The 220659-nt window shown below is 40.1% G+C and overlaps 2 protein-coding genes and 1 long non-coding RNA gene across 4 annotated transcripts; 1 reads left to right on the forward strand and 2 right to left on the reverse strand.

Moving 5' to 3' along the window:
• Window positions 1-82886: 82886 nt before the first annotated feature.
• Window positions 82887-151671, reverse strand: LOC132346120 (uncharacterized). The gene is made up of 3 exons (XR_009495837.1): window positions 151562-151671; window positions 150625-150745; window positions 82887-91430 (listed from the first exon to the last, which is right to left on the reverse strand). It is a non-coding gene; the product is annotated as an uncharacterized lncRNA (long non-coding RNA).
• On the forward strand, window positions 150597-167586 carry ARG1 (arginase 1). Its single transcript, NM_001046154.1, is given in 8 exon segments — window positions 150597-150719; window positions 155299-155371; window positions 159150-159324; window positions 161166-161325; window positions 162153-162247; window positions 165185-165289; window positions 165503-165639; window positions 165887-167586. Coding segments are annotated over 8 exon segments (969 nt in total). The 5' UTR covers window positions 150597-150662; the 3' UTR covers window positions 166054-167586.
• Window positions 167587-168760: 1174 nt separating this feature from the next.
• On the reverse strand, window positions 168761-212423 carry MED23 (mediator complex subunit 23). 2 transcript variants are annotated; one of them, XM_024996539.2, is made up of 30 exons: window positions 212190-212423; window positions 211801-211832; window positions 211555-211642; window positions 209142-209266; window positions 207280-207391; window positions 205760-205858; window positions 204882-204983; window positions 204374-204443; window positions 202628-202740; window positions 201177-201272; window positions 200615-200632; window positions 195210-195410; window positions 193360-193503; window positions 192052-192197; window positions 190737-190982; window positions 188464-188606; window positions 186979-187153; window positions 186190-186353; window positions 184003-184127; window positions 182751-182956; window positions 182482-182662; window positions 180758-180928; window positions 180102-180318; window positions 177894-178130; window positions 176773-176938; window positions 176139-176211; window positions 173338-173552; window positions 172287-172407; window positions 171423-171554; window positions 168761-169844 (listed from the first exon to the last, which is right to left on the reverse strand). In XM_024996539.2, the coding sequence occupies exons 1-30, from the start codon at window positions 212235-212237 to the stop codon at window positions 169677-169679; spliced, it is 4134 nt and encodes a 1377-aa protein (XP_024852307.1). In that variant the 5' UTR covers window positions 212238-212423; the 3' UTR covers window positions 168761-169676. The 2 variants fall into 2 exon arrangements, with proteins under 2 accessions (XP_024852307.1, NP_001192691.1); NM_001205762.2 differs by lacking the exon at window positions 200615-200632 and having other exon boundaries at window positions 168780-169844; window positions 212190-212228.
• Between the last annotated feature and the right edge of the window lie 8236 nt (window positions 212424-220659).

Genomic DNA, 220659 nt, shown 5'->3' on the forward strand with positions numbered 1-220659 from the left:
TGAGCATCTGCCCCCTGCCTCCTAAGCACATTGGCTGGTACAGTGGGGCTCACTGAAGATGCTCTGAACTTGGGTGATACTGATTTATAGGTGTAATTGTTTGGTAGGGCTGCCATAGCAAGGACCACAGATGGATGGTTTAAACAACGGAAATTTATTTCCTCACAGTTCTAGAGGCTAGAAGTTCAAGGTCGTGGTGTCTACAGGATTGGTTTCTTCTGAGGATCTTTTTCTTTGGCTTGTAGGTAGATGTCTTCTGATGGCTTCACGTGATTTACCCTTTACCTATGTCTGTCTGTGATATCCTCTCTTCCTTCAAACCTACTGGACTAAGACACACACACACACACCTCCTCATTCTACCTTAATTACTACATTGAAGGTTCTAGCTTTGAATAAGTCACATTCTGAGGTACTGAGGCTTGGGACTTCAATATAGGAATGGGAGAGGGCAGGGGGCACAGTTCAGCTCATAACAAAGAGTTTTGCTTTCTAGGTGGAAGATGGAAGATAATGATGAAGGCACTGCAGTCGGCTGTCAGCAGATTCAGCTCAGTATTGCCTCGAGGTTTGGCATCAATCCTGTTCTCTCTCAGAGGATTTTATGAAGTTCTGGTTCAATAGCTCAAGTGACTGCTTGCATCATATCACTCTTTCTCTGACTTTTTGATACAGTTCTGACAATAACAGCATCTACCTCGTATACAGCAACTTACTACATGCCAAGCACTATGTGAAGTGTTTTATTTGTATTTCAGTTTCCTTCTTGATGACTCTAGGATCCACTTAATTCACTCTTCAGGCAATACCTAAAAGAAACATGGTCAGCCATCACAATATAATTGTAAAATTACCATACTCATGACTAGAATTTCCTCAATACCTTAAGAGATTATATACAATATGTACAATTATGTGTATAAGATCTTCCATCTATTTATGTTTTTATTTTTATTTTTTTGGCCACACGACATGGCATGTGGGATCTTAGTTCTCCACCCAGGAATGAGACTCCGTGCTCCCTGCACTGGAAGCATGGAGTCTTAGCCACTGGACCACCTGGGAAGTCCCCTATCTATCTTTTTAAAGGCAATATTATTAAAAGCCCCTTTCCCTCCTATCCACTTTTCTAGTATCACCATATCTCTAGTCTCTCTCTTCTCCAAAATTCCTGAAAATTTCTTCTCTTACCTTTGTCCTAGCATAGGCACATCTTAGTTATATTCCTCCTGGTCTTCTATCCCAATTCTGTATCACAAAAGCTCTAGGGACAGCTATGACAATAACAGGCATTCCTTGGAAGATATGGGAGCGAAATGAACTAGAGGCCACTGGCAGAATCTCCTTTAGCAGACGAAGAAGGGGACCGGCTGGGCATCCTCAGGATGATGAATTGCTCCTCACGTGAGCGTTGCCTTTCTCAATCCTGACACCAGCTCTGGGCTAGGTTCTATTCTTATCTCCGTTTTCAGATGAGTAAAATGAGGCTTAGAGAAATTAAAGAGCAAGGAAGTATCAGACTCTGAACTTGAATGTAGGCCGTCTTATTCCAAAGCCTACACCCTTCATCACTGCCCACATGGAAATTTAATGTGGCTGGTATGTTTGCCATTATTCTTGGCCACCCATCATTTGAATGTCCTTGCATCCGAGAGTACTCCACATTATTTTCTGAGTTCATGTGCTGTGATAGAAGGTGGCAGTGCCTATATCCACTTTTGCAGCATCCCTTTCAGCTAGGGCATGGCGCATGCACTTGGCTCTGCCAGTCCTGTGCCACTGCCTGCCCTCTACTTCCAACCCCATCAATGCCCCTAAAGTCACACAGATGTTGCTTTAGAAGCTAATGACACAAAGAAGCAGAAGCCATATATAACGCACTCTGGGGACAGCGGCAGCTGCATATTTTATCCGCAGCTGGTAGTGTCTGAGGCACAAGCAGTGCTTGGCATCATCCCTGGATCAGGTTTACCTTGTGATTTGGCAGGTGGCCCTGTCTGAATGCCCCCAGGCCTGCTTCTCTGGCTTACCCAGAGATTCTGTGAGTCATCCAACACCATTGTAATGAATCCTCTTTCTGCCTAATTTAGCTAGATATAGTTTCTATTGCTTGTAAAGATGAACTCAAACTGATTTGAGTGCCAATGGAGCATTTTTGTTTGTTTCCATCAAGCTACATTAGTCTCCAATTTCTTCCAAGAACATTCCTTGCCTTATCTTCCAAAGAACTTCTCTCTCATACTTGTTCCCAGGAACTAAAATTATGTCTATAAGGTTTCAACATGTGACCGAACCTGGCTTGACACTTGCTACTAGACCAACTAACGTCACTGCTTTCCCGACATCGCCTGGTCCTCACTCCCATGCATCAAGTGCCTACTGCAGATACGACTGTAAAGATACAGAATACGAAAGAGTGCAAAACCCAGAGCTCACTGTCAGGAACAGAGAGCTGGGTCCTGTCAATGAGACACATGCACTGACTGAATTCTATAGCATCCCCTTCCTCTGCTGTCTCCTTTCCAATTTTCTTTTCATAGATTTTGAATGTGCCAAACCATAAATCCCACTTGATGTTTTTTATATAACAATCACGGTGAAAATATTTATGAGAGAGTCAAGATACTTTTGGCTGACAGTGACTGAAATCTGGCTCATGCCAACTTAGGAATTCTGTGACTCCTGAGGATGAATATGGCTTCAGGCATGGCTAAATCCAGGTGCTTCAACTGTATAACCAGGGCTTGGGCTTCCCTGGTGGCTCAGACAGTAAAGAGTCCGCCTGCAATGGAAGATACCTGGGTTTGATCCCTGGGTTGGGAAGAGTGCCTGGAGAAGGGAATGGCAACCCATTCCAATATTCTTGATTGGGAGAATTCCATGGACAGAGGAGCCTGGCCAGCTACAGCCCATCAGGTCGCAAAGAGTCGGACACAACGGAGCAATTTTTTTTTCCTTCTTCTTCTTTTCTCTGTCATTTCCTCCCTTAATGGGTCTCTCTACTTGTCAAGCAAGATGGTTATCTGCCTGTGCTTAGATGCTCAGTCATGTCTATAGCCCCAGACAGTTTAATGACAAAACTGTCTATAGCCTGTTAAACTGTAAAACTGTCTATAGACTGTGTAACTGTTTAACTGTCTGTAGCCCCAGACAGTTTAATGACAAAAGTATAAAGAGTATTTTCCCCAAACTCTGAAATACACCTTTCTGGGGAGGATTCTGATGAGCTAGCCCATGTTTGTGGTGGAAGAGGGTGGAGTGCCATAGTGGACAGATTTACTGGGTCAGCATACTGAATTTGGCATGTAAATCTCAGTGCAGCAGTCTTACCCCTGGGAAATGACTGCTGACAAGAGAGCTGTCTAGCTCCTGCTTTGCGTGGTGGCAAGACTGTGGATATGTAAACAAATAGGGAAAATCTTTCGGGGGAGGAGGGGCTGAGTACTATGAAGGGAATAAAGGAGAAGGATGTCTTGGAGCAGGATTGGCTTAATCCATTACTTCAATCATATCACTTAAGCAGAGAAGGCACCAAGCCCAAATCTCATTTTGTTGCTATTTTTCTAAAGATGACTTTGAATGACTGATCTTTTAGAGCACACAGTGGTCTCTTCTAAGATGGAAATATTTTAGAAGATAATATGAAATGAATCTGAAAAGAATCATTATCAGTGACTTAATTAAGGAACTAGTCAGTATCACTTAATAAACAATAAGGTAGAAATGCCTTAGCAGCTTTCCCTCTGCTCAGAGCTGAAGGAAGATTTTAGCCAAGCACATTCTGCATTGCTGGGGACATGGTAGGCTCTCAATGAAAGTGAGTGTTGTTCAGTTGTGTCCGACTCTTTGTGACCCCATCGACTATATAGTCCATGGAATTCTCCAGGCCAGAATACTGGACTGGGTAGCCTTTCCTTTCTCCAGGGGATCTTCCCAACTCAGGGATCAAACTCAGGACTCTCACATTGCAGGCAGATTCTTTACCAGCTGAGCCACAAGGCTCAGTAAATGTCACTAAAATTTTGGGGAAAGGTGGGCAAGATGATTCGCTGGTTTGCTCTAAATGGAAAGGGGGAAGATTAATGAACAGAAAAGGGAAAGAGAAAGAAAGAGAGATCTAGAAAGATCATGGCAATCTGGTTCTAATTAGGTGAAAATGCTTGCTAATGGATAGAGAAATGTGTTTAAGACTGTGGTGACGACTCTACCACACAATTGCACTCATCTCACATGCTAGTAAAGTAATGCTCAAAATTCTCCAAGCCAGGCTTCAACAGTATGTGAACTGTGAAATTCCAGATGTTCAAACTGGTTTTAGAAAAGGCAGAGGAACCAGAGATCAAATTGCCAACATCTGTTGGATTATCAAAAAAGCAAGGAAGTTCCAGAAAAACATCTATTTCTGCTTTATTGACTATGCTAAAGTCTTTGACTGTGTGGATCACCACAAACTGTGGAAAATTCTTCAAGAGATGGGAATACCAGACCACCTGACCTGCCTCTTGAGAAACCTGTATGCAGGTCAGGAAGCAACAGTTAGAACTGGACATGGAACAACAGACTGGTTCCAAATCGGGAAAGGAATACATCAAGGCTGTATATTGTCACCCTGCTTATTTAACTGATATACAGAGTACATCATGAGAAATGCTGGGCTGGATGAAGCACAAGTTGGAATCAAGATTGTTGGGAGAATTATCAATAACCTCAGATATGAAGACGACACCACCCTTATGGCAGAAAATGAAGAAGAACTAAAGAGCCTCTTGATGAAAGTGAAAGAGGAGAGTGAAAAAGTTGGCTTAAAGCTCAACATTCAGAAAACGAAGATCATTAAAAAGCAGAGACATTACTTTGCCAACAAAGATCCGTCTAGTCAAAGCTATGGTTTTTCCAGTAGTCGTGTATGGATGTGAGATTTGGACTATAAAGAAAGCTGAGTGCCGAGGAATTGATGCTTTTGAACTGTGGTGCTGGAGAAGACTCTTGAGAGTCCCTTGGACTGCAAAGAGATCCAACCAGTCCATCCTAAAGGAAATCAGTCCTGAATATCCATTGGAAGTACTCATGTTGAAGCTGAAACTCCAATACTTTAGCCACCTGATGTGAAGAATTGACTCATTTGAAAAGACTCTGATGCTGGGAAAGATTGAAGGCAGGAGGAGAAGGGGATGACAGAGAATGAGATGGTTAGATGGCATCACCGACTCAATGGACATGAACTTGAGTAAACTCCTGGAGTTGGTGATGGACAGGGAGGCCTGGCGTGCTGTAGTCCATGGGGCCACAAAGAGTCAGACATGACTGAGCGACTGAACTGAACTGACAGCTCTTTCACTTAAAGTTATTTGTAAAATGTTTAGACAAATTGGCTTTTCGGATGCTTAAAAATGAGTCAAAATTTTTGCTTTCAGAAAGATGGAATAGGCACATTTCTCCCTATTTCTTTTGAAAGTACAACTAAAAGTCCTGGACATGATATTTATAGGAAACACAAGCAGACTCTGAAATGTGGAAAGAAGAAGGCAAACTGCCTAGGGACCTCGGGACACAGGAAAGAAAGATACATGGTGAGTTCTTTGGATTTTGTTTTAGTTTCATGTATCTCAGACCAGGCGCTGAAAGAACCATCACCCAGAAAAGCCCGTGAGTGTAGATTAATCCACCAAAAAAAAAAAAAAGCCCTGACAAAAGTCTGCTCTTTGTAGCCAAAGAATAAGGAGAGGAGCAGCCTAGCAAAACAAAAACTTTTAGACAATAATTATTCTACTTCAGCCTCACCCCTACCCGTTCATCATCCATCAGGTTAAGTGGGGAGTCTAGACTCTACCTCTGTTAGGCTATAAGGAGTCGATTTTCCTGCTAGGATGGTGTCAGAGAATGCTGATGAAAGAACGAGAGCTTTCACCCCTTCAGTACAAGATCCGTTCTTCATGGTATCAGTAATGGCCAGTGGAGGGCCTGGACTTCTACCCAGCCCCATTGCAAAGAGAATGTTTACTGGAGAGGCAGGCCTTTCATCAGTGCCCGGCAGTAACAAGGTCACTCCCTTCCCTGTGGTGTTAGTGGAAGCCACATGGGGAACAGAATCAAAGCAGTCCAACCCTGACAGCCAGGGAAGTATCCAAGGAGGCTGGGTGGGTACCTGGATCTCCTGGCTGCGGCCAGTAGTGATGAAGAGGCTCCTCACCTTTAATGGAGACCAAGTAGGGAACTTGAACTTCTTCCCCCACCTGGAGGTGGTGCTTCCCCTTCCTATGCTGGAATGGTGTCAGTGAAAGCCAGCTAAAAGAGAAAGCTTAAATAAGGGCTGGAGTCTCATAATGTAATACCCAAAATGAACGGGTTTCAATCCATAATCACTCATTATATCAAGAACTAGGAAGATCTCAAACAGTGAAAAAAAACAATAAATAGATACTGTATTTTGCTAGGGCTGCCATAACAAAATCTCAGAGACTGGGTGGCTTAAACAACAGATATTTATTTCTCAGAATTCTGGAGGCTAGAAGTCGAAGATCAAAGTGTTGGCAGCTTTGGTTTCTCCTGACAGCTCTCTCTTTGGTTTGCACATGGCCATCTTCTTGTTGTATCCTCACTTGGCCTTTACTTTATGCACACACACCCCTCGTGTCTCTTCCTCATCTTGTAAGGATGCCATCATATTAGATTAGGGCTCCACTCTATTAGCCTTTCCCAGGTGGAACAGTGGTAAACATTTGCCTGTCAATGCAGGAGATGCAGGAGACCTGGGTTCCATCCCTGGGTTGAGAAGATCCCCTGGAGTAGGAAATGGCAACCCACTCCAATATTCTTCTTGCTTGGAAAATTCCATGGACAGAGGAGCCCGGTGGGCTACAGTCCATGGAGTTGCGAAGAGCAGGACAATCACCTCTTTGAAGACCCTATTTCTAAATACAGTCACATGGATTAGGGCCACATATAAGACCTCATTTAACATTAACTACTTCCTTAAAGATCCTATTTCCAAATACAGTTACATTCTGAGGTGCTGGAGGTTGAGACTTCAACAAATAAATTTAGGAAGGTGCTATCATCACATAATAGATGCCAACATTAAGATGTCAGAAATTTTAAAATTAATGACTAAAAATGCAGCCATCAACAAATGCTTCAGTAAGCAGTTATGAACACACTTGAAACAAATAAAAAATGAAGCCTCAGCAAAGAAATAAAAGTCTCAACAATGCAAGAGTAGTTGTAAAGAAGAACCAGGTGGAAACTTTGTAAGCAAAAAATATAATAAAAATATAAAATATAACATTTATATAAAATAAATGAAAAACTCAGTGCATAGATTCAGCAGAAAACGGAAGAGTCAGAGAAAAGAATCAATGAACTGGAAGAAAGAACAGTAAAAATCTCCCAGTGTGAGCAATAGAGAGAAAATAGACTGGGAAAAAGCTCTAATTCTCAGGGATCTATGGGGCTACAACAAAAGATTTAACATTTGTTATCTTGGAGGTTTGGGAGAAGAGGAGAGAAAGAATGAGACTGAAGAAGTACTCAAAGAAATAATAGTCAAAAATCCCCCAGATTTGGCAAAAAGCCATAAATCTATAGGTTTCAGAAGCTGAGTAAATTCCAAAAAGGGTAAGCACAAAGACATTTATAGCAAAACACACCACATTTAGACTTCTGACTACTAACTACAACTAGTAAATGGCTAACTGTGCTCTTCTGCACATTTTGTTTGTAGGAGGTTGGCAGAACAGTGATCGAAAAATGGATAAACTAAGATCAGGGGACCTGGTTTTGAACTTCAGATACGCTATACCAACAGGCTCATCCTGGAGAAAACTACTGCATCTCTTTGTGTTTCAGATCTCTCATCTGAAAAATGGGGTAATAATATATCCCCCCCACCCTGCTCCCATAGAAGTGTTGTCAGAATTAAATGAGAAAATTTACATAAAATAATTGTCACATAGCAGGCACTCAATAAGTTCATTTTCTTTCCCCTTCCCTACTCCTGACCTCTCTTAATCAATAAGAAGGCCAAGAGCACTAAAGTTGGAATATCAAAGCCTTCAGACCAAACTAGCTAAGCTCTGATTCCAATTATGAGAAGATTCATTGCACGTCCCAATTTTTTGCTGTTAAAATGGTTATTTTTTTCTTCAGTTGATCCTTCAGCATGCCTTGTTTCTTTTTTGTGGAAACAGTTTTAGCCTCCTGGTCTTAACCAGGAGTCAGACAATCTAGGGCTAGGCTCTGGGTCCACAATTAGGTCAGTAAATTACTCAGGGTCCTTAAGACTCACTTTCCTCAAATGTGTTACAGGATACAAGTATTCCTACTGCCCTAGGGCTGCTGTCCTGATTAATGAGTTAGCATTCGTAAAGAGCTTGGAATTGTGCCTGACCTAGGGAAAGTGCTCATCGGGGACAGTAATTATCTGTTGGACAGATATGCATAGATTATCCTAACACCTGGGGACCGACCATACCTAGGAGCTACTTCTCCACAGAATTAGCCTTAGAGCCTGATCCTCACGCAGAGTTGCTGCCCCTGATCTTGCCTTTCCACCCTTCACCCATACTCCTTCATTGGTGGAGAGTTTAATGTCTCAGCAAGTGGGGCACACTTTGAATATAAGTTCCAACTGAATTTGGTTAGAGGTATAGGTTTTAGCAAAGGTAGAGGAACCAGAGATCAAATTGCCAACATCTGCTGGATCATCGAAAAAGCAAGAGAATTCCAGAAAAACATCTATTTCTGCTTTATTGACTATGCCAAAGCCTTTGACTGTGTGGATCACAATAAACTGTGGAAAATTCTTCAAGAGATGGGAATACCAGACCACCTGACCTGACTCTTGAGAAACCTGTGTGCAGGTCAGGAAGCAACAGTTAGAACTGGACATGGAACAACAGACTGGTTCCAAATAGGAAAAGGAGTATGTCAAGGCTATATATTGTCACCCTGCTTATTTAACTTATATGCAGAGTACATTATGAGAAACCCTGGAAGAAGAACAAGCTGGAATCAAGTTTGCTGGGAGGAATATCAATAACCTCAGAAATGCAGATGACACCACCCTTATGGCAGAAAGTGAAGAGGAACTAAAAAGCCTCTTGATGAAAGTGAAAGTGGAGAGTGAAAAAGTTGGCTTAAAGCTCAACATTCCGAAAACGAAGATCATGGCATCTGGTCCCATCACTTCATGGGAAATAGATGGGGAAACAGTGGAAACAGTGTCGGAGTTTATTTTGGGGGGCTCCAAAATCACTGCCGATGGTGACTGCAGCCATGAAATTAAAAGACGCTTACTCCTTGGAAGGAAAATTATGACCAACCTAGATAGCATATTCAGAAGCAGAGACATTACTTTGCCAAAAAAGGTCCGTCTAGTCAAGGCTATGGTTTTTCCAGTGGTCATGTGTGGATGTGAGAGTTGGACTGTGAAGAAAGCTGGGCGCCAAAGAATTGATGCTTTTGAACTGTGGTGTTGGAGAAGACTCTTGAGAGTCCCTTGGACTGCAAAGAGATCCAACCAGTCCATTCTGAAGGAGATCAGCCCTGGGATTTCTTTGGAAGGAATGATGCTAAAGCTGAAACTCTAGTACTTTGGCCACCTCACGCGAAGAGTTGCCTCATTGGAAAAGACTCTGATGCTGGGAGGGATTGGGGGCAAGAGGAGAAGGGGACGACAGAGGATGAGATGGCTGGATGGCATCACTGACTCGATGGACGTGAGTCTGAGTGAACTCCGGGAGTTGGTGATGGACAGGGAGGCCTGGCGTGCTGCGTTCACGGGGTTGCAGAGAGTCGGACATGACTGAGCGACTGAACTGAACTGATAGTGTACTAGGGTTCTCCAGAGAAATATAATAGGATATATATGTACACACACCCACATATGGAGAAGTAGAGAGAAAGAGAGAGATTTATTCTAAAGAATTGGTTTATCCATCACCAATTCAATGGACATGAGTTTGAGCAAACTCTAGGAGATGGTGAAGGACAGGAAAGCCTGGCATGCTGCAGTCCATGGGGTTGCAAAGAGTTGGAGATGACTGAGTGACTGAACAATGACAACAAATGTGAAGGCTGGCAAGTGTGAAATCTATAGGGCAAGTTGGTAGGTAGGGAATTCAGAGAGTTGACACTGAAGTTTTGAGTCTAAAATCTGCAGTCTGGAAACTCAGTTAGGGTTTCTATGTTGCAGTCTTAAGGATAAATTTCTTCCTTCTTTCTTTGGGAAACCTCAGTCTTTGGTCTTAAGGCCTTTGATTGGATGAGGCCCACCCCTGTCATGGAGAGTAATCTGCTTCACTCAAAGGAAGGAAGTGTTAGTCGCTCAGTCATGTCTGACTCTTTGCGACACCATGGATGGTAGCTCACCAGACCCTTCTGTCTATGGAATCCTGCAGGCAAGAATACTGGAGTGGGTGGCCATTCCCTTCTTCAGGAGATCTTCCCAACCCAGGGATTGAATCTGGGTTTCCTGTATTGCAGGCAGATTCTTTACTGTCTGGGCCACTTTCACTCAAAGTCTACCCTTTAAAATGTTCAGTTCAGTTCAGCCACTCAGTTGTGTATGACTCTTTGCGACCCCATGGACTGCAACACACCAGGCTTCCCTGTCCATCACCAACTCCCAAAGCTTGCTCAAACTCATGTCCATTGAGTCAGTGACGCCATCCAACCATCTCCTCCTCTGTTATTTCCTTCTCCTCCTGCCTTCAATCTTTTCAAATGAGTCAGTTCTTCGCATTAGGTGGCCAAAGTATTGGAGTTTCAGCTCCAACATCATTCCTTCCAATGAATATTCAGGACTGATTTCCTTTAGGATGGACTGGTTGGATCTCCTTGCAGTCCAAGGGACTCTCAAGAGTCTTCTCCAGCACCACAGTTCAAAAGCATAAATTCTTCGGCGCTCAGCTTTCTTGATAGTCCAACTCTCACATCCATACATGACTACAGGAAAAACCATAGCTTTGACTAGACAGACCTTTGTTGGCAAAGTAATGTCTGTTTTTTAATATGCTGTCTAGGTTAGTCATAAATGTTAATCACATCTAAAAGATACCCTCACAGCAACATCTAGACTGGTGCTTGACCAAACAACTGGACACCATAGTGTAATCAACCAACACATAAAAGTAACTGTCACATATGGAGGAACTAATCTGACATTTATGCAAGCTATATGCCTTATTTAATGTTTGTGACAAATTACATGCTATTCTTCCAACTAGGTGACTACTTGAGGGCTTAGTAAATTGTCCAAAAGTGCAATATTAGAATGAACGAGTCATTTCTATAAAGAGTGCAACATCATGTACAGTTACTCCTTGGGATCCACAAGGAATTTGTTCCATGATCTTTGAGGATACCAAAATCTGTGGATTCTCAATTCCCTTTTATAAAATGGCATGGGATTTGGTTAAAATCTATGCAATCCTCCCATATACTTTAAATCACCTCTAGATTATTATGATGCCTAATACATAGTAAATGCTATATCAGTAGTTGCTGCACATAGCAAAATCAAGTTTTGCTTTTTGGAACTTTCTGAAATTTTAGGGGGAATATATTTGATTCACAGTTTGTTGAAGCTGGGATGTGGAACCCAAGGCTCTGGAGGGCTGACAGTACTGTTGTCTTTCAGAATGTCAGTTGTCTGACTCTGTTGACTTCAGGTAACTGTCTGCTGCTGACCTAGTGCAATGATGAGGCCAACAGATGGTGCGCCTCTTGGGTTTGCAGCAAAAATACTTGATGGGTGGTTTTCTTTTTCCTCCCATAAAAGCACTGTCTACTTCAATTCCGCTGGAGACAATTTTCATTTCTTCAGTTATGTTGCATATTTAATTTTATTCTATGATGATTTAATGTTACTAATAGATCAGTATTCTGGGCAGCTCCTAAGCTAACTCAGACTATAATTGGCTCTGTTGTAATAGACTCAGTTGGCAAGTCTGACTAAAACACAAGGATTTTTAGTCCTTTCTGATAGCAGAAGCACCTCTGAATTTGAGCCATTCCTGATCTATTTCACACATATCTAAGCTGAAGGCCTTAGGTTCCTGTCCTGGACAGAGGGAACTACTTTAGAGAATTTAGAAGGAGACCCTGTAAAGTCTTCATTTTTCCCCTCTGATACAGAAAAGCCTTTAACAGACTTGAGTTAGGTAATTTTAGTGAAAATTTAGCGACCAAGAATTATGAGAAAACAAAATTATAAAATAATATACTTATCAATTTTATGTGGACACATCAGAGTGTTTTCATAGTTAATTAAGAGAGGTGAAATAGGGTTAGAGTCACCTAATCCAGATCCTTTCTTCTTAGATGATGAATCAAGCCTAGAAATGTGTTGTGTTTGTCAATTCATTCATTCATTGCTAGACAGTGGCCAAAACAAGACAAAAACCAAGCGTCATGGTTTCCAGACAAGGACTTTTTCTACCATGTGCCATGTGAAATTATTCTTCAGTCTATTTAGCATTTTCTTTCTTAAAATTCCTTTAAGAATTAATTATAAAATTCAGCTTTGCTTCAAATTATAAAACTTTAGATGGAGGGCAAGGACATACAGTCAAAATACTCAAGATGTTTATATTTTTCCATCACTGCTTTTCTCCAAATGTTTTTATTCTCGTGATTCGAGTGATTCCACTGAATACTTAGACTGCATCAATAGACGAGAAGGATCTGAGCTCTTCCACTGAACACACTCATTCAACAAAGCATGAAGCAGTGTCCTAGCTACTGGGATTATAGAGATAAATAAGGAGTGATTTTTGCTGCAAATGGGGCTTTGCTGAGTTGGAGAAAAGCATATAAAATCAAATATACTATACAGATGATGCAATAAGCTTGGTAATAAGGGCCCAATATAGAGAAGGCGATGGCACCCCACTCCAGTACTCTTGCCTGGAAAATCCCATGGACGGAGGAGCCTGGTGGGCTGCAGTCCATGGGGTCACTAAGAGTCGGACACGACTGAGCGACTTCACTTTCACTTTTCACTTTCACGCATTGGAGAAGGAAATGGCAACCCACTCCAGTGTTCTTGCCTGGAGAATCCCAGGGACGGCGGAGCCTGGTGGGCTGCCATCTATGGGGTCGCACAGAGTCAGACACGACTGAAGCGACTTAGCAGCAGCAGCAGCAGCATGAATAGAGGATCTTGACTCTGAATAAAAAATAAATGCCTTCAAGAGTGCCTTCTTGCAAAGTACCATTTGGAACAGTCTAAGAGGATGAATGTGGTTTACCAGGTGAGGGAGGGATAGGCCTTCAGGGTATGAGGAAGGGGCCCACAGGGAGATGCATAGAGCATGGCTGGATTGAGAGACAAGCAGATGATAAGGTGGGAGAAGAGGGTGGAGAGGGAGAGCTTGGAGTCAGTGGGGGAAGGTCTTAGGTTGCATGCAGAAGAGCACTTTTACTATGGAGGGTTTTATTGTGAAGGTAAGAATATATCTAATACAATGTCCCATCTCAGAGACTTTCAAACTGAGGGGACAGGGTTTGACACAGTTAGGTTTACTTTTCTGAAAGATAATGCTGATCCTCAGCTACTTCAGCTAGAAATGAGATAAAATATTCCTGCTATGACAGTTGATGTAGGAATCAAATAGTGTATGTGAAAGTGCCTGATAAGTTGTACCTCAAGATATCACGTGAAATATTTATTCATGTCACATGATAGGAAAATCAAATGGTGAAACTTTCGTGAGGATGAATATTGGACGGACAGCACAATTCTGAACCTCTAAAGCATTTAGTCCTGAGGATATTTCTATCAGATTTTGCAAGACATGACAAAAAATGTAGCACTGATGTCTCTCTCAAAGTCACCTCGACTAAATAGAACCCTAATGTTCTACACTTGGCTTTAAATTAGGGTCTTTACAAGAAACAGCATAGAAACAGTGTCTTCATTGGCTGTGAAACCTGTTTTAAACTTTGGCCATTAACTATCTCAGTTTTTTTTTAATTTAAGTAAGTGCATTTAATTAACTAATCATCATACATCATAATCATAATCATTAGTATAAGTTAATATCAATTAAGGAAATAACAGAAGATACACATAAAGATTTGTATATTAGAATGCTCATTGGAGTGTTATTTATAATAAGGTAAAATTAGAAAAGACTTTAATGCTTCTTTGTAGGAGTTGAAACTCAATTATGGTTTGTTTACATGGTGAAATGTTTTTAATTATTGAAAATCATGACTGCAGAGGCTAATGATATGAAAAATTATTCCTAAATTTAAGTGAAAAAAAAATGGTAGGACATACCATTTGCTCCCTGCTGCTGCTAAGTCACGTCAGTCGTGTCCGACTCTGTGCGACCCCACAGACGGGCAGCCCACCAGGCTCCTCCATCCCTGGGATTCTCCAGGCAGGAACACTGGAGTGGGTTGCCATTTCCTTCTCCAATGGGTGAAAGTGAAAAGTGAAAGTGAAGTCACTCAGTCGTGTCTGACTCTTAGCGACCCCATGGACTGCAGCCTACCAGGCTCCTCCATCCATGGGATTTTCCAGGCAAGAGTACTGGAGTGGGGTGCCATTGCCTTCTCCCACCATTTGCTCCCTAGTTGAGGACTAAAAAAATAGTCAATTTTTACCTAAAGATTGAAAAGAATAGACAAGATTATAATGTTTAATTTTTCCTGCATAAAATTATAAAAGATTTTTCTTAAAAAATTTTATTTCAAACTTAAAAAAAATTGTTCCTAATTCTATAATGAAGAAAAATAAGTACAGTTTAAAAATGTTTAAGTAACTTGTGCTAAAAAATTATTAGCCTTGATTATTCTTCTGTGGTTTACATTTTCCTATTTTTGATGGGGTTTCTGCTTCAACTATTACTTCCAGTCTGGGACATTTTACTCTAGTATTAATAACTAGAAGTTTCTGGGTTCCTCAACTCCATTTTCTCTGAAAGAAATGAAGGATCCCTGTACTTTCTCACCACTTTACTGTCAATTGTTTTATTAATAAAACAGTAATTTTATTTCAAAAAACATTTAATCTGGCCTGCCAAAATATTCTGAGTGATATAAAACCAAAGATGCTGAAGACACAAAAGAAGTTTAATATGTTATTTCTGGATATAAAGAGTTTGTAATTTGTGTGGGAAGATGAAACAAATTCAAGGGACAACTAGGAGGTAAGACTCATAATAATTTCATAAGATTAATAGTGATTTTCTAAGATTAGTCCACCACTCTAATTTGGTAGGTGGTGAAAATGAAGCTGAGAGAATAAGTGATTTTTCCAGTATCACACAAGGATGTAGGAACAAGGACCCAGGTCTCCCAGTTCCACTGAACTGTAAAAATGCCATGTATTACAGAAAATCTAAGAGGAAACCCATGTCAGCCTCTGTGAAAGAGTTAAAGGGAGAAGGGAAGAGGAGGCTCGTTAATAACAATCCCCTGGGCTGTGACCCTTCTTTGGTAGGTGACAAGTCTGTGGAGTCCTTCAACCGTTGAGACCAGTGTCATTGGTTGTGTCCCACTGACTATAGTAGTTAGTCTCCTACAACTCAGGAGATGCAGGAGACACAGTTTCGATCCCTGGGTTGGGAAGATCCCCTGGAGGAGGGCGCTGGCAACCCACTCCAGTGTTCTTGCTTGGAGAATCCCATGGACAGAGGATCCTGGCTGGCTATAGTCCATGGGGTTGCAAAGAGTTGGACATGGCTGAATCAACTTAGTACGCACGTATAGTAGTTATATCTGTGATGTCAGACACTACATGATGTTATCCATGTATATCACTTTTTTAAAAATAAAAATCGAACGTTCAATTGGACTGTGAATTAGGATGCTTTCAGTTGTAAGCAACAGAAACTCAACTCAAATCATAACAAAGCAAAGAGGGAAGGAATTTGTTGACACATAATTGGGAAATCACAGGCTTTAAGACTGGCAGATTCTAGAAACCTAGATGCTGTTGTCAGGGCTCTGGTTACCTCTTTCCGTCTCACCTTGTCTCTGCTTGACTTCATTCCTTGGGCAGGTGTTCCCCAGGTACTTGACAAGATAGCTTCCAGATATCAAGACTCATACCTGACTGTTTAAGAACTCCTTGGAGATGTGTCTTTGGAAAGCTCTAACAGAAAAGTCCCTGGAAATAAAGATGCTTATTCTCCAGGCTCTGCATATGCTTGTCCCCAAGTCAGGCTCTTTTGGAAGAGAATCTGGTTCTTTGAGGATTCCTAACCACCTGAAAAGGATTTCCCTTGGTAAAGAGGTATCCTATTAATAGAATGGCTGGGAAAAGCAGAGAGGGTTCTCGTCAGGTGTGCACTGTGGGATGTAGTGCCGATGACCTAAGTACTGGCCATGTAATATAGATGATAAATACAAAAGGAGACAGAAGTATAATAATAAGGCTGCTAGCTCAGTTTTCCCAGAGAATTTAGGTGATGACACACCCTGAAAGTGTGAGATTTTGTTGCTCAGTCGTGTCAGGCTCTTTGTGACCCCATGGACTGTCGTGGGCTCCTTTGTCCATGGACTTCTCCAGGCAAGAATACTGGAGTGGGTTGCCATTCTCTTCTTCAGGAAATCTTCCCAACCCAAGGGATTGAACCCAGGTCTCTTATATTGCAGGAAGATTCTTTTCTGTCTGAGCCACCAGGGAAGCCCATCCTAGGGTAATACAAAATTCTGTTAATAACAGACTGTGCTGTGCTGTCGCTTCAGTCATGTCTGACTCTTTGAAATGCTATCGACTGTGGCCTTCCAGGCTCCTCTGTCCATGGGGATTCTCCAGGCAAGAATACTGCGGTGGGTTGACATGCCCTCCTCCAGGGGATTTTCCCAACCCAGGGATTGAACCCATATCTCTTGGATCTCCTGCCTTGGCAGGCAGATTCTTTACCACTAGCACCATCTAGGAAGCCCTAATAATAGACTTAATGAAGTCTAATGGAAAAGGAAATCTCCTTTTAAGAAAACTCACACTATATTCACAGAGACAGTATGTTATGACATATGTTTCTAGGGGCAGTTGTAGTGACCAGGGGCTTCCCTTGTGTCTCAGATGGTAAAGAATCTGCCTGCAGTGAAGGGGACCTGGGTTTGATCTCTCAGTTGGGAAGATTCCCTGGAGAAGGGAAAGGCTACCCACTCCAGTATTCTTGCCTGTAAAATTCCGTGGATAGAGGAGACTGGTGACTAAGTGGTAAAGAATATACTGCCAGTTCAGGAGACATGGGTTCAATCCCTGAGTTGAGAAGATCCCCTGGAGTAGGAAATGGCAACCTGCACCAGTTTTCTTGCCTGGATTATCCCATAGACCCAGGAACCTGAAGGGCTACAGTCCCTGGGGTTGAAAAGAGTAGGACATGACTAAGCACGTATGCAGTATGTAGTGACTAACCCAGTGCACCTACAGCTATTAGGAACAAGATACTTTTTTTTGAACAAAGAAATTGGAGTCTACAAGGCAGAGTTTTGATAGCAAATCTCTTTAGATAATGACTCCAAAAACTAATACCATTAATGGAGATTTTAATTAGGCAGCATAATTTCTAAAAGCAGTAGAAAAAAAAGCCCCTGGCATTACCAGTAAGTGAAAGCAAATTCTCTTATCACCAATGGGGTAGTTGCAGAATTTATCACAATAATAATTCCTCCTGACATTTGCATTATGCTTTCCACTTGTCATATATTAACTCGGTTGATCTTTATAACATTCCCAGGAAGCAGGCATTATTATACTTGTTTACACTTTATAGATAAGAAAACTGAGGGATAGAGAGGTCACACAGCTAATGAGAGGTAGACTTGAATCCTCCCATTGGTGCTTTTCCATAGATGTAACAGGAAGAAAACAGGTCTGATGAAAGAGAACTGAGTTTGAATCCTGCCTTCACTACCTACTAACTAGGTAACTATGTCCTTTTGACCCTTCTTTTCTCAGGAGTAAAAAAGTGATAATCATATCTAACATAATGGGTGTGATATTAAAAATCATTTCTCATCTGAGGTACTCTGTGGGTTTTCTTCCCCCAACTCCATGTCCTTAAGTTTAGCCTTGAGATGGAAGTGGGGAAGAAGAAGGAATACAGGCTGTCCTTCTGGTGTGGGTGTAGCAAAGGAAGAATCTCTCATGGGAAAGGGAAGTAAAAATGTACCCTGCATCTTCTGGCTTGAGGGGTTAAAAAGGGAAATGGAAGTGGAGGGAAAGGCCAGAAGCAAAGTTTTCCTTTTCTTCTTCCATTTTCTTAGGGTGGAAGGGATGTGGGTGAACCCAGGGACTGCGGGTCTTCTGTCTGCCTCCATTTACTTTCACACCGGAAGGAAATCCCCCTGAAAGCTGGTCTAGCCCTGTCCTGAGTGGTCCTGTCAAAGAAGCTTGTGCACATGTAGTCAGGCAAAGCCCCTAGGCTGCTCATGGTGGGAAGATGTGTAGCTGGGAATTTTACTAGTTTCCCCAAAACTGCGGACTCCAGGTGGACAGAGGTACCTAAAAGATGCATAGGAGTCAGAGGTGGAGATTTAGATTTGGAAATTCTATATCTGATTGAATATGCTTGCTTTTCCTTGTGAAAATAGATTTGTGTTTTTATTAGTGAATTTTCTCTTTTAGAAAATCTTTTGGGGGCCATTATTTCTTTACTCTGAAAACAAGAAATTCCATAATGTCCTTCAGAAGGATTGACTCAGTTCAGTTCAGTCGCTCAGTGGTGTCCAACTCTTTGTGATCCCATGAACTGCAGCACAATAGGCCTCCCTGTCCATCACCAACTGCCAGAGTCCACCCAAACCCAAGTCTATCGAGTTGGTGATGCCATCCGACCATCTCATCCTCTGTCATCCCCTTCTCCTCCTGCCTTCAATCTTTCCCAGCATCAGGGTCTTCTCAAATGAGTCAGCTCTCCCCATCAGGTAGCCAAAGTATTGGAGTTTCAGCTTCAACATCAATCCTACCAATGAACACCCAGGATTGATCTCCTTTAGGAGGGACTGGTTGGATCTCCTTGCAGTTCAAGGGACTCTCAAGAGTCGTTTCCAACACCACAGTTCAAAAGCATCAATTCTTCGGCATTCAGCTTTCTTTATAGTCCAACTCTCACATCCGTACGTGACCACTGGAAAAACCATAGCTTTGACTAGACGGACCTTTGTTAACAAAGTAATGTCTCTTCTTTTTAATATGCTGTCTAGGTTGGTCATAACTTTCCTTCCAAGGAGTAAGCATCTTTTAATTTCATGGCTGCAATCACCATCTGCAATGATTTTGGAGCCCAGAAAAATAAAGTCAGCCACTGTAGCATGGAATAAATAGTAGGTTATAAGGCAGGACAAAGGATACACACTTTTAAGACTAGCACTGTATGATTTCATTTATATGTGGAATCTAAAAAACACCAAACTCCTAGAAACAGAGGACTGGTGGTTGCCAGAGGGGAAGAGATAGAGGTAGGGGGAAAGGTGAAGGTATCTAAAGGTACAAACTTCCAGTTACAAAGTAAATAAGTTCTGAGAATGTTACATACAATGTGGAGACCATAGTTAATAAAACTGTATGGTATATTTGGGGGCTTCCCTGGTGTCTTACATGGTAAAGAATCTGCCTGCAATGGAGACCTGAGTTCAGTCCCTGGGTCAGGAAGTTCCCCTGGAGAAGGAAATGGCAACTCACTCCAGTGTTATTGCCTGGAGAATCCCATGGGCAGAGGAGCTTGGCCAGCTATAGTCCATGGGTTTGTGAAGAGTAGGATACAACTGAATGACTAAGTACACACACCGTATATTTGAAAACGGCTGAGAGAGTAGACCTTAAAACTTCTAATCACAAGGAAAAACAACATGCTTTTCTGATGTTAACAAAGTGATGATGTTGACTAAGACCTACTGTGGTGATCATTTTGCATATTGCAAAAAAAAAAATATATATATATATATATAATCGTTATGTTCTATTCTGTAAACTAATACAATGTTATGTGTCAATTATATCGCAGGAAAAGGGGGAAAAGAATATATGACGCTTCCCAGGTTGTGCAGTGGAAAAGAATCCACCTGCCAGTGCAGGAGATGCAAAATATGTGGGTTTGATTCCTGGGTCTGGAAGATCCCCTAGAGTAGGAAATGGCAACCCACTCCAGTATTCTTGCCTGGAAAATTCCATGGACAGAGAAGCCTGGCAGAGTGGCAGTGCATGGGATTGCAAAGTTGGAACACAAAAACACAAAAACAACAATGTTCTTTACAATCAGTTATAGTGATTTAATGCCTATGTGTGGAAGGCAGTGATGCTGTTCCAAAAAAAAAAAAAGTTGTTACACTTCTACCTCTGTTCTGATGGCTCTGCATTTTGCTCTAAGGGCTGATGTGCCCAGGTTCTAGTGGGAATGGTTTGTACATAGTTAGATTGTCAGAGTCACCAAGTCAAAAATCCAAACAATTACCAGCAGACAATATTTTAAATATGCGTGTCTTTCCAGACTTCACTTTAACAAAGTACGGTTCCTTTGGCCAGACTGTTATTCACAGACAAAAAATGTTCTTCTTTTGAACATGATCTCTCCTCTCAGTGTATGTTCATGGAGGGCAGAGTTTCTTAACCTCATCAAGGTGGCCGTTTGGGGCTGAATAATTCTTCCTGTGGAGAGCTGGTGTGTACATGGTAGAATGTGTAAATAGCATCTCTGGCCTTCACTCAGGCTTCCCGGGTGGCGCTAGTAAGGAACCCGCTTCCCACTGCAGGAAACATAAGAGATGTGGATTCAGTCCCTGGGTTGGGAAGATCCCCTGGAGGAGGGCATGGCAACCCACTCTAGTATTCTTGCCTGGAGAATCTCAGGGACAGAGGAACTTGGCAGGCTATGGTCCATAGGGTCACACAGAATCAGATGCAACTGAAGTGACTTAGCACACATGCATAGCCTTTACTCATAGATGCCAGTAGCAACGATTGAAATGTCTCCAGACATTGCTAAGGGTCCCATGGCATGGAAGAGAATAGGTGCTTGGAGGAGGGTACAAAGCCATTGGATTGAGAATCATTGAAGCACAGTGACGCCTGCATGTTCTTTGTCACATACAGTTCATTGACCATCATCTTTGCTGGGGGACCCCACCCATCCGTGATCCAGACTCAGCCTTACTGTAGAGCTTCAGCCAGTAATTCAAGAGAGTCTGGCTAGCAGGTGGTTGTGGGTGTACATCGCTGTGATGCGGGTGCAGTGTGGGGAAGAGGGTAGAGTCCCAGCTTCTAGCAAAGTCCATATTTGCTTCTTCTCTGCAGAATTCAGTTAATTATGGTAGAATTACCATGATAATCCAGGAATTTTCCTCCCCTTGTTAACTCGGTTAACCCTTAAAAAAAGTACATTTCTTCATTCCAGTGTGTGGTGCAAAGACTCATTTGTAACATGTGCCACGACATCAACAAGACAGGGAAGTGCTGCGACAGCTGTTTAGAAGGATGTCTTTCACACTCAGAGCTCAATGCCAAGTGTGTTGAAAATGCAGGTTCCTGGCTCTCATCCTAAACCTACTACAGTAAGATCTCCTGTTAGGAGACCTAGGAATCTGCATTTTTTAAAACTTGCTGATCTAGAATTTTCTATAGTATGAAAAAGACATTTCTACTTTCCTTCACAGTCCAGTGACCAAAACCAAAACCACGGGAGAGTAATGAACAAAGAGAGGTCCCCCTAGGGTATTCTTGACCTCTAGTTTCTAAGGGAGCACTTGCTCCAGAGAGGAAGGAAAATCATTTCCTATTCATTCGTCAGTCCACTGGAAGGAGGGCTTTATCACTTTCCAATAAAAATCTGAAGAGATGGGGACTCTCACCCAGAAATGACTTGTTGGTTATTTGATTCAATTTCCCTCCCCAAATCAATACCCTGGGCTGTACACATTTGTAACCTTTATTTCCCCTTGAAAATTAATGTGCTTGACTCAACCAGTTAAAAAATGAGAACTGAAACAAACAGCTGGGTTCATTTAAGACGCTTCCTTTTTATTTTTATTTGAAAGAAACCTTTGGGCAGATCGCCTTTGTGGCAGTTGAAGGCCAACATAAGTTTAAACAGCGGGTTGCTTGCCTTTAAGAAACTAAGACTTCCTGGTGCCCGGGCCAACAAAGCCTGGCTGTGAGTTAGCAGGCAGCTGCAAGTGCAGAATTCCATCAGTTTCCCACACAGAAGGGGGATGCCTGCTGTTGGGGAAGATGTGACCAATTCAAATCCAATCTGGTGGGGGGACTCTGAGGATGGGCTCAGAAGTTGTCAATTGATCCCATACCCTGCTATTCACCATGGCCCCCTGCCCAGTTCCTGGCCATTTCTGTCCATTGCATACCTCCTACTTGGGCAATAGCAGATTGCTAATTTTCCAAAGGGGAAAAAGTAATAGCACACTGTGAAAATCTCTGTTGACTCTTCAAAAGCCATGTTTGATTTCTCAAGCCTCAGCTATTGTTCAGGTTTATTATTTTCTCAGTGGGGACAAGGCTGCTTAGATTACCAAAGGATTTTTGTCCTGAATCCAATGCAGGTATACTTGGGATTGTATCTAGGGACACCAGCCAACAAAGCGAGATGAGAAAGTTTGAATGGGTATAGTGATCTTGTCATTTGTTAATTCATTCAATGAATCCGTAGCTTGAATAGTGATTATGTGACATACTCTGTGCTGAATGCTGGAGACACAACGGAAACCAGACTGGGTTTCTGCCTTCATTGTGCTCATTGATATTATATAATCATCCAAAAAAGTGTATCAGCACAGGTGTGCATGGAAATGTGGGAGACCTCTTCAGGGAATTGGTCAGACCCAGGGGCCAGACCGCACAAGTTCACATTTAGTTTTAGGTCTTTTGCTACAAGCAAAGAGCTTATGGGAATGTGAGACAATCGTATTTGTTTTATGAATGTCTGTGCTCATGAACAGAAACCCAGGTACACTTTAGGACTTGCTGTTTGATTTATGTTTGATGCAGAAGGTATAATTGTTAGTGCTGCAATTATTTACCTGTCTGACTTGGAGAAATTAAGATAGTAATGTCCTTTAAACCATCAAAATTACTGACACTCAACATGTTAAATCATCTTGTCACCTTTAGCAGATGAAATGAACTAAAGATATGAATTCAGATATAGAAATTGCTTTTATTTTGGTTTCTGTAGGCTTCCCTGGTGGCTCAGTTGGTAAGGAATCTGCCTGCAATATGGGAGACCTGTGTTGGGAAGATCCCTTGGAGAAGGGAACAGCTACCCACTCCAGTATTCTGGCCTGGAGAATCCCATAGACTGTAGAGTAGGACACGACCGAGTGACTTTCATTTTCATTTTCATACTCTACATGCAGTACTTATTAAATACAGATGTTGTTGCTGTTCAGTGGCTCAGTCGTACCTGACTCTTTGCCACCCCATGGACTGCAGCACACCAGGTTTCCCTGGGCTTCATTATCTGCTGGAATTTGCTCAAACTCATGTCCATTCAGTCAGTGATGCCATCCAACTATCTCATTCTCTGTTGCTTCCTTCTCTTTCTGCCTTCAGTCTTTCCCAATATCAGGATCTTTTCCAATGAATCAGCTATTCACATCAAGTGTCCAAAGTATTGGAGTTTCAGCTTCAGCATCAGTCCTTCAAATGAATATTCAGGGTTGATTTCCTTTAGGACTGACGGGTGTGATCTCCTTGCTGTCCAAGGGACTCTCCAGAGTCTTCTCCAAGACCACAGTTCAAAAGCATCAATTTTTCAGCACTCTGCCTTCTTTACGGTCCAACTCTCATATCCATACATCAGTTCAATTCAGTTCAGTTCAGTTGCTCAGTCGTGTCTGACTCTTTGCAGCCTCATGGACTGCAGCACACCAGGCCTCCCTGTCCATCACCAGCTCCTGGAGTTTACTCAAACTCATGTCTATTGAGTCGATAATGCCGTCCAACCATCTCATCCTCTGTCATCCCCTTCTCCTCCTGTCTTCAATCTTTCCCAGAATCAGGGTCTTTTCAAATGAGTCAGTGCCATACATGAGTCATAGCCATACATGACTACTGGAAAAACCATAGCTTTGATTAGAGGGACCATCGTTGGCAAAGTGAAGTCTCTGCTATTTAATATGCTGTCTAGGTTCAGCTTAGCTTTTCTTCCAAGGAGCATGCATCTTTTAATTTCATGGATTCAGTCACTGTCCACAGTGATTTTGGAGACCAAGAAAATAAAGTCTGTCACTGTTTTCATTTTTTCTCTCTTTATTTGTCATGAAGTGATGGAATCAGATGCCATGATCTTAGCATTTTTGAACGTTGAGTTTTAAGTCAGTTTTCTCACTCTCCTCTTTCACCATCATTAACAGGCTCTTTAGTTTCTCTTTGCTTTCTGCCATTAGGGTGGTGTCATCTGCATATTTTAGTCACATGGACCACAGCCTTGTCTAACTCACTGAAACTAAGCCATGCCATGTAGGGCCACCCAAGACAGGCGGGTCATGCTGGAGAGTTCTAACAAAATGTGGTCCACTGGAGAAGGGAATGGCAAACCACTTCAATATTCTTGCCTGGAGAACCCCATGAACAGTATGAAAAGGCAAAATGATAGGATACTGAAAGAGGAACTCCCCAGGTCGGTAGGGGCCCAATATGCTACAGGAGATCAGTGGAGAAATAACTCCAGAAAGAATGAAGAGATGGAGCCAAAGCAAAAACAATACCCAGTTGTGGATGTGATTGGTGATAGAAGCAAGGTCCGATGCTGTAAAGAGCAGTATTGCATAGGAACCTGGAATGTTAGGTCCATGATTCAAGGCAAACTGGAAGTGGTCAAACAGGAGATGGCAAGAGTGAACGTCGACATTCTAAGAATCAGCGAACTAAAATGGACTGGAATGGGGGAATTTAACTCAGATGACCATTATATCTACTACTGTGGGCAAGAATCCCTTAGAAAAAGTGAAGTAGCCGTCGTAGTCAACAAAAGGGTCTGAAATGCAGTACTTGGATGCAGTCTCAAAAATGACAGAATGATCTCTGTTCATTTCCAAGGCAAAGCATTCAATATCACAGTAATCCAAGTCTATCCCTGACCAGTAACGCTGAAGAAGCTGAAGTTGAATGGTTCTATGAAGACCTACAGGACCTTTTAGAACTAACATCCCAAAAAGATGTCATTTTCATTATAGGGGACTGGAATGCAAAAGTAGGAAGTCAAGAAACACCTGGAGTAATAGGCAAATCTGGCCTTGGAGTACAGAATGAAGCAGGGCAAAGGCTAATAGAGTTCTGCCAAGAGAATGCACTGGACATAGTAAACACCCTCTTCCAACAATACAAGAGAAGACTCTACACATGGACATCACCAGATGGTCAACACTGAAATCAGATTGATTATATTCTTTGCAGCTAAAAATGGAGAAGCTCTATACAGTCAGCAAAAACAAGACTGGGAGCTGACTGTGGCTCAGATCATGAACTCCTTATGGCCAAATTCAGACTGAATTGAAGAAAGTGGGGAAAACCACTAGACCATTTAGGTATGACCTAAATCAAATCTCTTATGATTATACAGTGGAAGTGAGAAATAGATTAAGGGACTGGATCTGATAGACAGAGTGCCTGAAGAACTATGGATGGAGAGTTGTAACATTGTACAGGAGACAGTGATCAAGATCATCCCCAAGAAAAAGAAATGCAAAAAAGCAAAATGGCTGTCTGAGGAGGGCTTACAAATAACTGTGAAAAGAAGAGAAGAGAAAAGCAAAGGAGAAAAGGAAAGATATACCCATTTGAATGCAAAATTACAAAGAATAGCAAGGAGAGATAAGAAAGCCTTTCTCAATGATCAGTGCCAAGAAATAGAGGAAAACAACAGAATGGGAAAGACTAGAGATCTCTTCAAGAAAATTAGAGATACCAAGGGAACATTTCATGCAAAGATGGGCTCAATAAAGGACAGAAATGGCATGGACCTAACAGAAGCAGAAGATATTAAGAAGAAGTGGCAAGAAAACACAGAAGAACTGTACAAAAAAGATCTTCATGACCCAGATAATCATGATGGCGTGATCACTCACTTAGAGCCAGACATCCTGGGATGCAAAGGCAAGTGGGCCTTAAGAAGCATCACCATGAGCAAAGCTAGTAGAGATGATGGAATTCAGGTTGAGCTATTTCAAATCCTAAAAGACGACTCTGTGAAAGTGCCACATTCAGTATGCCAGCAAATTTGGAAAACTGAACAGTGGAAAAGGTCTGGAAAAGGTCAGTTTTCATTCCAATCCCAAAGAAAGGCAATGCCAAAGAATGCTCAAACTGCCACACAATTGTACTCATCTCACACGCTAGTAAAGGAATGCTCAAAAGCCAGGCTTTAGCAATACGTGAACCGTGAACTTCCAGATGTTCAAGCTGGCTTTAGAAAAGGCAGAGGAACCAGAGATCAAATTGCCAACATCCGCTGGCTCATGGAAAAAGCAAGAGAGTTCCAGAAAAACATCTATTTCTGCTTTATTGACTATGCCAAAGCCTTTGACTGTGTGGATCACAACAAACTGGAAAATTCTTCAAGAGATGGGAACAGCAGACCACCTGACCTGCCTCTTGAGAAACCTGTATGCAGGTCAGGAAGCAACAGTTAGAACTGGACATGGAACAACAGACTGGTTCCAAATAGGAAAAGAAGTACATCAAGGCTGTATATTGTCACCCTGCTTATTTAACTTACATGCAGAATACATCATGAGAAATGCTAGGCTGGATGAAGCACAAGCTGGAATCAAGATTGCTGGGAGAAATAGCAATAACTTCAGATATGCAGATGACACCACCCTTGTGGCAGAAAGTGAAGAACTAAAGAGCCTCTTGATGAAAGTGAAAGAGGAGAGTGAAAAAGTTGGCTTAAAGCTCAACATTCAGAAAACAAAGATCATGGCATCTGGTCCCATCACTTCATGACAAACAGATGGGGAAACAGTAGAAACAGTAGCAGACTTTATTTTGGGGGGCTCCAAAATGACTGCAAATGGTGACTGCAGCCATGAAATTAAAAGACAGTTATTCCTTGGAAGGAAAGTTATGACCAACCTAGACAGCATATTAAAAAGCAGAGACATTACTTTGCCAACAAAGCTCTGTCTAGTCAAGGTTATGGTTTTTCCAGTACACATGTATGGATGTGAGAGTTGGACTATCAAGAAAGCTGAGCACCGAAGAAATAATGCTTTTGAAATGTGATGTTTGAGAAGACTCTTGAGAGTCCCTTGGACTGCAAGGAGATCCAACCAGTCCATTCTAAAGGAAATCATCCCTGAATATTCATTGGAAGGACTGATGTTGAAGCTGAAACTCCAATACTTTGGCCACCTAATGCAAAGAACTGACTCATTGGAAAAGACTCTGATGCTGGGAGGGATTGAAGATGCGAGGAGAAGGGAATGACAGAGGATGAGATGATTGAATGGCGTCACCAACTCAATGGACATGAGATTGAATAAACTCTGGGAGTTGGTGATGGACAGGGAGACCTGGCATACTGCAATCCATGGGGTCACAAAGAGTCAGACATGACTGAGCAACTGAACTGAACTGATCTGCATATCTGAGGTATCAATATTTTTCTCAGCAATCTTGATTCCTGTTTGTGCTTCATCCAGCCCAGCATTTTGGATGATGTACTCTGCATGTAAGTTTAATAAGCAGGGTGACAATATACAGCCTTGATGTACTTCTTTTCCTATTTGGAACCAGTCTGTTGTTCCCTATGTGTCTCTAACTGTTGCTTCTTGACCTGCATATGGGTTTCTCAGGAGGCAGGTAAGGGGGTCTGATATTTTATCTTTTTAAGAATTTCCACAGTTTGGTGTGATTCATACGGTCAAAGGCTGTAACCACAGTCAATTAAATACAGATAGCTAATAATATTATCCCACAAGTTGTCAGGAGTTGACTATTGTTCCCCAAAACCCATGTCCACCCAGAGTCTCAGAATGTGACCTTATTGGAAACGACATCTTTGCAGACAGAATTCTTGAAGGTCTCCAGATGAAATCACACTGGATTTAGAGTGAGCCTAAATCCAAAGACCTGTCTTTTAAGAGAAAGGTGAAACAGATCTGCACACAGAGAGACACAGAAGAATGCCACATGAAGACTAAGGCAGAATTATGCTGCCACAAGCCAAGGAAGGCCAGAAGGTACCAGAAGCTAGAGGAGACAAGGAAAAATTCTCCCCAAGAGTCATTGTAGGGAGTCTTGCCGATGTCTCAATTTTGGACTTCTGGTCTCCAGAACTGTGACAGCATAAATTTCTGTTGCCTTAAGCCACCAAGTTAGTGGTGATTTGTTCTGACAGCCGTATGACACTAATACAAGGGTGCAAACAGGCTTCCATGTCCAAGATTACACTGTAATTATTGAAAGTTTTTAAGCTGCAGCTGAATCATTACGATTCAGCTTTGTTGCACAAATTTTTTGCAACAGTTTTTCTTCACTCATTTTTAGAAAGAAAAACAAAGATAGATGTCTCATGGTTCTTGCTGCCCACTTTAGCAGCATTTGAGGGAAGATTTTTACACATTTGTAATATACTAAAAAAAAAAAAAAAAAGAAAGGAACCAAACCAAACCAAATTCTGTTAATTTATTTTAAACATAACAAGATGTTGTAGAATTAGAAAAATATTCTTTTGTCTCTGACTTTATTCCCAGGCTGGTGTGGCCTGATTTTCACAGGTTCAAGAATGAATTCAGGTTTTAGAATGCCTGCATATTAGGCAGTGGGGAGGTTCTCTTTTAGAATAGGAAAGTACAAATGTGAAATTCAGCACAGGGCCTTGGAGGAGGCTGTGATAAGTGGCTTCACTATTTTTAGTATCTTTGCCTTTGCAGAGATGGGAAAATAATCAATAATACACATTATAGTTTTCTCAACTTGCTTCAAACCCAGCTGTTTTTTTTTTCAAAGGGTCTTGTCCTGAGGAAGAAAACAAAATAAAGCATAATTGAGCTTAAGAGTCAAGTCACAAATGGTGTTCTCTTCCATAAAGCTTTGGTGTGTTGGGTAGTGAGGAAAAGCTTATTAACTTCATGGTCAACTCCAGTAGAACTATGCCCCTAACATCTTCCATTGGAAACTGTAGATACACTCTGCTAAGTTGTAGACTGAAGGTGAGGCCAAGAGAAAACCAATCATAAAGTGTGAGATGCATTACTGCTTAATACCTTTTATAGACATAAGGCAACTGTTCCTGAAAAGATACATTTGCAATGTGAAAAAGCACTTAAAAAGATGACCCTATGGATTATCATATAGTTTAGATTTCCTGTCTTCTTGGAGAATCTTAAATTGAAGAAATTTTCCATTGAGCTTAACCTGAAAGCTAACGGCACAAGAATTCAGATTTGGTAACTGTCAATGACAGTTCATTTTCTTTCTCAGAAGAAACTAATCCTGTGGATACCTTGATCTTGAATTTCTAGCCTCCAGGCTGGGAGAAAATAAATTTCTGTTGTTTAAACCACCCAGTCCAGAGTACTATGTTATGGTAGCCCTGGCAAACTAATATAAGCAAACAATCAGCTCTCGCCAGGAATGAACAGTAATTCCACACTCCAAAGAAAATAAATATTTTCCTGGAGAAGTCAAAAGCAAAATCTGCTCAGAATTAGCTCTGGCCACACACACACGCACACACAAATACACTTTAGCAAAATGAACACTTTCTTTTCAGTTTACAACATCTGTTCTTCCAGCTGTTTAACAATTTTCTCAAAGACCCACGTGTACTACTTTAAATTAAATTTGTAAATAAAAGGAGTGAGGTGTGTGTCGGAGCAGGAAGGGGACTCGAAGCACACTGGGGAGACAGATTGCACCAGCTGAAGCCTGTTGAACCTCAGCCTTAGCCGGTGGCCTATCAAACTTCTAAACATAGTGCTTCTGGAATCTTCCATGGGACCCAAAGAGTTGCTCAGCTGACTCTGAACTCCATTCATTAACATCATTTATTTTCCCTTTTATTTCACACTGCCTTTCATTCCCACTCCCTAGAGAAATGTGTGTGCATGCATGTGTGTAGGCTCAAATCCTTACTGAAGTTTTATGAAGGGAGAGGCTGGCTACATTGCTAATGACTACAAAACACACCTGCTCCAGAAGTGCATGGAGAGAAACAATGATGACGTGCCTTCCTGAAACAGCAGAATTTTCCTGGGTGAAAAGCAAAGTACTTTTCAAGACCATGTTTAAGGTCCCCTTTAACTTTCAAAATTCTCCAAGCCAGGCTACAGCAATACGTGAACCATGAACTTCCTGATGTTCAAGCTGGTTTTAGAAAAGGCAGAGGAACCAAACATCAAATTGCCAACATCTGCTGGATCATCAAAAAAACAAGAGAGTTTCAGAAAAACATCTATTTCTGCTTTATTGACTATGCCAAAGGCTTTGACTGTGTGGATTACAATAAACTGTGGAAAATTCTTCAAGAGATGGGAATCCCAGACCACCTGACCTGCCTCTTGAGAAATCTGTATGCAGGTCAGGAAGCAACACTTAGAACTGGACATGGAACAACAGACTGGTTCCAAATAGGAAAAGGAGTTCATCAAGGCTGTATATTGTCACCCTGTTTATTTAACTTCTATGCAGAGTACATCATGAGAAACGCTGGACTGGAAGAAACACAAGCTGGAATCAAGATTGCCGGGAGAAATATCAATAACCTCAGATATGCAGATAACACCACCCTTACGGCAGAAAGTGAAGAGGAATTAAAAAGCCTCTTGATGAAAGTGAAAGTGGAGAGTTAAAAAGTTGGCTTAAAGCTCAACATTCAGAAAACGAAGATCATGGCATCCGGTCCCATCACTTCATGGGAAATACATGGGGAAACAGTGGAAACAGTGTCAGACTTTAGTTTTTTGGGCTCCAAAATCACTGCAGATGGTGACTGCAGCCATGAAATTAAAAGACGCTTACTCCTTGGAAGGAAAGTTATGACCAACCTGGATAGCATATTCAAAAGCAGAGACATTTCTTTGCCAACAAAGGTCCGTCTAGTCAAGGCGATGGTTTTTCCAGTGGTCATGTGTGGATGTGAGAGTTGGACTGTGAAGAAGGCTGAGCGCCATAGAATTGATGCTTTTGAACTGTGGTGTTGGAGAAGACTCTTGAGAGTCCCTTGGACTGCAAGGAGATCCAACCAGTCCATTCTGAAGGAGATCAGCCCTGGGATTTCTTTGGAAGGAACGATGCTAAAGCTGAAACTCCAGTACTTTGGCCACCTCATGTGAAGAGTTGACTCATTGGAAAAGATTCTGAACCTGGGAGGGATTGGGGGCAAGAGGAGAAGGGGACAACAGAGGATGAGATGGCTGGATGGCATCACTGACTCGATGGACGTGAGTCTGAGTGAACTCCGGGAGTTGGCGATGGACAGGGAGGCCTGGCGTGCTGCGATTCATGGGGTCGCAAAGAGTCGGACACGACTGAGCGACTGAACTAAACTGAACTTTCAAATATTATATCTCTGCATATAATCGTGGGTAAATGCCTTTCACTTTGCTCCTCTCCTCACCCTATTTGCAGAGAGAATGAATTAGGAGCATGGCTGGTTAGGAAACCATTCTTGTTCATGTTGTTGGAAGGGAAAAGGGGTGTGAAGCCCCAAACAAATTAGCAGGCCCTAATAGTGATCAGCATTGAGGCTGCTCTCCGTGAAATTTGGAGGGAGGCTGTGCTTAGTGAAGGTGGCCGTGGGCTGCAACAGACTAGCCTTGGGAGGCCTCACTGCTGTTTGCCCGTGGGACAATTTGAGTGGAGAAAAAGCAAGTTGTCCTAATAGTTTCTTTATAAACATGCAAGTGTGCATGCTAAGTTGCTTCAGTCATTTCTGATTCTGTGCAACAGCATGGACTGTAGCCCACCAGGCTCCTCTGTTCATGGGATTCTCCAGGCAAGAATACTGCTTGCTGCTGCTGCTGCTGCTAAGTCGCTTTAGTTGTGTCCAACTCTGTGCGACCCCACAGACGGCAGCCCACCAGGCTCCTAAGTCCCTGGGATTCTCCAGGCAAGAACACTGGAGTGGGTTGCCATTTCCCTCTCCAATGCACAAGGATGAAAAGTGAAAGTGAAGTCTCTCAGTTGTGCCCGACTCCTAGCGACCCCATGGACTGCAGCCTACCAGGCTCCTCCGTCCATGGGACCCTCCAGGCAAGAGCACTGGAGTGGGTTGCCATTGCTCCAGATAAAAGGCTGAATACTAAACAGGGTATAAAATGACTGATTTTCTTTTCAGCCATAGGCGCATTTTGCTACAGTTTCCCTAGCTGAACTTGAAGTCTGAGAGTTTATTTCTAAAGATGTCCCCCCCACCCCCGTGGCTCTCATGTATTTATAAATATGCAGATAGTATGGCATGTCCCTGAAGAACCCTGTGTCCTTTTCTCATGATTAGAACTGAAAGACAAGCCAAAGGATTTTGAATGTAAATTCTTTGCCTTTTCATAGAATAAGCGCCTTTCAGTTTGACTTCTTTGATCAAAAAGTCAAGCTGTTATTAAACAGTGATTGTTGATAGTCTAAACAAGGAGGGAGAAGTATCTAGAATCACTAAATGTTTAAAAAATATGAATCATTGAAAAAAAATGTTGACGGAAACAGATACCTTGAATCCTCAAAGTCACTGGAACAGAATTGTTGTGAATTCAAACAGGTGTAATTCCACAAAAAAAGGTCTGTGAGGGTGCATTTCAGCTCCACAGCAACACCTCCAATAGAAGCAAACAGGTTACTTGTTTAGCCAACTTGGATATGGGACAATGTTGTCTGTTCATACACATGCAGCAGGAGGCCTGATTCTCACATTGCAAACACCGACTTGGGAACCAGGGAAAGTCATCTTCGAAGGTGGGACATGCAGTCCGAATTGTCTACCAGTGAGAGTGGCGCAGCAACTGGTGAGGGCACGCAGCACGTGGTCAGCAGGGACACAGCTTGGGCTCTAGGATGCAGCACATCCCTGCAGAGTTGGGGCTAGTCCACACCCAGGGAGCTGGCAAAACAGAGAAGGGACATTCAGGGTAGAGGGAGGGAGGAGACTCAAATTCTTATGTGTAAAATGAGGACACTGGATCATATTGGTGTTTCCTAAACTATGAGTCATAAAAATCCGATTCTAGAGGTAAGTTTAAGAATTCGGATTTACCCTATCAAGCTACCAACAGTATTCTTCACAGAGCTAGAACAAATAATTTCACAATTTGTATGGAAATACAAAAAACCTCGAATAGCCAAAGCGATCTTGAGAAAGAAGAATGGAACTGGAGGAATCAACCTACCTGACTTCAGGCTCTACTACAAAGCCACAGTTATCAAGACAGTATGGTACTGGCACAAAGACAGAAATATTGATCAATGGAATAAAATAGAAAGCCCAGAGATAAATCCACGCACATATGGACACCTTATCTTTGACAAAGGAGGCAAGAATATACAATGGATTAAAGACAATCTCTTTAACAAGTGGTGCTGGGAAATCTGGTCAACCACTTGTGAAAGAATGAAACTGGACCACTTTCTAACACCATACACAAAAATAAACTCAAAATGGATGAAAGATCTAAACGTTAAGACCAGAAACTATAAAACTCCTAGAGGAGAACATAGGCAAAACACTCTCCGACATACATCACAGCAGGATCCTCTATGACCCACCTCCCAGAATATTGGAAATAAAAGCAAAAATAAACAAATGGGACCTAATTAACCTTAAAAGCTTCTGCACATCAAAGGAAACTATTAGCAAGGTGAAAAGACAGCCTTCAGAATGGGAGAAAATAATAGCAAATGAAGCAACCGACAAACAACTAATCTCAAAAATATACAAGCAACTCCTACAGCTCAACTCCAGAAAAATAAATGACCCAATCAAAAAATGGGCCAAAGAACTAAATAGACATTTCTCCAAAGAAGACATACAGATGGCTAACAAACACATGAAAAGATGCTCAACATCACTCATTATCAGAGAAATGCAAATCAAAACCACTATGAGGTACCATTTCACACCAGTCAGAATGGCTGCGATCCAAAAGTCTACAAGCAATAAATGCTGGAGAGGGTGTGGAGAAAAGGGAACCCTCTTACACTGTTGGTGGGAATGCAAACTAGTACAGCCACTATGGAGAACAGTGTGGAGATTCCTTAAAAAACTGGAAATAGAACTGCCTTATGATCCAGCAACCCCACTGCTGGGCATACACACTGAGGAAACCAGAAGGGAAAGAGACACGTGTACCCCAATGTTCATCACAGCACTGTTTATAATAACCAAGACATGGAAGCAACCTAGATGTCCATCAGCAGATGAATGGATAAGAAAGCTGTGGTACATATACACAATGGAGTATTACTCAGCCATTAAAAAGAATACATTTGAATCAGTTCTAATGAGGTGGATGAAACTGGAGCCTATTATGCAGAGTGAAGTAAGCCAGAAGGAAAAACATAAATACAGTATACTAACGCATATATATGGAATTTAGAAAGATGGTAACAATAACCCGGTGTACGAGACAGCAAAAGAGACACTGATGTATAGAACAGTCTTATGGACTCTGTGGGAGAGGGAGAGGGTGGGGAGATTTGGGAGAATGGCAATGAAACATGTAAAATATCATGTAGGAAACGAGTTGCCAGTCCAGGTTCGATGCACGATGCTGGATGCTTGGGGCTGGTGCACTGGGACGGCCCAGAGGGATGGTATGGGGAGGGAGGAGGGAGGAGGGTTCGGGATGGGGAACACATGTATACCTGTGGCGGATTCATTTTGATATTTGGCAAAACTAATACAATTATGTAAAGTTTAAAAATAAAATTAAAAAAAAGAATTCAGATTTAGTAAGTTAAATAGGATTTTTTACTTCTGTACTTTTTGGATTTAGTATATTAACGATATTGTGACTTCCTACCCCCCCCTCAGTGCAGATAAGACTCCAAGGGACAGTGCTGAACAGATTAGCTTATTGTCTGTGATTCCTGGGATAGGATGAGTCCAGGAAACACGGGAGTGGGGGAAAGAGAGAGATCCTTGGCTCCTGCCTTCAGAATGCCCTCCATGCCTTCCAAAGAGTAGGGGAAGTGGAAGGGTTCTTCGGTGTATTTGCAGTGATGTCAGGGGTTATCAATTTACAAAAACAAATGACACCAAACTTTTCTAATTAAGGTGAAACTTGTGTTTAGGTAGAGTGTGTACAGACCTGTGATGTATTGCTTTAGGGGCTGAAAAGTTAACTCCACTGCCTCAAAAGTCTTTAGCTACTAACAATGAATCCCTTAATTCCAGTCATGTTCTTTGCATCTTGTTAAAATGCAATATAATGCAATACCTCAGGAGAGACAGAGAAACCCTGAAACCTGCTATCATAAAAGTGTTTGGAGCTGGGACTTCCCTGGTGGTTCAGTGGCTAAGACTCCACACTTCCAGTGCAGCGGACCTGCGTTTGATCCCTAGTCAGGGAACTAGATGCCATATGGTGCAGTCAAATAAATAGATTTTTAAAAAAGTGTAAGAAGCTGACTCGGTCAGATCATTTTCTGAGGGAAGAGCTTGATTAAAAATATAGAAAGAAAGAAAGTATAAAAAACTGGAATATTTGTTAGCATAGAGAAAAGGAAGCAGAAAGGGGATTGTAGAAATGGTGTAAGAGTGTTTCAGATTTTATTTAGTTGCACTGTCTCAGGTTGGCTTCCTCAGAAACAGTGCCTGAAACAAGGATTCTTGTGGAAGAGATTTGTTGAGGGAATACTCTCAGGAGAAAGAAAAATTGGGAAAGCAAGAACTGACAGGAGAGGAAGGCTACTTGAGAAAAGTTCTCCTGCAGACTAGTATCACCCGGGCCCCACAGGATGCTCTGGGCCACAACTGTCCCACAGAGTTTTTCTCACAGGGAGGCAGAGCCCAGCCTTTGTGTCTCCGTGTCAGACAGTCTTTGGTTGCCAGCAGTTGCATCCCTTCCCGGGGTGGGGCACAACCTTCCTGACAGGACACTGTCACTCAGTTGAGACAGCTGTGCTTGGGAAGAGGGCAACCATCACTACCTCCAAGGCCAATGCTTCCAGCAGCTGGGACGTGGGTGCTGCGGTCAGCTGATGGGGATCTGGGCGGGACCCCAGCTGCACCCACAACACGCATGCTCAGAATTGACTAGCTTAAGAAAATTCCACGTAACTGAAATAGCTTGTGAAATTCCTCATATCCCTCCTTCTCTTGGAGTCCTGGATGTTGAGTAAACATCTTCTCTGGTGATGAGAGGTTGACATTTCCTTGAGGGAACTTGAACAGCACTCTAAGCTTTTCTCTCAGTTCCAGTAATTATTAATTAAGGTTAAATGCTTTGTGATTTTTTCCCGTCTGTCTAGGTTATTTTTCTTTCTTTCAATCAAAAGGATTTTTTTAAAAAAGGTCCCTTGGCAGGTCTATATTTCCTTGAGCAATAGTAAAATTTATATTCCCAAAAAGGTGGAGGGGGGGTGGTATTAGTCCTTTCAAAAGAGAAGCTAATTTCATGGCATTCATTTTTTTCTCACTGATCTGCCCACAAAATAAGAAACCAACCAACCAACCAAACCAAAAAACACAAAGAAAAGGAAAACCTCTGTCTTTCAGAATTTCTTTACCAGAAAGCAATTCTAGACCAATTTCAAGGAGATTTCAAGGTAATCCTGTATAATTCTTAGAATAAGCAGAGTAGTGTACTTCTGATTGTAAAGGTAATTTAATTAATTTGCCTAATAATTATTACTTAGCTACAAAGGCTTTCAAGCATATGCCTTGGAGAACTGTTAGGGCTTAGGTTTTCTCTTTTAAAAGCCTCCAGTTTGCTGTTTCTAAGTATTTATCAAAAGACAGGGGATGTTATGCTCAATCCATCCCCCTGTTTCTGCTGGTGTTTGATAGTTTATTTGGATGATCTGTGTATTTTGGTCACACTTTTAGTTCTCCTGAAAATTCATCAGGGGAAAGTCTGTGAACATTTCTGGAAAATTTTATCAAAAACTGTATGCTTTCTGGAAGCACAAGCACAGAGCCAGGAATCACAGCAAAGTCTAGGTCAATATGAAGACAAAAGACACTCCTTACATGTCTCTGTGAAGAGGGTTTGTCCATCACTCTCTTTGGATTATATGATTCTTTTTTTAAAAAGGTATTTTTAATTGGAGCACAGTTACTTTACAATATTGTGTTGGTTTCTGCCATACAACGTGAATCAACCATAAGCATACATATGTCCCCTCCCCCTTGAATCGCCCCTCTCCCTAATTTTCTTTTATCACCCAAGAACCTTGCATACAAGAGGCACTTAAATTATAAAACTCCACTTCTTTCTGCCTGCTGGTCAGATGGTGTGTGTGTATATTGCAGAAATGATGTCATGTGGCAAAAACTGTTATTTTGTGATCTTTCTGTTCTTTGTGACTTATTTATAAAATCTATGCTTTTGATTTTCCAGGCTTTGGCACTATATTCAAAGATCAGCCCTTAGAATTCCAAAAATAATATTCCCCACATACTCCCACCCTGCCAGAAGAAAACTCTCCTATTTTCTCTCTCAAAAAAAGCCTGGCTTATATAAACAAAAACAGTGCTATGGCTTCCAAGCAATTGGGTCTGCTGTGAATTTACGAAACCCATGCAGCAATTTACTTGACTAAAGGCTCCCTCCCCTGGAAAGCAATGTCTATCTAAGCATTCCGGGGAAAGCCAGACTGCAGCCTGAATGGTGGGAATGTGCAAGGAAGAGCAGGGAACGGCAGCTTCCTAATGTGGGTGAATTCAATACTATCAGCAGAAATCGAATGTCGTGGAAATAGCTAGAGAGTTCCAGCAGGTGTGGGGAACTGGAAGTCGTCCTCACCAGCTGGCAGCACATCTCACTGGAAGATGACACAGCCCAGTGACTCGGTCTTCATCCCTCTTATGTGTCAGAGAGAAAACAGAGGTCCACAGATATAATCACTGTCAATTTTCTTCCTTAATCCCCACTTCTAAACGAACCTCGGTTAGCATACATTCTTTCCTTTTTCTCTTCTGACTCAAATGATGAATAGTTCCTATTTCTGTCTAATGGCAAGCTTGAAAATGTCTAGTTGTCTGTTAGGACGTGACGTAAATGTCCTCTCTCCTGTGACTTCTTGACTGGTTCAGCGTCTGTCACATCTGTCGCTTGCTTCTGTGCTCCTCTGTCTTGGCCCTGCTGTCCCTGCTCTGGGTCTCTAGACACATCTCTCCCTCCCTCTGGAACATGAGCTACTCAAGCATGGAGACTGCTTCACTTGTTTTTATCTTCAGATACTTGTATAAGATGCATGCTCCTTATAGGATTATAGAATAAATGATAGATTAGACACATGCTTCAAGGAAATTAATATGAGAAGGCTGCATAAAATGGACAGGAGAATGGAAAAATTGGAGATGATGATAACTATTGTAATAATCTAGTTGATAGGTGATGGGCATTTAAATACACAGAAGTGACAGGTAGTAGGGCCATGCTGCAGACATGTAAGGAGGGGATTGGAGTCAGGGGTGATTGCAGGTTTGGGGGGCCATTGACAGATCATGATAATATACATTTATTCACCAGGTATACAATGCCCCTTTTCAAGCCAGGCACTATTCTAGGGACTGGGGATGCAAAGATAAAAGAAATAAAACTAAAAATAAAAAGACTATAAATGTGGTTAGAAGAATCAAATTTAAGAGGAGAATAAAATTAATATAGTCAATTGGTTTTAGCTTGTCAAATTTGACAGGTAGGAGGCAGTTGGAAACCTAGTCCTGGAGCTTTGGAAAGAGATCAGATACTTAGATAAATATTTGGAAGTATTTACACAAAGGAAATAGTTAATTTAGGATTCCCAAATTAACAAGGGTTAAGATTGTGGGAAGAATTAATGAGATGACATAGTCTTGTGAAATTTTAAAAATATACATTCTGAAACAAAAAATATCCTATAAACATTTGAGCAAGAGAAAGAGAGTTTACCTTTTTGGGGGGAGCGCAAGCTAAGGTATACTAAGCCAGAAGCTAAGATAGTCTTTAGGACTGGTCACAAATATTCTGGGTTTCTCTTCCTTCTGGGAACACACTAGGATTATCCATCCTCAACCCTCTTTGAATGAGGTGAGACTGTGTGACTTGCACTGTTGAGTGGAGTGATGTGGTTGATTCCCAGCTGGAAACTTGAAGCGACAGAGCACGGTTGGCCTCCTGTGTGTTCATTAAAGAGCATGTTTAGATGAAGCCTTCCGTTAGGCTGGGTCCCTGAGCAGAACCACTCTACTGATTTGGGTTGGACATGGAGCATAAGTGAAAAATAAACCTCTGTTACGTTAAGCCACCATGCTTTGAGATTTGTTTGTTACAGCATCACCCAAACGATTCTGAGTAATGCACAGCTTAACCTGTTCAAATATCCGTAGCACCTGAACATTCAGAGTCACAGGTTTCCTTCCATTTTATAGCCTTCCCATATCCTCATCCACATGGTTAAACATTATTTTCTAGCTCCACTTCTGCATTCCAGGCCTAAGGAAGAAACAAAGGGCAATCAGTTTACTTCTAGGGAAGTAAAGTTATAGTTAGTAGCTCTGTTGTGTCCGACTCTTTGTGACTCCACGGACTGTAGCCCACCAGGCTCCTCTGTCCATGGAATTCTGCAGGCAAGAATACTGGAGTGGGTTGCTATCTCCTTTTCCACGGGATCTTCCTGACCCATGGACTAGGTCTCCCACTTTGCAGGCAGATTCTTTACCATCTGAGCCAGTAAGTTAAAGTTGCACATATTGCTCTTTCTCACAATCCAGTCACAAAAATCTGGCCACAGGATCACATCTAATGGCATGGGAGACTGACAGAAGTCATCACTAGCTTGGTGTCCTGTGTCATATTAAATCTAGGGGTGAGTGGGGTTGGTTCTATTACTAAAAAGAGGACAATGGATGCTGGGGACAACTTAGAGTGTCTGCCTAGGTGGAACATGGGTAAAGAATCTGCTTGCCAATGCAGGAGACATGGGTTCAATCTCTGGGTCAGGGTGATCCTCTGGAGAAAGAAATGGCCACCCACTCCAGTATTCCTGCCTGCAGAATTCCAGGGACAAAGGAGACTGGTGGGCTACAGTCCATGGGGTCGCAAAGAGTCACACACAACTGAGTGACTGAGCACAACACACACACCATAGGGTACATGACATGCTGAAAAAACTGAAGTGTTGTGTAGCTATGGCTGGAGAATCTAGTGAGACGTGGATGTGGAGGATGGCTCAAGAAGAGGCACCAGAGGTAAACGGGGTTGAGATCAAGACAGGCCTTCCAAGATTCACTGAAATGTGATGGAAAGAACTAAAGAGTTTTAAGTGGGGAAGTAACACAGTAGCTTTGCATTTAAGAATATTCTTCTGGTTGCAGGAAGGAGAATGCACTGAAGGGCAGTCAGGCAGCTTTCGTAGGATCCAGTGAGAGTTGGTAGTCAGCCTCAGGCAGGGGCTCTGGCAATAGGAAGATGAAGCTGAATTCCACCATGCTGTGGGACACAGTCAAGAATTCTGGAGTTTTGGGTGAGGGACACAGGGGCTGAGGGAAAGGGGAGAGTTAAAGATGTTCCAGAATTTCTGGCTTTAGGATTGAAGTGGATGAAGCTGTCATTACCTGGAGGGAGAATTCTGGCAGAAGATCAGGATAGTGGATTTTCCAGAGGCCTGGGGTAGAAGGTGGGGAGCCTGCAGATGGACTTCATCATAGTGGAGCCATATCCGAGTTCTTAAGTTAGGTAATGGTTTCATTAAAAAATAATAGTTTGCAACTTACTTCATTAGTTAGTTAGTTCAGTCACTCAATCGTGTACGACTCTTTGCAACCCCATGTACTGCAGCACAACAGGCTTCCCTGTCCATCATCAACTCCCAGAGCTTACTCAAAATCATGTCCGGAGAGTCGGTGATGCCGTCCAACCATTTCATCCTCTGTCATCCCCTTCTCCTCCCACCTTCAATCTTTCCCAGCTTCAGGGTCTTTTCCAATGAGTCAGTTCTTTGCATCAGGTGGCCAAGTATTGGAGTTTCAGTTTCAGCATCAGTCCTTCCAATGATTATTCAGGACTGATTTCCTTTAGGATAGACTGGTTGGATCTCCTTGCAGTTCAAGGGACTCTCAAGAGTCTTCTCCAACACCACAGTCCAAAAACATCAATTCTTCAGCGCTCAGCCTTCTTCACAGTCCAACTCTCACATCCATACCTGACTACTGGAAAAACCATAGCTTTGGCTAGACAGACCTTTGTTGGCAAAGTAATGTCTCTGCTTTTTTAATATGCTGTCTAGGTTGGTCATAGCTTTTCTTCCAAGGAGCAAGCATCTTTTAATTTCAGGGCTGCAATCACCATCTGCAGTGATTTTGGAGCCCCCAAAATAAAGTCTCTCACTGTTTCCATGGTTTCCCCATCAATTTGCCATGAAGTGATGGGACCAGATGCCATGATCTTCGTTTTCTGAATGTTGAGCTTTAAGCCAACTTTTTCACTCTCCTCTTTCACTTTCATCAAGAGGCTCTTTAGTTCTTCTTCACTTTCTGCCATAAGGGTGGTGTCATCTGCATATCTGAGTTTATTGCTATTTCTCCCAGCAATCTTGATTCCAGCTTGTGCTTCTTCCAGTCCAGTGTTTCTCATGATGTACTCTGCATAGAAGTTAAATAAACAGGGTGACAATATACAGCCTTGATGTACTTGTTTCCCAATTTGGAACCAGTCTGTTGTTCCATGTCCAGTTCTAAGTGTTGCTTCCTGACCTGCATACAGATTTCTCAGGAGGCAGGTCAGGTGATCTGGTATTCCCATCTCTTGAAGAATTTTCCACAGTTTGTTGTGATCCACACAAAGGCTTTGGCATAGTCAGTAAAGCAGAAGTAGATGTTTTTTTGGAACTCTCTTGATTTTTTGATGATCCAGCAAATGTGGGTAATTTGATCTCTGATTCCTCTGCCTTTTCTAAATCCAGCTTGAACATCTGGAAGTTCATGGTTCACATACTGTTGAAGCTTGCTTTGGAGAATTTTGAGAATTAATTGCTAGAGTGTGAGATGAGTGCAATTGTGTGGTAGTTTTAGCATTCTTTGGCATTGCCTTTCTTTGGGATAGGAATGAAAACTGACTTTTTCCAGTCCTGTGGCCACTGCTGAGTTTTCCAAATTTGCTGGCATATTGAGAGCAGCACTTTCACAGCATCATCTTTTAGGATTTCAAATAGCTCAACTAGAATTCCATCACCTCCACTAGCTTAGTTAGTAGTGATGCTTCCTAAGGCCCACTTGACTTCACATTCCAAGATGTCTTGCTCTAGGTGAGTGATCACACCATCGCGATTATCTGGGTCATGAAGATCTTTTTTGTATAGTTCTTCTGTGTATTCTTGCCACCTCTTCTTAATATCTTCTGCTTCTTTTTGGTCCATACCATTTCTGTCCTTTATTGTGCCCACCTTTGCATGAAATGTTCCCTTGGTATCTCTAGTTTTCTTGAAGAGATCTCTAGTCATTCTCATTCTGTTGTTTCCTTATTGGATACTTTCTGTACTTATAAAATATACTTTTAGTTAACTGAATGAGTTATGGATTCAAAATGTTAAAAGTTAATTTCCAAAAATTGCAGCTTTTGCTTTGGAAATATTTGGCTTTAGCTCTTATTTCTAATTAGGCTATACATAGCAGGGCCAGGCTCTGTTAAGAGAACTACTGTTTTGTGACATGAATCACGTTGCCTGCACGTGGAAGAATGCTTATTGTTTTATTCTGTATGCATCCAGCTCATCCATAAGTGTGATCTCAAGTTATTTGGGTCTTAGGAGCAAGGTGTGACCCTTATGTTCTCAGTAAACATTGTTATCAGACCCATGTGTAGAATGTTCCCAGAGGCCCTGACACTTGTACTGATAAGGAGCTAGTTCTCCATTAAAATCAATAGTTGAAGTTATAGTTGGAATTCAACGAACTTAGTTCATACTTGATAGCAGCCCATGGCGTCAAAGCTGAGGAAAGATCAGCAAAACTTGACCAACCTTACTTCTTTGGCAAGATTTTTCCCTGAGGTGCTACTAACAAGAGAATGGCCACAGCTATTATCTTAAGAAGCCCAAATTTACAACTTATTTAGAAGGAAATTGATGTAGACATATATCACCTGGAATGTTCAATGGGTTATTGGTTAAAATATAAAGGCAATAGAGGTTTCCCTTTTATCTTTTAAAAACAGGGTAGGTTATATTATATTCCCAAGTGGTGCTAGTGGTAAAGAACCCACCTGGCAATACAGGACACATAAGAGATATCCGTTCTTTCTCCAGATAGGGAAGATCCCCTAGAGGAGGAAATGGCAACCCACTTCAGTATTTGTGCCTGGAGAATCCCACGAACAGAGGAGTCTGGCAGCCTACAGTCCATGGGGTTGCAAAGAATCGGACATGATTGAGCAACTTAGCACATGCACACAGGTTATATTTTATGTCCAGCAAATGACGATTATAGAGAGTAGATGCATGTTCTTAATAAAGGTCTGGAGGCTGAAAATGCTTCCAGAGGACTTTATTTTTCTAGAGGTTTTCATACAACTTCGGGAGAATTTTTGAATCCAGTTGGAAAGAAATTTTAGGTTTTTAAAAATGTTTTTCAGCATTTCATGAATCTTAGATAATAAACACATTCATCAAATGTCATTTCCATTTTAAATCAACCTCCCTCAGTTGAGTCAGCATGGGGTTTTGACCTGGAAAAAAAAAAAAAAAGCTGAAAATACAAATTTGAAAATGTGAAAAGTGACAGAAGAAGAATCGTATTGATTCTGGATGTCATGACGGCTGGTGCTGACTGATGCTTTCTGTGGGCCTGGCTCTAGGCTGAACACCATTCTTCCTTCTCTCTTTCAAGCCTCAGATCACTATGAGGTCTTTTCTATTATTATTCCTGTTTTATAGATGAAGTCTAGAGCCTTAGGGGTTAATAATGACCTTGCTGGATCCAGAGCCCGGCCTCTTCACTATAAATGAACCGATACAAAATGTTAATCAGTGCAAGACAATGGATGTACAGGTGTGGAAAAATTCAGCCTCTATCCATCCTATCCATGGTTGAGTCCTTCCAAGGATAATAAAAGTCAGAGGAATGGTTCAGAAGACCGGACACCCCTCCTCTTTCTCTTGCAGGTTTCCTTTCTAAGTCTGACCATGAGAAGTATAGTTGTCACCCAGCTCCTTAAGGACCATGACTCAGGTGCTAAGCAATCACTACCATCCCTTTGTCCATCTGGTCATCAGTCTACTAAGCAAGTCAACAAACACATGTTGAGGGACTTCGCTTTCCAATGCAGGAGGTAGGGGTTCAATTCCTAGTCAGAGAGCTAAGATCCCACATGCCCGTGACTGAAAAAAACCCAAAACCTAAAGCATAAAACAGAAGCAGTGTTGTAACAAATTCAGTAAAGACTTTAAAAATGGTCCACATCAAAAATCTTTAAAAAACAAACACATATTGAATTCTCATTCTAGATGAAGGATAAGTAAATAAACAAGGCAGGATGCCTGTCTAATTGGGAGGGAAGATGTTAGATAAGAGATGCATTAACATATATTCTATTAGTGGCCCAGTGCCCTCTCCCTCCTGAACATGCTTCATGCTCCTTTTGGGGCTTATATCTGCCTATGATAGATCTAGAAGTGTTTACATTTTCAAATGTGCGTATCTTTTATTCTCTTAGATGCTGCAGACTCCTTCATGTTTAAACAAGGTGATGCTTTACTCTGCGAGATGCTTTCTCCAAAGCTAAGCATCTTCACGGCCTTGACTAATGAGGCGGGGTACTTGCAGATATTTATAGCAAAGTCTTGCATTGAAAAGAACTTACTGAGTTTTTGAAAAGTGTCAGCTTTTGATACTTGCAACGCCAAAATGAATTCTATGTGACCGAAAGACAATCACAACCCTAAAATATTACATTTTGAAATGGAAAACTATGTCAATTTACACTAATTTACAAACCCTAATTAATATAATAATTTTGCCATATATATGAGTGAATATTTTGGATATTTGACAATTACTACCATTATTTTAAAATGATATTATATAAACAATAAGAGTTTAAGAATTTTCACTATTAGACATAGTTAAAAATTCCAGATCCTTAGGAATCAGCATTTTCATTTGTATGAAACAGTCTTAAGGAAATAATCAAATATGAGGACAAAAATTTGTGTAAGCATTTCAACATAGTAGTATTTATATAACACTAAATATACTTGGGGTTAAAAATGAAATAACCAACAACAGGGGAATGGACAATTATGCAGACATATGCATAAAATATTTTCATGAAATAGTTTATTATACGAGCCAATTTTAATGTTAAGTTAGAAAGAAAAGGTAAGGACTAGTAGACAACCATGATGTTGAACTCAATTCTGTAATAACCATGCTCTCAGCTGCACAGGGATGCCCTTCAGCAGCCATATTTAGTTTCTGTGACTCTGACTCACTACCTATGGAGTTTGTGATTAGGATTGCGATTGAAGGATAGTTTTCTTAATTGGCCAAACAAGTAGCTATATGAGCATGAAGCTGGGAGGGGGAGAGAGGGTGGAGGAGAAACACACAGATGCTTGGATTCCCTGATGGCTTCAAGTGCTATTTCCAGGTCGTTATGGGTCAATTCTTTCCCTTTCCATGTAAGCTGAAGTCATTGCATTGAAAATTGCTCACATTACAATTAGATAAGCAGAGAAAATATAGATACTTTTCATCTTGAAAACAGGTCTAATCTTCTTTAAGAGTTTCCCTGGTTACTGAGAAAACTGTGTTTTAGACATATTCAGTAAACTCAGTGTAATCTGATGACTTTATTAAAGAGACTACAGTTATCATATTCCACAAATGTCTTGGTGTTTTATATTTTAGATTTGCTTCCCCCTCACTCCTCTTTTTAAAACAGTGTCTGGGAATTTAGAAGGCTTACTCAACTCAGTGTCCTTCTGGCATCCATTGCTGAAATGTGCAAGCCAGCATAGCTCAAGGCCTGTTTTGGCGTTGTTTAGCTAGCCTGGTGTGTGCGTATTAAGTCACTTCAGCTGTGTTTGACTCTTTGTGACCCTATGGACTGTAGCCCGCCAGGCTCCTCTGTCCATGGAATTCTCCAGGCAAGAATACTGGAGTGGGTTGCTATGCCCTCCTCCAAGGGATCTTCCCAACCTGGAGATGAATCTGAGTCTCTTATGTCTCCTGCATTGGCAGGCAGTTTCTTTACCATTCTTTACCACTAGTGCCACCTGGGAAGCCCTTGCTAGTGTGGTAAGCCCTGCCTATTGACTCATTTCTTCTTCAGCTCTTGTTCTTGTGGTCAGCCCTTGAAATTTTTGTTGTGTTTCCCATTCTAGGTCCAGGATCTCTTTATACTAAAGATGGTGATTTCGTCCATCAAGTATCTAGATAAAGGCTGACTACATTGCAGAACACACTTTGGGACATTTAGGAGATTCTGGGATCCCATCCATGCCATGTAGACACTGAGGATGGCTTGGGAGAGTCAAACTCAAGTCTGCCGTCTGCCTGTCAGCAGGATGTGGGGACCACCTGTAGGATGGCCTCTCCTACACTTCCAAATGAAAAGGGGCAAGGGTCCCGCTCTTCAAGTCCATTCTCTTGCCCCTCCTTCCAGGACTTTGGCCAGAGAGGAGGTGCAGCATTCTGTCTTACCAGGGACTTGCTTTTTTCCCTTTTTACTTCTCACAAGCCATCAGAATGAGAAGGGATGGTCTTTCTTCTCTCCATCCTTAACACCCTCCTACATCATATATTCCACTTTCCACTGGTCATACATAACCTGTTCCTTTCTCTGGAGCTATAAGGTTGGGGGGGAGGGGAGGCGGGGGGATAAGCCTCCAATTTTAAAAAGGTATCAGGATTGGATGATATATATCAGAATGAGAAAGTAGATTCTTAGTGCTGGGAAATCAAAAGATATACAACTGTGTGCTGAAGATTAGATCTGCAAACACATGTACACACACACACACACACACATTCACTCACTCACTCACAGACTCTTTAAACCATTATCTCTGCTTTATCTAGATTTGGAGTGGGGCTATGCTCCTTATTAACTGAGAGTCTTTGTTAAAAAAAAAAAGTTCAATTGAAAGGCTCACAAGATGAAGTTTCATCATGCTTTGAAATGTGTTCATGTTCACCCGCATACATCCTAGCCTCCTAGTCCTGACTAGGGTGACTGCCAGTGCTTTCTTGTAATTACTTATCTCCTGTAGATTAGATAATGACCTCAGCTTCTTTACAGAAGAGAGACAAAACATTTTAAAACATACTATGAAAGAGCTTTCCAGTTACATTGCCCTGCAACTCTACAAAGCCTGAATCTGGGGGAATGTTGAATGAGGGAAAAAACTGTCATTGACACTTACTTTTATCTTCTCCAGATCAGATCAGATCAGTCACTCAGTCGTGTCCGACTCTTTGCGACCCCATGAATCGCAGCACGCCAGGCCTCCCTGTCCATCACAAACTCCCGGAGTTCACTCAGACTCACATCCATCGAGTCACTGATGCCATCCAGCCATCTCATCCTCTGTGGTCCCCTTCTCCTCTTGCCCCCAATCCCTCCCAGCATCAAAGTCTTTTCCAATGAGTCAACTCTTCGCATGAGGTGGCCAAAGTACTGGAGTTTCAGCTTTAGCATCATTCCTTCCAAAGAAATCCAGGGCTGATCTCCTTCAGAGTGGACTGGTTGGATCTCCTTGCAGTCCAAGGGACTCTCAAGAGTTTTCTCCAACACCACAGTTCAAAAGCATCAATTCTTTGGTGCTCAGCTTTCTTTACAGTCCAACTCTCACATCCATACATGACCACAGGAAAAACCATAGCCTTGACTAGACGAACCTTTGTTGGCAAAGTAATGTCTCTGCTTTTCAATATGCTATCTAGGTTGGTCATAACTTTCCTTCCAAGCAGTAAGCGTCTTTTAATTTCATGGCTGCAGTCACCATCTGCAGTGATTTTGGAGCCCAGAAACATAAGGTCTGACACTGTTTCCACTGTTTCCCCATCTATTTCCCATGAAGTGATGGGACCGGATGCCATGATCTTCGTTTTCTGAATGTTGAGCTTTAAGCCAACTTTTTCACTCTCCACTTTCACTTTCATCAAGAGGCTCTTTAGTTCCTCTTCACTTTCTGCCATAAGGGTGGTGTCATCTGCATATCTGAGGTTATTGATATTTCTCCCGGCAATCTTGATTCCAGCTTGTGCTTCTTCCAGTCCAGCGTTTCTCATGATGTACTCTGCATAGAAGTTAAATAAACAGGGTGACAATATACAGCCTTGATGAACTCCTTTTCCTATTTGGAACCAGTCTGTTGTTCCATGTCCAGTTCTAACTGTTGCTTCCCGACCTGCATACAAATTTCTCAAGAGGCAGATCAGGTGGTCTGGTATTTCCATCTCTTTCAGAATTTTCCAGTTTCTTGTGATCCACACAGTCAAAGGCTTTGGCATAGTCAATAAAGCAGAAATAGATGTTTTTCTGGAACTCTCTTGCTTTTTCCATGATCCAGCAGATGTTGGCAATTTGATCTCTGGTTCCTCTGCCTTTTCTAAAACCAGCTTGAACATCAGGAAGTTCACAGTTCACATATTGCTGAAGCCTGGCTTGGAGAATTTGGAGCATTACTTTACTAGCATGTGAGATGAGTGCAATTGTGTGGTAGTTTGACCATTCTTTGGCATTGCCTTTCTTTGGGATTGGAATGAAAACTGCCCTTTTCCAGTCCTGTGGCCACTGCTGAGTTTTCCAAATTTGCTGGCATATTGAGTGCAGCACTTTCACAGCATCATCTTTCAGGATTTGGAATAACTCAACTGGAATTCTATCACCTCCACTAGCTTTGTTCGTAGTGATGCTTTCTAACACCCACTTGACTTCACATTCCAGGATGTCTGGCTCTAGGTCAGTGATCACACCATCATGATTATCTGCGTCGTGAAGATCTTTTTTGTACAGTTCCTCTGTGTATTCTTGCCATCTCTTCTTAATATCTTCTGCTTCTGTTAGGTCCATACCATTTCTGTCCTTTATCAAGCCCATCTTTGCATGAAATGTTCCTTTGGTATCTCTGATTTTCTTGAAGAGATCCCTAGTCTTTCCCATTCTGTTGTTTTCCTCTATTTCTTTGCATTGATCGCTGAAGAAGGCTTTCTTATCTCTTCTTGCTATTCTTTGGAACTCTGCATTCAGATGTTTATATCTTTCCTTTTCTCCTTTGCTTTTCCTAAACAAATCTGATCAATCTTCCTCCAACTTAGAAGATCTTTAAATGCTTTTCTTGGTTTCCCTTCCTGGTCTAGTCACATTAAACAAGTGTGTAACTGCTCATACGTAAAAGGATGATTATAATGGTGCATAACTCAAAGGATTGTTGTGAAAGCTTGACTGGAAGTAAAAAAACTTTTAGATCTGGGCACCGCCTGGTCACCATTCTGGACAGGATTTGCCAGAACCTCAAACAGACAAGTCACTTTCTACATGAGTGTCTTAGATAATCATCCCAGATGAGGAGGTTGAGGACAGTGAGACAAAAAGGATTAAAATGGATTGATCATGGTCTGGAGAAGTGTTGGGAAAAGAGAAATGGTTTGAAGGGGGAAGCTGAGATTACATCCTGCTCGAAGTTCCCTCTTGTTCTATGAGTTTGATCAGATCACTTGGCTCCTCTGGGCCTCTGTTTCCTAAGTGCAGACAGTAAACCTTCCAAGTAGATTTGGAAGCAAATAGACAGTTTTCAGAAAGGAAAGCAAAAACAAACCTGAATGGTGAATAAACATGAGTTGATAACCAGCTGCACTGATAAGTAGGGAAGCAAAGTGAAGGTTGCTCAGTCGTGTTTGACTCATTGTGACCCCATGGACTGTTGTCCATGGAATTCTCTAGGCCAGAATGCTGGAGTGGATAGCCTTTCCCTTCTCCAGGGGATCTTCCCAACCCAGGGATCGAGCCCAGGTCTCCCGAATTGCAGGCAGATTCTTTACTAGCTGAGCCACCAGGGAAGCCCAAGAATACTGCAGTGGGTAGCCTATCCTTTCTCCAGCAGATCTTTCCAACCTAGGAATCCAACTGGGGTCTCCTGCATTGCAGGTGGATTCTTTACCAGCTGAGCTATCAGGGAAGCCCAAGTAGGGAAGGGCACATTCAAATAATACAGTTTGCCTCAGATTGACAAAGATTGTGAAGTATGACAGTATTGAATATTAGTCAAAATGAGGAGAAATAGGAATTTACAATCACTAGTAGAACTTAATTGTATAATTCCTATGAAGCTAAATTTGTTTATATTGAGTAAATTTGAAAATGTATTCATCTACAACCTAATAACTCACTTCCTGTGTACTCTGTAAAATATCTTTTGCATGCAAGCAAAGGAAGCATATACAAGGATATTTATTTGAGGATTTCTCATAATAACAAGAATCTGACACTCAAAATATGTCAAAGAGAAATACATAAATTAAAGATTCGTACAACTGAATACCACATAGCAGTTAAAAGAGATAAGATTTAATACATAATATCTATTAAATAGCTCATTTTACTTGGATAAATTTTTAAAAACCTAATGTTTTTGCCCAGGTATATCTATCTATTACTATTTATGTAAATTAGAAAGACTCTGTCACACAAAGGTATGTAAATGTCTCTCCAAAATAGAGAGATGCTAATATACATAGAGATGAAATGAAAATGTAATAGTTGCCTCTGGGGAAGAGAAAGGAAATGAGACTGGAAGTTGGTGTTAAGGAAATTTCAACTACATTGTGATATTTTCTTCCTCTGATGAGATAGAAAAGCAAATATGAGTAAATGCTAACAGTTCTTAATTCTGCATGTGACTGTCTTTTTAATTTTCTTAAAATAGAAGATTATCATTATTCTTGACTAATACCTAGTAGTCATCATTACCATGACTTCAAATAGATCTGTGAAATTAAAGAAAAACAATGCAAGTGAACCCACCACTTACATAATTAATCTGTAAAAGCAATTTAAATGTAATTTCTAGGGCTTCTTACTTGTACAGAAGTTACAAGAAGACTCAGGCAGAGGTGGCAGGCCAAGTGGTATCCCACGAAGTCAACAAAGGAGGCAGTTAGAACAAACCTCCTCCTGCATCTTTTACAGACTTACACTACTTATTTTGTTTCTTCATGATGTCTTTGCTCCCTCCTTTTTCAAGACCACTCCAGATGGTTGCATTAAGCTTCTTCCATCTGTATAAAAAGGTTGAAGTTGGGAGGGAGGGCTGAAGAATGGCTTTGACATCCCATACGTCCCTAGATATAGACTGAGAAGCCTCACTGCCCACCCTGCCCACCCCAGCCAAACACTCCTCACATTTATTTCTTTATCACACTTGCAGTGATCCCAGATTTGCAAGGTTATCAGCCATTCTGCAAACACAGTTTATCTGCACTGTTTGCACAGTGTAGTCTCAAGTTTGGCATGAAATAAGAGAAATATTGAAGTTTAGCACAAACGTTTAGCCCTTTCCACAACTCAGCCCTCACCTTTATTAAGCCATGTGGTTTTCCAAAGTGAATTTTCAACCAAGGCCGTTTTTACCCCATCAATTATTAAGCGATTAAATGAATCAAGGGCATTAAAAAATGAAGATAAGATGTTCGAGATATTTCAAGTTCTTGAACTTTGTATATTCAGTTAGCAGTGATAAGAATGGAGGGAACAGAGAAATTTGGGGACAGGACAAATTAAAATCACTGTGACAACTACAATGACACAGGCTTTAAAGAAATCACTGAGGTAACTATTCAAATTAACTGTGGCCCCAAGAGCAATGTGGGAATGATATTATCCCACACCTAAAATAAAGCACTGCTTCCCATGTGGCGCAGTGGTAAAGAATCCGCGTGCCAATGCCTGGAGACAAGAAATGCAGGTTCAATCCCTGAGTCAGGAAGATCCCCTGGAGGAGGAAATGGCAACCCACTCCAGTATTCTTGCCTGGAGAATACCATGGACAGAGGAGCCTGGTGGGCTACAGTCCATGGGGTCGCAAAGAGCTGGACATGACTGAAGCGACTTAAGACACACGTACAAAATAAAGCACATAGGAGACAAAAAGGGATCAGAATGGCTATTTTAAATTGTAGCAAGTGTTTCTGTGTTAAGCCTTCTTTTCCTGAGTTACTCATTGATCCAGCCTTAGGATATATTATGATTTAACTCAGTCTTTCTTCCCTTCTTTGTCTGAGATACATACAAAACATGAATTGCATATGGAAAAACACTACAGTATTTCACAGTCACCACGTCCATTGGTTTTCGTGGCTTTGATTTTACTGGCTATATCCTGTCACCATGTGACTTAACTGGAACTCTGCTCATTGATTGCTCTTAAGAAAGAACACTCGAAGATGAGGAACAATATTATAGAAGAACTTTGAATTTGTTAGAATTTATTTTTTAAAGAAACAATGATCAAAAGCTGTATTTCTAATTTGTAACAGATTATAGATGTCAAACTCAGCAACCATCATGACAAACCAGTTTCCATCAGTAGGTGAATACTGAAACCCGATGATCTAGATTTCTGGTTGCCAACTTTAGGTTCTGGGGTAATTAAGAATTTCAGAAGAGCAAAAGAACAGCCTCACAAAGACTTGTTGTAAACTATATGCAAGAAACAATATAATTGCTGCTAACATGACGAAGAATCAATATTTTAACTTTTAAGAAGTTGAGATACAAACATATTCATTTCAGATGTATAGCATAATGATTCAAATATTGTAAAATGATCACCACAATAAGTCTAGTTAACATCTATTACCACACAGAGTAAATTAGTATGTGAATACATAGTATTTTCACAATGTAAAGAGTTAATATGTTTTGATGGGAAACACTCTAAGCTCCTTAATACTTCATTGAGGAAAAGTTTCTGAAAAAATAGAAGAGTCAACTGGAATTAGTGATCAATATAGGAAAACTAACTAATAATACACAAAATGCAAATTAAATTTAGGCCCAGTAGAGACTTTCCTGGTGATCTAGTGACTAAGACTCCACACTCCCAGTGAAAGGGCCTGGGGTTCTATCCCTGGTCAGGGAACTAGATCCCACATGAGGGACTCCACACTCCCAGTGAAAGGGCCTGGGGTTCTATCCCTGGTCAGGGAACTAGATCCCACATGAGGCCACTAAGAGTTTGCACGCTGCAACTAAATATCCTGCACACTGCAATGATGATCTGGTGCAGCCAATAAAAGATAAATAATAAATATTAGAAAAACAGACCCAGTAATTGCTTGCATCAAGTTATATTCATGCAGATGTCTGTCACAATGTAACTTGAAATGAAATTAGGGATTGATGATTGAATTAAAAATTGGCAATAACCAACTTGGATTCGGTAAGTGATCTTTGGTCCACTTATAAGAGGGCCAGCATTTAGCTATTAAAATCATGTGTATTAAAGACTAGGTAACTAAATAAAAAGCCTAATAAAATAGTATTAAGAATAAAATCATTGATCCACAAGTGGATACACAAAATTGCCACAATTTAGACCAAAAACTCAGGCATTAAAAAAAAACAGAGAAAAACTCCTGAAAAAACAAAAATGAGCTCTCACGGAGAAGGTACTCATCCAGGTGGAATGGAATGACAGATACAGATCAAGATCAAAACAGCAGCTAAGTTAACAGAAAACGTTTCTCCCAAGGCTATGCTGCAGCTATAAATGTCTTAACAGCTCCTTCTTCAAGGGACACTTACTGACTTACTGAAAAATCTTGCTTTCTAATGTCTAGACGGTCAGAAAATTTGCTCTTTGAAATCGTAAGAATGACAATGAAGTGCCCCATTCTCCTAGCTGGAAAGATTTCCGTCCTTTGACCCATAGAAGCAGCCTTGACGTCCAACCCATGTGTTGTTTCAGATAAGGGATTTCTGGACACATCATTTCACATCTATCTTCACTTTGTGGTTTTCAAGGAAAAAGGACTCTGGGTCTACTTTGCAGACCAGACTTCATGTTGACTCTTTCATCCACAGCTCTGCTTTTCTCTGAGCCTATCAAAGCATTGCTTCTCTTAAATCCCATTTCTTTCTTTCCTCGGTGAGTCACCCCCATGGTTCCTGTGGTTTGTGGTCTCCCTTACTGTTAAAAAAAAAAGTCAATAGATGCGACTTTTCAGACTACAGCTCTATCTGTTAGCAGCCTTTGGCTGATTGGGTTAGAACACATAAAAATGGTAATGGGGACAATTTTCATATGAGAAGATTGCTCTATGTATATTATACTTTTCCAATGCAAAACTGTTTGTTTCATAATGTAGAAAAGTTGGGCACTATGGTTTTTGACTAAAATTAATCAAGTAAGTCTCACATTAAGCAGAAACATCACACTACTAATCATAATTATATCTGGATGGTAAAATTATGGGTAATTTATTTTTTCTCCCTTGAACTTGTCTGTATTTTTTTCTAAAATCATTATAATAAAAATGTGTTATTTTTTAAATTAGAAATGTCAGCAGTTATTATTTTAAAACCTTTGACAAAAGTCTGCTTATTAACAAAATGAAAGCTATGATTCTTGATAATTATACTGCAGAGTGGGAGAGGGAAACCAATTTAGGGCTCAGCCAGAGAAAGAAGGATGTGATGCTTCCTCCAATCAGATAGGGGTGGAAATCTTCATCACCTCTGACAAGGCAACTTGGCCTCTGTCTTCATTTCCCACTTGGGTACCAGTAATCCAGAAATTATTGTTCTGTTTAGCCTTTTAAAAAACACCCTTATTTTAGGGTCTTAGCAAGAAAAGCTGCTGCTGCTGCTGCTGCTACTAAGTCGCTTCAGTCGTGTCCGACTCTGTGTGACCCTGGAGATGGCAGCCCACCAGGCTCCCCTGTCCCTGGGATTCTCCAGGCAAGAACACTGGAGTGGGTTGCCATTTCCTTCTCCAATGCATGAAAGTGAAAAGTGTAAGTGAAGTCGCTCAGTTGTGTCCGACTCTTAGTGACCCCATAGACTGCAGCCCATGAGGCTCCTCCGTCCATGGGATTTTCCAGGCAAGAGTACTGGAGTGGGGTGCCACTGCCTTCTCCGAAGAAAAGGCTGGAAGAATTTAATTTAGTAATACTAAAGAATAATCTATTTATCAACTCTCTTTAATGTTCTAATGATATATTAACATCCCCTGATTGATAACTAAGGCATAAGGGAAGCTCTTGGAGTACAGAATGAAGTAGGGCAAAGGCTAATAGAGTTTTGCCAAAAGAACACACTGGTCATAGCAAACACCCTCTTCCAACAGCACAAGAGAAGACACTACACATGGACATCACCAGATGGTCAACACCAAAATCATATTGATTATATTCTTTGCAGCCAAAGATGGAGAAGCTCTATACAGTCAGCAAAAACAAGACTGGGAACTGACTGTGGCTCAGATCATGAACTCCTTATTGCCAAATTCAGACTGAAATTGAAGGAAGTGGGGAAAACCACTAGACCATTCAGGTATGACCTAAGTCAAATCCCTTATGATTATACAGTGGAAGTGAGAAATAGATTTAAGGGACTAGATCTAATAGACAGAGTGCCTGATGACCTATGGACGGAGCTCCATGATATTGTATAGGAGACAGGGATTACAATCATCCCCAAGAAAAAGAAATGCAAAAAAACAAAATGGCTGTCTGAGGAGGCCTTACAAATAGCTTTGAAAAGAAGAGAAGCGAAAAATAAAGAAGAAAAGGAAAGATATACCCATTTGAATGCAGAGTTCCAAAGAATAGCAAGGGGAGATAAGAAAGCCTTTCTCAGTGATCAGTGCAAAGAAATAGAGGAAAACAATAGATTAGGAAAGACTAGAGATTTCTTCAAGAAAATTAGAGATACCAAGGGAACATTTCATGCAAAGATGGGCTTGATAAAGGACAGAAATGGTATGGACCTAACAGAAGCAGAAGATATTAAGAAGAGGTGGCAAGAATACACAGAAGAACTGTACAAAAAAGATCTTCATGACCCAGATAGTCATGACGGTGTGATCACTCACTTAGAGCCAGACATCCTGGGATTCAAAGGCAAGTGGGCCTTAAGAAGCATCATGATGAACAAAGCTAGTAGAGATGATGGAATTCAGGTTGAGCTATTTCAAATCCTAAAAGATGATGCTGTGAAAGTGCCACATTCAGTATGCCAGCAAATTTGGAAAACTCAGCAGTGGAAAAGGTCTGGAAAAGGTCAGTTTTCATTCCAATCCCAAAGAAAGGCAATGCCAAAGAATGCTCAAACTACCACAAAATTGTACTCATCTCACACGCTAGTAAAGGAATGCTCAAAAGCCAGGCTTTAGCAATACATGAACCGTGAACTTCCAGATGTTCCAGCTGGTTTTAGAAAAGGCAGAGGAACCAGACATCAAATTGCCAACATCCACTGGATCATTGAAAAAGCAAGAGAGTTCCAGAAAAACATCTATTTCTGCTTTATTGACTATGCCAAAGCCTTTGACTGTGTGGATCACAATAAACTGTGGAAAATTCTTAAAGAGATGGGAATACCAGATCACCTGACCTGCCTCTTGAGAAACCTGTATGCAGGTCAGGAAGCAACAGTTAGAACTGGACATGGAACAACAGACTGGTTCCAAATAGGAAAAGGAGTACATCAAGGCTGTATATTGTCACCCTGTTTATTTAACTTACATGCAGAGTACATCATGAGAAACGCTGGACTGGAAGAAGCACAAGCTGGAATCAAGATTGCTGGGAGAAATAGCAATAACCTCAGATATGCAGATGACACCACCCTTATGGCAGAAAGTGAAGAAGAACTAAAGAGCCTCTTGATGAAAGTGAAAGAGGAGAGTGAAAAAGTTGGCTTAAAGCTCAACATTCAGAAAACTAAGATCATGGCATCCGGTTTCATCACTTCATGGCAAATAGATGGGGAAACAGTGGAAACAGTGAGAGACTTTATTTTGGGGGCTCCAAAATCACTGCAGATGGTGATTACAGCCATGAAATTAAAAGACGCTTACTGCTTGGAAGGAAAGTTATGACCAACCTAGATAGCATATTCAAAAGCAGAGACATTACTTTATCAACAAAGGTCTGTCTAGTCAAGCTTATGATTTTTCTAGTACTCATGTATGGATGTGAGAGTTGGACTATAAGGAAAGCTGAGTGCTGAAGAATTGATGCTTTTGAACTGTGGTGTTGGAGAAGACTCTTGAGAGTCCCTTGAACTGCAAGGAGATCCAACCAGTCCAACCCAAAGGAAATCAGTCCTGAGTGTTAATTGGAGGGACTGATGTTGAAGCTGAAACTCCAATACTTTGGCCACCTGATGGGAAGAGCTAACTCATTTGAAAAGACCCTGATGTTGGGAAGGGTTGAGGGCAGGAGGAGAAGGGGATGACAGAGGATGAGATAGTTAGATGGCATTACCAACTCAATGGACATGAGTTTGGGTAAACTCCAGGAATTGGTGATAGACAGGGAAGCCTCGTGTGCTGCGGTCCATGAGGTTGCAAAGAGTTGAACATGACTGAGTTACTGAAAAATAAAAATATCTGTGAGACTTTCAGTCACTTTACATGTACAGTTTAGTGGTATTAGTGCATTGATCATGTTGTATGACCATCACAACTATGTATTTCTAAAACCCTTTAGGTATCCCACACAGAAACTCTGTATCCATTGGTTAATAGCTCCCCATCTCTTTCCCTCTAACCCTTGGTAACCTCTAATTTACCTGCTGTCTCCATGACTTTGTTTATACTAGATATTTCATATAAGGACAATGTTTGTCCTTTTACATTTGGATTAATTCACTTAGCCTTATGTTTTCAAAGTTTATGCATGTTGTAGCACATATCGTGGCTTCAGTCGTTTTCTTGCTGAATAATATTTCCTTGTGGGTATATACTTAACTTTTTTTATCCGTCTGTCCATTGATAGACTCTAAGATTGTTTCCACCTGTTGGCGACTGTGAAGGATTCTGCTGTGAGCACTGGTTTACATGTATCTTTTGGAATCCCTATTTTCAATTCTTCTGATTATATTTCTGGGAATGGAATTGCAGGGTCATGTAATAATTCTATGTTTAACTTTTTGAGGAACTGCCATACTGTTTCCACAGTGGCTGAATCATTTTACATCCCATTAACTATTTACAAGTAGTCTAACTTAAGGAAGAAGGTAAATTTGGGACGCAACCCCAACTCTTCCAAGGGTTTGGTTTATTGTTTAACAAACTGAACTCTGTGTATCACATCTCATTCTTTGTTGAGTCATTTTTTTCTTTTTCTTCTACTACTACTAAGTCACTTCAGTCGTGTCCGACTCTGTGTGACCCCTAGACGGCAGCCCACCAGGCTCCCCCGTCCCTGGGATTCTCCAGGCAAGAACACTGGAGTGGGTTGCCATTTCCTTCTCCAATACATGAAAGTGAAAAGTGAAAGGGAAGTCGCTCAGTCATGTCTGACTTCTCGAGCCCATGGACTGCAGCCCACCAGGCTCCTCCATGCATGGGATTTTCCAGGCAAGAGTGCTGGAGTGGGGTGCCATCGCCTTCTCCGCTTTTTCTTCTATTGGATTACAAATGTCAACTGCCTCTGAGGACAGATAGGAGATTAATTCATCACTCGCTTTGGTATTTTATGCCTCTAGATTATTGGGTGATTACTCTGGTATTTCAATAGCTAAAATCTTTTGGCTGGATTTCAAGATGGATCTTCTTCATATCCAGTTCCACATTTACAAATAGGATTAAAGTACTGTATATTATAAATTATATTTTTTCACATTTAATTAAATTACATATTTAATGTATATTTCATAATAAAAATCACCTAGAAATAAAGGTGACCTTTGTATTAAACGTAATGAGATACTGTTATGCCATTTTGTTAGCAAAGGCATTTGATATGTATGTGTATATTTTTTAAGAAGAGACATATGCTTGAAGATTAGCTAATTTTGGTTCCAAATGTGAGTACAGGTCACCCTCACTTTCCTAAAAAGCATATGAGCCCTTCCAGATGGTCGTTGTCTATCCTACTCCTAATCATTTTTGGCATTTGACAGTAGAGTGTCTGGAGTGTTAAAATTAGTAAACTCAAATGTCATACAATCTAATCAGTAGCTAGATATCTAAAAAGCACACTGTATCTAAATACTGAAGAGACCTGCCTTTTCTTTTCCGCCATGGTTATTATTATCTGGTCATCCCAAACTTCCAGAAAAAGTGAAAGTGTTAGTCACTCAGTCGTGTCCGACTCTTTTTCTGGGTTGGTGAAGTCAATGGGGAGTCAGGAAGGTGGTCAGAGGAAGAAAAGAGAGCACAGGTTGTTACTTCTCTGGCTCCCTTCCTGAGCAGTCGCCTCAGGCTGGCTGGGACTCTTAACAAAGGTCACTCTCAAGGACTTCTTTTCCTGACAATCTCCCCTTTCTGGCTTCTGTCATCACTCTCCCTCTGTTCCTAGGTTCCTGCACTATTCCTCATGGTTCTCCTGCTTCTGTAGTGAGTTTCTTTGTAAATAAAGTCTTCCTGATGTAGTTTCACTTGACTGTTCATCTTTTTTCCTTTGGAACCTTGAGTGTTATGGGCAAAGAAAGGGTTTGGGTGTTGTTGTGTCTTTAAATAAAGATTGCCCTGGCTAAACTAGTGATTTTCTGTCTCAGATTGTGACACTCAGGGTGACATTGCTTATTTCAATAGATGTCATGAAATTCTCAAAATGATTTCAACTGTAATTCAAAACCCCAAAGTTGACATTTAGCATTTGTAACAGGTGGGAATGAAGGAGTGTGATTGTTAGAATCATTGGCTCTGTCATTCTTGAGTTGATAATTGGCCATTAAAAGAGGCACATTCCAGGTGGCTGGGCATGAGGCCAAGGAGTGGGAGACACACATGTCCAAGAACAACTCAGGGGAAGATAAAGAGGAAATATCGGATGCTGTGAGTTAGTGGGTGGATGCTTTGCCTAAGGGCATTCACATTCAAATTAATAAAAAACATGGAAATACTAGCAAAGCTAAGCTATATATATACTTTTTGGATACGAGCACAGGTGTGATTTTTTTGGATGCAAACATAAGTGCAATAAAAATTGACAACATGTTTACTAATGATGATAAATCAAATTAGTGACATATCACATGTATACATGTACACTTACACATATATGTATGTGTCCATGCACACATATATGTACATATACATATGTGTGTATGTACATACATATCACATGTATATGTATGGCTCAGATCTATATATTACAATATAAATACCCCAATATAAAAAAAAAGCTTAAAAAAATCAGTGACCATGTCTGAAGCAGGGGAGGGAGGCTGTTGTCATTTGAAAGGGCCACAAGGATCCTTCTGGTGGTGCTGTGTTAGCTTGCTTGGACTACCATAAAGCAATACCACAGATTGGGTGGCTTAAGAAGCAGAAATTAATTTTCACACAGTTCTGGAGGCTGGAAGTCCAAGATTGAAGTTGTTGGCAAGTTTGGTTTCTTCTGAGGCATCTCTGCTTGGCTGCAGATGGCTGTCTTCCCTGTGTCCTCACGTGGCCTTTCCTCTATGCCTGAGTGTGTGTGCTCTCGCTGTACCTCCAGAATCTCTCTCATAAGGATATCAGTCATACTGGGTTAGGGCACCACCCTAATAACCTCCTTTAACCCGAATTCTCTCTTTAAAGTCCCGATCTCCAAATACACTCACATTATAAAGTATTAGGGCTTAGGGCTTCAACATAAGAATTTGGGGAGGGTATAGTTCCTCTTATAATAGGCACGGAGATGCTGATGTTCTGTTTCTCGACCTGGGAGATGGTTGCAGAGGTCTGTAATTTATGATTATTCATTGAACTATGTTTCCATGTATGATGCATTTTTATGATGCTTATGTTATATTTCACAACTGTTAAAAATTAAGTGAGTATACCATGCTGGCCAAAAGAACAGCTCTGGACCACCCTTTCAGACTATTTTGTGTAGGTCACTAACATCCATTTCTATTAAGATCGTAAAAAATAAGGCATATACTAGGATAAGGCAATTCATCTTCAAAGGGTTATTTTTCTTCCTCAAGAATGTTTATGTAGTACAGAATATTTCAGGATACTTAATCGGAATGCACAATACATGGATATTTTTCCTGATTGTATTTTACGTCTTCTAAATATTAAAACTCTGTGTGGGTATTTTAACAAACTCTGGTTCTGTATAATCTCATCTCCCTGCAACCTGTAGGCATGAATTGTGCTGCCCTCCTGTGCATTATGCTTTGAATCTGTCCTTGGGTTGTGGATGACCTTGTTCTAGTAATGAAGCTGCCCTACTAAGAGAAGGGCGTTTCTAAAAGGAGCAGAATATTACTATTCAGAAGGGGGAGAGGTGTTTGTTTTTGATGTTCATTGAAGAAAAAGATGTTCATCACCAAACAGAAGTTTATCAGTATGTGTTCATTTCCACACTGTGCCTTTGAGATAACTTAAAATATAATTGAATTGTTCACTATCTGTTCTTAGTAGGAAGGATCAAAAATTAGGTTGTGTAGTGTTATTTGAAGGATTAAGAAACCTCCCCTGACCCCCCAAGAGCTTCCTCATCAGCCTGCAACAGAATGTGAGATTCCCAACTTCCAGCTACTTATCTATTTATTTTCCAGCAATGTGCTGGGTAACGGGAAAGACGAAACAGACGCAGTTGCTATCCTTTGGAGTTCTTTGTCTAAGTGAGGGAATCAGGTAGGCAAACTGGTAATTATATTACAACATTGTGAAGCAGTAATAGAGGTCCAGGTCTGCATAGGGAAATGTAGAAATAGCAGGGAGTACCCAAGACAGTTTGAGGATTCAAGAAACTCTTCCCAGAAATGATTCTGTGCTTTAACGTAGAGGAGGATTAAAAGTTAATCAGGTTAAAAGTCAGGCGACAACGTCTTGAGGAGATGGAACCACATGAAAAAGTCATAGGGTTTGCCTTGTGTATCTCAGGGTGTATAACTAGGATCATTTCCATATTCCAAAGTAAAAGTGAAAAATGTGTCTGGAGAGGTGGGTGAGAAAGGAACTTTTATTTTAAGAATGATGATGTTATATCTCTTTTGGATGCATTAATTGGGCTGCTGTAGCAAGGATGTACTTGAAAAAGAAAACAGAGAAGGCAGAATGGTCATTTAGGAGAGATGATGAGAGTCTGAACTAAGGGGATAGCAGTGGGGAGGAAGAGGTGGGGGGATTTGTAAAATTGGCAGGATTTGGGAGTGAGTAGATGTAAAGGTGATGGAAGAACTAAAGACGTACACACGCTTGTAGGTTAAAAGGGCAGGATTTGAAACAGACCATGCCTAGTGGCCTCAGTTATCATCTGTGGTGGAGCTGGTGGTAAAGAACCCGCCTGCCAGTGCAGAAGACTTAAGAGACTTGGGTTCAATTCCCGGGTTGGGAAGATTCCCTGGAGAAGGGCATGGCAACCCACTTCAGTACTCTTGCCTGGAGAATCCCATGGACAGAGGAGCCTGGTGGGTTACAGTCCATAGAGTCGCAAAGAGTTGGACATTACTGAAGCGACTTAGCATGACAGTAAGCTGGGGGAACACTGAACAAAGGGCTTAAAGAAAGTGGCAAAGCTCTAAAAAGTTTCTAGAGGAGATGGACAAGATAAATGACCAAGGACCAGTAAAAATATTGATGGTTGGTAGTGATGAGAGTTCACTTACGGCAGGGAAGTGAAGTGAATGAAAATATTACCTTTCTTTCCACCCTACACCTGTCCCCTCTTCAAAAAAGGGATGGGAGGGTGCTCATCAAATCAGAGACTCTGGCAATATTCATGCAAGGGAATGGGAGAAACCCAAAGAGTAGAGAGCAGAGAGTAAAGATTAGAGTGGTGAATCAGGGTGAGATTGTCTTTCCTTGACTGTGGAGTGAGAGGCAGGGCTGGAAGAAACTGCTGCACAAAATTTAATCCTGATACATACTATAATAGACTATTTATTCCTTGAAAAATATGGCTACAACTCAGCGAAGACAAGTAATTTTAGCTGCTTTACAATTTGCCAAAACTGTTTTACATGTACTGTTTTATTTAAAGTCAAGAACCATATCACATTAGAACTCAGCACATGGAGGGGCTCAAAATAAACTTGTTTCTTGTGGACTGAAATATTTCATTTGAAACAAAGAACACCATTAGTTATGTCTATGGCAACACACACTGGAATCTAGGGAAAGAAAGAGACACAGACAGGTTCATTTTAATGGGAGGTGGAGGGATAGAAGACAGCTAGCTGATGAGAGTTGCAAAATGTAGCAGAAAAGAGCTTGTCATCTGGAGCCAGACACTCTGTTGGATTTGTGGTTTCTGTCTGTCTGTGTGTGTGACTGGGGATGGGGGCAGCTGGAAGACTCAGCTTCAAACCCTCAAAAGTGATGACCAGGGTGCCAAATTGCTCCCTGGGAGGCTGAACACAAACTGGGATGTGTCAGATTTTGGCCAGCATGGAGCTTTCTTAAAAGTTGATTTTGACAAGGTTCTGTCCATTTGTTGTAAATGAAGGGATGGGGAATTACCATGTTGCTATAAAGTTACTGAAACTGACTTATGCAGAAATGACCAGGTTAAGTTTTCCACCATCTAGCAGTAATGGAGGCCAAGAAGAGAGTTATGTCCAGTTACAAAGAATTGGAGTTACATTTCCTAAGCACTTCAGTTTATAGCCTATGAAATTGATACCCACACTGTTAATATTAATTATTACATTTGGATCTTCTCAGTTCCTTAAAAGTTATGATTGTGGGTATAACACTAGCTTAAAGGCATGGAAAATCCTATGGATGGAGGAGCCTGGTAGGCTGCAATCGATGGGGTCGCTAGAGTCAGACACGACTGAGCGACTTCACTTTCACTTTTCACTTTCATGCATTGGAGAAGGAAATGGCAACCCACTCCAGTGTTCTTGCCTGGAGAATCCCAGGGACGGGGGAGCCTGTGGGCTGCCATCTATGGGGTCACACAGAGTTGGACACGACTGAAGCGACTTAGCAGTAGCAGCAGCAGCAATTTTTCCTTACTGTTCTTGCTATAAACAGATTTTCTTCATTCATATATCCTCTTTCCCCTCCCCTCTGCCATTTTGTCAGTAACATTTGGTTTGGTCACTTAGAGTGATTGAAATTAAGGGCCAGTGCTAATATAACTTAGAGAAAGGGAAGGAAAGAAAATGAGACTAATTAAAAAATCTATATCTAATTGTTAATAAAAGGGAGAAAAGCTTCTTTAAATATCAGAGGAAAAACTGTTTTCTGTAAAGCAATCCCATGCTATTAAAATGGTAAAAGCTCCATTCTTAAGTCTCCAGTTTGAAGAATTCACTTTAAACTCTTCCTGAAACCTACCAGAAAATTTTCAGGACAGTAAATAATAACGGTACTATTTTTACCATTTCAAAAAGCAGTAGAAGGTAGGATAACTAAGAGTTTCAAAGCAGACTGACGTGGGTGGAACGGACTCTCCATTTATGAGCTGAACACACTTGGATAAAAGCCCCAGTTAATCATCTGGTAGATGGGAGTCGCTGGCTGCATCTTAGAGGATGTTCTCAGAGGCTGTTCCTCACTTCCTCCTCCCTAGCAAAGCACCGGAGGACATCAAGTTCAGGAAATGAACCATCTCCAGCTTCAATGGAGGAATCTTGATTAGTTGACTGGTAAAAATGCCAGCATTTCCCAGTGTATTCTGTGGCACACTAGTTCACTGAGAAGTTCACTTTCATATAATTTGGGGGAACTACTTCATGCTCTGCCATTACCTTCTTGGAGACTCACAATGTATATTTTTATACTCAAGTCTGAGATGAAACCCTTACCAAGAAGGTTGTCCAATTTAGTATTTTCCATTTATAGTTGGTCACAGAACTCTGTTTCCACATTCTACTTATTACCAACCATAAAATTAATCTTTCAAGAAACACTTTGAGAAATGTTTCAAAGTATTTATTTATTGCTTTCAAATAAGTTATGTTGAACAGTAAAGCCCCGAAAGACAGTTTCATATTTTATTTGTATCCTCTTTTAGGCTAATATCAAAATTGTCCTTAGCATCCTTCTTTCCATGGAGAATGATTTAATAAAAATTCTGTGCCAAAGGAAATTGGCTGAGTTTTAAACATTTTCTCCATGACCCACACAAAGTAAATAATCAATAATGACAGTACACAGACATTTACAGGCCACTTATGAGGTGCTTATATGACTTTAAACTGTAATAGCTTTGTATAAACACAGATGATTCCTAATATTTTTCTAGATAGACAAACATAACTGCAATATTATATTAGCCATCTGTCAATATGATTTCTAAACCAATTATAAACACACAATATACCTTTAGGCTGCTGAAAAGTTTTGTAAATTGAACTTCATTCAATGAACACTGAACAAGAAAGTAAGAAACAAATAGTCACAAACATCCAAACAGAAAACATATATGTACACTTTCATATTCGATGCTGATCACGAAATCCTACAATTATAACTAAAAATAACAGTGCATGATCTTATTATTTTAGCAGGTGTTACAAGAATGTTCCCTGAAGAAGGAAACGGCAACGCACTCCAGTATTCTTGCCTGGGGAATCCCATGGAGAGGAGCTTGAAGGGCTGCAGTCCATGGGGTCACAAAGAGTCGGACACGACTGAAGCAACCTAGCACGCACGCATAAGAATGTATGTCATGGGCATTAGAGACAGTAACTTCTTGGGAAGACCTTGAAGCTTCATTCCAGGCAAAGTATTTCTAGGGCCACTAAATGGAGGACAGAGGACAGAGACAAGTCTGAGCCCCTGAAGGAGTCAGTGACCTGGTAAAGACAGGATGTACCTCCACCTCATAGGTGCACAGGGTCCCTTCACAGTGATGACATGTCCAAGCCTCACATATCTTACATTCATTTCCCATTTCAAGCATTACTGACATCTTAACTAGTGAATGCTGATTATCAAAACACTTGATTATCAAACCATCATGATAATGTTAGTAGGTTGAATAATGCCCAGCAAAAATATATCGAGTTCTGGTCTTAACCTCTTGAGCTTGTAAATGACATCCTAATAGTAAACACCAATACAGTATACTAACACATATATATGGAATTTAGAAAGATGGTAACGATAACACTGTATGCGAGACAGCAAAAGAGACACTGATGTATAGAACAGTCTTTTGGACTCTGTGGGAGAGGGAGAGGGTGGGATGATTTGGGAGAATGGCATTGAAACATGTATAATATCATATATGAAACGAATTGCCAGTCCAGGTTCGATGCATGGTACTGATTGCTTGGGGCTGGTGCACTGGGACGGCCCAGAGGGATGGTACAGGAAGGGAGGGGGAAGGGGGGTTCAGGATGGGGAACACGTGCATACCTGTGGCGGATTCATGTTGATGTATGGCAAAACCAATACAATATTGTAAAGTAATTAACCTCCAATTAAAATAAATAAATTTATTAAAAAAATAAAGGGGATGTCAGAATGGAAAGAGATAATTTAATCTGAAGCAATTATAATTAAAGTAGCTTAATGTTGCAAAGCATATGTCTAATTAATACTTTGCTAAGGTCTCCCCCAGGATGCTAGAAAGGGCTCACCAAGTGAGGGATGCTGCTGTGTAAGTTTCATTAACCTCCCAGTGAAGCCATCCCTGCACCCATGCAATCTCTTTTCTTCTAATTTGAAGAAGTAGTTCACTGACTAAACTTATAAGATGTGATCCAAGAGAGATTCCTGTATATTTTACTTTGTACTCTACTCTTTATACTACTTTATCTTCTACTCTACAGCTGATGGTGACTTGAGGATAACCAATTCTTATTTTAAGCCATTATTTTCCTCAATTAACTGTAGATTCTAAAGAAGTCACCTTTTAACTGCTATTTTCATCTGCTTTCAGCTTTGAAAAGGGAGATAAAAGTAGTACATCTGCCTCTCTGTCCCCTTCACCTCCCCCACCTTAGTTGTTTTCTTAGATCTAAAACCACCTTCATGTGAAGCAGATAATAGTATTATTGACAGCATTTCAAAACGGAAGGATTTGCACCAAAAAACGCTTCACACCCTAATGGAATATCTGTCATCAAACTATTTTCACCTAAAGGTTTCAAAACCCTTGGAGTATGAATTATGCAATGATGTTTGGGTTGAAAAAATATGCCATTTTCAAGAATATTTTAAATTTCTGAGAACCTTACAGATTTCAAGCTTTATACTAGTCTATGATACAGCTGTAGAGTGTAAATCATCTACCTTTTTGTTTTGTTCATCATATGGCTCTGTTTTTTATCTTCTTGTTGCTTGAGAGTATTAATGAAATAACAAAATGAAAATTGAGTTCTTTTATCCTTGAATCTGATAAGATGCCAAAGCCATAATATTGCTGAAACACTTAAGCAGTCATGCAAAACTCATAAGAAATTTTAATAATTTTCAAAAATTGAGAAGCAGAAAACTTAATTAAAATTTCTGCATAATACATGCTCAATAAATACTTATTGACTCATATTTTAAAAAGAAAACTATAAAAATGCAAAACTACATTTGAGGAATGCCCTTTTGCAGTATTTCTGCAGCAGTTGAAACTGGTTGATGAGTACAAGGACATCCATTCTACCATTTGGTCTGCTTTATAAATGTTTGAAATTTTTCTTAATAAAATATTTGTTATTTTTTTACAAAAACTTCCCAGGTGAATTCCATGTGCAATCACAATCTGCGTTCTGGGGATCCCAACCTGTGAAAAAACTATGAAACTAGAATCTGTATTTTCCTCTCTTTTTAATCTCTCTAATAACTAACTAATCAGGTAATTAATTAATTAAGCAGATGTTTATGAATATTTGTTTTGGGTTGGAATAGTCCTAGTACTTGTCAGGCCCTGGAGATCCCTTAAGAAGCTTACAATATAGTTAGATGATACAAACTATAGGTCCTAAGAGTAGACAATATATTCAGTGAAGAGTACGGCATAAAGGAAGATAAAGGAAGTGTGTGTGTGTGTGTGTGAGTGTGTGTGTGAAGGCAGGTCAAATATTGTACCTCAGGGACGCATTAGAGACTGCTTCATGGAAAAGTGACTCTGAATAATTAATCAACAAGGACCTGTTGTATAGAGAACTCTGCTTAGTATTCTGGAATAACCTAAATGGGGGAAAAATTCAAAAAAGAATAGAAAAAGAAATTTAAAAAAGAAAAGTGACTCTGAAGATGTGGTTGGTGAAATCCTGCTAAGCCGCTAAGTCACTTCAGTCGTGTCCGACTCTGTGCGACCCCATAGACGGCAGCCCACCAGGCTCCCCTGTTCCTGGGATTCTCCAGGCAAGAACACTGGAGTGGGTTGCCATTTCCTTCTCCAATGCATGAAAATGAAAGGGAAGTCGCTCAGTCGTGTCCGACTCTTAGCGACCCCATGGACTGCAGCCCACCAGGCTCCTCTCTCCATAGGATTTTCCAGGCAAGAGTACTGGAATGGGTGCCATTGCCTTCTCCTGGTGAAATCCTACCTACTCTTTAAATCCAGCTCAAATTCTATTTCCTATATCCTTGATTTCTGTTAGCAAACAAAAATACCTATTTCCACTGTGTACAGTAACACTTTGCTTCTACATGTTTCAATTATATCTCTTGTTATTGTACTGTAAGTCCTTTGAGATGAAGAACTGTTTTATGTATGTTTGCAACCTTCAGACCCTTCTAGAAAAGTGACTTGAATATTACAGGGACTCAGTAAAAGTATGCTGAATAAAATAAAACAGATCATCCTTCTACTTCATTGCTACATAAAATAATTTTGTTATATCATTTGACATTTGAGTTTACACGTGTGCCTTAACTGGCAGTCAATAGTGATTTAAAAAGAGTGCTGGTCTAAAAGAAAAGTACGTCGAGTTGGATAGAGAAACTTTTTTGGCAAAAATGGACACTGCTCTTTTCAAAGAGCTATAAATAAATGCCCTAATTTTTCTGCTCACTGAAAGAGGCACACTGTCTTGCTCAGTACAGTCCTGAATGTTAATTGTGTTCTCTTAAAAGCACCTGGGATCCAAAGGCTTTTCCTTCTCAGGCTTGCACAAGAGATTTTTTATCGGCTACATAGAATTTGGAATAACCCAATTCTGTCACTTTGGTGGGAACAAATAATTAAAAGAAAGTTGGCTGACAGAGATAAGAAGCACAAAAAAAGGAAAAAGCAAAGCACAGGAAAAATATGGTCAGTGAGGCACTTTCCTGACACTTTGTTAGTTTTGAATGAGGTGGTATTTTTTTGCTTTGAACTTGATCAATTCAAGGACATTCCTAACGCCTGGTTTAAAGTTCTGGCGCAGCTAGTAAAGCGCTTGAAGGCCCACACAAGAGAGTATATTAGTAAAGCTTCTAATGGAAAACAGCAAAAGCACAAGGAATGACTGGACTCCACATGCTTACTGGGAGTAGATCCTGACGCCTGCTATTCCTTTAACACTTAAATCTAACCATTTTGCAGCCATTACACTGAAACAAGCAATTTAGAAATGAATTCCACTGTGAAAAATAAACAATAATTCCCAAATAAAGGTTTCTGCTATCAATAATAGAGTATTTGCTGATTTTTTTTTAAACAAATCCAGTGAAGACAGAACCACAACGTGATGAGTCAGGGTTCAATGTAAGTATAACTTAGTACACAAAACTGTTTTTAAACACTAGAAAACCTGGATTTTGAGAAAATTTTTGGAGATCATTGAGGCTTATTTTTATTGTTTTGTCTGTTTTTTTCCTAAGAACAACTAGAAACACTGGATGAAGTATCACAAAATACCTCCTTGAAAGTGTCAGAGACCTACCAAGGTGGCTCTGGCTTCAGTTCAGTTCAGTTCAGTCTCTCAGTCATGTCCGACTCTTTATGACCCCATGAATCGCAGCACTCCAGGCCTCCCTGTCCGTCATCAACTCCTAGAGTTTACCCAAACTCATGTCCATCGAGTCGGTGATTCCATCCAGCCATCTCATCCTCTGTCGTCCCCTTCTCCTCCTGCCCCCAATCCCTCCCAGCATCAGGGTCTTTTCCAATGAGTCAACCCTTGACATGAGGTGGCCAAAGTACTGGAGTTTCTGCTTTAGCATTAGTCTTTTCAATGAATACCCAGGACCGATCTCCTTTAGAATGAACTGGTTGGATCTCTTTGCAGTCCAAGGGGCTTTCAAGAGTCTTCTCCAACACCACAGTTCAAAAGCTTCAATTCTTCGGCACTCAGCTTTCTTCACAGTCCAACTCTCACATCCATACATGACCACTGGAAAAACCACAGCCTTGACTAGACAGACCTTTGTTGGCAAAGTAATGTCTCTGCTTTTTAATATGCTATCTAGGTTGGTCATAACTCAAGGAGTAAGCATCTTTTTAATTTCATGGCTGCAATCACAATCTGCAGTGATTTTGGAGCCCCCAAAAATAAAGTCTGACACTGTTTCCACTGTTTCCTTATCTATTTGCCATGAAGTGATGGGACCAGATGCCATGATCTTAGTTTAGGGGGTCCAATATCTCAGAGAGAAGAAAAGCACAATAGTCTGAGTCCAACATTCACCCGGCTTTACCACTTACAGCATTTGCCAAGTCATGAGCATCACTGTGAAGCTGGGAACTTCTACCAGTCTTAAGAGATGGGAGTTTAAAAAAAATAGATTCTGAATCTACTGAGGAGGACTAGATTTCAGATGGGATTTTAGAAACGCTATGCACTGGGAGCAGGAGAAACTGGAGATGCAGAAGCCCCAATGATGACTGAAACTCACTCAATTTATGATTAGATTAAGGTGATCCATCTTTACCCTAATTGTTTGCCAGAAAGAAAAATCACCATGGAGAAACTTACATTTTACTCAGGTTTTTCCCATACCCAATATCTGACATTAAATTTTAAAAGTTATCGGGCATATAGGAAATAAGATGAAATGACTAAATGCCAAGAGAAAAACCAGAAAACATGAAATGACCCATAGAAGGTCTGAATTATGGAGTCTACAGACACAGAAAGAAAAATAGCTGTGATCAATAAGTTCTAGAAATTACATGATATGACGGAGAATTTCAGTAGAGGACCAGAAGACTATATTTTAAAAAATCAAAAGGAAATTGTTAAGTCAAAATTTTAAAAACACTAATTAAGAGATCATTATATAGATTCAGTATTATACTAGAGAAGGATAATGCCTACCTGACGGGGAGAGGGAGGGGTCGTGATGTGGGGTACAGGGTGTCTGATGATGTTCTTTTTCTTTTATATGGTTACACTAAGTGTTCATTTTATAATAACCCATTAGGCTGTACATACATGATTTGCGTTCTGTTACATATGTGTGTTAACTGATAAGACATTCATTAAAATACAAACTATCCCCCCAGAGATACTGTGAAATTCTTGGAGGGATGGAGTGTTTCAGGAAGCTCACCTGTAGGTAGGCCAAACATGGAGAGAGAATAGGTAAAAGGGTAATAACATTTCCAAAAAGAAAAAATGACTGCAACGACTTCGTCTAAACTGACTTGCTGGATGAACTGCAACCCTCTGGATGAAACATGCCCTGTCTTCAGCCTTCTGATGGATGCCCACAGAATTGAAACACTCAGCGGGTAAAATCATACATCTTCCATTTGTCTGGCCGTGTGATTATAATTCAGGTGTATTTACTACTAACCTGAAACTAAGCCTATTGTACTTGTCCTTTTAATAATATAAGATTTAGTTAAATATTATATAAACTAATGACAGTTGAGTTCAAAGAGAGTTGTTTCTATGAAAATTTAAATGCTTCCTCAGTAGAGGTGAGTCAGTAGGAAAGAAAAATAAACAGACTGCACAATGAATAAGGAAAGTCACTGAGGAATAATCTTTTTGTGTGACACACCATTGCCACCTTTCCCACTGAGAAGAACGAGTGGACCCCTGTGAACATACCTGTGCTTGTATAATAAAGTAACCTAATAATTACTACTTCATGCGGTTGTTCTGAGGACCAAATTAGTTGATATATCTAGGTGACTTAGACTAGATAGTAGCCATTATTATAAGGCATTGATACAGAAAATCCAAAATTTGGATCCAATATCAGAGCATCTGGCCAGCCCGCGTCCCTTTTAAACTCATCTGATATGTGTTGGACATCAGTCCTTGGGTGTTCAGGGGATACTCACCAAACTCCCCAGGTTCCAAAGACTTGAAGCAGGGAGACCCAAGCATTCTATTCAGGGATAGGCTATCGAGTCAATCCCTGGGCTGGGAAGATCCCCTGGAGAAGGAAATGGCAACCCACTCCAGTATTCTTGCCTGGAAAATCCCAAGGACAGAGAAGTCTGGTGGGCTACAGTCCATGGGGTCGCACAGAGTCGGACATGACTGAGTAACTTCACTTCACTTATCAAGTCCAGTAACCACCAGACCCTAGACATTCTCTCCACCTTCCTGGCTTCTCTAGCCTCCAACCTCAGTTTGTGTTCAAAACACTATCTTTGAAATTTCCTTCCTCAAATCTTGTGCAATAGCTTCAGACCTTACTTTGTACCCTGGCATCTGTTGTCTTGGATATTCAACCTAAATAAGACAAGTATGATTCTCTCCAGTAATTTTTTCTGCAACTGGAATGGTCTCAAACACTTATCTAATTCATTGATTTGTGTCTGAATGTGTAAGTGCTTATTGAATATTTATTGAATGCTATATAAATGTACTAATACAAGTTTCCTATTTGTACACATAATTTGATTAATTACTTATGATGGAAAACTATTTCCTCTGAGCTCTTTCAGATCAGGTTAAGCTGTCCTGTCAGGAGGTTTTTGAACTAACTGTCTTGAGGCTGTAGTCAAGACTACCACTGCGGCCTGTGGTAGCCTTTTCCATGCCCGTTTCTAGACTCAACAGTGCCAAACTTGTGAACATCATAGCTTCTTGTCCCAGAAGCAACTTGCTTTATCTCTTACTCTCTCCTGAATTCATAATCCATTCATTTGGGAGCATTTTAGGTTCTGAGAAAATGGATTCAAAGCCTGACTCAACATTTTTGTTCAGGCTTCCAGCTGCTAAATAACCCTCCAATCAGTTAGGTAAAAGGGAAGTTTCACTTAACAATCAGGCTGCTTCAGACCCCTGCTGTAAAGAAATCAGGCCTTGGAAGGATTCCAAGGCATGGGATCCGGGGACACCACATCTGGGCTAGGTGAAGCAGAGACACACAGTCAGGGGAACCAGGCATGGTAACTAACTGCTATCTCCACAGTTGGGAGGAGGTGAGCTGCTGTGCAATGAGCAGCAGTTGTTACCCACAAACGACTCTCCTTCTGGAGGGGCGCTGAGAACAGAGCCGAAGTCCTTACTTCATCTAAAGGTTCATATCATCGTCACCTCGATCCCTTCCCTGGCCTTCTTGGTGTTACTCAAAAAAAGCAGCTCAGCCTCATCACCTGCTTTTCTTTCTTTCTTTTTTTTTTTAACATTTTTAGTGAAGCACAGTTTCTTTACGATGTTGTGTTAGTTTCTGCTTTACAGCAAAGTGAATGCTTACATATATCCCCTCTTTTTTGTAGTTTCTTCCCATTTAGGCCACCGTAGAGCACCAAGTAGAGTTACCTGTGCTATACAGCAGGTTCTCATTGGTTATACATTTTATACGTAGTATACATGTCAAACCCAGTCTCCCAATTCATCCCCCACTTCCCCCTTGGTATCCATATGTTTGTTCCTTATGTGTGTTTCTCTATTTCTGCTTTGCAAATAAAATCATCTATACCGCTTTCCTAGATTCCACATATGTGCATTACTGTATGTTATTTGTTTTTCTCTTTCTGACTTGTTTCAGTCTGTATGACAGTCTCTAGGTCCATCCATGTCTCTGCAAATGGCACATTTTCATTCCTTTTTATGGCTGAGTAATATTCCAGGATGTGTGTGTGTACATATAAACCACAAATCTTCTTTATCCATTCCTCTGTTGATAGGCATTTAGGTTGTTAGTTTCCTTAAAAAACTAAAAATAACTAAAAATAACCATATGACTTAGCAATTCAACTTCTGGGCATATATCCTGAGAAAACCGTAACTCAAAAAGATACATGTACTCCAACGTGCATTGCTTTTCTTTCTGTCTAGAAATGACTTTCCACAGACCTGTGCATGGCTCACTCTCACTTCTTCTAGATCTCTAATACCATTTCTTCTTCAAAGGAGACTTTGTTAACCATTTTACTTTAAAAAACTCCCAGCCCCCTAATCTAGTCACTGTATTCCTTCATCCTGTTGTACTGCAATGCACCAGTCTGATGCATTCTTTTTTTTTTTTATTTTAGTTGGAGGCTAATTACTTTACTGGAGAAGGCAATGGCACCCCACTCCAGTATTCTTGTCTGGAAAATCCCATGGATGGAGGAGTCTGGTAGGCTGCGGTCCATGGGGTCGCTAAGAGTCGGACACGACTGAGCGACTTCACTTTCACTTTTCACTTTCATGCATTGGAGAAGGAAATGGCAACCCACTCCAATGTTCTTGCCCGGAGAATCCCAGGGACGGAGGAGCCTGGTGGGCTGACATCTATGGGGTCACACAGAGTTGGACACGACTGAAGTGACTTAGCAATTACTTTACAATATTGTAGTGGTTTTTGCTATACATTGACATGAATCAGCCATGGGTGTATATGTGTTCCCTGCCTCCCACCTCCTTCCCCATCCCATCCCTCAGGGTCATCCCAGTGCACCAGCCCTGAGCACCCTGTTTCATGCATCAAACCTGGACTGGCAATCTGTTTCACACATGATAATATACATGTTTCAATGCTATCCTCTCAAATCATCCCACCTTCGCCTTCTCTCACAGAATCCAAAAGACTGTTCTTTACATCTGTGTCTCTTTGCATTCATTTTTATTTATTTGCATATTTTCTGGATCCTTCCCTTGAGAGTAAGCTTCATGAGGTCAGAGGCTTTATCTGTGGCTGTTTCCAGTACCTTGAACACTTAGTAAGTGTTCCAGAAATATTTCTTGAATTAATAAGTATTATCCTACTTGTTTTCATTTTGTTTGTTTTCATCAAGTATCTCATATGTGCACAGAAGTCTGAGTGTGACTTACAAACTAAATTGGAAAGCCTTATAACTCAAACTTGGACCATGAGAACTGACACTACAAAAACGGAGCCTCTGGCTTTCTCCAAAACTACATAAGGTAATGACTGTATATTAGTGCCCTGTGGCTGCCACAGTAAACTACCACAAAGTAGGTGGCTTAAGGGATTCCCTGGTGGCTCAGATGGTAAAGAATCTGCCTGCAATACGGGAGACCTGGGTTCAATCCCTGGGTTGGGAAGAGCCCCTCGAGGATGGCATGGCGACCCACTCCAGTTTTCTTGCCTGGAATATCGCCATGGACAGAGGAGCCTGGCGGGCTGCAGTCCATGGGGTCGCAAAGAGTCAGACATGACTGAGTGATTAAGCAGAGCACTGGTGGCTTAAAACAACAGAAATGTATTTCCTCATAGTTTTGGAGACAAGAAGTTCAAAATCAAGATGTCAGCAGGGCCATACTCCTTCAGTTCAGTTCAGTCGCTCAGTCGTGTCCGACTCTTTGCAACCCCATGAATGGCAGCATGCCAGGCCTCCCTGTCCATCACCAACTCCCAGAGTTCACTCAGACTCATGTCCATCAAGTCAGTGATGCCATCCAGCCATCTCATCCTCTGTCGTCCCCTTCTCCTCCTGCCCCCAGTCCCTCCCAGCATCAAAGTCTTTTCCAATGAGTCAACTCTTCGCATGAGGTGGCCAAAGTACTGGAGTTTCTGCTTTAGCATCATTCCTTCCAAAGAAATCCCAGGGCTGATCTCCTTCAGAATGGACTGTTTGGATCTCCTTGCAGTCCAAGGGACTCTCAAGAGTCTTCTCCAACACCACAGTTCAAAAGCTTCAATTCTTCGGCACTCAGCTTTCTTCACAGTCCAACTCTCACATCCATACATGACCACTGGAAAAACCATCGCCTTGACTAGATGGACCTTTGTTGGCAAAGTAATGTCTCTGCTTTTCAATATGCTCTCTAGGTTGGTCATAACTTTCCTTCCAAGGAGTAAGCGTCTTAATTTCATGGCTGCAGTCACCATCTGCAGTGATTTTGGAGCCCCCAAAATAAAGTCTGACACTGTTTCCACTGTTTCCCCATCTATTTCCTATGAAGTGATGGGACCGGATGCCATGATCTTCATTTTCTGAATGTTGAGCTTTAAGCCAACCTTTTCACTCTCCTCTTTCACTTTCATCAAGAGGCTCTTTAGTTCTTCTTCACTTTCTGCCATAACAGTGGTGTCATCTGCATATCTGAGGTTATTGATATTTCTTCTGAAAATCTTGATTCCAGCTTGTGTTTCTTCCAGTCCAGCGTTTCTCATGATGTACTCTGCATAGAAGTTAAATAAGCAGGGTGACAATATACAGCCTTGACGTACTCCTTTTCCTATTTGGAACCAGCATGTTGTTCCATGTCCAGTTCTAACTGTTGCTTCCTGAACTGCATAACCCTGCACCAAAGATATATCAAAAGTCCTAACCCACAGTATCAGACTGTCATCATATTTAGAAATAGAATCTTTACAGAGGTAATCAAGTTAAAATGAGATTATCAGGATGAACCCTCATTCAGTCTGTCTAGTGTCTGTATAAAAAGGGGGAATTTAGACACAGAGACAAACAGGTACAGAGGAAAGACAGACATGTGAAGATGGAGGACTGGAGTGATCCAGGGATAAGCCTAGGACTACCGAGGATTGCTGGCAACTTTTGTGAGCTAGGAAGAGGCAAGGAAGGACCCTTCCCTGTCAGGTTCATGGCCCTGCCAAAACTTGATTTCAGATCCGGCCTGCAGAACTGTGAGACAATAAATGTCTGTTGTTTTCAGCCACCTAGCTTCTGGTACTTTGTTATGGCTGCCCTAGAAAATTAACATAAGCCCTGACCTCGACCATCCCCCTTCCTTAAGCACACAGAATTCCCTGTCCTCCTGCTACCGCCCTCCTAGTTGCTACCTTGGTTGCCATCTGGGTCAGTTCTTTGGTTGAGACTTAAAATAATACAATGAAAGGCTAATCATTTATTTGAAGCTCCAAAGAAGGCTTCAGGAGAATTATTTCAAAATTTGAGGCAAGTGAATGCATGTGTAATAATAGTTCAAGATAAGGGCTTATTTATATAATCTCAAACTGGCCAGTGAATATGTTAATTCATATAAAACCTGCATAATTATTTTAAATGGTTTAAGATATAAGATAAGTTAAGAAGACAGGAATCCTGTTGTGAGAATAATTGAACCCTGGGCTAAGTCTGGAGTAATTATCTCATAAATTTTTGAATTATAAAAATATGACTTTTCCTCTTATCTATTGGCACACCCCCAGACTCCCAACAGGGCTCCATCTTTGCTTCTGCAGGTGTAGCATGCAGAGAGCAGAAGAACCACTGGTATTCCTAGGATGCTACAATAGGCTGGCCCCTGTGCTGGAACATTCAAAGGCTGCCCATGCTGTTAGCTGAGAAAGGTCCTTCTCAGTGACTGGTACTGTTATGAGTTGTCCTCACCATTTTAACATTGTTTAGACGGAAAAAGATGTCTGCATGACGTGTAATTAGTAATTTTTATTCTATTTTTAACTGAGAAGAAAAATTTCCCTATAAAATATCCATTGTTAATATTTAATCATCTAACAAATGCATGTTTTCCTATTTCCATTCTATGTGAAAGTAAGATACTAATGCAAATTCTTCCAAAAGGGATTACCTTCCCAGAAGATATGTGCATTTTATCAGGGACCCTCATCCAAAGACATTAATACCTCTACCTTATACGCTGCAGGGTTAGTGAGGGTGGATTTTTTTTCGGCAAGGTTCTGGCCTAATGTGTCTCAAATCACACAGCAGAATGGCCGCCCACACTGTCTTTGTATAAAGCTATCCCGAAAGCTCAGCACGATGGAAGTGCAGCACCGTGTGCAACTGTGATGGACCAACAGCAAGTGGCCTCCCAGCTCATGGAGCAAAAGGGGGCATACGAAGTTCCCGAGAGGACTGCGTGTCAGACTTGCCTTCTGCAGGACACCTGGTAATGGTGGCCTCTTGCCCCTGAGATCCGTGCCCTGCCATACTCCCCAGGGACGATGTTTCCATGACCTTCCTGAAATGGCAACCAAACAGTGATGGGTCAATGTCACCATCTGGCGACTAGCGCTCTAACCATCTAAGCTGAAAGTTGTTCCTACTTTCTTGAGCAAATTAGATAGAACAAAACCTAACTCCCAACAATCTGCTTTTCCTCAAGTGCCAACATTCACAACAAAGAATAATCAAAAATGTGCCCAACTTTTTCTTCTTTTATTTAATTACCATATTGGAATAATATTTTCCAGTTTAGATACATAGCATTTTAAATGAAATGATTTTAATTTTAAATGAAATGAAATCTTTGAAGGCTGTCTGGTGATCTATTTTCTATGTATAAACATAGTTTCACGGATAACTATCTTCATAGTTCCAAACTATTGAAATATTATTAGAATTGACTTTTGGTTTGCAATTTCCTGATAATTTGGAACACAAAATATAAACACACACACACCACCAAATACCTTAATTTCAGGATGCAAAATATATAATTTTCTGTCATCATTTAAATAAAATGTAATATTTCTAAACCTCCATCCTTCTGTAATGATGGGAAATTCAATCTCATTCGTTACTAGATTCTCTTCCCCTAGTTTCACCAGGGTTATTGAAAGGTCCAAAGTGTCTTATTCAGGCCAGGTCTTACGTGAAGGGCCCTTTGGTCTTTAGTCTTCATGGTCACTGCTGATTGTGATGGGAACACACAGAGAACAGTTGGTTCCACTGGTTTATCAACTGAGGGGAGGGGCAGAGAGATCTTTGCCAAGTACTGTTTTCCTTCCCAGGGAGGGGCTGTCTAGATGCCACCGACAGACGTTCCCACCCCATGGGGAACTGCCATCTCCCCTGTAGCTCTTCTCTCTCTGTCCTCCCATTGCCCAATGCCACCCGCCTAGGTGTGAAGGGTTTCTGTCCCTTCCATAGGCCCCCATCTGCTTTCCTGGTCAGAGCAAGCTCTTTTAGTTTAGGCAGTACCCTGCACCCCCATTCCCAACCCATAAACCACCCACCCTTCCTCATCCACTACTTTCAAAAGGCAAATATTTTCCATGAGTAAAGGAAGCCTTGAGTCTTCTGGACTTCAATCCTTGTTCGTCATCAAGGTTGGGATTGTGGGGGAAGGACAAATACTCCTCATTGTTTCTCATTCTTCCACAGACAAACAAGTAAAATAGAAAGCAAGCAAGAGTAGCAAAGAAAACAAAAAATGCCACAATATCTTATTAAACTGCCCTTCAACATGTGGGTACTTGTGATTGAATTCTGATGTTCTTAATCTTACAAAGTGTTTTCAACACTCTGAGCAGTTAAATATTGCACATTACGAAATTTTGTCATTGAGTCTTTGAAAAAGTAGTAGCAGAAACTGGACTGCATTTTGAGTGACTCTAAAGACATACTACACTGATTTTTCAAATTGGGGTTGTTCCAGAAAGGTTTTCACCTTTGTGTAACACGCACTGCTGCTGCTGCTGCCGCTAAGTCGCTTCAGTCGTGTCTGACTCTGTGTGACCCCAGAGACGGCAGCCCACCAGGCTCCCCCATCCCTGGGATTCTCCAGGCAAGAACACTGGAGTGGGTTGCCATTTCCTTCTCCAATGCACGAAAGTGAAAAGTGAAAGTGAAGTCGCTCAGTCATGTCCGACCCTCAGCGACCCCATGGACTGCAGCCTACCAGGCTTCTCTGTCCATGGGATTTTCCAGGCAAGAGTACTGGAGTGGGGTGCCATTGCTTGACCCTAAAACATTTAAATGTATTTGGGGCTTTCCCAGTGGCTCAGATGGTAAAGAATCAGCCTGCAATACACGAGACCCAGTTTGATCCCTGGGTCGGGAAGATTCTCTGGAGAAAGGAACAGCTACCCACTCCAGTATTCTTGCCTGGAGAGTTCCATGGACTGAGGAGTCTGGTGGGCCATAGTCCATGGACTTGTAAAGAGTTGGACACCACTCAGTGACTGACAGCTTTACTTTCACTTTTGAGATGAGAGGCAAGTCTCCTGGCAGGGTTGCTGTTGCTCTCAGGTCATGCCTCCTACAAGCAGGATGAGGTCTGGTACTAACTTTTCCTTTCCTTGATCCTCTCTCCATGTGGGACTCTCTCTAGAGTCATTAACATAGTCAAAAAGAGGGAACTTTCTGACTAAGGGAAACATCTACAAGGAACAAATCTATCATTTATCTTCCTCCAAGGAGAATGACCTCAAAATCAAGATATGAATGTTGGATAATACAGTAAAGAATTGAATGGATTTTTTAAAATGTCATTTTTTCTTTGAAAACCAACCTCCTTCAATTTTCTTGGAAAAAAATTAAAAACCCTGCAGAGCCTGTGATGATAAATACAGCCCTTGGCCAGCTTTGCCTGTGCTGGAGTGTTGGAGGTGCTGATGTAGGGTTTTTTTCTTAAGTTATTTTGGGGAATAGAGCTTATTTAAATTCCGCCAGTTGGAAAAAAAAAAAACCCACCCCCAAACAGTGCTGTTTCATGTTGGTTGAATAATTCACGAATGGGCAGATGGAAGGACACATATAGCTACAAACTGAGTGTCCCTTCGTATAAGCACTGTTTTGTTAAACACTCCCTAGCCAGTTCCATCACAGTTAATGCAGTTCTTGGGACGAAGAATAAGATCACTTCTCCACTAAAATACTATGTGTATGAGGTATTTATTAAAACACCTACTAGCCAAGCGCTATTTTCTGGAATCCTCTAAACAAGAACAGAGTAATCAGAATTCAGGCATTGTACTGCAAAAGAAGCTTCCTGTCAAAGAATTCTACTCCTGATTCTGAGTTTCTTTATTTCTGAAAAAATAAATCTGTTTGGAAAAACACGATGATTGCATTACTATTAAAAAGCATGAGTGAAAAAGCAGAAATAAATGCACTGCCATGTTTTCCTGAGCTCTCAGCCCAGGCCTCCTGCAGAGGAGCAGTGGGGGCTGCGTGACTCAGGAAATTAAGCGCTGGGATCAGCTCCTGGGGCCTTCATCTAATTTTCAGTGACCTTGTGAAAATTACTTCACATGTCTGTACCTTTGCTAGCTTTTAAGGTGAGGAGAATAATATTGGCCTCCCACCAAAGGAGTATGGGGGGTGAATAGCAAATGCATATAATTGATATTGCCTTGCTGATACTGTGTGAAGAGCCACGTGGAATGATAAACCGACTGGATGTAAGATGGTGGAAGGATGACAAGTAGCCAGGTGTATTTCCAGAACTACAGTTCAGCCATGCTTAGCTTGGAATCCTTCGAACGCTTTGTCATGGTCTAAGGGCATGAAGCGCTCGTTTTAGTCCTAAAGAAATAGAACATTAGCAACTTGCATAATCAGGTGTTTCAATAAGATTTTGGAAAAGATATGTCTACTTTCATTTTGGGCTTCCCAGGTAGTGTTAGTGGTAAAGAACTCGCCACCAATGCAAGAGATATAAGAGATGCAGGAAGACCCCCTGGAGGAGGGCGTGACAACCGATTCCAGTATTCATGCCTGGGGAATCCCATGGACAGAGTCACTTGGAGGGCTACAGTCCATAAGGTCGCAAAGAGTCCAATACGACTGAAGCGCCTTAGCACGCTCGCACCCACACATGCACTTTTAGTTTATTCGAAGGTCCTAGAGGCCTCAGAAATCATTCAGCCCACATCCTTAGGAACCACATCCCTGAGTAGGGCCATTTCCTGTGGGAAGACAGTCACCATCTCCTGGGTGAATATAATAGGCCGCAATTCTTTCTGATACTGAGTTGAATTCTGATTCCCTGTACCATCCATCTGTTGGTTCTAGTCCTACTCTCTGAAGCAGCAAAACCCTGTCTATTTCTTCTTGCATGTAACAGACTTCCAAATTATTGCATGTCTGTCTCTAGGTAAAATATTTCCTTCTCCATTCCTTGTATGACCAGGTACTAGTAGCTTCTCATCATCAATGCCATCTTCTTGTAATTCAGCCCAGCTTGTTTTTCTTTCCCTTAAGATGTCTTCAAAAAGGATCACTGCCTGAAGCAGTGGGTCTAATAGTTCAAGGCTCAGTCAGGCCTCTTTTATTTACATTTTAATCAAAATCAAATTTATTGATTATCACTTTGGATATAATAATGAACAACATAGACATAATTCTTGGCCTTAAAAGCTTATGCTGGGAAATGGAAGAAGTGCATGCGGAAGATCCCCCTCCCTAGAAGATAGTTTACAATGATAAGACTTGAGACTGGGACCAGGAACAAACTCAGAACCAGGAGCAGAATTCTTGGGTGGATACAGCTTATTAGAACTCAGCCTCCAATCCTCCCCTCCTTCTAGCTTGTCTCCCTTTTCTGCACAGCCTGGAAAGCTAACACTATACTTCCCAGACAGTCTTGTAGGTAGGAGCCTGGACAGAAATTAGGCCCCACCAAATAAATGCAACTCAGGTCTTTGCTAAGGAGTTTTGTTAATGAAATAAAAAGTCATTGAGTAAATTTAAGCAGTGTTCCAACATTTATGTGTTTAACAGGTTAGGTACCTGATAAGGCTGATCTTCTGTTATTTACTTTTCCCTTTTTTTTGAAAATTTTAAGCTCTTTTTGCCCAGTTATACAACTAGATGAAGTTTAGGATAATTTTATCAATTAAGACATCCAACTGTGGATGATCATATTGTGTTAAGCTTAAAAATTAATTTGAGAAGAAATGATTTAGTTTTCCATCCTTGACATATACTTCTTTCCACTTATGTACATTTTCTATCTCTTAAAAAATTGAATAGTGAGGTAAAAAAACATACTGATTATTGCTGCAATGAGGAATTATTGGGGCATTGTGAGAACTTACAACGGTGGAACTTAAGGCATACTCAGGATCAGAGGCAAGTCTTTCCAAACATGACATCTTAGTTAGGCCTTACAGAATGAATAGGAGTTCACTGGGCAAAGAGAAAGATGAGGGAAGAGACTTGCAGGCAACTTGGTCATTTTATACGAAGACCTAGAGACAAAAGAGTATGGGATGGTCTTTCAAGCTTTAAAGTGGCTAGCACAAAAAATTCAAAAGGAAAGGAAGACAAAAATGGAACAATCCAGGTAAGCAACAGCCAAATTATGAACAGCTTTGTTAGCTGTATTTGGGTATTTAGATGTGTCTTTAGAGTTTAGATGGCAGAACAAACTGGACATAATAGTAGAAGCGTTGGGATGGTGATGAGAAGGGAGATGTAAGTAGAGTGCCCAGGCTTCTGGCTTTCGACCTGGGAGGATGACTGTGCTTTTCACAGAGACAAGGGCAAGAGGTTAATCAACTCTTGAGGGGGGAAAATATCATTAATGCGTATTTGTACCCATTGAATTTGTGCTGCCTGGGGACACCCAAGTGGAAATGTTCTGCAGACTTTGAATCACAACCAAAGATCAAAGATGTAGATGGAGATATTGGTTTCTGAATCATTATAATTGAAGGCACCAAAGTGGACAGTATCAGTCAAGGACAGTGTGACGATCAAGAAGTACAAGAAAAACATGTGACTTAGGCCATTTGTTTTTAAGCCCAAGGATAACCTTGGTGAATTTAGAAGTCCTATTACACTGCTGACTCATACTGCATTCATATAAACCTTTTGGTCTCTTTTGCACACACTCTAGTGAGGCCACCTGGTTATAAGTGGCAGAAACCCAACTCAAACTAGTTTAAGAAGGGAAAAAAAAGGAGATTGGGCTCAAAAAGTAGGAGATCCAAGGTAGACTTTAGATATCGTGACAGCCAAGGGACTCAAAAGCTTATTTCTGATTAGTAAATATCTATAGAGACTCTGTTTCTACATAGTAGACAAGAGGAACACCAGTCAACCCAGCTTACAACCTCAAAGCTTAGCAGTATCAATGGAAAGAATATTACTCTCAAATGTGTGTGTATATATACATATACATTATATATATAAACCTTAGTGTGTGTGTGCATGCATGCTCAGTCATGTCTGGCTCTTTGCGACCCCATGGGCTATAGTCCACCAAGAGAAGACACCAGTTGGCTCTGCTTAGGTCTTATGCCCAACCATAATTTGTTTCAGCGATCAGGATAATGGAGCATTGAATATTCTATATCTGGATCTCCAAGAAAGTTAAAATTCTTGAAATTCACTCCAGACCTTCTGAATCAGAATGTCTGGGGAACAGTCCCATGAAGTACTATTTTTCACAAGTGGCTAGGGTGACTCTTACTGGGGGCAGGGTTCACAGATCATGTTTTGAGAAACTCTACAAGCTCCAGAACCACTGGGACAGAATCCTGCCTGACAGGTCCTCAGGTCTGTACCCTGTCAGTCTTGGTAAAGTTGAAAAACGTTCAGGCTTTTGAGTGGATTTGAAAGGACTTGGGGTGCACTCTAGTCTGAATCACCTCATTAAATCTATGACCAGGCAATTCATTTAACTCCCTTTTGACATTTACTTCCCTCATTTCAGCACACAGGGAAAATGCTTACTCAGAATGGTTGTGCAAGGTTAAATCAACAACACTTTGAGGTCTGGTTGCCCATTATTCTTTCTCCATTGCTCAGAGGCCTCAACCCCATGACTAACGTCTAGGTTTTCCATTGCTGGGGTGGTTTCTGCCTCCTGTGTCATTGCCATTTATTGCCTAAGGAAGTTCTCAATGTTCAATGCTTCCATGTCCTCTCGGGTCCCTACACCTGCACTTCCAGGATGCTAAACTCAGCCTGTCCTCCCAGACCCTCACTGTCTCTCTGTCTCATCTTTTACCTGCCATATCCCTACCTGCCCCAACCTCCACATCAGTTGTTCAAGGAGTTTTTTAAATCTCCACATTCTATGCTTCTGAACCTAGGCTATAGGCCTGGGATATATTTTCGTATATGATTTGGTACAGATAGCAATGTCTTGAGCTGAAAGCTGATCTGGGCTTTTTGAGTGCCAAATTGCAGAAGAAATAAAACGATCACTTTTTTGTTTTTTTAGGAGATAATATCTCATATAAAGGACTTGATAATAGACACATGAGACTCCTTGAAGAGCTATACTTAGGTAAAAGTAGACAAAAACCTACAGATGCCAGACTACATTACTCCTCTATTTGGTCCTTCATCATTTTTTAATATCTTTTTTTCCCAGCTGCCACCTTGGGAGAAATAGAAAAGCAAAGAGGATGCAGAAAATTGACCTGTAATTTAAAAGAAAGCTGACTCCACTTATGAGAGCCCTGATGCAGCACATATCAGAAATGGGACAATGAATGAAATGGCATCAGTGCCCTGTGAACTCATGCCACCCAAGAGCGCTTTGCCATGCTCGGACAATGCTCCTGAATTTGTGCCGGGAAGAGGTTTGTAAAGCTGCTCTTCTGTGAGAGCCCAGCTTCTTCAGCTTCTAATCTTGAATACTAAAGGCACTGTGCTGTATTTTGCAAATTTTGCCCTCTGTGGTTACTGGGTTGGTGCCAGAAGAAAAGTTAATGGAACCCTCATCCAAATCATCCTAAGACCTTTATTCTATACTTGGTTCCTTACAGTTAAGTGGCATTTCTTTTCTAAAGAACTCCAAGTGGCAAGATACTATTTTGGTATTATTTTACCCTGGATTATTGTATATTTCCTTCCCTGTATTTTCTTTGTTGAAACAGCTTACAAGTCTCCGCCCCCCACCTCCAAACCCCCACTCCCAGCCACCGCCCTGGCCACCTCCAGAGAGGAAGGGGCTGGATAAACTTGGAAATCCTGGCTTTTATTTTCCAAATCCTAAGCCCTCGAGGGAGGAGAAAATTTGTGGGCCCAGAGAAAGTGACCTTAATAAGCATGGTGAGTAAATGCTCCACCAGATGAGATATAGTCCCCAGAGCCCAGGGCTGTGAAGAAAGTGATGGGTGAGTTCATGCCCTACTTCCTTGTTTTACTAGCAGAGAAGGTCTTGGGTCTCACAAGCAGAAGGGACTAAGGCAAGCAAGACCATGGAGACCAAGGTGTTGTGGGTTCTGTAACCAGGCTCATAAACTCAATGTGTTCAGGTTCCTGGTGGGTAACATATGTGTGAGGATTGGAAGTGATGTGAGTGGAAGACTGTGTGTGCATGCTAAGTCACTTCAGAGTGTCCAACTCTTTGTGACCCCATGGACTGTAGCCCACCAGGCTCCTCTGTCCATGGGATTCTCCAGGGAAGAATACTGGAGTGGGTTGCCATGCCCTCCTCCAGGGGATCTTACTGACCCAGGGATAGAACCTGTGTCTCCTATGTCTCCTGCATTGGCAGGCAGTTTCTTTACCACTAGTGCCACCTGGGAAGCTGAGCGGGAGACGAGTGAGGCTTGTACTCTAGAGTATGTGTCCTGCCCAAAGGCAATCTAGTTCTCACTTCAGTTCAGTTCAAATGCTCTGTCATGTCTGACTCTTTGCGACCCCATGGACTGCAGCATGCCAGGCTTCCTTGTCCATCACCAACTCCTGGAGCTTACTCAAACTCATGTCCACTGAGTCGGGGATGCCATACAACCATCTCATCCTCTGTCATCCCCTTCTCTATGAGCACAAAAGAAACCAATCTGTTGTACTTGACAAGTTTTGGCCCACAGTCCAGGGGCCACATTGAATGGAATAATGACTGTGTTGATATTACTTACTGTGGGGCAGATTGCTAAGGTTGAAGGCGCACCCAATGCCTTTATGCCACATCAGCCCCTAAACATTGTCATTAACTCAGGGTACAATGAGAGGGATGAAATCTTGAATGGCCCAGGTTAATAGTTGTTGAAGTTTCAAGGTGAGGCTTAAAATAGAAACTGAACCAAGTTAAAGAAATCTTTAAGTCTTTCTTGTACACCTGAATTTGTAGACTGATAATATACTTCTATCATTAGAGAGGTATCTAGGATAGTTTTGGCTTTACCAATGTGGAACTTGGTGCTGTGTGATCTTAGGAAAGTCAGTATCTCAAGCCTGTTTCTCCAACTGTGAAAGAGGAACAAATGCCTTCTGAAGTTTGCTGCATTAAATGTAGGACAAGGATATGGAACAGTGCTTGCCTCTAAATAAGATTGTAACTCTTAGTGCCAAAGATGCTGATACCTTGTGTTCATTGCCTCACAGTGAGTTTGGTGAAATACTATTGATGAACTTTATCAATAATGAAGATGTCAATACAGTGATTCTCTTGTCCCTTAAGATGTATTTCCCATCTTGCTCCCATCACTCTCATATGAAGATGCTCCTAGAGTCTCCCCCATCAGGCTAGAGTCTCAGACATCTTCAGACTCACTTGAATTGGACTCTTAATATTTTCTTCCCATTGCCTTTAGACTAAATTACAAGTTCTTGAAAACAGCCAACGAGCCCAAGCTGGCCACTTACCATCCACCTCCATAGCAAACTTCATATTGGAAGACTTGAATTACTGCATTGTGTTTTGATTCACAGCTGACCTAGTAGGTCTACTGGGGGTAGGTCCAAACAACACAAGTTTAAGAGTCATGAACTGATATAGGTTTGAGTTATATCTCTGCCCATACTAAAATTGTGATTTTGGGCAAACCTCAATTTCTGCATTCATGAAAGTAAACCGGGATACTTCTATTATCTGGGAATAATAACATTATCTGCCTCTTATGTAATTCAGTGGCTTAAAAAAAAAAAGGCACAGTGAAGATGAAAAACACTCATCAACCGTAAAGTGTTACATAAATGTCCGTGTTGCCCACATAGGCTTGGCCAGTCCCCACCTCTTTTTTCTCCATCAGACCATCTCAGCTGGTGCTCTCTCTGATCTTGATCTCTTTGTCCACCTGCTTTTTGGCAGTGTGGGTCAGCTGCAGCTCAGGAGGGCCCTGGAAGATTCAGGCCACCTAACCCCACTTCAGATCGACTCATTTGTTCCTTTGCAGAGAAGCCCACTCTTAGTCCCTGCTCAGCCTCAGATCTGGTGATGGAAGCCTTGGCCCTGCCCCCGCTCATTTCTGGAGCAATTTCTGTCTCCCATAAGGGCTAAGTAAAAATGATGTGTGTGATTGTGTGTGTGTGTGTATGTTGAGAGAAGTGGTGACAGACAAAGGAAGAATTAGGCTACTAATTATGTCAGGGACTCTCTTTACCCCTTGTTGTTCCAGGGAGAGGACAAATGCATTTCCAAATGGAAGAATTATGGACTGAGAAGATTGTAAGGAAAAGTAGCTCATACCAGTATATCTTTAGGGATCATCTATGACCTTTGTGAGTCTGGGGATTATTCCACCTATTTGGAGCACCAGAATACAGTCCATAAGTTAACATTCTCTGATTCATTCAGGCTTCTTAACTCACTTGTTGAAATTTTCTGACAGGGATCAAAAGCATAGGGAACTAATTCTTTAAAGTTTTGAAGAAACAGCAGACCTCACATCCAGGCTCTGGGATCAATTACACAGGAGGACACTATAAAAAAGCAGCAAAGGAACAGAGAAGAACTTTTTTTTTTTTTTTCATTGCCTAGAACTAGAGCAAATTACTTTTTTATGCTGGAGAGCTAGAAGATGCATTTAAAAATACTATATAGAAGATTCACTTTTTGGATTACAAAATTACTACATGAACATCATGACAGGCATTTACAGACATAAATTTCATCTACTGTGAGTGGTGCCTTACAAAGAATCTTTTGTATATATATAAAAGCTTTTGCATATGTATAAATTGCATAAGATAGCATTTTCACAAAGGAAGAAATTCTGCAGGCATTTCTATAATTGCTTTCCATTTCAAATTTGATTAGAAATCCATTTCATTGTCTTAATCTTTCTTTTACTGTTTAAAAAACTCCTTATGTGAATTAATTATCTATACAAAAGCTTCTAGACCTTGAATTATGACAACTCATATATTATCTCAAATATTATGTTAAATGTTAAGCTGCAAAAATAGAGCTACCCAATCTATTATTAAATTTCCTGGGCATCTTGAAGAAAAAGTTATCATTTTTCTTTAAGTTTCTGAATAAGTGTCGATAGTCTTCATGCTGAACACATAGCCATTATAAACATACACACACCTGACAACAGAGACCTGAAGTGTATGAAACAAAAATTGGAAGAATTAAAGGGAGAAATAGTTCTACAGTAATGGTTGAGTGTTTTCCATGCCCTGCTTTCTATAATGGACTGAACAACTAAACAGAAGACAATAAAGAAATTAAGGATTTGGCCAGCACTGTAAATAAACTAAGAGGCTTCCCTGGTGGCTCAGTGGTAAATAATCCACCTGCCAGTGCATGGGACATGGGTTTGATACCTAGGTTGGAAAGATCCCCTGCAGAAGGAAATGGCAGCCCACTTCAGTATTCTTGTCTGGGAAATCCCATGGACAGAGGAGCCTGGAGGGCTACAGTCCATGGGGTCACAAAAGAGTTGAATGTGACTTAGGGACTAAAGAACAACAGCATAAACAAACTAGACATGAGAGACAAATATAAAACATCCCCAAAAAAGCAGAATACATGTTTTTCTCAAGTACATTTGGAACAGTTTCCAGGATAGACCATATGTTAGAATACAAGTCTCAGTAAAATTTTTAAAGTTTAAAATCATCCAAAGTACCTTCTCTGATCACAATGGAATAGAACTAGAAGTCAGTAACAGAAGGAAAACTGGAAAATTCACAAATTTGAGGAAATTAAAGAATATACTCTTAGTAGAAGTCAACCCGTAACAAGGATTATTGTTTTTTTTTTCCCCTCAAGTACAGTTAGAAAACTAGAAAATGACTCTAATGGCCCAACTGGACATTGGTCACTATCCCTGAGCCAGTCAGTTAGGGCCAAGGTGACTGGGTTAAGAAGAGGCTAATCCTCCTATAGACTCACAATGGGGTTTGGGTGATTTCCCAGGAACAGGAAGGGGACCCACCACACTGATAGTGGTTTTTATAAAGTCAAAAGCATTATAAGGAAATTAATATTTAAGATACACACGGAGAAAGTAGGCTGATAAGATAAGGGTCATCTATTGCTATGATGGGTGAGGAAAATGTTTTTACCTCTGTTGCCCAGGCAATGTGAATCTCTACATCTGAAAGTAGCAATGGCCAGCAAACCTGAGAGTGAGTATCTCTGGTTTTCTATGCCAAAGAAAATAGAGCAGATCCAAATGTGTCATTAGAACAATGTTTCCTGAGCTAAACACTGAGAGCTGAAGCTACAGAGAAAAATGTGTTGAATAACCTAGGAAAGATATAAGGAAAGCGGCACAACTTAGACAAATGCCAGTGGTCAGGCTGTGGCCCACAAAAGTATATGTTCATGTTTCTAAAAACATATGGAGAGTGTGCTGTGCTGCTGTGCTTGGTCACTCAGTCGTGTCTGACTCTTTGTGAGCCCATGGACTGTAGCCGACAAGCAAGAATACTGGAGTGGGTTGCCATGTCCTCCTCCAGGGGATCGTCCCCACCTGAGGATCGAACCCCAGTCTCCTGCATTGCAGGCGGATTCTTTATCCACTGAGCCATCTGGGAAGCCCCCATATGGGAAGGGTGGTGGTGGTGGTGGTTTAGTCGCTAAATCGTGTCTGACTCTTGCGACCCCATTGACTGTAGCCTACCAGGCTCCTCTGTCCATGTCATTCTATAGGCAAGAATACTGGAGTGGGTTGCCGTTTCCTTTTAGGCTAAATCTAATAGTAAGACTTGATGATTTTAAGAATACATTTGTTTCCTTATTCTAATCCTTTCATATATATTTCACTTCTTTTGTTCTTTGTTTCTGGAGGTGGAATGAAAAGAAGGCTTCTAGAAACAAAGATTTACATTGCTATTGTCACTTAACAGGGTAGACCCACTAACAGGTCCCTTTCCCATTTCAGGTAGTCTCCGAGAGTGTTGTTTGTGGTGTTTCTCGTTTACGGGTGCTCATCTCCTTATCTGGATGCAGCAGAGAGACAGGGAAAGCACCCTGAGCCCAGAGCTCAGAGCACTCATAGGGGGTGGGTGTTCTCAAGGCAGAGCTTTCTTTGTTCAGAAACTGCTGAGCTCACCTCTGTTCCTGGTAATTAACAGGCTCTTCTTCACCCTTGTTCAGGGGGAGCTACCTTTTTTTCTTTCCCGTGGCAGTGACCAGTCTACTGCTTTGACAGCTTAGTGAAATTCCTAGGAGAGAAAGGATAAGAATAGCTCTCAGCAAATTCACCGCAAGAGGAAATTCTTTTATAAAGGAGTTTAAATTAGGAAATACATTGATGTTAAATAGTGTTTGTCTCATTTTGGAAACTTAATGAAATATCTTCATATATTTTGAGCTCGCTTAAGTAAACCTTCCTGAGTACTCTAAAAGTACTCAAAAAAAATTAAAGCTACAATATTAGAGAAACTTGAATTTTCTTAAATGTCCACAAACTGTATGTAATTTATTAAGATTTCATTTTGAAATCACAAGTGTAAATTAATTATCCAATTATTCATTTTAAGCTGAAATTACAAGGTTGATCTGTTACTTTGTCTAAAGTCTTATAAGCCTAACAAGTACAAAATGATAAAAATACACAGTTTCATTAACACAAATATTAATACTATGGTTTTGTTTACTTGTACATGTCTATATTTAATTCTAAATCTTTACAGAATTGAAAGAATGTTTAACTGTCAATGAAATAATTATGACTTTGCAAGTAATTTTGAAGGATCTCTTCTCTGCTTGTTGAAATTCTTGTTGTGGATGACATTGATGGGGCTTTTTTTTATCAAGACCCTCTAAATAGGGTGATCTGATGGTACTTGTGGGCCTTATTCCTATGATTAGGTTGTATATTACCCAATTCTTTTATCTAATCATGTAGTATGAGACTCACATTCAGCAGTACATAAATTATTCTCTTAAATCCTTTTTTCTTCTTCCAAGGGGTTCTGGCTGAGGAATCTTATACCAGCTACCTATTTCTTTATGATAAACTACTTCAAAACTTAGTGGCACTAAGAAAAGCTCTATTTTATTATATCTTGCAATTTTTATGGGTCAGAAATTTGGGCAGGAATCAAGTGGTTCATCCTTCTATCAGATGACCTCCATTAACATCACATGGAAGAGAAGGATTATCTAGCTGAACCCCACAGCATTCCTGATGCACAAAACTGAATCTAATAAAATGGTCTGAAAAGTCCAAAGTGGTTTCATTGCCATGTCTCAAACTTTGGGAGAAGAGCTAGAAGGCTGGGCTTAGCTGGGACTATCAGTTGGAGTGTATCCATGTGGGATCTCTAGCAATGTGACCTCAGGGTAGTCAGACTTCTTACGTGGACTTCAAGGGCACTAAAAGCAAATGCTCCTGTGAGCAAGGTGGAAGCTGCATGAGCTTTTGTGATCTAACCTCAGAAGTCCCAAGGGCTGTACTTGCCACTGGACTTGAGTGGTTGAAGAGTCACAAACCCCATCCATATCCAAGAAAAGTGCACATAGACACCCCCCTTTCTACGGCAGAAATGTCAACAAATGTGTGACCACATTTGAAACTGCCACAAAGCTATTAGCATAATTAAAGATCTTTTCCATTTAACTCCAAAGGTCTTTGACTTGTGCATTATTTTCTTTTTTTTACTTTACAATGTTGTATTGGTTTTGCCATACATCAACATGCATCCGCCACAGGTTTACACGTGTTCCCCAACCTGAACCCCCCTCCCACCTTCCTCCCCATACCATCCCTCTGGGTCATTATTTTCAAGTACTTCCCATATGCTATAAACATGTGGTATTAAAACAACATCTGATTAAATTCTAGGTATATTGCATGGCATTGTCTCACAATCTGTTCATGACTTTGAAAGATCATATTATTTGATAAAATGACCTTGGAAGATTATTCTACTTGATGAAATTATGTATAAGAATAGTTCTGTACTTTATTTGCTAATGAGCCACAGATGCCATCTCTTGAACTCAAAGGTGAAATGTTCTGGTCTTACATTAATGATTTTTTTGAATTTTTCTAACAGATAAGTGTGCTATGAAGAATATTTTATGTTCTTCTATACTCAATTCAACAAATACAGAATGAGTACATTCTTTAAGTGAAGCGCATTTTAACAAAGGTTTGGATTTCATCTGGTGCAGATGGCTTGGAAGTCATTCAAAATGCATGGGAGAAGATGAACAATAGAGAGAAGACATTTTTTAGAGTAGTTTGTTAAGAAAAAAATACAAGCAGGTCTGCAACCTTCTTTGTTCAGTCAGGTTTGGGGACCAAGTTCTTTCTGTTTGTCTTATCTTACTCCATCTGGTTAGGCTTCCCCATGGCTCAGCTGTGAAGAATTTGTCTGCAATGAGGGAGATGCAGGTTTGATCTCTGGGTGGTGAAGATCCCCTAGAGGAGGGTGTGACAACCCACTCCAGTATTCTTGCTGGGAGAATCTCATGGACAGAGGAGCCTGGTGGGTTATGGTCCACAGGGTCACACAGAGTCAGACACGATTGAAGCCACAGCAGCAGTAGCACTACTCTGTCTCGTTAACTCCTACACGGATCTTAATCTTGATCCTGCTTTTTGGGTGATTCTGTCCATTGCTCCTCATTGAAACAAGAATTGGTAGAGGTTGAATAAATATTTGTTGACTGAACAAATGAATGTCTAATTTCAAAGAATTTGAACATATGAAGTCAGCTCTTCACACTAAAATTATACTGCTCATAATTTTTCAAGGATCAGAAAGCATTTTACATTCTCACTAGTGCCTTTGGTTATCATTGTAGATAATCAGTTATCATTGTTTTTGCCACTCAACTCATTTTGCTTTTCTGGGTATTTTGATTCCAGATAAAGAGGCATATACTGTATTGCTTTCCAACTGGTTTTTCTATCTAAATAAGACAATAGAGAATTAGGACTCTAAGAATTCAAAGCGAGTTCACTGACATACAAACTATCACGAGCATTTTCAGTGGCTACTATAAAATACCCTCAGGAATAGAATCTTGTTTGGGTCCAGTGAAATGCCCTGAAGAATGCATAATGTTTGATGTGTGTTAATATTGCAAAGTCGCCATCCCCTACATTCAGCTGGTTTTGATCTCATTTAGTTGTCCTATAATATGGGTCCTATAATATGGGTCTGGAGAAAGATTTGCTTGATCTGCCTCTGATGTAGTTGCAGGGTTGCCCTACCTTTTACCAGTTCATACTACCTCCATGTTAATCCCCTCTTTCCACTCCAAATACCGCATTCTCATTGTCTCATTCTCATTTGTCTTATGTACTTTGTGCAGCTCTTGAAAATAACCTACCACAGTTAAGGGGGCCCAAGAGGAAAAGCGATCACTGTGACTTAGGGTGATAATATCAATTTTCAAACACCCTCTACATACGAGTGTACTTGCTTGGAAAAAATGTGTTTAGAATGGGATCAATTGTGACAGGCTTCTTGGTTTCAAGAATCTGAAGGGAGTGCTGAACAGAGAGGATTGGAATGGAATGTGAAATGAGTTTCATAGTCCTAAACTCTGGCAGGCTGAGCTGTGTCACGGTAGGGAGCCATTCAAAGGGAGTGTGACATGGGCCTTGGATGTGTTTTCTCCTTATGCTGTTGCAGCTAAGTGACTGTGCTGTCAGTGTTTTCCTACCATTTAAAAACAAAAAGCGTTCCTGGTAGGAAGGCCTCTAGCTATTTTTGATTTATTAACTAATTTTAGGAGGCTAGAAATTAACAACAACAAGAAATGAAAATGGGCAGAGAATAGCAGAAGCTCTACAATGATAATTCAATCGTATGAATAAATAGCATTTCAACATTAAGGCAAACTAGGTGTGGCCATTTGGGAAACCTCAGGGTCTCTGCTGTCTTTTATTTCTTAGAATCTGAGATTTTAGTTAATAATCTTTGTAGGGGGAAAGAGTTTTTTCCCCCTGAAAAACCAAGTTTGAGAAATGTGGATTGCTGATCTATTGTGCCTAAATTATTAAAAGAAAAAAAAATCAGCAAAATAAGTTTTCATGTACGAAGATTCTAAGAAGGAAGGAAGGAAAGCAGGAAGGAGAGAAGGAAGGTGTGTGTGGGGGGTCTTATAGTAGAGTAAGAGTAAATAATAGTAAAAATCATCCTTTAAGGACTTCCCTGGTGGTCCCACAGTTAAGAAACTGCCTTGCAATGCAGGGGATGCAGGTTCGATCCTTGGTCAGGGAACTAAGATCCCACACACCATGAGGCGACTAAGTCCATCTGCTGCAACTCACCTCAGCCAAGAGAGGCTGTGTGCCACAGCCAATATATATATATATAATCCTTTAAAACATCATATTAGATTCAAGTAAGAAACATAGACAAAAGTAATTTAAATCATCTATGGTAGTATTTAGTGTAGTGAAGAGACAATATGATGAAAAAAATGACATTTACATTATCTTAAAAAATTCACCAGAAATTGTTTATTAACCATAAAAAAAATAGTAACTTTGGAAGTGGAGAAAGGCAACACATTGTCCAAGTTCTCAACATTATCACTAAGGGGAACTAAACATCACATGCCTCTAGATATGATACTTTGGGAAGACCATAATATCTTTTATTTCCCCCAAAATGCATGACCTAAATCTAACCTTAAGGGCAAGGATATTGGGATGGAAAAATACTTTTTAATTGTCAAGGTTGAATATTCCCTGTAGTAAGTTTTGGATAAAAAAGCTCACTTCACTAGTAAATCTGCAAGAATTGACTGTGAATGACAGGGTTTTTTTATTGATGTCATTCAGGTACTCAGATGATGGACAATTGGTACAGACGGAACCGGTCAGTCAGAAACAGAATGAATATGTTCTGGCAACAACAATAATATGAATATATCTTCTAGAAGAAGTTTCCAACTACTTTTCTCCAAAACTGTGCTCTTTTGACAGCTATTCAGTAAGTAACAATAATGACAAAAACAATAGTAAAGCTAGGCAGGAGAGGAAGTCAGAGAGAAAAGGGCAAACAATTATTGGGTGTTCACTTAGTGCAAGGAACTGAACTAGATCTTTCTGAATTATGTTCCATTACTATTCTTGGGCGGCAGCCGAGAGGAGCTACCCCACGTCCAAGGAGCGGTGGCTGCGCGGGTGCAAGAGGGCCGAGAGGAGCTACTCCACGTTCAAGGTCAGGTGGGGCAACCTTGTCCAAGGTAAGGAGCAGCGGCTGCGCTTTGCTGGAGGAGCCATGAAGAAATACCCCACATCCAAGGTAAGAAACCCAAGTAAGACGATAGGTGTTGCGAGGGGCATCAGAGGGCAGATACACTGAAACCATAATCACAGAAAACTAGCCAATCTGATCACATGAGCCACAGCCTTGTCTAATTCAATGAAACTAAGCCATGCCATGTGGGGCCACCCAAGATGGATGGGTCATGGTGGAGAGAGATCTGACAGAATGTGGTCCACTGGAGAAGGGAATGACAAACCACTTCAGTATTTTTGCCTTGAGAACCCCATGAACAGTATGAAAAGGCAAAATGATAGGATACTGAAAGAGGAACTCCCCAGGTCAGTAGGTGCCCAATATGCTACAGGAGATCAGTGGAGAAATAACTCCAGAAAGAATGAAGGGATGGAGCCAAAGCAAAAACAATACCCAGCTGTGGATGTGACTGGTGACAGAAGCAAGGTCCGATGCTGTAAAGAGCAATATTGCATAGGAACCTAGAATGTCAGGTCCATGAATCAAGGCAAATTGGAAGTGGTCAAACAAGAGATGGCAAGAGTGAACGTCGACATTCTAAGATTCAGCAAACTAAATGGACTGGAATGGGGGAATTTAACTCAGATGACCATTATATCTACTACTGTGGGCAGGAATCCCTTAGAAGAAATGGAGTAGCCATTATGGTCAACAAAAGAGTCTGAAATGCAGTACTTGGATGCAATCTCAAAAATGACAGAATGATATCTGTTAGTTTCCAAGGCAAACCATTCAATATTACGGTGATCCAAGCCTATGCCCCAACCAGTAACGCTGAAGAAGCTGAACAGTTCTATGAAGACCTACAAGACCTTTTAGAACTAACACCCAAAAAAGATGTCCTTTTCATTGTAGGGGACTGGAATGCAAAAGTAGGAAGTCAAGAAACAGTGGGAGTAACAGGCAAATTTGGCCTTGGAGTACGGAATGAAGCAAGGCAAAGACTAATAGAGTTTTGCCAAGAGAATGTACTTGTCATAGCAAACACCCTCTTCCAACAACACAAGAGAAGACTCTACACATGGACAGCACCAGATGGTCAATACCGAAATCACATATTCTTTGTAGCCAAAGATGGAGAAACTCTATACAGTCAGCAAAAACAAGACCGGGAGCTGCCTTTGGCTCAGATCATGAACTCCTTATTGCCAAATTCAGACTTAAATTGAAGAAAGTAGGGAAAACCACTAGACCATTCAGGTATGACCTAAATCAAATCCCTTATGATTATACAGTGGAAGTGAAAAATAGATTTAAGGGACTAGATCTGATAGACAGTGCCTGATGAACTATGGACGGAGGTTCGTGATATTGTATAGGAGACAGGGATCAAGACCATCCCCATGGAAAAGAAATGCAAAAAAGCAAAATGGCTGTCTGAGGAGGCCTTATAAATAGCTGTGAAAAGAAGAGAAGCAAAAAGCAAAGGAGAAAAGGAAAGATATTCCCATTTGAATGCAGAGTTCCAACGAATAGCAAGGAGAGATAAGAAAGCCTTTCTCAGTGATCAGTGCAAAGAAATAGAGGAAAACAATAGATTATGAAAGACTAGAGATCTCTTCAAGAAAATTAGAGATACCAAGGGAACATTTCATGCAAAGATAGGCTTGATAAAGGACAGAAATGGTGTGGACCTAACAGAAGCAGAAGATATTAAGAGGTGGCAAGAATACACAGGACAACTGTACAAAAAAGATCTTCAAGACCAAGATAATCACAATGGTGTGATCACTCACCTAGAGCCAGACATCCTGGAATGGGAAGTCAAGTGGGCCTTAGGAAGCATCACTACGAATAAAGCTAGTGGAGGCGATGGAATTCCAGTGGAGCTATTTCAAATCCTGAAATATGATGCTGTGAAAGTGCTGCACTCAATATGCCAGCAAATTTGGAAAACTCAGCAGTGGCCACAGGACTGGAAAAGGTCAGTTTTCATTCCAATCCCAAAGAATGCTCAAACTACCACACAATTGCACTCATCTCACACACTAGTAAAGTAATGCTCCAAATTCTCCAAGCCAGGCTTCAACAATACGTGAACCGTGAACTTCCAGATGATCAAGCTGGTTTTAGAAAAGTCAAAGGAACCAGAACCAAATTGCCAACATCCTCTGTGTCATTGAAAAAGCAAGAGAGTTCCAGAAAAACATCTACTTCTGCTTTATTGACTATGCCAAAGCCTTTGACTGTGTGGATCACAATAAACTGTGGAAAATTCTCCAAGAGATGGGAATACCAGACCACCTGACCTGCCTCTTGAGAAACCTGTATGCAGGTCAGGAAGCAATAGCTAGAACTGGACATGGAGCAACAGACTGGTTCCAAATAGGAAAAGGAGTACGTCAAGGCTGTATATTGTCACCCTGCTTATTTAACTTCTATGCAGAGTACATCATGAGAAACGCTGGACTGGAAGAAGCACAAGCTGGAATCAAGATTGCCAGGAGAAATATCAATAACCTCAGATATGCAGATGATACCACCCTTATGGCAGAAAGTGAAGAGGAACTAAAAAGCCTCTTGATGCAAGTGAAAGTGGAGAGTGAAAAAGTTGGCTTAAAGCTCAACATTCAAAAAACGAAGATCATGGCATCTGGTGTCATCACTTCATGGAAAATAGATGCGGAAACAGTGGAAACAGTGTCAGACTTTATTTTCTGGGGTTCCAAAATCACTGCAGGTGGTGACTGCAGCCGTGAAATTAAAAGATGCTTACTCTTGGAAGGAAAATTATGACCAACCTAGATAGCATATTGAAAAGCAGAGATATTACTTTGCCAACAAAGGTCCGTCTAGTCAAGGCTATGGTTTTTCCAGTGGTCACGTATGGATGTGAGAGTTGGACTGTAAAGAAAGCTGAGTGCCAAAGAATTGATGCTTTTGAACTGTGGTTTTGGAGAGGACTCCTGAGAGTCCCTTGGACTGCAAGGAGATCTAACCAGTCCATCCTAAAGGAGACTAGTCCTGGGTGTTCATTGGAAGGACTGATGCTAAAGCTGAAATTCCAGTACTTTGGCCACCTGATGTGAAGAGTTGACTCATTGGATAAGACCCTGATGCTGGGAGGGATTGGGGGCAGGAGGAGAAGGGGATGACAGGATGAGATGGCTGAATGGCAACACCGACTCACTGCACATGAGTTTGAGTGAACTCCGGGAGTTGGTGATGGATAGGGAGGTCTGGCGTGCTGTGCTTTATGGGGTCGCAAAGAGTTGGACATGACTGAGCGACTGAACTGAACTGAACTGGACTATTCTCACTGAATGAAGGAGGAAAACAAGGCACAGAGAAATTATGTGACTTGACCAATGCAAAGACTATCTATCTAATATCTGCTTTACCTCCCCAAAGGATAGAGTAATGATTCTTGGGAAATGGCTTTGGACAAAGTGGTAAATCTATTTGAATCAAAGGTAATTCAATCCCTTTTACCAGTGTTTGATTTAAAATGGGTTAATGACCCAGTTCTGGCCATTGATAAATGAGGAGATGATTAATGAATCTTTAGAGAAAGATCTTAATTTGTTTTAAAAGCCAGTCTCATTCTCCCAGTGGGCTTAAACTGGGAGGCACATAGCCATGGTCACTACTGGTGGCCACCTCACAACTGCAAAAGGAACCAGCTTTATTATGATGTATGGAAAAGAATATTAGATGGGCAGAAAGAACCTGGGTCTTGATGAGGATGAATTACTTCTGAAACTGCCCTTCTCTAGGATTCTTCTTACATAATATAACCTTTTCTTCTTCTTCTTCTTTTTTTTTTTTGTTTTGCTTAAACTGGTTTGCATATGAGTAGAGCAAACCCAGGGACGGGGGAGCCTGGTGGGCTGCCGTCTATGGGTCTATGGGGTCGCACAGAGTCGGACACGACTGAAGCGACTTAGCAGCAGCAGCAGCAGCAGCAGAGCAAACCTAGAGTCACACCCAGTCAGCTTTAATCCTTAAATTCCAATAAATATTTCATCAGTACTGTTGAGTCACAACAAAATAAACTCACATTAATCTTTGCATACCTTGTTTGACTAAACATTTTTTATACTTTTTCTTTGATTGTTTAAAAAACAATTGTTTATCATTCATATCACAAAGGGCTACTTTCCTAATAAGTAAGAAGGTCTTCAAATCAATAAGAAAATAACAAGCAAGTAGAAAGTTAAGCAAATTCCACAAACAGACAATTCACAGAAAAGGAAATAAAAATAGATCTTAAATATAAAAGAGGCTTAGCTTCACTCATATTAAATTAAATGAAAGTGAAAATTATACTATTTTATACCATTTTTCTTCTATCAGATGGCAAAGACAAAAATATTTGATAACACACTATGCTGGCAAGTGTGGAAAAATGGTGTTATCATTCCAATACATGATAGTAGTAGATAGTTTACCTCCCCAATGCTTATTAATGGTTATCTAATTGGTACAACTTTTGTGAAGGATCATTTGGCATCTTTTTTGATCAAGCGATTCTACTTATAGGAATTGAACTTAGAAGTACATTTACACTCATGTGAAATTAGGACTTCTCTAGGACTTCCCTGGTAGCTCAGCTGGTAAAGAATCTGCCTGCAATGCAGGAGACCCTGGTTCAATTCCTGTGTCAGGGAAGAACCCCTGAGAGAAGGAGTAGGCTACCTACTCCAATATTCTTGGGCTTCCTTGGTGGCTACAATGATAAAGAATCTACTTGCAAGGCTAGAGATCTGGATTCGAGCCACGGGTTGGAAAGATCCCTTGGAGGAGGGCATGGTAACCCACTCTGGCATTCTTGCATGGGAAATCCCATGGACAGAGGAGCCTGGCAGGCTACAGTCTATGGAGTCACAAGAGTTGGACAAAACTTAGCTACTAAGCACAATCACAGCACATGTGAAAGTATATTTTCACAAGTATATTAAAGGAATGACAGAGGATGAGATGGTTGGATAGCATCATAGACTTGATGGACATGAGTTTGACCAAGCTCTAGGAATTGGTGATGGACAGGTGAGGGAGGCCTGGTGTGCTGCAATTCATAGGGCCTCAAAGAGTTGTACTAGAGAAGGCAATAGCACCCCACTCCAGTACTCTTGCCTGGAAAATCCCATGGACAGAGGAGCCTGGTAGGCTGCAGTCCATGGGGTCGCTAAGAGTTGGACACGACTGAGCCACTTCACTTTCACTTTTCACTTTCACGCATTGGAGAAGGAAATGGCAATGCACTCCAGTATTCTTGCCTGGAGAATCCCAGGGGCCGGGGAGCCTGGTGGGCTGCCATCTATGGGGTCGCACAGAGTCAGACATGACTGAAGAGACTTAGCAGCAGCAGCAAGGAGTCATACACAACTGAGAGACTGAACTGAACTGAACTGATTATTTTCAGTTTTGTTTACCATAGCAAAAAATTGGGAACAACCTATATATTTAGTTACAGAAAGCTAGTTAAACAAATTAGGGTGTACTTTACAATGTAATCAGGAAGCTCCAGTGGCTCAGTGTTGAGGAATCTGCCCACCAGTTCAGGAGTTGTGAGAGACTTGGGTTCAATAGCTGGGTCAGAAAACTCTCCTGGATAAAGAAACAGCACCCCACTCCAGTATTCTTGCGGGGAGAATTTCATGGCCAGAGGAGGCTGATGAGCTGCAGTTCATGGGATCACAAAGAGTTGGACATGACTGAGAGAGCAACATTCGTACTTTTCTATGGTTGAATTTACTACACACAATGAATATGTATCTGTTTTCTCCCAAAGAATAAAGTTTATGTAAAAGAATATGAAATATTCATGAGTTGGAAAAATTTATGCAATAGTGAATAAAAGCATTAAGTTTAGTATTTTTTCTAAACTGTCCACTTGAAATTAGAATAAAAACACTGCATTTTAACATAAAAATTGCTAGTTCTCTTCCTTAATAGCATACCAGCCCATTAAGAGCAGTATTTTTCTATGGTTCCAGCTATTTCCAGGTGTCACTGTCCCACATGTTTTCCTACCACTTCTTTCCTGGATACAATATTGTCTTCTCTTGCAAAAAAGGAAAAAAAAAAAAAAAAAAAAGATTAACACACACAGAAAAAACCTGTAAAAGAAAGGCACAATTTCACCAAAATTTTTAGACTCTTATCAAATAGGGTTTGTAGGCTGAACATGACCAGCCTTACCTTACTAATGTAGGTGGGATAGTTTGGCCTGACATTTATATCACTTTCCTGGAGAACTGCTAAGTTATTTCTCCTCTCTACCCTGCGGTTGACACTGATTAATTTTCCTGAAGTTCCTTTTCAAGTCTTGAGAAGCTGCCAGCACAGATGTTCCTACACTATATTGTTACATGGCCTCTTAACCCAGCAACACCCAACTTAATAATTACAACATAGGTAGAAGTAAGAAATTTCCGGTGCCAATCATCGGTGTGCACATGCTAAAAAACCAAAACATAGATACATTTTAATACACACAAAGAAAAACATTGTCTTTTCCCTGTGTTATGCCAGTTCTTCAGGAACAATAGATTTAAATTTTCTGGACTATCTAACTTAAATCATGAAACAATAAACGATTTAAAAATATGCCTACAGGGACTTCCCTTGTGGTCCAGTGGTTGAGGCTCTGTGCTTCCACTGCAAGGGGCATGGGTTTGATTTCTAGTCAGGGAACTAATGGCACCCCACTCCAGTACTCTTGCCTGGAAAATCCCATGGACGGAGGAGCCTGGTGGGCTGCAGTCCATGGGGTCTCAAAGAGTCAGACACGACTGAGCGACTTCCCTTTCACTTCCATGCATTGGAGAAGGAAATGGCAACCCACTCCAGTGTTCTTGCCTGGAGAATCCCAGGTACGGGGGAGCCTGGTGGGCTGCCGTCTATGGGGTCGCACAGAGTCAGACACGACTGAAGTGACTTAGCAGTTTAGCAGCAGGGAACTAAGACCCCACATGCTATCACTTCAGTTCAGTCCTTCAGTTGTATCCAACTCTTTGCGACCCCATGAACTGTAGCACACCAGGCTTCCCTGTCCATCACCCACTTGCAAGGTGAAAAATAATAATGCCTACAGTAACTAATCTACTCAGCAAACACTACAGTGCCAAGGACTATGGCAGGTACTTTATGTTCATTATCTCCAACCTACCAAGGAAACTTCACACTGTTTTCCTTAGTGACCATACCAACTTGCATTCTCACCAACAGTGCACTAGGGTTAACAGTGTACTCATCTGAAGAATAAGTACCTTTTATACTAAGTTTTTGGAAGGAAAGTTATGATCAACCTAGACAGCATATTAAAAATCAGAGACATTACTTTGTCAACAAAGGTCTGTCTAGTCAAGGCTATGGTTTTTCCAGTAGTCATGTATGGATGTGAGAGTTGGACTATAAAGAAAGCTGAGCGCTGAAGAATTGATGCTTTTGAACTGTGGTATTGGAAAAGACTCTTGAGAGTCCCTTGGACTGCAAGGAGATCCAACCAGTCCATCCTAAAGGAGATCAGTCCTGGGTGTTCATTGGTAGGATTGATGTTGAAGCTGAAACTCCAGTACTTTGGCCACCTGATGCGAAGAGCTGACTCATTTGACAAGACCCTGATGCTGGGAAAGATTGAGGGCAGGAGGAGAAGGAGACAACAGAGGATGGGATGGTTGGATGGCGTCACCGACTCAATGGACATGGGTTTGGGTGAACTCCAGGAATTAGTGATAGACAGAGAGGCCTGGTGTGCTGCAGTTCATAGGGTCGCAAAGAGTCAGACACAACTGAGTGACTGAATTGATAACTAAGTTTGCCAACTGCTCCACAAAATCGACACCAAAATTGCAGGAAGGGGTGAATGGGTTGTATCAACTGAGCCTGTGCCTTTTTATTATGTTAGCAAACTTTTCTAGATGACGCATTCAACACACCTCCATTTGTTGGTCAGGACTATATTGTGGCTGGAAGATGTCAAGGGAAAGGGGTTGAAGCTGGCATTAGGATGTGGGTCAAAGGAAAGCATATAAGCGAGGCAGGGAGATGGGTGAATGGGGCTAAGCAGAAGCTGGGGAAGAGGACCTGTAACCACCACCTGGGAAAGTTGTGCTTGGGATGGGAGACAGAGGGTGTGTGATGTAGACATCTTGGCCATCTTCACCGTGGCCTTCTGCTACACCAAATATCACCTTCACAGCTCTCCATTATGACCCTGATATGGCATAAAGCCCTTCAGTCAGTGTCTTCTCTGCTTTCTTACTTCAGCCAGTGTGGAACTGATTGTCTCTTAAAAACCTGAGCTTTTTTTTCTAAAAAATTGAAGTATAGTCAATTTACAGTGTTTCAGGTGTATAGCAAAGTGATTCAGTCATATATTTATACACACACACATATGTACATATGTTTTTTTCAGATATTTTCTGTTGCAGATTATCGCAAGATATTGAGTATAGTTCCCTGTGCTATACTGTAGGTTCTTGTTGTTTATTTAATTTATATTTAGGATTCATAACAAGAATTATGAAGGGTCTGAGACTTTAATCCTAATAACAAGCTAAGAAGTTATCATGGATGATGACAGAAGATACGAGACTGTGGGGTGAGAGATATTACAACAAAAGCAGCAGATAGACTTTCAGGTTCATTTGTATCAGTTTCCCATAACCTTCAAGTCTGGGCGCTATGCAAGGAGCCCTTGATGGATGCCTGTAGACACACTGAGTTGCATTACAAGAGAGCATGTATCTTGGGGAATCTCCCACTTTTAGGGTGACTGTACTCTTAGTCTTGGGGAGATGTATCTCTTTCTTCAAGATCACTTCCTGCAAACACCATCCTGAAAATGGCCTAGAAAACATCAATCAGGATCTTGCAGTCTTAACATACCAAGCAAGGCTGTGCAGGACCGCTCAGGACCCCTGGCAAAATTGCTTCCCCCAAAGGAGTGGAGGGTGACAAGCTACACACTGCATGAAATCTGGCTGCTACCTGCTTTTGCATGATCCATAAGCTAAGGGTGGATTTTACATTTGAACCCCAAAAAGGAAGTCACTACGCCCCACAAAAAAACAGTTCTACCTTTCTCATTAATAGACCTACATTACAAAGAAAAGATTTCCTGATTATACCTTGCATGTGTGTGTGCATGCTCGGTCATGTCTGACTCTTTGTGACCCCATGGACTGTAGCCTGCCAGGCTCCTCTGTCCATAGGATTCTCCAGGTGAGAATACTGGAGCGGGTTACCATTTCCTACTCCAGGGGATCTTCCTGATCTAGGGATTGAACCTGCGTCTCCTGCATTAGAAGATGGATTCTTTGCCACCAAGCCGTGTAGACCTCGACTTTTATTAATAAAAAATCTCTCTTTTTGTATAAGTTTCTGTTTAATACCATTGATTTTGTCTCTTGACCTGCAAACCCTGAACTGTCTGATACTTGATGGAAGAAGTTTGCTAGCTCCTGATCGAAGAAATTGAAAGAAAATTCTCAAAGGTCCTGTTTCTTTGCCATTTTTGTAACTGCTAATTTCACTGCTAAGCTTAGAAGAAATGTGTGACTAACCAAATTAGTTCAGGTGTCTTCAGATTCTTTTTTTAAATATAATTTTTGAAGAGGTAAACATATACATTATTTAATTCAAATCAGAATTTAAAAGGCTTTCTTATCAGCCTTTCTCCAGTAGTTCTGTTGATCTTTGAGTCTCCCATCACCGAGGCTGAGGTTTATCGCTTAAAAACACCTTGACTTTATATTTAGTCTAATAATAAGAATGACTAGCATGCTTGAATTAGAGGGATAGAATACTGCTTATCCAAACTGGTTTTTATTTGTATCATTTCCTCTTCTTTCTTGGACCCAGCTTGCCTGCATAGCTTTATTTAGTTCTCAGTACAAATGTCAAACTAGCTAAAGTTGGTGTTTCAGTTATGTACTGGTGCATAATAAATTACCTCCAAACTTAGAGGCTTAAAGCAACAGCAATTTATTTTGTCTCACAATGCTATGAGTTGACCAGATGGCTCTCCTGCATTCTGGTGTGTCAGCTGAGCACTGGGATGGCTGGAAGGGCCCATAATGGCCTCTCTCAAGTTGCTAGGAGTTGCTTTGGAATTACTGGCTGAAGCCTTGGTTCTTCTCTCACATGGATACCTGGCTTTTCTCTGAGTGGATGTTGGGCTCTAAGAAATTCCAAACCTAGTCTAAGAAAGTACACACAAACCATTGAATTCCAAATGGTTTCTGATCAAAATTATTTAGAGAAATGTCCTGCTTATGTAAGATGTTAACATCATGGGAAGCGGGGTGAAGTAGGTACACAGGAATCCACTATAGTATGTTTATAATTCTTCTACAAATTGAGGTTATTTTAAAATAAAAAGTTTACAAACAAATAAGTCATGGGATTAGCTGTGAAGAAGGCTGAGCGCTGAAGAATTGATGCTTTTGAACTGTGGTGTTGGAGAAGACTCTTGAGAGTCCCTTGGATTGCAAGGAGATCCAAACAGTCCATTCTGAAGGAGATCAGCCCTCGGTGTTCTTTGGAAGGAATGATGCTAAAGCTGAAACTCCAGTACTTTGGCCACCTCATGAGAAGAGTTGGCTCATTGGAAAAGACTCTGATGCTGGGAGGGATTGGGGGCAGGAGGAGAAGGGGACGACAGAAGATGAGATGGCTGGATGGCATCACTGACTTAATGGACATGAGTCTGAGTGAACTCCAGGAGTTGGTGATGGACAGGGAGGCCTGGCATGCTGCGATTCATGGGGTCGCAAAGAGCTGGACACGACTGAGTGACTGAACTGAACTGAACTGAAGAGGAGAGAAAATAGACTCCACCTTTTGATGAGGGAATGACCAGATTATATTACAAGAGAGCACATGGATGGGAGGAGTTGTTGCAGCAACCTAGTGGGCTACTAACCTCTGTTTCAGAGAAGGCAATGGCACCCCACTCCAGTACTCTTGCCTGGAAAATCCCATGGACGGAGGAGCCTGGTAGGCTGCAGTCCATGGGGTCGCTAAGAGTCAGACACGACTGAGCGACTTCACTTTTAGTTTTCACTTTCGTGCATTGGAGAAGGAAATGGCAACCCACTCCAGTGTTCTTGCCTGGAGAATCCCGGGGACAGGGGAGCCTGGTGGGCTGCCGTCTCGGGGTCACACAGGGTCGGAGATGACTGAAGCGACTTAGCAGCAGCAACCTCTGTTTAGATCATCTTAGCCATGGCGTGATTTGGAGAGAGAATGTGCGTGTGTCTGTCTAATGCTTTCCCACCTGAATTTGACAGTCTTCCTCTTTCACTTTAGAGCCAGCTGTTAAGAAATACTTCTTATTTCATATTACCATCTACTCCTCCCTGGATCGTATTTTCTGAACATGATCCAGAAAAAAAAAGTTGTCTTGGGTCAAGCCACGAAGCAGTCACTGACCTGATTACTGTGATGTGTTGATCCTGAGATTGAGAATCACACATAGAAATTCATCACATGCAGACTGCATGAGCTGAAGCAGAAGGTGTTTGTTCCTGGGAGACCTGAGTCTCGGTTGCAACCTCCAGCAGCAGTAACCAACCGTTTTGGCACCAGAGACCAGCTTCATAGAAGACTGTTTTCCCATGGATTGAGGAGGGGCGGGGGATTGTTTCCGGATGATTCAGGCACATTGCATTTATTGTGCAATTTATTTTTATTATTATTACATCAGCTCTCCCTCAGATCACCAGGCATTAGATGCCAGAGGAACCCTCTGCTCCAGAATCTAGACAAACTGCCAATCATCAGTACAGCTTTGTGAGCTAATCAATCACAAGCTTTTAGATTTGAAAGCATGGCTGTAATAACTTTCAAGTCATCTGTAAACACCTCAGAATTTATTTAAACTACATTTTGGGATCTGTCTTTGTCTTTCCTGGAGTTCCAAATTCCACCCTCTATTCCTTTAACCTTCCATCATATCCCAGCATGGGAATAGAGGATTTATGAGGGAAGTGGAAGAAAGCTGGAGTTGTTTGGCACAGAAATTCAATCCAACACTTCATTGTTTAAGAAAGCACACCAAAAAAAAAAAAAAAAGAAAGAAATCACCATATTCATAAATGAAATTGATCTATGTTTTACTTCTTGTGCTATCTATATCAGATTTAGTTTATGAGACATGCTAGTTTTCCAAAATGCAAAAGATTTCTATCTTTGCATGTTCAGCAAAAGACGAGCCATCTGTTCTTTGACTAAGACACAGTTTTAGAAGTAGATCTTTGATAAGTTAAGTATTTTTTCCGTGACTATTGGTCTATTCTGATTTTCTATTTATTCTTGAATCAATTATAAAAACTATTTTTCTGAAATATCTGCAGTTCCACCCAACCTTCAAATTTGTTGGCAAAAGGCTACATGTGATACATTATTATGATCTTTCAAATGTATCCTTATTTGTGGTTTTACTGTCTTTCTCATTGATAATTTTTTGTTTTTTGTTTTATCTCTTCTCTTGGTTAATCTTAGCTATCCTTTTTCTTTTTACTGTCTTTTTAGAATAAAAAGCTCTGATTCTACTTATTAATTCTACTTTTCTGTTCGCTTTCTAATTTATTCATTTATTTGGCTCTGTGGAGTACTCTCAATTTACTAATAAGGTCCATAAGCCGAGATAACTGAGGGTAAATTTTCAACATACGTAGGAAAGTTGTCCAAATTGGTGGCAAGGCATGTGGTGGAGAGTGAGGCTGTTGGATACAGTAGGGACTTCTGACTGGTTAGTAAACAAAGTTGGGAGAGGAGGGACCACTTTCATTTAGTATGAGTGATAACATAAAGACAGTCATTTTGAGAGATTTCCCTGCAGTGCAATGAATAATTTAAAGATGTTTAGAGTAAGTAGAGCACAAAGGAAAGAAAGGAAATAAAACTAGCATATTTATTGGTACTTAGGTAGATCTACTCTGCTTTGACTGCTGTCAAATTTTTTTACAGTAATCAAGAGCTTCATGATTTCTAGAAAAATAATTATTCAGAAGGTTATACTTCTAAATTCGAATTTATGAAAGATCTTGTTATTCAGTGATACCTTTTCTTCCATGCAGAGCTATGAACTTCCCACATCACAATGTCTAATCTCTCCCTTCTTGAAACAAAGGCAGATCCCTCACGAACAGAAAGAGGTTTTTATGCCACTGGGGAAACAATCTATCCTTCTGCCATTTTGATAATTTATGGATAATAACTGAGGTTGAATTAGGAATGGAGGGCCCTGTCTCAGGCTTCAACAATTAATAGACTATTACAGAGAAGCAACTCCTTGAATTCAGATTCCTCTGGGACCAGATGCCTGTCTTGCTGAATTTGAATGCAGAGCATGTAAAGCTTGTCCCAAAATTTCATGCCAACCAGCAAATGAAGCATTTATATGGACTGCTCTCAGCCACACCCAGCAGTTTTGCTTACCTCCACCATCTTTCATTCCCTGGACCCAAGAATCTGGACCCCACAGACCTCTTAAACTGAAAATTCTCATATTATTCTCTTCCATCCCATTATTATCTCCTCATGGATCTCTAAACCTCCTAGTTTTGCTTACTCTGAACTCAACCATCTTTGAATTTTTTTCCCCACCTTCACTTTCCCATTACAATTAACCACTCATAACCAATTCAAGCTTCAGTGGTTTTTAAATTCATCTATAAAAGATGCTTACTCCTTGGAAGAAAAGTTATGACCAACCTAGATAGCATATTGAAAAGCAGAGACATTACTTTGCCAACAAAGGTCCATCTAGTCAAGGCTATGGTTTTTCCAGTGGTCGTGTATGGATGTGAGAGTTGGACATGTGAAGAAGCTGAGCACTGAAGAGCTGATGCTTTTAAACTGTGGTGTTGGAGAAGACTCTTGAGAGTCCCTTGGACTGCAAGGAGATCCAAACAGTCCATTCTAAATGAGATCAGCCCTGGTTGTTCTTTGGAAGGAATGATGCTAAAGCTGAAATGCCAGTACTTTGGCCACCTCATGCGAAGAGTTGACTCATTGGAAAAGACTCTGATGCTGGGAGGGATTGGGGGCAGGAGGAGAAGGGGATGACAGAGGATGAGATGGCTGGATGGCATCACCAATTCAATGGATGTGAGTTTGAGTGAACTCTGGGAGATGGTGATGGACAGGGAGGCCTGGCGTGCTGCGATTCATGGGGTCGCAAAGAGTAGGACATGAATGAGTGGCTGAATTGAACTGATACTCATGTAGTTCAGATGTATTCTTGCTTTCAAAGTCAGAAAAACTAGGAGTCACCAAATACCAAACTATATTAGACCTTGGGTCAGACACTGGCTACATAATAATATTTACTCTCCCCTTTACAAACAAAGCTAGTGGAGGTGATAGAATTCCAGTTGAGCTATTCTAAATCCTGAAAGATGATGCTGTGAAAGTGCTGCACTCAATATGCCAGCAAATTTGGAAAACTCAGCAGTGGCCACAGGACTGGAAAAGGTCAGTTTTCATTCCAATCCTAAAGAAAGGCAATGCCAAAGAATGCTCAAACTACCACACAATTGCACTCATCTCACACTCTAATAAAGTAGTGCTCCAAATTCTCCAAGCCAGGCTTAAGCAATATGTGAACCGCGAACTTCCAGATGTTCAAGCTGGTTTTAGAAAAGGCAGAGGAACCAGAGATCAAATTGCCAACATCTGCTGGATCATGGAAAAAGCAAGAGAGTTCCAGAAAAACATCTATTTCTGCTTTATTGACTAGGCCAAAGCCTTTGACTGTGTGGATCACAATAAATTGTGGAAAATTCTCCAAGAGATGGGAATCCCAGACCACCTGACCTGCCTCTTGAGAAACCTGTATGCAGGTCAGGAAGCAACAGTTAGAACTGGACATGGAACAACAGACTGGTTCCAAATAGGAAAAGGAGTATGTCAAGGCTGTATATTGTCACCCTGCTTATTTAACTTATATGCAGAGTACGTCATGAGAAACACTGGGCTGGAAGAAGCACAAGCTGGAATCAAGATTGCTGGGAGAAATATGAATAACCTCAGATACGCAGATGACACCACCCTTATGGCAGAAAGTGAAGAGGAACTAAAAAGCCTCTTGATGCAAGTGAAAGAGGAGAGTGAAAAAGTTGGCTTAAAGCTCAACATTCAGAAAACTAAGATCATGGCATCTGGTGTCATCACTTCATGGGAAATAGATGGGGAAACAGTGGAAACAGTGTCAGACTTTATTTTTTAGGGCTCCAAAATCACTACAGATGGTGATTGCAGCCATAAAATTAGAAGACGCTTACTCCTTGGAAGGAAAGTTATGATCAACCTAGGTAGCATATTAAAAAGCAGAGACATTACTTTGCCAACAAAGGTCTGTCTAGTCAAGGCTATGAAAAGGGGATGACAGAGGATGAGATGGCTGGATGGCATCACTGACTCAATGGACGTGAGTCTGGGTGAACTCCGGAAGTTGGTGATGGATGGGGAGCCCTTGAGTGCTGTGATTTATGGGGTCGCAAAGGGTCGGACATGAATGAGCGACTGAACTGAACTGAACTGAACATCCTTTAATAAGAAAATCTTGATTTTAAGCTGAGCACATAACTTTTCAACTAAAAGGATATCTTAGTAGCGAGTGTGTAGGATTTTCTTCTACCCTTTCTTTGTCCACCTTCCCCAAAGAGAGATTGTGAGCCAATGAGCTATAGCCTGCCAGTAAGAACAGCAGAAAATTGGGTGCAGGGTATTACCATGAACTATGAATTATGTCTTCTACCCCCAGTATTACTGTGTTTGGAGATAGGGTTTTAGGGAGATCATTAAGGTGAAATGAGGTCATAAGGGTGGTGCTCTAATCTGATGGGACTGTTAGCCTTATTACAAGAGGTGTGCTAAGTCACTTCAGTTGTATCTGATTCTTTGTGACACTATGGACTGTAGCCAACCAGGCTCCTCTGTCCATGGGATTCTTCAGGCAAGAATACTAGAGTGGATTACCATGCCCCACTTCAGGGAATCTTCCCAACCCAGGGATTGAGCCTGTGTCTCTTATGTCTCCTGCTTGGCAGGCAGGTTCTTTACCACTAGCACCACCTGGGAAGCCCTATTAGAGGAGAAAGAGACACCAGATCTCTCTCTCTCTTTCTGTGCACACAAAATGGCCATGAAGGGCACAACAAGAAGGCTAATGTCTAGAAACCAAGAAGAGAGGCCTCACCAGAAACCAAATCTGATGGCACCTTGATCTCAGACTTCTAGCCTCCAGAGCTGAGAGAAAACAAATGTTTTCCACCCGGACCATGGTACCTCATTGTGGCAGCCCTAGCAGGCTAATACAGATGTGTGGAAACTCTCTGTACCATCTTTGCAACTTTTCTGTAAGTTGACAATTATTTTTAAATAAAAAGTTTATTAAAGGAATAAGAGCACGAAGAAGGAAGAGAGAGTCAAAATACGAAGGGGTCAGAATGCAGAAATGCAAACATAGTCCTTGTTGGAGAATGGCTCCCCTCCATCTCATTGCTGTAGATCAACCACCTCCACTTTTGATTCATTCTTTTCACCTTTCTGCTTTACCTCCCTGCCTCTCCATCGTGCTTTCATGTGCATAGTCCTCTACTTTTGTGAGTCCTCTCTCATCTTCCTCCTCTCTCATATCTGTTTGTTTAGCTTCTTTTTTTTTTAACAAGTTATATACTACAGTTACTTCATGCAGCCCACGTTATTTCATGATTATGATGTGGTTATTATAACGTGTTGAGCACCGAAGAATTGATGCTTTTGAATTGTGGTGTTGGAGAAGACTCTTGAGAGTTCCTTGGACTGCAAGGAGATCCAACCAGTCCATCCTAAAGGAGATCAGTCCTGGGTGTTCACTGGAAGGATTGATGCTAAAGCTGAAACTCCAATACTCTGGCCACCCTGATGCGAAGAGTTGACTCATTGGAAAAGACTCTGATGCTGGGAAGGATTGGGGGCAGGAGAAGAAGGGGACAACAGAGGATGAGATGGCTGGATGGCATCACCTACTTGATGGACGTGAGTTTGAGTGAACTCCGGGAGTTGGTGATGGACAGGAAGGCCTGGCGTGCTGCAATTCATGGGGTCGCAAAGAGTCGGACACGACTGAGCGACTGAACTGAACTGAACTGAACTGATTATAATGTGTAGGGCCACAGATAACATGTCAAATGAACAACATAAACTCTAAAGACAATTGGATTCCAGGGACAAAGGGAGATTCTCAGGGTCCTGAACGGATTCTAACAATACTCTCTGTGGGTATAATGATAGAATAAGAGAGGAAACTGAGGTTCAAAGAAACCAAGTAACTTTCTAACGTTACCCCCTGCTATCCCCTGAATGCTTGTGTACCCCTAAAATTCATATGTTGATATCTTAAACCAGAAGGTGATGCTCTTAGGAAGTGATGGCTTTGGGAGGTAATTAGGTCATGAAAGTGGTGCCCTTATAAATGGTATAAAAGTGAAAGTCACTCAGTTGTGTCTGACTCTGTGACCCCATGGACATATAGTCCATGGAATTCTCCAGGCCAGAATACTGGAGTGGGTAGCCATTCCTTCTCCAGGGGATCTTCCCGACCCAGGGATCAAACCCAGGTCTCCTGCATTGCAGCCAGATTCTTTACTAGCTGAGGCACCAGGGAAGCCCATAAATGAGATGAGTGCCCCTATACAAGAGACTCCGGAGAGATTCTTTGCCCATTCTTCTGCCATGTGAGGGCACAATGAGAAATCTGCCTTCTAGAAAAGGACCCTCATCCAACTATGCTAGAACATTCATCTTGGGTTTTCAGCCTCTGAAACTGCAAGGAATAAATTTCTCTTATTTGTATGTTACCCGGTCTGCAGCCCAGCTGGACTAAGACATCCCCTTATCAATACCAGTACATTAGTGGAGAATCCTAGCTCTTTGGTCCCCAGTCTCAAAGCACCTGGCACACAGGAGCACTCATTAAGTGCATATTGAGTGAAAGACTCAGTCTTCTACGATTGTTATATTGAAGTTCAGAGAGCACAGACTCAAATTTAAATCCCTGGCTACTTTGCTACATTATCATCATTCTTGGATGACGGTTGTTAGGACCCTTGAATAAGAAAAGAATAATTGAATATTTCTCCAAATAGTCTCCTTTCACACTGACACTGTCATTGTCCTTAACAAACCCACATACTGTCACCATGACAACGTACTGTCCTTAGTCCCATTCCGACCATTAAACATACTTTATAAATAGAATATTCGGTTTCATTCTATCCAATTTTGCCTTAACTTTTTTTGTGTGATAAAGCCAGAGTTACTAAACAATATACTATGTTTTTGCTTTAAAGCTCAGGCTATGGTGCTCTCATGAGGTTTTGATTTAATAGTTCACACAGGTCATATGAGACTTGTGATGAGCATTTAACATTTAGAAACTATTTATTTGGTTCTTGTGACAAGTAGCAAGAAACTTTTATCTGGTGGGTGTAAAATTAGGAGCCAGAAACAAAAATAAACAAAAATGCCTTTCCTTCCCTGGGGACACTTACAGCACAACACATAATTTATTCATGTGTATGATGCATGAATCTGTACATTTAAAATTAGAGATAATATGGTCAGATAGTGTTTCCCTCATTTCGTCTAACACAAATACGATGACTATTGATGCTCTCATATTTGCAGTTTGTTTTACATTTTACTCTGAGAGTCGCATATTATCCTAATGCTGAAGGGTTTATAACTTGAAAAATAACAAGACAGTCAAATTAGCAAAAGAAGAGACAGCACATTAATTCCAATCAGTGGGTTGTCTTCCTGTCTTATTTTAAAATATATTTGGTAAAGAAGCAGTTTCCTTTACCTCAGTTAATAAAATATACTCCGGGAAAATTTTCAGAAAATAAAAAACATTTCGGCCTATTTAATTATATTTTATTTTCAGTCTTAATGATTATCTTTTGGATTTTTCTAGGGATATGAAAATGTACAGAACTAACCAGGGTTGGTAATAACAATGGTAATAGTAGTTATTCTATGTGTTAGGCATGGTGGTCTGCCTATTTATACTCATTACCTCATTTAATCCTGATCATAATCTTGTGAAATATGTACCATCATCAGCCCCATTTACAAAATGAGAAATCTGGGGCTTAAAGAGATTAAGTAATTTGTTGAGCCTCTAAATAGTGAAGGTGAGGGGAAGGAAATTTTGAATCTTCTTGGTACTCATCTTCATTAATGAAAAGGTCCTATTTCATCTGTTCTCAAGGTAACTGTCAGACCATTTGCAGCAGATTTTTTACTACAAAGGAATATTTTAAGCAAAGACATTTCTATTCCTTCACAATATACCTTAGGTTATTAATGTCTCTCTTGCTATGAGTAAAACCTACATCCTGTCACTCTATAATACTAACACATCTCCAGCTAGACTCTGGATCCAGAATACCACCCCTGAGGTCACTGTGATGTTAACGTTTCCATTTGGATCTTCCTCCACCTTCTTCTCTGGGAGCCCGGTTCCGCATCCTTGATTCAGAGCACATACCAATGACTCCGGGTGGCAATGATGCAACCCACCCTAGTTAATATGTCATTAGCAGTCAGCACTGTTGTGGGTGGAAGAGAAAACAACTCTCACTTTGGGCTGAAGTAAAAATGTATACTGTACACGGAGGCAACAAAAAGGCTTGGGAGTATAACTGTGAAAGGCATAGGTATTGTTCCCTTAGAGGCCCCGTGCTGTCAAAATCTTAGTTAAAACATTTTATCCTCATCTTTCTGTGACTGGGAAATATTTCTTAATGTTGAAAATAGAAGGGAAAAATCACTGATACTAAAACCTGAAAGTTAATGGAAAGAATTAGATTTCACCCAGAGTCCTGTAAGTGGTCCAAGAAGAAAAATCAGAATATAAGGAAAGAAAGAAAAAACAGAGCTTTGTAAGATTTCAGAGTTAATGGATAAACTTTCAAAGTGCTGAAAACCTGAAAGCAACCTAAATGAACATCCAGAATTCTGAGACTTCACTACAGAGCTGCCTAATTACTCAAATCTACAGTGACTGAGGGGGAAAAAAAAACCAAAAACGGTTGCTTTGTAAGATTCTTGTCCTCCAGGGATGGTTAAAATGTGGTTCTAATTCCAAAATGAATGTTTGGATGGCCCAGACCAGTTTTTCTTAGCCTCAACACCACTGACATTAGGGCCAGGCACTTTTTGTTGTGGGACTGTCGTGTGCCTTGTGGGGTATTTACCAGCATCCGTGATCTGTGACACCTAGATACTGGCAACTTACCCCCTCCCTCAGTCATGACTATCAAAAACATTCCCAAGCATTCCATGTGGAGCAAAATCACTAGTTGTTTAGAGAACCAAAGGATTAGATGTCCCTTTTCCAAGCTCCTATTATGTTTGGTGACCCAGCTGACACTTCATTAGGAGACTCAGATACATAGGGTCAGCCCAGGGATAAGGACTTTTGCATGCCATCTGCTACTGCTGCTAAGTCACTTCAGTCATGTCTGACCCTATACGACCCCATAGATGGCAGCCTACCAGGCTCCTCTGTCCCTGGGATTCCCCAGGCAAGAACACTGGAGTGGGTTGCCATTTCCTTCCCCAATGCATGAAAGTGAAAAGTGAAAGGGAAGTCGCTCAGTTGTGTCTAACTCTTTGTGACCCCATGGACTGCAGCCTACCAGGCTCTTCCATCCATGGGATTTTCCAGGCCAGAGTACTAGAGTGGGGTGCCACTGCCTTCTCCTTCTGCACTCCATCAGGTGGCCTTAAATCCCAACTCTTTTGCTTACTAGCTCTATGGGCTTGGTCAAGTTACTAAATAATAACATATCAGTTGTTGTTGTTGTTGTTTAGTTGCCAAGTGAGATTTCTTGAGGGGGGAAAAAGAAAGCTGTCAGGAAAGGGAAAGGGGGGGTTGTTCAGTGGATTCAGGGTTTCAGTTTTACAAGATGAGAAAGTTCTAGAATTCTGTGTCCAACAACATGCACATAGCTAACACTACTGTACTGCATACTTACAAATGGTTGTTGTTGTCTTTCGGTAGCCAAGTTACATCCAACTCTGTGATTTCATGGACAGAAGCATGCCAGGCTTCCTTGTCCCTCATCATCTTCTGGTGTTTGCCCAAGTTCATGTCCACTGAGTCGGTGATGCCATCCAACCATTTCATCCTCTGTCACTCCGTTCTCTTCTTGCCCCCAATCTTCCCCAGTATTAAGGTCTTCTCCAATGAGTCAGCTGTTTGCATTAGGTGGCCAAAGTATTGGAGCTTAACTTCAGCATCAGTCCTTTCAGTGAGTATTCAGGGTTGGTTTCCTTTAAGATTGACTGGTTTGATCTCCTTGGAGTCCAGAGGACTCTCAAGAGTCGTCTCCAACATCACAGTTCAAAAGCATCAGTTCTTCTGCCTTCCTCTTATGGTCCAGCTCTCATGTTCATACATGACTACCAGAAAGACTATAGCCTTGACTATACGGACCTTTGCTGGCAAAGTGATGTCTTTGCTTTTTAACACATTGTCTAGGTTTGTCATAGCTTTCTTGACAAGAAGCAGTTGTTTCTAATTTCATGTCTGCAGTCACTATCCGCAGTAATTTTAGAACCTGAGAAGAAATCTGTCACTACTTCCACCTTTTCCCCTTCTATTTGCCATGAGGTGATGGGGCCAGATGCCACGATCTTAGTTGTTTTTTTTTTTTTTTTTTAATATTGTTTTAAACCAGCTTTTTAACTTTCCTCTTTCACCCTCGTCAAGAGGCTCTTTAGTTCGTCTTCACTTTCTGCCATTAAAGTGGTTTCAGTAGCTAATATCTATTAAGTGTGTATGCATTCACTTTTCAACCAGAACGTACTGAAGGAGCCAGGAAATATACTAGGTCCTGGGGATATGATTTTGTGGAATGTAACAGCCTAGCAATGGGATGGAAATTAATCAAGCTATTGCTCATGTAAGTGCATAATTACCCAGTCAGATGAATGCTGAGGAGTAAAGTACATGGCATTAGCATGTAAATAGGTCTGTAGTTGAAGAAAGCTTCAGGCATTCTGAGGGCTTCCCTTGTAGCTCAGTCGGTAAAGAATCTGGGAAAGATCAATGTGGCTGAGTCACAGGAGGAAAATTTGCCAGGGACCTGTCTGCTGAGCACTTTTCCTGCGGGTGGCATGGAGTAGATTCATGCCACATGATACAGGTACTGTTGTTAATACCCTTATTTTTTAAAACCAAATCATAATTTGTCCTTCCCTCCTTCCCTTTTGGGTAACCGTAAGTTTGTAGTCTATGTCTGTGAGCCTGGTTCTATTTCATAAATAAAAAATTTGTGCCATTTTTAAAATTTCACATGTAAGCGGTATATTTGTATTTCTCCATCTGACTTACTTCACTTAGTATGATAATCTAGGTCTATGTTGCTGCAGATGGCAACGTTTCATTCTTTTTTATGGCGGGGTTGTATTTCATTGTGTATATGCACCACGTCTTCTTCATCCATTCATCTGTTGATGGGCATTTAGGCTGTTTTCATGTCTTGGCTATTGTGAATAGTACTGCTATGAACACTTAAGTACATGTCTCTTTTCAAATTAGAATTTTCTCTGGATATATGCCCAGGACTAAGATGGCTGAAGCATATGGCAGCTCTATTTTTAATTTCTTAAGGAACCTCCATACTGTTTTCCATGGTTGCTGCACCACTTCACATTCCCCACCAGCAGGGTAGGAGCATTCCTTTTTCTCCACATCTTTTCAGCAATTATTACTTGTAGACCTTTTGAGTTGATACCTCATTATAGTTTTGATTTGCATTTATCTGATAATTAGTGATGTTGAGCACCTTTTCATATGCCTATCAGCCATCTGACTGGCTTCTTTGGAGAAATGTCTATTTAGGTCTTTTACACATTTTTTTGATTGGGTTTTTTGTTGTTGTGTTGGTATTGAGTTGTATGAACTGTTTGTGCATCTTGGAAATTAAGGCCTGTCAGTCACATCATTTGTAAGCATCACTAATTTTGATGCTGACAAATTTATCACCCTTTCCTTTATGGTATATACGTTTTATGTGTCATTTAAGAAAACCTTTCTTACCCAAAGTCATGAAGACATTTTGTTATTAAATGTTCAAGCTTTATTTTTTTAATGTCTTTCACACACTAGAGATGATTTCTGTATATGGTGTAATGTAGGAATCCGATTTTGTGTTTTCCCTTATGGATAACCAATTGTCCTAGCACTCTTTAGCCTTGCTGATCAATATGGCCACCTCTGTCACATAAACATGAATCAAATGTGTACAGGTCTGCTTCTGGGCTCTTTGCTTCTGATTGTCTTTCCTTGTCACATTGTCTTAATTATTACAATTTTGTCATAAGTCTTAATACCTGGTAGGGTATGTCTTGATCTTATCTAATTGTTTTAAATATTCTTGACTCTGCTTCTCAACGTAGATTTTAGGTAAACTTTTAAGTTATGTTCACCTCCTACTGAAAGGCAGCAGCAGGTTATTGAAGTACTGGAAAAGGGTGAATGGAATGTTTCTTTCCCCCAACTGTCTCCTTAGCAGGCTACACCAGATTGTCTGTATCCCTTCACTGAAGAGCTCAGTTCCCTTCATGTAGCCTTCTCCACAGAGCTGCTCCATCCAGATTCTGCCAAGCACACCATCTCCCCACCTCCCTGAGCCCAGAGGTGATACAGCTCTCCACACTCATCTGCAATTATCAGACTCTCAGTCCTGCTCTTGTCACTTTGGTTTCCTTAATCTCTGCCTCATCTTTGTAAAAGGTCCTTTTATTTCAGTCGGTCAGTCAGTTCAGTTGCTCAGTCATGTCTGACTCTTTGCAACCCCATGAAATGCAGCATGCCAGGCCTCCCTGTCCATCACCAACTCCCAGAGCTTGCTGAAACTCATGTCCATTGAGTTGGTGATGACATCCAACCATCTAATCCTCTGTCATCCCCTTCTCCTCCTGCCCTCAATCTTTCCCAGCATCAAGGTCTTTTCAAATGAGTCCGTTTTTCGCATCAGGTGGCCAAAGTGTTGGAGCTTCACCTTCAGCATCAGTCCTTCCAATGAATATTCAGGACTAATTTCCTTTAGTATAGACTGGTTGGATCTCCTTGCAGTCCAAGAGACTCTCAAGAGTCTTGAACACCATAGTTCAAAAGCATCAATTCTTCGGCACTCAGCTTTCTTTATAGTCCAACTCTCACATTCATACATGACTACTGGAAAAACCATAGCTTTGACTAGACGGATCTTGTTGGCAGAGTAATGTCTCTGCTTTTTAATACACCATCTAGGTTTGTCATAGCTTTTCTTCCAATGAGCAATTGTCTTTTAATTTCATGGCTGCAGTTACCATCTGTAGTGATTTTGGAGCCCAAGAAAATAAAGTCTGTCACTGTTCCCATTGTTTCTTCATCTATTTGCCATGAAGTGATGGGACCGGATGCCATGATCTTAGTTTTTTGAATGTTGAGTTTTAAGCCAGCTTTTCCTTTTACTTAACTGTCCTCAAATGATTCAGTCTGAGTGCCTGTGTTTCATCCTGGGAACCTGATGTATACAAATAAATAGTTCATTCCATACCACTATAACTGGAACATGGAAATGAATGAGTTTTAAATCAAGTATGTCTTCTGTTCAGTGGAACATCTATTCATTGTTCTGATTTAAATGACTGGATTAATGATTATTATTTCTAATGTTTTCTATGTTGCCATTGATTGAAACTACTTGCAATGTTCAAATCAGAGTTAAATAAGCAATGCATATAAAGAGTCTACCATAAAGCTTCGAGGCATTTTAAAGGCACTCTAACATTTGTTTTGTTTAAAAGGAAGAAAGAAAGGACATTTTGAAGGATTTCAGAGGCAAAAATTTGAGCCATTTTAATAATTTTCAAGCTCACTGCACTCTGCAAACCCAATATTACCTCCAATTTGTGATATTACAATGGAAATTATAGAGCACAAGTCAGACCTGGAAAGAAAGATACAGAAAATTACTTAACATATCAAAAGGAATCCACGTTTACTCTAATTTTCTTCTCGGTTATGCTGACAATCTCTCTCATTTTGGAATGCCTTCCATAGATTTGTAAAAGGCCATAGACGGACATAATTGGCCCAGTAGAGGTTAAGTTGAAACCAAAACATTGCTCAAAATAATCCCAGTGAAAAAAACTATGGCAATCCTTCATTTGATGATATGCTTCCTTGTAGTGTATTTTTAATTATTCTAGGATAAAAAGAAATTTCAGGTGAATTTAAAAATCCAAGGTAGCAGAGACTACAGCTTTCCATCTTTTTCAGGGATTAAGCAAATACCTCTGGAGAAAGGGATTACTGAAAACAATAATAAACTGACCAATCTCTTACTTGGTATTTAAAATTCTGTATTTAATCTATATAGATATGATATAGATATCTGTTTAGAAAAATAGATAATATGATATTACTGAGTTTGGTAACTTTTAAAACTATTCTGGATATATAGTTTCAAAATAATCAGTCCTAAATATAGTGTCACATTATTGAACCTCTGCACATCCCATTTTCCTCACCAGTCATGTCAGAAGAACATAGACTTGTGTTCTTAATGAATTTCATTGTTGTTGTTAAGTTGCCAAGTCATGTCCAGCTCTCTGCAACCCCACGAACAGTAGCATACCAGGCTTCCCTGTCCTTAACTATCTCCCTGAGCTTGCTCAAACTCATGTCCATTGACTCAGTGATGTCATCCAACCATTGCCACCGGCCTCCCTTGGGCCGATCCACCACCCAATAATGAATTTAGAAGCTCTAATAATTATATGAAAATAAGCCAAATAGAAAACAAAGAATGTAGAGATTCTCTGGACCGACTCAGTTAAAATCCTCCCCAATATCAATTCTGTTGTGTCTTCCTGTGCTTTAAAACTAACAGTTATATTCCCTCAGTCTCTCTTAAAGGTAAATTTCCAGGTGTAGCTCAGGTTCCAATATGCAAAGAGGCTCCACCTCTGAGGAATATAGAAGGAAAGGCAGGGTTTGGGGGATCCATTTTGCTAATAGAGATCATGGCACCAGCAGAGTATTGGTATCGGCAGCCATGGCTTTCTGATTCAACAGCTACCTATTGTGGAAGAACCACCAGCTCTTGGAAGTTCAGCTGGTTTCTGTAACCACCTCAAGAATTCTGAGAGTTGTGTCTATCTCTCAAAAAAATCTTTCATGGAGTGGATTCTTTCACCTCACAATAAAGGCTGCCTAAGACTATGGATTATAGTGCATCATTGCATCCTCAGTAGAGCTGAAATGAATAATAATGGGAAAAGAAGATGACCTTCAAAACAGTAGAGCTGAATTAGTCTGCTCCAGGTACAATGCAAGGTGCTTGGAGCACAGCCCGAAGGAGCATCCCTGAAGAGATTTTGTACATGGATGTGGCGTGTGGGGTGGCCAGGGATGGGGCAAGAAGAAGCTGACAAATAAAAACAACCAAATGTTGAACATGGTTGTAAGAGCAACATAGAAATCTTGCCTTTCTTTGAAGCCTAATATCTTTTGAAATCAGAGAATTTAGGAAGGGAGAAAGGAGAAGAGAGAGGAAAAAAGAAAAGGAAAAGAAAGGAAAGAAGAATAATATCTAATACTTAATAGACATTGTTTGACCTGAATGATGTATAAACATTACCTTATTTAAAATGCCATCATAATGCACCAAATATATTGAGAATACTGATCCTGCCTTAAGAGAGGAGAAAATTGAGGCTCAGAATCCACAGTGCTTTTAATTTAGAGTAGTGTGATGGGGATAGCGGGAGACTTATTAAAATTTGGAGTTGTCCTGACAAAGTTGAATACCCGGTCTGTAGAATAAGATTCGGAGAAGGCAATGGCACCCCACTCGAGTACTCTTGCCTGGAAAATCCTATGGACAGAGGAGCCTGGTAGGCTGCAGTCCATGGGGTCGCTAAGAGTCAGACACGACTGAGCGACTTCACTTTCACTTTTCACTTTAATGCATTGCAGAAGGAAATGGCAAGCCACTCCAGTATTCTTGCCTGGAGAATCCCAGGGACGGGTGACCCTGGTGGGCTTCCGTCTCTGGGGTTGCACAGAGTCAGACACGACTGAAGCAACTTAGCAGCAGCAGCAGCAGAATAAGATTTATGATTGTGAGCATTTTTTCCCCTTGAACTTTAATTAGAGCTTGCTGACTTTTTTTTCCCCCTCTCTATACATTCAAATCTTTATATTGTGGACATTTACTGGGCAAATATCAAATGAAGACATGAATATATCTGGCTATTTCTTCCCACTCCTGTAAATTTTGCTGATTTGGTTTGATAGTTCCTATAAATAACTCTGTGGAATGGGGAAGTTTAAAGTTGGGAGGAACAAGCCTGCCAGAATGAGCTATGATTCATGATAACATATAATTCCCTTAAAGATTTAAACTCAGAATGCATGTCAATGAAAAACCTTTTTAAGGACATGCTGCATTGTCAGTAGAATTTACTTTATTTGACAGCTGCTTCTAATTACTTAATTTAACACATTTCATGGGTAAGAAAAATGCTTAATAATGTGAGACCTGGTTGCTATTTTGGATCAAGTGAGAGATATGTGTGTAGATTTGCCAGGCATTTGTCATGTGTGTGTGTGTGTGTGTATGTGTATTGGGAGGATTCATTCAAAGAAACTTTTATAATATCAGAAGTAAAAAGAGATTAATTCCCACATGAAATGTGAAAAAACTCTTCAATTGATGAATACTGGCAATTTTCAGCAGTGGAAAAACCATAGCTTAAATTTATTTCTAATTATATTCTAAAGCTAATTTAAATGTTGGTTCCTATACAAGGCAACGTATTATATGTTAATCCAGCGCCCTCTTGTGTAATAGGTTTTAATAACAAAGTTTGGGAATCAGTATTTAATATACTGTTTTTTTGTAAAATTTGGGAGACAGTATGTAACACACTGGGACTTCCTTGAATAGCTCAGTTGGTAAAGAATCTGCCTGCAATGCAGGAGACCCCGGTTCTATTCCTGGGTCAGGAAGATCTGCTGGAGCAGGGATAGGCTACCCACAGCAGTATTCTTGGGCTTCCCTTGTGGCTCAGCTGGTAAAGAATCCCCCTGCGAAGTGGAAGACCTGGGTTCCATCCCTGGGTTGGGAAAATCCCCTGGAGAAGGGAAAGGCTACCCACTCGAGTATTCTGGCCTGGAGAGTTCCATGGCCTGTATAGTCCATGGGGTTGCAAAGAGTTGAACACGACTGAGCGACTTGCACTTTCACTTTATGTAACATACTATGTTTTCTGATAAAGTTCAGATATCCATAATATATAAAGAATTCTTACAACTCAACAAAAAAATCCAAATATCCAGTTAAAAAAATGAACAATGAATTTGAAAATACATGTCTCCAAAGATACACAAATGGCCAATAAGCACATGAAACTATGCTTGTGTTATTAGTCCTTATGGAAATGCCAATCAAAACCACAATGAGGCAGCACTTTACTAGGATGGCTTACATACTATCTTTTGATTTCTAATTTCTAAAGGAACATAGTCATTGGACAGTGGTATTATTTTCTCTCTTTCTCTTTTTAAAAAATTTCCAAATAGGAAAAATAATTTTGTAAAACAGGAGAATTTAGTTCTTACTCTTGGAGTTTTAAGGCAAGAAGAAAATGTGGAGATCTGGTGAGCGGCAGGATGTGGTTGGCATTTCTCTTTCCTGTGCAAATACTGCTGTCACCATGTGGGTTGACACAAGCTAAATGGCATCATTAGTTCTTCACATGGAGCATGGTGTTACGGCAAACTTCTCTTTTTAAAAAAAATTGTGGGTCTTCCCTGTGGTCCAGTGGTGAAGAATCTACTTGCTAGTGCAGGGGACATGGATTCAATCCCTAGCCTGGAAAGATACCACCTGCCTCGGAAACAAAGCCTGTGCACTGCAACTATGAAGCCCAAGAGAGAAGCCACTGCAGTTAGAAGCCTGAGCATTGCAAGGAAGAGTTCCCCTGCTCGCCACAACTAGAGAAAATTCACACACACACAGCAATGAAGACCTAGCACAGCCATAAATAATTAAATAAACAACGCCCCCCCCCACCCTCGCCAATCCACCTTTGCTTTTGAAAAAGCTGTGGCACAGATATAGAGAACAAACTAGCAGTTACTGGGGAGAGAATGGGAGTCGGGGAATATAGAGGTGGGATAGGCTACAAGGATGCATTGTACAACACAACACACGAATACAGTCAATATGTCCAGCCGTAAATGGAGAGTAACCTTTGAAAATTGCGTATATTAAAAAGAAACAGCCATTGTCTGTGAGTCACGTCTTTAGGAAACATTGCAATAAAACATAAGTCTGCTGAATAAAGCCAACTTGGGATGCTCTGTTTGAAAAAGCACGTTAAAAATCACATAACATAAAATTCACCATCTTAACCATTTGTAAGTGTACAGTACAGTAGTGTTAGCTATAGGCGTGTTGTTGGACACCAGAACTCTAGAACTTTCTCATCTTATAAAACTGAAACCCTGTATCCACTGAGGGTGTCCCCCTCTCTGTACCAGACAGAGAAAGATGATCGAATCTCTGAATTGCTTGTCAATGGAGAAGGCAGCAACTTAAAACAATATTCTTAAGGAAGCATACAAGGGAGACTACTATGATTATTAGTAGTTCATATGGGTATTTCCAGAGAAGGCAATGGTACCCTACTCCAGTACTCTTGCCTGGAAAATCCCATGGACGGAGGAGCCTGGTAGGCTGCCGTCTTTGGGGTCGCACAGAGTCAGACACGACTGAAGTGACTTAGCATAGCGTGGGTATTTCCAATTAAATTTTGTCATTACTATGTTTTTACTTCATTTCTTTAATTTCATAGTTTTGTCTTTCTTCCCTTATATTTTATCCTACAATGTAAATAAACTACTTTTAAATATAATATCAATATTACTACTAAAAGAGCTATGAAAAATTTTTTGTAGATTTTTCTCCCCTAAAATGCATCCTAGTAAGAAGGTACGGTAAAGGTATTTTGTTTTAAAGTTGGGCTTCATACATCTTTCTTTTGTGGAGTGGCACTTATAACTTAATATACCACCGAGGTCATTTGTTTCACTTGGCTTTCAATTTCAACCATTGAGGTTTCAATAAAATGACATTCTTTAGCAGGTAATGACTCAGAATACAGATCTAGATAAGAATTCTTCCTTCTATCCTTACTCCATCTCATTAGAAAAGAGATAGAGGTAATTGTTTTTTTTCTGGCGTCTTCTTTAGCCATCTAATCTTTATTTTTGCTAAGGCATTTTTTTTTCTTGTTTTTTTCCTTTCCTACACAAAGGGTAGTGTATTATTCATTTTTATGCTCCCCTTTTTTGTACAGAACCACATATCTTGGTGATCTCTCCACAGCACTGTTGTCTACTCTTTTCTAACTTCATCTATTAATTTTCCTAATTCAGCATCTTCTGAACTGTTTTCCTATGTTTGGGGGACTATGTAGCCTCACAAAGGTAGATAGAGCCCAAAGAAATTGATTCTCACACTTCCCCCCTCCCCTCTTCCTCCTTGCAAAATGGCATTTTCTTGTATTTTCCAGGTTCCTCCAGTCAGTCTGAACTGGCAGAGTGAGCACTTGGGAAGGGCATTTCTGCACAATACCCCTTCTGATGGCCTTCGTGGCAGTAAGCTTGTGAGGCTTCTGCATAGCTGCAAGACCGGTTCCTGGCGCAGAAGGTCAAGGATGACTATGGCATTTGCAGACTTGATACAGTCCACTTAAGGGCATCAGGAAAAAACTGTACCATCTGTTGGCAACTGTCACCGTGAGTGCCCTTGGGCAGATTCCCTTCCACAGTGATGTTTGGGAGCTTGTTCCCAGAAACAACCTTGAGCCTGGTTTTCTAGCCCACCCAGCACTTCCCTGAGCTGCCCGGGATCCTTTCCATAAATTCCTCTTCCAGCTTAATTGGCCAGAGTATGCTTTCCTTGCTTACAACTACGAACTCTGACCTAAATACTCTTTATGAAAAAGTAATGATTAAATAAGACTAAATATGGAGAGTGGGGAAAAGGAGTGTGCCATCTGTCCTTACTTCATCTGTAATAAGTTATCGTTGACCCACTCTCTCTCAGTCCATCCTCAATGTTTCTATTATCCTCATTAGTCTGCTTTTAAAAGAAACCAACGTTTTTTAATGTTTTTTTATTGTGGCAAAAGTCACAGTATAAAACATACTACTTTAATCATAATTAACTGTCCTTGAGTTGGGGAGATCCCCAGGAGAAGGGAACGGCTACCCACTCCAGTATTCTGGCCTGGAGAAGTCCATGGACTCTATAGTCCATGGGGTCGCAAAGAGTCGCACACGACTGAGCGACTTTGAGTTTCACTTTCACTTGGTGGCACTAAGCACACTCACATTGTTGTGGGACGTACCACCACCCATCTCCTGAATCTTTCACCTTCCTAAACTGAAACTCTGTCTCCATTAAACACCAACTCCCCGTTCTCCCTCCCCTCTCCTGCAGGCCCCTGGCATCTACCAATGTACTTTTCTGACTCTATGAAGTTGGCTATGCTAGGTACGTTGTGTAGATGGAATCAAACAGTGCTTGTCTGCACCAACTGTATTTTGGGGGCTTCCCAGGCGGTGCTAGCGGTAAAGAACCTGCCTGCCAATGCAGGAAACATAAGAGACATGGGTTTGATCCCTGGGTCGGGAAGAGCCCCCTGGAGAAGGACGTGACAAACCACTCCAGTATTCTTGCCTGGAGAATTTCTGATGGACAGAGGAGCCTGGAAGGCTCCATTGGGTTACAAAGAGTCAGACACCACTGAAGTGATTTAGCACGCACGTACCCGCTGTATATTGGAATGCATTTTTAAGGTTAACTTAATGCGTGTCCTACAAACAGACGGCACCTTCTTCCCCCACCCCCCGTGCTTTACAGTAGGTTCTCATTAGTCATCTATTTTATACACAGCAGTGTGTATATGTCAATCCCAGTCTCATGGTTTATTCCCCTCTGTTCTCCACTTAGTGTTCATGCATTTGTTCTTTACATTTGTTTTTGGAATTCTGTTTTGCCTCCTCCTTGTGTACAAGGATGGTAATTGCAGATAGTAAATTGAAGTTGAGCCATCTTCCCAATGCCAGCATTTTTCAGTAGCCAGAATTCTTTTTCCCTTTTCCCAGCAGCTAAGATGGCTTTGAGGAGAACTATTCTCAAGATAAAAAGGGTGAGAGAAAAGAGTCAAGTTGCTGATTTTGGGGTCTCTATGGAGATTCTTGTGATTCTTGTGAAGTAAGGGAGATATTCATCTTTTGAAATGTGATTTTTAATTTCAGGAGCCAGGTATCAATATTTGAGGGCACCACAAAATTTGATTATTTGGTTTTTAGAAGTCTGAAAGTCTAGATGTTCTAAGATAACTTAGAACATCAAGAACAAAATCAGGAGAACTCACTAATGCTTATGCCAAAACATGTTGAGAAGGATGAGGGATATCGTATGGGAAGGTTTGGGTTTTCTCCCACTTCTAAAGGAAATGTGGCCAAGTAGGTGAGTGGACCTGGAGATACCTTGGGATGATGCTGGCAGATAGTAGAGAGCTTTGCAGATCTGGCTACCCAAGAGCAGAGGGCACGGTAGAAGCAGTCAATAACAGACTAAAGTGAAAGTGAAAGTCACTCGGTAGTGTTCGACTCTTTGGGGCCCCATGGACTATATAGTTCATGGAATTCTCCAGGCCAGAATACTGGAGTGAGTAGCCGTTCCCTTCTCCAGGGGATCTTCCCAACCCAGGGACCGAACCCAGGTCTCCCACATTGCAGGTGGATTCTTTACCAGGTGAGCCACCAGGGAAGCCTAAGAATGCTGGAGTAGGTAGTCTATCCCTTCTCCAGTGGATCTTCCCGACCCAGGAATCGAACGGGTGTCTCCTACATTGCAGGTGGATTCTTTACTGCTGAGCAATGGAGGAAGTCCTAAGGGACTAAAGAAACGATTAACATCAGCAGCAAGCATTCACAGAGAAGTGGCCACATGACAGACCCTTGCTTGCCCCAGATGCTACAGTCCTAGTTGAGTATTAAGCTCACTGCCTGGAATATGGGATCTCGGTAATAATATTCTCCTGCTGTTATCACATTATTATGAATAATGATAGCTGGAGCACTACTTGATCACCACTGGAATTAAGCCCGTGCTTAATTAAGATACTATCAAGTTACTATAGGCTACTGAAAAGAGGGACTGGCTGACTTCTGAGAGCATGGTGTGCAGCCATGCCTTGGGCACACTCAGACCTCCAGGGAGGGTGGAGTTGGGGATGAAGTAGAACATTGGGTTCTGAGAGGCCAGGAACCTCACACCTCACTAGTGCCTCTGATGGACTTTGAGGTTGAAGGCACTATAGTCAGGCTGTATAGGCTCAGGAAGAGGGGGGAGGAAGAGGGGTCCTGTGAGGCCTGTGGTGCAGAGAGAAGATAAGGCAGAACCCCCAGAGACAGAGCTGGGAAAGCCTACTGTGCCCTGGACACGGCTGGTAACCAGGGACTTCATTTTCTCCCCCTTCCCTTGTGCTCTGTCCAGCACAGAGGTGGTGTTAGATGCTTTCCATGACCCCTCTCTTTATGCCTCATCATCCCTGGACTCTGGGACCCCTCCAAAGACAGGGGCTTGTCTCCATGAGCCCCGTTACTTTGTTTTCATTTTTTGATTCCTTCCCATGAATCTGCAAAGCTCAGGTTGCTTTTTAGAGTTAACAATTTGATCCCTGTGTTGGGAAGATGCCTTGGAGAAGGGAATGGCAATCCACTCCAGTATACGTGCCTGGAGAATTCCATGGGCAGGGGAGCCTGGTGGCTACAGTCCATGGGGCTTCAAAGAATTGGACATGATTGAGCACACACACACACATTTATAAATAAAAATAAGTGAGAATTTATCTTCCTCCCCTCATAATAGATTGTAAACTTCTTTTAGACAAGGAAATTGCCTTCAACAGGATGCCTTATATTATGTACTATGCAAACAGAAAGTTATGACCAACCTAGACAGCATAGTAAAAAGCAGAGACCTTATTTTGTCAAGAAAGGTCCGTCTAGTCAAGGCTATAGTTTTTCCAGTGGTCATGTATGGATGTGAGAGTTGAACTGTGAAGAAAGCTGAACACCGAAGAATTGATGCTTTTGAACTGTGCTGGAGAAGACTCTTGAGAGTCCCTTGGACTGCAAGGAGATCCAACCAGTCCATCCTAAAGGATATGAGTCCTGGGTATTCACTGGTAGGGTTGATGTTGAAGCTGAAACTCCAATACTTTGGCCACCTGATGCGAAGAGCTGACTCATTTAAAAAGACCCTAATGCTGGGAAAGATTGAGAGCAGGAGGAGAAGGGGACGACAGAGGATGAGATGGTTGGATGGCATCACCGACTCAATGGACATGGGTTTTGGTGGACTCTGGGAGTTGGTGATGGACAGGGAGGCCTGGCGTGCTGCAGTTCATGGGGTCGCAAAGAGGCAGACCTGACTGAGTGACTGAACTGATGCAAACAGAGGAGACTTCTCAAATGTTAACTGACTGACACCTAGACCCTTCCATTCTGATGGGAATGCTGGTGACTCTGTCCTCAGCGTCACAGATGAAAATAACAAATAGCACTGGATGTACCAAATGTGTTTGTTTTTCTTTCCCAAGAGGACTACTTAGTGCTTCCCTAAGCCATTTCACTTGGTGGCTCACCAAACTGTAACCCTGTCCAACAAATCTGCCTGACAGATGACCTCATAGAAGCTGAAGCTAATAACCTTGAGGACAAACCAGGATTTCTGGCTTCACCTGTTGCCTCCAAGTATTTGGAACACTTTTTCATGTTTTCTTAACTTTGTTCCATATTTAACTTTATTAAAAGGTGTTACAGTAAATGGCAAACTAATGAGGTTTCATGAGATAAAAATGTAAAATACACAGCTTTGATACCAAGCAAACTCTCCTTATGTGAGCTAATCTTACTATCTGATCTGCAAAGAAATCACCGTATTCGTCATTCTCTCCCATAATCATATATCACTATATGAGAAAGCAACATCTAAGTTGTTGGACTTTTTTGCTTGATATGTATTTTAAGGTATGCCTTCTCCTATTTTCCCTGCACTTTCTACTTTCTAAAGTGGTCACAAATATTAGCACAGTACAAACTACATGAAAAGAAACCGCATTCTCTGTGCATTATTCATGGCCTTTGTCACCCAGAAAGGGCTGGCCTAGTTTTCTATTTCCACAGGGACGTTTTGCACAGCCCACATTCAGCATGACTGTTAGCAGTCATGGCAGGTAATATTTTATTCAGCCAAATATTTTATCCACACAATTCTAAAACTAGAAAGCTGTAACCCCTCTTGGGAAATTGATTACAGAAAATGTACTACTTTGGGTAGTGTGCCCACTCTAAGATAGATCTCAAAAGATCCTATGATGTGGACATTTTCCTGTTTCAAACTTGCTTCTCCAGTCAAGGAAGTAGTATTAAACTTCTTCCTTCGAGGGAGCTTTCAAAGAAGACTGGCAATACTATTGTCAGCCTAGTCCACTGGTTTTCTGCTTTTCATCTGCTTCAAAATAATCTGAGAAATTTGAGAATAGTCAGAATCCAGGGCCTCTCCACTTGAAACTTTACTCTTACACACAGATTCTAATTCACCAGATGGGGGGCGGGTGTCTCAGGAATTTACTTTCTTAACTCGTCCACTGGGTGACTCACTGGGAGGTGGTGCATAGCCACAGACAGAGAAACACTGGGAGAGTCCATTTACAGCCTCCGAGTTGAGAAGCATTTACTGGGTGTACAGGCTAGAACAGTATCGTGGAAAAAACTAGGTGTGCAGTGTGTTCCAAGAGAATGCAAAATGCTGATGAAATAGACAGGCTTCAAAACACGTCTACATCTTTTGTTTCCTCTCCACGTCTACCATGTGAAAGAGGTAGAGGAAAGACTGGCCCTTGGATGGAGAAGTTAGTGTCTTTCAGGTCAGTTCAGTTCAGTGGCTCAGGTGTGTCCGACTCTTTGTGACCCCATGAATCACAGCATGCCAGGCCTCCCTGCCCATCACCGACTCCTGGAGTTCACTGAGACTCACGTCCATCGAGTCGGTGATGCCATCCAGCCATCTCATCCTCTGTCATCCCCTTCTCCTCCTGCCGCCAGTCCCTCCCAGCATCAGAGTCTTTTCCAATGAGTCAGCTCTTCGCATGAGGTGGCCAAAGTACTGGAGTTTCAGCTTTAGCATCATTCCTTCCAAAGAAATCCCGGGGCTGATCTCCTTCAGAATGGACTGGTTGGATATCCTTGCAGTCCAAGGGACTCTCAAGAGTCTTCTCCAACACCACAGTTCAAAAGCATCAATTCTTCGGTGCTCAGCCTTCTTCACAGTCCAACTCTCACATCCATACATGACCACTGGAAAAACCATAGCCTTGACTAGATGGACCTTTGTTGGCAAAGTAATGTCTCTGCTTTTAGTGGTTCATTATTTTTATTAAAACAAAAATTCCTATTTTTGTGCTTGTTAATACTGAAATTTGTTTTTTGGGCAAAATAAAAGATTACCTCTTTTTCTTCAGTCTATTTATGAAGACAAAGGACTAAAAGAAAAGAACTTTCAATTCCTATAAGACTGGCTTGTAACATTTCTAGATCATGAAACTGTACTCCCACTTAAGACTCCCATGAAAGTGAGGAGCTGGTCTCTGTGTGTACAAATGCCCAAGCCCATGAAATACTTCAGACAATTCCATCCATGTGTGCACGCATGCATGCTCAGACGTGTCTGACTCTGTGTGACCCCATGGACTATAGCCTTCCAGGCTCCTCTGTCCATGGGATTTTCCAGGCAAGAATACTGGAGTGGATTGCCATTTCCTACTCCACGGGAGTTTCCCGATTCAGGGATCAAATCTGTGTCAGTGGCGTCTCCCGCATTGGCAGGCGGATTCTTTACCACTAGTGCCACCTGTGGAGAAGGCAGTGGCACCCCACTCCAGTGCTCTTGCCTGGAAAACCCCATGGATGGAGGAGCCTGGTAGGCTGCAGTCCATGGGGTCTCAAAGAGTCTGACATGACTGAGCGACTTCACTTTCACTTTTCACTTTCATGCATTGGAAAAGGAAATGGCAACCCACTCCAGTGTTCTTGCCTGGAGAATCCCAGGGACGGGGGAGCCTGGTGGGCTGCCGTCTATGGGGTCGCACAGAGTTGGACATGACTGAAGCGACTTAGCAGCAGTGCCACCTGGGAAGCCAATTCCATCAATACTGCTGTTGCTGCTGCTGCTAAGTCGCTTCAGTCATGTCCGACTCTGTGTGACCCCATAGATGGCAGCCCACCAGGCTCCCCTGTCCCTGGGATTCTCCAGGCAAGAACACTGGAGTGGGTTGCCATTTCCTTCTCCAATGCAGGAAAGTGAAAAGTGAAAGTGAAGTCGCTCAGTTGTGTCCGACCCTCAGCGACCCCATGGACTGCAGGCTTCCAGGCACCGCCTCCATCCATGGACACCAGTTAATCTTCCTTGTCCTAGAAATTTGTTCTTTTCAAATACAAATCTAGCAATATTTATCCATTTGTTACTAGACCAGGTAAAAGCACTATATTAGATGTGGGGTAGCAATCTGTGCTTTAACAAGCCCTTGAAGTGATTCTGATGCATGCTAAAGTTTGATATCTGCTGGCCTAAACCAAAATATGTCATCCTCAAGCCCTGTCCCTGACAGGTTCTGATTCATTTGGGCTGGTGTGGGAGTCCAATCATTGATGCTTTTAAAACCTCTCCAGGAAATTCTTACTGGCAGTGAGAATTGAGTCTCTGGTCGAAATGTTGGATATGTACTCTCTGGTTCCTGATAACCATCTGTAGCCCCCCTTGGGAGAAAATCTGATGTCCACACCTATGTCTCTATGGCTCCTGGCGTGTAGGGTGGCACTAGCTTGGAGACTAAAGGTGTCCAGTACAAGTAGGCAGCCCTTCTGTAATCACAAGGGCACTTTGTAAGCAATGTGCTCTTCCTCCTTCCAATTAATTTATTGTTTAAGAGCAGGAGCCCCAAGTCCTACTTTCAGGTTATTTAATAAATACTAATTTATCTTTTAGAGTTGTTTTAATGGAAAAGATAAAACACAATCTCTGAGTGATTTATATGACACTAGAAGATAAAAAGGCTCCAAGGACTCCCAGGTGGTGCTAATGGTAAAAGAATTCTCCCGCCAATGCAGAAGACACAAGAGACATGGGTTTGATCCTTGAGTTGGGAAGATCCCCTGGAGTAGGAAATGGCATCCCACTCCAGTATTCTTGCCTGGATAATTCCAATGACAGAGGAGCCTGGCAGGCTACCGTCCATGGAGTCACAAAGAGTCGGACACGACTGAGCGACAAGAAGAGGATAGAAAATCTGTTCCTGGGGTAGAGGTTTTTAGCTTCCAATTGCTGTCCTTAGTGACAAATAGATCAATTTTTGTTACTGATCAGCCGCTCTGCTAACAGCTTCTGTTAATACATCTATTTCACAACAAATGGAGAAATCGTTGTTTTGAAGAGCTTGTGGGCTTTCGATTCACATGAGAAGGAATTTTTGCAAGTCACTGTCCTCTGGAATATCTGCATGACGTCACTAGAGTCAGATGAAGGACACTGCCTTGCCCCATAGAGTAATTTTTATTAAATAATGAAATACACATATATATGTTGATCCTTGGGTTGGGAAGATCCCCTGAAGTAGGAAATGACAAATCACTCCAGGATTCTTGTCTGGAAAATTTCATGGACAGAGGAGATTGTCAGGCTGCAGTCCATGGGGTCACAAAGAGTTATCCATGACTGAGCACACAAACATGTTTATCAGTTCAGTTGCTCAGTGGTGTCTGACTCTTCGCGGCCCCATGGACTGTTACACGCCAGGCTTCCCTGTCCATCACCAATTCCCAGAGCTTGCTCACACTCATGTCCACCGAGTCAGTGATGCCATCCAACCATCTCATCTTCTGTTGTCCCCTTCTCCTCCTGCCTTCAATCTTTCCCAGCATCAGGGTTTTTTCCAATGAGTCAGCTCTTCGCATCAGGTGGCCAAAATATTGGAGTTTCAGCTTCAGCATCAGTCTTTCCAATGAACACCCAGGACTGATCTCCTTTAGGATGGACTGGTTTGATCTCCTTGCAGTCCAAGGGACTCTCAAGAGTCGTCTCCAACACCACAGTTCAAAAGCATCAATTCTTTGGTGCTCAGCCTTCTTTATGGTCCAACTCTCACATCCATACATGACTACTGGAAAAACCATAGCCTTGACTAGACAGACCTTTCTTGACAAAATAATGTCTCTGCTTTTTAATATGCTCTCTAGGTTTCTCATAGTTTTTCTTCCAAGGAGCTAGTGTCTTTCAATTTCATGGCTGTAGTCACCATCTGCAGTGATTTTGGAGCCCAGAAAATAAAGTATCTCACTGTTTACATTATTTCCCCATCTATTTGCCATGTAAGGATGGGACCAGATGCCATGATCTCAGTTTTATATATAATTTTAAAATAAAAACAACCAGTATTAATAGTCATAATCAATTTACAATAAATTGGGTGTTTATTTTTGATGCACACTATATTGGACATATTATATACATTAGTTAACATTTTCTTCACCAGAATCATTCAAAGTTATTATTTTTCCCCATTTTGTAGATGTTATTCAAGGTAGGATACTCAGGATTCAAAACCAGACATTTCTGATTCCAGAATCTATGAACTTTTCACAATATTGCATTATCTTCCATCCTATTATGACATATAGAATCTTAATATTCATATCATGTTTCATCATTTATCATGGGGAAGACTCCTATGACAGAACTCCAAACTTCTCTTGCAACTCAACATTTAAAATGTTTGAGGAACTAGCTGCACAAGATTCATCATCCTCCTTCTAGTCCCAATAAGAGCTGCTTCTGTTTTAAGCTGGTAAAATGCTCTCATTCAATATTGGATTTTCTTGGCTGTTGTTTGAGAGCTTGTAGACTGAATAACTTATAAAGTCTAACTGTAATTTCAATAATAATAGAGAGTGAATCTAAATATTCATCATTCAGGTTACTTATGCTATGATCATTTGATAGCACATTGATATTTCTTTAAAGTATTCTTTAAAAACTACTAATGACGTAAGTGGAGAAGGCAATGGCACCCCACTCCAGTACTCTTGCCTGGAAAATTCCATGGACGGAGGAGCCTGGTAGGCTGCAGTCCATGGGGTCACGAAGAGTCGGACACGACTGAATGACTTCACTTTCATGCGTTGGAGAAGGAAATGGCAACCCACTCCAGTGTTCTTGCCTGGAGAATCCCAGGGACAGGGGAGCCTGGTGGGCTGCCGTCTATGGGGTCGCACAGAGTTGGACATGACTGAAGCGACTTAGCAGCAGCAATGATATAAGAAATGTTCAGCAAATAACTCTAAGAGAATAAAATGAGATATAAAATTGTTCCCAATGAGCAACATATGTAAATGAGTAAAATACTAGAATGGCATAGCAGAATATTAGAAGAATTCATATATGGGAAGTAGGGCTGTGGGTAATGTTTTCTTCTTATTTTTTTTATATTTTGAATATTTTACTATGGGCACATACCCATTTTAAAAATAAGAATATTATGTTGGTCTATCATCAGTAAGAAAAATAAAAGTAGTGAGGAACCTGAAATATCTTTCAGTGAATAATTGAGTTGTCTAATTGAAATGATAAATGTCTCTAATTAGTCTCATCAGAGATATTCACATTTGGATATAAAACTTTTCTGAAACTATGTCTGTTTTATAGAAAAACCACAGGTTACTAACACTTTCCTTGGAGTTTGGTATTATAAAATATTGGTTTATATATATTCATGGTTTTCATGCTAGAAATAGAGTAGAAGGTACCTGGTACAACATATGTTCTTAATAAATATTTGTTGAATGAATGAACAGGTAGGAGATAATTCCTCAGGTTGTAATACATGAAAAGATCAGTTATCTTTTGTTAACTTTCTTTTACCATTGCAATCTTATATTCTTTTTTTTAAATTAACCAGCAAGTATATTCATGAACATTGTCTTATAAGTATTTTAATCATAATTTTCTTTTGCAGGATTAGTAGAAATATGCTTAAAACAGAGATATAAATTCAACCAGTACTAAAACTATTTAATACATGTGTCTTAATGAGCATGTAACTTCTTTTTGTCAATATGGAAAAGAGAGCATCAAATATTAAACTTGTATACACTTGCCTGAAAGTCTTGAAAACAGTAGAAGCTTCTTGCAATAGCACAAATCTTCCTGGAAGATCATTTGTAATAGAGTTTGGCAACCACACCAGATATTACATAGTAAATACTATTTATATTCTTGCCTTCAATGCCTTTGTTGGCAAAAATTTTGAAACTCTGGAAGTATCATATTCAGAAAGTAGACCTCAGTGGGAATGGAAAGTGATGGACATTCCTAAATCCAAGAAAAGAGCAGTGACTAGATTCACCCAATTGAGAAACCACTTGTCCTTACCTGAAGCTATATTTTTATACTCTTAGGGCTCTCTGGAATTTCCCAGTCTCTATTTGCCACTGTCTCATGAACAATTTAGGACTACTTTTTCAACAGATAGCAAACAAATCAACCTATGTCATTTCAAGAAAAAATAAAGAATATATCAAAGCATCTTAAATTTACTATTCAATTGCTTATTTATTGGGTTAGCCAAAAGTTCATTTGGTTTTCCCAAGAGAACTTTTATGGAAAAGTCAAATGAGCATTTTGGCCAACCCAATATTCTTCCTGTGTTTTAAGATTATGGAGAATTTGAGTGCTTTTAGGTAACACGTAATACCTAACAACAAAAAAATACACTAAAAATCAGGATTGGATAAAATGAAAGTGAAATGAGCACACACATACACAGACTCAACATAACTGGCTACAGGAGGTACACAAATTTAGCTTTCAGCTTCCTGAAAAAGATAGCACCCCCAAAATTTAGTTGAATAGTATTTATTGTCCAAAAGAAGAAAATTTACAGTTTCTAAGGCCAAGCAACACTTTATAGAACTCAGTTTTGAAAGAAATTACTCAGAGGACTGCATGTAGGGAACACTTAAAGATATGACACACAATGGCTTCAATAATATCTTCACTGCAAATACAGTTATAGATGTCATAAGGTTACTTTTTATTGTGTCTTTCCAAAAAGATCAGTTTCATGATACCAAAAAGCAACCTGGGGAGATCAGTATGCAGTGAATCAAAATAGAGGTCAAGGATATCACTTTCTTAGATTGTAGTTCAAACACTGAATAAAACCTACATTTAAAAAATCAAAATGGATGAATTACTTCACTTGAGATCACTCATCTATTAATAGATGTAGGTATAAAGTGTCATGGATTGAAGGACATTCCAGCCAAATACTGTAAGATCAACCAAATAGGGGAGTGGCCAAGATGGCAGAGTAGGAAGACCCTGAGCTCATATCCTCCCATGGGCACATCAAACTTACAACTATTTACAGAGCAACTATTGGTGGGAAAAACTGGAAGATCAGCAGAAAAGATCTTCTACAGTTAAAGAAATAAAGAAGTAACCCTGACACAGGTAGGAAGGGCAGAGATATGGTATTGTCCTATGCCTCCAGGTGGGTAACTTATAAATGAGAGGATAATTACAGTCTTCTCATTGAGCAAATAGTCTAAGTTCCATATCAGGGTCCCCACCTTGGGAAGGGAACTTGCAGAACATTTGGCTTTGAAGGCCAGTAACATTCTCAGAAAAGCCAGAGGACTGAGGCAAATGGAGACACAACTCTTGAAGGGTGCACACAAAATCTCACAGGCTTCAGAACCCAGGCAGAAGCAGTAATTTGAAGACAGCCTGGGTCAGACCTACTTGCTAATCTTGGAGAGCCTCCTGGAGAGGCAGGAGGCAATGTGGGGACATTGACACTGGCAGCAGAGCTCCTGGGATGCATAGGCAGTCTCCTACCAAAGGCCACTTCTCCAAGGCCAGGAAATGTAAGCTACCTACCAGATGCACAGACATAAAAGCAGCAAATTAGCAAAGTGAAATAATGGAGGATTATGTCCAAAATGAAAGAACAAGATAAAATCTCAGAACTCAGTGAGGTTGAACTGCTGCTGCTGCTGCTGCTAAGTCGCTTCAGTTGTGTCTGACTCTGTGCGACCCCATAGATGGAAGCCCACCAGGCTCCCCCGTCCCTGGGATTCTCCAGGCAAGAACATTGGAGTGGGTTGCCATTTCCTTCTCCAATGCATGAAAGTGAAAAGTGAAAGTGAAAATGAAGTCGCTCAGTCATGTCCAACTCTTCGTGACCCCATGGACTGCAGCCTACCAGGCTCCTCTGTCCATGGGATTTTTCAGGCAAAAGTACTGGAGTGGAGTGCCATTGTCTATGCAATCTATTTCATAGAGAGTACATGATAGTGATTGCAAAGATGTTCCAAGCACTAAGGAGAAGACTAGATGAACCGGGTGAGAAATTAGGAGTTTTTAACAAAGGATTAAGAAACATAATGAAGAACAAAACAGAGATGAAGAATACAATAACTGAGATGAAAAATACATTAGAAGGAATCAATAGTAAATTAAATAATACAGGAAAGGATCAGCAAACTGGAAAACAGAGTAGTAGAAATTACTGAAGCTGGACAAGACAAGAAAGAAATGAGGATAGTTTAAGAGACAACTTCAAGCATAGCATTTACATTATAGTGCATACCAGAATTAAAAGAGAGAGAGAAAAGGGATGAGAACTTTTTTTGAAGACTTAATAGCTGAAAACTTGTCTAACCTGAGAAAGGAAAGAAACATCCAGGTCTAGGAAGCAGAGAGAGTCCCAAGCAAGATCAACTGAAAGAGGACTATATAAAGACAAATTGTATTTGAAAATGGCAAAAATTGAAGACAAAGAGAATAGTTAAAGCAGCAAGGGAAAAGAAAAAAGTGATGTGCATGGGATCTCGCATAAGGCCCTTGACTGACTATTCAGCAGAAACTCTTCAGGCCAGAAGGGAGTGGCAGAGTATATTTAAAGTGGTGAAAGAGAAAAAACTATAACTAAGAATACTCAACCTGGAAAGGTGTTCATCCAGATTTGATAGAGAAATCAAAGGCTTTACACATGAACACAAGCTAAGAGTTCAGCATCACCAAACCAGCTTTACAAGAAAAGCTAAGGAGACTTTAAGCAGAAGAGGAAAGGCCATAACTAGAACATGACAATTATGAAAGGAATATCTCATTTTTAAAGGCAAATATATAATAAAGATAATAAATCAACCATGCATAAAGCTTTCAGGAAAGTTAAAAGACAAAAGCAGTAAAATCACCTATATCCAAAGAAGTGGTTAAAGGATATACAAGACAAAAAGATGTAAAATACAATGTCAAAAACAGTAAACCTTGGTGGGGGGTAGGCAAAATACAAGGTTGTTAAAATATGTTTGTACTTGAGAGATTAGCAATGTAAAACAATCATACACACACACACACACACACACACACACACACACACACACACATATATACAGCCATCTACAGTGTGGGGAATATAGTCAATAATTATGTAGTATGGTGGGGTATTGGGCTTTCCAGGCGGCAGTAGTGGTAAAGAACCCGCCTGCCAATGCAAGAGATGCAAAAGACGTGGGTTTGGTCCCTGGGTTGGGAAGATCTCCTGGAGAAGGAAAATGTCAACCCACTCTAGTGTTCTTGCCTGGAGAATCCCATGGACAGAGGAGTTAGGTGGGCTACAGTCCGTCCATTGGGTCACAACTGAAGCGACAAAGCATGCCCACATGGTGACATATTGTAACTAGACTTCTCATGGTGATCATTTTAAACCATTTATAAATATCAAATCACAATGTTGTGTAACAGAAATTCACATACTGTTGTGGGTCAACTATACTTCAAAAATAAACTCATAGAAAAAGAGATCAGATTTGTGGTTTACCAGAAGTGTGGGGTGAAGGAAGGAGGAATTGGCTAAAGTTAGTTAAAAGGTACAAGCTTTCAATTATAAGATAAATAAGTATGTGAGATGCCATGTAAAACATTATAAATATAGTTAACACTGCTGTAAGTTATATATTGGAGAAGGAAATGGCAACCCACTCCAATATTCTTGCCTGGGAAATCCCATGGACAGAGGGGCCTGGTGGGCCTGGTGGGCTGCAGTCTATGGAGTTGCAAAGAGTTGGACATGACTTAGTAACTAAACAACAACAAAGTTATATGTGAAAGTTGTTTAGAATAGATTCCAAGAGTTCTTATCAAAAGAAAATCATTTTTTCTATTTCTTTAACTTTGTATCTATATGAGATGATGGATGCTCACTAACCTTATTGTGTTAGTCATTTCATGCCATAGGTAAGTCAAATCTCTACACTGTAGCCTTTAACTTTATATAGTGCTGTATGTCAATTATATCTCAAGCAAACTGGAAAAAAAACACCATCAAGGACTGGGACCAATTAACCCAAAAGCCTACAGCCCCAAATTCAAATTTTTACACAACTAGTTGTTTTAAGCATAAACCAAATTAGCACATTCTTAGCCATTTAGAGCTGCCTGCCTGCTTTGCACACTTCACCAGACAGCGCCCAAAATCTGCTAGTCACAGATAAGACAAACCCTGTGGTTATAGAGGCTCTAAGCCGCTGATACCCTTCAGAGTTTTCTGCCCCCAGAGACTTCCTATTGGACTGCTGAGAAACATCACATAAACACGTGAGTTCCCTCTTCCCTGGAAATTTCCTTGCCTTCTCTCCTTGTGGATGTGTCCCCTCCCACAAACTATCTCTAGATTGTTTGGTCCTGGTTCTGTGAGGGGGGCTATTTCAAGATGGATGGATGGTTGCAGGAACAGGGGTGTGTGTTTGTATGTGTATTTCCTAACTCTGTCTACTAAAAAAGCATAGAGGCAATGATTTCCCAAGATCAATAGGCACTCCTGACACCCAGATCTTGGTCTCCACCTACCATTCCCAAATAAAAGGAACTGGGGCTCCTTAGACAAATGGCTAGGGCCAGGGTGATCACAGGGAAAGAACAAGTGGTGTCAGAAAGTAAGAAAGTGCTCAGTAAACATGGGGTCATTAAAACAAGATGCACAAGTCAAATTGAAACACTGGCCAAATCTGGGATAATCTGAGAACAAAATAATAAATGGTAATGTTTTAGGTCAGGCAGCTGTAACAAAATACGATAGACTAAGTGGCTTAAACAACAGAAATTTCTCACAGTTCTAAAGTTCAAAACCAAGGTGCCAGAAAGGTTTCTTTCTTTTGGCTTGTAAGCAGCTGTCATCTCTCTGTGTGCTCAAGTGACCTCTTATTTGTGTGTCCATGGAGAAAGACAGCTAGCTTTTTTTTTTTTTTACAGTTGAAATCGTTTGCATATCTTTATATACCTTTAAACAATGATTCTTATTTTTTCTTTCTAAATTTCTATATATAAAGCTGGTCTTCATGGAAGTAATCTAAAACCATTATTTCCTTTAAATGTATTGATCTTAAATATTATATTTATTTTTAATTTCTAATAAAAAATAATTTTCATTGGTTAATTATGCCTCTTAGGAAGAAAAATCTTAGAACTGAAATGGGACAATAATTTAAAGCTAAAATAAAATTATAAATTACAAGTGGTATTTAAAAGTTAAATTGTTTGCCTGCAAGGCCTTTTATTAATACCCAAGGCAAAGAAAAAAAATCCCATGTGATAAAATTATGAGTCAAATTTTTCTACTTATAGCATGTGGCTATTCTTATATATGAGATCAATAATACTACTCATCCACATTCTGTGACTTAAATTGAACAAAAACAAGAATCAAGTTATTTGATTTAAAAAAAAAGCTGGCTAATATGTACTCAATGTTTGCTGCTGTTGTTTAGTCGCTAAGTCGTGTCTGACCTTTTGGCAACCCTATAGACTGCAGCCCTCCAGGTCCCTCTGTCCACTGGATTTCCCAGACAAGAATACTGGAGTGGGTTGCCATTTCCTTCTTGAGGACAGCAATTTTTCTGGTGTCCCTTCTTATAATGGCAATAATCCCATCATGAGGTCCCCTCTTTCATGACTTTGTGTTCAGTTGTGTCCAACTCTTTGGACCCCCTGGACTGTAGCCTGCCAGGCTCCCCTATCCAAGGGATTGTCCAGGCAAGAATACTGAAGTAGGTTGCCATTTCCTTCTCCAGAGGATCTTTCCTACCCAGGGATTGATCCTGTGTCTCCGGCATTGGCAGGCAGGTTCTTTACCACTGACCCACCAGAGAAGCCCCCTTCATGACCTCATCTAACCTTAATTACCTCCCAAAGGCTCCTATTTTCAAATACCATGGAGGGTGAAGGGCTCAACCTATCATCTGGAGTTGGGGTATGCCAACATTTGTAACTGGAGAAGGCAATGGCACCCTACTCCAGTACTCTTGCCTGGAAAATCCCACAGACCGAGGAGCCTGGTGGGATGCAGTCCATGGGGTTGCTAAGAGTCACACACGACTGAGCAACTTCACTTTCACTTTTCACTTTCATGCATTGCAGAAGGAAATGGCAACCCACTCCAGTGTTCTTGCCTGGAGAATCCCAGGGACGTGGGAGCCTGGTGGGCTGCCGTCTATGGGGTCGCACAGAGTCAGACACGACTCAAGTGACTTAGCAGCAGCAACATTCGTAACAGAATATGATGACTCAGTACACAGGAATACATGATGATGTGAATAACTGAATAAATAAACAAATAGAGAAGGAATAAAAGCTCCTCTTTAGAATTCCAACTAATGTAAAAAGTTATGGAAATAAATGATCATCGTTTGGCAAATGTCACAGTAATAATCAAGTTTTAGTCAAGAATAATGAATGTTAAACTGAGTGGGTTGAAGTACAATAAAAAACAGGATAATTTCATAAGATTAATTAACCTCATATGATATTAATTACAAAAAGGAACACAGTAACTTTTCGGTGGTGAGACCTGGCAAATCCTACTTTAAACAAAAGATCAAAGTCAACCTCAACAGCAATGGGACAAATCAGCATTACATGCTCTCCAATGTGACACGCTGAGAGTAAGCAATACTACTTTTGCGATATTCTCGCAAAAATGTAAAACTTGAGTATAGTCAGAGGAAACCTCAGAGAAACCTAAACTGAGAGACTCTTTAAAAGTCTGAAGTTCATGAAAGACAAAGAAAACCTGAGGAACTCTGAAGATTAAAGGAGACTAAGGGGACCTGACAAGTTCATGCAATCTGTGACCCTAGGTTTGGCCTCAGTTAAGAGTTGTGTCTATATATTCTACCTCTAGTGCCAAATAACAAAAAACATGGAAGCAAGCACTAAATAAAATGGTTATCAGTAAATACCTATTTATTGATTGCTTACCAAGAAATTTAGGTGGGTAGGGCCCTCTGCTTTCATCAGCCTTCCTCTCTCTGAGTAGAAATGTGTGTTTTGAACCACCCATATAGTGAAGGTATGCAATTATATATGTCAGAGGAGCTCTATCCTTCACCAGAGAATTTATGGGATATAGACTAAAAAATTGAGTGGTTGCCTGGAGATATGACCCGTGACCTTATAAGGAGATGGCCATTGGGGAAATACAGAGACACAGGGAGAATATCATGTGAGGATGGAGGATTAGCGTGATGCATCAAAAGCCAAGGAATGGTAGAAATGCTGGAAAACTACTAGAAGCTTGGAAGAGGCAAAGAAGGATTCTCATATCAGTTTCAGAAGGAGCATGGCTCTGCAACACCTTGAGTTAAGACTTACAGCCTCCTACAGACCACAGGTCGTATTGGAGTAGGGCCCACCTTACTCCAGTATGACCTCATTTAACTAATGATACATGTATGGAGTGACCCTATTTCTAAATACAACCACATTCTGAGGGACTGGAGATAAGAACTTCACCATATCTTTTGGGGAACGCAGTGCAACCCTTAAAATCCCTGAATGTCTTTAAGGGTCAGTTAATGTTTGTAATTTCTTAACATTTCTGCTGTTTTAAATCTAGTTTGTGACAGTGTGTTATGGCAGCTCTAGTAAGCTAATACAAGGACCTATGTACCAAACCTCATTCTAGTGGCTCTGGATCAAAGTGAAATAAGATGTGGTCCCATCTTCAGGGATGTGCTAGATAAGACTTCAGAAAGAGAGAGAGACAGAGAGTGAGAGATGCGGGGAGGGAGATGAAGAGAAAGAGGGAGGAGAGATATTAGTTAAGAGATTTGTATTATTAGGAGAGAATTTCTCTGATGGGTCAGTAAGTGGTAAAGGCCCCACCTGCCGATACAGGAGATGCGAGTTCAATCCCTGGGTCAGAAAGATCCCCTAGAGAAGGAAATGGCAACACACTTTAGTATTCTTGCCTGGAGAATTCCATGGATAGGGGAACCTGGTGGGCTGTAGTCCATAGAGTCGCAAAGACACACACTTCAGATGTTGGAATAAAAATGATATACCCACAATGAAATTTGAGAGACAGCAGATCTCTATGGACTAATTTATAAAGTTACTAAAAATTCTAGCAGAAGTTTTTAAAAGGAATCCAACAACTTATTCTGAATATGTAGTAGAATAGAGATCCATAAATAGCTAAATCAGTTTGGAAAAAGAAGAGAAAAATGCTATTCTCAACCAAAAAATGGTAAGATATACCATAAAGCTTCCCTAATAGCTCATAGCTCAGTTGGTAAATCTTCTCTAACAGCTCAGTTGGTAAAGAATCCACCTTCAATGCACGAGACCTTGGTTTGATTCCTGAGTTGGGAAGATCCACTGGAGAAGGGATAGGCTATCCACTCCAGTAATCTTGGGCTTCCCTTGTGGCTCAGCTGGTAAAGAATCTGCCCACAATGTGGGAGACCTGGGTTTGATCCCTGGGTTGGGAAGATCCCTGGAGAAAGGAAAGGCTACCCACTCCAGTATTCTGGCCTGGAGAATTCCATGGACTGTGAAGTCCATGGGGTTGCAAAGAGTCAGACATGACCGAGCAACTTTCACTTTCTTACCAAAAAGCCATGATAATGAAGCAGTGTGGACCTAGTGCAGCCATAGATAAATGAACCAATAGATTAGAAGAAAGAGCTCAGCGATACACCTGTATGTTTTGTGGAACTTGGTACATGAGGGAAATACTACTTGAGTCCGTGAGGCAAAATGGATGGACTGCTCAATGGATGTTATTGAGGAAACTGACGGACTCTACAGGGGAAAAGAGAATTGGAAAACTTACCCAGTGTACAAAGATGGGTATCAATGGATTAAAGAACTAAGCATGAAAGACAAACTAAAGCAAATAGGAGAAAATATAGAAATATACATTTGTGATTTTTGAGTAGAAAGGACTAGTGAAACTTCCAAAATGCAAAGTTCAAGGGAAAATTTTTTCAATTGCCTATTTAAAAAGTAAGAATCTCAAATGATGATATATATAAAATTATCAGATTATTTACAGATTAGGAAAAGTTAACTGTGAACTTCCAGATGTTCAAGCTGGTTTTAGAAAACGAAGAGGAACCAGAGATCAAATTGCCAACATCCAATGGATCATTAAAAAAGCAAGAGAGTTCCAGAAAAACACCTATTTCTACTTTACTGTCTATGCCAAAGCCTTTGACTGTGTGGATCACAATAAACTGTGGAAAATTCTTCAAGAGATGGGAATACCAGACCACCTGACCTGCCTCTTGAGAAACCTGTATGCAGGTCAGGAAGCAACAGAGTTAGAACTGGACATGGAACAACAGACTGGTTCCTAATAGGAAAAGGAGTACGTCAAGGCTGTATATTGTCACCCTGCTTATTTAACTTCTATGCAGAGTACATCATGAGAAATTCTGGACTGGATGAAGCACAAGCTGGAATCAAGATTGCTGGGAGAAATATCAATAACCTTAGATATGCAGATGACACCACCCTTATGGCAGAAAGTGAAGAGGAACTCAAGAGCCTCTTCATGAAAGTGAAAGAGGAGAGTGAAAAAGTTGGCTTAAAGCTCAACATTCAGAAAACTAAGATCATGGCATCCAGTTTCATCACTTCATGGCAAATAGATGGAGAAACAGTGGAAACAGTGGCTGACTTTATTTTTTGGGGCTCCAAAATCACGGCAGATGGTGATTGTGGTCATGAAATTAAAAGACGCTTGCTCCTTGGAAGGAAAGTTATGACCAACCTAGACAGCGTATTAAAAAGCAGAGACATTACTTTGCCAACAAAGGTCCATCTAGTCAAGGCTATGGTTTTTCCAGTAGTCATGTATGGATGTGAGAGTTGGATTATCAAGAAAGCTGAGCACTGAAGAATTGATGCTTTTGAACTGTGGTGTTGGAGACGACTCTTGAGAGTCCCTTGGACTGCAAGGAGATCCAACCAGTTCATCCTAAAGGAGATAGTCCTGGGTGTTCATTGGAAGGACTGATGCTAAAGCTGAATCTCCAATACTTTGGCTACCTGATGTGAAGAGCTGACTCATTTGAAAAGACCCTGATGCAGGGAAAGACTGAGGGCAGGAGAAGGGAATGACAGAGGATGAGACAGTTGGATGGCATCACTGACTCAGTGGACATGAGTTTGGGTAGGCTCTGGGAGTTGGTGATGGACAGGGAGGCCTGGCATGTTGCAGTTCATGGGGTCTCTAAGAGTTGGACATGACTGAGCAACTGAACTGACCTGAATTGAATTGAGGAAAAGTTATTTGCAATATGAAACCATAAGAGGTTGTTGTTGTTTAATCGCTAAGCCATGTCCAACTCTTTGCAGTCCCAAGGTCTGCATCACACCAAGTCTTCCCTGTCCTTCACTATATCCCAGAGTTTGCTCAAACTCATGACCATTAAGTCAGTGATACCATGCAATCATGTCCTCTGTCATCCTCTTCTCGTCCTGCCCTCAATCTTTCCCAGCATCAGGGTGTTTCCCAATGAATCAGTTCTTTGCATCAGGTGGCCAAAGTATTGGAGTTTCAGCTTCAACATCAGTCCTTCCAATGAACACTCAGGGTTGATTTCCTTTAGGCCTGGTTTGATCTCCTTGCTGTCCAAGGGAGTCTCAAGAGTCTTCTCCAACACCACAGTTTGAAATCATCAATTCTTCAGCACTCAGCCTTCTTTATGGTCCGACTGTCACATCCATACATGACTACTGAAAAAACAATAGCTTTGACTATACAAGTCTTTGTCGACAAAGTGACATCTGTTCTTTTTTAATACATTATCTAGATTTGTCATAGCTTTCCTTCCAAGGAGGAAGCATCTCTTAATTTCATGGCTGCAGTCACTGTCCACAGTGATTTTACAGCTGAAGAAAATAAAATCTGCCACCATTTCCACTTTTCCTCCATCTATTTGCCATAAGGTGATGGGATCAGATGCCATGATCTTAGTTTTTTGAAAGTTGAGTTTTCAGCCAGTTTTCTCACTCCCCTCTTTCACCCTCATCAAGAGGCTTTTTAGGTGCTCTTTAGTTCTGTAAGAGGTTAATAATTAACTATACAAAATCCCAGAGGTAAATATCTAGGATATGCAAGCAAATCCACAAGTAAAAGATAGGAAGACCATGGAAAATATTCCTCTTAAAATGGACCTTGTAAGACCTTATTGAATTTACACATTCAATAAATATTTATTGAGTGCCTATCACATGTCAACACTGCTCTGGGCACCAGGGTTACAGCAGACAAATTTCCTGCCCTTATGAAATTTAAATAGTCCACAACCTTCTCTCTTACCAATAAGAAAAAGAAATTAGTTTCTACTAAATGAATTTTCCTTTAAAATTATAATTGTGTCATTTTAAAATTGGAAGAATTTTTAAGGTGCATTTCTTCTAATTCCATACATTTGTGATAATATTCCCAGGGCACAGTGGCCTGACGCATAAACACAGATGAATGTCACCTATGTGTCATAGGTGACACTTCATCTGTGTTTAGAATGTAAAGGCCAGTAGTTAGATGGGTCCAGAATTGCTATGACTGAGTCACGGCTTTTCCATTTTGTGCCATTTGGCAACCTCTCTGAGTTTTAGTTCCTTCATCAGTAAAATAACAAATAATGAGACAGCTCATACAATTCATATGAGGATTAAATGAGATAATATAAAACAAAACAGCATCTGGCACACGATAAAAATTCAATCATGACTCTTTTTACATCTTTATTTCATGTTGATATTGAGTCCAGTAATTGTTATTTCCCCATGCATATCATGGGGCTTTCCAGGTGGCAAGGATTCCACCTACCAGTGCAGGAGATGCAAGAGACATGGGTTTGATCCCTGGGTCAGGAAAATCTCCTGGAGTAGGAAGTGGCACCCACTCCAGTATTCTTGCCTGGAGAATTCCATGGACAGAGGAGTCTGGCAGGTTACAGTCCATGGGGTCACAAAAAGTTGGACACAGCTGAGCACAACAGACATATGCTATTTCAAAATTAGTATGGTAACACTTCTGGTTATTAATCAGGCAATTAATTTTTTCTTTAATTAATAATCAGAAAGGGAAGTCATATGCCTTCCCTGAGACCTACCCTGGTAGTGTGTGAGGTGTGTCTTGTAGATTAACCATTAATCCTAGAGTGAAAACTGAATTCAGGGTTGTCGGGCTGGAAAAGATGTGAGACACCATCTTGCCAGTCCCCGGTTTTTTGCCACAGGCAGATGCACAGACCTGAAAGAGGTAAGTACCATGCTCTGAGTTTGCACAGCTAGAACTATGGCACTTCTCCTGTGGTTATAATTAATTATGATCAGAAAAGATGACTGTGGTTAAGAAATCATGGTTGTGATTAGGAAACATTAGTGTTACCAGGTGGCTCTGTGAACTGGGTGTGAACTGGCTCCATGAATGACCTCAATTAATTAGAGACCTAGACTCAGGAGGACTCAAAGTTATTCCGAGTATGAATGTGCTGGACTTCACTTGACTGTTGCTTTGGTTCAGTAGGTGGAGCCACTCTTCCTCATTAGAGTAAACAGATTCAACTCAATTATAAATAGAAAAAAATATGTGCCCTCCGCCATTGAGAGCTGCAGAGAGTGACGACTACCTGGAGACCTCGGGCGCCGCGGTCAGCAGTGTTGGAGCATGAGTTCCAAGCCACAGTCCATCGGGGTCATTGGAGCTCCCTTCTCAAAGGGCCAGGTGAGTCAAATTCTGGCTTTGAATAACTGCAGTTTATGAGAAAAGTTACGAATTTCAAAATTAGTAAGGTGTCACTGTCTGGTTAGTTAAACAGCCTGATACAACCTGACCTGAAATTTATACTAAAGTCTTTTCATCATTTTACATCATTGTATAATTATGGTCACAAATCCACTTATAACATTAGATTTATAACTATAACACCTAATCCCAGCCCCAGCCAGTTTTATTTAAGTGTGCCGAACTTTTCTTCATTTTTTGAGAAAATAATTTTATTTGAGTGGAAATAGACGATTTCTGCCTTGTAGCTACTCATTTAGATGTCCATGCTCTTATCGCTCTTGGTGTTACTGTGTATATGTAGAAGGAGATAGAATTTTAGGAAAATATATTTTTTTAGTTATATAATTAATACCTAGAAAAATTCATAGATGGGTGGTAAATTTTAAGTTTTAAAAATGTGAATAAACTAAATATTATTGATTTATCAACATTTTGAGTTATTTATATTATTTTAGAGCTTTAATGATTCTATAAAATTGTTGATTCATGGATTAGGTGGAGTTCTTTGTGTACCTCCTTTTGAGGGATGAAAAAAGAAAAGCAAAAAAGGAAACCCACCTGCAGATTGATCACATTGAAAAGACTATTGGAACTCCCAAGTTCTAAAACATGCCAACAACTCTTAAATATACTGTCTTTTTTTTTCTTGCCCAGGCACACTCATTCTGGTAAATTTAATGAGATTACAGATATCTTCAACTCCTCCAAGTGTCTGTGCTAAAGGGGTGGGGGAAGAATAAAACAAAAGCAAATAAAATAAAGTGTGAATTCAAACTCACCATGCAGATTTTTTTGAGGTTGTGGTTGTTTTAAATGAGGTTTCTCGGGTTTCTTAGAACTTTCTCTTTGCCCAGTTGAGCAGTGTATTGCTTCTCTTAGTTCTGAACTCTTGCTTTGCACTCTGTGACTTTTTTTTATTACAAAACAAATTGGGACAGGTCAGAGGTTAGAGATGCGAACTGTATTTGAAATGTCAGTCAAAACTGCTTCACTTCCCTTGGAAATCTTTCAAAGTTCTCTCCCGAAACACAGGCAGGTTTTGCTGACAAAGAGGTATTTCTTATAATGCTGGGCTTAATTGCAAATTCCTCAATGTACTCACCTATTCTGACAGGTTCTAACAAAGATCACAATAAAATAATTGATTAAAAAAAAAGAAGAAGAAGAAAAGGGGATGGAGGGAGAAAGGAAGAAAGAAAGGGAGAGAGGGAGGGAGGAAATGGCTTGAACATGCTCTGATCCCTGGACCCCAGCAGAAGGCCACATGCTGATAACAACAGCCCCTCTAGGGGATAACATTTTGAAACATAGCTTTTTCCGTTCTCCATGATTCTTTCTCCTGCCTCTACAGCCCCTCCTTATTAAAACATGGCACCATGCAAAGAGTAAGACACTACCGACCCATACACACACACACACACACACACACACACACGAGAATGAAGCTTCTTGTTTTAAGAGATTTTTCTACTCTAAGCCATAGCATAGAAGGGAAAAATCAGCCAACATATGAATTTCTGTCCCTAGCCAAGGGACATAAAATTTGGATAAACAAGCAAAGGAGAGGATTAAAGGGCAGATGACTAGAAGGTTGAATCTGAAAAAGAACTCCATCCTCAGCCCCACAGCCTTGCAGGGCAGTGGTTGAGGGGAGGGGGTGGTGACCAAAAATGAAGTAGGTATTATATCTATTGTCCCGTCGTGTTAGCTAAGGCTCAGAGGGCTATGGTAATTTGTTCAAGGTCACACTGCTTTGACTCCGTAATTCCAGACACTGATACCAAAGCCTGTGCTCCTGACCTGAGCTGTTACATCTTTAGTTCTACAGCGGATCTTGGAGTTGTGGTCAATTAGGGATTGGAGCCTAGCTTCAAAGTCAGTAGTGCTAACAAGGAACAATGAGGAAAGACCAAACATGAGAAGCATTTTAAATCAGATGGAAAATAAAAGCTAGAAAGTGTCAATCTGGGAAGCTGAACAACGGTGCTATTGTAAATATACAGCCAGCCCTCCATATTTGTGGGAATGTCTTTACTGTCATTTTATGTAAGGCACTTGAGCATCTGTGTGGGGGAGGGGAGGGTGTCCTGGTCAATCCTATACAGATCTGGAGGAGAAATTTTAGTATCAGTTAAGGGGTTGTATAAGATTTCTTCTTTTTTTTTTTTTTAATAATTCTGAAAGTTCAGAGTGGTTTTATTTTTGAAATTTTTATTGAAATATAGTAGATTTACAATGTTTTAGTTTTGAGTGTACAGCAAAATGATTTAGTTATATATATATATATATATATAATTTTAGTTCTTTTCCGTTGAAGGTTATTATAAGATATTGAATATAGTTCTCTGTGCCCTACAGTAGGTCCTCTTTGGTTATCTGTTTTGTATATATTAGTGTGCATATTTTAATTCCAAACTCCTAATTTATCCCCTCGTCTCTATCTCCCCTTTGGTAGCCATAAATTTGCTTTCTATGTTTGTCAGCCTATTTTTGTTTTGTAAATAAGTTCATTTGTCAGGAGTGTTTAAAATTTGTTCCAAAGTTTGAAAGGGAGAGGGCAAAAGTCAGGGAGTTTTATGACACTGACAATTTCTGAACACCTACTAAGTGTCAGCTCTATAATACAGTGCTGGAAGTGTAGAGAAGATTGGACAGAAATCTAATAAAGGAGAGAAGACAATGACAAATAACTCAATCAAGGCAAAATTTTAGCCAAGTAGCACTCTGCTGCTGCTGCTAAGTCACTTCAGTCATGTCCGACTCGGTGCGACCCCAGAGACGGCAGCCCACCAGGCTCCCCCATCCCTGGGATTCTCCAGGCAAGAACACTGGAGTGGGTTGCCATTTCCTTCTCCAATGCATGAAAGTGAAAAGTGAAAGTGAAGTTGCTCAGTCATGTCCGACTCCTAGCAAACCCATGGACTGAAGCCTACCAGGCTCCTCCATCCGTGGGATTTTCCAGGCAAGAGTACTGGAGTGGGGTGCCACTGGAGTTTAAAAATTGTACCTACTTGTTGAGGGGGTAGGGGTGGGAGTCATAAAAAAAAAAGGCAGTGAAGTGAAGGAGCAAATGTGCCTGGCTGAGCCTGGTGTTGGGGGGGAGTCCCTTGCTGCCAGGGACAGGAATTTGCCATGGAGGATTTGCCTGGTAGTCAGGGCAAGTCATCTGGTAATTTGAGGTGGGAGGAACTTCCGCTTAGTTTGGTGCCACAATGCAACCCTGAGGATGGACACAGGTGTCTTTCGGCACATCTTCCCACCTGACGGCAGGCTTCCCAGGCGGCACTGGTGGTGAGGTGCAGGAGGCCTAAGAGACAAGGGTTGGTTCGCTGGTTTGGGAAGATCACCTGGAGAAGGGAATCCAGAAGGACAGCCCCTCTCCAGTATTCTTGCTTGGAGAATTTCATGGACAGAGGAGACCTGTGGGCTATAGTCCATGAGGTCGCTAAGTGTTGGACACCACTGAGTGACTAACACTTTCACTTTTTCACTCCCACCTAACAGCACAGAGTACCTTTCTCTATTGAAAAGCCTTGTTGGAAATTGGAATCAGAGAGACACATAAAAGAACTATTTCTTTAGATGGCTTATCTGCCAGGGGGCTGGAGAAGACTTACTGCAAGGAAGAAGCATGCTAGCTTCCCCGATGTAAAAAGAGCAAAGGTAGCATTGTGCCAACCATGCTTAGACAGGTCAAAACTTGAAATACTGGGTTGGTCTTTGTGAGTTCATCTCCCAAGTGATGATTTTCCCTGCTGCCTCCTTTCTCCGCAAGAGCCCTAACTTACTACCATGCAGACCTGCACGTAGGTCTGTCTGATGTCATGCTCTTTTTTTTTTTTTTTACCCTATGTTTTGACTCAAGCTGTTCTCCAGGTTTGCAAAGTTTCTTCATCACCCCATCTATTTTCCTAAATGACCTACTCATGTTGCAGGACTCAGCAGAAATGTCAGCCTGTTCTCTAAAGAATTCTCTGAAACTTCTCCACCCCTGACAGGGTTAAGAACATCCTGTTTTTGTGGTTACAATATCTTTTAACTGTGTTGATGTAAATCTCTAAGTATTATAATTGGGATTATTAATAAATATCCAAATTCCCTATTCACTTGTGAGTCACTCAAAGACAAAAGCCCTCTCCTTTGGATCATTGTATCTCTATCTCTCAGAGTGCTTTGGTACAAAACGCGTCCACTGTGTTGGTAACATAGTGTGATGGAGAAAAGAAGCTGCAAGTTTTGGGATCCAAACCATCTGGATGTGAACTAAGGCTCTGCCATTTGTTCGCTGTGTGCCTGTAGGAAAGTTATACAACCTTTTTGATTCTATATCTTCATATTTGACATAGGAGTAATTCAATCTACCTTGCTGTGATGACAGTGAGATAATGTAAATTCCTGACCCTGTAGGTACTCAAAAAGTGATAGTTACTCTTCAACTCATTAATGAGAAAGGTTTCTATTGTGGGGGTTTGATGATATGATAATGTCTGAATTACTCTATGTTTTCATTGTTCAGCCACGAGGAGGGGTGGAAGAAGGCCCTACAGTACTTAGAAAGGCTGGTCTGCTTGAGAAACTTAAAGAACTAGGTAACTGTTTACTTAATCAATTTTTTATTAAAGTATAGTTGATGTACAATATTATATGTTACATATTTATACAGTATAGTGATTCATAATTTTCAAGGTTATACTCCATTTACAGTTATTGTAAAATGCTGGCTATATTTCCTATGCTGTACATTACATCCTTGTAGCTTATTTTATTTGTAATAGCTTGTACCTCTCAACCCTCTACTCCTATATTGCCCCTCCCCCACCCCTTCCCCACTGGTAACCACTGGTTTGAACAAGGTAATTCCTAAGTTGAAAGCTGATCAGCCCAATTTCTTTCTTACTCTGAAGGAAGGTCCAGGCTTCTGTTAAGAGAGGGTGTGTCTGGAGTGACATTTATACCACAGTGACATTATAGCAGCATTGGCTATAACCTTAGAAGTACATCTTACTAAAAAAAAAGCAGTGAAGGGGAGAATGCTCAGTAAACACTGCTGGATGAATATCCTCACTCAGATATTTTGTCTTTCCAGTGAGACTACTCTTAGAGTAATCTGTGTGTGAAGAACTAGGGGGTGGGTGCATGGTAGGGGATTCAGGGAAACTGAAAATGAAAAGCCAGGGCAGCAGAAAGTACATTACTAACAAAAGGATCCTTATTTGTAAAAAGAAATAAAATAAGATGGTTATATAATAATAATAGCAGTACCTAGTATTTGCATTAACATCCTAGTATGTGTACATATATACATATATTCTGTATATACACATGAGCATGCAGATGAAAAGTAGTATAATTTTAAAAGTATGGGCTAAAGTAAAGGTCATCTTTATATGTAAAACCCTGATGAAATGTTGGGGAGGATAGAGATCAATCAGAACTCTCATGTATTTCTGGTGGGAATGCATAAATACACAGCCACTTTGGAAAGCAGTTTGGCAGTTTTTTAAATAAACATGCATTTACCTCTTGACCCAGCAAATCTTCTCCTAGAGATTTACCAAGAGAAGTGATAACATGTACTACAAAGTCTTCTTCTTGAATGTTTGTAGTAGCATTATTTATAAAAGTCAGGAAATGGAAACAACAAATGCTCATCAACTGGTGAAGGGATAAAGAAAAAGTGGTACATCCGTACCATGGGGGTAATACTCAACAATAAACAGGAACACAGGCAAGAACATGGGTGAATCTCAAAGACATCATGCTGAAGGAAAGGGGCCAGACACAAAAGGCTATAAACTGTATGATGTATATGAAATTCTAAGAAAGACAAAAGCCTAGCAAGAGAAAGATCAGCAGTTGCCTGTGCGAAAAGACACAGATTGACTTAAAGGGCAGGAGGGAATTTGGGAAGTACTGAAAATATTCTGAAAGTGAAAAAATTCTAAATCTTTATTATGGTGGTACTTGCAAGACTGTGAATATTTCTAAGACTAGCTGACTTGTAAATTTAAAATGAGTGTATTTTAGTGAATAACAATTATACCCCATAAAGTTAAAAAAAAAGAAAAGACCCCAAGCGAGAATAGAAAGCTAGATCCTTCAGTTAACAAGCGTAGTTTGGCCACATTTTATATCCACTTGAATCTCTTGAAGGTGTTACTGATTCATGGATACACATGGACATGTAATAAGTACAATATACTATGACTGATTAATTCAGAACACTGTACTTATCCCATATCACACTTTTGCATGAAACCTGTACCTTGAAGCCTAAGCAGGGCCTTTTAGGAAGTGAGCCTAGGTCTTTAGAATCTTTACGCTATGCTACGCTAAGTCACTTCGATTGTGACCGACTCTGTGCGACCCCATAGACGGCAGCCCACCAGGCTCCCCTGTCCCTGGGATTCTCCAGGCAAGAACACTGGAGTGGGTTGCCATTTCCTTCTCCAATGCATGAAAGTGAAAAGTGAAAGTGAAGTCGCTCAGTCGTGTCCGACTCTTAGCGACCCCATGGACTGCAACCCACCAGGCTCTTCCATCCATGGGATTTTCCGAGCAAGAGTACTGGAGTGGGGTGCCATTGCCTTCTCCGTTAGAATCTTTAGGTTATCTGTAATTTATTTAAAAAGTATAAAAATAGAGCCTTTATTTCCTGACCTCATGGAAGCATTATCAGATCAGTCTCTCAGTCGTGTCTGACTCTTTGCGACCCCATGAATCACAGCACGCCAGGCCTCCCTGTCCATCACCAACTCCCGGAGTTCACTGAGACTCATGTCCATCGAGTCAGTGATGCCATCCAGCCATCTCATCCTCTGTCGTCCCCTTCTCCTCTTGCCCCCAATCCCTCCCAGCATCAGAGTCTTTTCCAATGAGTCAATTCTTCACATGAGGTGGCCAAAGTACTGGAGTTTCAGCTTTAGCATCATTCTGTCCAAAGAAATCCCAGGGCTGATCTCCTTCAGAATGGACTGGTTGGATCTCCTTGTAGTCCAAGGGACTCTCTAGAGTCTTCTCCAACACCACAGTTCAAAAGCATCAATTCTTCGGTGCTCAGCCTTCTTCACAGTCCAACTCTCACATCCATACATGATCACTGGAAAAACCATACCTTGACTAGATGGACCTTTGTTGGCAAAGTAATGTCTCTGCTTTTGAATATGCTATCTAGGTTGGTCATAACTTTCCTTCCAAGGAGAAAGCGTCTTTTAATTTCATGGCTGCAGTCACCATCTGCAGTGATTTTGGAGCCCCCAAAAATAAAGTCTGACACTGTTTCCACTGTTTCCCCATCTATTTCCCATGAAGTGATGGAAGCATTAGGTTAATCATATATTCTTATTTAATTCAGACAGTCTCATTATGAGGCAGGTACAATGGGCAGGCAGAGTAGGAAGCTGAGTGGCTTCAGTTGGATGACCACTTGGAATGAAACCAAGGGCTCTTAATATAGTGTAAGGAAGTTGAGAAAATATCAGTGTCTTTTTTTTCTGAGCGTAAATATATATTGTTGCTGTTCAGTTGCTAAGTTGTGTCCAACTCTTTTGTGACCCCATGGACTGAAGCTGGTCAGGCTCCTCTGTCCATGTGATTCTCCAGGCAAGAATACTGGAAGGGGTTGTCATTTCCTTCTCCAGGGGATCTTCCCAACCCAGGGATCAAACCCAGGTCTTCTACTTGGCAGGTGGACGTTTTACCACTGAGCCACCTGGGAAGCCCTATATATATATATATATGTATAAATACATTTTTTTAAAAACAGCTTTTTATTACCTACACAAAACAAGCTTATCATAGAAAAGTGAACAGCACACAAGCAGAACCCAAGACAGTGTCGCCATGCCTCAAGCCCAAACCAGCTTATCACTGTTACACTTTCATGTCTAGCCTAACTGACTGAGTCAAGAATTTTCAGAGAACCCAGTATAGCAGACAGCGGTATAGAACCCAGTATACAGCAGGCACTGGTGTGCAGTGAAGTTGGGATGATGATGTCAGCTAATAGTGGATATGGTTTTTACTTTCATGAGATTTTACAGCCATTCCAGGTTCTTTTTTTTTTTTTTGCAAATACACCTATTTGGTAAAATTGGAATTATCCTAAAGTCTGTTTTATAATCACCTTTACTAACCTAACTTCCCCGGTGGCTCAGACGGTAAAGTGTCTGTCTACAATGCGGGAGACCCGGGTTCGATCCCTAGGTTGGGAAGATCCCTTGGAGAAGGAACTGGCAATCCACTCCAGTGCGATTGCCTGGAAAATCCCATGGATTGAGGAGCCTGGTAGGCTACAGTCCATGGGGTCGAAAAGAGTCAGACACAACTGAGCTACTTCACTTACTAACCTAAAACTTTTAATTATAGAGTGTGATGTGAAAGATTATGGGGACCTGTCCTTTGCTGATAATCTTGATGACAGTCCCTTTCAAATTGTGAAGAATCCAAGGTGTGTGGGAAAAGCAAGTGAAAAGCTGGCTGATGTGGTGGCAGAAGTCAAGAAGACTGGAAGGATCAGCCTTGTCCTGGGCGGAGACCACAGGTCTTTTTTTTAAATGTTTATCTCTATGGGAGTCTGGTATAAATACGGTGAAGGAAGTATAACCAAAACCATGAGAAGAGAGAAAATAGGAAAGGAAAGTATTGATCAATATTTTATATCACATTTTCTGTCTTGTTTCTTTTAATTTTATTGATTACTACTTTATTTTGGAAACAAAAACTTCCCTCTGTTTGAAGTCTGTTATGACCTTTTTCTATGACAGCAGAAAATACATGGTATGTGAATGGATTTCAGCAAAATGTTCAAGCTTACATTCCTAAATAAATAAGCACTGAGGAAATTAATAGTCAGCCTATTGTACTTGATTAGTGATAACAGAAATAACTTATGTCAACAAGTAAAGCATGTGTTTCACACTATCAAAGTAGTAATTATCAAACTTTTGAAATACACATGCATATATAAAAGAAAAAAAACAGTGGCAATTGTTCTCTAGAAACTATTTCTACTAGAATTTTGAAAATCTGTTACATTTCCTGCCTGCCATAATTTTTCCCTTGTATGTAATTTTAACCATTGTATGCGTTATCCTGTTTTGTTCATCTACACTACAGATTTCCTTATGTTATTAATACCTCACAATACATATGAGCATAATTTTTTACTGTTGCTTGATATTTCATCTAGGTATGATATCTCTCTCTATATATATATGTGTGTATATATATATATATATATATATCTCCATGTTGTCAGATATTCAGGTTATTTTCAAATGTCACCATTATGAATAATGTGGTAAAGATAATGTTGTGTGTGAGTCTGCCCATGTTTACTCTCAAGGTCCCAGGACATGTAATCAGAAGTACGATTAGATCAAAAGTGCAAAGACTACAATGACTCTTAATGCAGGAGTCAATTACTTCAGCCCCCTTCATATTTTCCTTGAAAGCCAAAGTGTTTTCAGGACTTCTGTGACAAAACTCATGTTGAGTAACTGGAGCTCTCTTTTTTTAAGTAAAAAAAATTTGTAAGTGGGAATTTTGACTGGCGCATGGACAAAGGAAAACAAACCTGAAGGGAAAGACAAAGAGCATCAAGAAAGGCCTGCTTCTGAAAGCTCACGGTTCTCTGGAGGGTTCCTGAGCGTTCACAAGTGGGACAATGCAGACTTTGTATGGCAAATCCTGGTCTTTTAACTTTTGTGTGAGATACTACTTAGCTTTGCCATTCTGGCAAGTTTTATGGAGCTTGGAGTGTTTGAGATGAATTTTGAGGGTTCTGGACCTGGCTAAGAGTGAGTCCTTAAATACGTAGCAGGAGACTAGAAAGTTCCAGCAGAGGATCTGAACATTTAATAGAGTGAGCGTCCAGGATACACTGGCTGAAGTAGATGTAAGGGTTTTGAGTGATGGTCCCCAACTGTAAAAGAATTGGATTTTAAGAAAAATGGGAGGACTCTGTCATAATTCACTTGGGAGAATTAAGTATTTACCAAGAGAGATGAGAGTACAGAAAATGAGCCTGTTTTAACCCTGAGAACTGAGTGATATCTCATGCTAAAAAACTTGTGTGGCTACTGTCTTTTCACATATTTAATTTTTAGTGAAACTAGAATTTGCTATTAGAAGGTGGTTTTGAAGAAAAATGAAAGTTTTTTTAGTAATGCCGTTACAGTGAATAAATATAACTTGTTAGTAAATATTGTGTTAGGTATACTTTATTGCGATTGTTTAATTGGGATCTTCAGTTTAAAATCTCTCATAAATATTAGCCACTTTGACTTAAAGAAAAATCAGGCAAGAATATTGTGTAAATGATGTGATAAACATACTGATACTGCAAACCTGATGTTCACACGAACTTCTTTTCCTTTAAAGTTTGGCGATCGGCAGCATCTCTGGCCATGCCAGGGTCCACCCAGACCTCTGTGTCATTTGGGTGGATGCTCACACGGACATCAACACTCCACTGACAACCAAAACCGGGAACTTGCATGGACAACCTGTGTCTTTCCTTCTGAAGGAACTAAAGGAAAAGGTAAACAGCTGGTTGGTATTCTGTTACAGAAGAATTGTCTTTAGCAGAAGTTCAGAAGCCAGAAGGGAAGTAAGAACCCCTGTGCCATTTTATTCTTGATTAATTTTCAAACCATTTTCTCAGCAGCCGATAAGCAATGGGGGGGAGGTGGACAGAGGTAGTGAGACTGTGTATCTCTACGTTTTTAACAGTTTGCAAACTGACTTCAGGAGTAGCTTCCCCCCCCTTTTCCCCCCCCTCAGAATTCCAAATAGTTTATGTAGATTCTCTGCTCTCAGAAAGGTGGAACACAATTCTCCACTCCTAAGTGGAGAATATGGCTGCTTAGTTTAGAGCCTTCCCCTAAGGTAGTATGAATTCCCGGCAAGGCCTATGTTCCCAGGACCACGGTGCTCTCCAGACTTCTTCCATGGGTGCTGTCTCTGTGCCTACAGTCATCCGAGCATGAGATTTGGCCCCTTACATCTTTAGGTTTAGAGAGATGAAGACCTTAAGTGAAGAAGTTCTAAGGGTTGGTGACAGAGGGGACAGGGTTCAAGGCACGGCCTGCTGTTTCAGATACATAATCCTTCTAGAAAGCGCAGGCAGCACAAGGTCGGGGGGCAAGGCAGACTAGTGGGTGACTGTGGAGGGAGGGAAGCCACAGACAGTATGCTCGCTCCTCGGGTAGCACAGGAGGACAGACATTCTCTTCCTAATTTTATACTATATTTTAATGATTTCCTTGAATTTTATGTTCTGAATATAACATGCAATCTAACATGTGTCCTTAACTTTCAATATAAGATTTGCTTATGTATAACCCAATGGAACCATTGCAATTCTAGATGCCTGAGGTCCCAGGATTCTACTGGGTGGCTCCCTGCATATCTGCCAAAGACATTGTGTATATTGGTCTGAGAGATGTGGACCCTGGGGAACAGTAAGTTTATTTCTTGATGTGGTTTACCTTCCTTTTTGTCCTTTCTCATGTTAGGCGTGCTGGTCAAGTCAATGCGAAAAAATTATTTTCAGCATCAATTCTATATATCTATATGTGTGTGCTCAGACGCTCAGTTGTGCCCAACTCTTTGCAACCCCATGCCTGCCAGGCTCCTCTGTTCATGCGATTCTCCCAGCAAGAATACTGGTCTGGGTTCCCATTTCCTCCTCCAGGGGATCTTCCCCCTCCAGGGATAGAGATAAGAGAATATAGTCTCTTAAGTCTCCTGCATTGGCAGGCAGATTCTTTACCACTAGCACCACCTAGGAAACCCTATATCTATATCTGTATCTAAGTGCATGCTAAGTCACTTCAGTCATGTCTGACTCTTTGAAACCTATGGACTGTAGCCCGCCAGGCTTCTCTTTCTATGGGATTCTCCAGGCAAGAATACTGGAGTGGGTTGCCATACCCTCCTCCAGGGGATCTTTCCGACCCAGGGATCGAACCCATGTCTCTTATGTCTCCTGCATTGGCAGGTAGATTCTTTATTGCTGAGCCACCTAGGAAACCCGTCTGTATATAGATCTGTATCTATCAGATCAGATCAGATCAGTCGCTCAGTCCTGTCCGACTCTTTGCAACCTCATGAATCGCAGCACGCCAGGCCACCCTGTCCATCACCAACTCCCGGAGTTCACTGAGACTCACGTCCATCGAGTCAGTGATGCCATCCAGCCATCTCATCCTCTGTTGTCCCCTTCTCTTCCTGCCCCCAATCCCTCCCAGCATCAGAGTCTTTTCCAATGAGGCAACTCTTTGCATGAGGTGGCTAAAGTACTGGAGTTTCAGCTTTAGCATCATTCCATCCAAAGAAATCCCAGGGCTGATCTCCTTCAGAATGCACTGGTTGGATCTCCTTGCAGTCCAAGGGACTCAAGAGAGTCTTCTCCAACACCACAGTTCAAAAGCATCAATTCTTCGGCGCTCAGCCTTCTTCACAGTCCAACTCTCACATCCATACATGACCACAGGAAAAACCATAGCCTTGACTAGACGAACCTTTGTTGGCAAAGTAATGTCTCTGCTTTTGAATATGCTATCTAGGTTGGTCATCACTTTCCTTCCAAGGAGTAAGCGTCTTTTAACTGCTGCAGTCACCATCTGCAGTGATTTTGGAGCCCAGAAAAATCAAGTCTGACACTGTTTCCACTGTTTCCCCATCTATTTCCCATGAAGTGATGACACCAGATGCCATGATCTTCGTTTTCTGAATGCTGAGCTTTAAGCCAACTTTTTCACTCTCTACTTTCACCTTCATCAAGAGGCTTTTTAGTTCCTCTTCACTTTCTGCCATAAGGGTAGTGTCATCTGCATATCTGAGGTTATTGATATTTCTCCCGGCAATCTTGATTCCAGTTTGTGTTCTTCCAGTCCATCGTTTCTCATGATGTACTCTGCATAGAAGTTAAATAAACAGGGTGACAATATACAGCCTTGACATACTCCTTTTCCTATTTGGAACCAGTCTGTTGTTCCATGTCTAGTTCTAACTGTTGCTTCCTGACCTGCATACAAATTTCTCAAGAGGCAGATCAGGTGGTCTGGTATTTCCATCTCTTCCACAATTTTCCACAGTTGATTGTGATCCACACAGTCAAAGGCTTTGGCATAGTCAATAAAGCAGACATAGATGTTTTTCTGGAATTCTCTTGCTTTTTCTATGATCCAGCAGATGTTGGCAATTTGATCTCTGGTTCTTCTGCCTTTTCTAAAACCAGCTTGAACATCAGGAAGTTCACGGTTCACATATTGCTGAAGCCTGGCTTGGAGAATTTGGAGCATTCCTTTACTAGCGTGTGAGATGAGTGCAATTGTGTGGTAGTTTGAGCATTCTTTGGCATTGCCTTTCTTTGGGATTGGAATGAAAACTGACCTTTTCCAGTCCTGTGGCCACTGCTGAGTTTTCTAAATTTGCTGGCGTATTGAGTGCAGCACTTTCACAGCATCATCTTTCAGGATTTGGAATAGCTCAACTGGAATTCCATCACCTCCACTAGCTTTGTTCGTAGTGATGCTTTCTAAGGCCCACTTGACTTCACATTCCAGAATGCCTGGCTCTAGGTCAGTGATCACACCATCGTGATTATCTGGGTCGTGAATATACACATGTATATACATATACGAGCTTCCCGGGTGGCTCAGCAGTAAAGAATCTGCCTGCCAATGCAGAAGACGTGGGTTTGATTCCTGGGTTGGAAAGATCCCCTGGAGAAGGAAATGGCAACCTACCGCAGTATTCTTGCCTGGGAAATCCCATGGACAGAGGAGCCTGGTGGGCTACAGTTCATAGGGTTGCAAAGAGTCAGACAAGACTTACAAACGAAACAGCAACAACATAGATATATATGTATGTATTTAGGTGATTTTTACCTTGACTTGCTGTTTAAAAATTATTGATATATACATATAGTTCACCAAACTTAAATATATATTTTTAAAGATTTATGTTTTGGCTATGGTGAGTCTCTGGTGCTGCACATGGCCTTTCTCTAGTTGCGACGAGTGGGGGCTACTCTGTTGTGGTGCTTGGGCTTCCAACGTGGTGGTTTCTATTGTGAAGCATGGGCTCTAGAGCATGGGGGCTTCAGTAGTCACAGTGTGCGGCTTCAGCAGTTGTGGCTCACGGGCTCTGGAATGCTGGTTCAGTAGTTGTGGCACACTAGCTTAGTCACACTGCAGCACGTGATATCTTTCCAGACCAGGGATCGAACCAATGTCTGTTGCATTGCAAGGTGGATTATTAACCGGTGGACCACCAGGGAAGCCCCTTAAATAACTTTTGAATGTTACCACACTGATCTTTTCTCTAAAAGGAAACAAGAGGGTCAGCCTCCTTATAAACTGTAGATTCTCTTAATATCTTCTCTTTCATAGCTATATTTTGAAAACTCTGGGAATTAAATACTTTTCAATGACTGAAGTGGATAAACTGGGAATTGGCAAGGTGATGGAAGAAACATTCAGCTATCTACTAGGAAGGTATGATGTGTTTGTGTGTGTGTGTGTATAAACATAAATATTATTAAAACGACTTGCTACTAATACTAGTCAATGTAAGTTAATAACAAAGCCTGCAAGTATAATCATGAAAGTTCACAGGGTTGTCACTTTTTGTAAAACAAAGAACTGTATTTTTCTACTAAATATTAAACCACCAACTTTAACCTGAATTCCTTTCCCACCTTTTAAAAGAAAGAAAAGGCCAATTCATTTGAGCTTTGATGTTGATGGACTGGACCCATCTTTCACGCCAGCTACTGGCACACCAGTCCAGGGAGGTCTGACTTACAGAGAAGGTCTCTACATCACAGAAGAAATTTACAAAACAGGTGAGTAAAACTCTGAATGAATGCAAGACAAAGTGTACATCTGGCCAATATGTATCGATACCTCCCTGATCTGAAAACAAAGCCCCAACTTGACACTCTCTGAATGCCCACTGCATAATACAACAACTGAAATGTTTTCAGTTGTTACTACCTCTTTGCACTCCTGGATAATAATTCAAGTCAGTCTGTACTAAATTACAAATGTCAGCTATTTAATAAATTACATTATTTCCATTTGTTGTTATAGGTTTACTCTCAGGATTAGATATAATGGAAGTGAATCCGTCTCTGGGGAAGACACCAGAAGAAGTGACTCGAACAGTGAACACAACAGTAGCAATAACCATGGCTTGCTTTGGGGTTGCTCGAGAGGGTAACCATAAACCTATTGATTACCTTAGCCCACCAAAGTAAACATGGAATCATCATATAAAAAAGTCTCACAGCTAAATGACATAATTAGTAAATCTAATAAAGTTACAGTCATCGTCCCAAAGATTTGGTCTTTCAGGAAAATCTTTTGCCTGGGTAAATATTAGTACAATTAGTGTAAACTGTATCAATTCCCTCTTGGTGTGAAATTTAAGATATGGAAATGCTAACTTTTGTGAAATTAAAAAGTTTATATTCCCATTTTGGCAAAAGACTTATCCTTAGAGAAACATACATTCATATCCAAATAAAAATTTGCTGGCATTAAAAATAAACACTTTTATCAGCCCCAACATGTACAGTGGGACTCCTGATATCAGGAGACAGAGCTACCCAACTTGAAAAGGGACCATATTTCCATGTTGTTCAAAGCTGTAATGCCTAGAAACTGCTCTTCTCTATCTCTTTATAAGATTCTGTCATCCCTATACAAGTTTCTAAATACACGCAACACACACCGATACTGACACACACACACCCTGCTTAGACTACCATAAATACTTAAAAAACCACAGTGAAATTATTATCTCCAAAACACTGTAAGACCTTGGTTAAGTTATTTAAACTCTTTTGCTCTGGTTCCCTCATCTGTAAAATGGATTATTATAGGGTTTGGGCAGTCTCTAAGTTCACTGATGTTAGATGACCATGTCTCACTTTTTTTAAACCTCAAGCATGATATTGGTTAATATCATGTTAAGCATGGCTGCTATTCAGATAGTCTTTTGGGAAACAGAGGAAAGAAATCAACTATTTTTGTTTCTAAGATATGCTAATTTGGGTTGCGATTTCACTGAAAATTATCTGTGGCTTCCAAATGCCCCACCTTTCACTTATTTCAGTTGGTAAAGAATCTGCCTGCAATACGGGAGACCTGGCTTTGATCCCCGGGTCAGGAAGAGCCCCTGGAGAAGGGAATGACAACCCACTCCAGTATTCTTGCCTGGAGAATTCCATGGATAGAGAAGCCTGGTAGGCTACAGTCCAAGGGGTCCCAAAGAGTCAGACACAACTGAGCAATTAACACTTTCCCAAGTTTCCAAATGCCCCACCTTTCACTCACTGCAGTTAAGAGTGTACTCACTGGCTGAACTCCTGAACATCCTAAAAACTCATCTCAGCTCTATTATATAGTGAAGGAAGTGGAAAAGTAAGTGAAAATAAACTAGAATCAAAACAAGGGAAGTGAACTCTTTCCCTTTCCTCCAACTTACATTGAACTCAAAGTGGATTCTGTAATGAAGCAGGCTCCATGAAAGAATTTTTACTGTTATTCTTTTTTTTAAAAAGTTAATTTATTTTTTTTTATTGAAAGAGAATTGCTTTACAGAATTTTGCTGTTTCCTGTCAAACCTCAACATGAATCAGCCATAGGTGTATGTATATGTATATGTGTATATATATATATATATATATATATCCCCTCCCTTTTGTTATTCTTGTTATAACAGCTTTATGCGTTAAAGAGCCTCTACCATCTGATTGTTTATCTGCAATACAGAATTTTAAACCTGTTGACACTATGGACTTTGTAGAATAAGTGTTTTACTGAATAAGTTTTAGATAAGAGCAATTATAGTGGATCTTACTCTAGAGAACCTTATCCAGTACAGCAGTCACAGGCAGTTACATTAATTAAAGCTTAATAAAATATTCAGTTGCACACGGTAAGTGCTTAACAGGCACATGGAGCTACTAACTATTGAACTGTACAGCACAGATATGACTATTTCTACACTGCAGAAACGCCTAGTGAACACAGCCACTCTAAAGTTATCATTAGTTTTCAAAAAGAAAAATTTTAGGATGTAATGGATATAAGTATTTTATTCTCAACTGTATTCTAAACACAAATTAAGCTTCTGTCTTCTATTAATGTCTCTGATTAATACTAACCTCTTAAAAGCCTATTATGGGAAATCATATTCTCTTTTTTTTTAAGCTAGAGAGGAAAAACTGAATTTTTAATAAAATTAACTGGAATGTGTAAGTCCTTGGAGAAGGCAATGGCATCCCACTCCAGTACTCTTGCCTGGAGAATCCCATGGACGGAGGAGCCTGGTAGGCTGCAATCCACGGGGTCGCTAAGAGTCGGGACACGACTGAGCGACTTCACTTTCACTTTTCACTTTCATTCATTGGAGAAGGAAATGGCAACCCACTCCAGTGTTCTTGCCTGGAGAATCCCAGGGACTGGGGAGCCTGTGGGCTGCCGTCTATGGGGTCACACAGAGTCGGACACGACTGACGTGACTTAGCAGCAGCAGCAGCATTGTTACACTTATTTCTATTCCTTGAGGCAGCAAGAATATATTGAGACTAGGTTAAGAGTAATAGTTGAAATCATTTCTAGTATAAAATTTCTGGAGGATTTTAAGAATATCATTAGCTTAGAAAAATTGTTTATACCATTATACAAATTTTAAGCAGTCTTTGCATGGCAAATAAAGATCCAGTGATTATAAAAATATGAATCATGAAGAAGATAAAGGTCTAGGAGGAATAATTTGGAAACAGAAGTTCACAGTTAAACTTCACTAATTCTTTTTTAAAAAAATCAGCACCTCTTAATTCCTAGGTTAATGTCAGTCACTGACTATAGCATACAATCCATGGAGGTGGCTCAGTTCTCTGTTCTAATCCAGCCAGTACATTGCCTGGCACCCAGCAGACGCTCATTCAAACTGAGTAATTAATCAGACAATTTATTCATTCAACAGATTTTACTAATTATTTTCCAAGTCTTTTACAATCTTAATGCCACCCCCCCAAAATAACAGTGTGTCTCTCAAAATCTAATAAACTCTAAAGAACCAAAATGTATATGATATTTAAAAATATAAATACTTAAAAAATTTAAGACTATAAAAATTCAAAGAATCACATCATCTGCCAAGTAAGTGTGTCAACCTGGAAAAGTAACTGATTTATTTTTAAAAACAGGTATTAAGAAAATTGAGTTTCTTAAGTTATGTTATTTTCTTACATGGCTTCCAACTCATTTCATATAGTAAGTTCAAGTCCACAGCAAAGGCAAAAACTTGCCAATCTATCTCAATAGAAATATTAGCCTGTTTACTTGGAAATCTATGATAAAAAGTTTAAGCCATTTAAAAAAGAATATGAAATTGTGTTTGCTCCTTTAATGCAATGAAATCTAGAGACCTTTACTTGACAAAAATCTCTTGTTGCAAAGATATACCAAGAGAGATTTATGTATAAAAGAATTTGTAATAACTATTTTACATGTGTGGTGCCTTTAAAACTGGATTTGAAGACTGAATAAGTTATTAATACTAAAAAATAAAAACAAAAACAATGGTCAAAACAGGAAAGATTGAGAGTGCCTGGTAAAGGCCATTTGATCAGATATGTCCATATCCTAGGCAGCTCTAATACCTTGCTGTGGATACGAGCAATGTGTAGTTTACGTGATCTCTTAGAGACAAAGCAATGGGAAGACAGGAGTTGGAAGTCAACAGATCCACCACATGAATCAAAATAAAACAATCTGAACACCGCTGCCTCTCCTCCACCACAATGTAGCACTGTCAGGTTCAGATCTAATAGACTCAAGTCCACTTTCAGCACAGCACACTCTGACTTCACTGAGTCACCGGCAGAGACCCTGGCACCTGAGTAGACTGAGGTGCTGGAGACCCACTGCTGACGGCTTGCGGAGGCACGGCAGCCGGTTCCATCTTGCTAATGTGAGTGATGAATCGAAGACGGAGTTTTAAAGCCGGTTTTAAATTACAGATAATCTTTTCTACCTAAAAAACAAAAGCACATTAAAACATATTTTCACCAGAGAAGTTCAATTTCCCACTTTTAAAGAAGTGACTTACACATTTCCTGAGACAATAAACCAGGGAGTAGAACAGGTGGATGAGAAGTTTCTCTCATATTTTGTGTTTTAACAAAAGCAGATAAAACTATTTCTTTCTTACCTGAAAAAAGCATGTGTTGTCCCTCACACACTATTATATATATGTACATTTGTGTATGTGTATCTATCTATATATGCATACACTTAACAGAAACATACTCACTGACCTAGACAGCCAGTCACCCTCCTGCCAAAAGCTAGTAGTTTACACTGGGGGTTCTACACATCCACCAAGGGACTCATCCTTTTAAAACCCCATCTTTATGCAAAGCACCATTATATTTCAAAGATCTTTGAATAACTCAGGTTCAAAACATTTACCTATACAGTTAACTTTTTTTGGTTTTGATTTACACCTGGAACGCAAACTAAATCATATTAGACTTACTCTTACTTAAAATGCTTTAAAGAAATAAATACATCAAGTAGTTCCATAGCTTTCTTAGCTTTACTTATATATTCTTGGATCCTACTAGGAAAGATCGGTCCATTAAAAATCCTTCCTTTCTGTATTCCCTTGTGTCAAAGTTTCTTAGGCTCAAATATAAGGAATATGCTAAAAAAAAACATTTCTCTGTTGGTCTCCACTTCACAGTCCTGCGGAGGCGCAAAGGAGTCAACACCCTCCCAACTCCACGTCACCAGCTTCAAAGAGTGAATCCTCAAGACTAGGATTTACATGCTTACGTGTACCAATGTATATTCCTTTCCCATTTTACAGAGAAATAACATTAAAGTATGGAGAGGAGGTCACTTAACTTCACCTATTTGTCCTCCCTCCACCCTTCTAAAAGAGCTGAGATTCTGGTTCCCACAGACAGGAAACTCAGGAGGTATTAAAGAGGTATTTAAGGAGGTTCTTTCCACTTGGAGACAGCCCTCCCAGGGAGTGGCTCTTTATATGCTGAGTCGCATGCCTTTTAAAGTGACACAGAACAAATTTAATACCTATTCCAAATGGCAACCTCCCACCCCTCAAACAGTTAGGATAGAATTAATTCCCTAGGACTTTAAAAAAAATTCAAGTTCAGCACCCTCAGTTTTTAAATACCCTTCATGAGTTATTCTTCTGACCCTCCTGGTTTTAATCTTGTAGTCACACTGCTATTTGTCTTATGTTCTCACTGTGTACCCTAATCACTGTGGGGAAAAACAGGCTCTGCTTTACTCACTACACAAGGCCTCTCTGATCTTTTCAGTAGCCACGCTGTACTGTTTCTTCCTGATGAGTTTACTATTAGTAACTCCTCAGGTCATTTTCAGATGTTTTGTAACAAATGTCAAGAAGGAAAAGTGTGAGAAATTATAATAGATATTTATTTTTAAATTGGCAGACAATTGCTTTACAATGTTGTGCTGGTTTCTGCCATACAACGTGAATCGACTATAAGTATACCTATGTCCCCTCATGTTTAAGTTTTCAAAACTAAACATCATTGAAAAATAATTAAAGTGAACTTACTTGTTCTTTTACACTGTCACCAGTAAACATATACTTCATATGATACAGGAAGTCACAGATGGGATCCATGTAGTTTAAGTGGGTGCTACACTGGTCTACGTTCAGCAACATGTCATAAAACGCCACACCAATCTATTTAACAAATAAAATTATTTAAATGGTCAAAAATGGTTCAGTCATGATGCAGCTGGTCTCCGTGACAAGAACAGCACAGAGGGTACATCCTTGTTGAGGAACTGTCTCTATCACACAAGCCTCTGTGTACATGAGTGATACGGAACTGCTTGTATTTATGACGGAATTCAGAGTGCTGCCAACTGACCCCAAGTAGGAATTAAATACACTTTCTCTGCCTAATTTAAAATTTAAAATTAAGAGGTAGACAACCCCTTTTCTGGAAACCATCTCTCAATTTCTGGGATACTTGGCAGTCTCAGGGAGCCTTTATATACTGTGCCTTCTTAGTTCCACTGGGTGTCTCACACTGCAAAGTTCTATATTTGGGGCATTCTCTTTTCTCTACACTTCTGTTACAGGGGATCAACTTTAGTCATTCCCATGACTCTGACGAATTCCTCTGTGCTATAGTGCACATGCTCAAATGCACTTCTCCATCTTTAGCTTTCTTCTCAGCCCTGATGATGAGTATTTTCCCCTGCATCTCCAGTTCAGCACATCCCACACCAAACTCATAGGCATACTAAGTTACGGGGATGCTAAGGCCTTAAGCATTACTCTTAGATCCTGCTAAACTGATTTTCCCACTAATGGTAATGATATACAGTTTGAAAAACACTAGGAAAGAAACCTTAATATACATTTTAGAACTTAATCTTACCATTGAAAACCCAGATTAAATTTTACCTCTATCATACATCGAGTTCTCTCTTGTTGAAACCTTTGTAAAAATGGTCCCACAAGGTGGTACACATAAAGCAACTGGAACTCAGTCTTCACTATAGGAAGAAGTACTTCAGTGAGAAATCTAAAATTTAAAGATCAAAATAAAAAATTCTTGTGACTCGAAATCAGTTAAATTGTTTGAATTTTGTTAATATAGCCTATCCAAGTATTTTCAAAATCTGTAATAATTTTTTTAAAGTTTATTTTAATTCTGGTAACATTTCTAATTAATCTCACATCTCTCACTGGCTCTTATTTTCATTTGATTATTGAAACAATTTACTTCAGATTTAGGAGTTGTTCCTAATAGTACAATTACTGAATGACGGAATGTGAATTATTTGAAATAAAAGAGGATAATCAACCTAATATAAAGGCCATTCTCAAGAAATTTAAATCTAATTAATACAATTATACAGTCAAAAATAATAATCAGAAGATAGGCTACTATCAGGTATGCAGTACAAAAGGCAAATTTTGCGATATATTCTGGAAAAAGCATGCATTTGATTAAGCCCATTGAAATGATGCTAAAGCTGAAACTCCAGTACTTTGGCCACCTCATGTGAAGAGTTGACTCACTGGAAAAGACTGATGCTGGGAGAGATTGGGGGCAGGAGGAGAAGGGGACGACAGAGGATGAGATGGCTGGATGGCATCACTGACTCGATGGACGTGAGTTTGAGTGAACTCTGGGAGATGGTGATGGACAGGGAGGCCTGGAGTGCTGCGATTCATGGGGTTGCAAAGAGTGGGACACAACTGAGCGACTGAACTGACTGACTGATTGAAATGATAAAGGAAAACTGAATACGAGACTATTACTTATACATATAAATTAATTTTCTTCAATTAATTCTGACATAAAGGAGTCTTTCTGACACCCAGAAACTACTTAAAACTTTTACTGTGTCAGCTGTTCCACTGAATCAGATATATACCCCAGGTGTACAAGAGATTAAAAAGCAAAAACAAAATAAGTCAAATGTTTTTAGGAAATCATAATACCTACTTGGGAATGAGAGAAAGCTGCCCGATGCTGGAGTGGTGCCACACTGCATGTGCCAGAGCTAACGTGTAGCTACAGCTCATCTCAGAGTAGGACTGATGGCAAGCGGTGAAATCGAAGAGCCGGAAAGGATAGCCGACCCACTCTGTCTCAGACGTCAAGCTGGGACTGCTGATAACACTCACTATTCGATCGTGAAGGACAATCCAATACGGCTCCTTTAAAACCAAGAAAAAGCCTGAAGAAAAACACCATTTCTCTAGTATTCCACTCTATATCCAGTATTGTACTCCAAAAGCCGAAAATAATAGCACTTTCTCAGTCTTTAATGTTTTCTATTTATCCAGCTTGTGTGGCTTCACAATGAGTCAAATTAAGGCAATAACAACCTGGGGAGAAGTGTCTGTGAGTTAAGAGTGCTCCAGACATGAGTCTGTCCAGTTAACTTAATTGCTGATATTTACTACATGGTAAATTGACTTTATCTATATTTACTATACAGGTAATGCTGGTACACATTTATAATTCACAAACATGTATATATTTTGGAGGAGTGTAAGGAAGAAGTGATTCATAAAGATGCATAATCAAACAAGTTTGGAGAGCACTGCTTTAGACAATATTACTGACACGCAAAGATGTCAGACATTGGTGTGGTGCTGACTAGACATGTGTGGAGGTCACAGAGAGAGACACTGCATGAGTGGAGAAATTATAGAAGGCTTCGCTGAAAAAGCAAGCCCTAAGTTAGCAAAGAATGAGTAGGCTTTAGGGAAGGTAACAGAAGGAAAAGCATCCTGGTATATTCTCTTATATGGCAGAAGTACCTGAAAAATGTCTCAACAAGCATCATTTGCAGGAGGAAAGGATAAATTAGAGATACCAAGGGAACACTTCATGCAAAGATGAGCTCAATAAAGGACAGAAATGGTATGGACCTAACAGAAGCAGGAGATATTAAAAAGAGGTGGCAAGAATACACAGAAGAACTGTATCAAAAAGATCTTCACGACCCAGATAATCACGATGGAGAGATCACTAACCTAAAGCCAGACATCCTGGAATGGGAAAGCAAGTGGGCCTTAGGAAGTATCATTATGAACAAAGCTAGTGGAGGTGGCAGAATTCCAGTTGAGCTATTTCGAATCCTAGAAGATGATGCTGTTAAAGTGCTTCACTCAATGCGCTAGCAAATTTGGAAAACTCAGCAGTGGCCACAGGACTGGAAAAGGTCAGTTTTCATTCCAATCCCAAAGAAACGAAACGCCAAAGAATGCTCAAACTACCACACAATTGCACTCATCTCACACACTAGAAAAGTAATGCTCAAAATTCTCTAAGCCAGGCTTCAACAATACATGAACCGTGAACTTCCAGATGTTCAAGTTGATTTTAGAAAAAGCAGAGGAACCAGAGATCAAATTGCCAACATCTGCTGGATCATCAAAAAGCAAGAGAGTTCCAGAAAAACATCTATTTCTGCTTTATTGACTATGCCAAAGCCTTTGACTGTGTGGATCACAATGAACTGTGGAAAATTCTTCAAGAGATGGGAATACCAGACCACCTGACCTGCCTCTTGAGAAATCTGTATGCAGGTCAGGAAGCAACAGTTAGAACTAGACATGGAACAACAGACTGGTTCCAAATAGGAAAAGGAGTACGTCAAGGCTGTATATTGTTAGCGTGCTTATTCAACTTATATGCAGTGTACATCATGAGAAACACTGGGTTGGATGAAGCTGGAATCAAGATTGCTGGGAGAAATATCAATAACCTCAGATAGGCAGATGACACCACCCTTATGGCAGAAAGTGAAGAAGAACTAAAGAGTCTCTTGATGCAAGTGAAAGAGGAGAGTGAAAAAGTTGGCTTAAAGCTCAACGTTCAGAAAACAAAGATCACATCATCCCATCACTTCATGGCAAATAGATAGAGAAACAGTGGAAACAGTGGCTGACTTTTTATTTTTACTTCAAAATCACTGCAGATGGTGACTGCAGCCATGAAATTAAAAGATGCTTACTCCTTGGAAGAAAAGTTATGACCAACCTAGACAGCATATTAAAAAACAGAGACATTACTTTGCCAACAAAGGTCCATCTAGTCAAGGCTATGGTTTTTCCAGTAGTCATGTATGGATGTGAGAGTTGGACTATAAAGAAAGCTGAGCACCAAAGAATTGATGCTTTGGCACTATGGTGTTGGAAAAGACTCTTGAGAGTCCCTTGGACTGCAAGGAGATCCAACCAGTCCATCCTAAAGGAAATTAGTCCTGAATATTCATTGGAAGGACTGATGCTGAAGCTGAAACTCCAATACTTTGGCCACCTCATGCGAAGAGCTGACTCATTTGAAAAGACCCTGATGCTGGGAAAGATTGAAGGCGGGAGGAGAAGGGGATGCCAGAGGATGAGATGGTTGGGATGGCATCACCAACTCAATGGGCATGAGTTTGAGTAAACTCTGGGAGTTGGTGATAGATAGGGAGGCCTGGCATGCTGCAGTCCATGGGGTCGCAAAGAGTTGGACACAACTGAGCTACTGAACTGAACTCAAAGGATCTAGATACATAATATGTTAAGGGGTCAAAAATAGATCAGATTTTAGTTGGAAAACTAAGGTTGGATAGGAAAGTGGGACCAAGGGATGCAGGGACCCATAGTCAGGTAGATTTATTTAGATCTGATGCAAAAGAGGCACTGTAGATTTTAGAAGCAATAATAAAGTGAAAAAAAAAACAAAAAAAGAAACATTTCATTAATTGCATGATGACCTTGTTTAAATCAAAATGATTAACTTACTGGTAGGGCAGTGATGATCAATCCAATGGCATTCATCCATGCTGTAATGTTCTCTCTTGGCACTAAAGGCTGACTATTAGTTGGGAAAAAGAACAAAAAGGTGAAATTATAAAAACATTTTATATGGTTGACACTGTATCTTACTTTGAGAATATATATAATTTGGGGTTGACACTGATCTATCTCAATAAAACTACAATGGGTTTTTAGTGAGTAAAAATATAAATAAAAACTAAGTAAGGCTTTTCAATTTTTTCAATTTTCTTCTTTAACAATGGTTGCTGAGCTGAAAGACTATTTCACTTATTTATATTTATTCTCCAATCATTATCCTCTACTTTATATTGGCCTTTAAGAAGAAAATCTTGAAAAACTGTCTTTAGGGAAAAGTTAACGTTATGCCTAAGTTAAATGTCAAACAGCTAATAAAGAGTAGAAGAAAGAACAAACCCAGGTTTTCTGGCCGTTCAGGGCTCATTCCATTTCACCTTTATCACTAAGACGAGATCTGGAACCTAAAGATAGTCACTATTCAATGTGCCCTAGCCTTGGGACAACAGGTGTGTCTTACAGCTCCAAATAAAATATCATTCTCTTAAACACTGAATCTTATTGCACGCAACAGGATACACACCTCTTCAGGACAACATTTAGAAGAGCATTTCCAACATCCTGGCCGGAAACAGCCAAGGCCATGAGTTCCACACAAGTAACATGCAGTGCATGGGCAGCGGGGTTGGGAAACTCATTGAACCTCCAGTCACAGTTTGGGAATGGACCAGGAGATTTGCCAGCCATCGGTGCAGACGATTAAAGCAATAACTGGTTGATAATTCTGAGATTAAAGGCTTCTGTTTGTATAGTGCTTTACAGTTTTCAAAGGTTGAACATGTAAACATTTCATTTGATTATCAATATATCTGATTATGAGCCCTCAATAAGTGATTTATTGGAGAGCTTAAGAGGCAAACAATACAAACTGAATACAAATAAATCTGACATGTGTTGATAGCAACCATGTGATCAGCCACAGGTATCAATGACTGGTCTTATATGAGTGGGTTCTTATTACCATGACATGACAGCTGTAGATGCAACCAAGGTATCCAAAGGCTTTATCAACCTATTTTCTCTTAGTTGTAGGAAAGTTAATAAGAACATTACTTTCTCATGAGTAGCTCTTTTACTTCAGGAAGGAATTCCTGTGTAGGAAAATTAAATCAGGCCTATATATGTAAAACTGCTCTATTTAGTAAATAGAGTGGCATCGTGTATAGATATATTAAGTATAGTGGGTTAATAATTTAAAACAGAAGTAAAGAAAGAAAACACCAATATAGAATCTTTTTCACTACCAAAAAATGTTTTACTATTATCTACTAATGTTTTAAAAATTATTCAGGGATTTATTTAAAGCGACAAAGTTCTATGTTCTCCATAGAACAAATGCATGTACTATAATACATAGTGTATTTATTTAGGAATGTTTTTCTTTGAAACAAATCTCTTCTCTAAGGTTTTGTTTTTTTTAAATAAAAGTTTTAATGGAGTAAATTTCTGCCATCTGGCATTATGCTGCTGATTTAAGACTTCAAAACCTTTACAGAAGTAAAAATTAAAAAATAAAATGTTCTAAAAAACTGAAGTCTTAGAATATATAAAAACTTTGGAATATTTAAAATGACAATATATGTTCACACAAATCAACATATAGTTATTTCTGTAGAGTCTGGAAAATCACAATGAAAAGGATATTATCTACCAGTCTGCCAATCAATTTGCAGTAGTAAGAGTCGTCTGGGACCCAGGGATTGTCTTCTCGTGCATTCATAGCATTTTTAAGGTAAGTGTCACTTAGACACCAGCCCTGTGGTCGGTTATCCTTGAGCGACCCAATGATTGCATGGACAAGTTTTCGTTTGAGACTTTCGCGATTTCTCAGGTGCATTTCATAATAATGCAGAGTATTATACAAATAAGTCACTGGACGATCTGCCAAGAAGAAAACATCACTACAATGTTTACCTGGTTACTGACAACTGTGAAAAACTGATCTATTCTCAAGATTGCCAAAAAATAGCTCAGAAGATTATAAAACTATTACCCATGTTAGGCAATTGCATACAATGGCTATTTTTATTTTAGGACAAGGCAAAAGGCTTCTAACAACATACACAGCTTCTACTGAAGGATAAGCATCACATTTAGATGCAGCAATTCCACTCCTGGAAATTTTTCCTGCAAAAATGATGCATGTGTAAGCAATGTAGCTGCAGCCTGTTTATACTAGCAAAAGATTAGAACAGCCTACATGATGAAAACAGGGGACTGGTTAAGTTAATCATGGCATGTATGAAGCAGCTTTGTATGATCTGATACTAAATAATCAACTGTAAAACCTTATAAAGGTTAATAAAAATAGTGTGTATATTATATTTGTGAAAAAAATAAACTACAAACCCCAGAATATTTAAGGTAGGATACATAAGAAACTGGTAACAGTGACTGCCTACAGGGAAGAAAGGAGGAGCTACAAGAATAAGCTAGAGGACAGGGGTGGGACTGACCACTTTCACTGCATCAGGTGCATATATTACCCAATCCAAAAAGAAGAGTATTTTTAAAGGAAAGCTCCCTTGAACTTCATATCTACTCTGCAGTGCTAAAATGCAATTCAGACTTCTGCTATGAAGGGAGATATCTTACATAAAAGAGATATCTTAGGTCAAGGACTAAGAAGAACTGCCTCCCCACCCCCTCCACCACCCCGCCAGATAAAATACTCTCTATCCCCCTAGAGTGGGTATAGTCCGTGGCTGCTCCAGGACTTCCATGTTCTGTCACTGACTTCACTGTTCTCAGTCACCAGGCTCCAAACTTGAGAGTTGTCCTTGATTTCTTTCTTTCGATATTCTCCCCATAACTGGTCACCCAAGCTCAATTCCTACTCTTGACTCTCTCTCCCTTCCTTCTCATTTTCAGTGTCACCACACTTGTTTCCGGAGAAGGCAATGGCACCCACTCCAGTACTCTTGCCTCCCATGGACGGAGGGGCCTGGTGGGCTGCAGTCCATGGGGTCGCTAGGAGTCAGACACGACTGAGCAACTTCACTTTCACTTTTCACTTTCATGCATTGGAGAGGGAAATGGCAACCCACTCCAGTGTTCTTGCCTGGAGAATCCCAGGGACAGGGGAGCCTGGTGGGCTGCCGTCTATGGGGTCGCACAGAGTCGGACACAACTGAAAGCGACTTAGCAGCAGCAGCAGCATACTTGTTTAGATGCTAACTGACACAAGTCTTTGAAATGGCTTCCTCCTTCCAAGACACGCTGCTACTAGAACTGGACTCACCTTTCTAAAATAATGCTTTCCATACCATGACTTTACTCAAGAACTTCTAGTTAATTCTCCATTATCTGTAGATTATAAAACCAGAACTTCTCAACCTGGCATTTACAGTGATGAGTTGCCAGGTACAATTTAGCCCAATGAGGCAATTGTTTTTAAAAAATGCCTTGTTTTTAATACCTCCATGATTTTTCCAAAGGATTTCTCCTGCCTATTTTGCTCTCTTCTCCTTTCTGTTTATAAAAATCACATACATTATAGTTCAAACCCTACCCATCCAAGAAGCTTGCCAAGATCCATTTAGTTCACAGTAATATCCATCTGTTCTGAACTAATACTTCTCTCTTTCTGTACTGATTTGATAATTAATCACACAATATATAAAATAAGGCATCTCTTGCATATTATTTATTTTTGCTATAATTTACTTATTAATATTTTTATGTTGTCTATTTTATATATCAAGGTATCATCACATAGCACTTCTCCCGAAAATGCTTTTATTAAAAATTATTAAAATAAAACCTTTATAACGATTATTATCCATATGATCATGTTCAGCCTACTTCTGTCTATAGAGAGCTTAGATGGAATTAAAATTTGAAAAAGCTCACCATGAAATTTATATAAGCCTCCCAGGTGATCTAGTAGAGTCTCCAGTGATTTGGATACCGGGAGCAACTCTAAAAACCTGTGGATTACTATATCAAACACTGGGAGGAATCGGAGACACACATTTCCAAAATAGATGGGCAGATATGGAGACTGTATCGGCACAGGAGGATCAACCTGCTCCGCCAGGCCCTCAAAATAGAGCTTCTCCGGGTATTTCTGTGGAAGTGAGCAAATGGTAAATGTTTAGGGCATCTTTTTAAAATTTTCTTAAAAAAAAAAAAAAGAGCTAAATAAACCTGCCATTTTTCAAAGAACATAGAACTATGTTTGCTCCGGTAATGCAATGAAATCTAGAGTCCTTAACAAAAATTTCTATTCTCCTAAAGATATACCAAAAGAGATTTACATATGAAAGGACTGGATTTAACTCTTCATTTTCTATTGTAAGTACCCAAACCTATTAAAACTGTAGTTTCAATTTGTTCTTAATATTAGAGAGACTCTAGAACCTTAAGAAAGTTTAGGCAGCTAAGTCACTTCTACACAGACTGGACAGACAAGAACAGACCTGCAGAGAAAACAGCCAAGTCAATTAGCCAAAGACCTAAAGTTTGGCCTTAAAAGGATGAAGTGAAGCACTAATTTTAATTAGTACCTTGTGATAATTCATGTGCTTGGTGTGCCAGTCATTCTGTAGCCAGTGTTCTGGGGAATTTTCCTTCACAAAGTCACTTACTCGATTTCTAAAATCATTTGGCTTGAGTAACAGCAACTGAATTATGAAATAACAAACTTGGGCTTCATTCCCTTCGTGGCTACGCATGGCCTTTGGAAAAAAAACAGAACAATTAAATGAAAATGACCAACCTATGCAAAAGCAAGGCTCCAGAGAGCCTAAATTTGAGAACAGTGAAATCTCACAATTAGAACTTTATTGTATAATCCATCCCAAAATAATTGTTCAGCATTCCCCAAACATGCCTGACACCTTTTTGCCTAGTTTGGGCTCTCACCTGGAATGTCCATCTTTATTTTTTGAAATTTAGCCCTCTCTTGAAGACCCATCACCTAAGCAGATGTGATCTTTCAGTGCTGCCTGGTAATACTTTCCCTACACCTCTAACTTACTATTTACTGATTCATAGACTTATCTTATTTCCCTTACTAGACTGTAACCATCTTTATATCTATGCTGTAGAGCTGAGAGGTGAATGTTAAGCACTTACACCCTTTAAACATCACTGCTGCTGCTGCTGCTGCTAAGTCGCTTCAGTCGTGTTCGACTCTGTGCGACCGCATAGACGGCAGCCCACCAGGCTCCCCTGTCCCTGGGATTCTCCAGGCAAGAACACTGGAGTGGGTTGCCATTTCCTTCTCCAACGCATGAAAGTGAAAAGTCAAAGTGAAGCCGCTCAGTCATGTCTGACTCTTCGCGATCCCATGGACTGCAGCCCACCAGGCCGATCCATCCATGGGATTTGCCAGGCAAGAGTACTAGAGTCAAATATCACTACTATAGTATTAAAACATGTAGCAGTTTCCAGCCTGATTCAGTGATTTTTCTTAAAATTTGGCATGAAATAGACATCAAAGTCAAGAGAAAAAAAAACACTTGAGGAAAACTGGGTGACTATAAGAAGCATTCAGTTTCTTATATATTATGGCTAACAAAGTATACATAAATGATTATTAGCACTCTGAAAAAAAAACTTAATGACTTTTCTTTTTTTACTACTTCCTGCCTCTTCTAGGAGCTTTTGAGAATCATTTCAGAGCATCACAAAGCCAGGACCACATCTGTCTTACTTACTTCTATACCTTCTGTACATACAACATAGTAGATATTCAATACATGCTTACTGAATGGATGAATAAAGAAATTGGGGAATCTTTAATTCCTTAGGGAATTGATAGCAATGTATGATTTACAGTATAAATTCATTAAATCTTTAAAAACAATATGGGGCTTCCCTGGTAGCTCAGCTGGTAAAGAACCACATGCAATGCAGGAGACCCCAGTTTGATTTCTGGGTCAGGAAGATCCCCTGGAGAAGGAATAGGCTACCTACTTGAGTGTTCTTGGGCTTCCCTGGTGGCTCAGACAGTAAAGAATCTGCCTGCAATGCAGGAGACCTGGGTTCGATCCCTAGGTTGGGAAGATCCCCTGGGGAAGGGAAAGGCTACCCATTCCAGTATCATGGCCTGGAGAATTCCATGGACTGTATAGTCCACGGGTCACAAAGAGTCAGACACGACTGAGCAACTTTTACTTTACTAGGAACAACATACGGCAGATCAGCACACGATCCATTAGTCATTAACACTGAGACAAAGAGAATGAGACTGCTTAGACCTGTTTTTAAGTAAGTGTATTCTTACCAGGCAGAGAATTAATCTGTCCAGTGTAACAATGTTGTACTTCCATACCATATCATTAAGAATTTCAATGCATTTGTTGAGTTGCTGACCTCCAGCTGACGTAGAGAACTCATATACCAGGAAATCTGCAAAAGTTCTCACATGGACTACTAAGGCCCTGGCTCCAATTCTCTCCAGTACTCTGGAAAGCAGAGAGTAAAAAATAAATTACACTGCTGTATAGTATGATGGACTGACAAATGGAATGCAGATCTAGGTTTTCGACTTACCTATAGCCAATCTGATTAATGTGATCTGTTTCCAGGAGCATTTTCCAGAGCAGACAAAGGAAGAGAGGAGGAGAACGTTGTGCAGAAAAGTGGGTGATGATGTCATTTTCGTTGGTCATTGACTTCCACTTCCTATACTCCTCCTCCACATTTTTTTTCAGATTAAAACGACTCTCTTGAGGTACATTATTTTGTTTAAAGAATGCCTACAAGGAAGATCAGAAGTTTATTTCAATGGCTATAGTAAAAAGGGCACTAGCTGCAGAATCAAGAAACCAGTTTCAGGCTTGACTCTAACACTAATAAATTCCATGTGCCCTCAAGTAACTCAGTAATCAGGGCCTAAATTTCTATATTGGGAAAATACAAAGGCTTTGATTGGATTATCTGTAAGATTCCTCTCCTAGATTTTCTAAACAGAAATTCCAAGCAAACCTGAATTCAAACTTTCTTCAGTCATCTGTTGATACTTCTGCTCATCTTTGAAAAAAGAGAAAAAGAAAAAGAATGTATGTACTCTTCCATTACATATTTTAATACCCCTATGAGGAAAATCCATTGCACTAGCCAGGTGGTTCTCAGAGCATGGTCCCCAGACCATCAGTATTAGCATGACCTCAGACCTGTAAGAAATGTGAATTCTTGGGCCCCATCTCAGACCTAATGAATCAGAAGCTCTGCAGCTGGAGTCTAGGAATCTAGCTAAACCACCTCTCCAGGCGATTCTGATAGGTTTGAGACCTACTGTTCCAGTCCTATTAGAAGTTATAGAAAACAGATGTTTACTATGCTTAAAATTTTCTCTGAAAAGTAGAAGACAGATGAGGTTTTCCTTTCTCCATATTATAATAGCCAAGTTTATAGCTTTTCTCTCCATGTGATTAAAAAAAGAAAAATCTGTCAAATGTACACTTGTGTATTCTGTGAAGCCCCATTACATTGTGTTTCTCCCCATTACTGTTCGGTGAGAGAGGAAGAATTGTTTAGGTCATGTGTTGCATCTCACAAGATTCTAAAACTGTTAACTAAAAAGATGAAGCCATAACAATTACAGTTTTAGAGACACATCCGCTCCTTTAATAGGACAAGGAACAACTCAAGAGATTTTGGGAGTAATAGCAAAGATTTACAAAAAAGAGAAATAAAAGCTAATATTCTTTGGATGCCATCAAAACTCTCCAGAATAACACAGTAAATGGGAAGACTGATTTCATATACCGTACATTCAATATATAATTCAAAACAAAATTACCTGTAGTGGGCCTGGAAAACAACTAAGAGTATGTGAAGCCCAATTGTGAGGTGTAAAACTCATGATGGTCTGAAGTATGTCTTTACACCAAGTTCCCTGAATTGAATCAGAGCCTGTGAAAAAATCTAACACAAACAAATAAATGTAACCCAGATATAAAAGATCATGTCCATAATTCATAGATGATAAAAAGTCACAAGTTTCTACAGTCAGAGAATTTCACTGCAGAGCATTCACCACTTAACTAGTAATCACATCAGTAAATAATGAAGATAACTAGTGAAAAAAATACAAAAGACATTTGGTACCTTTTTCTCTTTTTAAGATTACAGAACATCAGTGACATAACAGTGGTACAGGCCCACCACGGCTGCTCGTTTACTTCACTCCTGAGAGTGAGGTGTTATCACTTTACTGAGCCAACGAAACAGAAGTGTTCGAGTACAGCAGATATCTTTTCTGGCGATCGAAACACCTATAGTCTATAATCCTCTAAATCAAGGAGGTTTATTTATGCAAAATAAGACAGTATACACAAATGTATTTGAGGTTGCTAAATTCAGTAACTATTTCTCTAAAATAGCCATTCTCAAAGTGTGGTCTGCAGACTTTGTGGGTCCCCAATATCTTCCAAGGATTTGATGAGGTCAACACTATTAAAATAATAATAATAATAATAATACTACGATACCATTGGCCTTTTCACCATGTTGAAATGTGCACTGATGGTGCAAAGCAACGGTGGAGTAACACTGCTGGCCGTTGGAACAAATCAAACAGTGGTACCAAGTTATACTCATAGCCATTGTAATCTTCACCACAACACACTCTTAGCAGGGAAAAAACGCCAGTTTCACTTAAGACTCTCTGATAAAACTGTAAAAAAGATTATATCTCAGCCCTTAAGTATATCTGTTTGTAACATCTTGTGTGATAAAACGGAAGTATGCATAAGGCGTTCCAGCTACTCTTGAGGAAAAATACTTTGTGATTGAATATTGGGTCAAATTAGCTCTTTTTTTCATGGAATCCCAATTTTACTTGAAAGAACACATAGTTTTTAAGATTTGGGCATTAGGCAGATATTTTTCTTGGAAATTAATAAAGGGAGCCTCTAACTTTAAGAAGAACAAATAACTGTATCTTTCACCAATGATAAAATTTGACCTCTCAAGCGAACATCTGAATTTTGGAAAACATGTATCTACTACCACAAGCCTAACAGCTTTCTAAAACTTAAAGACTTTTTTCCTAATGAAATTTGTAGCAAGGTTAAAAAATATAATTTTCTGATACTGTATAATGAAATGTGTCAACATTTATAACATCTACCTACGTAATCCAGTAAATCAATGTTTTCCAAAAAACCAATCCATAAAGTTAAAATATGCATGAACACAAAATCCACTAAATAGATCAGTGGATTATAATGTGACTGAGTACAGAGTTCCCTGATAGGACTTTGGATTCTACATTGCAACGAACATTTAAGAAACGACCAATTTTTCAATTTTGTGTGACATTAAAGCAGATTCATAATTAGCTGGAAAAGCTATTTAAAAGGTTCCCTTCTCATCCTCATATCTATGTGAAACCATAGTGGTTTTTTTTTACTTCTTCTAAAATAACATCTATAATAGGTGAAATGTAAGAGAATTCAGCTATGTTCCTTTACACCAGACATTAAATTCAGCTATGTTCCTTTACACCAGACATTAAATTCAGCTATGTTCCTTTACACCAAAAATTACATTATTTATGTTTACATGCAATAGGCTTTTTATTGTTATTTTAAAATGAGTCATATCTTAAAAAGTCCTACTTTAATACCTAACAAAGCAAATATCATGGATATAATCCATATAAACAGAAAATGTTTGGGAATTTTAATCATTATTATTATTTTTGAGTATAAAGTGGTCCTGAGACCAAAAAGCTCAGGAACCATGACTTTAAAACCATGTCAGATGACTAAAAACTGACGTTCAACCAAATTAAAATGGTAATACAGAAGAACTTGCTTTAATGACTGAAATGGTAAAGATAAACAAACAACTGGTTTTTTTGGATACAAGTGAGAAGAATCTTTTCAATATGTTACCCCCCGACCCCCAGCCCAGTAGTCAGGAGACACAGTACCCTCTGACACATCTGTTTCTGTTGCTGGTGGCTGCATGGTCACTGTACCTGTTACGTGAGTTGCTCTAGCTAAGGTCAGTATCAAGGCACGGTTCAGTTCTTCGGATTCCGCTGAGAGCACCGTCTTGGGATCACTGAGGAAGCGTGTAAACTGTGGCTGTACTTCTGAGCTACCTAGTGCTGTTATAAGCCTGAGTGCAGTACTCTCAACACTGCCAAGTGGGAGAACAAACACAATCATGAAAAAGTTAAGCTGCACATAAACTCAGAACTCTAGAATTAAATGCAATTCTAGGTTACATGCAAACTATAAATTTCTCTTCTTCAATTAAAAACAAACTCTTTTGTGTGAAAACAAGCTTTGCTTAACTTGGTTTTAAAAATCTGAGGTGTCAAGTTTAATAGCAAAAATCATCTGACATTTTTACCCATTTGAAAAAGATAGCATGTAGCTTTAAGGACTAAAAAAAAGATGTCACCTGGATACACAGCATTTCAAAAATGACATCTTTAAAATTTGGAATATATTTTTAATTAGAGCAAAATCAAAATGACATGATACTTTAACCATAAACTAAATAAGCACTAAGTTAAAACACAACGTCAAAGGTCGTGGAAGTACTTGTTCTCAGTCCAAAAATCTCCAGGCAATGATTCAACTATCTTAGTAGGTTTCTGTTTAAGAAGTTGAACTCTACTTTCTCTATACTGGAAATAAAACACTCCATAAGCAGAGGAATTTTATAACAGTGAATATTATAAGGTAATGGACTATGTTCACCATCTCCAACAAATTTTCTAACAAATCCAAGGAAAGACAGTCTCCAGTGAGCTCACCAGAGATGGAGCTGGTTCTGGTTTGTCTGTGCAACTGCAGCCAAAGTATGAAGATGACTTAGGAGCTGAACTCTGTAATGGGGCTGAATGTGGTGCATCCGGTAGCTGAACATCTCAAGAAGCGTATGCAAGATACCCCAGGCATGAGACTTAAAAACAGTTGGCAGAAGCTGACCTTGAAGAAGAAGAAAATTTAAGACACTAATCAGTGAAAGCTATGAATTAAAAGATACTTAAAGAAAAGTCACATCAAGTAAAATCTATGCAAAGATTTTGATCATGAACACACACACATGCAAACACATAGATACACACATATATTTCCCTAATTTTCTCCATAATTTGTACTGTAATTATAAGGAAGAGGACTTCCTTGGTGGCTCAGCTGGTAAAGAATCCACCTGCGATGCAGGAGACCTGGGTTTGATCCCCTGGAGAAGGGAAGACCCTTGGAGAAGGGAACAGCTACCCACTTCTGGCCTGGAGAATTCCATGGACTGTATAGTCCATGGGGTTACAAAGAGTTGGACACAACTGAGCGACTTTCACTTTCACTTTGTAAGGAAGAAAATTCAGATTCTTATTGTAACACCAAGTTTGCATTTTTCTTTGGAATTTGAAAAATGATAGACAAGTTCATCTGTGAAAGTAAAGAGCCAGGAAATGGGAAAAAATTACTCTAGCCTTCCTCATGTCTTCATTTATTTTTATTTAGTTATCGTTTAAATTATTTTAATAAAGTTAATGTTCCCAACCTTTCAAAGCATGAGGATCATTTTTTAATGTACAAATTATATCATAACCCATCCTTTCTGCTAAGAAAGCTTAATTTGACTTTCAATTATCTGGAAAGAATATGATTAAATGGTTAAAATGGTTAAAATGATACCACATTGGTAAAAAATTAGAATTACCACAAATCAGAAAAACACTTTCATATTAGAAAGTGTTTATTATTTAGAACTTCGTAATAACTAACAGACATTGTAATGCAGGAATTGAATTGTAATGCAATTAAATTGTTATTACACTGAATTGCACTGAATTGCAATGCAGTGGAGTAACATGCCTTCCGTATTGCCAGTGAGACTTGGAACTTACCTGCTGTCAGCAAGCCAGCCACATGGAATCATGGGTTTTATGATTACAGACAGGTCTGTCCTGTCCTGTTTACTGCATCCCAAGCACCCAGTGCAACTGCATGGCCCAGCCCCACCCCCACTTTTTAACTACAACTTTAAAAAAATGTATCCCATTCCCTGGATCCTCTGTGAGGGTCTTATCCCTCTTTTTTGCTCTATTTTTCTCTGTAAGATTTATTTTATATTTCAGTTATATATATTTTTTGTCATTTTTCTCTTTAGCAGGTGATCTCTACGATGAGAGTGACTTCTGCACACTTCTACATTCCTAGAAACTAGTAAAGTGTATGTTGAATGAAGAAAAAGGTTAATGGTTATAAAACATCAGAAAGTCCTGTCTTACTGATAAATCCTTTGATGCCCAAAGATTCTATTTCCATATAGACCAATAAACGGCTGTAAGTTTCCACTAGGGCTGGAGCCAAGGCCACACTGGACTTTGCGTGAGCAAGTTTTATCACTCTGGTAGCAATGCTGTGGATAAGGCTGAGGAGAAACAACAACATAAAATAAAACAAAATAAAAATCCAGATTTTTAACATAAATACAGGGATTGTTCTACTTATAGGGAACTTGGTATAAATGTGAACTTCTAGCTGAGATGAATCAGCTTTTTTTGTCATTTAGGTTATGCAGGACATATGGTAGTGACACACTGTACAACCTGAGGCTGATTCTGGTTTCCACGTTGCTTTCAACCTGCATCAGGGTCTCTCTGCTCCCAAAACAGCAAAATTTGGGTACAACTCATAAGAATGGAATAAAGAAGCTGTGATACATATATACAATGGAATATTCCTCATCCATAAAAAGGAACACATTTGGGTCAGTTCTAATGAGGTAGATGAACCTAGAACCTATTATGCAGAGTGAAGTAAGTCAGAAAGAGAAAGATAAACATCGTAGTGTATATATATGGAATCTAGAAAGATGGTACTGATGAGTTTATTGGCAGGGTGGCAATGGAGAAAGAGACATAGAGAATAGACTTATGGACACAGGGCAGGGGAAGGAGAGAGTGAGATGTATGGAGAGAGTAACATGGAAACTTACATCACCATATGTAAAAGAGACAGCCAATGAGAATTTGCTGTATGACTCGGGGAATTCAAACAGGGACTCTGTATCAACCCAGAGGCGTGGGATGGGGACGGAAATGGGAGGGAGTTTCAAGACAGAGGTGACATATGTATACCAATGGCTGATTCATGTTGATATTTTACAGAAAACAACAAAATTCTGTAAAGCAATTATCCTTCAATTAAAAAATAAATCTTTTAAAAAAATACTATGCTTGAATGCTTTTAGGCTGTTTTCCTTTTCCAAATATGTAACTAAAACCATTTAAGAAATTAATTTTTGTTACAGAACCACTTAACAAATAGCTGCAAAATCCAAATATTAACTAACAGGATTACCTATTAATATAAAGTATTAACAGGGCTATATTCAACTCCATCCATACGCCAGTAAAGTGCATGTATGATTCTAGCACATTTACCGTCTGAAAAACAGAGTGGCTTTTCTAACCAATGCTCTCCCCACCTGGAGGCCCACACACACATTCTGTTTGACCTATGCAGTGTTTGAAGCTTGAGTCAATATTTAATGGTTGAAAGTCTAGAAATAAAAATCTGGATTTCTAGCCCTTTTCAAAAAACATTTAGAAGAACTAACTACATTAGTATGCAGTTTTACATAATGGAAATTAGCCCACGTGGCAGTACTGTGAGCTGAGCCCCACACACTCCAGTCATTCACAATCCCTCTCTATACACAAGCTTCCTGGCACACGGTTACCTGACTTGCCTGCATGCAGCACCAGGCACCACTCACTTAATCATCAGCTTAGCTCCCGTGGGCACTTGGGGCCTTTTCTGTCTTGTAGAAACCATAAATGTCAATTCTAAAAGCACCCCTATATATATAGTCAATATAAGAAAGGTATTACAGGTTTTGCATCCCTGGACACAGTAATTCTACTTCTAGCAAGTTATTTAATAAAAATGGGATTATGGATAGGTGCAAAGACAGCCAAAAAGATAATCTTCACAGCCATTTTTATAACACTAAGACACTGCAAATAATTTCAGTATCCAACAATATGCAATATAGACCTAAAAAAAGACCTCTATGTAGCAATTAAAACAGATGGTTCTGAAAAGCACTAGCCCTAAGATGTTTAATTAAAAAATGAAAATAAACAGGTGTTTAATAGAGTTAGATACAACTTAGCAACAGAACAACAATGAGAAAAAGGTGGCCATAAATAGTACTGTAGTTAAGAGCACATTTTGAAAAAAAACAAACAAAAAAACCCTATAAATTCATATATATACACATAGAAAAAGGACTCAGAATACATATATACAAATGTAATTTTACAATGCTTATTTTTCAAGGAGGGATTATAGCAATTATTTTCATTTTCTTTGGGCTTATATGTATATTCTAGAATTCCCATAATAAACAATACCATTTTTGTTATAGAATAAACCTAAAGGTTTTTTAAAATATATCTGACCATAAAATATACACAACTAATCGTGAAATCATGTCTTTACTATACTGATATCAATTCCCTGACATAAAACCAAACAAATAAAAAGAATATACCTCATTTTGGCATGAACCGTCAGTGAATCCAGGAGGTTCATTGGTAAGGGCGTAATAGATCCTGAAGCCAAACAGCTCGTTCCAGGAAGTGGTATCCTCATAATTCCATTTCCATAAATAGTCTCCACCAGAGCTCCCATAGGTAACGTAAAACATTCTGAATTTGTAGAGTATGCATTACATAGCAGGGCGATCTTATAGTCATTCATTTGTAAACTCTTATTTCTAAGACTCTGCTGCAGGAACCTAAAATTTCAAGTTCCATTAAATAGAAAAAATGAAAATAAATTCCAGAAAGGTAATCTGCTTTTTTTTTTTTTAAATAAAAGTTTAATTTTATGCAAGAGTTTGAGCAAGCTCTGGGAGATGGTAAAGGATAGGGAAGCCTGGCGGGCTGCGTCTATTGGGTCACAAAGAGTTGGACGTGACTGAGCGACTGAACAAATATACTATCTTTATTCCTACCGATATCATAGTTTCTGCCAAATGAGTGCTGACACACAAAAAGTTTAAGAAGCATTTCAGAAAGAATGTTAGCAGTTAAAAGTGAACAATGAATGGTTATTTGTTAAATAGGTACTACATATACTGCACTAAGATTCAGATAATGAAGAAATAAGTCACAGATTCATGAACTAGGCTTGTATCTATTATCTACTTGCTTAAGTACATTCAAATGCCTTCATTACAGATGTCACTAAGGAAAAATGGTTAAGGGGTATCATACAATGAAAGTCAAATGAAATGTGAAATCTGACTACCCTAAAGTCTCCTGTGAAGAGATCTGACAGTCCTTTTTAGAAGGTCTAGGTGGGAATTAACACCCTTGATGGAGCCCAGTCCTATCTAAAAAAGTGCGTCTTTTTTGGGTAATCACAGCTTTGGAAATGATATAAGGGAGCATGCCAGCCAAATCAGTTCAGTCAATCCTGGCAGCCCAGGGAGTGAGTGATATCTCAATCAGGCTCAAATCTAAGAAATTCTGAAACATTTTTACATATTTTTGGAAATTAAGTATTTTAACTAAGATAAAATACATAAAAGCAAAAATAGACCTGGAAATTAAAAATATATATATATACATTTATATATATATCCCCGTACATATAAACAGGATTGGTAATCTTCTAATTGCTTTCTGCTGCAGGTATTGATTAGGTTCTTTTAGTTATAATGTACACATTAAATATTTATCCTTACCTCCAGTGGATGTTGGAAGATTTTCATATTTCATATAAATACTGAGACAATTATCATTAGCCTTCAACCCACTATTAAGTTAAAAAAATGAACTGTCAAGCTACAAACAACTTACTCATGGTGAAGCTTTAGGGAGTGAGGTATTGGAATCTGTAGTTTGGAGTTGTCATTTTGGGCTTTTCTGTTGAGGTGAATCCAAATGCAGGTCATGGCAAAGGCATGAGTTGACTGGGGTTTGTTAATGTCAGGAACTGGGATAAACTAAAAAAGAACAATTTGCATATTATAAGAAAGAGTAGAGTGAACTAATTATATATATTATAGTAATCCATTTCCGCTATACTTCTTTTTAAAATATCCTGTATTAATTTAGCTCCAGTTGTCCTTTGTTCAATAATACAAATCAGATCTAACAGCTATCAAATATTGAAACTATTAAAAGACTGCTTTTACTTTCCAAGAAAACAGAGCATTTACAATCATTAAATTTTTATTCTTTAAAATTTAAACACATCATGTGAAGAAATTAATCACATCATTATTTTACTGAGTGTGATAAACATGAATAGAGAATTTCTAAGAGTCACATGTATGCTTTTCAACAACATGTAAGAGATAAGCAATCTAAATGAACAGCATCAGACGTACTGTATATTGATGGGTGAAATGACATAGATGTCTGGAATTTGCTTTAAAATTATCCAGCATTAGGAAAAACAAGATGAGGAGGAAAGATGAAATAAGAATATTTCTTGGTGATGGGTACATAAGAGTTTCTTTTTTTAATTTACTCTACATTTTTGGTGCATTTAAAAATTTCTGTAATAAAATGTTCCTAAAAAATGGCAATCATCAATACATACCATATTTCAAACACCTTATATAATAAGCACTGGTGTGACACTGGACAAGGAAATGGCAACACCCTCCAGTATTCTTGCCTGGAAAATTCCATGGATGAAGGAACCTCATAGGTTACAGTCCATGGGGTCACAAAGAATCGGATGTGACAGGGACTTTATTAGTGTGACATACTCAATTAGCAAACAACCAAAGGAAAAAAAAATTAACAGATACTGATGTTATTTGGTCCTTAAATGTGTACATATTAAAACAGTTTCACATTCTTAAAAAATTGTAAACCTTTTTAAAATATAGAGAGTTTGCTATACTAGATGTTCGACTGTGATCTGACTGTGATTAAAGATAAACTTCAGAAACAATCCAGTTAAATTTCTTCATTTTACATAGAAATGAACTAACGTCAAGAGAGATTGAATGTCCATCCCATGATTACAGGTATTACAAAAACTGGGAAAAGAACCATGTTTCCATTTTTCAAGTCCGGTGCTCTTTTCACAAAATTACACTAACATTCTTAAACATAAACTAGACATAATTCTAATTCAGTAGCCAAACTTACTTCTTTTTCTGGGTACAGAAGGTCGAAGAGCTTCATGACAGGAAGAAAATCAGCTAGTGCATTTTTCTGAATACTTCCAGAAATGAATTGCAAGAGAACCCACATAAGATGATCTCTGCCTTTAATCAGTCCTCGCCCTGCCAACTGTAAAAGATATTTAAATGCACATCTGCAGTCAAAGAAATAGATTTATAAAGTTTAAAGAAAAAAATAGAGAGAGAAATCTTGTTCTTAGAAAGTTAGCATCTAACTTTGGCATTTACTGATTACTTTGTCTCTACTCAAGGCACACCCAGCAAAGCTTTTAAAATTAATATTGCTTCTCCCTGATCTCCAAAACAACTATGCTTATCAAAAATGAAATGTTTTAGACATAATTAAGTCGAGTATGTGTGCACGAGAATCAAGTTTAATATGGGAATATTACTAAAAATACTGCATCAAAACACAAGGAGTCTGGGGTGGGGGGTGGGAGGTGGGAGGGAGGTTCAAGAGGGAGGGAACATATGTACACCTATGGCTGCTTCATGCTGACATATGGCAGAAACCAACACAACATTGCAAAGCGATTATCCTCCAATCAAAAATAGATAAATTTAAAAAAATACCAGAGTTTGTTATTATTATAACAAAAAGGTTAAATTTATTTATTTTTAACTCTTCAAGGACTGGTTATCAAAAATACTTTTCCTAGTTTCCTATAGATTGTAACAGAAACCAGTGGTGGTGATAGGGGTGGTAAGTAAGTGGTGGTCAAAAGGATTTTAACAAGTTTTATGAAAAATTTCCCCAAGATAATCCAGGCTATCAAGATGTTACAGATATAACAACACTTATTTTATTCCCACTCCCACTCAATGTGTATAAAGCCTTATGCCTAAAGCCAACCCTTCCCACACACTTACTCTTCTACTCGTGTTCTCTATTTTGGATTCACTGTCCTCCTTTTTCATTCACTGCCAAAGCAGAAACCAGTGAGTGATCCTGGATTCCTGTTACTCTGTCACCTATTGCCATCAAGTCCTATTAATATATTTCCCAGCCTACCTGGTTTCTGGCTCCTCCTCTTTTCTGCTTTAGGCCCTCAGCCTCTCTCACCCAGACCACTGCAACAGCTCCCTTACTAGTTTCTTGGCCTCTGATTTTGGCTTCATTCATCTCTACATCACTGTCTTCCCATATGTGATGCTTAGCAGTAATTTTTCCAGCTTGTATCTGATGATGTCTTTCCGTTCCTCATTTACTTCCCAAAGTAAATTTAAATCCTTAGAACAAACACAGGGGCATATAAAGGTCTCCATGTCTGGTCTTACTTTCCTGCTTTCCTCATCTCACCAACACTTTCCCTTCTATAGTTTTCTTTCATGTTTTCACACATTTCTACCTCTTTCTAAATGATCACTTTATTGCCATGGAAACACTTTCCTACCTTTTTCCCCTTGGCAAATTTCTACTTGTTTTTCAAGTAATAGTTTCAAGCCCCCTTTGATAAAGCCATTCTTGGGTATCTTTAACAGAGACTTTTCTCCTTCATTTCTATTGCAAGGAAACATGCTTCCATTATTATTATAACCCAATTGTTTATACCTACATCTTCTCACCAGCAAGGAGCTCTCTGAGGGCACTATATTAGGCCTTTTCATTTGGAATCTCCTGGTCCTGGCACTGTGAATATGTGCAATGAATACCTGAATCAGTTTTCACAGTGACAAGAAAGTGAAAAGTGAAGAAACCATAAGAGCACTGAACAAAAGAGAAATCAGAGCTTGGAACTTGCGTTCACTAGATACACCCGTCTGAAATATACTAATCAACAGGTGAAGTGGCTCTGAAAAAGGGTGTGTACTTACCTTCTGATGAAGAGAAAGGACCATATGTGGGAAACTTGCAAACTGGAAAAGCACAAAGAAAATGAGCTGACTCGAGAGATGCTGCCAGAGGAGTTGGCTCGTTCCCCCATCATCAAACTTCTCCTCGGTCTCAGATCGCTCCATGGCATAAACCACCAGATCCACCAACTGGTCCTCCAGCACAGGGCAGCGCTGCTTGTGCTGTAGGGCAGAGATTAAATACAGTATTCCAAAAGCCTCCCAGTTAGTTTCAGAAGTTACCAGTTAATGGGTATTCATTGTAACAAAGAGGCCAAGAAGCATGGAATGAAGTTGAACTTAGAAAGTTAAGGCTAGGTTTAGTCCATTAAAGCTGCATCATGTTATATTATCACAGAGGATGAGTTTCATAAAAAATTAGTTTTCAGGTCTCACCTAAAACAGGCTTCCCATTAACTTTTACTACAGACATCATTGTTCCAGAATGACAGAGGGAAGTACACAGTAGAAAATTCTGTTATTTATTTCTTGAACAAAGATCATTTTAAAGATATATGAAATGGTGATAACAGTATTAATTTTGCAATCTAATTCAAAATATGAAAATCCTGGATTTCCAGGAATCACATATTATGACAAGAGAGCGAACAAAGCAGTGTGTGATCTAAAAGTAGTCACCACTGGTTTACACTAGCTTTATATACAGATGTATATCTAAATATTCAATGTCTGTTTTTCAACGTGTGGTACTTATTTGATACTGAAATGGAAACTTCCTCTATTAGAAAAAAAAAGACCTTAAAGTTAAAGCTATGTTCTTCCCTCTTAGAAGTCAAACATTATGCAGCTTTAATTTTAAATTAGACTATTTTAAAATCTAAAACAAGAAAAAGAATTGAGTTTAAACACTAAAATGAAAATGCAACTTCCCTTTCTAGAGGCAAAAAGGTTTATGCTTTGTAAAGTGATTCAAAAGCTTTTATCAAAAGAAATGTTAAGCCATATTTTAAGCCATTTTCATATTTTAATAAAATATGTTATATGACTTAATAGCCAGGCAGTTGGAAGCCTTACTAATGAATACAATACTAATATAGATGCGTTCCCTATAAACTTTAGATGTGATTATTAGTCTTTTGCCATGAAAAAGGGATATGATTTCTTTAAATTTAGGGGAAAAATGCAAAATGGGGACGAATTTGGAAAAAAACAAAACATAATGAATAGCATCCCCTCTTTTGCATGCTTTCTGCCAGCTCCAAACTTGTAAAGCTCCAATATAGCTGCACTTCCTTAAAGCATGCAAATAAAACAAACATCTATCCAAAACAGTAAGCATCAATGGTTGTTTCATAATTTTTCCAAAAACACAATGCCATGATCACAGTTCAACCACATTACAGTTTTACGAAGAGCAATATTAACACCACCAGTTGGGACTACAGTACTTTTCCTCCAAATGTAATTATCATTATGAAGCAGAGCAAAGTGCAACAGACAACACTACAAACTATTTCTTAAATCAGCATGCAAAACTACTGTGTACAGGGCTTGAAATTCACTAGTTCTGCCAACCACCAGCAACCTAAGAAACGTGTCCGACAACACAAATTTAGAGTGAGATCATTCCAAGTATACGAGAGTCAGAAAAATTTGTGAAAAGAAGTAAAGCCAGGATTTCCAGTAGGAATTTTTCGTTAGTGATGGGAATTTGGTTCTAGTTTGGAAACTAACCAATTTGTCATCTATTCCTCCACCCACGACAGTCTTCCATCAATCTGCTTCAGGAAAAAAGAATAAACTAAACAAGGTTGCTTTTTAGCACCTGGGTCATTTTTTTTGAGTTTTCCATGTTAGTACTGGCTATTTGTTTAAAAAAACTGAATTTTAACCTACATATTTTTAGAAGTGTAGTGATTTATGGTCAAAGAGTTCATGATTCAGAGGAAAACCAAAAATACTAAGATTTTGGCAAAGTAAGAACTAGGAAATTTACAGTCAAAGCTGACAATCATTCAATATGTATTAAGACTCAAGACTACCCCCAAATTTTCTATTAATAGTTAAATCAGTCAGGTATATCTAGGGCACCAAATGCAGCTACTTAGTCTGAGGGTAGAAGAACATCTGTCAAAATCAACTCTGCGTTTCCCAGGTGTTTCTGGTTAAATCCAAGGATAGTTCTCAAACCATGCTTAGGGATAGCTTAAACTTACGTTCCTCTTTTACTTGCCAATTTTAATAATACCAAAAAAAGAGAGAGAGAGAGAAGTATGGATTATAAAATGAGCTGTGCTAACTAGAGTACGTTTTGTTTTAGTTTTCAACTGCTAAAAGGTAAGTTCATTAAAATTAAGACTCCCTACCACACAAATTATTTTATAAAGTGGAACGTATCTGTAAATCAGTTTAATGACTTTAATTATCAATCACTAGACTGGTAGCCAATGGATGCTATGTCTATGACTATTCACAAGTTGCTGAAAGCTTTCATAAATTTAAGTCTTCAAGATGTAGGTATATAAGTTGAATTAGCTTACATCATACATATATGAATGTTTAGTTAAAGCCTCTTTTTAGCAGTAAGAATCTAAATTTAGCATTTTAATTTCTGCATAATGGTCAAACTGTATTGGAAACTTATTTTAGATTTTCAATCTGAAAATCAGCCACAAGGCATTAATGGAAACATGAATATTAATCCCCTCCATGCCCTTGATTTTTTTCCCACCACTATTTAAAATGGCAAATGATAATGCTTTCAGTCTTAGTAACCATATCCTATATTAAGTGGCCCCTGATATTTCCATGTAATGGTTTTGGTACTGCTTATGTGGTACAATTTTAACATATTGTAATTAGGTGTGTGCATTCTAAGTTGCTTCAGTTGTGTCCGACTCTTTGAGACCCCATGGACTGTAGCCCACGAGGCTCCTCTGTCCATGGGATTCTCTAGTCAAGAATATTGTAGTGGGTTGCCATGCCCTCTTCCAGGGAATCTTCCCAACCCAAGGATCGAACCTGTGTTTCTTGTCTCCTGCGCTGGCAGGTGGGTTCTTTGGAAGCCCACACATTTAGGTAGGCATTGGTTAATTTAAAAACCATTATTTCAGAGATAGAAATTAATTTTAAAGCAGTATTTATTCAGGACAACTTGGGAAGAAAAAATCTCTTTGTATTTCATTTATCATATTCTCTACCAACCAGAACTGGAGTCCCCTGTCAGTTAATACCACTTTCAATGGTGCCTTTTAAGGATAAACTGAATGATCAGTCTAGTACTTCACTATCTTAGCACTGCCAGAGTTCATACACCACCACATCTAAGAGCTTGAGGAATGAATCTGTTTTGTAATGCTCTTTTTCAGGAGAAGGAACACAAACTGTTGTGCAAACACACAAAACAGGATTTTTCCACTGTGAACACTCTACCCTACTGGTCACAGAACTGGGCTATTTATGACCTTCTGAATGCAACCGATTTTAGGATAAAGTACCATAGCCCAATTCCTACTGGAAAATACAATATGGACAGCTCTTAAAAGGTTTCAAAGCTTTAAGTAAATTATTGCATTGCTAGAGAAAGGATAAGAAAGTATAGTGCTGGATATAGTTCTGTAATGATAACAGATATGATAACTTGTTAATTTTTAGTCATATGCTTCTTATACAGTGTGCTCTCATTTTCCACCCTACTTTCTAGGTGGTAAAAATAATATGTCAATTCGGCATAAAGCTTACATTTACAAATCCACTCACTACAGTGTTTTCTACCAAAACAATTACTGATGAATTGTGAACTTTTGACAATGTTTACACTACAGTGGGATCAATACTAATAATGTTCTGTCAGCATTTCCATTATAAACTTTATTTTTTACGGATTTATGTCTTAGTCATAAACTTTTTTTAGGTTGAAACTTGTTATTAAAAGGATCAGATCAGAAATATCCTTCTCTAAATTTCATCAGTTTCTCGTTTAAGAAGAGCTGCCCTCCAAAAGAAAAAAGTTAAGGATGGCTAAGGATATCTGGGGGGCGGGATTCAAATGACCATGGGTATGTTTATTCACCAAACTGCAAAAAAAACCTGAGTCAAGTATGCCTTAAAGTTTATTGCAAAAATTAGGTTTAAGACAGCATGAAAGCATTCTTTCAAGGTTAACTGAATACTTACCTCTAACTCAAGTGAAAGCTCATCAGAGTTAATGACTTGGTGTTTAAGATGTTACACTGACAGGTTATGTGAGGTAACTGTCAGCTACTGTGCTGTGAAGCAGTTTCAGTTTCACATGAACAAAGGCTTGTCCAAACAAGAAGACTTGGTAAATTTTTCAGAAGAAAAAACTTAAAATAATAAAAGAGATACTGCTACTAGGGTGAGGTTTGGCATGCAAAGTTTCAACACTGAGCAAGTTTTATGGCCAAGCTATATGTCCTTAAAAATAGGGCTTTATAAATGGAAGCACTGGCACAACCTTCACTATAGTATTGCAAACAGCAACGCTATTTTATACAACTTGGACAAGAACGTCTTATTAAAATCAAAAAGCTGGTCTATTTTAATATGCTGGGCTCAAAAATTTTTAACAAAAATAATTAGAATCACTATTTTGCTTAAAATCTCAAAGGTGAAAAGTCCTGGAACAGACTTGGGAATGTATAAGAGTTCGTTTCATAAAGTCTGGCCATTTCGTGTTCCTCCTGCCACAGGTGGGCTTCCACTGAGAGGCGCTCACTCCAGGAGGGGGTCACTTCCGGCAAAGACTGACAAAGAAGGGTGTTTGTCAAGCAGGTGTGGGGTCACCTAAGAGTGTGACATTTCTTAGTCAATCTCCACGTTTCCAAAAAAACTTCCCCATGTGACGCTTACCACTCCAACTTGTAAAAGTAACGTATCTCTGTTAAACTGTTTTTTTCTCTTTTTTTGTTTTGTTTTTAATTTGTTTTTGTTTTTAGGCAAAGCAAGGCAGGTATTTTTATTGATGTCGTTGTTTGTTTATGTTTTAATTATCTGGAAAGATAAAGGCCACCACAAATCTTTCCATCTCTGAAAATTCCACCAGGCTAGCTTTAGCCCTAAAGTAGGAAAAACAGTAAAATGGAGTGGGAAGGAAAAACAACTCATCAAAAAATGACAGGCTTTATCAAATGCCAGGTGTTGTCTCTTGATTAAAAAAAAAAAAAAAAAGAATATTTAAAAACAAAAAACAAAAAACAAACAAACACCAAAAACCAAAACCAAAAACAATCCACCAAAAACAACTCTCATATCCCAAGAAGAAATTCATTTTAGTGGCCTTGGTCTCAGCATGGTCCTGCCAATTTCAAGCCCCGACCATACATGTATTCTCTAAATGGAATCAGTGGCTACAAAGCGGCCAGCGTATCGTTAGTCACAATACAACAGTAAGGTTGTGAACATACCTGAGCAATGTTCAAGGTCTAGAGCATTGGAGGATGGGCAGGACAAGACAGGACAGAACAAAAATAAAGGAAGAAAAAAAGAAAAGACAAAACAGTGACTATGAGGCCAGCCTCAAGGAACCCAGAGTCAGCACAAACCCGCCCACATGTCAAACCACCAAAAACATACACCAAAAAGAAAAAAAACCAAAAAACCAGCAATTGAGGCCATGCTGAAGATACCAAGGGTTATAAAAATAGACACCCAAACAAAAAAAAAAGTCAAAAATTATGGTTAAGTCATGTGTAGGTTTCTCTGGCACAAGGTATACTTGAAACTGGCCTTATAGAAAAAAAAGCAATGCAAAATAAACCAACTTTTAAAATATCTCCTTTTTAATTTAAACATTCTTAAAGCAATATATAAATGATAGAAACAATATATTACTTAATAAACAATATAGTTTAAAAAATCATCAAATAGTTCTTAACTGTTTTGCTCAGTTAGCTATAGCAAAGAAAAGAGAAAAGAATAGTGCAGATTCTATGCAGAATTTACTAGGTTTCCAGCACAGTACAGTACCTGCTTATTTAAACCTAGCATATTGCAGACCATATCCCTGGAATAAGGCTGCTCCAAAACATATCTCAACAAAGCAGTCTGTGGTTCAAACAGATCCTTTAAAGAAAATAAAGAAAATCATTGCTTCAAGATCAGAGTTAATGTTCATTCAAAAAATTTGAAATTGGGATAAAAAAATCCTCTAAAGGCTCTTGTTACCTTCACACAGTAGGCAGTATCTAGTGGGAAAAAATCAAAGGATTTTAGTGTTTACATTAATCTGCTCCCACCCTTCATTTGATAAATGATGTAACTGAGTTGAAGGGACTTGCTCATGGTCATAGAGAAAACTTTAGGAATGGCTTCGGCCACAGTCATGTGAAAGTCTTAAGCATCACTGTAAGGAATGGATTTTCTGCCCAGAAATCTATCAAAGAGGAAAGGAGGCAGTTTCTAACCATTCTTCTGTAAGTATAAACGTAAACATCATTTCCAGATTCGGGAGGACAAATGACTTGACAGCACAGGGATTTATAGTGTAGATTCCGACTCAGATTATCTGAGTTCAAATCCTGACGATACTGTTTGTAAAGTTAACACCCCACGCTGTGTCTCAGTTTCATCACCCGGATAGTGGAAATAGTAAGATGATAGTTTAAGAATAAAAGTTGTTATGAAGTGAAGTTCTTAAAACTGGGCCTGGCATATAGGAAGTACACAGTAAGTTTATCTGTTTTTATTACTGCTATGATTGTACATTCCACTTAGTTTATCACTTTTTTATCTTTCAAAGTATTGCTGACTAGTATCCCAAGAGCTGTGAACTGTCACCTTAGCTGTACTATTTTATCCTCCTTCACTTTGGGGTAAGTCTCCCAATCACTCTCTACATCATTTTTGACATGAAACATTTACAGAACACTATCTGGCCCTCCCTATAACCTGCTCTGTCATCCCTCCAAACCCCAAGATACTAAGATAAATCTGCCAATGTGTTTCATCAAAGCTTTATGTCTATATCTCATATTTCATATTATGGATATATGTGGATTTTTCTCCTTGAGAAATTTCTACTCTACTTTTGTCCTTCCCCACCTCTCCCCTTTTGAAAAAAATGCAACAAATAAGGAGGCTCACTCTTCAAGTTTTAGGGACACTGCAAATTCATGTTTAGTCCTTGCTTTGTAAAGGAAATGTGAAAACAAGGAATCAATTTAAAAATTCAATTATCTAACACGAAGTACTTTGCCAGGAAGTGGACCACTGGAACATAAACACCATAATATCACAAACCACAGGCTAAACTTGGATCCTGAAATCATATGACATAAACCATAGTTTATGGTTATAAACTATCTTTCATTGAATATTTACTTTTTCAGTCTATGAAGAGACAATTTAGCATTACATAATATATAATCTTGGATGAAGACTCTGATGGATCAAAAGCTCCATCATATTGAGCAACATACCTTATCATATGGCAAAAGGCCTTTCAAAGGAAAACGGAGAGTTGTAGGGTCCAATTTCCATGAATTACAAATGGCACCCGAATTATTTACAACTGGTAGAAGGCTGCAACGGCCTGTAGGTATTACAAAAAATGCTTCTAAATAAATGTGAACATAGCAATGTCTAGTCCTTCATTCACTCTACAAATTTAATGACTATCATGCTGAACCAGGCACTGGTTAATGTTAATGAATATCATGCTGAATATCATGCTGAACCAGGCACTGGTTAAAAATATGTTTTGATTAGCTAGAAGTCTGGGGATTTTCTTTGAATATTTTTAGCCCAGCTGGTTAAAGACCAAATTGTGCAAAACTTCCAAACTCACAAATGTTGCATTTGTCCAGGGACAGAGTTCAGCAAGCTACAATCCATGAACCAAATCCACCTGCTCTCATTAAGTTTTACTGGAATGCTATTCCTTTGCACGCTAATGGCAGAGTTGAGTAGCTGTAAGAATGCATAGCCCACAATGCCAAAATATCTGTTGTATCACCATTTATAGAAAAAGTTTACAGACCTTTAATCTCAGGTCAAACTAAGTAACTTTAAACATGATGTTCCTAGAGGCCTTAGATGTAGTATATGACCATTAATCAGTTCATGTATCCAATGCCTGATAAATGTTGTCACTGGGATGTCATACAGGCACCTTAAGTTCAATATAACATAAACTAAATTCATCCTCTCTTCTCAAACCTGCACCACTTTCCATAATTCATCAAATGATGTCAATATCCTCTCAGTTATGAAAGCTAAAAGCCTAAGAATTATTGGTCTAGTGTCCTTTTCATTTCCTTTTTGTATTTCCAGTGCCCAGAATAGTAAATGACTCACAGAAAGTGCTAAAACTTGGTCATTGATTAAATAAGGGTCTATAATCCCAGGCTGTTCTAAGGTTACCATGATTTCTAGAAGTAATTCAGGAATATACATATGAGAACTGTAAAAACTGTAAATCATGTGCTTATTTTTAAAAGGAAATTCAGAGACTCTAATAAACATGAAACAAGTGGAAAACAAAAGAAATTATATACAGGGCAAAGGTATGAACTGGAAGGGGCTGGGAGTCAAACAGTGTGGTGTGCTACAGCCAGAGAGACAGATCTGCTGAGACTTCCAGGTGCCTGGGGAGTAGAGTTATACTCTGCTGCTGCTGCTGCTGAGTCGCTTCAGTCGTGTCCGACTCTGTGCGACCCCAGAGACCGCAGCCCACCAGGCTCCCCCGTCCCTGGGATTCTCCAGGCAAGAACACTGGAGTGGGTTGCCATTTCCTTCTCCAATGCATGAAAGTGAAAAGTGATATACTCAGAGAAGGCAATGGCACCCCACTCCAGTACTCTTGCCTAGAAAATCCCATGGATGGAGGAGCCTGGTAGGCAGCAGTCCATGGGGTCGCTAAGAGTCAGACACGACTGAGCGACTTCACTTTCACTTTTCACTTTCATGCATTGGAGAGGGAAATGGCAATCCACTCCAGTGTTCTTGCCTGGAGAATCCCAGGGACGGGGGAACCTGGTGGGCTGCTGTCTATGGGGTTGCACAGAGTCGGACACGACTGAAGTGACTTAGCATAGCGTAGCGTAGAGTTATACTAAAATGGCAAGTCACCAAGACACGTATAAGATTTCATCCATCAACTTGGTTCAGTAGTCAGCTCACTAAAAATCAGGTACTATTTAGAATATTTTAAATTATAATCTTACCACAAATGGAGTTTATCCTTGCTGTTGGCCTGAAGGTATCCACAAAGTCTGATACCAGGTTTCCAAGTAACTAAAACAAAATAAAATGAAAACAAGTAAGTAGAAAAATAACATCAAGATGCTCTGAATATAAGAATCATTTACATAAAACGAGATAACATGTAAAGATTTAGTACCGTTCCGGGCACGTAAAACTACTGAAAGGTTAGTTCTCTTTCATGTCCTCCTAAACAATTACTTGCCAGTTCATTTATCCCTGAATTAAGCCAGGTCATAGCACCATGTCCTTAGCTATTTGATGAAGCTGTGTATATTTTATGAAATGATATATATATAAACTATCTCAACAGGATAGCAGAAAAATGAAAGAAATGCATCATAAAAAAAAATCACATATTATCTAAGGATAAAGTGACCATTAAAAAATAAGCACACAAAAAATCAGATTAATATAATAATTTTTAATAAAAATTTCTATTAAAAATTTTTTAAAAAACATCAAATTTACCCAATGTGGAAGTTTTCCCTCAGGATATAGTTTCCTGATCTCTGTGACTGCAAAATATGCTGGTAGTAAACAAGCATTTCTTTCCAAGATATATGCTATAACCTAGGAAACACAAAAGGGCTATGTTATTATTTTGAATAGTCCCACAGATGTGCCCTTTAAATCCAACAACAATGATATTTAAAAAGTAGAGATATTATTTCATGGATTCAGTTGGCTTAAATATAGCATAAGAATTCATTTAAATGTGAATATCTAAAAATGAAGATTAATACAATGATTGCTGATAGTAAATAACAGACTAGATTCCTGATAGCAAGTAACACTGAACATGCATTAAATATTGGTAGACTTCCCTGTTGGTTCAGGTGGTAAAGAATACGCCTGAAATGCAGGAGACCAAAGTTCGATCCCTGGGTCGGGAAGATGCCCTAGAGAAGGGAATGGCAACCCACTCCAGTATTCTTGCCTGGAGAATCCTATGGACAGGGCAGCCTGGCAAGCTACAGTCCATAGTATCACAAAGAGTCGGAAACGACTGAGTTACTAAAACCAACGGGAAGGCACAGACTAAAATAACAATTCTTGCAACATTAGGTACAAAGCACAAAGATCTTTAAAGTGGCCCATAGGACGACATCTTATAATGGTTGAAGACACAATAATATCAATATTGTTGCTTTCATAATTAAAAACTATGAATTAAAATGTAAAATTTCCTTTGGAAGTACAGTGGAAGTGAAACTGTACCTTTAAAATATGAATTTTGTAGAAGAAATGGAACATTTTACAAACTACTGTAAATTTGAAAAGCACAGAACTATAAAACTAGACATCTTTAGGAGATGATCAATGAATTGCAGACAAGTTTAAATTACCTCTCTTGCTGCCAAAAGCTGCTGTACAACAGCTGAGCTCACTGTATTGGGAATTGTCAAGATTTTCTCCAAAATCACTTTTAAGAGATCTCGAACACCCTGATAGAACAAAAAGTCATAGATTAAATTTTTTAAAAGTCCCAGGTGCCAGTTAAAATGCCTAAAGCTTTCAAGATTATATACTTGGAAAAATATGTAACCCTCAAAGTCACACTTTTAATTTTTCTGAAACAAAGCTAACATTCAAACCCCTAACGTTAACCCAAGAGAAGCATCGTATTCCAAAGCAGAATTCTAAAGACTGGCTTGCCGTATGAATGAACAAAGGAAGTCACTTATAGATAAAAATTAAACTTTTCACATTCCGTTCAGCTTTTCTCACCTTCATAACATTAGAAAAGTTTCTATTATTACGAGGGACCAAAAAGTTTAATTTGAGCTTAACAGACAAAAATATATTTGGAAGAACTTGAAAATACTCTGAAAAACACGGACAATAAATATTCAACTTTTTGGCAGACAAGCTTTTCTGCACCTTCCTTTTGGTATATATTCTAACTTCATTCCCTCTTTCTCATCATCCATCACATACTTTAACCCCTCAAACTTAGCCAATAAGGCTATTCTGCTAACTGGTTATCTATTCAGATCTATTACCAGTTGCATTATTTCAGAGAAGAATCTAATACACAGAGAAGACATTTCATTCGTAGTATAAACTATGTGATCAGTCTTGTAAAAGATAGAACATATACACGAAAGAAACAATTATGAAGCACCATACAAATAAGGAAGTAAAAACTATATATTAACCTGCTAAGGAAAGTGAAGTACAAGTAAATAGAAAATAATCAGAAAAGGCTTCTTAGAACTAATTTTGTATGAAATCATGACTCTGGCCAATAATTATCAGTTAAATCATTTGAGATCAGTGGAAATACAGATATAATGCACAGGGTCAGGTATCTGCAAGTCTTTCAAGAGACAATAACTAAAGTGGCTTGAATGAAGCAGAAGCTTCTGCAGCTGTGGAACTCCTGAGCTGTGTTATGAGACACAATTAGAGAGTGTATGCTGTTGGTTTTGGTGAAGAGCAGAGTGCTGAAGACACCAGTTAAGGAATGACAGTGTCCAAGGTGGCCAAGGTGAAGCAGGATTTGCTCCCTTTGTCAGCTGATGCCTGCATCCCTTCTCAATTCCACACCTCCCTGCTCTATGCCCTTCCATTGGAAAGGGGCCCCGACATCATAAGATCTGTGGCATGAGAGAACCGAGTCTGCTTGGTGACTCCCTACTTGTCACAGAAGTTTATCAGCCACCTGCACTTTTAAGAATGTTGGGAGAGCAGCAGAGAGCTGTGGGAAACACTGGGCGATTTTAAACTCCTTCAGGAAATACAACAAAAAAGAGACAGATTTTATAAATGCTTCCACTTCATTTCTTTTATGTGAAACTAATATACACTGAAAAATTAATCATATCTGACAGCAGTTACTTTTTATAATCGGAAAAAAAAATACCTTGTAATCCACCCCTCCAATTATTTTCCGAACCAGTTTAAATGTTAAGGCCCAAAGCTGTGTTCTTTCCCATTCAAGTGTGTCAGAGTTTATCAGGGATTCACAAACCATCCTAGAAAAAAGGAATACCCATTCTAGTTACAAGACAGGATTTTTGTAAGTTCTCTAATAGCCAAGGTCCACAAACTCTGGATATTATATTTGTCACAGTAAGTGTTAATAATTGTCATAAAGGTACATTACTCAAGCACACTTTCAAAAAATTACATAAAGCATTTTATATTTTTTACTTATATGAAAGACTAAACCCAAAGTAGAACTAAACCCAAAGGAGACTCCTTACCATCTTGAGCCACCAGCGAAGTCCTAAAATAGAACTGCTCCTGCTGCTAAGTCGCTTCAGCCCTGTCCAACTCTGTGCAACCCCACAGACAGAAGCACACCAGGCTCCCCCATCCCTGGGATTCTCCAGGCAGGAACACTGGAGTGGCTTGCCATTTCCTTCTCCAATGCATGAAAGTGAAAAGGAAGTCACTCAGTTGTGTCCGACTCTTAGCGACCCCATGGACTGCAGCCTACCAGGCTCCTCTGTCCATGGGATTTTCCAGGCAAGAGTACTGGAATGGGGTGCCATTGCCTTCTCCAAAGTAGAACTAAGTAATATTAATTATGTTATATTTTTGCTAGAAAGAAATGTACCAAAAGCTATTGGTTAAATGTGTATCATTAACCAATTAGTGGCAAACTGTGTTTTTCCAAGACGGCTGCAATAAGACTTTTGACCCCACATACTCTTCTAAAATGTAATATTGATGCTGCTCCCAGGAAGAGTATCAGTGTCAAAAGGGTAGAAAAAAAATCTATCCCTCGGTTTGGGCAGGTCCAAGACTGGCAAATGGAAAGGCTTTCAAGGCAAAGTGATACAGCTTCTGCCTAGCCCTCTTATGAAGGCTTGCTCCTGGACTCCACTACACTGTGAGAAAGTCAAGGTCACACAGAGAAGGCATATGTAGGTTCTGGCCAATAGTGCCAGCTGATGTCTCAGGTGACAGTTAGGCATATGAATGGGAAAATCTTTGTCATGACTCCAGTCATAGCCACCATCCGACTGCAAACGCAAAACCTGAGAAAATCCTTCCTACTCCTTGTCCAAGCAAGCACTGTAATCGTGAATGTTAATAATAAAAGGATTATTACTGTTTTAAGCCATCGACCCAGGAATTTCACTCCTGGGTATATAACTAAAAAATACAAAAACATTAATCTGAAAAGATACACACATCCCAATGGTCATAGCAGCATTATTTATAATCACCAAGATAAGAAAGCAACCTAAGTGTCCCTCAACAGATGAATGGGTAAAGATGTCCCTCTCTCTCTCACACACACACACACACACACACACACACAGTGTACTACTCATCCACAAAAAAAGAATGAAATTTTGCCATTTGCAATAACATGGACAGACTGGAAGAGTATAATGCTAAGTGAAATAAGTCAGACAGAGAAAGACAAATACTATATGACATCACTTATATGTGGAATCTAAAAAATTCAACAAACAAATCAGTGACTGTAACAAATACAACAAACACTACCTGAAAAAGCTTGTCAAAGTGAGTGATTTTAATCCCTGGGCTAAAAGGCAAAGCCTGCCTGGTTTTGAGCACCTGAAGTATACAATTTTAAGAATATTGCATCCTCAAAATGAAAACTGAGATACTATGAAGCACTTTTTGTTGACTGTAACTGCCTTCTTTATTCTCTTATCCTTTTACAACAACCACCTCAACCAATTTCTAAACATTAATTAAAAAAAAGAAAATTTTTAGATTGCTCATATTCATCATTAACCATACCTGGGTGGAAGGAGACCAGTCTCGACTGCCATTGCTAAGCAGTCATAAAGAAAAGAAATTCTTTTAGGACTATGCTGGCCATGAATGAATTTAACAATCCACTGGATGCACTGTTCATGAGATTCCTGGAAAATTAGAAAATGATCACATTTTAGGTCTAAACTTATATTTTATAAGTAACAAAAAGCTAATAGCATCTGGGAGTATACATGAAGACTATGAGTGAGATACTTCATTATAAATTAATGGATGAAAACAATTTAAAAAGAACTGAAAAAATTCAGATGTAGTAGCTGAGTTATATTAAGCTTAAAATCACACGATTATATAGATTAAAACTTCCACCATTTTTACTATATGGGACCTCCAAAAAGAGTATGATTTTATTAACATATTCATGATCAACAAAAAAGTCTAGCAAAGACTGTGCAAGGCACTGTAAGCAGTGCCCTTAATGGCAGATATAAATATCCCTGTCACTGGAGGAAAAATCCACTATGAATTAGTACATCAGCCTCATGAGAATTTAGTGAATCTGATCCCTAAGAGCCAAATCAGTTATGAACTAATGACATATCCAATTTCTAGATCTGCAAAACTTTAAATCTGATACCAAAATGTGGTGCCCAAATCAAAGATTACCTTCCAGAATATTCTAAAGATGTCCTGCTCTGTGCTACCACTGTCCCTCATACACATTTCTATTGCTGAATAAATAGTGCTGGTTTAGAAATACTTATTTTCTTCCTGGATCCTCTGTCAGAAAACAAAATTCTTGAAGACAAGGGTTTTATCTTAAATCATACAGTGTTTAATCAATTATTAAAACATTAAAATGTTAGAAAGATGTAAGATGTTCAATCTCACTCACAGAAATGCAAAATAAAACTACACTTAGATAAAATTTCTCATGTTTTAGACTGGTAAAGATCAAAAAGCTCAATAACACGCTATTGTGAGGCTTGAGGGAATAGCAATATATATCCCACTGATATATTGCTAGTGGGAGGATAAATTGGTAAAACCCTTATGGAAGCTATTAGATTATTTTTATAAAAACTACACATAGAAATATCCTCTGACCCAGCAATAATGTATTCTGTGTCCCCTGCCTAAAACTATTCATTATAGTATTATTTAAAGAGAAAAAGGTAAGAAGCAACCTATCACATGGTGCTGCTGCTAAGTTGCTTCAGTCGTGTCCGACTCTGCGTGACCCCATAGACGGCCTCCTACCAGGCTCCTCTGTCCCTGGGATTCGGGGGGACTGGTTAAACAAAGGATGGTGCAGCCATATATTAGGATTTAATGCTGCTCTAACTCCAGGAGTTGGTGATGGACAGGGAGGCCTGGCGTGCTGCAATTCATGGGGTCGCAGAGTCGGACACGACTCAGCGACTGAACTGAACTGAACTGAAGAAAGAAAGAGGACAGAAGTAACTTTAAATGGATTGATATAAAATTATATCAATTTGAGAACTTAAGAGGGAAAAAGCAAGGTGCTAATAAATAATGTATATGGCATACAGACATTCTATAACAATGATTCTATGCATTAAACACTCCAGAAGGAAACATAAACTGGAAACACTGATTGCAGACAGAAAAAGAAACAAATGACTAAGCTAAGAGAAGCAGAAGGCAGATAATCTTACTCATTAGGTAGAACTTTTGGCACCTCTTCGCATTTTGTATCATATGAATATATTAGAAAATAATCAAAAGTAAAAGAAATGTAAAAGAACGAATGTACTGCAGCTATGCAATTCATTTCTGAGTAGTGAGTCTTAGACACTAGTGGCTCAACTGTAAACAGTTCTCATTTTCCTACTTATAAGGCATCATAAGAAGGTAATAATATACTACTGGATCATGAATTCTTTAAGGTTCAAACATTTTATCTTTTACAAGGCTTTAGTTTCTGGTGAATGCTCTTTGTTATTAAGTTTTACTGTACTTGCCTCAATTTTGTTAAAGTATCTTTGGATCCTTACTGTGGCATCTTTATATCTTTACTATAGTATCTTTATTATAATATCTTTGTATCAATGCTGGACCAGTTCCTTTGCTGATTAAATGAATGAAGTTTTTATCCATTACAACTCCTAACACAGTTGTTCTGAAGTGCACTAAATAAATCAGAATAGGATGAAAATGGTTTTATGTAATCTAACTTGGGAGAGATTTATAAAAACAACTCACACTGTGCTATGGTCAACTTGATTTTTCAATATAGATTCTCTACTGGAAGAATACAAGTTGAAACGAACGGAAGCCAGAATAGACAAATAAAAGATGATGACAATTTTATTTCCCCTTTTCCAGAAAAATCTTAACAGCAACATCAAAGTAAGTGTAAAAAAATAAAGGGCCAAAAATCATCAGCTGACTGTATTAAACATGCAGTGCTCACCTGAGAAAGACCAGCCCAAAATTGTCTGAAGGCCCCTAAACAGCTAATAAGTTTTGTTTTTTCATCTTCAGGGGTGTCCATAAACATGCTAAAAAACAAAAATCGAATTATTTGCCACTAGTATTAAAAATGTAATTCAACATAAGCAGAATAGTAGATCTTATAAACCTCCAAGACAGATCTAAAGAAAATCTTACAAAGATACCATCAGGTAAAAACTCAAAGATCTGCCATGTATACACTCACCCAGGGAAAGCCTCTTCTATAATCTCCGTTTTCTGTTAAAAAAAAAAAAAAGTAAACAACATGATTTTTCTTTTTTTTTTAATTTTAAGGGAGAGAGAGGGGCCTCCCCGAGCAAAATAATACAGTGCAACATAGGGCAAATCACCTTATCAGCAACGAGGAGAAACAAACAATACCCACCTGCTTGGTCTGTAACAAAGGGTGTTGTGGATTTCAAATGAGACTGAATTTGACAGCAGTTTGAGAATCGCTCAACCCTTGCACACATACTCGATGTCACAACAAGGAAGAGGTGGGGAGAGGTTGCGTGGGCCAGATTTCTTGAGCCGCTACTCCCCAGCCACCCCCTCACACAGTCATCGCCCAGGATCCCTGGCAGTTCCACTCACCACCACCTCCTCAAAAATGCTCTGTAGTTGCGTCTCCATCTGGACCATCACCCTCGCCTTCCTTGGACGCCAGGAGCGCGGCACGGGTCAGGCCCGAGCTCCGTCAATGGACGGGCAGAGGGCCGGAGACGCTGCAGGTAACTTCCACTCGCCGGGGTCAACTTTTTCCTTGGGCGCCAAACCGGCACTGTCCCCTCCCGGGCCCAGCAATCAGCCGGAACCCGCACGGAAGCCTGGAGCGCTGGGTGTGCGCTGACTATGGCGCCCACAGAAACAAGAGACCCAGCCAGATGGTTCCGCCTGTGAGAAGCACGATCCACGAGCCAGATGCGAGCGCCCCCAAGTGAAACCTCCAGCCTAAGGCAGCGCCGCCTGAGAAATCTGTATGCATGTCAAGAAGCAACAGAACCGGACATAGAACAACGGACTGGTTCCAAATTGGGAAAAGGAAAGCGAAAGCGAAGTCGTGTCCGACTCTTTGCGACTCCGTGGACTGTAACCCACCGGGCTCCTCAATCCACGAATTTTCCAAGCAAGAATATTGGAGTAGGTTGCCATTAACTTCTCGAGGGATCTTCCTGACCCAGGGATTGAACCGGGGTCTCCCTCATTGCAGGCAGACGCTTTACCGTCTGAACCACCAGGGAAGCCCATCAAATCAGGACAAAGGAGTATATCAAGCCTGTATATTGTCACTCTGCTTATTTAACTTATATGCAGAGTACATCATGAGAAATGCCAGGCTAGTTGAAGCACAAGCTGGAATCAAGATTGCCCGAAGAAATATCTATAACCTTAGATATGCAGATGACACCACCCTCATGGCAGAAAGTGAAGAACTAAAGAGTCTCTTGATGAGAGTGGAAGATGAGAGTGAAAAAAACTGGCTTAAAACTCTAAGAAAACTAAGATCGTGGTATCTGGTCCCATCACCTCATGGAAAATAGATGGGGGAACAATGGAAACAGTGACAGATTTTATTTTCTTGGGCTCCAAAATGACTGCAGATGGTGACTGCAGCCATGAAATTAAAAGATGCTTACTCCTTGGAAGAAAAGCTATGACCAACCTAGACAGTATATTAAAAAGCAGAGACATTACTTTACCGACAAAGATCCATATAGTCAAACCTATGGTTTTTCAGGTAATCATATATGGATGTTAGAGTTGGACCATAAGGAAAGCTGAGCACCAAAGAATTGATGCTTTTGAACTGTGGTGTTGGAAAAGACTCCTGAGAGTCCTCTGGACTGCATGGAGATTAAATCAGTCAATTCTAAAGGAAATCAGTCCTGAATATTCATTGGAAGGAGTGATGCTGAAGCTGAAGCTCCAATACTTTGGCCACCTGATGGAAAGAACAGAATCATTTGAAAAGACCCTGATGCTGGGAAAGATTGAAGGCAGGAGGAGAGGGGGATGACAGAGGATGAGATGGTTGGATGGCATCACCAACTCAATGGACATGAGTTTGAGTAAACTCCGGGAGTTGGTGATGTTCAGGGAGGCCTGGCATGCTGCAGTCCATGGGGTCACAAAGAGTCGGACATGACTGAGTGACTGAACTGAACTGCACTGAATAACTTCTAAAAACCTGATTTAAAGAATTCAAATTTTCTGCTGGAGACTAACTTCAAGAGTTATCCTGAGTGTATTAGTTTGCTGCCATAGCAACAGAAATGGGTGGCTTAAAAAATAAAGTGGTACTTTCTCACAGTTCTGGAGGTTAGAAATCCAAGATCAAGTTGGTAAAAATTTGAGATCAAAATTTCCTATTTTTCTCAGTATGTCAAAATCCATTAATATCATTATTTATATTTATAAACACATCAGAAATATTTACAATTCACAGGTATATCAGTTGTTGGTTTCTTTGGAGGCCTCTCTCCCTGGCTTGTGAGTGGCTGTCTCTTACCTGTGCCTCACATGGTCCTCGCCAGTGCATGGCTGTGGCTGACTTCTCTTCTTATAACTACACCACTCATACTGGGTCAGGGCCCACCACAATGACCTTATTTTAACTTAATTACCTCTTTAAAGACCCCATGTCCAACTAAAATTATGTTTTGAAGATGTGTATTTGAGGGGCGTACAATTCAGCCTCAAAACTATTTCCTCTGGGCCACCAAATGCTTGTCCTTGTAGCATGCAAAATACATTTCACCCATCACAATAGCTCACAAATCTTAGCCATGCTAGCATCAACTCCAAGTCCAAAATTTTGTCTAAATATCTAAATCAGGTGTAGGTCAGACTTGAGGTGTGAGGCATCCTTAGGCAATATTCCCTTCCAGTTATGAGTTAAAAAGCCATAAAATTAAAAGATGCTTACACCTTGGAAGAAAAGCTATGACAAACCTAGACAGTGTATTAAAAGCAGAGACATCACTTTGTTGACAAAGGTCTGTCCAGTCAAAGCTAAGGTATTTCCAGTAGTCATATAGGGATGTGACAGTTGGACTATAAAGAAAGCTGAGTGCTGAAGAATTGATGCTTTCGAACTGTAGTGCTAGAGGAAACTCTTGAGAGACCCTTAGACAGCAAGATCAAACCAGTTAATCCTAAAGGAAATCTACCCTCAATATTCATTGGAAGGACTGATGCTAAAGATGAAGCTCCAATACTTTGGCCATCCAATGCAAAGAGCCAACTCACGGGGAAAGACCCTGATGCTGGAAAAGTTTGAGGCAGGAGGAGAAGAGAGTGAGAGAGGTTGAGATGGTTGGATGGCATCATCAACTCAATGGACATGAGTTTCAGCAAACTCCATGAGATAGTGAAGGACAGGGAAGCCTGGTATGCTGCAGTCCATGGGGTTTCAAAGAGTTGGACATGACTGAGCAGCTGAACAGCAAAAACAGTGAATCTGTGAAACCAGGTAACAAGTTATCTGCTTCCAAAGCATAATGGTAGAACAGCCTAGGATATACATCCCCATGTCCAAAGGGGAAAATTGAAAGAAATCAAGGGGTCACAAGTTCCAAGCAACTCTGAAATGTAGCTGGGCAATTTCCTTTAGATTTTGAGGCTTTTGGTGTGATGCTCTGTCCTCCAGGTTGGGAATGGGGGTTGGCTCAGGAGAGTTTGTAGGTACTTGACTGGAATGACGAGGCCTTCTATTTTTTTTTTTTTGGCAAAAAGAAAAATTATGTGGAGCCGACCAGAACAGATGGAGCAAAAGGGTGAACATAAAAGTGTACCCAAGGAAGTGTGTTAGTGGTCACACCAATGTGATTAAATTGGTTCAAAGCAGAGGCTTGGCACTGGGAACAGGAAATGCATCAAAAGTTCAGGAAACAAGCAAAGGCGGAAAAGGAGATTATGGTGACCAGTAGGACTTGGACAAAGTGAGATCACCTAGGGTGTCTTTGTAAAGAAGGCCAGATCACTGTTAGAGCCAGCCTTCAGACAAATAGTTGGGTCTGCCTGGAGGATGAGTCCAGAGTGGTACGTCTCAGAATTGGAGAGCTCTGAAAGCCAGGACAGGTAGTTTGAGTCAGCAGCTATTGAGACCATCGTTTTGGGTGTATGAATAAAGGAGTCAACTTTGAGGAAGAGAGAAACCTTCCAGCCCCACCCCCCAAAAAACCCAAAATGCAACAGTATAGAACAGAACCATTTGGTTTTGAAGAAATCCTGCCTTTGATTTGAAGATTAGGGCGTGTACCTACCTGCCTAAGGAATAGGGTATAGCAATTCTAATGGAAAGCTGGAAACCCTAGAAGTTGAGGATGGAGATGAAACAGCTTAGAATCTTTGGAGGCTGGGAGTAGATGGGTCAGTTTGCTACTGTTGTCTTCTCGCCCTAGCTTGCTGATGCTTGTCTTAGTTGAAGTCAGGTGTAGAAACAGGGGTCAAAGACCATTCAAGTGGAGGAGCCTTTCTAAAATGAGAGATGTGAATCCATGAATCATTGTCTTTCAGTCTGGCTGTGCATGGATTAGTTATTAACAATGATATCTGTTAAGGTTCTTCCCATTCTGATTGTAAACAATCTTTTATTTGATACCCATTCAAGTAAACAAAATCTCTAGGTTGAAATTCATGATCCTTTTCATTTCCTGGGAGCTTTCTGGAAAAGTCATTACCAATTTTTAAAGTGTCTTCATGAGACCCTGTCAATAGTGTAATATACTTCCTTTTGCACCATCGCGGGTGAAAGTTTCCAAAATACTGCTTTCCCCCATCACCATTTTTTTCAGATGCTCATTGGGTTGAAGGATGTACTGGTATAGTGGCAGTTGGGCTTCAGTAGACACTATAAATTTGTTTTGTTCTATCTAAATCATCCCCGGATAAAGAAATGGTAACCCACTCCAGTATTCTTGCCTCGGAAATCCCATGGACAGAGGAGCCTAGTGGGCTACAGTCCATGGGGTCACAAAAGAGTTGGACATGACTTAGTGATTAAAACAAAACAAAAAACTTCCTAAACCACTTTTAGTTTAGTTTAGTCATGGGGCCAAAATTCCCTGCTTTTGTTGCCATATGTGTTTCCCTTCTATGGTGGCAATTTCTTGAGTCCCTAGGAAAGGAATCTTATACTGGGTTAGCAGGGCTACTGGAGAGCAGTGGACATTCTCAAGGCTGCACAGGATGAATATTTAAAGCTGCTGTTGGGCTGCAGCATCAGCAAGCTGTTTCCTTTAGTTTCCCCAGTGTCAGGCTTGGAATGCTCTGTTGTTTTCATAATTGCTAAGTGTTTTTGCAATTGTATAACAATTGATAACTGTGCAAACTATTTTTTAAAAATAGATTTTCCTGAAGAGGTTAAAACCTCATTGCTTTCCTAGCACTCCAAAGTTGTTATGTCACTTCAAAAGTGTACTGACCTCATTATAAATACTTGTTACATGACCTTGTTACCTTACCAGGGGTTTCCCTGGTAGCACAGCTGGTAAACAATCTCCTGTGTTGCAGGAGACTCCAGTTGGATTCCTTGGTCGGGAAGATTCCCCTGGAGAAGGGATAGGCTACCCAATCCAGTATTCTTGGGCTTCCCTGGTGGCTCAGCTGGTAAATAATCTGCCTTCAGTGTGGGAGACCTGGGTTCCACCCCTGGGTTGGGAAGTCCCCCTGGAGAAGGGAATGGCTACCCACTCTAGTATTCTGGACTATATAGTCCATGGGATTGCAAAGAGTCGGACATGACTGAGTGACTTTCATTTCCCTTCACTTCACCTGACCTTTAGCTAATTGACAAGCTAGAGTAAAGACAATTCATGTGACTTGTTCTGCTGACTTTGTTTCTGGCAAATAAAAGTTTTTAATTGCGTGCAGTGTGGACGTTATTGCATTTGCAGCTCTGTAATGACTCTGCTTATCAATTAATAGGACCCTTCTGTAGATCTGGTTAGATCAGCCTTATCAATAGGGTTTCTTGTAAATCATTCCTGGAAGCAAGAAGATAATTGATTAACAAAGTGCAGTCACAGTTGTTTTCTTGTAATGCTGAGAGCAAAGTTGCAAGAATAATGTCATTATATCCACAAGGTGATATTAAGGGCAGAAGGCAGCCTTAGTTCATGGGAAGTTTGTTGGCTTACAGAATTGTGCTGAATGTGGTAGAGTTTAGAAGCTCTCGACTGAGTGTGGGATATAAGTAGTTAAAGGAAACCCTGTTCTTATTTCTTTAGTATTCTTTCTGAAATAACCCTCTACTTGCTACCAAGTCTAATTTAGTTTTGGAGCATTAAGGCATGTCATCTACAAGCATTTTCATAAAAGCGTCAGTTTAGTTCGGTTAAGTTCAGTCTCTTAGTCTTGTTCAACACTTTTCGATCCCATGTACCACAGCACGCCAGGCCTCCCTGTCCATCACTCACTCCCAAAGTATACTCAGACTCGTGTCCACTGAATTCATGATGCCATCCAAGAATCTCATCTTCTATCGTTGCCTTCTCCTCCTGTCTTCAATCTTTCCCAGCATCAGGGACTTTTTAAATGAGTCAGTTTTTCTATATAAGGTGGCCAAAGTATTGGAATTTCAGCTTCAACATCAGTCCTTCCAATGAACACTCAGGACTGATTTCCTTAAGCATGGACTGGTTGGATCTCCTTGCAGTCCAAGGGACTCTCAAGAGTCTTCTCCAACACCACAGTTCAAAAGCATCAATTCTCTGGTGCTCAGCTTTCTTTATAGTCCACCTCTCACATCCATACATGACTGCTGGAAAAACCATAGCCTTGACTAGATAGACCTTTGTTGGCAAAGTAACGTCTCTGCTTTTTAATACGCTGTCTATAACTTCCAAGGATCAAGCATCTTTTAATTTCATGGCTACAGTCACCATCTTCAGTCATTTTGGAGCCCCCCAAAATTAAGTCTGTCACTGTTTCCACTATTTCCCATCTATTTGCCATGAAGTGATGGGACCAGATGCCATGATCGTAGTTTTCTGAATGTTGAATTTTAAGCCAACTTTTTCACTTTCATCAAGAGGCTCTTTAGGTCTTAACTTTCTGCCATAATTGTGGTGTCGTCTGCATAACTGAGGTTATTGATATTTCTCCCAGCAATCTTGATTCCAGTTTGGGCTTCATCCAGCCCAGCATTTCTCATGATGTACTCTGAGTATAAGGCAAATAAGCAAGGTGACAATATACAGAATTCTGGCTTACAGAATTGTGCTGAATGTGGTAGAGTTTAGAAGAGACTCAACTGAGTGTAAGATATAAGCAGTTAAAGGAAACCCTGTTCTTATTTCTTTAGTATTCCATCTGAAATAACCCTCATACCTGCTACCAAGTCTAATTTAGTTTTGGAGCATGAAAACAAGTCATCCACAAGCATCAGAGTAAGACAGTAACTGTCTATAAATGCCAAAGAATTGAAAAGCATGGTTAAAGACCTGACTTAGTTCAGTTCAGTCACTCAGTCATGTCTGACTCTTTGTGACCCCATGAATTGCAGCACGCCAGGCATCACTGTCCATCACCAACTCCCAGAGTTCACTCAAACTCACATCCATCAAGTTGGTGATGCCATCCAGCTATCTCATCCTCTGTCGTCCCCTTCTCCTCCTGCCCCCAATCCCTCCCAGCATCAGAGTCTTCTCCAATGAGTCAACTCTTCACATGAGGTGGCCAAAGTACTGGAGCTTTAGTATCATTCCTTCCAAAGAACACAGATCTCCTTTAGGATCGACTGGTTGGATCTCCTTGCAGTCCAAGGGACTCTCAAGAGTCTTCTCCAACAGCACAGTTCAAAAGCATCAATTCTTCATTGCTCAGCTTTCTTCACAGTTCAACTTTCACATCCATACATGACCACTGGAAAAACCATAGCCTTGACTAGACTGACCTTTGTTGGCAAAGTAATGTCTCAGCTTTTGAATATGCTATCTAAGTTGGTCATAACTTTCCTTCCAAGGAGTAAGTGTCTTTTAATTTCATGGCTGCAATCACCATCTGCAGTGATTTTGGAGCCCCCCAAAATAAAGTCTGACACTGTTTCCACTGTTTCCCCATCTATTTCCCATGAAGTGATGGCACCAGATGCCATGATCTTCATTTTTGGAATGTTGAGCTTTAAGCCAACTTTTTCACTCTCCTCTTTCACTTTCATCAAGAGGCTTTTTAGTTCCTCTTCGCTTTCTGCCATAAGGGTGGTGTCATCTGCATATCTGAAGTTATTGATATTTCTCCTGGCAATCTTGATTCCAGCTTGTGTTTCTTCCAGTCCAGTGTTTCTCATAATGTACTCTGCATAGAAATTAAATAAGCAGGGTGACAATATACAGCCTTGACGTACTCCTTTTCCTATTTGGAACCAGTCTGTTGTTCCATGTCCAGTTCTGACTGTTGCTTCCTGACCTGCATATATGTTTCTCAAGAGGCACGTCAGGTGACCTGGTATTCCCATCTCTTGAAGAATTTTCCACAGTTTATTGTGATCCACACAGTCAAAGGCTTTGGCATAGTCAATAAAGCAGAAATAGATGTTTTTCTGGGACTCTCTTGCTTTTTCGATGATCCAGCGAATGTTGACAATTTGATCTCTGGTTCCTCTGCCTTTTCTGAAACCAGCTTGAACATTTGGAAGTTCATGGCTCATGTATTTCTGAAGTCTGGCTTGGGGAATTTTGAGCATTCGTTTACTACTGTGTGAGATGAGTGTAATTGTGTGGTAGTTTGAGGATTCTTTGGCATTGCCTTTCTTTGGGATTGGAATGAAAACTGACCTTTTCCAGTCCTGTGGCCACTGCTGAGTTTTCCAAATTTGCTGGCATATTGAGTGCAGCACTTTCACAGCATCATCTTTCAGGATTTGAAATAGCTCAACTAGAAAGACCTGACTACAAGGGAATTATTAAGGAAATTGCAATTTCTGTGACATACAATATTTTAATATAATAACTAGTATTAGCACTGACAATATACCAGAACTCTTCAAATTTTAGCAACTTCATATGATTTCTAGAGGCTTTATATTGATAATATTTATCTATACAACTTAAGAAAATGTATT

Source organism: Bos taurus, chromosome 9 (assembly GCF_002263795.3).
Source record: "Bos taurus isolate L1 Dominette 01449 registration number 42190680 breed Hereford chromosome 9, ARS-UCD2.0, whole genome shotgun sequence".
In the NCBI taxonomy this organism is placed as follows: domain Eukaryota; kingdom Metazoa; phylum Chordata; class Mammalia; order Artiodactyla; family Bovidae; genus Bos; species Bos taurus.

What these genes read in the sequence shown, in the direction of transcription:
- MED23 (XM_024996539.2), bottom strand. Translation starts at nt 212,237, where the DNA reads ATGGTCCAGATGGAGACGCAACTACAGAGCATTTTTGAGGAGGTGGTG. An exon ending in TCCTTTCTCTTCATCAGAAG is followed by an intron (nt 193,504 to 195,209) that starts GTAAGTACACAC and finishes TATCTTTTACAG; the next exon opens with TTGGCAGGGCGAGGACTGAT. An exon ending in ACGGTTCATGCCAAAATGAG is followed by an intron (nt 188,607 to 190,736) that starts GTATATTCTTTT and finishes GTTTCTCCTCAG; the next exon opens with CCTTATCCACAGCATTGCTA.